General features: G+C 45.4%; 1 protein-coding gene and 1 pseudogene across 1 annotated transcript; one reads left to right on the top strand and one right to left on the bottom strand.

Moving 5' to 3' along the window:
• Positions 1 to 106,190: 106,190 nt before the first annotated feature.
• LOC146810964 (phosphatidylcholine:ceramide cholinephosphotransferase 2-like) lies at positions 106,191 to 272,396 on the top strand. Its single transcript, XM_085615021.1, has 5 exons — positions 106,191 to 106,579; positions 190,566 to 190,683; positions 219,022 to 219,175; positions 230,574 to 230,740; positions 272,190 to 272,396. Exons 1-5 carry the CDS (start codon positions 106,191 to 106,193, stop codon positions 272,394 to 272,396), a joined length of 1,035 nt encoding a protein of 344 aa, XP_085471147.1.
• LOC146810965 (uncharacterized) lies at positions 128,411 to 130,362 on the bottom strand (annotated as a pseudogene).
• Positions 272,397 to 288,358: the final 15,962 nt, after the last annotated feature.

Genomic DNA, 288,358 nt, shown 5'->3' with positions numbered 1-288,358 from the left:
GGTGGGGGCCAAATCGCCAGTGCCTCGCTGTGAGTGCAAGCGTAGGGCTTGGGTTTCATGATCTCCAAGTTTCCTGTGTGACGCTTAACTGTGGGACCTGTCCGGGTGCAGCTGGGGAGTTTTCATTGTACTTCGGGCCTGCGGGAGAGGCACTTACTTTATCTCGCTGCTCTCACCATGTTTTTGGTGTGACCTCCGTCAGCCCCAGCTCACGCTGCTGCGCGTCTTCTTTTTTCCTTGGCCTGCGGTGTTATCCCCTGGCTCCGGTCGGCCTCTCCTGTTGCCGCTTGGTTACTTTGGTGGTCTCCCCTTCACAATTTGTGGAGTTACCACGTAGTGTGTCACCGACGCCCGCCTCTCCAGTGCTGAGGCCTTCGTCGCTATCAGAGCGCTGCCCTGTTGGATGCTGCTGGGCTCCCGGCCGGGATTTTGCGGTGATCTGCAGAGCCCTTGTGTGGCAATTTTGGCTATATTTGTCCGCTCTATTGGCGTCTGCTGCTCATCCGTCTGTTGTTTGGCCACGGGGTGGGCCCCACCGGTGTTGATTGGTGCCGATGGTCGGGCTGCGATGCGGAGCTCTAGGTAAACGCGCCCACCATCTTGGCAGGCTTGGCCACGCCCCTAAACACTTACCTTGTATATCATCATTTCATTTTCTATTCGTAAAGTGAGTATGGCTGTCTTACTGGTTTTGAACCCTGGTCTTCAGTGTCTTTCCATGTTATTAGATAATCAGTGACTCGATTATATATATATTATACTCTACATTTATGTGTATATATTCTCTTTTAACCCCTTAATTCTTGATATACTTCCAATAACGAGGATGAAATGTGTGTGGGCTCTTCACATTACAAGAAGAATAAAATCATCACAAGTGGTCAACACACACCTGAACCGCAAACAAGCATCCTGGGACCGGTTTCTGGGTAACACCCTTCATCAGCCAGGCTATCTTGAATCCAGTGGCAAAGTGAGCAAGAGACCCACGTCTGGGCATACCCTGCCAACTTAGGACGAACAAAGCAAACAAAAGGAGATGATGGACAGAGCGCTGAAACTTTTCGGACACTCACCCCCATTCTGTAGCTCACTTTGCCACCTCAGTTCAGACCCAGGTATATGCAAATCAGTCTTGACCTTGTGCCTCATGGGAACAGTCCAGCCCGAACTGCCAAGCCAGGTCTTCCCGGATCCGGAAACAAGCATCCTGGGACCAGTTTGTGGGTAACACCCTTCATCAGCCAGGCTATCTTGAATCCAGTGGCAAAGTGAGCAAGGGACCCGTGTTTGGGCATACCCTACCAACTTAGGGCGGAGAAAGCAAACTCAAGGAGATGATGGACAGAGCGCTGAAACTTTTCAGACACTCATCCCCCAGTCACAGATTTGGGTTGAATCCATCATCGTTCGTTAGCTCACTTCGCCACCTCAGTTCAGACCCAGCTATATGGAAATCAGTCTAAGCCCTGTGCCTCATGGGAACAGTCCAGCCCGAACTGCCAAGCCAGGTTTTCCCTGAACCGGAAACAAGCATTTTGGGACCGGTTTTTGGGTAACACCCTTCATCAGCCTGGCTCCTTGTGTTTGCTCTGTATGAGACTGCCTCGTATGCATCTTGCAGGCACCCATGGGTCTGAACATGTGGTTATCCTCCAATTGTTAGACATTCTGGAAAATTGTGCTGTTCAATTTCTAAAGTTAGAATATTTTATTTTGTTTCTATAATTATCATGTTACAAAAGGAAAAAAGTTTACTGACCAAGAGCATTGAAGTCTTCCAGCTCTAGGCATGAGTATCTCATCCAGAACAGTTTTTTTGTCTCCTTTATGAATTTGGATTTCAGTCCAGTATTAGAGCTCCTTCGAGCAGTTGGTTTGTTTCGGAAGTTTATATCTCTCAAGTTTGATTCAGTGCTCCTCCCCTACCTAGTTCTGGGGGTTCCTTTTGGCTTAAGCTCTGTTTTAGCGCTACCTGTGACTGTCTAAGCGTGGTTCTCCTCCCTCCTCAAGGATCCATACGTTCTTTTGTCTCTGACTGTTATGGGGGGGGGGGCAGGCTCCATGAACACCTTCTGCTGGTGCTTGATAAAAAAAACTTTTGATCAATGACTTTGTTGAAATAGAAAAATAGCTTCCTCTTGTACTTCGTATGCTAAGGAACTTTGAAACAGGTATTTCTCAGCCACGCTGAGTCTGCTGCGATGCCCAGATTTTAGGCTTGAATCACTGAGAGAGTAGATTTTATAGCAAGGCCCGGAGGCCAATATTATGCATAAGTACCTTTATTGCTCCCCAAACACAGCAGCAACAAATACTAGAATTAAGATTACACAAAACTTCTAGAACGTTGAACATGCATATACTGACAGAACTGGTAGCCATCTTCCTCTTTTGGTGCTGCGAAAAAAACAGAGTCCCAATAAAAACAAAGATCCATCACTCAAACTCCAAACGATTCTGAATCTTCCAGAAACTGCACCAAACGAACGATTCTTCTTCTTTATCCTGCATAGTAAAAACCAACAATTATTAAAACCTGTTGTTTGTCTGTACCTTTCTTTTGCATTGACTGTCTTCTGCTTTCCATGGCTAGCTTCTGACACACTCTGGCTCTCCCTGTACCCACAGTACACACTAGAACATATGTTATTGTTCCCAAAATGGGGAAGTGTTATTGACATATACTAGGTACATACATTTTATAATTACATTATAGAATTGATGCTGTTATCAGCTAATTTTACAACGTTAGGGGCTAATTTACAAGAAAGGGGCATAGGGGAGCGCCGCAAGGCTACTTGCTGTGCGCTTCCCTACACCAATTAGAAAGGGCAGGAATGCACCGTAATTTAAAGATACAGTGCATTCCTGTGCTTTCAGGCAGCGCCGGTGCACAACTGGCAGCCATGCGCCAAGACAGGCACCCTTGCACCATGGTGCAAGGGTACATGTGTTGCTGGCATGGATGTTTTTGTGCAGGAAAGGACACCTCCTGCATAAAAAAATCAAGAGAGGCGGTTTCCTCGTTCCATGTGTGCTACACATGTGGAAAGAGGAAAAAAAGAGGAGAAATGTAAATATTTCCCCTTGTTACGCCTGTTGTAGGGAGGCGCAAGGTTTTGGCACTGCCACAAGTTTATGAGATATTGTAAATATGGGGCAGTCTCAAAATCCATGGGTGTTGCGGGGTAACACCCACTCCAACACCCATGGAACGCCTCTTTAACGCAGAGTAATGCACCGCAGCAACTGGCAGCAGGGTAGCTCTACATGGCCTTGCAGATATGGCTAAGCCCTGTGCGCCACCGGAATGTCACAAAAAGTGACGTTTCGGCGGTGCACAGGGCTTGTAAATAAGCCCCTTAGTGTTTGCTGAAATGCTTTAAATGCATCACTTGCCGTGTATTTTGCAAACATATTCTTGGAAAAGACCCTAGTACAACTATTTTAATCCATTCTAATTTTCATCAATTAATCTTCATTTATAAGCACTTTCTCAAAAAGTCAACACGGATAATCTTCAAAATAAAACCTAAAGTTGTATTTAAGCTCTGTCAGCTTTTGACCATTGTTACTGGTCCAACGTACTTTGAGATACACAGTTTGACACAGCTTATGGCAAAACTCTATTCGTTGAATACTTGTAGATCCCTTTAGTGTTATCTTTGAATTAACCGTTGTGTTGACTCAAATACTTCAACATGCATTGGCAATGCCAATAGGTCTGGCTTAAAAATCCATGTACGTTAATGACTGCCTTCAACCCTAGTTATCTAATACACTTTAATAGTATTAGGATGGCATGTATGCACCTGAAAGTTCAAGCTCAGGCAGCTTGATAAATAAATAAAATGATCACAGCTATGTGGAGGGCAAGCAATTTACTGAGGAAGCGCGCAATTTCTGCCCAATTAGAACATGTAGTCCTGGTTCCCAATATGTGGGCAGAGCCAAAACCCTTTCTTCGTGGTTCTCACATAATTGTATGGCGACAGCTGCATTATCAAGCCAGACCATAAATACTTGTTACACGTTTTGCTTAAAAAGCCTTTGAATAGCCAAATACCATGATAAAAAAATGTGACTGATTGCATTGACTGCTTTAAAAATCACAATTAATATTGCAACACATTTTCAAAAATGTTTGAAGATAGAACCCCCCCTCACCAAACACAACCCTCCCCTATATGTTTTCATTAGTGTTGGCAAAGCCACCAAAAATATCACCCCCCGTCCTACGGCCCTGATAACTATACATATGAGCAACTAGTATACTCATTTCTGCATGGTAGTGCTTAAATTCTACTATGCATATCTTTAAACCTACTGCCTGGCTTAGGTGCATATATTCACCACACCCAAAACAGAGTTAAACTAGAGATTACAGCTATTAAGTGGTCTAGTAGGGGTTTGAGGGCCTTTCACAATTATACTGACAATTGGCTAAATATAAAGTCAAAAAGCAGCGACATCCAAGCTCGGAACATACACAAGAATGTTCAACAAAGCATGGTGTACAACCAGAATATCAAATTTTACCTACACAAATACAAAAAAAATAAAAAGAATCGATCTCCCTTCTCTATACTTAACCATATATACATACCTTGATGATATAGTGAGAATCAGTGCAAGAACTTGGGTCACTAGGTGAGGGAATGGAAGCCTCACTCAAATATTAAACACAATACTTGTGAGGGGGACCCCCAAAAGTCACTAAATTGACCTGTGCTTAACCCTCTGGTAGTTTATTACAAAATAGTTAGGCTTAACTTAGAGTGTAAAGTATTTATGCAGCACTCTAACAGTAATTAACTGAAAACGCAACACAAGAAAAAGCCCCAACCAATTCAGAAAAATAGAGTACATTTTAATAAAAAATCAGTTGAACCGGAGATATAGGTTTTTAAAGTTTTAGGTAAAAATACCGCCAAGAAGCACAAAACGTCATTTGCCGTTTTCTGGTCAAGTCAGACCGGGGAAGGTCACAAGTTCAGGCCGACCGTGATGGAGCGCATTTTGAATACAGAGACCAGGTTAGTCCCGATAAAGAGTCACTTACTCAAATCTGGCATGAAGTGCGCCATTCACGTTGGTGGATGCTGAGAGAAAGAGGGGCGCGAAGAGCACTTTCAGCGTTGGGGACAGTGTTGCTGTAGTATAAAGAGCTGGTCGGGCATCGCTGTTGGTCATGGTCACAGGCTATCGCTGTCAGCTCAAAGTGCAGGCCTCATGTTGGTGGTCGTCACGAATGGTCGCTGTTGGTGCGAAGAAGAGGTCCTGCTAGAGCTTCACATTTGCGGTCATCATGAGCTGTTGATTCTTGGCACAAAAAGGTCACTTTGCGGTTTCCAGGCACCCAAAACCCCCTTTTCTTCAGGAGGAGTTCACACTGATGTCAGCCAAGGGTCCAGGACCTGGGAGGCCACCTCTTGGGAATCAGGACTAATTCCAGCAGAAGCCAGCAGCAGGGCTCAGGCAGGTCCAGTTGGTGCTGATCAGCTGGACAGTTGCAGGGAGGCCTCTGGAAGCTTGTTGCATCCTGTAGTTCACACAGGAGTTCAGCCAACTGACCCTTGGAGTCAGGGGTGGGGATAGGACTGCAGTCTCTGTTTTGCAGGTTAAGAAAGTTTATAGGTCAGGCCTGTCCTTTGTCTGTCCCTGATTGCTGCGTCAGCAATGATGAAACAGCCAGTTGCTGAGATTTCACACTTTGTTTAACCTATGTTGTGGTTGCTCCATCTTGCAGTCAGCCCCAGTACTTCTTGCTGTGAGGAACATCACTTTACACGGAGGCTGTGTCTCATGTGTAGGACTGGAGAGTAAAAATGTTGGATTAGGTCTTGTTTTTGTGGTATTGAACTTTGGTACATTTTTGTTAAGCGTATCTGACACTATGCGTGGCCTCTTGCCACTCAGGAGCTAAAACTTCAGGGAAAACATTGTGTCATAATATGGAGAAAAAACTACTGCACCTCAAAAACTATGTTGCCAAATTGAAGTAATAAGGCTTGAAAGACATAGCCAGTGCCTCACCAAGGGTTAGTTGTATGCACTCCATTCCCCCTCTTTCAATGTTCTTCTCCTAATCTAACCTCCACTTGCCTTGAACTCCTATCGCTGTTTTGCTCGCAAGTGTGCAGTGTCACTGTTGGGATGGAAAAGTCCTCTGCATGGTAAGAGATGTGTACCCCTGCCCTGAGTGGCCAACTGTGCTGTTGTCTGGATCCCTAATGCTGAATTTTGTCGTAGGTGAACACGGATCATGCGTGTGCGCCATGACATAAGCCTGTCTCAACGATTGTGGTCTTGTTGGGCCTGGAGGGGTGCCTACAGCACTACCCTCATCGTGGTTAAAGGCTACCGCCTTCAGCAGGAGTTAAGCAGCATGAGCACAGTGGTGGCAGCATACAGTGTGGTGATCAGTAGTAGTGAAAACAACCGTTTTTACACTGTGTCACTGGAGTGAGGCCTTCATGCTAACTCCTCTTTTTAAATTTCCCGCTGCTGTGTGCTTAACTCACCCCTGGCCTACATCAGGTAGATGTGAAAGGGCGTACATGATGGAAAAATGTTCTGAGTGCATGTGTGCATGCAAGAAGTACACTACACAAGGGGTGAAGTGTGGTGCAGTGCAGGCATGGTAAATGTCTGTATGCTGGCAGTGTGTGTCTTTCAATAACACACTTTGGTAAAATACAGAAAGGCTACAGTACTGAACAGTGTGTGCAGACTGAATGCATTTTCTGTATGTGGCTATGCGCGTGGTGGCATAATGCATGAGGATAACAGTGCTGTGCAGCAAGTGCGCTGTAGATGCACACTGAGTGCAAGTGCCTTGAACTGGTATATTACGCGGAGGGCCATTTTGGGAAGCCAAAGCTTGCTTGTTGAAAAGGTGAGGAGTAGAGGACTCTCCCAGACAGATTTGTGTATTGCTGCATTCTGTAAGCTGGGAGGGACATGCACTAGATGATATGAGAGCCAGGCTCTCTCTGTGCATTTCAAAGGACTCTTTCATTCAATGATAGATCACAAGGAAGGGGCCTGGACACATCTCAGGAAGAGAGAAATTGGGCTGATAAGAGACTCATAAAGAGTAGGGCTGGGAGCCCAGGATTAACCTTTTGACACACATATCACTGTGGCTGACATCTCGGTGTGAACTCTCCCATGAAGGACCCTTAGCAGGACAATTAGGGATTAGAAATACCCAGGGTAGGTCCCTCTGTTCTTCTAGCAATGGATATGCAGAGACACAGAGCGGTTCTGTAGAACCTGTCAAGTTTGCCATCTGAGGGGTAAGACAAGAGGCACGACTGAGGCACCATCAGTACATCTGACAGTTGTAGGTGTTCCATTTGAGAAGGTGGGATTAGACATAGTTGGTTCATTCGACCCCTCCCCCCACAGTCAAGCAACAAGTACATCTTGGTTGTGGTGGATCGTGCCTCCAGACATCCTTAAACTATACCTCTGAGGAGCATAACTGCAAAGGTGGTAGGAAGAGCTCTCCTAGGGATTTTTTGAAGGGTCGGCTTTACAGGGACAGTAATTTACAACCGAGGAACACGTTTCATCTCGTCTTACATGAGAGAGATGTGGGAGCAAGATGGTTTGGCATACCACTTCTCCACAGCATACCACCCACAAACCAATGGAGATGTTTAACAAACCACTGAAGAGCATGATTGAAAATCTACCGGAGAAACTCAGGAGCAAGTGGGATCTTCTCCTGCCATGCCTTATCTACCAAGAGATTTCACAAAAGGCATTAGGGTTCAGTCCCTATGAACTTCTTTATGGACACCTATTGTGGGGTCCACTCGCCTTAGCAAGAGAAAAGTGGGAAGGAACCTCATAGACTCCACAAAAGGATGTGTTAGACTATGTGATTGGCCTCAGCAAGCTGAATGCACAATACATGAGTCAGTCAAAGTGCTGAGGAAGGAACGGTATGACCTGAAATCTACACTGAGAGGGTATCAAGAAGGTCAGGAGGTGTTGATGCTGAAGCCTATTTAACCCTGGGCTTTGGAGGACAAATGGTGTGGGCTATACAAGGTAGTTTAGAACGTGTCCGTGGTAAACTACTTGGTGGACACAGGTGTCACAAGGGAACCGAAGAAGGTGTTCCATGTGAACAGGCAATAGCCTTATTTCCACAGAGGCTACACAGTAAATGTCATGGCAATGGCTGAGGAAGTGAAGGAAGACAGAGTGCCTCTTTCTGACTTCCTGCATAGTGGCATGAAGGATGGAATTGTGGAAGGGGTGCATTTGGCCCCTGAGTTAACACCTGAGCAACAGAGAGAGTGTAGGAAGGTGTTGGGATATTTTGCCAACCCCTTCTCGCTGACACCAGGGTTGACACCTGTCTGTGTATATGACATAGACACAGTCAACTGTCTGCCAGTAAAGGGAAGGAAGTACAAAATATCTTACTGGGTTCAGGGATGCATTAAGGTGGAAGTTGCCAAAATATTGGACCAGGGAGTCATTGAGAGATTTCATAGTCCTTGGTCTAGTCCTGTGGTTCTAGAACCAAAGCAAGGGTCTACTGACTTGCGGTTCTATGTGGAGTACCGAACACTCAATGAGGTAGCCAAAACTGATGCCCATCCAATTTCCAGAAGATGAGCTTGTGGATTGGTTAGGTGCTGCAAAATAATTGAGCACCTTTGATCTGACCAGTGGTTAGTGGCATATCGCATTGGCACCAAATGCAAAGAAGAAGACTGACTTTTCATTAGAGGGGCTACTTCAGTTCAAGGTGATTTGCCTTGGGTTGAAAAATGCTTCTGCCACTTTTCAACACCTGGTGAACCATGTTCTTGCAGGGTTGGAGAAGTTCTGTGCCACCTATTTGGATGATATTGCGGTATTTAGCAATTCATGGGAAGACCACATGAGACACCTGGACCAGGTGTTGGCTAGGAAACAGGAGGCAAAACTGACCATCAAGGCTACAAAGTGTCACACGGGGCAGTCCTCTGTAGTCTATCTTGCGCATGAGGTGGGGAATGGAAGGATTTTCCCATTGGATGCCAAAATTAAGTCTGTGATGGAGCGGGACTTACCTACTTCCCAGACTGAAGTGAGGGCCTTTTTTTTAGGACTGACTGGGTATTACAGAAACTTTGTGGTGAACTATGGAGAATTAGTTGCCCTATTGACTGTTTTGACCTTTAGAAAGCAGCCCTGGAAGGTAATATTGACTGCAGAGTGTGAACAGGCATTTGAGTACCTGAAGAAGACACTATGGACTGCACAGGTACTGAAAGCGGCAGACTTCAGTCAGCTTTATAATATACAGACAGGGGCATAGCTTCTGGGAGCGCGTATGGGGTGGAACACCCCCCCTAAATAACTGTTCTGTCAGTTACAAGGCAGCATAGTTGGTTCTGTTGCCGGTAATCATGTGTTTATTTTTTATTAAGATTACTGGGTCCAGGAGGAGGAAGTGCTGAGAGCACAGGCAGAGCCCTCCGCTTAAAGCATAAGTCTGAATAAAATTGGTACAAAGGTGCCAGAGCAATGGGCCTGTCTCTGTCAGTCACTCACACCACTGTGCTGCTAGGCTGACCCCTCGGGGACTTAACTAACACTTTTGCCTTTGCACCTTTGTCGGGGTATGGCGCCATATTTGGGGCCCAGTACTTGAGCAGTATCACACGCTGTCCCTGCATGCCAGTGATTTTGCCTAAAATTGGAATTCTACTCGTGTGCTCTGGGAGTGCTGTGCTTGCTCGTGAGAAGAAAAGGAACCAAGCAGGTGGGGGAGACTGACGCTCTTAAGGTGTATTTAAAAAAAAAAAAAAACTAACGGGATGCATGTGCACCTGCCATATATATGTACCTGACTTGTTCGGAATCCCTGATGTATGAGTTTCAAGTATGTATGTATTGTCGTGTGCTTTGAAGCGACTGTCAGTTAGCAGCAGTGTAAGAAAACTAGACAGTAAAAGTGAATTCTTACATGATTCTGGGACCGTGCATTTAAATTTTAAAACTTGAGCATGTTGTTTTGGGTGGCCAACAGCTGGGTATTGGACAGGGATGGCTTTTAGGGTGGTGAGCATCTAGCGCTGAGGGGCGGGGGGGGGGGGGAGGCTGTGTTAGGAAATAGCTTGGATTAAAAGCGCCTGCTGCAGAGTTCCTTGTGTGTTCCAGCAGGATTCAGACAACAATAAAAATGTCAAGATAGCTCTGCCCGCTGGTGATTAAATGCTATGTTCACCTGGGGAGAGATGGGAGTTTTGTTTATTGCTAGTTTTGACTGTAGTGCAGAAGGTCAATGTGTCTTCTAGTAAGAACGTTAATATGCAGATGACAGAACTGTATTTATGTGGATAGCTCAGTGGGTTTCTGTTTTTATCACAGAGCTCCTTTTGTCACTTGCTGTTCATAAATTGCAACCTTAATATAGCAGAGTGAACAGTGAACTGTTATCAAAGAAGAGCTGCATGCAAACCGCATGGTATGGGTTGGAACGCTATGTTTTTTTTGGACTTTCATTATCCTAATGTTGCTAAAAAGGGTTGGTTTGGATAGTAATACATTATTATTAGTAAAGGCAAACCCAACCACTGTGATACGTTTTAAATCCTAAGTTTGTGTTTGTTCAGACCACTATTAAAATATACTGCCTAGTACTATGGATGACATGATTCCTTCACCTTATAATCCTCATTGTCTTGAGTAACATTTCCTATAGACCGGTTTACGCATGTTTGATTCATTGTCTCTGCAAAGTTTATGTGTGATATATGAATAGTGCTATAAAACAAGCGAAATGCATTTGCGAGAGTGGCTACGAAAAGGTGAATGGCAATAATTGATGGTGGTAGTTAGGAAATCAGTGGAGATGGAGGTCACTGGAGGGAGGGGGCACCAAAAAAGATTGTTGCACCGGTCGGCATCAGAATAAGTTACAAAAGCAATTTAAAAAAAAACAACAGAATTTCCCCTTTTAAAGTAAAAGCATTATTTTATAAATTTAACTTTTTGTCCTTTTGTGACTCAGTGACTTGGGTGTTGGATGATGCTTAAAATACTCAATGTTTCTCTCCCAGTCATTAAAATCAAGTTTCACAGAACTGGCTCGCATTTGAAGATCTAAAGGAATCTGATTTGGATATTTTGGAAATAGAAGTCAAAATGATGAGTAGAGATATTACTAAAACAGGGAGAACTACTCTCTATGAAGCAGCACAGTTCCTAACATTTATGCACATCTTGCTTTAGCTTACAAATTGGCACTGCTTGTACCAGATACTGTTGCCAGCAATGAGCGTGGTTTTAGCTGAATAAAACTGGTCTAGGAATTACCTTAGATACACCCGGACCGGTGAGTGCTTAAAATCATTTGATGCGCATCACTGGTGAAGCAGATATCGCAGATGAACTGAACTTGGATAGCATCAGTGGCGTCACTAGGGTTGGTGTCACACAGTGCGGTAACTCATGGTGTCACCCCCTCTCGACTTACCCCATGATGGACCTCCTCCGGGTCCGCCAGTGCCAAATAACGGGACCATACGTGGGCAGTGGGCTGATGAAAATGGTGGGTCTGGGAGCCACGTGAGTGACGTTTCGAACGTCGTCGACGTCCGGATGCTGACGTCGTATAGCTAATTGGACAATAATCTTAGCCGGCGGCCGGGTAACGGGTTCCTCCTGATTTATGGAGCAATTTAAAGCAGAGGCTCATGTGTGCATATTAATTTGCCCTGTTGCAAAAAAAAAATAAAAAAATAAACAGATCTGAAACGGTGTCAAGTTTACGGTTCTGTTTCTTATGAAGTGCACACTGGAGTCGGGCTGCTGTTGAAGGCTTGAAGATAGTTTTTCTGCCCGCACATGACTTCTCCCTTTTGGTGTTTGGCGCAGCATCAAGTGGAGTATGCAGCATTGCAGAGCTTGGAAATCAATGGAATGTATTTGCATTCATCTTTAATTGCCGTTTTAATAATTTCCTTATCTCCGTAACACTGCCGCTCCAACTTCAGCGGCTCTTCACTAATGGAGCGCAGGAGGCGTCAATCTTGTGCATCGTGCTGGCTAATTAACCAGGGCGGCCTCCCTGACTCTGCAGCCTGGCACCCGCGCGAGGCAGTCTGGAACCCACAGTGCTCCGGGGCAGCGGTGTCACTAGGGTTGACGCACAACAAAACTATAACATGTTTTTGTGTTTATATCTAACAGAACAGAGATATTTTTATAAATTTCTGTCGCTGGGCTGAAAACAATGCCTAAGAATAATTTCATAGAATGACATAGCATCATAGACAGACAGTACTATTTTGCATTTTGGTGTCACACCATGTGGGTGTCACCCGGTGAGGTCTGCACCCCCCGCACTCCCCTAGTGATGCCACTGGGTAGCATAGCTTCAAAGTGGAGCATTTTAGGGGATCAACACGTTTCAGTTTAAGGTCCCACTTTAGTTTGCTCCCAGCCTCAAGCAATACTCTATTTTTCATAGAGGTTCCACGTTTTATGATGTTGGTCTAATTCCTAATGCCAAATCCTCCCATAAGGGCGATAAAGCTCATATGGAAGTCCCCCATTATTACAAAATTGGAGTATGTTTATATAACACGTATAGATTACCAAGGTCTGTGTGAAACCGTTGTACTTGATCTGTGTTTAGTTACTTTCCATCCAATTCCAAATAAACATTCACCACCACAATTCTTTCAATGAGCGCAGAGGTTCTGTGAGTTTTTATAATACATTCCTGTATCCAATCACACTCGGCTCTCAACCTCTTGATAGCTTTACCAATTTTAGTTGAACCCAGGGTCATCAACTCACCTGGTGCTCGCCGGGTGATCTTTGGGCCGACTTTTTAGTACCAGGACTGACCACCCAAGTCAATCCACTGTTGGAACAACCTTGCTGGATAAGAAAATCAGGTTGATCCTGCTTGACGCTTTTTGTCGTTCAGTAGCTCCCCACTGCAAGCGTAATTAATGTTTATTGTAAATTAGAAATAATGTAATTTAATAAAATAGACTACATATCAAATAAAATTTTTAGTAAAGGTGAGATTTTTTAAAATTGTTAACAAATTATTATTTATATATTAGATCATTATATTTAAATTAATTGACCATTTAATACTCATTTAGGTTGATGAATTTGATCCAGAACACATTATTCTGCAAATTGCCATCAAAGTGCATAAAACATCACTGTACAGTTGTAAAAACCAAGAAATAAATTACAATAAATATAAATATGCATACAAATGTAAAACCAAACAAATGCCTTTACAACGATCTGTGATTTGTTTTAGACTTCTACATACAAGATTAAAAAGCTTAAAAAATAGCTCAGATGGTTGTATTCTTAAGAACCCATACAATTCGAGGAATGATTTTGATGTTAGATTTTATATTAATAAAATAGGTTACAATGAAATGGTTGAAATTAATTTGCATTTAAATTTGTCATTAAACTATTTTTAGGGAATGATAAACTTTAATACTTGTCCCTTTACTTTCCCACGGTGAGATGTCTGCCATGGTGATAGAGATCTCTGCCCAACTAGTTGTAACTTTAAACTCATAAATCATGTGATAGCAAGGCTCCACTTTTTAAAATGGGGGGGGGGAGGGTGGAGGTTGGAGAGAGATATGTAAGTCTACACCTAGGTGTAAATCTTTATTTTTTGTAACTCTATGTTATGTTAAGTGTACCTGTAAAGCACACGATCACCTGCGAGGGTATTCTGGGGCAAGTAGCTGCCTATGAAAGGCTTGTTAATTGAAAAGCCAGGTTTTCAGCTTTTTACGGAATTCGAGAAGAGAGGAGAAGGATCTGATATGGAGTGGGAGGTCAGTCCATGCTTTTAACCTTTTACACTCGGAAATGGTGAATAGCAAACAAAACTACACATTTTGTAACTGTACTTTACACGGTAGTGAGTAGCAAAAAAGTGTTTTGTATTAGTAACTATAAATGTAAGTAACAATGCACGTGTAGATTTACCTTTGTGAATAGGCCCCTCAGTATTTAAATAGCTGCCCGTCCAAATCCATATACCACCACATATTTTGTTTTTCCCATTCCATCAACTGCAAAATATTTACAGCACGTTTAGATAGTATGGATGTAGCTAGAGAGATCTAGCTAGAGAGAATTGCGACGCAGTGTTAAAATCGTCAGCTTACACCCTCAGTGAATATTTACCTATAGTCATGAAGAGTACTATGCTTGTTAATGTAAAAAGAAGTATCTTGACAAGTGCTGGACGCTTCGTACACTACTGGTGTACTTACTGATTGTGCTTCTATTTTTATAATAGTATGTTTGTGAATTGCTCGAATAGCACATAATGACCACTAGATGGCAGCAAAGACTTATAAATAATCTCTGTGCTAAGGGTATCGTGTCTGAATTAACAAAACAAAGAAATAAGATATTGAACATGAACGCAGCGTGTATGACATTTTCCTTCTAGGTGGCATTTGAGTTCTGAATTTTATTTATTTATTCATTCTTTGTAGTAATCAAGCCCACATCCAGGAAGTAGTTTTAAGTAGATTTATTGAAGTTTGTTACAAGATGTAGGTTAGTTGTAAATAAGCCCCACCAGGAGCAGCCAGCCAGGCTCTCGGCCCATCTCCAACTGTGAGTTCCCACTCCCAACATTCCATCTTGCATCATTCAGGCAGCATTCCACTGGCACATCATGAACCATAACAAACCAGGATACTACATATCCTCCTTTCTTCCAAAGAAAAACAGAAAAGAAAACTGCAACAGTTGAAGAGTAAAGGAGAAACGCAAGAACAAGATGGAGAAACTAGATGCACAAAAGAGAGAACCAAAAAGGAGACAAGAAAGGCAATGAGGGAAATAAAAAACGTGGTTGGCAAAGTAAACTCAAAATGAGAGAAATAAAAAACGTGGTTGGCAAAGTAAACTCAAAACCAATACCCATCCTCCTTTCCATACACAAACAGAAGAATGAAACAGAAAAAGAGACGAATGAAGAATAGAAAAAGAAACCATTAATGACTGTCCTTTGCATACCCACTGGCCAGGTAGAGATACAAGAAGGCAGCTCACATCAGGAGGAAACAACGACAGAGGAGAAAGGAATGCAAATACTCATTCTTCCCTGTCAAAAGCATGAAGAAAGAAATTACAAATAGCAAAATACAACTGGGCTACAAAACTAGAACAATTGAAACGCCCAACATAACATAACCCATGCACTATGGCGACAAAAACCAAACACCCGCCAAAGGTAAAAACCTTTGCTTATGCATGGGCAACCTCGAGTGGAGGTATGAATATGTGCACTGTTGAAAAAAACATGACCAACACTAGACACCTTAGGAAAGGTAAAACGTGCACTGCAGTGAAGGTAATAGACATAATGTCATGTCCGCCTACGGACGCTCCTCGACTGGAGGTAAAAATGCTATGCACAGGATAATGGGGAAAGACCCCACAACACACCTCCAGAGAGGTCAAGAGATTATGCATAGAAAATGCTGGACAAACGTCCGCGCGACGCACCTCGACTGGAGGTCAATTGATATGCACATGAAAGTGGGACAAAACCCCAAAACACACCTCGCGGAGAGGTCATTAGATGAGCATGTGCGAGTGGGACAGTAGTCCACACATAATATTGTGTACATGAGGATGGACACAGTACACTGTAATAATGGTAAAAACAACCCGAGGAACAGACCTCGTGTGGGGAACAAAACATTATGCACAAGTGAGGTAAGTAAAAACAAAGAGTACAATCACCTCGAAAGGAGGTAATGACAATGTGTACCCCACGCTGTGACCGACATAGTCACGACACCCTATGAAAATAAAAACTTAAGAAGTTGCACCTCCACTGGAGGTCAATGTGTATGCACATCAAAAAGGAAGAAACCCAACAGACACACCTCACAGAGAGGTCGGACACACCTCACGGATAGGTCAGAAGACAACGTGCATAAAAGAAATAGGGTTAAACAGTGTAATCTGTAAATGGAACGAAACACTTTAACTGAAACACATTTAGACTTTCGAAGTTGAATACAAATACTGAATGGTGAGATATTGACCATGGAGCTTCAAGCTCGTAATGTGAGAAAATGTCACTAGATGGCAGCATAACACAGAGCAGTGAAAATGTACGAAAACAAGATTTCACAATTTTTAACAATATTACACTGCACTCGAGAAAAGAATGCCACCTCCAAAAGAAACAAGTCACTGTTGTTATTTAATTGTCACTTGTGTTCCGATAATTCTTCCAAGTATGTTTTGCCCATAAGAAAAAGGAAATACCTTCATGTTGCAGCTTCGTAAAATGCTAACGTGGAACGAAAAGAAGACAAATAGACTCTGTCACCGGATAGAGCTCAAACCTCACAAAAATCCACGAGCAGGCAAAAGACAGAGAGAGCGTGAAATTCTTGTTCCCACGACGGCTCCGCTGACAGAGTAAAGCTTCAAATAACTTTATTTAAAACAACTCAACTGACGAGAACGTGGTTGGCAAAGCGGAAATAGAGCACTAGCAAATGTACTGAAAATCGCCAGTCATAAAATGGCGGCACGTCGATCACGTTGCGCCGGGTGGCTTCCAGCGTGCAGGTGCTCCCCAACATCCCACAAGGAAGGCAATACGTCACAGAGACTCCGTGGAAGGCAGCATAAGTTAGGTAAGTGCGCACGCTGGAAAATGCTCGCGCTTGAATCTTGAAATGCCACGAGACTGTTAAACTGTCAATGTCTCTGAAGAGACCAAAATAATTTACCAAAAATGCCCCTCACGCAAAGTTCAAAATTAAGTGAAAAACAAGGGCAAACGCGAAAAAAACCCATATGCCAAAAATGTCTCACCTCTCCTTGTCCAAGCCGGGACACGTGACCTGACCCCACTCCTCCAACCACCACCAGAAACGAGATGAGGGAGTCAGTGTGGTTTTGTCTGGGCAGCGTCATTGTAGTGAAGATCTGTTCTAACGCAGTTATTAGGCATACACTCAAACTTGATGGTACACTCTGCGCAGCGTGATTTAGGTGTTGTTAGACCTGTCCGCCCTAGGGTGGTCTTTCCCGTTTTTTTTTTCGCCCTTGCCTCGTATTTTCCACCCTCTTTTTGGTTGGCCCTAGGTCTCCGGGCACCTTACCATTGCTAACCAATGCTAAGGTGCAGGTGCTCTCTACTACTAACATGGCTGCCACAGACCCCTGCTCAGGCGGAGCGGTCTTTCTAGTAGCGCCCTAGTTGTCAGGAGCTGGCTGGAACCACTAATTATTGTTACATCACCAGCCTGCCTCCCCTGACCATAGCTAGAATGTGGAAGCCCCTGGAACCTTCCGGAATAGAGAGTGGTCCCCTGACCTGGGAGTATATAAAGAAAGGGCGGGAAACTTTCTAGTCAGTTGGGGCATCACTGACCTGGGGAGACCCTGTACTGGAGTTTTAGGCGGAAGGGGGAGGGGGCACCTATACCACTAGGGGTGACTGGGTCTAGGCCTTGCCCTCTAAGCTGTGTGAGGAATCCTGACCAAACCCACTGACCTGGCCCAGTGTGAGGGAATCCCCAGGGGACCATCCAGAAAGGCCCGACTGACAGCCTCCTCCAACTCGACCCCCGCCCCCTCACTGCCTTAACCAACACCTCAACTGGGAAAAAGGGCAACGAACCATCAGCACCACAAGAAACCACCACCTGAACGAAGGACTGCTGGGGAATCAACCGAGTATCCTCCCCAGAGCCCCCTCATTGACTCTGCCAGCGCTGTTACCCTGTCAGACTCCAGTGCTACGCGCTAGAAGCACTAAACTTGATGGGCGCTGTCATTCCCCTGAGGCGCTGAGCCCTGAAGCGCTGTGCTAAAAGCGCTAATCATAACCCCATTCACCGTCGCTGCCCGAGTTCCTGTCAGCGTGGTAGCTGTGAAACACTATTTAACCCCATTCACCGTCGCTGCCCGAGTTCCTGTCAGCGCGGTAGCTGCGAAGCACTAATTAACCCCAAACTCACCGCCGCTGCCCGGAGTAGCCGCAACTGAAAAGGGGGGCCGGCCGTCCCTGTCGAGACCCCCACACCAGCTGAGGAGAACATCCCCGCGGAGGCACCGGCGGCCGCATCCGACCTGAGGAGATCCTCCAGCGTCATGTGACGGGGGCGCCGGCCGTGTCATAGGCCTCGCCCCCGCCCACGTCCAGCCTCCATTGCACCTCGTCATCACTCCCCGCGAGCTGCGCTGCTTCCAGCGGGAGTGAAGCGGGATCGTGACTTCCCCGGAGTCCCCCCTCTGGAGGCATCGGCTTGAGGAGACCGGCGCAAGGGCCCCGGAGGGCCGAAGAACGCAGGTAACATCCCCGGGGAGGGAGGCGGAGACTTGAGGAGCACGGAGGGCTGCCGAGAAGTGTCCAACCCTCGGGAGGCAGCCCCGCACCCGCCCCTCCCCGGGAGAGACTGGGACCGTGCTCGAGAGCCTGGGGGAGACACCGTGAGGCCCGACTCGGGTCAATCCCCCCCAAACTGGGACCGTGCTTGTGAGGCTGGGGAGGACAGTAAGGGAGGTGCCATAGCCCCAAAAGGAAACCCTCACGGGGGGAGTACAAGGAAGTCATTCATCTTATTGCTTCCCTCACCATGGGTTACAGTCCCCAGATGCCGAGACACTGCCAAGTGGGTTAACGTTATGCTGATGCCTTAATGAATTCATGATAATTTATTTCCAACGTTATGCTGATGCCTTAATGAATTCATGATAATTTATTTCCAACGTTATGCTGATGCCTTAATGAATTCATGATAATTTATTTCCAACGTTATGCTGATACTGTGATGAATTCATGCTAATTTATTTCCAATGTTATGCGATATCTTGATGAATTCATGCTAAAGCTGATCTGAGGTGGATTTAGTACCCACGGGGTGCTGTCGAGTGACTTTAAAGTGAAAAGGGAGAGTTACAGTGATTCTATTGTTCCATGTTAAACTGAGAGATGATTACATGCTGAATGAACCCTCTTACTCCTGCAAAAAGCTACATAAAGAGACTTGTTTTTAAGCACAAGTGGTGTGGTGTCAGATCATTGCGTGCGTTGCTCTGCCTAGGTGGATGCGTGTTCTGTACAGCTGCTTTACACAGGATGCCTTTAGGTGCCTTCCTGCTTTGCGCCAGGCTACCCTTGTGAATTGGCAATCCCAGTTCCAACATTATTTGGTGCTCAGCGGTGGGATCCGAACCTGTGGTTGTGCAGCACCCTCCAGTGAGTCAGAGTACGCCGCAATTGGACACCTATTGTTCAGCAAGCATAGCCAAGTGACCCCCACTGTCTAACTGTGTGCCCAGAGGATTGCCCTAAGCTGTTGCCTACGTCCTAATATTCACTTACATTGCCTGGGTCCCCACCTGTCGAAATGGAGTTCCAGCTGGCCAACATAGAGGAGTACTCGGTGGTCCAGCTGAGGAATTTCTGTCAGGGGATGGGGGTGGCAGTTGGGAAGAGAGACAAAGGAGAGGAGCTCCGTAAAGCCCTACAAGCATGGGTATTAGCCCACCCAGAGGGAAAAGGGGACGAGGAACCGGAGGGGCAGGGGGCACTAGGGGAGGCGGGCACGTCAGGAGAGCTAGACCTACTGCACATTCATGTCAGTGAAAACCTGTCACCAGGGAGACGTTCTGGGGCAGGCAGTAGTGTATCTAGAAGGAGTGCATCGCCAGAGGAGTATGAGGACAGGAGGGAGGAGAGGCTACTAAGATGGGAGCTTGCAAAGTTGGAGAAAGAAAAGGAAGATAAGAGGCTAGCAATGGAGGAGAGGAAGCTTGCGCATGAGCTCCAGCTAAAAGAATTGGAGTTGAGGGCATTACAGATCAGTGCGCAAGGGAATGTAAATGGTGGCAGCGTACCAGAGGTTCCACGTGAGCCTAAATTCTATCTCCCAAAGGATGTGATCGCCAGTTACGGTGTAGGGGACGACATCAACAGGTGGTTGGAGGCATACGAAGTATCCCTGAAGGTCCATGGGGTGCCCACAAGCTACTGGGGGGGTGGCCTGTACCGATATATACCTCCCGTAGTGAGGGACACCCTCCTGTATTTAGAGAAGGTAGACCAAACCAACTATCCTGTGATGAAGGAGGCCCTGCTTAAAAAGTTTGGCCTCACCCCTGAGAGATACCGTCAGAAATTCCGCAGCAGTCACAAGTTAAGCACACAGAACTGGGTGGATTTTTATGATAATGCCCGGAAGGCTTTAGATGGATGGGTGCGTGGCAGCGAGGTGCATGATTTTGAGGGTGTCAAGAATTCCTGTCATGCGAGGGGAGGAAAACGGTAACCAGCAAAAATGGACTACATCTCCCAGGATGCTTAGCGGTTGAGAGGTTATGTAAACAGGAGAGCTGTTACATAACTCAAGGAAAACACGCCCTTATGTAAACAGGAGAGCTGTTACATAACTCAAGGAAAACACACCCTTATGTAAACAGGAGAGCTGTTACATAACTCAAGGAAAACACGCCCTTATGTAAACAGGAGAGCTGTTACATAACTCAAGGAAAACACGCCCTATAAAGGGAGGAACCGGGAGGTACAACGCTGTCGGATATTGTGTTTACACCGACGTACCTGCTTAGTGAAGAGCAGTGTTCCGGAGTGGTGCTCCAGTAAGGCAAGAACGGAGGTAGGTCGAGTCGTTACTCCCTGGGCCGTGTCTTGCCCCATCGTCACCTGTGAAGGACCCGGAAGCTCTACCGGATAACCATTGAGCTTCGCTTTTTGACTCGGCTGAGTCAAAGCACAGTGGCGCTTTTGCTGGTTGGAGTCGTAACTCCCAGCCCGACCAGAGATACAGGGACTGCCAGCTGTAACGCACACCAGGAGGTGTTTGCCGCGTTACAGACTCGGAAGTCCACGGGATCGATCGAGCGGCTGCTCTCGGTTCAGTCTTCTTTGCTTGTGATTGGGGTATCGGTGACGCATCACCAGGAGGTGACTCCGCGTCCCGGTGCAGTCTGAGGAAGAGGTTGAGCGGCTGCTCCCTTCAGGTAGAGACCCCGGCTGGGTGTTTCCCTGACTCCTCGATTCTCCCCAACACTCTTCGTGCCCCTCACAGCCTACCGATTGGCATTGTCGGCCATTTCATTTCTGCCCTCTGTTGGCATACGCCGGGATCGGCATATATGCAGAGGACAGATAGGACCACCCGTGCTGTGGGCTGGTAACGTACTTAGCCTGGAGGATTCCAGTGACTATAACCTTTGTTTATTCCTTGTATTATTTTTGCCTTCATTAAAATAACTAAACCTTCACAAGTGGTTGCGTTCTCATTATCGTGTCTGTTAAACGATCCTGAGACGTTCAGGGCGTTACAAAATATCCGACCTTAATAACACTAACTGTCTCCCGGTCGATAACAGACATGGCAACACTTGATGATGTGCTGGCTGCTTTAGCGACCGTGCAAATTGAATTGGCTGCCTCCAGGCAAGAAACAGCCGATGTAAAAGCCAGACTGGATGCTATCCAATTGGACCCGCTCACGCCCAGCACCTCCCTCACGAACCAGACCCCTGCGGTAGTAGTGGAAATGCCGGTAGCCGTCCCCTTGGCAACACCAGAGAGGTACAGTGGGGATCCTAACACAGTGCAGGTATTCCTCACACAAGTGGCGCTACATTTATCGTGCAAACCAAGGGCGTTCCCCACGAGTCAGGCTCGTGTGGCTTTCCTTATATCCTATTTGGCTGGAAACGCGGCACAATGGGCTGTACCTCTGGTGAGCAGGGACGACCCCATCTTATGTGATTGGGGTGCTTTTCGCGAGGAATTCCTGAAGGTCTTCGACAGAAGGGCTGACTCGTACACGGCGGACCGTGAAATGCTTGAGTTGAGACAGGGATCCAACGACCTGGTGCAGTATCTCAACGCGTTCCGAAGGCTGGTTGCGGAAACCAAGTGGCCTGTTGCTAAACAGACGGCGCTCTTCCATCACGGGCTGTGCGATGAGCTCAAGGACGCCGTGGCTCATATTGACCCACAACCCAAGACATGTGAGGGCCTTATCAACCTGGTATTACGGCTGGAACATAGGCTAAGTGAAAGAAAGGGGGATCATGGGAGAAAAGGAAAATCCCTTCCATCCTATGTGACAGTGGGAAGTCCTGAAACTGCCACCGCATCCAAGGGAGAACCCATGGACATCGGCGCAATACGAGCGAGCCTCACAGCCACGGAGAAAGAGTCACGCCGTAAACAAGGATTGTGCCTATATTGTGGCAAAAAAGGCCACTACGTACGTGAATGCCCTGCCAAACCGAAGACGTCACGTTATCGGGCCAACCGGTCGGTAACAGCCGTGGTGGACGTACCGGCGGAAAACTAGAGGACTCCCAGACCAAAGAAGGGGCATCTCGGAGTCACTCATCCATCCCTTCACTTTCCAACTCGGTCACTAAGGGACAACGACACCTGTTTCTCACGGTGCACGTGGGAGTGCATGACCAGTGGATACCCATTGTGGCCATGGTGGATTCAGGGGCCACTGGCATGTTTATGGACCACAACGAGGCATGCAGGCTAGGGCTAGTGCTTCTTCCCAAAGCTGTACCCGAAGACGTCTATGCTGTAGACGGAAGGCGATTGGTGACGGGGCCCATCGGGCAGCACACGGGGGTCCTTCCGATGAGATGTGGGAGGAACCATTTGGAACAAATCGATTTTAACATCATCCGAGCGCCCCAATATGGCGTCATATTGGGATTGCCGTGGCTACAGAAACACAACCCCTCTGTGGATTGGCCAACACATCGCATCGAACTGACGTCACCGTATTGCATCCTGCATTGTGGAATAAGAACGGAATCCCTTGACGCAGATGAGAGCGGGAGTCAGACGGTGGCTACAGCGGCAGAAAAAGATGTGGCTCTCCCCCAGGCTTATCACAGTTTTGAGGATGTATTTGATGAGGTGAAGGCGGAAGTGCTACCACCACATAGACAGTTTGACTGCCAGATCGACCTGGTGCCAGGGGCCAGCGTTCCCAGCGGCAGGCTGTATGCCCTGACGGAGCCTGAAAACGTGCATCTCCGGGGGTACCTGGATAAACTCCTCAAGCTAGGATTCATCCGCCCGTCCAAGTCTCCGGCCGCCTCGCCACTCTTCTTCATCCCGAAGGCTAATGGGGAGCTGAGAGCCTGTGTGGACTTTAGGGCATTGAATGCGATAACCGTAAAGAATCGGTACCCCTTGCCTCTCATCAGTGTACTTCTGGAACAGGTCAAGAAAGCTCGTATCTACACCAAGTTGGGTTTGAAAGGGGCATACCATCTGGTGCGCATGAGGGACGGAGACGAGTGGAAGACCGCCTTTAAGACCAGGTTCGGCCTTTTTGAGTACCTCGTCATGCCGTTCGGTCTGTGCAACGCCCCGGCAGCCTTTCAGTACTTTTTGAATGAGGTATTCAGAGAGGAGTTGGATATCTACGTGGTCGTATATATCGACGACATCCTCATCTATTCGTCCAGTGTGGAGGAGCACGTACACCACGTCAAAGCTGTGCTCCAAAAGCTGAGGGAAAACATGCTGTTTTGTAAACTCAGCAAGTGTGACTTCCACGTCACATCCGTGGAATTCCTCGGAGTGATGCTGAGTCCAGAGGGACAGGAGATGGCAGAACGAAAGATCAAGGCGGTGAAAGAATGGCCGGTGCCCCAAAGCGTGAAGGACGTCCAAAGTTTCATTGGCTTCGCCAACTTTTACAGGCGGTTTATAGATGGATTTTCAGGATTGGTGGCCCCAATCACACAGCTACTGAGGAAGTCCAAGGAGTTTGTCTGGTCCCCTGAAGCGAACACAGCCTTTGAGGCCCTGAAAAGCGCCTTTGGTAAGGCGCCGGTGTTGGCTCACCCCGATCCGGATCTCCCCTACGTGGTGGAAGCGGACGCATCGGATGTGGCGCTGGGGGCTATCTTGTCCCAACGCAACCACGACACAGGGGTGCTTCATCCCGTTGCGTACATGTCCCGCAAACTCAACGACGCCGAACGCAACTACCATATTGCGGAGAAGGAGCTTCTCGCAATCAAGGACGCCTTCACCGAATGGAGGCATTGGTTGATGGGGGCAAGACATGTGGTATCGGTGTACACGGACCATCGGAACCTACAGTTCATGACGGCCACAAGACACCTTTCTCCCAGACAGCTGCGGTGGATGATCTTCTTTGCGGGGTTCAACTTCCGCATCACATATCGGCCGGGGACGGAAAACCGGAAGGCGGACGCCCTGTCCCGTCAATCTGCAGTTAAGGAACCATTGCCTGCGACCGAGCATTCCATCATTTCCCCGAGGATGGTATTGGGGGTTATCCAACCGGATACTTTCCTGAGGGGAATAAAGAGAGGGATCAGGTCATTCGCATGGCGGAGGTGGCTCCTCAGTCACAGAGAATGGCAGCTGAAGGAAGGGATACCCCTGAAGGGCAGGTGCCTATTGATACCCACGCCTAGGCTAAGGAAACAAGCATTCATCTGGTGCCATGACTCTCCATGCGCAGGTCATTTGGGCTTTGAAAAAACGGTGGCTAGCATGGGACGGCAGTTCTGGTGGCCAACCATGAGAGTGGATGTCAGGAGGTGGGGACAGGAGTGTCCTACGTGTGCTACCATGAAGGCCGACCATGGCCGAACCCAAGGGCTCTTACATCCACTTCCGACCCCGGATAGACCATGGGATAGCATATCACTGGACTTCGTGGTGGGCCTACCGGTAGACCAGGGGATGACGGCAATACTGGTGGTGGTGGATTACTTGACAAAAATGGGGCACTTCATCCCCTGCAAGAGAGTCCCTACGGCCGGGGAATTGGCGTCACTACTCCTAAAGAATGTGGTACGACTGCATGGATTACCTGGGGTGATCGTGTCGGACCGGGGGTCGCAGTTTACTGCGCAATTCTGGAAGACTTGGTGCACTGCGCTGCATGTTAAGACCGCCCTGTCCACCAGCTACCACCCTCAAACGGACGGCCAAACCGAGCGCCTGAACCAAACGCTCAAACAGTATCTGCGATGTTTTGTGGACCAGGGCAGGGAAGAATGGGTCGACTTGCTATGGTTTGCAGAGATAGCCTATAACAACGCCACTCACAGCTCCACACAGTCATCTCCGTTCTATAGCAACTATGGCCAACATCCCAGGTTCTTGCCATTTCTACATCCGTTCAGAGAGGACAGGATTCCCGCCACAGCGGACAGGGTGGCACACATAAAAGACACGTTGATGCGCTCAAGGGCTGTCCTAATAGAGGCCAAGAGAAGATACAAGGCTGCGGCAGACAGGAAGAGAAGGCCCGGGCCACTGTACCGCACTGGAGACTACGTCTGGATATCCACAAGAAACATGAGGTTTCGAAAGAACAGTGTGTTCCATCCCAAGTACATGGGCCCCTATCGAATTACCAAGTGTATGGGTCCCGTGAACGTGAAGGTGTGCTTGCCCCAGTCATTGCGGATACACCCTGTCTTTCATGTATCATTGCTCAAACCAGCACCCTCCAAGCCGTCTGGGACACCTAGGCCGGTATGCGTGGAGTCGGAGGTGGAGTATGAAGTGTCGGGCATACGGGCGTCCAAATGGCGCAGGGGGAAGCTGTGGTACCTGGTTGCGTGGAAAGGCTATGGCCCGGAGGAGCAGTCATGGGAACCGGCTGAAGGGGTTCATGCTCCGCGCTTGGTCTCCTTGTTCCATCGGCGTTTTCCTGCCAGCGCTGGACCCGTGGGGAGCCGCTGAGAGGGAGGATGTACTGTCAAGAATTCCTGTCATGCGAGGGGAGGAAAACGGTAACCAGCGAAAACGGACTACATCTCCCAGGATGCTTAGCGGTTGAGAGGTTATGTAAACAGGAGAGCTGTTACATAACTCAAGGAAAACACGCCCTTATGTAAACAGGAGAGCTGTTACATAACTCAAGGAAAACACGCCCTTATGTAAACAGGAGAGCTGTTACATAACTCAAGGAAAACACGCCCTATAAAGGGAGGAACCGGGAGGTACAACGCTGTCGGATATTGTGTTTACACCGACGTACCTGCTTAGTGAAGAGCAGTGTTCCGGAGTGGTGCTCCAGTAAGGCAAGAACGGAGGTAGGTCGAGTCGTTACTCCCTGGGCCGTGTCTTGCCCCATCGTCACCTGTGAAGGACCCGGAAGCTCTACCGGATAACCATTGAGCTTCGCTTTTTGACTCGGCTGAGTCAAAGCGCAGTGGCGCTTTTGCTGGTTGGAGTCGTAACTCCCAGCCCGACCAGAGATACAGGGACTGCCAGCTGTAACGCACACCAGGAGGTGTTTGCCGCGTTACAGACTCGGAAGTCCACGGGATCGATCGAGCGGCTGCTCTCGGTTCAGTCTTCTTTGCTTGTGATCGGGGTATCGGTGACGCATCACCAGGAGGTGACTCCGCGTCCCGGTGCAGTCTGAGGAAGAGGTTGAGCGGCTGCTCCCTTCAGGTAGAGACCCCGGCTGGGTGTTTCCCTGACTCCTCGATTCTCCCCAACACTCTTCGTGCCCCTCACAGCCTACCGATTGGCATTGTCGGCCATTTCATTTCTGCCCTCTGTTGGCATACGCCGGGATCGGCATATATGCAGAGGACAGATAGGACCACCCGTGCTGTGGGCTGGTAACGTACTTAGCCTGGAGGATTCCAGTGACTATAACCTTTGTTTATTCCTTGTATTATTTTTGCCTTCATTAAAATAACTAAACCTTCACAAGTGGTTGCGTTCTCATTATCGTGTCTGTTAAACGATCCTGAGACGTTCAGGGCGTTACAGAGGGCCTGTACGACCTATTTTTGAGAGAGCACCTCTTGGATAAGTGTTTTCCGGAGCTGCGCCAACATCTGGTGGACCGCAAGTTGACCGACCCCCGTGCACTTGCGGAGGAGGCGGACACTTGGGTTAGCACCCGAGTGACCTTCAAGGGACCCGGGGGAGATGGCCCGAAGGGTGGACAGAGCGCCCCCCAGAAGAAAGAGGGGGGAGATAAAAAGAAGGAGCTCTCCCGAGGCCCCCAAAACAGACAGTTTGGGAAAGGAGTAGGAACCCCATCTCAGTCCAGTTTCCCAAAGCCCACTCACCCTGACAAGGGTCAACAGCCAAGAACAGTCAGGTGTTATGAATGTGGGGATGCCCAGTGTCGCAAAAGAACCCCCGCCCCCACAGGAGGTAAGACCCCCGGGGTGGCTAGTGTAGCACTCGGGATGGAGTTGCCCCTAGATAAGGAAGGGGAGTGGACAGGCCTGACCTTGGTTTCACTGGGGGATAGAGAGGAGGCCCCAGTGATATCCTTACCATCGAATACTGCCAAGTACCGGCAGAGGGTGCAGGTGAATGGGCAGGAGGTGGAGGCTCTGAGGGACACAGGTGCCAGCATGACCACCGTAGTAAGGCGGCTGGTGTCCCCTGAGCAGTTGATCCCTGACGTGTTCCATCCGGCCATATTGGCTGACGGCAGCCTGAGTCACTACCCGGTGGCTCAAGTTCCATTTGAGTGGGAAGGAGTCAAAGGCCCCTTGAGAGTTGCTGTGAGCCCCGCCTTGCCAGTGGACTGTCTGCTCGGAAACGACTTGGAAACCAACATCTGGAAGGAAGTGGAGCTGCGAGCCCACACAGAAATGCTGGAGTTACCAGGGTGGGCCTGTGTGGTCACAAGGTCCATGGCTGCCCGGCAAAGAACTCGCACCGGGTTGGAGCCGGAAACAACGGCCCAGCCCGAGGCTGGTCAAGAGGAGGAGGTGGACACCCCCCGTGTGATGGATGGGGAGCCGGCGGTAGTGGCCCCAGAGTCCGCGGAGGTGGATGTTGTTCCTGTGGGGGACCTACCTATCCCGGCCGAGTGGTGCGTGGAAGGAGGGCCTACCCGGGAGGAATTTCGCCGGGGCCAGAGGGAGTGCCCCACGCTTGAAGGCATGCGGCGACAGGCCACAGCCCAAGCGACTAATAAGGAGACCGGTAGTTACCACGTGTACTGGGAGGATGGCCTCCTTTACAGTGAGCCTAAGGTTCCGGTGCATGGATCTTCAAGGGCCTTAGTAGTCCCCCAATGCTACCGGACCTTTTTGCTGGAGTTAGCCCATCAGATACCTCTAGCTGGACACCTGGGCCAGGACAAGACTTTCGCGCGGTTGGTCCCGCATTTTTATTGGCCCAGAATGAGGGTTGCCTCTGACACCTACTGTAAGACCTGCAAGACTTGCCAGGCAAGTGGCAAGACAGGGACTAAGGTGAAGGTCCCTTTGGAACCGCTTCCGGTGATCGGGACCCCTTTTGAGCGGGTCGGGATTGACATTGTTGGGCCATTGGACCCTCCGACCTCTTTGGGACACCGGTTCATCTGGGTGTTAGTGGACCACGCCACCCGGTACCCTGAGGCCATTCTCCTCTGAGGACCATCACTGCACCCGTGGTGGCGCGGGCCCTAATGGGGATTTTTACCCGAGTGGGATTCCCCAAGGTCGTGGTGTCGGATAGGGGCACAAATTTTATGTCAGCCTATATGCAGGCCATGTGGAAGGAGTGCGGGGTGACCTATCGGTTCTCCACTCCTTACCACCCCCAGACTAACGGGCTCGTAGAGCGCTTTAACAAGACCTTGAAGGGGATGATCCGGAGCCTGCCAGAGGACTTGAGGCGGAAATGGGACATCCTCCTCCCTTGCTTGCTATTTTCGTACCGCGAGGTGCCGCAGAAGGGAGTCGGGTTCAGCCCCTTTGAGCTGCTCTATGGCCATCCCGTTAGGGGGCCCCTCAGCCTTGTCAAGGAAGGGTGGGAGAAGACTTCGATGAAGCTTCCCCGTGATGTTGTCAGCTATATGCTGGCATTCCGCAGCCAGATGGCCAAGCTGTGGAAGGAGGCCTCAGCCACTCTGGAGGCCAGTCAAGCCGTCATGAAGGAGTGGTATGACCGCAACGCTCGGACGGTGGAGTTGGATGCTGGACAGAAGGTGTGGGTCATGGAGCCTGGGGAGCTTAGCGCTCTCCAGGACCAGTGGACCGGTCCGTTCGAGATTGTGGAGCGACGAGGCCTGACCACCTACGTAGTAGATTAGAAGACCCCCCAGGTGCTGGAGCAGTACGCCTCGTTGTTCTCCCTCACGCCTGGAATCACGCATCTGTGTACCCATGATGTGGACACAGGGAACAGCCCACCGGTTAAAGCCAAGTCTTATCGGCTGTCTGACAAAGTGAAGAGTAGTATCCAGGGTGAGGTGACCAAGATGCTGGAGCTAGGAGTTATTGAGCCCTCCAGCAGCCCTTGGGCAAGTCCGGTAGTGTTGGTGCCAAAAGCGGCCCCACCGGGCACCACACCAGAACTTCGGTTCTGTGTGGACTATCGGGGTTTGAATTCCGTCACCAAGACGGACGCTCATCCGATCCCACGGGCGGATGAGCTGATTGACCGGCTGGGAGCAGCCCGGTACCTTAGTACCATTGACTTGACGTCAGGGTACTGGCAGATTGCCATGGCGGACGGAGCACGGGAGAAAACAGTGTTCTCCACCCCCGAGGGCCACTTTCAATTTAAAGTGATGCCCTTTGGGCTCAAAAATGCTCCGGCCACGTTCCAGCGGTTGGTGAACCAGGTGCTATCTGGCATGGAGTCCTTCTCAGCTGCCTACCTGGATGACATAGCTGTCTTCAGTAGCGGCTGGGAGGACCATCTGCAGCATCTCCAGGAGGTGCTGCGGGCTCTGCAACGAGCTGGGCTAACAATCAAGGCCAGCAAGTGCCAGATTGGACAGGGATCTGTCGTTTACCTGGGACACCTGGTGGGCGGGGGTAAGGTGCAACCCCTCCAGGCCAAGATTGAGGCCATATTGGCCTGGGAGCCCCGCAAGACCCAGACTGAGGTCCGAGCTTTTCTCGGCCTCACTGGATATTACCGCCGGTTTGTCAGGGGGTATGGAACCATCGTTGCCCCCCTGACTGAATTGACATCTAAAAAGCAACCACGGAGAGTCAACTGGACAGCTGCTTGCCAGGAGGCATTTGACACCCTGAAGCATGCGATGTGCACCGCTCCGGTGCTTAGGACTCCTGACTATACCAAGGAATTCATCGTGCAGACAGACGCCTCTGAGCACGGCATAGGCACGGTGCTCTCGCAACTGAACCAGGATGGCCAAGACCAACCGGTGGCCTTTATATCCAGAAGGCTCCTCCCCAGGGAACAACGGTGGAGCACCATCGAACGTGAAGCTTTTGCGGTGGTCTGGGCACTGAAGAAGTTGAGACCATATCTTTTTGGTTTTCACTTCCTCATTCAGATCGACCACCGCCCCCTTCGCTGGCTCATGCAAATGAGAGGCGAGAACCCAAAGTTGCTACCCATTTCCCTACAGGGGATGGACTTTCGGGTGGAACATCGGCCCGGAGTTGACCACGCCAACGCGGACGGTCTCTCCCGGTTTTTCCGCCTTAGCGATGAGAGCTCCCTAGAGGTTGGGTAGGTCTCCCCGCTTTCGGCTGGGGGGGACGCCTGTTAGACCTGTCCGCCCTAGGGTGGTCTTTCCTGTTTTTTTTTCGCCCTTGCCTCGTTTTTTCCACCCTCTTTTTGGTTGGCCCTAGGTCTCCGGGCACCTTACCATTGCTAACCAATGCTAAGGTGCAGGTGCTCTCTACTACTAACATGGCTGCCACAGACCCCTGCTCAGGCGGAGCGATCTTTCTAGTAGCGCCCTAGTTGTCAGGAGCTGGCTGGAACCACTAATTATTGTTACATCACCAGCCTGCCTCCCCTGACCATAGCTAGAATGTGGAAGCCCCTGGAACCTTCCGGAATAGAGAGTGGTCACCTGACCTGGGAGTATATAAAGAAAGGGCGGGAAACTTTCTAGTCAGTTGGGGCATCACTGACCTGGGGAGACCCTGTACTGGAGTTTTAGGCGGAAGGGGGAGGGGGCACCTATACCACTAGGGGTGACTGGGTCTAGGCCTTGCCCTCTAAGCTGTGTGAGGAATCCTTACCAAACCCACTGACCTGGCCCAGTGTGAGGGAATCCCCAGGGGACCATCCAGAAAGGCCTGACTGACAGCCTCCTCCAACTCGACACCCCCCCCTCGCTGCCTTAACCAACCCCTCAACTGGGAAAAGGGCAACAAACCATCAGCGCCACAAGAAACCACCACCTGAACGAAGGACTGCTGGGGAATCAACCGAGTATCCTCCCCAGAGCCCCCTCATTGACTCTGCCAGCGCTGTTACCCTGTCAGACTCCAGTGCTACGCGCTAGAAGCACTAAACTTGATGGGCGCTGTCATTCCCCTGAGGCGCTGAGCCCTGAAGCGCTGTGCTAAAAGCACTAATCATAACCCCATTCACCGTCGCTGCCCGAGTTCCTGTCAGCGTGGTAGCTGTGAAACACTATTTAACCCCATTCACCGTCGCCGCCCGAGTTCCTGTCAGCGCGGTAGCTGCGAAGCACTAATTAACCCCAAACTCACCGCCGCTGCCCGGAGTAGCCGCAACTGAAAAGGGGGGCCGGCCGTCCCTGTCGTGACCCCCACACCAGCTGAGGAGAACATCCCCGCGGAGGCACCGGTGGCCGCATCCGACCTGAGGAGATCCTCCAGCGTCATGCGCCGGCCGTGTCATAGGCCTCGCCCCCGCCCACGTCCAGCCTCCATTGCACCTCGTCATCACTCCCCGCGAGCTGCGCTGCTTCCAGCGGGAGTGAAGCGGGATCGTGACTTCCCCGGAGTCCCTCCTCTGGAGGCATCGGCTTGAGGAGACCGGCGCAAGGGCCCCAGAGGGCCGAAGAACGCAGGTAACATCCCCGGGGAGGGAGGCGGAGACTTGAGGAGCGCGGAGGGCTGCCGAGAAGTGTCCAACCCTCGGGAGGCAGCCCCGCACCCGCCCCTCCCCGGGAGAGACTGGGACCGTGCTCGAGAGCCTGGGGGAGACACCGTGAGGCCCGACTTGGGTCATTCCCCCCCAAACTGGGACCGTGCTTGTGAGGCTGTGGAGGACAGTAAGGAAACCCTCACGGGGGGAGTACAAGGAAGCCATTCATCTTATTGCTCCCCTCACCATGGGTTACAGTCCCCAGATGCCGAGACACTGCCAAGTGGGTTAACGTTATGCTGATGCCTTAATGAATTCATGATAATTTATTTCCAACGTTATGCTGATGCCTTAATGAATTCATGATAATTTATTTCCAACGTTATGCTGATGCCTTAATGAATTCATGATAATTTATTTCCAATGTTATGCGATATCTTGATGAATTCATGCTAAAGCTGATCTGAGGTGGATTTAGTACCCACGGGGTGCTGTCGAGTGACTTTAAAGTGAAAAGGGAGAGTTACAGTGATTCTGTTGTTCCATGTTAAACTGAGAGATGATTACATGCTGAATTAACCCTCTTTCTCCTGCAAAAAGCTACATAAAGAGACTTGTTTTTAAGCACAAGTGGTGTGGTGTCAGATCATTGCGTGCGTTGCTCTGCCTAGGTGGATGCGTGTGCTGCACAGCTGCTTTACACAGGATGCCTTTAGGTGCCTTCCTGCTTTGCGCCAGGCTACCTTTGTGAATTGACAATCCCAGTTCCAACAGGTGGCTTGAAGTAGTAGCAGATGGAAGACTTGTCAAATGCGATATTGAAGTTGTGAAGCACATGTAGAGAACAGGTTAGCACAGAAGTACCTCACTGGAGACACAAACGCCGGCAGACGCTGTAGGAACAGTTTGCAGTAACTTGAACTGTAGTTGAAACAAAACAGTAGGAACTGGCTAGGGCTGCAACTGAACAGACGCTGTAGGGACAGCAAACATAGCTTGAGATGCAGTTGAGACAGGAGCTGGCACTGTAGCGTAGAGGGCGACCGATGAAGGGGTCACTGGTGGGGCAAATATGTGCCAGTCGTACAATATACGCAGCTGTAGTTTCAGAAGTTGCTTTAGCTTGAGAATAGGTACTCCAGACTTGGAGAAGAAAGGTCTCAGATGTAGCAGACGCAGGTTCTTTGGTTCAACTCGTCGCCAATAAATTGTAGTAATCAAGCCCACATCCAGGAAGTAGTTTTAAGTAGATTTATTGAAGTTTGTTACAAGATGTAGGTTAGTTGTAAATAAGCCCCACCAGGAGCAGCCAGCCAGGCGCTTGGCCCATCTCCAACTGTGAGTTCCCACTCCCAACATTCCATCTTGCATCATTCAGGCAGCATTCCACTGGCACATCATGAACCATAACAAACCAGGATACTACATTCTTGTACAGTTTTTGTGTAGCCTTTAGGTTTCTTCACTGCCGTGGAGTTCGTTAATGAGAAAAGTAGAGTGAAAGAGTCTGGCTGGACGGCTGGTATCACTACAGCATACGTCTGTCTCCGTCTTGTAGATTATTCGGCATTCAGTTGAAGGCACTTGTTCTGTTTTTAAAAGCTTCCTGACCAGGTTGTCCTTGGACTCTAAAGTGATCTGCCTCCATGTTTCATCTCTTCATCATCATAATTTCTACTTTATTTCGCCTCAAAAGAACCATAAAAGTGCAGAATACGCATCTCACAATAAATAAAAACACAATAATAACAAGCTTTTGCAATGCAACAGGTCTTGCATTTACGCAAGTTTGAGCTAGTGGCATTGTAACGTCAATGCCTTTTAGCTATGTTTTGGTTTTTGAAAAGATAAATATAACACTGCCATTTACAATGCCAATAGCTTAAACTTGAATAATGCGAGACCTATTGCATTACAAATGCTTGTTTGGCATTGGCGCGTGTATTTGACCGACCCTGTTATTTGTTTCTTCTTGATCTCGCCTATTATTATTCATGCCAGGAATGAAAATAAAGCCTTGACGAAAATGCCGTTTTCCATAATCATTTGCAAATCTTTTGGTTCAGCCTCCTGAGCTGGGGGAGAGGGTCCCGAGCACAGTGGGGGATGCGACAGAAAATCCCTTCTGTTTTCTTCGGCGTGTATAATGCAGGCAACCTCTCTGGGTGGTTTAATCGCTTTAGGTACTTTCTATTAAAAAAGGGCTCCTTTAATGACAAAACTAATGTGATTATCTTAGTGAGTGTAAGAGGAGTATTGAGAGATTAAGAAAGAAAAGCTGCCCGGTACCTTCTAACGACCGGGGCTTTCCTATGCCTGGCAAAGAAGATCAGAGTGCGCCCAGGACAGGAGAGCGCTGCCCCCTCCCTCTCAGTGTCCACATGCGCATTTGCACGCGCATGTTGACAGCCCAATGGCGTTAGCAGCGCTCAGCGCTGCTCTCGCCATGCGAGGGCTTTTTATTATGGGCACGCATACAGAGGGACAAAGATGGCGTCGGGCTGTCCACATGCGCGTGCATTTGCAGCTGTATGTGGACAGCCCAACGCCATCTTTGTTCCTCCGTACGCATGCACATCGTGAATTGATTACAAAAAGCTCTCGTATTGCGAGAGCAGCGCTATGCGCTGCTAACGCCAGGCGGGACCTAAAAATACATAGTTCACAATAATATACATAGAATGAAATAGGTTGAGGTTACAATACCTCAAGCAGGCAAATAAAAGGTGCGAAAGGATGCCTCCATACTAGATGAGTTGCAAATGGCCAAACAATTTAAAACAGGAACAATGAAAACTAGAAAAATTCATTATGCAACCAAATGGAGCATCATTGCTCTCTAAGCATGCTAAAAAATACAACGAACATAAAGGATTCATACATTAAAAACAATTAAAATCATATATTTGCAGTAAAAAGCACAAGAAGGTACCTTCTAGCTAGGTTACTACCAGATGAGCAAAAATCTCAGACAGAGACCTACATATAAGCTCTGCGATGAGTAAATTATGCAATCCAGATAAACAGCATTGCAATCTAGATTAGGGGTCCCGTTAGCACGCTAACTGTTGAAATATACTTTGAGTGCACAGTGAATAAAAAGATTTAAAATGTGTCCCAGTAAAGTGCTAATGCCTAAGAATCGCCCTCGCAGAGTGGTGTTTGTCCCCACAGCCTTCAGTCTAATGTCCAGATTGAACGTACAAAATTAGAAACAGAATATACAATGCTACACCTAGGCTACCGATTTTGATTTGGCAGTCCGACTGTCAGACCGCCATTGCTGCAGTCGGGAGTACTCCGCCAAGCTGGCGGCATCTCGATTGCCACATTAGGAGTTCACCGCCGGGCTTGTGTTGCGTCGACGTTGCCACGCCAACAGCAATGTTATGTTATGTTATAGAGAGCCTGCAGCACATGCTGCTGTCGTGTCACTGCCTCTTGCACGCCGGTGCACAGTGTACCATGCACCATGTTTTGCATGCCACGCAGTGCACGCACGACAGAGCAAAAAGGCACAACATGTGCCCCCATGCACACCATCCAAGGGCAACAACGCCCTGAGGCCCTGTCTGTGGCCCTTTCCCTGCCTTTCTGTCGATCATGAAAAGGTCAGCAGTAAGGCAGGTCATAATTTGCATGTCGGTGCCCGCATCGGCACCGCCGCCAGAGACCGCTGCTTTTCCCACTCCCACCCCTTCCCCACCACCGCTCTGTCAGCATCCAGGATCCTGGTAGTGGCGGCGGTCTTGTGTCAGGCTTCTGTTGGTCTGACCGCCAACCTCGTAATCGGGCAGTCGGACTGCCAAGGAGGCGGCGGTCGGACCACCTCCACGGGTATGGCGGTCTTGGGACCGCCATACTCGTAATCAGGTCCTTACAGTATTATTTGCAAATTCTTAAAGCTATGTGCCAGTTTTCAAGCTTGAGAAGCCGACAAAGTGGAGCAATCCAGCGACTACACTGTTTTGCATAGGCATTACAAAAAACATGTTCTATATTCTCAACGGTTGAACACCCCAGAGGACTTAAGTTGTTAGGAGTGCCATTACGTTTGCTCAATGTGCATGTGAATGCAGCTATTGGCAAGATCTCTAGCCTAAATTTAATAAACAGTGATCTTGTCAATGGGGTGCTCACATAGTCCATGAATTCTTCAAACTGGGAAACACATTTGATGGACAAATAGGAATCAGTTAGACTGCCAGAAGCTACCATCGAACATATATTGCCAGAACCTGTCTGCCTATGGCTAGATTTAACAGTTTCTATGGTGTTATAGAAGAAGGGCTCAGCCAATATTCATGAAAAACAAGCTTTTTCAGCCAAGCTTTCGAATGAGAGACCCAAGGAATCGATGACGCCAGTCGATAATCTACTAACTTATTGAGATAGTTCTTTGTACGGGTAATGTCCAAAGCCTAATCCAATATAAGATAGGCCTTAGACAAGCTATATTTGACAGTTGTCTAAGATTTAAATCAAGCCTCAGAGGTAATAAAGGGGCCCTTTTCGCTAGCCTCAGCAGGGATTTAATAAAAGAGTTTTCGCCTCTGTCTGTTCAGTAAAGATTACAATGACCCCACAAATCAGCCCTGTAAAGTGCTGCCCCACAAGCTTGACCTTGTAGATCTCCAATAATGGGGGAAATTGGTATGAGGCTGCCCCATTGACAAGCCTTAGTATGGACCCTGCTCTATGTTTGAGAGTCAATACACTTTTATTGATCTAGGCAGACGACTGGTGAGAATCATTTAGGGCCTGATTACGCCAAAGCTGCACAAGCACTGCCGAACGTATTACGAGTTAAAAAGGTGTAACTCGTAATACGGCGGACAGCCCTTTGCTATTTCCATGGTGGTGCCTGGAAAACAGGCACCGCAATGGGAAAAGCACAAAAGTTCCAGCACAGCATGGACGTGGACATCCATTACGTGCTGGAACGTTTTGGGGGGTAATGACAGGGGGGCACACATTGTGCCCCCTGAATGTATCTCCATGGTGGGGGGGCCATAGGGGGCTCTGTAGGGCTCCCTTTGTTCCTGCACCACGAGCCTTAACTCGTAATATGCTGAGCGGGATTGCACCAGTCCCTGCTCAGCATATTGCGTTGTGATGCTCCTGCGCCACTGCCAGGGAACGACTGTTCCCTGGAGCAGCTGACGGTCCACCGGCTTTAGAAGTCATAAAACGGTAGGTGGGGGACTGCTGCTGTTGCACCACTATGAGTCTGGCAGTCGGAAGACTACCAGACTCGTAATCAGGCCCTTACATTCACACCCAAGTAATCAAATTTGGCCACACTTTCTAATTTAACACTCTCTAAGGCAGGGGTACTCATAGTACGGCCCGCGGGCCGCCAGCAGCCCGGCAAGCCTTCCTTGGCGGCCCGCGGAGCTTGCAGACAATATACCGGTGTTCTTTTCTTTTTTTTTAAAAAGTGTCACCAAACACCGCCGTTGCAGCAGCCCGGACTCCGAGAGGGGGCCGGCAATTCCAGCGATAGTGAGAGTGGAGCTGCGGGGGCGCTAAGAGGTGAAATACAACAAAGGCTTGTTAGCAAGTGAATGGTCTTTTAAAGACCTGTGAAGTACTGGGGGCGGCTGTGTGTGTGCGCCTGGGCTGCCACACAGGTGGGGGGTGGGTGGTATATGCACTGCCAGCAGTAGCCTGCCAGGCCAGTGAGTGCACAACACTTGCATCACCCTCTCTCTGCCTGCCACTGCCTCCACGCTTCTGAAAGGTAAGAACAAAACGTGCATTTGAGTTTCAAATGTCCGTTCCTGCAGCAGCACACTTCCAAAGCCCATACATGACAGTAACCCGATTCAAGGCCCCATTCTCACGATTTGTTTTTAAAAAAGTATCTCCCACTTTGCTCTTCTGAAATGTTGGCATGTATGGTAATACAGTGATTAATAAATAAGCGCAACAGGAACCACCTGCACCAACAGACTACGCATTTTTCCATGGGTGCCACAGCCCGCCATCCAGTACAGTAATAAAAGGCCTTAATAGAAAGATTAGGCTACAATTCAATTATAAAGGTAGCGAGACAACGTTCCTCCGCGACATCAGTTTCTTCCGCAAGCTATGGATTCCTCATGCTGCGAGTGTCCTGGCCCTATTCCAAGTGTCGTGGAGGTGAGGTGATAGAGGACAGAGGACAGCAGGGTGTGAGAGTGGGGTGACAGAGGGATGCAGGGAGTGAGAGCCGGGTGAGGTGACAGATGGACGCAGGGAGTGAGAGCCAGGTGAGGTGACAGAGGGACGCAGGGACGCAGGGAGTGAGAGCCAGGTGAGGTGACAGAGGGTTGCAGGGAGTGAGAGCCGGGTGAGGTGACAGAGGGCAGCAGGGACTGAGAGCCAGATGAGGGGACAGAGGGTGACAGAGGGCAGTAGGGACTGAGAGACGGGTGAGGTGACAGAGGACAGCAGGGAGTGACAGCTGGCTTTTACATTACACAGGGAGCGGAGGGATTGGGGGGACTGTCTCTGGGCTGGTGACAGAGACGTGTAGACACAGTACATGTACACTGCCCGAGGCACAGAGATAGACAGAGAGAGACAGACTGACAGACAGAGACAGATAGAGGCAGAGACAGATAGAGGCAGGGACAGATAGAGGCAGGGACAGATAGAGGCACGGACAGATAGAGGCAGGGACAGATAGTGGCAGGGGCAGATAGAGACAGAGAGGCAGGGACAGATAGAGACAGAGAGGCAGGGACAGATAGAGGCAGAGAGGCAGGGACAGATAGAGACAGAGAGGCAGGGACAGATAGAGGCAGAGACAGAGAGACACAGATAGAGACAGAGAGGCAGGGACAGATAGAGGCAGAGACAGATAGAGGCAGGGACAGATAGAGGCAGGGACAGATAGAGGCAGGGACAGACAGAGGCAGGGACAGACAGATAGAGGCAGAGACAGATATAGGCAGAGACAGAGACAGAGAGACACAGATAGAGACAGAGACAGACAGATAGAGGCAGGGACAGACAGATAGAGGCAGGGACAGACAGAGGCAGGGACAGACAGATAGAGGCAGGGACAGACAGAGGCAGGGACAGACAGATAGAGGCAGGGACAGATAGAGGCATGGACAGACAGAGGGAGGGACAGACAGAGGCAGGGACAGACCAGGACAGACAGGGAGAGAGAGAGAGAACGCGCGAGAGAGAGAGAGAACGAGAGAGAGAGAGCGAGAGAGAGAGAGATGTGCATGCCGGGTCTGGTGGCTCAGTGGACGAAGGCATCCGCTGCAGGGGCCTGTGTTCAAGCTCATGGTCACAGGTTTTTTTTCTAGCCACGCCCCCTCCCCCACTGACCCCGCCCCCACCGGTACGGCCCTCGGCCACAAACCACACTCTAAATTTGGCCCCCGAGAGAAAGTTTGTGAGTACCCCTGCTCTAAGGTCATGTTCCCCCTAATTTTCTTGCGATGGCTGAATACCATGAATTTAGTTTTGCTATTGTTTACCTTTAGGCCATTGTCCTTGCCGAGCAATCTAAATTTCCCTAAAATAGTATTTAAGCCATGAAGAGTTTTAGAAAGGAGAAGTGTGTCGTCTGCAAAGAGCAAGCATGGTGCCTTCGACACAGCCATTTTAGGGGAGTCATTATGGCAGCCCAGTAGGTAAGAAATGCATCAAGGATTAATCAGGATTATGGTGGGTGCCAAAACACATCCCTGGTGGACACCACGCCTAATTGTTTCTAATTGTTTCTGTAACTTGTTTCTCCGCGAAGACCCCATGTGACCCTTGCAAAGTTCCCTAAATACAATTCTTGGATCAAGGGCAATAGTCCATATGGAACTCCCATTTTCCCAAGGCCCTCCAAAAGTTTGGCCCTGGAAACAAGGTCGAATGCTTCCCGCAAATAGACAAGAGCGACAAATAATGACACCCATTCATTGTCAACTATTTTCCACCTGACAGTCAAAAGTTTTAGGACCTTGTCCACCGTAATTAAGATGGTCTTAAACCCAGCTGGAAATGTGACAGGACATTATTTGCCTCTGTCCAGTCTCATAACTTAGTCAAAGTTTGAATACTGTAAATTTGTTGGACATTATCTAGGAGACTGATAGGGTCAGAAGTCCCTGGGTCTTGTTGAGCTCACTTTTTAAAAATGGGTATAATTCCCACCCCTTTCCAAGAATCTGGTATGGGGCACCAGCAGCTATTGCATTAGATCCAAATAAGGGATTTGGATCGAAACATATCTGCCGGATTTCTGTCAAGAAAAGGGGCTTTTCCACTTTTTGTGCGTAGAGGGCATCAAGGGTTTTTTTCAAGAGTGAAAACCGCATGGGAGCTTCCTGTTCTCATTATCAAAGAAGGCGGCTCAGGATCACTATTGACAACTTCAAACTCTGCATAAAGGGCTGTAAAGTGCCTAACCCATTCCCCCGCAGAGACATGACATTCCAGGCAGGTGTAATCTTTACATCACTTGTGGTTCACCAGATGCCAGCACAGTTTGCTGTCCTTCCCTTTTACTGCATACAGCAGGTCCTCCCATGCCCTTGCTTCCCACCCTGACTTCCTAGAGTTAATATCCTTAGGCTAATTCCTTCTGGTTTTAATGAGATCAGGCCTTATGTTACTTTTTAGGGCGCTCGCCAAGCCAGATTTTGCCGCTCTACAATGATGATCAAACCATTCATGTAATTTAGAAGCTTTATTGTGAGTTTTGACCTCATTCACAAAGAAAGTTTTCAAACTAGAAAACAAATTGTTGTGGATGGCCAAAATCTGTGGAGGGGTACAATCCCAATCAATAAGTGCTGCCAATGCTGCACTAGCTTTTCCATAAATCTCTTTCTGGGTCTGATAAGTATAGATCTCCACCCATTTCACGTTGCGCCTATTGTTAGTCAGAGCGGATTCCCTGGATGTTAACATCAAGATAAATACCCCAGTTGGGACTGTGAGAAGTTGGCCTGGTATATGCTGTCCACTAATTAAAGTGGGCACTGTACACCAGTCCAAACAACCCTTATGATGTATGAGGTCAAAGATAACCTTTAGAAAGCTATCCTAGTGGTAGCTGTGGAGAGGAGCCTTCAGGCTTGATCTTGAAGGAATGTAAAGCAGCTTGTTTTACCAGAATATCACCTCCTGTATTAATTAAATGAAAGGAGAACCACACAGTAGTTATATAAAAATATGTATTTATTAATATAACACTCTCTAGTATCCTCCACACGATGATATAACACAAAGCACACAGTACGAGATCAATAGAACAGTTGTAAGTAGCACAATACGCAGTGGGCTCCAGGGGGAGACCAGACCATATACTAAAATAGTGGTATAAGAATCATGACTTGACTGGAGACAGTTCCTAGAGCACGTAGAATTGCTGGGACTCCAAGGAACCACTCAAGGTGATGAAACAGGGACCCCACAGAGGACAGGTGCAGTGTGGAAACATGACCGCATGCTCTGTACAACTCTGTGGGAAAGTCTTGGTTGAAGTTTTCAGGTTTAAGGACCCTTCCAGGTGGACTTCGAGGAAACCCTTTGGAACTTAAGAGGTTGGAGAGCCACCCCACCCGTGGATACCGTGGTACTCAAGTTACCTATCCCAGGGGAGCCGGGTGCATAGGTCTGAAGTGACTTCGGAAACCTCTGTCATTTTCAATGGCGTGTTTCAAAGAAGAGCTGCTGCCGGGAAGGAAGAAAGTGTCCGTACGAATCCAAGGGTGGATTCATGATGGGAGGAACCTGAAAGCAGAGGGGACAGAGTCTGGGTCCCTTCAGAGTGACCAGGTGCTCGGTAGACGAATGCCCACTGATGTCGGGTGCTTCAGGTGTGAAGAAGTCTGCAGCCACGAGGACCAGAAGATGTCGACAATGACTAGGAGCCAGATGCGAGCTGTCCCACGAAGGATGTCGAGTGCTGAGGCGTCAGTGTCCGGCTGGAGCACCAACAAGCCTTGGCAACAGCAACCCACAGAGGAAGGTCATGCAGGTTACGGTGTGGACCAGCAAGGTCCAGGGGACTCACCAAGCAATAGGGAGTCAGGGCACATCTGGAGCAACCAGGAAAGCCCAACAGAATTCAAGATGACCCTCAGGAGGACCCACAGGCTGAATGAGCAGGAGTCGTGAGGGGACCTTGAGCAAGATTACAAAGTACCAGCCCACGGAGCACTTGATGCAAGGAGGCCAGAGTTCTTTGGTGGAAATACTACTCGGGGTCAGGACTACATGGAGTTGAATGCACAAGCTAGGGAATCGCCAACAAGCATACATACTTGCAAATGGATGCGGTGCACATGGGTTTGGGTTATGCAGACCCCACGAGGGATACTGGCCTCAAAATTTAGAAAGGGCAGATCAACCTCAGGGACCTTCGAAACCCACCTCCTGTGTTGCTGGAGTCTTCAGAGTCCGCAGGAGCTCGGGAGCAGCAGACCCGTCTGTTGTGTTGCGGTGCCTGTGACTGCAGGGGAGTGACTCCTTCACCCCAAGGGAGATTCTTCAGTCATCCTTAGTGCACCACAGGTCCTGCACGGAGCCTGTATGGAGCAAGGGCACAGACAAAGTTTTGGACAGAAAGGGAGACGAAGCCGGACCAAGTCGAGGTCCAGCGAAGTCCAGAGTGTCCAGACGGTCGAAGGTCAGTGGTTTCTTCTTGTAGAATCTTGTCCACATAAAATCTAAAGAGCTACAGTCAGGTAAGCCCTTTTTTACCCACAGGAGAGGGTTAGAAAGATTCAGGGGACCCTGCTAGGGGAGGGTCAGGACAAGGGAGAGGATACTCCCCTGTTCTTTGTCCAGTTTCACGCCAGAGCAGGAGCCAACGGCTCCCAGAACTGGTTTGAGCTGGGCTATGCACAGGGACACCAAATGTGCCCCAGGTGCAGACTTTCAGGCACTCTCAGAGTGTACCCACCCAGCCCCAATACACTAAATCCTGTCTGGGAGGTGGTCACACCTCCCTGTGACAGGATGTCTATTGTGCTGCGTTCCTCTGCTCAAGCTTGGCTCAGCAGCAAGATGGTAGAAATGTGTCTCTGGTCGGCAGCATCCATTTTGTGCTGACCGGGTCGAGAAGGCTGGTACCGGATAGACCAGTGACCCCACGAAGCTTGCTTCAGAAGGGTGGAATCATACCTCCCACACCGGTTACCAGTGTTGAGGCATGATTCCAAGGAGTTTGATACCAAACACAACATGTTTTGTTTCAGCCGCTTTCGAGATAGCATTTACCACGAGGTTATAATGCACCTCTACCTATATGTCTGGCTGAGTCACAGACAACCTGGGAGAATGGTCTCCGAAGCCTGCAGAGGGGCTCTGGTCATGCAGGGGCACCTTCTCACGTAAAATCCAGCACTCTGCCTTCAGGATTGTTAAGGCCTGCTATAGGGGTGACTTATAGGTTTTAAGTGTAGTGACATATAGATATAGTGAATCTATATCTAAAGTAAGTGGTGCAAGCACCAGCTTACACAGGTTGCAGTAGCAGACTTGTAGTTCCATTTTGCATGGCCTCTCATGTGTGGCATAATACATGCTTCAGCCCATGGGAGGACACTGGGGAACCTATTCCCTGGGTACATGTGTACCATATACTAGGGTCTTATAAGGGTACCTGAGTATCTAATCTGGAGTATACCAAAGCACATGCATAACAATTTTAAAGGAGAAAGCAAAAAATCTGGGGTGATGGTTAGCAGGATCCCAGTCAAACTAGTAAAAAAAGTGTAACATCAAGCAAAAAGTGGGGGTAAGCATAAGAAGCAGATCCTACTTTCCTACAGGGACCCCATCAGACTGAAAAAAGAGGATAATGATCGCGTTCTTGGAGGTTAATAACCTTTATGTTTGCCAACTTATACCACGCCCTGACATCTAGCAGCACGTACTCAATATTACTTTTGTAAACACCCCCCCCCCCACCAAAGGTGGGTATTGCCTCTGGATCTGAAATTGAATGCCCATTGCAAGCTCTTAAGCCATGTTACAATTATATATACTATCTGAAGGGCGGACAGGCTCATCCTGATATTTTTTCTTAAGGCTAGAATAAGTTGGAACCCCCCAGCACTCATCTGCTACCTTAGTCAAGTCTAAAAAGGGAGGGAAAGGCTTGAAAAAAGTGTTGAAATCGCCTGCAATGATCTAATGATGGCCAATGCTATAGGCTTCTAGGAGTGTAGTTAAATATTTTAAAATTTGGGAGGATTTATTAAAATGACATGATCGATTATAGAAATTAACCAACAGGTAAGGGGTCCCTAGCTTCAGTGTCAGGTTGAGAGCTAGAAGATCTGGATAATCTGGTCAATAACCTTTGTGGAACAGTCGAGAGATGTATTGACCCACATAATAAGTCCTCCCGAAGGTCTCCCTGCTGAAGAGGCAATGGCTTCAATACTATAAATTGTAAACCGCTGCCTGTGTACTGTATCTACTGCCCAGGTCTCCTAAAGGAGACAAATTGAAATTTGCCAATGAAACCGCCTCACTCTGAATCAATCAATTTTGATTTGATGCCCCCTATGTTCCAGCTGACTAGATCTACATTGGTTGACAACTGTTGTGCAGAGAGATTTATGCAGGAGTGGCCCATGCAGGTAAGAGTGGTGGGGCGGTGGGCCGGGTTGGAGGGGGAGTCGACAGACGACCACAAGGGAAAATTAAATAAATGATTAATTTTACCTCGTCGTCGTCTGTTGAAATCCCTCATCCCCCCCGGCTCCACTGCCCCACCACTCCTACCTGAACGGGCAGTGGCTGGATTTATGTCTAGGTTAGTAGCCATTCCAGCAGAAGATGTTGCAGGGGTCATAGAATAGGCCTTGGCAGTGGCAGAGTGGGGCAGTGAAATTTCCTCACTAGAAGGGTTGATAGTATTCTCATGGTTTCCCATGGAAGGGAGTAGATCATGGTATGAGACTACAAAAGCCTTGACATCCATTTGACGGGCGACAGAGTTATGTAGTCAATCAACCTCGGTCAGACCACTGCCGGGGGGCTGCGGGGAGGAGCCTTCTTGCAGGACCTTGAGCTAGAGCTGCCAAAGCTTCCTTTTCGCCCGGGTTTATCACCTGGGGGTCTCAGCTTAAAGTGAATTTCAGACCCTACAGGAGGGAAAGTGCTCTGGTCGAAAGCAATCAAACCCTCTACTAATCCCTGTGATACAAGTTTTAACTCAATGAAATCCCACTGACCTTGATGCAAAGTAAACCACCCCACATATACAGTATCCGAATAAGTAATTGAGCAACAGTGTCTAACATCTCTGATCCAATGAAAGATCTTGTTCTTTAATGAAACATTGTTTTCGCGGGAGCCAGGTCGAAGTTTAGGAATTTATGCCATGAAAGCAGAATGGCAACCCTGGGGATGCGGAATACTGGAGTCCCTCTTGTGTGAGGCATCATGACACGGCATACACTGATTCAGTGGTCGCAGTGAGGGAAAAAAAGTAGGGGAACTGTGGGTGGAGCATCAGGAGGCGGGAATAACCAGAGGATTGGGTCAGTGGGCGGATTCAGAGGTGTGGCTAAAAAGAGCAAAACAAACCAATTTTTTGTATGTTTGGCATTTCACTGACGTGAGGTTTAATATATTAGTTGATGACATTAAAATACATTTACAATGTGGGATACGTTTTCAATCACAGAATGTCCCAAATACGCTTATAAGTGGAACCAGGTGCCATTTGTCTCCGAGCCATGCGGGGTCTTTCATCAGCACTTCTCCTCCCTTTTTCTAACCATTTCTGAATATTTGGGTTTAAATTCTATGACAGGAGGCCCCACATGTTGGGGAGCACTGTTGAGTACATCATTATGTGTCCCTCGGTCAATGCAAACAGTCCTACGTTTTTATGTGCTTCATGCAACATGTCATGAAGCCAGCATTAGATGCCTCTTGGTTTCCTGTTATTGTATCTAGAAATAGCACTCAAAAATCAATATATACACCTAAAACAACCCAGACCTGTTGGTTTTGCAGATGCTTTTAGCAATATCAGATGAATGAGATACAATTATTATATTAGTAGTTTGTGTAATTACTACTCAAGTTAGTAAGCAATGAGAATTGCAAATGCATCAATTCTGAAATTATAAGACTCATACAGTGGTAGAGTCAGAAATAGGTAGTGGTCCTCGAATTATCTCATTCAGTTATTTTCTGCCCTTCAGACTACTATCCTCTGTAGTCCTTTGTCTTGCCACAAGCACTGTAGGTGTCTAGAAATACCACCCAACAGAGACTGCATGATGAAGTTCAAACATGAATGGCAAAATATCCTAGTTTGCAAATATTTTCCACATAATTATAGCTCTGCCATATTTTCCACATAATACATAATCAGTTGCATAATCTGATGGTTTTAACTAAAAAATTGTTTGTAGCTCACACACAGTGTTGCTGTGAAGTAGAAGGCCCTTTAGAAAGGTTGACTGGTCACTGTTCTCACTGCTGCACTTGTATGTTAAACTGGTATTAATGAGGCAAAAGCTTTGCAGAGACTGTTAATAGGTGTAAAAAAGTAAAAATAATAAAGTATCAGAAAATGTACCACACATTACGCTGCAGCCTTTCTTTGCTGCATAATTTAGCCAACACTGCAACATAATCGTGTCCTCCATTGCTGCATAAGTGCAGTGATCCCAAAGCGGGCAGCACATGTTAAAAGTGCTTGTGCATGAAGCAGAGAGACCGTGAAGTTTGCAAACTTAGAGGTATTTATATGGGAATGGTGGCACGGGGCAGCGCAGCGAGTTTTTTTGCTGTGCTGCCCTGTGTCACAGGGAAAGGGCAGGAATGCACCATATTTATCCAATACGTTCCATTTCTGACTATTCCCCCTGAGCTGGCGCCGTTTCGTCAGTCTAGCGCCATTGCAGGCACCCTGCTGCATGCAGGATTGTTTTTGTGCTGGAAGGGTCACTTCCCTGCACAAAAACAATCATGAGAGGCTTTTTCCTCTTTTTATGTGTGCTGCACATATAGAAAGAGAAAACAACTGGGAGAAATAAAGATATTTCTCCTTGTTGTGCCTTCCTTGGGGAGGCGTAAGATTTTGATACATTCCCAGGTTTACAAGTCCTTTTAAATCTAGGAATGCATCAAAAACCATGGGAGTTGCATGGGAACACCCACCGCAACGCGCTCCTTGTGCAGGGAAAGGCAAAGTGGCGATTTACACTGTGTCTCATTACTCCATATTTATGAAATCATTCAAAGCCATGCAAAGGGGCTATGAGTGGCTTCATAAATATGACTTGGAGATTTGCGTCGTGCATTTACCACGTACCGTGGTGCAAACAGGATGCAAGGTCCTCATAAATATGCCCCTTAGTTTGGTGTACGTGCAGGGAGTTGACTTATGACAACAAAACTCTTAACATTAGAATAAAAACAGGCACTGGCTAAGCTACTTGTCTCTCACTGTTCATCCATTAGGCACACTGCTAAATCCTGCGTCCCATAACTGGGTAACTGCACCTCCGAGGTCATCACGCATGTCAAGAAAGCACTTCCCATGTGGAATCAAAACAACAATCACATCCTATCAGCCACACAGCCTGCCAGGCGTGCCTGCGGGCAAGTGCTGCAGCACCCCCACACACAGAGTGGTAAAAGCGCAATATAAATGCTACAATGTTACGCAATACTCTATCTGCACGTTTTGCAAATTGCACTCCGTGCAAGGCTTCTTAGCTTCGATGTATTCCTGTTTCACAGCTGGGCTGGGGAAGATAACATCTCTGGCGGAGAGGATGTAACCTTATGGCTAGCGTGGTGGACGTCGAAGCTGGGGAACCGGGTTCGAGTCTTGACAACTACGCTCAACATCCTGTGATTCTGGGCAAATCACTGAAGGCCAGATGAATGATGTCCAAAATAGCACCTCGCAAATTGCGAGTCTTTTTCGTCTCGCAATTTGCAAAGCGCTATGTTGGATGTACAACAGTGTGTAACACACTGTTAGCGATTCCCAATAGGGTCGCAAATAGAGAGGCTCATGAATATTAATGAGCTTCTCGCAATTTGCGACCCCATTGGGAATGGCAGGCCCTCCCAGGTATGATGGCCTGCTGGGCTCAGCAGAGCACCATGTCTGCGACTGCTTTTAACTAAATCAGTTTTTTTTTGCTGCAGCCTGTTTTCCTTAAAGGAAAACGGGATGCATTTAAAAAACTGAAAAACATGAAACGTTTTTGTTTCTGTTTTTAGAGGGCAGGCAGTGGTCCCCGGGACCACTGCCTGTCCTTAAAAAATATTTTTCTCTGTGTTTGCAAAGGGGAAGGGGTCCCCTAGGAACCCCTTCCCATTTGCGAACCCATTACCACCCTCTTGAAGAGGGCGGTAATTTGCAGGTGTGTTGCGCCCGCAATTGCGGACACAAAACATTCTTACATAGAGTTGCGCTCGCTATTAGGAAGGGATCGCCCCTTCCTAATAGCGAGTCGTAAAACCCTATTTTGCGAGTCGCAAAAAATTGCGACTCGCAAAATAGGGTTTGTACATTCCCCATGCTGTTTGCAAACCTGTTTGTGCATGCAAAAATGGTTGTACATCTGGCCCTTAATCTCCCCTTGCCTAACAGAAATGAATGTGTCCTTATGTAACAAAACTGGTGTTATGTAAAGCGCTCTCATACCCGATGTCTTCGGGTCTAGTTCGCGCTATATAAAACTCTAAAAAACAAACAAACAAAAAAAACATTGATTTGACCAATAACATTTCATGATGATAAATAATAGTGAATTTCAGGTAAAACTGCACCGAAATTCCACCAACCATATTTAAGCTTAGACACAATGCGCTACGGACTTACAAGCAGACCCAATTTACAGTGCTAATGTTACCACTACAGATCCCAGAATGCATTTATTGTTTATACTAATGCAGCTGGACTAGTTACCATTATTCCCCGGCGGGGCCACCTTTAAATATATTTCATTACAGGCTATTGCTGGTCTCCCGAAGCAAGTGAGGGTGACTATGAGTGTCACAAACCGTGACCAAGATGCATTAGGAAAGCAGTACGTGCCCCAGAAGGACAGCAGAAGATGTCACTCATCTGACTTATGGTGATACAGCAGCGTACAAGGGTGAAGGAGTTTCGGGTTATAAAGCATACTTGTCTAAATTAAAATTAGAAATTATGCGGTATAACACAGCACATCCTGTGACATTGTTAGTTTCCCATGCTGTTATTTTAACACTAATGAAAACTGCCAGGATGTAAATTCCATCTCGTTAGTACCAGTGTAATATAATCCGAATGCTTCAATCAGTAACTAAATTTGATTGGTTAAGCTTTCCAATATGTCTAACACTTTGCAACACCACATTGGGCGCTTTCTCTTACAAATCTCACATCGGTTTGAGCTAGAAACAAAATTGTCTGGGTCACAGCTGTATATTATGCCGGAGATGGTCAATTATTATGCAAGTGTAGCATATTCATAATTATGAGGGAAATCTCCACACCAGCACAATCACATAATTACAGTAGCCAGCAAAAATGAACTGGATTGAGTAGTAGTGTAGTTGACCTCGACTTTATATCCCGGGCAGGTTGAATTATGCAATTCTGCGGACGTGTTTTTTCCGTATAATTATGGATTAGCCACATAATCCATAACTTGCAGATTTTTATCAAAACAAAACTCTGTTTCTATCGGGAACACATCAAAATGAACTAAAAAAACACGGCGATGTGTTGGCGTACATGGGGGGCTTTGCAGAAGTTGACTGGTCACCTTTTAATTTTCTATTTCAGTATTTGAGTGCTATACGGTTAGGAAGGAGGTGGAACCTTTCCCAAGTATTAACACAAAAAGACATAATAATGTACTGCCACAAAATGTGCTGTTTTACACCGCATAACGTAACATGCCTTTTCTTGCTGCATAATTTTGTTAACCCAGTTGCATAATTTGGTCCATCATAGTTGCATAACTCCAGTGGTCTTGTCTATATCCCACGGTGGATGCACACAGCCCCATATACAGATCTGTACATTTTTACCTGGTTTGTAATTAGAAGATAAACACTCGGGTTCAAGGGAATTTTACTCCACACAACCCAAGTCGGCGCCCAACACTCTGGGGGCCGATTCCAAGCCTGGGAAAAGGCTGTACGAATCGTTGTGCGGAGCGTTTTCTCCATACGACTCGTCCCCGGTAAACTGTCCGTACAACCTAGGAAGTACGATTCGTACAGAAAGCCTATTTCCATACGTTTCGTACAAAAGACGGTACGGGTACAAAAAACCAACGATTCTGATCCGGAACAGCTTGTACGCGACGTCCGGACGCATTCAAGCAACGGTTTCCAGCCCAGCAAGTACGATTCGTCCCTACGTCACTCCGTACGACTCTTTTTTTACGGGAGCCAAACACAGCCGGAAAAGCAGAGTCCGACGCGAACCGCTACACAACGGAGCCCCGGTACGTGACGTACACGCCATGAACCTCCTAGCCTACGACCTGGTGCACCGGACCCGACGCACACGCCACAGAAGGTGAGAACAACACCCAGGGGCCGGGGGGGTGAGAGGCAGGAAACATACCCCATACCCAAAGCAAAACCTATAATATGGAGCCCCTACATTACCACCAGGGTCTGGTCACTTGGGGGGGCGTGGCCAGCAACCCCTGCATACCGCAACAACGGAAGTGGACGTGTACGGTGCATTGCACACGTACCCCTACGGCACCAGTAGAACAGTGATACGGACCGTACACACGCAATGAATGCGTGGGTACGGTGCGTTGCACACGTACCCCTACGGCACCAGCAGAACAGTGATACGTACACACGCAATGAATGCGTGGGTACGGTGCGTTGCACACGTACCCCTATGGCACCAGTAGAACAGTGATACGGACCGTACACACGCAATGAATGCGTGGGTACGGTGCGTTCCACACGTACCCCTACGGCACCAGTAGAACAGTGATACGGACCGTACACACGCAATGAATGCGTGGGGACGGTGCGTTGCACACGTACCCCTACGGCACCAGTAGAACAGTGATACGAACCGTACACACGCAATGAATGCGTGGGTACGGTGCGTTCCACACGTACCCCTACAGCACCAGTAGAACAGTGATACAGACCGTACACACGCAATGAATGCGTGGGTACGGTGCGTTCCACGCGTACCCCCACGGCACCAGTAGAACAGTGATACGGACTGTACACAGGCAATGAATGTGTGGGTACGGTGCGTTCCACACGTATCCCTACGGCACCAGTAGAACAGTGATACAGACCATACACACGCAATGAATGCGTGGGTACGGTGCGTTCCACACGTACCCCTACGGCACCAGTAGAACAGTGATACGGACCGTACACACGCAATGAATGCGTGAGTACGGTGCGTTCCACACGTACCCCTACGGCACCAGTAGAACAGTGATACGGACCGTACACACGCAATAAATGCGTGGGTACGGTGTGTTTCACATGTACCCCTACGGCACCAGTCTCATTTCGGATACGAGGCGTACACACGCCAGGAATATGGGCTTACGGACTGGCCCTGCATGTTACCTTCATATTGGTGTGTGTGTAGGTCCAGGCCAGCAGTGTACTGCTCCAAGGGGGTGGGTGGGTGGGTGTCAGACCTCCAAAATGTGCCTTGACAATAATGGGCACATTGCAAGACGAAAGTCATGGCCCAAGAGGAAGAATAATGACAAGGACCAATGGTTGGACTAAGCAGAACCGAAAACGGTACTTAAAGATGGCCGTCACCTTCTAATCAGCGGCGGTCTAGTTTATTTCCCCATAGGTGTTCTGAGGCTGGTTGAAGCGCGCGCGCTGAGTCAAACGCGCACTTCACTGAAGTTTCAACCGAGTATACACGTTCAGCAAAGGCTCCACAGAATTCTAGTACCAGAGAACTATTTCGTCGGGAATTCGTCCGGATATCGACCGCTAGTCCCGTCAGGAGTAGTTTAGGTCAGCGCATAGATTTTCCAGCTTCGTACCTGGTGCTTCTCCCTCAGCAGTCCTCGTCAAAGGGTGAAGGTGACCTGGCGGCGTTGCAGTTCACTCGAAGTTATCCTGAGGGAAGAAAGAAGAGAACAAATAAGCTAAGTGAAAATACAGTTGAATAAAGAATTAATATTTCTTAGAGCATGGCACAAATAGAAAGACTTGTACTAAGTTAAAGGCTTAGACGGATACTTACCCACAAGGCATATACGACCATTGTCCCTGTAAAAATAAAGAGAAGGGTTTATAGAACTTGAGACAAATTGATAGACGTTGTATTAGGTTAAAGATTTAAAACAGATACTTACCAGTAACAGAGTTACATGGCAATAAACCCTACAAAGAAAGTAAGAGAAGAGTTACATTAAAACCTGGACAGCTTAGAAAAGGACATAGACATATATAGTCAATAAATTAAAAGAGAAATTGGAAAAGGTTACTCAGAAGAATATAAGCACCACACAAGAAGTAAGTGAAGTAAAAGCCATTAAAATAAATACTTACCAAAGGTGAGGTAGAAGGTTGAATGGGCTAAAAGTATTATCTTGTTTGATAGGTGAATTCTTCTGGTGTTTTTTAATAAAGAAAAAAGAGAAAACAACACAACGAAGCTAGAGGAGAGGCACAGTACTTGGAACTTTGGGTAGGCATAGAATATAGGAGAGAAGGGAATGTGTGAATAGTGTAGAACAGTTGATTAACCAATCTTGTTTAATATTTAGATTCTCTCAGATAATATACAGTCTGCAGCTCGGAAGAAGAAGCAGGCGAAGGAGAGAAGACGAGTTTCAGGACCAGTCTCTCCTTGGTTTATTATTTTATCCACTCCCCCTTCTCCCCAGAGGGTAGTCTTGGAGTCTAGATATTTTACTGGACCTCCGGAATATCTTTGAGGGGGAGCTGGGAACCAGCATCTCTTTCCTGTGTAAGACTCTTGGTGAGATTTTCTCTGCACCTTGACAGTGGGTGGGTGGGTGCAGAGGATTCCCAGCAGTGGCACACATATAGGGGTGGGTGAAGATTAATACCAGCAGTGGACAGAGACATGGGGGTGGGTGCAGAGGACTCCCAGCAGTGGACAGAGACATGGGAGTGGGTGCAGATGAATACCAGCAGTGTCCAGACATATGGGGGTGGGTGCACAGGACTCCCAGCAGTGGCCTGCAAAATGAGGTGTGTGTGCAGATGAATACCAGCAGTGTCCAGACATATAGGGTGGGTGCACAGGACTCCCAGCGGTGGACAGAGACATGGGGGTGGGTGCAGAGGACTCCCAGCAGTGGCCTGCAATATGAGGTGTGTGTGCAGATGAATACCAGCAGTGTCCAGACATATGGGGGTGGGTGCACAGGACTCACAGCAGTGGCCTGCAAAATGAGGGGTGTGTGCAGATGAATACCAGCAGTGTCCAGACATATGGGGGTGGGTGCACAGGACTCCCAGCAGTGGACAGAGACATGGGGGTGGGTGCAGAGGACTCCCAGCAGTGGACAGAGACATGGGGGTGGGTGCAGAGGACTCCCAGCAGTGGACAGAGACATGGGGGTGGGTGCAGACGACTCCCAGCAGTGGACAGCGATATGGGGGTGTACATCATTATCAGATGACCACACCTACATGGTGGTATGGACGCATTCCTAACTTTGGACTATGATGAAAGTGCTATAACAACACATCACTGACAGCAGTGTCCCACTCCCAGGAGGATGGATGTATTTCACACACTGCATGACACACCACATGTGGGTGTGAGGACATATAACACATGCATACCCACCCATGGCGGATGCAGCACAATACACGCCCTGATATCATGCTACAAGATTGTATAGTCATGTAACTGCCTACAAAACTATGATAGCCAAAGGGAACACACACTGTCATGCACATCCCAGGACTGAAAGGAATGTCCAGGTGCTGGTCCAGCCACCAAGATGCTGTCTCTCATGGAAGGAATAGGGTGGAATTGCCCTAGATACAATGCCCACAATTTTCAGTCAGGTGGCCAAATACCCTGCATAACAAGTACCATTTGTGTGGTAGGCCGTGATTACACACATGCATAGTGCTGAAAAGGGGGAATTTGTCCATGAAGACATTTCGACATACTCAAAACACAAGTACAGTGACTAGCAAGGATGGCACAGACGATTCAGCAGGAGACATCGGTGAGCAGGCATGGCCATTGTTGAAGGGATCCGTCACAAACAAAGGAAATGTTGACACAGGTCAGCACAACAATTGTGCAACTGTTTGCAGGGAAGATGTCAGGTGCCACAGAGGAAGGAACACTCCTTGGGACTCCTTGGGACAATGTCTCTAAACAAAATTAACACACACTACCAATGATTCTTTGCAGAGACATTGTGATGGCACACAGATACCATGGTCCACCTCATGACCATCATACAAAAACATTTCACTGAACCAGAACACCAACTCCAGGAGCCTCAGCACCAACATCAAGTACCTGAAATGCAATAGTGTTGAAAGTAAAAATAAAGGCTTTATTCAGCACTAAAAAAAAACAAAGAAAAATAGACCATGTACAGAGGCCAATGGCCAGTCCATATTTCAAGAAGGGGACCGTGTCTACCCCTAGCTTGCCTGCACAAAGGAACCTCAAGGTTTGTCGACCGGGGGGGGGGCATCATCTGTGGCAGTACCAGGCACCGCAGGGACAGGAGGGCGAAGGGTAGGTGTTGCGGGTGCAGGGGGGGATGTCTCCACCACAGGGGGTGGGGTAGCGCCGAAGGTGGAGGTGAGCTCGGCGCTGCACACCGCTGCCAGTACCTCCATCCGAACCCCTGCACATGAGGATTCCCCAGGGTCAACAGAGGGTGTGGTGGGTGAGGGATGGGGTGCAGCGCTCTTGGGGGAGGGGGTCGAGCTGGTGGGGGACTCAACTTCCGTGCCCGGGGACTTCCTCACCCGCTTGTGGGGTGGTCGCTCAGTGGGGGCGAGGTCCAGCTCACCCATAAAGATATTCTTGGGTGAGAGTTTGGCAGAGGAGCCAAGGGGAGTGGTTTTGGAGGAACAGGGTTGTGAGGACTGCAGACTGCGACTGTGGCTGCGTGTATGTCGTCTGTCCCCAGACCCTGTGGGTGTGCCTACATCCCCCTGAGTGTGCATGCCAGGAGGTGTGCGCTTTGCCTTACTTGGGGGTGTGCTGGCTGTGTCTGGTGGGGAGCATGCCTGTGACTGTCTGTGTGTGCATTGGACAAGCATGGGAGAGGGAAGTGTGTATGGGTCTGGGGTAGGGGGGGCGGAGCGCTGCAGGACACTAACTGCTGCCGTCAGGGAAGAGTCCATGGACCGCAGAATCCTGCGTTGGTCAGACATCGTTGCTGACATGCCCTCCATGAACGACACCATCTGTGTGAGCAGTTTAGTGTGTCCATGGAGGACATTCAGCACTGATGCCTGCCCAACCTGCAACTGCCGCAGTATGTCCACAGACTCTTCACTGAGGGCAGCAGGGGTGACAGGGGCAGGGGGTGCGGTGCCTGGGCCGAAGGAAACATGGTGGGCCTCTGCACGGACAGAAGGGACGGGAGCAACTGGGAGGGCGGAGATGGTAACGGAGGAGGCGGGGACAGATTTGGGGATGCTGCCAGGTGGTGTTGCAGCCTCCGCCTCCCCCAGGATGTCAGCGTCGGACCCATCCGCGTCGTAGCTGGTATCGTGTCCAGACAGGTCCTCTGACTGACTCCCCTCGCCCTCCATGCCACTGGCTCCTCCTGACTCGACAGCACTGGTGACACTGTCGCTGGTTCCCTCCTCCAGGTCCGTGCAGGTGTCTCCCTCCATTGCGGATGATGATGCTGTGGGCAAGGAGAAGAAACCGAAATGCATCAGTCACCTGTATACATCTGACACATGAGCACAAAAACAATTGGTCACAGTGCATATCAGGCAATGCATCATGAGTAACAGCTAGATTACTTCGCACATATGTAAGCCCTGTACTGCCCAGTTGGTAGACCCACTATGCCACTTGGACACAAGGAAAAAAATAACACACCAGGCCACTACTTGAATGAGAAATACACCGAGAAGCTAGTGTCTGTGAACCGGTGAGCACAGCAATACAATGAAGTCATGCCACCTCTTGTTTACCCAGAAAGAAACAGTAGTGGTGCACCCAACGTAAACTGACACACCTCAATACTCAAGGTGTCACCACACTCAGAGACCTGTAAGTACTTTGGAACACAAAACGAAAAAATGTTGGTACCTTGGGACTCACAATACTTTACACATTCGACATGTTTGGAATGTGCCCAATCGCCATTTCGTGAAAAGAACACTCATGTGCCTGCATGAAATATGTCGCACAAGGCAGTGCACACAAAACTACATTTACACCGTCATTGAAGAAGCTGGCACCTTTTCTAAGAAGCCACTGTTAGAAATGAATGGTGTTGCAGAAAGTACAGATACATGGGCCCACGGAGGTCTGGATGTCTTGAGACTTGTTAGTTTGTATCACCAACAACAAAGGAGTCTCACAAAATCAAGACCACTGTTGGAACATGTATATGGAGAATCTGCAACACCATTTAATTCTAACAGTGGCTTCTTTGCAAAGGTGCCAGCGTGTTCCATGAAAGTGGAAATGTCGTTTGGTGTGCACTTCCTTGGGAGACATCTTTCATCGGTGTTCTCAACACAAATCATCAAATTACCACATTTAAAACATGAAGAACTGTTGACAACTGCTGTGAGTGCCAAGGTACAATTGTTTTAGAGTAACAACTTGAATTATGTCAGTTGTCACATGGCCATCCGTCTCCTGATTACACAGTTGGCTACACATATGACCTACTGCCTGTCATCTGGAGTGGCACCAATGTCCACACCCAGGACAATGCATAAGCTACTGGGCCTGCAATTGAGTTGTTAAAAAGCATAGCTGTACTGTGGAGACACCCTCATGGCAAGCCAGAATGTCCACACAGATGTCAGCACACAAAGTCCAAACTGCGTTGCATCTGAAACACACACAGGTGCCAAAAATGTATGAGCAGGAATCATGTTTTTGAAAAACTGACACAGGCTGCAAAGCACGAACATTAAGCACTGGCCAGCATCACAGGGGCACTGCAAGGTGAATCTGTGTACAGCGAATTCTCACACACAGGTCAGACCTGACAAGGAAAAATCAGGGGTGCCCATGTAGGCCTCTCCCGCACAACCACCCATACCTGAGTCAATGTGAATGACTCAGATCAAGAAGTGACACCTCTTATTCAGGGTAACAAAAACTGTGCAGCAAAAATTGCTAGATTTACACAACATCACCTTCTGGGGCTGGCAACACATATTTGTGACAAACAACCAGCAACAGATTTTTGTGAATAGCCACACAGGCACTGCCCAGTGTGAGTATGCACAAGCAAAATGGTGTATCCCTGTCCAGTGGACACATGTAGCACACATTAGAAAAATACAAACTAGGCCAGGGACCAATGACACAGAGGCAGACCTATGCTGAACCCACAGAGAATGCGCACAGTTTTGGATGACACACATGATTAGGAGGCCGGGGTGTCTCAGGGGAATGTAGTGGGCACACTGCTCCGTGTTCCTGGAATGAGCTGACTGTACCATGAGCAACCGTCATGGCACTATGCATATCTCACACTCATGCACATCATGTCTGAGGCCACAACATTGGTCATGCATGCTGCAAGGGTGTTAATTTGAAACCTCACACTCCTATGTTGAGAATCATCATCAGTGCCAACAAATATGGACCCCCAACATAGTGAACAGGTCATGGCACAGGCAAGGTACCAACACAAGTCACAGACCACCCTCCCACATGATGCAGAAAGCAATGTGCACTTAGATATACTGGAACCTTAGATGACCATGTGCAAATGTGATTACACACAGACCAGGGGACACATGTCAAGGAGGGGAAGGGATGAAAAAGAGCACCAGGTGACATTGGGGAACAGAAAATGCACTGCACATATAAACTCTGGGAGTATATCCAGGCTACAGAGCACTTCCAAAAGCTGGTGACACATAACACAAAAAACAGCCCTGTACCTACCCCCTCCTTGCTGCAGTCTCTCCTGTAACTGCCTATCGAGGTCAGGGAATACCACCGCCAGGACACGGCTCATGTGGGGGGTCAGGCGTCGGTGCCCGCCGTGGGGGCGAGGAGGGTCAATCCCCAGCTGGACCCGGCGATCCCCCGGGTCCAGCACCGGATGTCCTGCCACCTTTTGCGGACCTGGGGCAGGCTCCGACTACGCTCTCCCGCAGATCTCACGACCCTGACGATGTCCCTCCAGATCTCCCCCTTCTCGTAGGCAGTTACCTGTCAGGATGACAAAGTGACACAACATCAATACACCTGCTCCATGTCCCAGAGACACACATTTGAACATCTTTAAAATGTTGAACAGGGCATAGGATGCTGACAGGAATTGCATCATTCACAATAAGAAATTGGCCTGTGTGCAAGCCCCAATGCACTACATGGCATTGAAAGTCAACAGGTGGCATGACGGGTGCGACACACTCACTGATCATGGCACACACTGTGCAACACATGCAACAGCAGGCTGATGGCCAGCACGTGTCAAGCAGTCACATGTCCCACTCCACTGACGCACCCTCAGCAGACTAGACAGACACACCCAGGCACAGATCACTCGCCTGTCATTGACAACAGCGGATACAACCCTCACTCTGCACATGTGCCACTTGCCAGTGGGGTGTCACAGGTGTCATGCCAGCTCTGCAAGTCAGACACACAGCATGGCTTACTTGTCACATCAGATGGGTAGATCTGTTGCCTCCTCCATGCAGCTGTGGTGCAACACTTCACATGGACACTCACTCACATGACAAGGAACATTCACACACATCAATGTCCATGAGGTCGTACACATCATTTGGACACTCTCACCACAGGTCCACTCAACTCATACACATCTGTGGGTACAGTCACCTGTCACACCGGGGGGACCAATGAATCACCTCAGGACAATAGGAAAAAAAGCTACCAATAATTTGCCAAGCTGAATGTGTCATGCACTATGCAGTGAATGTCACAGTAAGCACAATGCAAGTGAGGAGTGCACACAGGAACTACCTCATGCTCTGCATGAGAGACATAAGCATCTCCCCTCCTGGGACCCACTCTAAACAACATTGCATGTCTGTGATACCTGGACACAATGCCAGAAGTGACAGTCACACAACAGGTGCATAGGGAAAGGTAGTGGAGTCAGCACTCACCTGCTCCCCTGGTCTCCCATACAGCTTGGGGTACTGTGGGAGGAGGACGTCCAGCAACGCCTCATTCTCCTCCAGGGTGAATGGCTGGGCCCTCTCCACAGTACGTGACATGTCCAGAGGAAGCAGAGACAGTAGCAGTGTGATCGACGGGAAAGTTGTGCAGGCAAGTGCCCTCTCATGGGTTCTGGCTGCCTTATATGTGTCTGGCTGAGGGGCATTCATTTTGAGGAGTACATAGTGATTGGTCAGACACATTTGCATCGAACATTTACTCCAATCCCTTTAAACATACACCTATGACACGCATTCGCATCGTTCAAATTTTGAGTATCATGTCAAGTCAACAACCACTTTGCAACATTGTATTTTGTGGCCAACTGACTGTTCCAGGACACCTGATGGACACATTTCAACTAAAAACTCAGTATCCATGACAACCAGCATGCATTTAGGGCTTAATACTTGTCCCTTATGTGTCCCCTATATAATTTTGAAATTCACACACAGGTACGGTGCGTTTCACACGTACCCCTACGGCACAAGTACAATGGTGAAACGAAGCGTACACACGCGATGATTGCGGGTGTACGGTGCGTTTCACACGTACCCCTACGGCACAAGTACAATAGTGAAATGAAGCATACACACGCGATGATTGCGGGTGTACGGTGCGTTTCACACGTACCCCTACGGCACAAGTACAATGGTGAAACGAAGCGTACACACGCGATGATTGCGGGTGTATGGTGCGTTTCACACGTACCCCTACGGCACAAGTACAATAGTGAAATGAAGGATACACACGCGATGATTCCGGGTGTACGGTGCGTTTCACACGTACCCCTACGGCACAAGTACAATGGTGAAACGAAGCATACACACGCGATGATTGCGGGTGTACGGTGCGTTTCACATGCTTACAATGGTAATACAGGCATACACATGCCAGGAATGGAGGGCTACAAGTCGCACAAGGATGTCCATCAAGTACTTGTCATTGCATACTTTCATGTGCAGGCCCTAGGTGTGTCAGCCAGTGATATTGCACATGTCATCTCATCTAGTTGCACAATTGATGTGTGATGACCTGTGTACACATGTCATGTGTGATGGGGCACTATGTGGCACACATCACCTTGACACTTGCCACATGTGTGTCTGTAGTCCAACTGTGTCATGCACAGCAGCAGTGGGATGGCACAGTCATCACCACCCGCACCTGTCTCCTGAAGCCAGGGACAGGGACACTCTCTCAACTGACATGTCACGATCAGCATGCCCCTATGTGACTATGTCAGGTGTGTGTCATGTGTTCCCATGAGCTTGCTGTTAGTGTTCCGTCAACTGCATCTGCTGTTGGTGCATCCAACATGGGTCTGTGTGGAGATGGACATGGCACACATCTATGCACACCATGCCACATGTGGATTCCCACGGCTGTAGGGTCTGTGTGCATTGGACATCATATTTTCCCAGGCATACATGTCTGCGTCGTCTGAATGGCTGTGTTTAATTGTTGTCACGTGTACCCCTTCATCGCAATGTGTGTCAAATGTACATTTGACATTCCATGTGACCTGTGCGTGTGCTTTGCAGTCAACTGTCTGGATGAGATGACATACTTCCAATGCAGCTATGTGGATGTGTGTCACTCCGGTGATATCTCTGGCTGTTCACTCAGACTTGCCCCAGCTCATTTCAGGGCATGTCATGTAGACTTGACAATCAACAGGTGTATCTGGCTTTTCGTTGGAGTGCCAGCAAGCTGGCATATGTGTCCTGGATGTATTGCACACACCAGACTCCATAGTTACGTGATGTGTAGTAGCATGTGCTATGTTCATTGACATTGATGTTGGCAGACTCTCAATCTTCATGATTCCTAACAATGTCTTGCAGGGCACCGCCTGTCCCAAGAACAATGCCAGACTTGGCTGCCATGAGGGAACGTGCCTGCATCCGGCGTTACAGATTCACTTAACAGTTGATTGAGGACTTGACCGACAGGCTGGCACCACACCTCCAACCGCGACACAGGTATCCTACTGCGCTGACCCCAAAGATGAAGGTGATGGCAGCCCTACATTTTTTTGCCACAGGTACGTTTCAATTGACCATAGCTGATGTTGGTGGGATGTCACAGACAATGTTCAGCCGTGTTCTGCGTGATGTTTTGGCAGCCATGTTGGAGCACCTTGATAAATTCATCAAATTTCCTACTCCTGAGGAGTTGACAGATGTCAAGGGTGATTTCTATGCCCTGGGAGGGATGCCCCATGTCATTGGGTCCATTGATGGGACATATGTGGCTTTGGTACCACCACAGGCACAGGAGCAAGCCTATCGCAACCGTAAACATTACCACTCAATAAATGTCCTTGTGGTGTGTCTTGCTAACATGCTGATTTCCCATGTCTGTGCACGTTTTCCAGGATCAGCACACAATGCCTACATCATGAGGCGTAGCAGGGTGCCACAAATGATGCTGCGGCTGCACAACGAACGAGCATGTCGTGTTGGTGGGTATACTCTGTTGGTCCTGTGTGTTGCGGTATCTTTGGCTCTTACGGCGTCTCCTGACCCACTTATTTACATGATGTTTCCATGTAGGGGACTCTGGATATCCCAACATGCCATGGCTAATGACACCTCTCCGCAACCCAAGAACAGCTGCAGATCACCGGTACAACAATGCACACGGGCAGACCAGGCGAGTGATTGAGAGGACATTTGGCCTCCTGAAGAGCCGATTCCGGTGCCTTGACAAGACCGGCGGGTCCCTCCCATATGCACCGGAGAAGGTGTGCAAAATCTTCATTGTGTGCTGCATGCTGCGCAACATGGCCGTTGAGAAGGCAGTGCCACTCATCCTTGATCCTGATGAGGAGCAACACCCACCTGTGGAGGATCCAGGGCTTGGTCACGAGGCAAGTGATGAGGAGGAGGAGGATGATATCCGGAGTCAGCTCAGACGCAACTTCTTCTCATACTGGTGAGTCACTGGGTATGAGTGTGCAAGCTTGTAGGATTGAGTGGCATGTGTTGCAATGTGTGTGTCCAGCTGACTGACTGCAAAGTGACTTGGATGTGTGTACTGATGTGTCACTCGAGAGATGATGTCATGCCACACAGTTTTGCAGAGAGACTTTCTTTGAAATTTGCATGTGTCCAACATTGTTCATGTTTTGTAACTGACCATGTGTGCGGCGAGATTTGTTTTAGGTGACTTCTTGTGTGTCTGTCATTCCCAGGTTTTTGCGCCTGTTGTCTGCTCGTGTCATCTTTGTCCTCCTGCTATTCCTCATGGGGATTGCAACATTTGCTGAATCAGCGTTCTATGCACGAACATGTGGAAATGTCAGTTTGGGTAAGGATTGCAGCAAGGCTTTTTGGTGGTGGTACGGGTTGGGAATGTGCGGGGACTGCTTCTGTGCAGGTTGTGGTACCATGCATACATGTCTTCTCACCATGGAGCATATAACATGTAGCATCACTCCCATGACATGATAGTCACCCTTCTTGACAGTCATCTGTAGTGGAGTGTGGAGTCTGATGAAGGCATCAATGTACGTAAACCTTGTCGCTGAAACATTGCTGATGCTACGGGTGGACATAGTGTGGGACATCACAACAACTGGCTCTATGGTGATTTGCAGCATCTCCGTGTGCAGCAGGATGTGTTTGGCTCATCCCCTTGACTTGTGTGCCAGTTCATTGGGATTTACAACATCCGTGTTGTGAAGGGGGGGTCCAGCGTATGTCCCACATGTTCTGTCAACTGACCTGTGAGTCTGTTCGTATGGATGTATTTTCCTTTGTGTGAGTTTGTGCAATAAAGGTGTTCAGTACAATCCAAAGTGCCTCATCTCTGTCACTGCAGATCTCTTGCCAGTTTGCATGCGTCATCTATGGCATAATTGTCAAAGATTGAGCATATGAGTGTATGTGTACTTTGGCAACATGCGTGCATTTCTTCATGGCTAATAATCTCTATTGTGCATGAAGTACCTGGTTGTGTATGTATTTGTGCAGGTTGCTCCCCACAACGGGACGTCAGCGCCTGCTGAAGGTGTGTCTCCTGTGCGCAGCTCCGCATTTTGTTGCCTGATCCTGTGGCCGTCATTTTTGTTGATTCTTCATACATTTTCTCAGAGTGACCATGAGTAACCTGACACTCCTTCCTTTACATACACCTGTTGCACTGTGCCTTTCTGACCTCCTTGTCTTTGTGTGCCACTTTTTGCCTAGTTTCTCACCCCTTCCGCCTGCTGCTGCCTCACCTGGGGCACCACCCCACCGAGTGCCCTGATTCGGCAACCCACATGCCTACAAAATGCTCCTCCCTTCCCCCTCCACCCATTCTAAATGCAGCCAGCAGCTTGTCTGTGCCACTGTTGCACCAACCAGTTTGCCACATTCCATGGGAGCTGGAGGCATGCAGAGACACAGGCTCTTCTTCAACAACGGATGGCAGTACCGCAGGATCTCCTGGAACATCACCCTGCTTCCCTACCCAGCAAATGTCATCAGGAAGACACTCAATGAGCGACTGACAAACTTCCTCCGCGCAAACAGCTCCAGGCAACTGGCACCAGAACATCTTCCACAGTAATCACACCACTGCAACCGTCATCATTGCCACCACCAACGACAACTTAGCCCTGCTCAACAATGGTGAGACCACCCCCCTTGACCTCTCAACGGCATTCTACACCATGTGCTACCACACTGTCAGCTCACACATCTCCAACACTGGTATCCAGAGGAGGGCCCAGGATTAAATCACCAAGTAGCTCACCAGCAAGGCCCAGGGAGTCGGCCTCCACCCGGCAGCATGTAGTACACTGGGGTCATGTGGCCCATGCCCCAGGGCTAATCTCTCAGCGTGACGATCTTCAATGTCTCCATGACCCCCCTCTCCACCATCACATGCGCACACGACCTCATCATCATCTCGTATGCCATTGACACCCAGCTGCTCCTCAACCTCACCAAAGACCCAGCCATTGCCAGATCCAACCTTCAAGAAGGCATGAGATCCGTTGACGAATGGCTGACCATCAGCCACCTGAGGCTGGTCTTGGACAGGACTGAGGTCATCATCTGAGGATTGTCCCCTTACGGCTGGGTCAACTCCTTGTGTCCCACCAGCCTGGGCACCGCACCAGCACCCAGTGGCCACGCACGCAAGCTGGTTATCATCATGGACTCATCGCTCACAATTACCATGCAATTCAACACCATCTGTACCTCATGCTGCAACACCCTCCGCATGCAGCAAATGATCCACAGATACATCCACTCCAAGGCAAGACTTACCGTCCCCCAGGTCCACGACACCAGCTGGGTCAACTACAGCAACGCCCTCTACGGAGGAACAACAGCAAAACTGCAGGAGAAGTTGTCCACATCCAGGGTGCATCCGCACACCTCATCTTCAACATACCCCACCCCAGCCACATCACCGTCCACCTGAGATAGCTACAATGGCTCACTGTCTGCTGCAGGGTCACCTTCAGACTCCTGAACCACACTCAGGAGGCAGTCCACAACCCCAGACCCAAAACCGACCTTGGACGTCTGTCATCCAACACCCCGTTGGCCCAACTCCGTGCAGCCCACCTTGCCCTGGCCACCATTCATCACATCCACAGAACAACTGCATGCAGGAGATAGTTCTCCCACCTCGCAAAACAGACCTGGGACTCCCTCCCCGGGCACCTCAACATGACCCATAACCTCTACACCTTCATGATACTCTGCCAAATTTGTCTGAGCAGTATTGCAAGTCCCCCCTCAGCAGCTTGAGGCCATCACGGGTGAGGATTGGGCTCCATGTCTGTATTTGGTGATACATTGTGACCCATGTGTGTCCTCGACCGGACTCAGATCCAAGTGTATGGATGGCTGGAGTTAGTTCCACACTCAGGCATACTTTGACATATCCCCACACGTATGTTGTGGACTCATGCTAAATGACTGCAACATAAAATTACAATTATAATTTTTTTTATTATAGGTCTGGGACGTGATTTGTGCACAGAAAAAGGTGCAATACAGGGACCATAGAATCCAAAGTTCACAGGGGGAGATGGGATTCTTGGCATTTGAAGTCATCAGAGTCCAGGCCACAGTGTTTGGCATCATTGGTCAGATGATGTCAGTCGATGAGGTGATGCTGTCGCACATGGAGGCCAGGTGCCACGCCAGGTGACCTGGGAGATGGGGTTGGGCCGCTGCCTCTCACGGTCTTTTCTGTGGACGACCCACCTTCCTCCGGGGAGCCTCAGATGCAGGCCTTGACGATGCTTGGGACGCTCCTTCGGACGAATCCTCCTCCTCCTCCCTCCCTGTGGCTGGTGGTGGTCTTCGCCTGGTGGCACAGGGAGGGTTTCCCATGTTGTCGGCGATCCAACGGAGTGAATGGCTTATGTCCCTTTGCACCGCCAGGAGCTCAGCCAGTCTTGCCTCCATCCGTCCTTGGTGTTCTTGTTGACTGGCGTGTTGCTCGGCCTGCTGGTTCTTCATCTCTGTGAGGGTCACCACTGCCCGGCTGAACTCCCTGGTGTCACGCCGGTATGCGTCCATGATGTTGTCTATGTGTGAGATACCGGTCCCTTCAGCTGGCTGGTCAGGTTCTCGCCTCCGCCTGCCTCCACTTCCACCACCCCTGCCCACATGAGCCTGGGCTGCCGTTGTGGGCACATCGGGTCTACGGGACCCCTGAGGGATGGCAGTGGCAGTGTTGTCTGCCTCCTCCTGGGTGCCCGGCGCACCTTGTCCCTCCTGGTCAGACTGGCTCAGGTGTTCACTGCGGGCAGGGCTCCTCGGTGTCTCCTGGGATGTGGCAGGAATGGGGGTGGTGTTTGGCACAGATGTTCCTGAACCAGGTGCTGCAGGGGCTTGGACACCAGAGGGTCCAGGTTGGTCGGGTCATCCGCGGAGTGTTGAGAGGCGTCGCTGTCGGTGGGATCAGGTTCCTCCCGAGCCTGGGACTGTGATTGTTCACCCCCATTGTTGGGGGGAGAATCATCACATTGCCCTCTGTGTGAAAGACAGACAATGTTTTTTTTTTTTTTTTTTTTGAAAAACCTTTATTTAAAAACCAGGACACAGCTATTCAGCCGACAACCCGGAGGTTCGGCAGCATCGATGATTAGAAACAGTGATGCGTCCCCAGTAAAGTACAAAGAGAAGTGCAAAGGTTCTATTTTAAACAAACACAAAAAGCACAGCAAACCCCAGCAAGGCAAGAACACTAAAAAACCATGGTGAGAGCCCTCAGGGGAGGCCGGACCCCACTCATCTACCAGTCACAAGATAGTGTAAGGAGGAAGAGGGGGGACAGCAGAGGCCCAAATAGTTCACAAACCAGTCTGTGCTGGAAAGAAGGTCAGGGGGAGAGCTGTTCCTCGGGCGGTTCCAGATCAGGGGCAAGACATATTCCCCCCCTGTATTGATTCCACCGCCCCCAGATGGCGTGCCACTTCCGGGGGCGGCCTCTAGAGCAGTAGACTGTCTTCTCCCTAAACATGCTCAAGACAGACAATGTTAATGCTGTTTCATGCAACATCCATGTTTCATACACATTCAAGTTGGCACTGTTCCTCCAGGCAGTTGTATGTGCCTAGCATTCTCCTCAATGTTCACTTGTGGATGGGTATGTTGCGGGGACAGATTGATATGTTCTCCTGAGTCTTTGACATGTAGATTTTTGGCTTGGATGCTTCTTCGGCTATGTATTGGTGTTGTTGTGTTACATGTCCATTGTGACAGTGGGTAAATCCATTCCCCTGTCCCGGGGGTGTCTGCTTGTGTAAGGGGTGTGTGTGACAGGGCCTGCTGGTGGGTGTAGTGTGATTTGGCACTGGGGCTCCCAGGTGATGTAGCTGTCCCCCCATGGAGAATGCTGCCATGAGAGTGAGTGTGAGTTCCTGTCCTAGATATCTGACTTTGTTGTCTTGGTGTTTGTGTTTGCACTGGTCACAGGAGGGCCTTGTTCTGCCTACACCCGGGCCAAGTGTCAGCTATCTTGTCAGTACTTTCCCAATCCCTGTGCATTGCGCATGGTGCATGGGTATGTACCTGGGCCATATGGGATGAGGGCAATTATGTCTGATTTGTAGTTCAACAATGCGTTTTGTGACACCCACCCTCCCAGCATACGGGACATCCATTCTTGGGTTGGTGCTTCGTGCAGCATGGGACATAGCATGGCCTTGCTTTCTCAATGGGGCATACACATGTTATTGGCATTAGAGTTGTTTTTGACTGTGGTTCTGGCCGGTGAGGGCTTGGGGGTAGTTGCGTGCATTTTGTGTAGTTGGGGTGTGGATGCCATTACCCCATGTTACGTAAGTTGTTTGTGTACTCACCAGGCTCTGGAAGTCCTTGAAGTCCCACCGGCGGAAGCAGGGCCATCACCTTCTCCTCCCAGGGATGGAAATGTACTGGTCTGCGGGGCCCACCCGCTCCAGTGATGTTGCTCTGGGCGTAGTCGTCATTCATTTTTCGCTTGACCGCCCTCCGCAGATCGTACCACCTGGCTTGGCATTCAGTCCTGGTCCTTCTGATGGGTGCAACAGCATTCACCCTATCGACGATCCTCTGCCACAGGCGTGATTTTTCTGCTATGCTAGTCTGTCTGACCAATGTTCCAAACAGCTGTGGCTCAACTCTGATGGCTTCATTGACAAGGATCTCCAGCTCCTTCCTTGTGAACTTTGGATTCTTGTCTGTGGGCATGGTGTGGGGTGAGGGTGTGGATGGTTGTGGGTGTGTGGGTGTGAATGTGAAGTTGTGGGTCTGAATGTGAAGAGGGGGTATGTGTGAAGGAGGTTGTGTGAAGGTGTATATGTTAAGGTGGATGGGTGCAGCTGTTGGTGTGTGCTCTCTAGCTGCAGTGAGTCTGTTGCAAAGGCTCATGGTTTGTGTGTGTGGGCCCTTTTTATTGGTCCATTTGTGGGTGGGCCTCAGTTTGAATTTTTGGTGGGTGTGTTATAAGGGGTGGTGGTGAGTTTGCCCCTCTGTTTGCCTGTTTGGATGTGGCCAGGTCAGTCATTTCCATGTTTTGTGCACTGTAGACGTGTTTTGTGGTGTGCGAGTCGAATAGACCCTACTTGGGCTGTTTTACAATGCCTATGTACGGTGCGTACATACGCAATGTTGGGGTACGAACCATACATACGCGATGATGTTGTGGGATGCGTACATACGCGATGTTGGGGTACGCACCGTACATACGCGATGATGTTGTTGTGAGTTGCGTACATACGTGATGTTGGGGTACACACCGTACATACGTGATGATGTTGCTGCGAGGTGCGTACATACGTGATGATGTTGTTGTGGGGTGCGTAAATACGCGATGTTGGGGTACGCACCGTACATACGTGATGATGTTGTTGTGAGGTGTGTACATACGTGATGATGTTGTTGTGGGGTGCGTACATACGAGATGTTGGGGTACGCACCGTACATACACGATGATGTTTTTGTGGGGTGCGTATATACGCGATGTTGGGGTACGCACCGTACATACCTGATGATGTTGTGATGTTGGGGTACCCACCATACATACGCGATGATGTTGTTGTGGGGTGCGTACATACGCGATGTTGGAGTATGCACCGTACATATGCGATGATGTTGTGATGTTGGGGTATGCACCGTACATACGCGATGATGTTGTTGTGAGGTGTGTACATACGCGATGTTGGTGTACGCACCGTACATACGCGATGATGTTGTTGTGGGGTGCGTACATACGCGATGTTTCGGTATGCACCATACATACGCGATGATGTTGTTGTGGGGTGCATACATACGCGATGTTGGGGTACACACCGTACATACGCGATGATGTTGTTGTGAGGTGCGTACATACACGATGTTGGTGTACGCACCGTACATACACGATATAATTAGACTCTTGAAAACGGCCAAAATTCAAGGGGTCTGGCCCTGCCCTGCCTTATCCTGGCTGTGATGGGCTTGGATTGGCTCATCTTTGTGCTTGGACTGGCACACCTTTGGGCTTGGACTGGCCCACCTTTGGCCTGGGCTTTGCCCGGACGCGTCCCACGCTCCGGGATTGTAGAGTGCATTTAGCGCATTGAATGGAGGGCCCGCCCCCTCAGGTAAGCAGCAGCACCTGCGCCTCCTGGCACGATGTCCGTTGGGGAAGTGAGTCCCCTGAGGTTCTTGGGGGTCAGGAAGATGGTGTGCCCCCAAAAAATGCTGGCACAGTTTCCCGCGCTGGGGGATTGCAGAACACTTGTAGTGCGTTGAAGTGAGGCCCCGGCCCCTCAGGCAAGCGGGTAGCACTTGTGCATCCTGGTGTCATGTCTGTTGAGGGAGTGAGTCCCCGGAGATCCTGTAGGGTCAGGAAGGTGGTGTGCTCCCTAAAAATGCTGGTAAGATGTCCTGTGCTGCGGTATTGAAGAGCACTTTTAGCACGTTGAAGGGAGGCCCTACCTCCTCAGGTAAGCACCAGTACCTGGGCCTCCTGGTGCAATGTTTGTTGGAGGAGTGAGTCCCCTGAGGTCCTTGGAGATCAGAAAGTTGGTGTGCCCCCCAAACAATTTTGGCACAGTGTCTGCTGATGTTCCATCATCTTGTCAGTTTCCGGAACGAGTGTAATAGGGTGCCGGACATTGGCAGATATTACAAGATCTTTCCCCCAGTATGCTTTATGGACAGTGCAGAGAACCTTGAGTTTATTTCGGCATCAGCTGGCAGACTAGGGGTGCGGTTCCTTACTGTGGGTCTGAAATGGTTGCAGAAGTTCAGACACAATCTAGCAGCCTGGATCTGTCATCTTTCTTGCCTGATAATGAGTTTTATTGTGGAACTAGTATAAATGGTGTTACAGTAATCAATGCATGCCATGACTAGATCTTTTGTCAACATTGGTGTTCTATTTGGAGAGGCTGTGGGAATTTGTGTAGAAGGGATACCTGAAACTTGGTGCGCATAACTACTACATTGACTTGAAGTGTACAGGAAAGATGTGAGTCAAACGTATCAAAGATCTGAGAGCATGTTAAAGTCAATGCAGTACACTTTTCCTCTTTTAACTTCTGGCAGGTATGTCCATGAAATGTAACAAAGAGTGTAGTTACTATTGCAACCTGTGATTGCCGGGTGCAGTAAATACCTCACACATCTCGGAATTCCTACCCCTGGGTTTGCATTGTGGTTGGAAAACTCAGAACCACTCATATCCAGGGCAAGCATGTAAGTGCATCTCACACAGTAAGCTATTTCTCCAGTCTTTTTCTAGTAGACCTATATTGCAGGTGCTATTTTAAAACAAATCTGTTTTGAGAGACCTATTTCTAGCATGACCCACTGTTGGGTGTTCCACCTGAGGTTTGCTCAGTTTTGTTGGGTTACAAACTATCCTTCATAAATAATTTAGAAAGTTAGGGCCAGATGTAAAAGTCTTGTTTGTGCTCCCAAACGGCCCAATTTGCAGAAATCCACACAAAAAACTTTTTTAAATGTTCAAACATCAAATTGAAATTTGGTAACTTGTTACTAATTCGCAAAGTGCCTTGGCAACCCAATTCCGATTTGGTATTCGGAAGGGGCATGTTTAGGGTGTTCCTTCCAAATGCTGAATCACAGAGGTATGTAATAATGTTTTGCAACCAAATTTAAATTAAAAAAAAGATTTGTTAAAATATCAAGTAATTAACACCTTATTAAAAAGCAATCACAGACATGATGGTCAGCTGACCAATGCAGCCCACTATCACTGTGATGGCGGCGATTCCTGTTGGGTTGCAAATTGCAACCTACCTTATTAAATATTCAAGTCATAAGCTGTCCCTTTTACATAATATATACATTTTAATAAAACAAAGAATGCCAGCTTGCTTGGTCTGTTTATAACTGTTGGTCACCGGTATCGGCTTATATTTTCGCATTTATGTTTTTTTTCATTCTCTTTATACACTGTTCGTCATTCCATGTATGTAATATTGCCGTGAGTATCATGTTCTGAAGTTCAAAGACAGGGGTGTCTTGTATTCAGCTAGTTTCCAAGAGGCCTATATATTCTTACAGGAACCGACACACAATCTAAATAAAACATGTACAATATATGTGTTTTATTTCATTTTATGTAAATTACATTATATATTGCGGATTTACTTGCATTATAAATTTAAAGCCATGTTCGTCGTGGAGACAGATGTATGTTTTGTAATTTTAACAGCAGCTAATGGAAGAACAATAATAATGTCAACAAATTAATCTACTAGGAGGGATGATGGTTGATTGACCTACATTTAAAATTTGATTGATATGGCTTTAGCTGGAAGTCTGTATTTTATGTTAGTGTTTGGAACTCAAAAACTCGTTTTGGTGGGGCCAAAAATCTCGTCTCACTCTCATCTGCTTCAGTTTGCTCTTTGGCTGTGGCACTGGAGAGGGATTCACTTCCGTGGAGGACGTGTCTGTCCCGTGGGGACGTCATAGGGCAGAAGGACTTTAGAAACTGAAACAAGTCGCACTTGTGAAGCTGCCAGAAGACGATTATCGGTGAATGCACAACTCAACCTCCCCATCAGCATCCTGCAGACATATTAAGACTTACCTGTCCTGTCCCTGATCTCTGTGTCACATAATTGCTTGCATCACTGATACTATCACACATTCAACACTGAACAAACAGTGAAAGGCTCTGTAAGGCAGAGATTTTGGCTTTTCCAAACCTTGCTGCCAATCGTCAAAACACAAGTGGATCCGTGGCCGTCAATCAAGGAATGGATTTTCTATTTAAAAAAACACCCCATTCTACGACCCTAGCCTGCAAAAGGGTGGTTGCTACACTTAGAGTTCCCCTGGAAGTGGCCATCGGGTATGGTACCTTGATTGCAGTATGTATTCATTTAATGCACATGTTGTGTTTTCTTCATGCTGAACGCTTACTATGTCTGTTTATTTTGGAACCAATGCACTTTTTCCTTATCAATAAAAATTGTTTTTTTTTAAAAAAAACACCCCATTCCAATATAGCTGTTGATCGTGATGCAAGTGATGTGCACATGTGCATCTTGACACGTGTCGTGACCCATCCGTGCTCATGCGTTGTGATGCGTAATGGCCATTTTTATTGACCATTTTATCATTACAGACGGTGTGTGCGTGCATGCGTGTGTATGTGTCCTGTGTTACCAACTACCACCTAGGTCCTCTTCTTAAATACATTTAAATATCAGTATCCAGCCATCTTTCTATCTCAACGGTGCCTTCACTTCGCCTAACTTTGATATGTTTTCCATAACGTGCTATCCACTTTGTCGTGGCTTGAGCAGCATTTCTCCTTTCTCCTTGGGGTCATGTACATTTGGCTATATTTTATTTAGGAACATGTCTGTGTAGTTACAAACTGTTTAGAGCCCTGTGTCCTTGACCATGCAACAATGCACAACTTATTTTTTATTACTTCCCCATTCATCACATATTAAAACAATCTGAAAAAGTATTACATTTGTTTTCTCATTTATACATTCTTGTACCGATTCTGTACACTCCAGGTTAAGAGACACGCCTGTTGCCTTTTAAGCTTGTAATCATTTAAGCATTCACATCCTGCTCAGGCATTTATTGGCAATCAGAAGCATAGGTGCATCTGTTGTGCCACAGAATATCTTATGTGCACACTTGACCAGTTTATTTAACCTGAATACAGATTTTATGGTTGGCATCATAAACATTGCAAATAGAATGGTGCATATCTCGGGGAAATGCTACCCTTGACCAGCTGTGCAGGTACCCCACCAGGATCCTCCAGTGTACCATATCATGGGCATCTGAAAGCACTAGATGCTCGCGACCCCTTGTCTGTTGCCATCAGGAGACCCTCCTTGATGTTCGCCAGCACCGTCTCTATTCATCATACAGGTTAAAATCCTACTATGTGCTCCTGGAATGAAGTCTGCAACTCAGCATGGATTTGGAGTTGTCTCATGCCTTCACATTCCAATATTTTCCAACAAAACAGGCGAAGCGCAGTGAATAAGGTGTGCAAGAGATGATAGGGTATGGAATTCATTTTATACATCTTGAGAACTTTTTCACATGACGCTTCATTGCAGGGTAAGATTTCTTCGTTTTTTGCCACTGTCAGAATTTGTTGGAGGCCTTAAGAATGGAAACATAACAGCAATGTTTGTGTGGGTGGGGATACGAAACAACCTGCTGGTATGCTGAAGTTTGTCGATTTCTTGTGATAGCAGCACGGATCTTAGTTGTAAAAGAACTCTAGATGATATTTGGAGGTTTAAATCAGAAGGCAAAAACATGTTAAGTTCATGTAATTTCAGAGCTAACTTTTTTGACAAGTTGTGAGAATTTGGGTTGTTGGTTGAGGGGAATGTGAGCCCTTCTCAAGCAACAGCCACAATATTTGTCTGGGTGAACCACAAAAGTCACTAAATTAACCTATGCTTAAAGCTCTGGTAGCTTGACACAAAAGTTGTCAGGCTTAACTTCGAGGCAATGTGTAACGTATTTATGAAGCACTCAAACAATAATAAAGTGAATACACAACACAAGAAAAGTCCCACACCAATTTAGAAAAATAGAGTAGAATGCAATAAATTATTTGACACCAAAACAACAGAAATCCAGTCAGTAGTACCGGAGTTATGCATTTTTAAAGGTTTTAGTGCAGTCGAGCACCTAAATGATCAAAGAACCAACTGCGGACTTCTAGTTGCGCAAGACCGGGGCAATGTTGAACGTTGTAGCCGACTGAGATGGAGTGCGGTTCAGATACAAGAAGTGGATTGAGCCCGGTTTTGGCTTACCTTTGGACTTAGAAGGAATTTCAAAGAAAAATGTAGGAGGAGGTAAAGTTCAGCTGGGCAAGCCAGCTGGTGGTGTCTGAGAGGGATGCATTGTCATCGGCAAGCTGCTGGACGATGTTGTGGTAAAGATTTCTTCATTTGGACTTATTCTCTTTTTTGGAAGTTGAAGAACTCCAGCAGGATGAATCTTCAGACTGTAGCAGATGAGTGCTCCACAAGGCTGGATACCCTTCCAGAGAGGAGCAGCTGAACAGGATTTGCTACTGCGGAGAAGAACGTAGCAGGATCTACCGTGAAGTCCAGCTGACCAGCGATGAACCTTGGACAAATTAGCGAGCAGGTAGGTTCCTCCTCTCAGTTCTCAGAGCACTTTTTGGCAGAAAAGTTTCTAAGTCCCACAATTTGGAGTTTTGCTGGTTGGGCACCTTTGGCACCATTTCCAATGGTGCAGGACTGGGGGAGCACAATTGGAGGGTCAAAAGTCACTTTATGCTGGAACAAAGTGCACTTTGTTGGAGCTTTTTGCATCCCTGTAGCTCTGAACAGGAGGCCAGCAAACCAGTCACTATGGCGCTCCTTGGTTCAGGTAGAACAGGAAGTTTCAAGCAGCAAGACAGTCCCCGGAGGGCGCAGGGCATGCCTCAGGCAGCTGGAAACTCCTCTTGGAGCAACAGGGCAGACCTCTGAAGTGCACAGCAGGCCTCAGGGTCCTTTGGGAGTCCTTCGAAGGTCCAGAAGTGAACTGAGGAGTGGGTCCTATTTGTATATCTGGTGCCAGCTTTGAAGTGGAAGAAACGTCTGGAGTTTTCCCTCCACAGATGGTTCTGGAATTTCCTTTCTCCCTGCCCTGGTCCCAGGATGTCTGGGGTGACAAAAAGTGAGTGTGAAGTACTTTGTGTGTGCGCTGAGGCAGCTACTTTGAAATGCAAGTGGGGCTGTGTACAGCTCCACTACTCCCATCCTGTCTGGATGGTCCTTCCTGCCAACACTTATTTCCCCTTTGTGTTACTCCCTGGGAGAAATACACAAAGTCCAACTACACCTAATCATGTGACCCAGGATACAGGCTGTTGGCACCAGACTGTCAGGACAAGAAAATGACAACTTTCTAAAAGTGTTATTTTCAGAATTGGGATTTCAAATCTGACTTTACCATTGAAGAGGATTTTAAATTATAATTCTTTTGAGACAAAATAGGATATTTCTACCTGTTTTCAATCAAAGGTTAGCACTTATTAAAATTAGTAAGGTAACCCAATGTTATCCAGTGAATTGGTGAGTTTTTCACTTACAGACAGGAAAAATGTAAAAGTACATGTCCAACTTTTTAAATATAGTGCACTCTGCCCTTTAGGCTATTTAGTACCTACCCTAGGGGTGACACATGTATTCAAAAGGAAATTTTAGGCTTGGCAAAAGGTTCAAATTCCTAAGTCGAATTGGCCATTTAAAACTTCACACAGCCTGCTGTGGCAAGCCTGAGACATGTTTTAAGGGGCTTCTTAAGAGGCAGCACAATAAGTGCTGCAGGCCCGCTAGTAGCATTTATTTTTCCAGCCCTTTGTATATGGTATGTCACTTTACTAGGGACTTATAAGTAAATTAAATAGGCCAATCAAGAGTAACCCAATTTGACCATGTTTAAGGCAGTGAGCACAAGCACTTTAGCACTAGTCAGCAGTGGTAAAGTGCACAGAGTCTTAAGGCCAACGAAAACAAATTCAGCAAAACAGGGGAGGGGAAGGTAAAAAGCTTGGGAGAAGACCACCCCAAGGCTGACAGGTCTAACACAAGTGAATAGTCATTAAATATTTAACTGATTATTTTGTTCAAGATAATGTGTTTGACCTATAGACATAAGTGAAAGGAAAACCTGATCCACTGAATGTAATTGTTACACTTATTAACACATTTTAATAATATTTCTCACTAATGATGCTGTTTCGTTCTTTCAGCTATATATTAATATTTTAGCTAAAAATAATTCACACTTAATTCTCAGATTCATATGCTGCCAACTAATACCTTGTATTGCTAAAATCAGATATTCAGCTGAGATCTTTTATCACATCACTATATGGGCCTCTGTGATTGGTGAAAACGTTTCAAATAAACTTCAAAAGACAATGGGTATTGCAGTGGATGTTGCATTTAGTTTCACAAACACTCAAGGTATGTGGAAAAAGGGCCTGCTATGGCATTGCAACCTGGCATGTGCCAATGTACAGGTTGAAAAGATATAAATGTTATTAGCATAAAAAATGGCAAATGGTTGTTTCAGTGGTAAACCCACAGTATTTGACTATGTTTTGCGGATGGTCTTCATATTTCTTATTCAATTTGATGAGGCGTGCTGTAGCTAATGATGGGAATTTTGTATGCAAGCGGAGGGGTAAAGTTTCTTTCCACGTTTACTAATGGATTGTTCTTTTTTCTGTTCCCAGTGGTGATGGTATTTTCATCGACTTTTCATCCAATATTGTGAGGAGTTTAAAAATAAATTTCTGCACACATGACGGTCTTACATCTTGCTTTTGGGTGATACTGTTTATATGTGAAATTGTATGAAAATTGAGAATCAGTTGAGGGAGTTGAGAACAGCCTTCCAAAAATATTCACAGTTGTTGTCAGGGTGAACCACAAATGTCAATAAATAAACCTGTGCTTAACCTGTTTGGAAGCTCGGCACAAAGAAGTCAGACTTAATTTAGAGGCAGTGTGTAAACTATTTATACAGCACTCAAAAACTAGTAAAGTGAAAATACAACACAAGAAAAAGCCTAAACCAATTTACAAAAATAGAGTGCATTTTAGTTTTATAAAATCACATCAAAATGAGGAAAATCCTATAAGTAGATCTGGAGATAAGAATTGTTAAGGTTTGAATGAAAAACAACTCAAAAAAGTGCAAATGACCAATCACGGTTATCTGGTCATACTTGACTGGGTCAAAGTAAAAAAAATAAGGCAGACTGCAATTATATGCAGGTTCGATATAGGGATCAGGTTTGTCTCTGTAGAAAGTTTACCTCTGAGTTAGAAAATGTTTTAGAGAGAAAGTGGTAATCAACAAGTCGTCAGCGGGGCAAGGTGCAAGCAGGATCTGAAGCAAGGCTCAATGTTGGCAGGTTGCCGGAGAGTAGGGTCGTCGACGAAGGTGGGAAAGCTCTGGGCAGTGAAGTCCAAAGTCTGCCCAGGGAGTCCTTGACATTGACGGGTTGCTGCACGGCATCGGTCTCCATAAAGCCCATAGTGCTGTCGCACTTCCCTAATTTTGAGTTGCAGGGGGACTCACTAGTGTGAGGCGGTGACGCGGTGGAAGCATCTCCGTCTCACACTCAACCTACACTTCCCATCCTCCTTCCTGATGGGGTCGCACACATGCAGGTGATGACGCGCATACCCGGAAGCCTTTTCTATCCGGACAGCGGCATTCGTCCTTGCTGCGTATTCTGGTGATTTCTGACGCCGGAGCTGGAGCGAAGCAGAAGCAAGGAGAAACTGGGTCTGATTTGAACTCTGCGAGGGCAGTAAGGGTGATGCTGTCACCGGTCATGAACTGTGTACTTACTTAATTCCTAGATCAAGCTATCTGGAGTCCTAAGGGCAAATCAGGAATCATTCACCCAGATGGGGGTGCCCTAAATGCCTGATACTTACACGCTGAAGAAACCTAAGTGTATGGTTATACATTTTCTGTTAATTATTGAGTATTGGTTTACGAGACATTATTGATGGAAATTCCTCACGGATATATGGGCTGTAAGTGAACAGGAGGGATTGTGAGGAGCATGAGTTTAATGCCTATCATGGATTAGTTATGTTGACAGATTTTCACTGACGTTGCCTTATGTTGTTCTTAGTTTCATTTCTTCTTAGCAGGGGATAGTGGTGTGTGTCGTTACTCAACCCCCCCTGTGACGCCAGATCTTTTAGTACTGTGGATGGTAACGAGTGGTGTAGTGTGTGTGTGGTTCTTACCCTTGGTTTATTTCACTAAATACTGAAGGGTGTTTATTTGCTTACATTTAGAGAGCCTTCAGCTGATAAGGTATCTCCAACAAGAATGTTTACATGATGTCAAGTTATTTTCCTTTACAGGTAGTTATAGTATTTCTGTTTCTGGTGGTATATCATATTGAATTGAGAGTGGAGTTAGGTCCTTCCTCTAACTGTGGTTTTTGTGTTGAAGGTCTCCCTCCCTGCTGTCCCCATCCTTTCCTTCCCTCGCTTAATCATTCCAACCCTCTGCTCTGTTATAGCATCAGAGAGTGGGGCGATTGAGAGGTGGACCCATTTGAGCAACAAGCCGATCCTGGGAGTTTGGGATAAAACCTTGACAAGTGCTTAGAGTTCTGGATGTGCTGTGCATGTTCATTTGCTGAGCCAAATTACAGGTTCTCTGGATTTTTTGAGACACAGAGGTCGTTTTCCTTGACCCCATAGTACTGAGGACGTTTTCAATGTACCAACTCGAATCAGAAAACCTGTTGTACCTCAACTATTAAATATGAATCTAAACACCCTAGGCAGTCTAGATATTACAAATATGTAATAATAACAACCGTAACCTATTCAAAAGGGAACTCAGTGTACACAATATTTACAAAACAAATTTGTATTATATATATATCTTCATTGGAAACAATGATGTATGTATAATCTCAAATTATAAGGCAAGAATACAATACATTACACAAGAAATGTGTACATGACAGATCAATATACAATATGGTAATTACACATGAACAAAGACAAAAGCAGTGGCTGTAATCAAGATCTTCTCAATGCGCGTACCTCAACTATTAAACAATCCATTCAGCAATACAAGAGTGTGATGTGCTCTAGTTAATGATCAATCACATGAGATGTTACAGGAGCAATGAGTGGAAGCCCAACCCGATTTTCATTAAGAAATAACACACTCAAGAACACTAGAATACAAAGGATACATTTGATTTTTTTATTTTAAAATAAATATCTTTGTCTAGTGCACAAAATATGTGTTTTAACCGCAAAGAGGACAAATAAAATGGCAGCAGCAACTGTTACCAACAGCGTTGATAATAGATATCACTACAACATGATTGCATTCATTAATCTATAGCAACTCTTCCCTCATTCTGCTACTTCTAAACAAAAATCTAATTTTAGCAACGTAGAAAAAAAAAGGTCTGCTATTCTCATCTCACAAGGCAAGCTGCACTGGTAAGTCAGTGAGCGAAGGCTAAGTGCCTCCTGTCGTGGTAGCCTTAAATAGTTACTGGAGATAGGATTCTGTATGGTCTCTCCCAATGTCACCTGGTGTGAAGATACTTCTCCTGTGTTCCTACTGAAGGATACTGGGATGGGAGGCACTTAGTCTTCGCTTCACTGCAGCCGGCCTCATGAAACAAGAATAGCGGACTATGCTATTTTATTGAGCAAAGAACTTAATTGTTCAATTACTGTACTCTGATTAGCGCTAAGTGCTTTGGTGTGATCAATTTTAACACATTCCTTTCTATATCTTGTCTGTGGTCCTTTGCTCGACATATTACAACTATTTTCCGCAAACATGCAAAACTGTAGGCACTTACAGTTTGCATGTGCACAGCTTTAAATGTGTGTTGTCAGATGTAGGTAAATTCCCATCGTTTTTAGGTCTCGCCTGACCCAGCGCATGCGCTGGTCTGGCGAGACATTTTGTGAGGGCTCCAAAAAGTGCTACCAGGCCAGCCTAGAGCTACAGTGCATGTGCGCGGGCGCGCGCGTCGCGCTTTACCGCGATTACTTTCACTTTTGCGGCAGCACGGCCGCTTTGATGTTCTCCATGAGGCTTCAATAGATTGCAGCAGTTAAAACAAGCATTGGCATAGCCAATATGTCTCGCTTTTGGGACCTTTTAAGTGTTTAGTTAAGCAACTGTTGCATGGCTAAACACTTAAAGGGTCCCAAAGGCGAGACCTATTGGCTATGCCAATGCTTGTTTCTATTTATTTGTGGATGTCATGTGCAGGATCGTCTGTGCCATTGGTTTGTGAATACCACCCTCTTTCTTCTTTCCAGGAAGAAGAAGCAGCAACATTTGGGGCTGATCCTCATCGGGTTCCCCATAGATTCGGTCACTCAGTCTGGAAAACTGAACTTGCATTGTACTTCACTAACTGTGTAGACCAGGTGTCTCCAACCTGTTCTATAATAGGAGCTACATGTGCTCAATAAAACTCATCCTGAGCTACTAATATTTTTAGTGCGGTCATAAAAACCATATCAGACAGGATTACAGTGGTGGGCACCCTATGGAGGAAGGGTCCGGCAGTGGTCACCTCAGTGCAGGGTTGCCAGCAGTCATCACTTAAGTGCATCAAGCAGTGTTGCCAGAAGCAATGTAGATAAGGCTTTGTTAATCTGGAAACCTTTTCATGGGTAACACATAGGTGCCATATATTCAATGTCCATCGCACCAAGGTAATATTAGTAAAAAGTCAACCCCAATGCCACATGGTTTATCACCTAAATATCAGCTTAAAATATAGTTTGCAAATTCAACCATTTTTCTCCAAACATAAACTTCCGAGGTCTGAAAACACACACATTGATGTCTCAAATGCACACTTTTTTTAAAATTTTGGTGTACATATCCAGCCAAGCTTCAAATTTAGCAAACTCCAGCGCACACAGGAGAGCTACTTACATGTAGCTGGAGTTTTTTTCCCTGAGTTTTATATAGCAGGAACCTGACCCAAAGGTATAGGGTTTCAGAGCGCTTTACACGAGCACCAGTTTCGTTGCAGATGGACACGTTCATTTTTTTATTAGGGACGGGGAGATTAAGTGATTTGCCCAGAATCACAGGATGTTGAGCGTTATTGCCGAGACTCGAACGCGGTTCCCCAGTTTTGAGATCGACTGCTCTAGCCGTTAGGCTACATTCTCTCCCCAGCTCACAAGCTGCTAGCTGGTGAACCCTGGTTTAGACTTTATATTTATAAACAAAAATATTATGCATTGCTTGTCACACTGTATTAATAGACTTACTGCTGACCTGCATGCCATTTTCCAATAGCGTGTATAGTGTCCAGTTCAGACCAGATTACTGGAACCAATGCGATATGGAGAATAGTAGGTGAATGGGGGAAACATACTATTGGACGGTACTAGTAAGCACGCTGGACAGCGGTTCAACTAACACCAACGCAAAAATGTACACTTTGCACAGGTGATACATCTGCTCAGCATCACACCTTTTTTTGGTCGAATGCCAGAGGTGGAATTCAGCCTCTGGTCGCAAGATGACAATGTTTGCAGCTTGGACCCTACACCTTGTTAGACTGGAAACAGTTTGTTCGAAGGGCTGGCTTTTGAAACCTTTCCTCATTTTCATACACTTCGCGTGCACAGATTGCGCTGCTTAACCCCACCGGTGCAAATGTCTCACGTGGACGGATTCAGCCTCGTCAGTCAAGTGCAGATGCAGCGTGCTCGCTTCCGGCTTTAACAAAATTTCCTTTGCACAAACTCGAACTCAGTCCCAGTGGCCTTCCACCAATATCAACAACTCACCCAAAAAGCTGAAAATTGTCTATCACAAGTATTTGAATTTTAGACAATAGATCGATGCTCTGTGACAAAAGCAGAAAGACGTGCACCGGGTATTCACTTCCAGAAAGTTCGAGTGGATGTTAAGGATTGAAACGAAATGAGCAGACAAGTAAGAGCTAACTATATACCAGAATGAGGTTAATGCAAAATTCTACTACTGGGGATAAACCGTCTCTCCAACATAAGGTCAGACTTTAGTACGTCCTAGTTGTTACGCAATAGCACGCGCAGTCACGTGGGTCTGACCATATAATTGTACTGCTGCCTTTAAAGGTACGCTTTCGGAAACATGGTTTTGTTTTTGTTATGCAAGCCGCCTGGAGACTGTGTCCCCTTTACCAACGATGGCATCTTCAGTACAAACACCTTACACAATAAACTTTAGTTGTTAGCCAGTAGATAAAAGTACTGGTGTCAGCAAGAACATATTTTCTTTATTTAAATTTTCTAGCTAAAGCCAGATGTTTGCCTCTGTTGCTACCCACTCACTTTCAGAGGGGGATTGTAAGAAAACACAGAATTAAAAAAAAAAAACATTGCAAAGACCTGCTCCTCAACGGTTCTCATACGACTTCACGTTTGCCTTGCACTTCAAAACGAGACCCTGTTTTTCGCCTTCAATTTATGACGTTTCTCCCGCGTGACTGCAGGAGGAATACAGATTATGTCTGACGGGTCTCAACAGATACCGTCTCCGCCTTGTCTTTGAGGATGAAACGCGTTAATCTCGGATGCTTCACGAGCCGTGCTCGCAGCCTATCAGAACGCTAAGTCTTGCTGGTGAGGGGTCTTTCTCGATGATGCCTTTCCTGCTGATAGAATACTCAATTAAACTCCCCATCAATCCTACCGATTCCTTCCTTTAAGATAAAAGGGCTTGCTGCTGATCAAAGGGGTAATGTGACATTCGTCATGTCCGAAAACTAAGCTTGACTATACTCATTCGAATAAAGTGACAAACCTCCCTGTGTTGATCTTAGATGATCCTACCGGATTTTAAATCAAACTGTAATCAGATCACTAGCGGTAGTTATGTATAACAATCCCGACATTACTTTAATGTGCAATGTATCTATTATGTTTCAGTAAACTGTGAGCTAAACATGCTCACCGCCAGTGGCACTCAGTTAATATGATTTATATTTAGTTATACATTTATTGGACTCTTGATGTGGCTGCTGGAGAGCTTTGAAAGTGGCGGCATAACTAACTACCCTGAAATGCATCAGTGTGAGCGAGACAAGAGAGTAAGAAGAACTTCCTAGAAGAGCGGGGTTTCCCTGAGAACAATTTGAAATTAGGAGCCATTGTGGGTGTAGAGGGACTTTTGTCAGCCAGGCTCCTTTCCTCCCCTGCCTTTTGGACGGATGGTGCAGCCTAGTGGCTGCCCTGTCACAGACAGGCTGAGGATTGGGTTGCGGCTGAGATCTTTTGGCAGTTTTGGTGAAGGCCTCTTTGTGCTTTTCCCTGCACACCTGGGCTGTTGTGCCATTGAGCCGGTAGGCTAGAAGGCTGTAAAGCCCAAGGGGAGGAACAGCTGGTGTCAGGAAATAGATCCAGCTAGCATGGGGGCCTATGTTTATAGGGCATGTGGCGCAGGAGTTAGGGGACATGGCCATGACGAATGAATTATAATTGTCCGAAGAGATGGCAGAGAGTCTAAGGTCCCGAGTGATCTGGCGAAGACTGACTTGTTGGCCTTGGATGGAGAGAGGCTGTAACTAGTACAAATGGTGGGCGGCTAGCTTCTGTTAGACAGAACTCTGGAGAGGGATAAATGTGGTGGCCCTGCTTTTCCATCTTGCTCCCGGTTGATTGGTTGAAAGGTTAGCATGGTAGGGTAGGGCATGGGAGAGAAAAGGACTTTGATGCAGAATCCTGAGGAAAAGGGCAGATGTGTATCTGGAATGGGAAGGCACAAGACCTGGAGACGTTGCAGCCATAACAGGCAGTAGAGGGGCATGACTTGGCCTCACATGCAGGAGGAGGGGAGAGCAAAGGACAGGCTCAATGAGTTGGCCCCGGCCCTAGATGGCATACAGGGCACTATGTGAGGTCAATTCTCACGAAAAGCAGAGGGTGCCAGAGAAGAGGGGCAATAGAGTGCAGTCCGTGCAGCCTAAGCACAGGTGGAACTAAATACTGAACACTGTACTTTAAGTTGAATGCAGCAAGCAATGGGAGTGAGAGAGAGACAGGAGCTCTTGAAAAAGAGGGGGAAATGTTGTGGTAACTGTCAGAGGGCAGTTATAAAGGAGAGAGACATGTCAGTGGGAGCTCAGGTTCATCAATTGAGACAAAAAGCTGACAAGCTAGAGGGTGCCCACTAGGTAGAATGGAAAATCCGGTGAGGCGTTCGTGGGATGGTAGGGTGATATTTGGTGGGTTGGACTGAACCACACAACTCTCAATTGTGGCCAACCCACAATCTAAACTCACGCAACTACCTAGGAGTGATTCTTTTCACACAATGAAATGTAAATGAGTAATACATTGCATGAAGAATATTTTGTAACACACCCTCCTGGAAAAGCACATATTCTTAGTAAGAGTAAGTAAAACGTGAAAAGTTTAACATAAACAATAACAATGTGACTTTTACTAGGTTTAGAGGGCAGTGTCAGTTTCTCGAGGCTACATTTGTTGCTGGCGGTGGGGCACATGGGAGGGGGGATCAGGACATTTGCAGATGGGGCACCGGCCAATCCAGGTCCCAACTTCCTCACACTTACCACCCAAGTGTCCCCTCTGTAGCTACAGCACTGCAAACAAAGATTTTGGTATAACTTTCTGAACTTAATGAACTTTATGACATTGTCAATTTTTTAAAAGAAAGTGGAACAAAAGCTCTGTAAAATGGGTTTTAGAAGAAAAAATGAAAAAATGAATCAGCACTTTGCACTTGAATTTTCCTGCAAACATATTTTTGCAGGAAAATATCAGCAAATAGAACAAGCATTTTCAATGCAATAGGTCTTGCATTACTGATTGTTTTAGGTACTGGCATTGCAAATAGTAATGCAACGCCAGTAGCTCATACATTCAGTAATGCGAGAACTAGTGCATTGCAAATTCTTGCGTAGTGTGCCAGTTACAAGCATTGTATGTCTCAGTGCAGTACCGCAAGCTGCTCCTAGAGGTCCCTTGTGAGCAAGGCACCAGCACTGCATGTCTACAAAGTTGGAGTTATTGGCCTTATAAATGGCAATGTTTTTTACCTAGCCATGTTGCAGGGTTCAGTACCATATGTGGCCAAAAGGGGATCTCTTTTGGTCACATATGGTACTGCACCCTCCCAAAAATATGGTATACCACTCTACCCATACTGCATTGCATGCAAGACAGTACTACAAGTACATTCAAATTGCTATGTCCATATATGCAATTAGTAGCTTTGAAATGTAACAGAAGAATTATTACATTAATTTGTGATTAGGTTGTACTCTGTGTGGAGCTGATGAAGGGAAATTTATAGACGGTCTCATATAAATGTGAGATGTTCTAGTGAGTGAAGTAACCACTGCCAGCCTAGCTTAGGACCAAGTGTGTGTCCTGCTGAAGCCTTTTAAGAAAATAATGCCTTGAGGATGTAATTCAAATCTAGGGAGTAACAACATATGTAACAGGAGGTCATGGGAGGTTACAAGAAGAGACAAGACAGTACTAGGGAGGGACTATTAAGCTCATTGACCAATGAAGAGCCATCATTTACAAACAGGTACAGGAGCCAATTAAAAAGATGGGCGGAAAGTGGGCAGAGCTTTATGTTCATATCCTGAATACAGCATGTCTCGAATAGACAGCTCAAGCGCTGCCTAGGCGAGACCTTAAAACAGGCATACCGTCACAAACTTCATGAAATGCAAAAATTGTAATTTTGCCAAGCCCTCCTGGCAAAATGCACACTTTGAAAAATAGTGCTTCTTTCTGTATAAACTAATATATGGGCACCACTAGCAGAAACGTTAATTTATTACATCATTGAAAGTGATATATAGTTCATAAAATCTTTGCATATGATATCTCTGAGGAATTATTTCTGGTTAAGTTTCAATATCTAATGTGCCCATCCTTAGTGAAATGTCCCTTAAACACTCAGAAATGGCTTCAAGTGAATTAGGATGCAAGCATGTTTTTCAATATATGTGGAGAAAAATATGCAAATAATTCCTGTTGCAAGTTGGACTTGATTAATCGTGCATAATGCTTTTTGACTTTAGTAACTATTTTTAATTAACCAGCAGACATTACATGTTCTTTAAGTGGGGAAATACTGCTTCACGAATCATCATTATCATAGTAGCCCCAGAATCTCTCTGTCAACTCACAGATTATTTACCAATGACCTTTCAATTGGACCCCGTGGAAATAAACAGGCATAACCAAACGGTCTTATCCTAGCACAGCAGGCACGTCTTAAGGTTAAGTTTAAGTATTTCGTGCCACATGCCTCTATGCTCTGTTTTTAATGATAAGCGACCAGGTTGTATGATTTTTCTACGCCGAGCTGCAGTTTCAGTCATTTGTACTCACATTGGTAACTAATTAGTAGACGATGAACATCTTGAATCCAGGTGTCAGTAAAAACACTAGCACGTGGACACGAACGGATTTAATTGCTAAATGTCACACATTTGCCATTGGTTGGCAGACACTGAAGTTCTTGCGCCCGGTGACCGTGGAGCTTGGTTGCACTGTACCGCCATTATTGTGACGTCACGGCTTCGGAGCGTCGTGACTTCACTGTGACCACCAGAAACCATGTCTGCCCTGCTAGCAACTGCCATGCTGAGTGTAGAGCCCAGGAGAGAGCAGCGCGCGGCTCTTCCGGTTTAAACCCTGGCCACCAAGAAACATTTGTAAGTCTTAGACCTCTTACGCATTAAGTTACCAGGCCATCAAATGCACGTTTTAGAAGGAGCGGGTGTGAACCTTACTTAACATGGGGATAAAGAAAATATAGGGCAACTGTGGGGCTTATTCACTCGTATTGCTTCCATGCCGATTACCGGTTCATCTTGTACGCCTCCAGTTGAAAATTGAACAGAAAAAAGAATGAATCTCTAGAAATTCATTGGCAGTGAAACTTTCTGCTGTACCGTGTGCTGGCACGTTCTTTAGCTTTTTATGAGCTAAAGGAGCTGGGGATGTGTCTTACAGACCACGGTTGAAAGCCCCTTCATCTCAACGATCTCTTGGCTCAAAGAAGGAACGTCGCCCTACTGAAAAATAAAATGATAATAAAACCATTTTATTTTCATTTTATTTTTCTTACCTTATTCTCAGCCGAGCCGAGGTTAGGGCAGGGGTGGGGCCATGCTGACAAGCCTCATGTCAGCAGTAGGGAGGAGTGGTAGGCATGCGTAAGTGTGCATGTCAGTTTTGCCGGCTGTCATAGGCTGGCTAAACTAATATGCGCTCTTAGGGTTCTCCAACCCAGCTGTGTTGTACAGCAAGCAGGGTTTGAGAAAATCTGACGGCTCCCTGTGTCTGAGCAAACGTTAAACTAGCCCACTCAGGCCAATCCAGGCGCTGCTCTCATGCTAGGTACAGTGGCGTAGCAAGGTCAGGTGGTACCCGGTGCCGAAAATTTCTTGTCACCACTGGCTGGACAAAATGGCAAAAATATGTATTTAAAACATATATTTGCCATTTTGTCCCCCCCTCAGTGATGACACCCGGGGCGGCCCTCACCCACCACACCCTCTTCCTACGGCACTGGCTAGGTATAGCATCAGAGCAGCATCTGGATTGGGTGGGGGGCCAGTGCAGTGAAGCCCATCCACTTTTGGGACGAGAGGAGCAACGAGGCAACCCGCAGCAGGAGCGGAGCGGCAGGTAAGTCTTTATTTTATTTTTAAAACCCCTTTCCTCCGCCCTACCACTTTACTATAGCGGCAGCCACTGCTGCACGCTACCCTCCATAAAAACCCTGCTTCCATTAATGTATGGAACATGTACATATATTATTGACATTCAATAGCATTTTCCTCAGGGCCTGTAATGTAGAATGTCACCACGGACATACTGAGAGAGCGTTCTAGGGAAGACTGTTAGGCTATACTAGACGAGTTGCTGGAATGGTTATGTGCTGTCCTTGTTATTAAACAGCATCTTAGTTCTTCAAGACACCCAGCCCGTGTTGTTCGTCACAACACATTTTGGCGACGAGCTTTCTCAGTTTTTCCTGTTCACCGTTTTTTTGCCGTGTTATTTGCCTTTTTACTTGTCTGCTGTATCTCTATTCTCTCTATTCATTCCCGCCTATTTTGCCAGTTCTGCTTTTTTTCTCCATAGCCTCTCTCTAACTGTTGGCCTTTCTGCCACCTCACTTTCCCGCCGCTGCTTCCCTTGCGGCCCTGCCCTCTTCGCTCGCCCATTCGCCCCCCGCACCCGCCTCCCAGCTGCTCTTCCCTCCCACCTCCCCTTCTTAATGGCGGACGCTGCCCGGTGAAGAGAGTGACCCTTGACCCTGTTCCAGGCAGGTCGCTCTCCACGCCGCACAGCTCCACCTTCTTAATGGCGGCCGCTGTGCGGCCATGCAGCGGGCGTGCCTAAGGCAAGCCTGTCTGCGCCCGTCCGTGCCTGGACCGCGCCCAGCGCTAGACCCCCTGGCCCCCGCGAGCGCCACGACACCCAACGTCGATACAACGCCAAATTCCTCCACAAACTCAACGCCGGCCGATCACCCACCTTCTTCCAGGCCACCCCGAAGCTCACCCAGGGACCCTTCACCTGCCGAAGATGCCGCTACACCAGCCACCAAACATCGGCTCACCCTGCCCCTCCCTCCAGAGCAGTTCACAACCATCTCAGATGCATACTTCTCAACACCCGCTCCGTCCACAAGTATGCCATCGAACTCTGGGACCTACTCGACTCATCCTCCCTAGACTTCGCCTTCCTGATGGAGACCTGGATGAACCCCTCCTCGGCGCCCGACATTGCCATAGCCATCCCGGACGGCTACAAGATCACCCGCAGGGACCGCACCAACAAACCAGGAAGAGGAATCGCCATCGTCCACAGGAACACCCTCAGAATTTCGACAAGCACCGAAGATACCCTCTGAACTGCCGAACACCTGCACTTCCAGATCCACATCAATCCCAACACCACCCTCAGAGGAACCCTCATCTACAGACCCCCCGGACCCCAACCAGAGTTCAGCAACTCCATCACCGACGTCATCAGCACACACGCCCTTCCATCCACAGACTACATCCTCCTCAGAGACCTGAACTTCCACCTCGAGAACGCCAACGAAAGCAACTCCATCACCCTGCTCGACAACCTCGACAACCTCGGACTAAAATAGCTCATCACGACACCAACACACTCCGCCGGACACACGCTCGACCTCATCTTTTCCACCAGCAACCACGTCACCTTCAGCCACACCACCGAACTCCACTGGACCGACCACCCCTGCATCCACTTCTCCTTCAAGAAACACACCACGCACAACCACCTGCAACGAATCCCCCACCGTAGCTGGAACACGCTCACTGAAGACCAGCTAATCACCACCCTCGCCCGAGACTCACCGACCGACCCTACCGACACCGCTACAACCGCCCGCAACTTCAGGCAATGGATCGACGACTGCGCCAACACCCTCGCCCCAATCAGAAAACCCTCAAACAGACGCACCAACAGGAGGGCCATCTATTTCACCACCGACCTCCAGGCATCCAAGCAGACTTGCCGAAGACTCGAGAAGAAAAGGCGCCACGAACAGACACCGGACAACCACGCAGCCCTCAAGAACGCCAGCTGCAAGCACCACCAACTCATTCGAACCGCCAGAAGGACCTCCTTCAAGGAACGCATCGACAACAACGCGCACAACAGCAAAGAGCTCTTCAGCATCGTGAAAGAACTCGCCAACCCCAGCTCCAGCTCCAACGACATCCCGCCATCGCAAGACCTCTGCGACTCCCTAGCCACCTTCTTCCACCTCAAGAACGCAGACATCCACGACAGCTTTAACACCCAGACCCCCCCGACAGCCGCCAACTTTTCAGACTAACCGGCTCCCAACCACACTGGCCCCCTGCTCTCCTGGACCCACGTAAACGACGACGACACCATCAAAATCATGAACACCATCCACTCCAGCTCACCACTCGTCCCCTGCCCTCACCACATCTTCAACAAAGCGAGCTCCATCATCGCACCCCAACTCCGAAAGATCATCAACAGCTCCTTGGAGACCGTCACCTTCCCGGAGAGCTGGAAACACGCCGAGATCAACGCCCTCCTCAGGAAACCCAAGGCGGACCCAAAGGACCTCAAGAACTTCCGGCCCATCTCCCTGCTCCTGTTCCCGGCGAAAGTCATTGAGAAGACTGTCAACAGGCAACTGACCCGTTTCCTTGAGGAGAACAACATCCTGGACTCGTCCCATTCCGGATTCCCCAGCAACCACAGCACCGAAACCGCCCTCATCGCCGCCTCCGACGACATCAGGGCCCTGCTGGACAACGGCGAAACCGTGGCCCTCATTCTCCTGGACCTCTCGGCTGCCTTCAACACCATCTGCCACCTCACCCTACGCACACGCCTCCATAACGCAGGGATCCGCGTCAAAACCCTGGAATGGATCACCTCCTTCCTCACCGGCAGAACCCAGAGAGTCCGCCTCCCCCATTCCGATCACAGGCCACCAAGATCACCTGCGGCGTACCCCAAGGATCATCCCTCAGCCTGACCCTCTTTAACATCTACATGGCACCGCTCACCAACATCATCCGTTCACACGGCCTTAACATCATCTCATACGCTGACGACACCCAGCAGATCCTTTCCCTCACCAGAGACCCCGCCACCGCCAAAACCAACCTCCACGAAGGAATGACGGCCGTCGTAGAATGGATGAAGAACAGTCGCCTGAAACTGAACTCTGACAAGACGGAGGTCCTCATTCTCGGCTCCACCCCCTCCGCCTGGGACAACTCCTGGTGGCCGGCCACTCTGGGAGATGCACCAACACCTACCAACCACGCACGCAACCTGGGATTCATCCTGGACTCAACGCTTTCTATGACCCAGCAAGTCAATTCCATCTCCTCCTCCTGCTTCAACACCCTCTGCATGCTTTGCAAGATCTACAGATGAATACCCACCGGAACCAGAAGGACAGTCACTCAAGCCCTCGTCAGCAGCAGGCTGGACTACGGCAACGCCCTCTACGCAGGAACCATGGCAAACGCCAAAAATGACTCCAACGCATACAGAACACCTCCGCTTGCCTCATCCTCGACATCCCCTGACACAGCCACATTACTGCCCCCCTGAGAGACCTGCACTGGCAAGAGGATCACCTTCAAGCTCCTCACCCATGCCCACAAAACACTCCACAACACCGGACCATCATACCTCAACAAACGACTCACCTTCTACACCCCGAACCTCCAGCTTTGCTCCGCTGACCTCGCCACTGTTCCACGCATCCACCGAACAACCATCGGCGGCAGATCATTCTCCCACCTCACTGCCCAGACATGGAACACCCTCCCCATACTCCTACGACAGACCCAGGACCTGCTGACCTTCAGGAGACTCCTCAAGACCTGGCTGTTCGAGCAGTAGCAGCACCCTCTCCCTCCCCCCAGCGCCTTGAGACCCTCATAGGTGAGTAGTGCGCTCTACAAATGACTGATTGATTGATTGATTGACTATTTCCATTTCTGCTATATCAATTTCCATTTTGTTGTTGTGTGTACACAGTTGCTGGCTACGGTGGAAATATTACTGCACACCACATGGTATTGTATTTTTGCCTAATCTTTATTACTTCAAGGTGCAAAATGCTAATATTACCCTACCATTACTAGCTGAATCTGGTTTTCAAAAGTATAAATGGCTTCAGTTGTTTAAAAACTTTGAAAGCTATTTAATTGCTATTGATGGGGACAAGTTTAATGCAAGAAGGAAGTTGGCCCTACTTTACAATTGCTTAGGTGCTGAGGGCCAATGCATATGTGACCATTTGCCCACAGCTCTTTGCCCTCCTGGCACAGAATGGGATACATACACAGAAGCTATTAGTAGACCTTAAAATCATTTTAAGGATGACACCAGTATTTTTGTAGTAAGGCATAGGTTTTTTACTAGGACACACTCACAGTTTCAATCCATTGATAACTTTCTGGCTGAATTAAGGGTGTTAGCTTCAAAATGCGAGTTCGATGGTAACCTGGAAATTATTACAGTGACTAAATTGTGTTGAATTGTTTTGACAAGCTTATCCAGCAGAAATTGTGATGCTGTCAGAATCCTAATCTCCAGTAAACACTAGAGATAGCAAAGGAATTGAAACATGGACCCAAGCTTCGGAGGATTTGAACAAGGGCAATGAACATGTAGCTACTGAACAGGTGCATGCAGTCCCAGTCAAAGCCAAATCCCAAAATGCGCTTTAAAGAAAAGTGGAAGATCCTCTGTCAGTAATTCCAACACATGCCTGGGGTATGGATCCAAAGCAATACCAAACGGGATGATGGACGGAGCGTTTGAGCAAATCAAACACTCACCCTCGTCAACTGATCTGGGTTTAATCCATTATCATTCTTTAGCTCACTCCACCACCCCAGTTCAGACATGGCCATATGCAAATCAGTCTGACCCTGTACCTCATGGGAACAGACCAGCCCAAACTGCCAAGTCATGTCTTCCCTGGACCGGAAACAAGCATCCTGGGGCCAGTTTCGGGTTCATAACCCTCATCAGCCAGGCTATCTAGAATCCAGTGGCATAGTGAGCAAGGGACCCACGTCTGGGCATACCCTGCCAACTTAGGGCAAACAAAGCAATACCCAAGGGGATGATGGACGGAGCGATTGAGCAAATCAAACACTCACCCCCAGTCAACTGATCTGGGTTTAATCCATCATCATTCTTTAGCTCACTCCACCACCCCAGTTCAGACATGGCCATATGCAGATCAGTCTGACCCTGTGCCTCATGGGAACAGTCCAGCCTGAACTTCCAATCTATGTCTTCCCTGGACTGGAAACAAGCATCCTGGGACCGGTTTCGGGTTCATAGCTCTCATCAGCCAGGCTATCTTGAATCCAGTGGCAAAGTGAGCAAGGGACCCACGTCTGGGTATACCCTGCCAACTTAGGGCAAACAAAGCAATACCACAGGGGATGATGGACGGAGCGTTTGAGCAAATCAAACACTCACCCCAGTCAAATGATCTGGGTTTAATCCATCATCATTCTTTAGCTCACTCCACCACCCCAGTGAGGCACAGGGTCAAGACTGATTTGCATATGGCTGGGTTCAAACTGGAATGGCAGGGTGAGCAAAAAAACGATGGAATAGGCCCAGATCTCTGTACTGGGGTGAATGTATGACATTGTTCTGCATTCTGTCCATCAATAGTTCTTTTTGCATTTGTCACCCCGAGTGGGACGGGTATGCTCAAACGTGAGTCCGGTGCTCTCCATGCCACTGGAATCAAGCTTTCCTGGCTGAAGATCGGTGAAACCCCAAAACCAGTCCTAGGATTCTTGTTTCCAGTCCAGGGAGGACCTGGTTTGGCAGTTCTGGCTGGACTGTTCCCATGAGGCACAGGGTCAAGACTGATTTGCATATGGCTGGGTCCAAACTGGAATGGCATGGTGAGCAAAAAAAACGATGGATTAGGCCCAGATCTCTGTACTGGGGTGAATGTATGACATTGTTCTGCATTCTGTCCCTCAATAGTTCTATTCGTATTTATCACCCCGAGTGGGACGGGTATGCTCAGACGTAAGTCCCCTGCTCTCCATGCCACTGGAATCAAGCTATCCTGGTTGAAGAGGGGTGAAACCCCGAAACCGGTCCTAGGATGCTTGTTTCCAGTTCAGGGAGGACCTGGCTTGGCAGTTCGGGCTGGTCTGTTCCCATGAGGCACAGGGTCAAGACTGATTTGCATATGGCTGGGTTCAAACTGGAATGGCATGGTGAGCAAAAAAACTATGGATTAGGCCCAGATCTCTGTACTGGGGTGAATGTATGACGGTGTTCTGCGTTCTGTCCATCAATAGTTCTTTTTGCATTTGTTACCCCGAGTGGGATGGGTATGCTCAGACGTGAGTCCCATGCTCTCCATGCCACTGGAATCAAGCTATCCTAGCTGAAGAGGGGTGAAACCCCGAAACCGGTCCTAGGATGCTTGTTTCCAGTCCAGGGAGGACCTGGCTTGGCAGTTCGGGCTGTGAATCAATATATAGGAAACTAATTTCAACACAGTGAACTGGTATACAAACCAAACATAATAAATAAGTGCTAACAAATGTAATGTGTGATTTAATTGACCAATTATGACCACAGGGGAACTAAGTTGTTTCTATCCTTTTATTAGTTATTTGTTGCGTTATACATTTATTTACAAACTTATACACAATTAATCATTTTTCTCAATGTCTTTTTTGCATAAACTCTCCCTGTTCTAGGTACTGTATTGTTACATGTTTGGTCAAATAATTACATAATAATTCATGTGAACAAAAGAGAAGATTGTTATCGAATATGGCTTTGTTACAGTTCGGGCTGGACTGTTCCCATGAGGCACAGGGTCAAGACTGATTTGCATATGGCTGTGTTCAAACTGGTGAGCAGTCTAAATATCGAGTTTTAAATGTCGACCTACAAGTATATCGAGTTGTAAATATCGTAGGTAAAGAATATCGAAGTCAAGAATATCGATGGACAGAATATCGACCCCAAGGTAAGTATTATCGAAGTTAATAATATCGAAGTCATTAATATAGATGTAAGTAATATCGTAATCAAAAATTTCGATGTCAAGAATATCGATATTTTATTAGTGTAATGTATTTTAATATGTATTTTATTTGTACGTGAAAGATTATTGTAATGTATTTTAATACATTTAAAAATAAATGTTTAGAGATTAATAATTATTTAAAATATAATTTAGCGTTTTAGTATCAGAGCGGGTTGTGGGTTTATAGGGGAATAGGGTGGGAAGTAATTTAATTATAATTAATTAATTAATATGTATTGTTTAATTGGTATTTATGATTAATTAATTGTTAATTAATTACTAATTGTTAATTAAATATATTAATTGATTAATTAATTGTTAATTAATTATTAATTGTAAATTAATTGTATTAATTGGTTAATTATATAAGTTATAATTAGTTTAATATTAATATTTCTTTATTGGTATTGTTAATTAATTAATTGTTAATTACTAATTAATTGGTGATTTAATTTTATTAAGTGATTAATTGATGCTTAAATTAATTATGTGAATTTTTATGTGTAGTGGGTTGTGGGTTTATAGGGGAATAGGGTGGGATGTAATTAAAGTCAAATAATTACTGATAATTTTTAATTATTTGTAATTAATAATAATTATTTGTTAATTAATTATCAATTGGTAATTAATTGGTATTAGTACGTTAAATATAGTAAATATAAATAATTTATTATTTCATGTTCTTTGTTGTTATTGCTAATTAATGTATTGTTAAATAATAATTAATTTGTGAATAATTGTAATTTGGTAGTTAATATGTATAAATTTGTAAATAATAAGTATATTAATTATAAAGAATGTATTATTAATTGTAAATAATAGATAAACTGATATTTAAATGTATTGTGTATTTTGTATGTGTAGTGTGTTGTGTGTTAAAGGGGGAATAGTGTGGGATGTAATTTAAAGTTATTTATATAAATATTTATTTAAAATAATTGGTATTTAATAATACATATTTTGTAAATTAATTATTAATATGCTATTTTTTTTTTAATAATTATTTAATTGGTTATTATGTTTATAGAATCCCTATGCTATCGAGTGCTTTCCCAACTGTTTTACTATCTGGAGTTGGAATAGTAATTTGTACCCCTACGCTATCCAGCGTTTTCACTACTGTTGCACTCTCTGGAGTGGGAATAGTAATTTTTCCTCCTACGCTATCCAACGCTTTCCCTTGTGTTGGACTCACTGGAGTGGGAATAGTAATTTTTACCCTTACGCTATCCAACTCTTTCCCTACTATTGCACTCTCTGGAGTTGGAATAGTAATTTTTACCCCTACGCTATCCAACGCTTTCCCTACTGTTGCACTCTTTGGAGTTGGAATAGTAATTTTTACCCCTACGCTATCCAGCGCTTTCCCTACTGTTTCACTTACTGGAGTGGGAATAGTAATTTGTACCCCTATGCTATCCAATGCTTTCCCTACTGTTGCACTCTCTGGAGTTGGAATAGTAATTTTTACCCCTACGCTATCCAGCGCTTTTCCTACTGTTCCACTCTCTGGAGTTGGAATAGTAATTTTTACCCCTACGCTATCCAGCGCTTTCCCTACTGTTTCACTTACTGGAGTGGGAATAGTAATTTTTACCCCTACGCTATCCTGCGCTTTTCCTACTGTTTCACTTACTGGAGTGGGAATGGTAATTTGTACCCCTACGCTATCCAGCATTTTCACTACTGTTGCACTCTCTGGAGTGGGAATAGTACATTTTACCCCTACGCTATCCAACGCTGTCCCTACTGTTGGATTCACTGGAGTGGTAATAGTAATTTTTACTCCTACGCTATCCAACGTTTTCTCTACTATTGCACTCTCTGGAGTTGGAATAGTAATTCTTTTCCCTACGCTATCCAACACTTTCCCTACTGTTGCACTCTCTGGAGTGGGAATAGTAATTTTTACCCTTACGCTATCCAACGCTTTCCCTACTATTGCACTCTCTGGAGTTGTAATAGTAATTTTTACCCCTACGCTATCCAACGCTTTCCCTACTGTTGCACTCTTTAGAGTTGGAATAGTAATTTTTACCCCTACGCGCTATCCAGCACTTTCCCTACTGTTTCACTTACTGGAGTGGGAATAGTAATTTGTACCCCTATGCTATCCAATGCTTTCCCTACTGTTGCACTCTCTGGAGTTGGAATAGTAATTTTTACCCCTACGCTATCCAGCGCTTTTCCTACTGTTCCACTCTCTGGAGTTGGAATAGTAATTTTTACCCCTACGCTATCCAGCGCTTTCCCTACTGTTTCACTTACTGGAGTGGGAATAGTAATTTTTACCCCTACGCTATCCTGCGCTTTTCCTACTGTTTCACTTACTGGAGTGGGAATGGTAATTTGTACCCCTACGCTATCCAGCATTTTCACTACTGTTGCACTCTCTGGAGTGGGAATAGTACATTTTACCCCTACGCTATCCAACGCTTTCCCTACTGTTGGATTCACTGGAGTGGTAATAGTAATTTTTACTCCTACGCTATCCAACGTTTTCTCTACTATTGCACTCTCTGGAGTTGGAATAGTAATTCTTTTCCCTACGCTATCCAACACTTTCCCTACTGTTGCACTCTCTGGAGTGGGAATAGTAATTTTTACCCTTACGCTATCCAACGCTTTCCCTACTATTGCACTCTCTGGAGTTGTAATAGTAATTTTTACCCCTACGCTATCCAACGCTTTCCCTACTGTTGCACTCTTTAGAGTTGGAATAGTAATTTTTACCCCTACGCGCTATCCAGCACTTTCCCTACTGTTTCACTTACTGGAGTGGGAATAGTAATTTGTACCCCTACGCTATCCAACGCTTTCCCTACTGTTGCACTCTCTGGAGTTGGAATAGTAATTTTTACCCCTACGCTATCCAGCGCTTTCCCTACTGTTGCACTCTTTGGAGTTGGAGTAGTAATTTTTACCCCTACGCTATCCAACGTTTTCCCTACTGTTGCACTCTCTGGAGTGGGAATAGTAATTTTTACCTTTACGCTATCCAACGCTTTCCCTACTATTGCACTCTCTGGAGTTGGAATAGTAATTTTAACCCTACGCTATCCAACGCTTTCCCTACTGTTGCACTGTTTGGAGTTGGAATAGTAATTTTTACCCCTACGCTATCCAGCATTTTCCCTACTGTTTCACTTACTGGAGTGGGAATAGTAATTTGTACCCCTACGCTATCCAACGCTTTCCCTACTGTTGCACTCTCTGGAGTTGGAATAGCAATTTTTACCCCTACGCTATCCAGCGCTTTCCCTACTGTTGCACTCTTTGGAGTTGGAATAGTAATTTTTACCCCTACGCTATCCAACGTTTTCTCTACTGTTGCACTCTCTGGAGTGGGAATAGTAGTTTTTACCTTTACGCTATCCAATGCTTTCCCTACTATTGCACTCTCTGGAGTTGGAATAGTAATTTTAACCCTACGCTATCCAGCGCTTTCCCTACTGTTGCACTCTTTGGAGTTGGAATAGTAATTTTTACCCCTACGGTATCCAACATTTTCCTTATTGTTGTTTTTGTTGGAGTTGGACTAGTAGTTTTATTGTGTCTGATATTTCATATGTTTTGTATTTTTTTTGCTATTGTAATATATCATTAATAATAAAAATTAATCACATTAAAAATATTGATTATTATTTGCTATATGTAATTATTAAATATTTATTAATGTTATTATTTTATGTGTATAGATGTATTGGTAATTTTTAAAAACATTTAATAATTTATACGTTACAGAAATTATTAGTAAAATTAATTATTCAGTAAGTATATATATTATATATTATATGTACATGTTTAATTAAAGTTTTATTAAATTATATATAATAATTATACATTTTATTTATTATACAATATATTTAATTATGTTTATTTAATTTCTAAGTATAATTTGGTTTATTTTACATATATTTTTAAAGTAAAAGAAAAACGATATTTTTAATAACGATATTTTTGACATCGATATTTAATTTTCGATATTTTTGTACTTACCATGTTGTAGATAGGATGTCGATATTCTTGTCATCGATATTTTTGTTGCGATATATTTGTAGGTCGATATTCTGTCTGTCGAAATTATGTCATACAACCGTTCAAACTGGAATGGCATGGTGAGCAAAAAACGATGGATTAAGCCCAGATCTCTGTACTGGGGTGAATGTATGACATTTTTCTGCATTCTGTCCATCAATAGTTCTTTTTGCATTTGTCACCCCGAGTGGGACAGGTATGCTCAGACGTGAGTCCCGTGCTCTCCATGCCACTGGAATTAAGCTATCCTGGCTGAAGAGGGGTGAAACCCCGAACCCAGTCCTAGGATGCTTGTTTCCAGTCCAGGGAGGACCTGGCCTGGCAGTTCGGGCTGGACTGTTCCCATGAGGCATAGGGTCAAAGAGTGATTTGCATATGGCTGGGTTCAAAGTGGAATGGCATGGTGAGCAAAAAAACGATGGATTGATTAGGCACAAATCTCTGTACTGGGGTGAATGTATCACATTGTTCTGATTCTGTCCATCAATAGTTCTTTTTGCATTGGGTATGGATCCAGCAACCACTTTGCCAATGTTAAAAACTGCCCTGCAGCCATCAAACTATGTTTGGAGTATAAAAAATTGGGGCATTTTGCTAGAGTGTGTAGAAGTGCGCAAAAGGTGGGGTTTATGAAGGAAGAGTACTCCCATTCTTGGCAGAAGAATTAAACAGTTGGGTCGTTTTATCTATCAAGATGGTGGAAACTAATCAGGTTGATGTTAAAGGTGGGGATCCCATTTGTTATGTCTGTATTGGTAGGACCCAACTAAAAGTCACTTTGGATTCTGCGTCAACTTTCACCCTTGTTACTGACAAAATATACCGTTCAGAGTGGTCTTCAATCCAATATTCACCTCCTCACATATGCACCATCGCATTCAGTGGTCAAAGTATTGACCTAATGTTGTTTTTCCATATGTTGTTATTTCAAGGGAGATCCATCACTAAGATTCATGTGGCGGTAAAGGGATACAATATCTTAGGTGGAGAGATCAGGGAGTACTTGGCATGGTGCTCAGACCAGGAACTGAATGTCCCATCTCTTTAGTGCAGAGGTCTTCAAACTGTGGGGTGCGACCCCCGGGGGGGCCACGGAGCCCTGGGAAGGGCGCAATTCCCAGCCTCACTTTTGCCTGGAATCCAAAATGTTTGCTCTTCATTTTGAAAAATGACAACCGTTCTGGTAAGGTTAATTCCGATCGTTAAAATGCTTCATCTGAAGTCTCATTGAGTTTCCTGTCCTCTGAAAAGCTTTTGTGGCAGGGTGCCTGCTTACCTGTATGAAATGCAAACATGTGCTGTGGGTTAACCCTACAGGCTCGCGCCGGGACACTCCCAGGAGTAGTTGTGCGCGTTACAAAACTCAATAACATAACATAACATCTGCAAGTGTAAAGGGTGTTTGGGAGACTGTTCTGGCTTCAATTGATTGAATCACTCCAAGCTCTATGACGACAAAGATTTTTTTTTTGAGTGGTAGTGCAAAGAGGTAACGACTGGGTTGTGAAGTGCATGCTTTTAATCGTAATTGTATTTACACAGAGCATAGTACCCTTGAAGAGGTGCGGCGCAGCGGCCAGAGGGGCTGACTATGGAGCGCGGGGATCACGTGCAGGGATCACAATTCGATCCTCAGCGGCAGCTCAGCTCAGCATCATGTGACAGTGAGCAATAGCTCACTTAATCTCCCCGACGGCCCTCAGCGCTTTGAAACCTTAAGGGGTTATTTGATTGCGCTTTACAAGTAAGGATTATTATTTATTTATTGAAAAGACAGTTATGTAAACGATGCATTACATAGCTCTGGTATTAAGAAAATCTACATTTTGGAAGCACCATTTTATTGTAAAACTATTTGCACATTTTGTTGCAGTATAAAATAATGACTTACATGTTCCAAGTGCTTTCTGTCAAAGGCTCTGACTTTGTGGCTCTTAAAATACACAAGTAACTATTCTCCACTGCACCAACCAAGATTGAATTCTGTGGCTGTCTGGTTACATACCTCTGTAGTGCATTAAGTAATAGATGTTTCATAATGTACTCCAGTGCATTTCCCACTAGTAATAACTTTTTAACTTTATTTTTCATTTAGGCTTCCCATTATTTTATATGTACCTACCTGATGGTGAAAGACCTAAAAAACGTACAGAATGTTTTGAGGCTTATTCATGAGAGGCTTGCACCATCTCTGATGGCGCAAGCTTCTCAACCATACCTTTTAGACAGATTTAAATAAGTTGTAACATGCCTGTGAAAACAAAGGATAAATCATTATTGGAGGCATATGTAGATTAGTTCTCATTGGACAATCGATGGCCACCAGTGTTTAAAAGACGAGAAGAGGAGATACCTTGTTGTTGTTTTAAAATCACGTTTTCAACTTTCCACACTTATAGCTGATACAAACAGGCATTGACAAAGCCAAAATATTTCACACTTTTCCAAATTCTTTTAAAGCATTGCTGCAGGCAATAGATCTGGCATCTGATTGAAAATCCACGTCAGGTCTATCTATCTTGGCAACACTTGTAAGTAATGCAGTCCCACTAATTACTGTTTTTTTTTTTACTCTGCTCTTGACAAAGATTGAACAGAAAATATACTAAAACATTAGACAAATTTGGCATTCACCTGCTGTTGGAGTGTTGAATAATGTAGCAACATGCCCTCTGAAAATATTGCCAAACCAAATAGGATTAAATCAGGGAAGGTGGTTTGGATAACCCATTTTGATAGCACCGTCTAACTAGCAATACAAACACTTACACTACAATCATAACTATTTGAATAGGTGGCAGGGGAGTAAGGGCCTTTTCAGCCAACTGCTGTCCTCCCCCTAACACCAAGTCACCCCCAAAGCAGCACCAATCTGTGGATAGCTGCTAGTTTAAGTTAAGAAAATGGCATGGGGCATATGCAAGGCATGGGATCTGTTAATATCCCAGTGGGTTAGGTATCTGCTGCAGAGTTCTCTTCTTTTTATATACCTAAAAACTAGTGCACAGCAAGAAGCTCTGACCCCAGGCTTGCAATTGGATGATCATCCTGCACGATATGGTCACCCTCTAGGGAAATTCAGGATGCCCGTGAAATTCAGCTCGTTACAGGTGCTGAGAGGAGAGAAGCACAATGATCTCACAGCGAGGCCATGCCATGAGCAGATGATCTCCTAGTTCAAGAAATTCTGGTGCCTACCACGGAGAACCAGCCAGATGATAATTCATAACATAAGCAGCGCTGTGAATGAGACTGAGATAAGAGATGGTCATGAAGCACTTAGCACCCAGCCAACTCCTGCTCCCCTCTACTAAATCTGTTCACCGATTTCCTCCAGGGTCTCTTGATTCAGGGCAGTTGAAGCTGACTTCTAGATTCTAGGACAACAGCAGAAGCTGTGATCTCACCTCAAGCCATCAGCGTGGGGTTAGAACTTTGGGGCATATCAGCAACGAGGCGATAAAAAATTATTGCCGCTTTTGCGTCCGTTTTCAGGCGAAAAGCGGCGATAATTTTATCGTCTAATCAGCAAGGTCACACTATCGCATGAAACCTTGCATTAGCGCCTGAATTCTGAACGCCCAGCTTTGCATCTCTAATGAGATGCAAAGTGGGCGTTCCTGCCCTGACATGACTGGAGAAATGTCGTTAAGCGACATTTCTCCTGTCATCAAGCCCCCCGCTATGAAGCATAGCGGCAAGAAAAGTAGTGATAACCACTGTTATCGCTACTTTCCTTGCGCCTGCTTCAGGACTGACTTAGCCATGATATCCTATGGAAGGTGGATATCATGGCTAAGTTTACCTTGCCCTATCATCAATCTAACGCCAAACTTCGTGAGATTATCACTGGGTTTCCAGCGATAATCTCACGTTTGGCAGTTAGCGCTAGGATTTTTATCGCTTTTGAGATAAGCGTTGCTAATAGCACGCTATCTCAGCCATAAAAATCCACGTTAGCCGGCGATAATTATCCTACGCTAAGTGCGCTTAGCGATAATTATCGCCGGCCCTTGATGATATGCCCCTTTGTTCTTTAGCCAGACCTTGACCTGGCACTCTTGGTACTTGCCTTCCACTTAGGGTAACTTGGAGCTTTGAATTATACCATCTTAGGGCCTGTTAGCTGTTCTGGGGGGAATGTTGTGCATGCACTCAGGACACAAATAAAAATAAAAAAATACATTTTATTACCATTTTGCGGTTACGATATAACAGTATACACAAGAGTCATAGCAACGGCTGAGGTAAAAATACAGAAAAATCAGTGAAGCTGTATGCCCTTGCAAAAGTTCTTTATTCTATGCAGCCCTGGTCATAGTTGGACTATGACCTCGTCCCAGATCAGATTCAACTTGGAGGGGAATGGAGGGGGAAACCTGGGGGAACCAACAACCCTAGATGCATGTCACTGCTGCAAACAGAATTCTCAAGTTTACGGAAACACTAGTGGCAGTGGAGGGAGTGGTCAAGGATGGGGAGGGGCACTGTGTAGCATTCCTAACCGTGTCGGAGCGAGTATAGTTGCTCAAAGAGAAGGGCACAGGAATGTGTGTTTCAGGGAGAAGGGGTTTAATCAGGATGGTTTATAGTTGATACAAGAGTGAGTCCCAGGGTGAAGACATTTCCCCGCACCCCATTTTAGGAGTGCGAGTGACCAGGCCTTAATTGAAGGAGGGGCCATAGCTTTCCAGTGAGAGGTGACTGCTCTCTTGGCATGCATGAGCATAGGGTTTGTGAATCGAGAGGATTCTGTATATTTTTGGGGCCTTTTATACATTCCCAGAGCTAGTTCAGGCCAAATCTGGGGGATCGGCTTGGCCGAGAGGGAATAGACAATGTTAATTATGTAGGTCCAAAAGGATCTGAGGAGAGGTCAGGACCACAGCATGTGTGTGAAGTCAGCAGAGCCCACTGAACATCGAGGGCAGACAAGTGACTTGCGGCGGAAAACTATGGTGAGTGCTGCTGGCGAAAGATAGGCCCTGTGCAATTTGAAATATTGAATCTGTTTAAACTTGCCATTGCAATTTATCTTGTGGGTGAGTGTTAGGTCCTATGCCCATTTTCTATCTTAGAAAGGTAGGCTTACATCTGTTTTACAGTTATCTCTCAGAAGAGACAAGGGCGGGGAAGAGAGAGGAAGGAGAACCTTATAAAACCAGGAACTATGGTGTCGGCCACGTCCCATAATAAGTATAGCTTGGGGCATAGGAAGGATCTCCAAGGGAGAGGTCCTTGGTGAGTCATAGTTGCTGGCACCCAGGACACCAGACACGGTTTCCCTGGGCATAATCAACAGCGCATTTTCGTGCTGAGTAGAAGTACATAGCTAATCACTGGTGCTTGCTGCCTTGTGTGCATCACTCCATCTGTTCATGTGGACCTGACTCAAACATATGTGCAACTCAAAGGCATGGGCATTACAGATTTCACATTTATCTTAACACAATGTGTGACCTTCAATAAATCTGCTCCCATTGTTCACTGTAACTCGCCAGTGCCCAGAAGTCCACTGTTGAAAGACGTTGAGTGCTTCCTTACAGCTGGGAGGGGTAGGTGCCTGAACTTCCTCCTACTTGCCTCAACACGCTAGGCGTTACACCCATGCTCTGGAGCAGAGAAATGCTTACTTTGTGCCACATTCCATGGGCAGCGAGGACCATTGAATGGGTGCTCAGGAGAGCTGGATAGAAACTGGAGAGCGGAACTACCCTGATCTGAGTGTCTGCGCTTGAGCTCATCACTGACTTCTGGGAAGTGAAGCTCTGGAGGCAGTGAGGAAAGTACAGGCCAGGTGGTTCTCAGTAGCACAGTGCACCAAAGATTTTGTTCCGGTGCTGAGCACCACAGATGCTGCTTCTTTGGTCTCTAGGGTTTTGGGGGATTAGGGAGTCAAGCAATAATAGCATAGTCTGACTCCCAACACACATAAGAGTGGCACCTGCCAGTACGCATATGTCGTGTAGATGTTCCTTTTTGCAGGATTTCGGGTATAGAATTGTGACGCAACTTTTTCTACTACGTATTTAAAAGTTCAGCGCTACCCCTGCACCTGAAGCCTTCCCATCACTGGGTAACTCATTGCTCCTTGTACTCCATCTCAAATGGTCATGCCAAGTGATTACCTATGCTTGACTGCTCCATTTCCTAAGTAGCTGTGGTATTGGCTATGTCATGAGTTGTCCATAGGTATCGGCAGTTGGTAGTTATTTGATTTTAGACATGCTGTGGAGCAAGAGTTAGCCCTACTGGCTACAGCAGGTCTACTGCCTTCAGTGACTGTGCACAACTTCTACATAAACCGTGTTGCAGGCATGTATATGGAGTTGTCATCCATGCCTTCAAGAGCTGGCTGCTGTCATGTGAGAGGATAGTGAGAAGCTATGAGCAGTTGATGTAGAGGTGGAAATTGCATTGCTGTGCGCCTGAGTGTGCAGCTCATCCAGCAGCAGGACACCGGTCCTGTGTCTGCATCTTTGCATTTGAGCCTAGACTCTATTGAAGATCAGAATTACATCGGCAAGGCAGCAATGACTAGTGTCTGAAATATGCACTAGAAATCTACTTGCCATTCACATTCTTACTTTATGTTGAGGCTTATGTACTCCGAATAGATATGGTAGACAAAGGACATTTAACCTTGATGCTTCTGCTTTTTTAAGCATGTAAGACTCTGCACTGGGCCTATGTTAGTGGTTTGCACCAGCCAGGAAATATTGGATTCCTGGTACATTTGGCCAGAAGTGATATTGTGCCGTATTATTAACGGGATCAGGGAAACTACTCAAACAAAGGTCTGCTCCTTGTGTGATGTTTTCTCCTACCTAAGAAACTTATCAAGACTGAAGTTTCATCTTAGTAGAATCGTTGGTGCTTTCTTAATGAGCTGCAGTTAATGGGATTCTTACACTTGCAATGACATTAACTGTATTTTTACCCTATAGGAAGGTGCACCAGGAAAAAATTCCAAATCCAGTATAGTTTTTCCAAAATTCTTCTTTATTTCTTTTCTTCATTATAATCATTAAAATGCAGCCAATGCGTTTCGTCCCATAACTCTTTAGAACTTCACCAAGGCTCAGATCAGTTTAATATGAAGTACTTCTGGAATTTATTAATCTAATTGTATATCCACAGTAGATTGCATGTCCAAATGTTTGGTATCATTGGTCACAGCCGACATCATCCTGCCCCCTATTGGGTACCATAGTAAGTATCATGACAAAAATATCCTGTAGTCTGTATTTTAAAGTATCTTGATCTGGACAACAGGGCACTAAACGGCGGCAAGTGCTAAAAGTGTTGTGCACAGGACTTGTTATTGGCCAAAATTGATGTTTGAGGTGCAGCCTCTACAGTCCGCCGCTAGAGTTTTTTGAGTGTGTATACATCAACTGTATGTAATAGTTCTGGAATAATGCTGCTCAACAGTCATTTAAGCAGTGGTTGCCTGTGAATCCCAGAAGACCATCTCCCATTGACTGCTTGGATGCCTGGCAATAAGGACTAGTAACTCATGAATAACATATCTGTATTTTTACCAGAATTTCCTACTCTGGCACAAGATTCAGGCCAATGGTCGTTAAGTATCACAGAGCTACACAGGACGTCTCTCAAACAATGAGTTGTATCGACTAAGAGTAAACTGATGTGATTTCACACCAAAAATATTGCCTGTTTAAATTGGATTGCAAAATGGAAGCAAATGAGCATAAATATTTTAAAAGGGATGTGAGCAGTGTACTTTGTTATTTGCTGTGTAGAAAGGTTTTTTTCTCCTATCTCATATGTACAACATATTTTTCCATTTTGCAGTACTGACCTGAATGAACTTCCATATGCACAAGACTTTAACATGAAGAAATGCAAATGTTCCTGCCTCCGTCACCAGATGCATCCTGTGGGCCCTTCAATATTACCAATTGTTCCTACCAGTTCAGATGCCAGTCTTCAAAAACATCCTCGATCACCTTTAGTGGAAGTGATAGATGTCGGTGTAAAGTACCCGTCAGAGTGGCACAAGACTCTCACAATGCTACTGTATGCTGTGTCGTCCATGCTGCTTTCTTGTTTTGTTATTGTTTTGGTCAACAACTGGGTACCTGCCCAAGAGGTTGTTTCACCACTTCCGGATCTGTTTTCTAGAAGTTTTGGGAATTCAACATGGGCTTTCAAGCTGTCAGAGGTCTGCAGTTTCCTGCTTTTAGCTCTGTGGCTCATCCAGTGGTTTCTTCTCCGATACAAGTAAGCATTGATCGTGCCTTGATCGTTTCCTGCTAGTTATTATAAGGTTGTCACTCGTCTGTTAGAGGTGGAAAATAGAGTCAGAAGCGTAGCTTAGTCTGTGAGATTTGGGGTGGGGGGGGGGTAAATCTTAAATTCCCGAACTAAAAAGCATTGGCCACTGGGTGAATGGGTGAGAAAATTAAGGTTCTTGATGGACTGTTCCCTTAAGGAGGTGTAGGTGGGCCTACGCGGCTGATTTATAGTTTAGTGGACAGGCACTATATTGCATATTGCAATGGTGATGGAGTACCTGCCCGCCAAACTCAAGGTCCACCCACTCGATTTTGAGTCAAACGATCTCACGTTTTAATATCAATGGAGTAAGCTGGTGCTTCTACAGCCCATAGAGGAGGTGGCATCGTGAGTAAAACATTCGACCATCTAGGGATGGTCCGACTGTTTTTTTTTTTTACTATCAGGTGTATCGTGGTAATGAAAGACAGTAGGAAAAAAACATAACCTTCACACATTGGGAGAAAAGTTCCACGCTGTTGAAGTCTTTGGTTTTTTTTAATTTTCAAAAACAAACTCCCACTTTGGGAGTTTAAAAAAAAAAAGAAACATTGGAAAAGTTTGACGGCTTGCTTTCGTGTTTGACTGAGCTCTCCGTCAAGCTCTTCCAACAAAGTCAGTATCTGCCATGATGGCAGATTCTGCCACTGTATAGAGATGTCTCTGGGGCAGATGGAAATCTCTAAATTTGGCATGCAGAGTAATGGCAGAGTGGCAGACGTAAAGTCCTCCGCTACCCTGTCTTCCTTAACTCCATTTGCCAAACCCTAAATCAGGCCTTTTGTCTAGAGTGGCACAGTGGGCAAACGATGATCATTTGGAATGCTAACACTGAAGGATTCCACACAGTTAGAATATTTGCAAGCACTCGTGCCATCACCTTTCAGGTGTTTTTGCCAGCAGTGCTGGGAAACTTGAGACTGGAACAGCTTTCTATGCCTACGTCTGTCAATGTTTCTGAATTCCAAAGAGTAGTAAATTTGCATCCATTCATGGAGTACCTCTGTGGGTGCAGATGTACTACTTTTTTTGGTAAATGGGACACTTTATAAATTGAAGTCCTGATCCAAAAAATGAACAAAATATAACGTCTTAGTAAAAAAAGACACAAACATAGCAGGCCCGACAAGGGGCCGCCCTCGACCCGATTACCAAGCTAGAAATTGATTTATTTGGGAGGTGTCACACGCCAAACACTGCTCCACCCCAACCCCCTGAAGCTATGCTCCTGGATAGAATACTGCTTAATAAACCTATACAAACTTCCAGAGTACATGAACCCAGCTACTTACAGAGATACACTATATATTCCATATGGAATCTTGGATCCCAGTTTTGTGTCCTGACCGAGCTAAAGGCGTTGACTCTGCAGGAGTTGATGGGTTTTACAAGAAACAGCCTAACACAGTTAAAACCAGCTAATAGACAGAGAACACCATGTCCAGATTAGGAACATTCCAGAACTAAAAGAAATATATTATTGGGAACTTTCCTGGTTCATATAAAGCCATAATATTTCTACCCGTTTAAAGTAGAGGCAAACCTCTACTAGGAAACCAAGATTGAGGTTTTATATTTATGGTGATACAAATATATTCTGAAAAATGAGTTATGTAATGCTGGGCATTTTTTTTGTTTGTAATAACATCTTTTTATTGGTTTTAAATAGGTTATAAACACCACACGAATGCAGCACAGAAATTATACAATCCACAGGGCCATTGACATAAGCCTTGCAGCATATCAGCACTGAAAATATTTCTTCTCTCTCCCACCATTCGGCCAATCCCCCCCAATATGTCTGCCTTCTCGTGCCTCCCGCATCCTTATGGCCCCATCTCAAACCTTGGTGGTAAATGTCCGAATTTTCTCATCCATGGAGGGATGGGGGTTATAAAATCTCTGGAGAGTCATACCGCAATCCTGACACCACGCCTCCCATATTTTATTAGTTTGAGAGGGCAGCCCGTTTCTTTGTAGATGTGTATTTTCACACTCATGCGGTCCTTCCCTGCTCTCCACCGCTCCAAGGTTGAAGAGTTGCAGTCCCTCCAGAACCTGCCAGTGTCCCTCTTCACCAACACAAAGCCCAGACACAGCAGCGCAGTGCGGTATCTGTCCGAGTTTTGTCTCCTCTGTGACATGGAGAATAACCGGTTTGGGATATCAGGGCAAAGTCCACCCCAACACCCGGTCCGGTCACGACAACACCCCCTTCCAGAACAGGGTCACCTGGTCACACAACCAAACTATGTAGAGGCCCCCCGGTTGTGGCAAGCAGAGCAGGCCCGCTGGTGCACCCACTCCCCCTTTTCCACAGCCTCTCACATGAGTAATACATTTTGTGTAAATATTTCCACTGTATGAGGCGAAACTGTGAGGCAATTGTCATTTTGCATGGGGATGCACAGTCCTCCCTCCAATCCTCCTCGGTGAGGGGTCGCTGGTCCCCGTCCCACAGCCTCCTATTGACCACCAGGGAGTGCTGTAACTGGGATAAACTAGTCGGGTCCCCCATGAGTCATTTAGCTTCTAAGGGGCTGTGGTCCGGCAGGGCGGTAAGCTCCTAAATGTACTGGAAGACCTGTGAACAGTGCAGAGTGTATTCTGATGGCAGCTCTGAGAAGGATTTCAGTACAGAACTCAAGATAAATTATCCCAGTGTCGAAATGCCTATGGTGTCCTGTGCTTTGAAGCCCCTTGGGCTGTGGCCTGTGGCACTCCTGTTCCGTTCCACAGTGGGGTTACTTTCGTCAACTGGTCATCTGTGGAGCGATTAAAGCAATGGGCATACTAACAAGCTGTGTCCCTGAACAATGTGGCCCACGCTCACACCAATCAGGTTTTTTTGTCACCTTCAGACGCCCTCTGAAAGGGACCCTGCAGCGATACTCGTCCTTTCACTCCAGAGATGCACACGCGGGCTCAGCTCTGTGTTCTACTGAAGGCGAGCGGCTCTGCTGGCGCTTTTGAACCAGCGCAGCCCAGGCTTCAGCTTGGTTTGAAAGGCGCTTTAACCCATTGTAGGCCGTGCAGAAAGACCTGCCAAGGATGGAGCGCAGCACCAACCGCATCAAAACCGGGCCGTTATGAATGCAGGTACCCTCCTTTCCTGAGGAAAGGTCCCAGTACTCAAGGGGAGAAAATATAAAAGTGCTGGTACTCCGTACCGGTGAGTATCGGCCCATTTAAAGCACTGATTTTGTGGGAATTTGTAACATTTAGTGAGGGTTATCCGCGGTGTGCAATGGCACCACACCAACGATTGCAGTGTTTTTTAAAGAGGGATGATAAGGGTGAGAGCAGGCAATTTTGCAGCTGGTACTGCAGATGGAGCAGAATGACCATCTTATATATGGCCTAGTGTCCAAGTATAGAAAGCGGTACTGTCACCCAAAGCCCAAAATCCCGGGACATGCTCTCTAGGTGAGACTGGATATTGCAAGCCCTGGCCCGGTCAGGGTCATTGGTCACGTATACTCTCAAATAAGGGAAGCCATCCTGAAGGATTGCTATGCCGTCCGCACATCCGATTTCGTAAGGGGGCTACTATCGTGAACCACAGACTTGTAAGCCCAGTAAAGGCCCCAAAGACTCCCAGGATCTGGAGCACACGGGGACCAGAGACTTGAGGATAATTAAGAAAGATAAGGACGTTGTCTGTGTGTAATGCAATCCTGTCCGGACCAACTCCAGACCCCTAACAAAGGTGTGTACCCTCAGCCACCCCACTAGAGGTTCGATCACTATTGCGATTAACAACGGCAACCAGGTTCGATCGGTAATAGGGGTAGATACCCCCATGACGGTGAGGCTAACCTCTGACCGGCCTTCTGCAGTTCTCCACTGTGACCCGCACAACCCTTCTTCATCTCTTGGCCTGGACAACTCGTTGCCTATTCCTCCAGAGACTCAGCCTGACCCACCACAGTGGGCATCATTGACTGCGGTCCACCGGGATGGCCACACCAGCCCACGGCCATGGCGTCACCTAAAACTACCAAATAACAACACATGATGGGTGATGCCACCATAATGGACCCGACACAAGGACACAAGTCCTTCAGTAGGCTTCAACATCTAGAACAGACTCTCCAGGCTCACTCTGCGCAGTTTGACAAGGTGCTCCAGGCCAGTGGCGTAACGAAACTTGAGGGGGCCCCCCTGCAAAGCACATGGAGGGGGCGCCCCTCCCCCGGCGGCGCGGCCCACCATCTACCACTTTGCCCTACCACCCAGAAATCTAGCATATTTTGATTTGAAACCTCCAACATTTAAATGAAATGCCTCTATATTTTCTTTCTTTATGTTCTAATTAAAAAGTGGGAAACACTATTAACATACAAGCTATGCCATTTGTAACAATACTGTCAAAAGCAGATTATTTAACTGAGGCAGCAATCAGAACAATGTGAAGGAGTGATCCTATTGTCTCAGGAACTGCCTATGGCTGAAGAACAAAGAACAACTATGAAGGGTCTGAAATAGAATTGACAATACCTTGAAACTTTGAAAGACCAACCCAAACCTGCTATTCCATAAAAACTCGTCTAACAATATACATGAGAAGTACACAAGCTATAACTCAGTATCCTGCGAAGGTCAAGAGAAATAAACTGGTGAATTATCTACATGCCACACACTAGCGACTGTCAAGGGTTGTGCATGATAATAACATGAACTAAGAAAGCAATTTCAATCTTAATGTCTTTATTAGTAAGCACTGCAAAACAGGCAGGCAAACAAGGCTGAGAAAGAAAACTGTTTGGATGTGTCAGAACATTGATGCAGATGTTTCTCTGTTTTAATTTATCATTTCTGTAGTGTAAACAATGCTAAATACAAGATTTAGGGTACACGTGTTACAGACAAGTGCAAGCAACACCATAAATAACACTGCATGTAGAATAAAAACAAACCATATCAGCAAGTACCTAATGACAATCTATACACCGAGGCATTGTAGACATTTCGCCTCACGTTGTTCTGGCGTTTCTTTGTTGAACTGTCTTTTGCTTATTTTGCACATGTCATTTGCTTAATATTGCACATCAGAGTTTTAAAGCCCCCTGACTTGCACTTTAAAAATTACTGAATACTTTTTACATTCTGCTCCTCAATTTGTATTTTAACCTGCCTTTGCTGTGTATTGTTGTTTTACTCACTTCCTGGTCCCTCGCTGTGCCGCCCAGAGCCGCCATCTTGGGGCTGGGGCGCTCTAGTCTTGCGCACATGGGACGATTATTTAATGCGCGCCGCGTCCCGGAGGCGTCCAGCGCCAGCAATGCTGTCCATTCCCCTCACCTTGTGGTTAGCCCAGCGACATATAGCCGGCGTGATCTCCTTGTACTCAGACCTGCTATCTGTACTCCTAATACAGATTGGGACGTGAGTTGTAATCGGCCTTTATTGTGCTCTAAGTGCAATTTCCTACTTTGCCAAGCCCCAAGAACTACATACTCTCACGTCAGAGGGACGATGAGTTCTAAAGCCCAGCCTATTGTAAAAGCTGGCTTGATTAATTGTTGTTCGTTAGTCAAACACTATCAGGACATCTTGATCTTATCTTGGACTTTCATTTTGATCTCCTGTTTGTTACTGAAACCTGGTTTACTGACTCTTCCAATCCGATAGTGCAGATGGCTATCCCGGCAGGTTATTCCATCTGTCGTGCCGACCGCTTGGGTGGTAGGGGGGGGGGGGGGTTGTGGCCATTATTTACAGAAATGTCTGGGAGATGACACTGGGCAACAAGATCTCGTTAGCTCAGAGTGAACTCCTCGACTTTAACATCGTCTTCTCGGCCCATTCTACATTAACCGGTACCCTAGTCTACAGGCCACCTGGCTATGCTGGCCCTTTTCTTTGTGATCTTGGAGAGTTCCTTTTTTCCCGTGCTCTACGCTTTTCACAATATCTTTTCTTGGGTGATTGTAATATTCATCTCGATCAACGGGACTTGAGTGATTCTAAAGCCTTTTTAGAGGCGCTTGATCTTGCTCAGCTTACCCAATGGGTCAGCTTGCCGACCCATGGCGGTGGTCATATCCTGGACCCTATCTGCTCTAACTTCCCCATCTCGCTAGACAACCCTCGTCCTGTCTCCTGGTCTGATCATTTTCTTTCCTGCTTCACTTGGTCAGTGAGCGATGGGTCTTCTGATCTGCAGCCCTATTCCTGTCCTTCAACAGCTAAAATCGACCCTCTCGCATTTGGCCTCTGCCTAGACAAATCTAGGGTTACTCTCCCTTGTGACCTGAAAGGAGCTCTCGCATGCTTTCTGGGTTGGATTGGACGGGCTGTGGACAACTTATCTCCCCTGCCTTGTCGTCAGCGCCATAGGGATTCCCCCTCTCAACCTTGGTTCACCCCCAATTTGAAGCTGCTTAAACGGCAATGTAAAAAGCTGGAACGCAGTTGGCGCACCGGCTTTTGTCCAATAGCCAAGAGGACGCTTAGAGATGCTCAAAAGATTTACTATCAGGCCATACGTGAAGCGAAAAGTCTCTACTACACTAAACGGATTGTGGGTGCTAGCAACAACTCCAAAGAAATCTTTACTATTGTTCAGAGTTTTATGGCTCCAGCAGCGATGGCTACTAAACTGCCAGTGTCTGCTTCCTGTGCGAAAAGCTCTCTGACTTCTTTGTTGCTAAAGTTCGGTCCATTCAGGCAACATTTGCTTCCAATAGTGGGCCTCCGGTTGTTAACCCTACTTCGGTGGTGCTATTTTCTGACTTTTCCCCGGTAGTGCTCTCTGACTCCCTGAAACCTTTGCAATCCTTAAAGTCAGGTTCCCCGTCTGACCCTTGCTCGGCCAGGCTTCTGGCTGCTATCGCTGAGACAATTAATCCTGAGGTTAACACTCTTGTTAATCTGTCCCTTACTGAGGCGGTTGTCCCACGGGAATGGAAAGAAGCTAAAATCATCCCGTTGCTAAAAAAGCCATCTCTTGACGCCAGCAACCCTGCTAATTATCGCCCGATCTCCTTACTTCCTTGCCTGGCTAAGATCTGTGAGAAAGTAGTAAACAAACAACTGACGGATTTTGTTGAGAACTCGAGGCTTCTCCATCCAGCTCAATCAGGTTTTAGAGTGTCCTACAGCACCGAGTCTGCCTTAGTGGAGGTATCAGAGGCTATCCGTGAGTGCTTGGATTCAGGGGGAAGTGCAGCCCTTATCCTTTTGAATTTGTCGGCTGCATTCAACACTGTTCCTCACGCTCTGTTACTAACCCGGTTAGCTGCTATCGGCATAACAGGCCAGGCCTGGAAGTGGCTGGAATCTTTTCTCACAGCACGTTCCCAAAAGGTCTGGCTTCCACCTTTTGCGTCTCCTCCTCAGCCTGTTTCCACTGGAGTTCCTCAGGGCTCCTCGTTGAGCCCCCTGCTCTTCAATATTTACGTCACGCCTCTGGTTCAACTGGCTGAGGAAGGGGGGCCAAGGTCGTTGCATATGCCGACGACACTCAGCTCCTGTTTACATGGGACAGGACTGACTTTTCTACCTCCAGAGTGCAGGGCTGTTTGTCAGCCGTCTTTCAATGGTTATCGGCCGCCCAATTGAAATGTAATGAGGAAAAGACTGAAATTCTGCTTTATGGCAAATTTCCTCCCAATTTTAGGGATTCTATTTGGCCCCCAGCTTTTCCTCCTCCAGCTTGCACGGGTCTTCCATAAGAAACCTAGGTATCTGGTTTGACGAGCAGCTGTCTTTTCTGCCCCAGATCAATAGGCTCACAGGCTGCTGTTTCGCCATACTCAGATCTTTGAGAAAGTTTCTGCCTCTGCTGCCTAGATCAGCCAAAGAGACGGTAGTCCGGGCTTTGGTTCTCTCCCGGCACGACTACGCTAATGGTCTCTACATCGGCCTGCCCGATTATTTGCTGAAAAAACTTCAGGTAATCCAGAATGCTGCAGCGCGGCTGGTGGTCAATCTCCCCATCAGAAATTGTATTTCTCCCTCGCTTCGTCAACTTCACTGGCTCCCAGTCAGAAAACGTGTTGAATTCAAGGCTTTAGTTATTGTCCATCGTGCCCTCTATGATGGAGGCCCTTCTTATCTTAAAAAGTGTTTTTCTTTCTACCAGCCTACCAGGCTTCTGAGATCTTCATCGCAGCTTCTCGCCTCTACCCCCGGCGTTCGCCTTCAACTTATCGGGGGCAGATCTCTTGCCTTTAAGGCCACCAGGCTGTGGAATGCCCTGCCACTATTTCTGCAAGCTATTCAGGACTCCATTCTGTTCAGGAAACATCTCAAAACTCCTCTGTTGTAATCTTCTATTGTTCTACTCTCCTCGTGGCTCACGCCGGGACACTCCTAGGAGTAGCTGAGCGCGTTATAAATTCACAATAACATAACATAACAAACTGTAGTTGGTAAAGCAAAAGAAAAGTGCAAATACTTTCAAAGTGCAAAATAAAGCAATCACCAGTCCAACAATATACAAAAATCAAGCATGTTTTGTAAAACAATCCAACTTTCTACTTGCATCAAGGTGAAAATACTTTCAAAGTGCATGGTAAAAACAAGTCCAGCAGCTTCCCTCACAAGGACTGACCTGAACCACCAGACTGGGCCTTACTTCATACCAAACAGAGGCCTCAGACCTCAGTGTGTCAACACTGGCGGTATTTACAATTTACTAAGAGTATAGACACGCCTGCTAAATTACAGATTCACCATTGCCTCCAAATAGCTCTATCGTCACATGTGACACCACCAGCCAGGCCTGGATTTTAAGCCAACAGCGCCTTCCATTCTGGGAGTTGTGCTTGACCATCTAAGTAAGGAGTTAAACATTCTAGCATGCAAAGTGTTGTTGGATAAAAGCTACGAATGGACACGACATGGTGCCAATGACACTTGGCAGCTATGTTTTATGCATCACAAGGGGATGTTTAATATCCTCAACACAAGCTGCAGAAGTCTGGCGTCAAATAGCAAACACGTTGTGCGGAGAACCCTGAAACGTGCTGTGTTTAGCCCCCGTGTATGAACATGAGGTGTCATTCTCTAAGAGACCCAGTTGTCTCTAATGCATGTTAGTGCCAGGCAGTGGTTGAAGTGGGGGAAAAAAAGTAAGGGAACTGTGGGAGGAGAATCAGAGCGCAGGCATAACCAATGAATTGGGTCAGTGGGCGGAGTGAGAGGTGTGGCAGAAAGAGCAAAATATCCCAATTTTTAGTATTCGTTTCCCATTTCACTAACCGGTTACAGCTTATTACATTATTTAATTTAACCAATAGATACACATGTTTATTTAAGGTTAAATATGTGTTATTGACATTAAAATACATTCACAAAGTGGGATAAGTTTCCAATCACAGAATATCCCAAATATCCTTAAAAGTGGAACTGCAAGCCATTTGTCTCCCAGCTGTCTTCAGCACTTCTCCCTTTTTCCACAAGAGCAGTTCAAACATGAATGGCAAAATATCCTAGTTTGCAAATGTTTTCCACATAACTATGGCTTTGCCATATTTGCCACATAATACATCATCTGCTGCATAATCTGACGATTTTAACTAATAAATTGTTTATAGCTCAAACACATCAAAAGTTACTAAAAAATGTGACTTGTGCTGCTGTGAAGTGGAGGGCCATTTGCAAAGGTTGATTGGTCACCTTTCTCATTGCTGCAGTTTTATGTTCCACTAGATCTAATAAGGAAACATCTTTGCAGAGACTGTTAGCATGTGTAACCATTTCAAAATAATAAACTATCAGAAAATTGACAGCACCACTAATACCAGTGTAGGGTGTCAGAGCACTTTACATCACACATATTACACAGAGACAAGCATTCATATCTGTGTAAATCACTGTGTAGGAAATGTTACATAAGACAAAGGACTAAAAGGTGTAGGAGTCACATGACAACCATACTAGTAGGCAACATAGTTTAATAGTGATTGGTCTGCAGAAACACAAACTCAGAATTAACAAGCATTGGCATAGCCAATAGGTCTCGCTTTTGGGACCGTATAAGTATCAGTAAGCATCTAAAAGTATTGGGGATGTTTAGGCTGGTGTGTCAAGAAATCTGTGACTCACATCTAAATGCGTGTGTCGAGCGAATTGTGTCCATGGGTCACATTGAATAGGGCAAGTGATGATTAATCCTTCATGTCTAGGGTACAGTCAACAGTGTGTCCAGTTGTGGAGATGCCAAAGTAGGCGCCACGGATGGTGGGTGTGACCGCAAATAAGTGCACACAGTAGGACAACCGCGGTGTGAGGCTTAAGAGAAAATATATAGAAATTGGAGTGTCTGTGCACAAACCAGGGCGTACTGGGCCTCGCGCCATGGGATGAAACTATGGTCATTTGAGGCAGGAACTATGTACATGGATGTGGGGGATAAGGGAGCACGTTAACCTTCTGGGGCCATAACGGTAGTATTCAAGAGCTCTATGAGTAGGAAAAACCGTAAACAATACATTGTGAAGTAGGTGGTATCTCAGAGCTGGATGCTACATACCGTGTCTATCGTATCAAATGTTTGCGTGGAACTCCAAAGTATGCAGGTCTCCTAATGGGAATAGACCGTGTCCACGACCGGGCGAAATCACGTGTGTGATGGTGCATCCATGGCCTCCTTGATAAGGACCCAATGATGTGTGTCTGGCATGGGGGGAAAAGACATAGGGGCATATTTGCAATCAGGCGATAAAAAATTATCGCCGCTTTTGCAGCCGTTTTTGTCCGAAAAGCGGCAATAATTTTATCGCCTAATTAGCAAGGCCACGCTAACGCGTGAAACCTTGCTTTAGCGTCAGGATTCCTAACGCCCAGCTTTGCATCTCTAATGAGATGCAAAGTGGGTGTTCCTGACCTAACATGACAGGAGAAATGTCGCTAAGCGACATTTCTCCTATCATCAAGCCCCACGCTATGAAGCATAGCGTCAGGAAAAGTAGCGATAACCCCTGTTATCGCTACTTTCCTTACGCCTGCTTCAGGACTGACTTAGCCATGATATCCTATGGAAGATGGATATCATGGATAGGTTTGTGAGTCCCTATCAGCAAGCTAACGCCACATTGCGTGAGATTATCACTGGGTTTCCAGCGATAATCTCACGTTCGGCAGTTAGCGTGAGGATTTTTATCGCTGAGGAGATAAGCGTTGCTAATAGCACGCTATCTCAGCGATAAAAATCCACGTTACCCGGCGATAATTATCCTCACGTTAAGAGCGCTGAGCGAAAATTATCGCCGGGTGTTGCTGATATGCCCCATAATGAGCAAAATCCCACCAAGATTCATGGGACAGAGTCTGGTAAAAGCTGGTGTGAAGGTTAGGAACAAAGTGGACAATAGCTATCTGTATTCAAAGATGCTTCAAAAGGTGCTGGTGGGCGCAGAGGTCAAGAAGAACCCTGTGTCGCCCCGACGGAAATAAGGAAATAATGCTACAAGGGTCGTGGGTAGCCCAAAGAATGGTCCTTGGTGTGTCAGACACATATCAAGGGTGAAACCAAGGTGTCAATTGAAACAAACACGGGCCCACATGTGATTATCAGAGACTATGGGGGGTGGGTTGCCGTGTAGAAGTGTAATCAGAAAAAGGCGTCAAATTATAACCCGCTGCATCCACGTTGGATCTGAGACATGCGGGTATTGAAGAAATAGGAGACCCAGTTAAGGCCCGGTGCGCCTAAAGCAAGTAGTTTCAAGTTTATTTTATTATGATAAGGAACTCTTTAAGAGGTCCACATAAAACAACATATATATACAAAACAAAAAATACATGAAATATTATTCCATCAACAATTACACGGGACATCTTAATACAGGTCCAAAAAACATTTAAAAAAGTTGTACAGTTTAAAAGCAAACATTTCATTAGGTGGATTAATCAAGGCTGCCTTAAATAAAGAAGCAGATAATATGTTGAGTTGTAAGCAAATTGGTCTTAACCACCTACGCCTGCATGACATCAGTGCAGGACAAAGAAACATGACATGATCTAAGTCCTGATCATACAATTGACAAAGATCACAGCATGCCGAATGACCATACCAACTGGCATGTAGAACTTTCAGCGGAAGCAGATTATGTCTTAATAAGAACACAAGGCGTCTGACGCCATGGGAGATGTTCCAATACATATACGGTTGAGCTTTCCGCAGGGTATAAGATTCGATAACAGGCGTACCACCTTTTTTTGCTAAACAGAAGTCTCTATCCTGACAAAACCCCAATTCCCAGGAGGCTGACTTCAGAACAGTTTTTAATTGATGATAGGATAATAAAAATAAAGTCTCCTCATCCAATTTCAATTGTAACACGGCAAATCTGAAGTTTTTTACAATCAGGGAGAAATCATTAAAAGATCCTAATAATTCATTTTTTATAAGATCTCTTAAGGTATTAGGTTCACCTTTAGATAAAGCTACTACCCAACGTATGATACTTGCCAGACCTTGAACCCAGCTGCTACGTAAACCCAGTTCCTGTCTCAAGGAAGCAGTCGAATTTGCTGTACCTACAGACATTAAACTGCGTAAGATTTTCCCTTCCGCAGAGTTTAAAAAACTCCACTTTTTTACATCAATTAACTCAATTCCATATAACAGGGAGGCCGGAACTTTCGCTCTAAAAACATCTAGAAGAATAGAAAAATGCCTTCTACCTGTGGCTTTATACAGGGAAACTAAACTCTTTCCCTGAGAAATAGCCTTCCGAGAGTTATTATCAATGTGTAATTTGTCACTTAAATTATAAGTGACAATTTTACCTAGGAAGGTGTAAGATTTCACACATTCCAGTTTTTTCCCCCCCGCAACCCATGGATAATTAAGGCATTTAGACTTCTTTCTACCAGAAAAGCAAATTACTTTGCTTTTTGCCGTGTTTATTGATAAGAAATGACTTTCCGCATATTCAGAAAGTGCTTGTAACCGATTGTTCAGGCCCTTTGGGGTGAGATCCAAAATCAGGATGTCGTCTGCATACATAAGGCATGCAATTGGAACTCCGCCCAAGGACGGGGCAATACCGGCGCAAGCAGAAAGTGTGACGGGTAAATCAACTGTATATAAGGAAAATAGCAATGGAGCCAAAAGGCAACCTTGCTTCAACCCATTGGAAGTGGGAATTAATTTAGATACTCCACGTTCACCTCCAAGTAGAACTCTGCACCAGGTGTCAGAGTAAAGGGCGCGAATTAACTTAATCAGGAATGGGGGCATACCTAAGTTAAATAACTTTCTCCACAGCAGAATTCTATCTACTTTATCAAAGGCGGTGGAGAAGTCAATAAAGGCGCCATATACCTGACCACCACGGACTTTCACATATTTTTCATTAATAACTTGCAATGCAGTCAGGTTGTCTAAAGTTCCATGATTTTGTCTGAAACCTGTTTGCTCCATGGGAAGGATTTTATGTTCAGATACCCATTGATTCATTAAAGTAAGCACACATTTTGCGAAAACCTTACCAATGGCATCAAGCAAAGCGATTTGACGGTAATTTTGCGGTAGATCTCTTGCCCCTTTTTTATATATAGGGACAATAATACTACCTTTCCAGGAGGGGGGGACTGTTCCACTAGAGAAACAAAATTTAAACACTGGAAAGAGTATTTTACTCCAAAGTTCACTCTGGTGTTTTAATACTGAAATTGGGATTTTATCAGGACCCATCGCACCAGAGGAGCGCATATTCTTAATGGCACACTCAATTTCTTTTTCCGTTGGACAGTCAAGTATACGTGGGACATTATCAGATTCAACATTAAAAACTTGAGAATTATTGTTACTGTACAACTTCTCGATATAATGAACCCACACCTGTTCCTCAATGGCGATAGGCGTGGGACTGGCTCTGGTACCACAACCTTTGCCAATTAAGGACCAGAATGTCTTGGCTTGGCCATTATAAGAAGCTTCCCTCAGTTGAATCCAGAGGGCATCTTCCTTAGAACGTTTTAAACGGGCCTTAAGCCTACCTCTCCTTCTTTTTAAAATAAACAACTTAGACTTAGCTTCTTGGGTAAAGAGTAAAAATTGTCCCCTTACCACTTTGTTTATTTCTCTGTTTATAGCCCGTAGAGGATGAGGGACTACGAGGGATTGTTTCACACCTGGTCTCTTTTTTGCACTGGCAGTTACAGAATCTAAAAAATTAATAAAACTCAACAGCTCTCTCCCTTCCCAGAGGGGTAAATTCTCAACAGTAAAATACAAAAGAGGCACCACATTTTCAACAGTACAAGGGTTCCAAAAACATTTCCCTGAGCTGGAATCAAAATTCACAAAATCTATATCCAGACTCCACGGATCCACTTTCTGAAGATTAATGGAGACAGAAAGCATCAATGCATTATGGTCACTAAGAGAAGACTCAATGATCTTCATATCCTTCAGTAGGTGAAAACCGGCATAATCTACCATGATAAAATCAATAATAGATTTTCCCTTATTAGATTTATGAGTATAAGCTGCCGGGGAGTCAGACGGAAGCCTCCCATTTACTATTAAGCATTCAACTTTAAGTAAACCATCTAAGATAAGTTTACCTCTTTTGTTAGTTTTAATTTTAAAGTAAGTAGTGGTGTGGGATACAAGTGCACAGAAATTGCACGGGACAACAGGGGGCTAGTTTGAGACTAACGGTGATGTGGGCCGTCATGCTGGGGTTTATACCCGCTGTGTCAATAATGAGTTTTACACGTGCAAGCGCATAGGGAATGGGAGACCCGGCCATGGCCTCAGTACGCCTATAGGGTGCCGTGGTCTAGAAGTATGGTGAAAAACCACCGCACAGGGACATAAGTAGAGGCTAGTAAAGGCCCTACAGGGTGTGGGCTGCCGTGTAGGGGTATGAACTCAGACAGGGGACAGCAGGGAGGTAAACGAGGGACGATGGCATGCAGGACGCAGACTGCAAAAAATGTCCAAACGTGGAAGTCTCGGGTGATAGAGAGGAAAGCCCAGATTCAGTCCCCCAAGGCGGAAACTACCAGATAAGGTGTAGTGACCAATTGGAGATTGGGGAAGGGCAGAAAGGTAAAAAGGTGGAAAGGGGCAACGGTAGGAGGCCTGAAAACAATAAGGACAGACAGGCGAGAGAAGCGGAAATGCGTGAAGGTAGGCATGCACAAGAACGCAGACAGAGGAAAGTGACTACTAGGAAAAAGTGTTGCATATAGGTGCGGAGGCATCCCGCTTACCTGGAGCCGTGAGCGACCTTAGCTACTTCCTGGAACCGCCTTAGGGTAGAGTGGAATCCGTTGTCAGTGAGGTGGGCCGGTATATATAGCGCATACAATCGCGCGCTCACCGGAAAAAGTGAAAGAAGAGAGACTCTGGGGGCGTGTCATACCTGGGATGTTATCGCTGTCTGCTAGTAACTGTGCATGTAAGGAACGTCAGGAATGTGGCAGAAAACCTGATCCAGCGCGGCATCCGTTGTAGTCATGGAAACCGGGCCAGTGAAAAAGTCAGGGAAGAGAGACTGCCGGGAAAGGCAATAAGTCTAATACCGCGCCTTCGTCTGCTGAAAATGTAAAGTGGCAACTAAAGTAGAAATGAACATGATTAAAAAAAAAAAATGTAAGAAAGGAAAAAGAAAAAATAGAAAAGACATGTCCCCCGTGGGGTGTGGGCTGACGTGAAAAACCATAATGCGTCGACGGCAATGGCCTGTACAGTCCGGGAATCCTCAATGGTGTGGGGTGCAAGTCCGGCGGGTTGCAGGGCATAATTGAAAGTAGCAAATTAAATGCCATAAGTGCTGCAAAGTTACAGCCGGAAGCGGTGTGCCAATATAACCCCACGTGGGATCTAAAGTAATGCACATATAGAACAAGCATTGGCCATGCGGTCGAGAAAGTGACACAGCCGCGTGGCCGCGAAAGTGAAAGTGATCGCCATGCACTTAATGACCCGTGACAGAGGAAAGACAGATGGCGCCTGTGCGCGTGCGCGTAACCGCAAGCTTGAGGCCAGCAAAAGCCTGTGGTAGCACTTTCAAAACCCACCTACTAAATGTCTTGCAGTGCAGCGCATGCGCTGGCTCAGGCGAGACCTAAAAACATAATACCATGGTTGGGGGTTCTCTTTAATAATCAGAATTTATTTCTACCCAAATGAACCCTTTTTTGCAACAGTAGGATAATCGAATACTGGGGTAAAAAACATAACTCTCTAATTTATACCTTGGAGTTTGCATGCTGCTCTTACATGACAGTTAATAGCTCACTGTTCTATGTTAGGATTTTAACTTATTAACTGCAAGTAACAATAGGGTCTCGCTGACAAAAGCAGTAACCCACTGACTTATTCACATTATGTGCACTTTATGATCTGCATGGCACATGTTCTTAGCAACATGCACATTACACCTCTGCCATTCCTTTTCATGAGTCAAACCTTCCACTAGACAAAACACCATCTCTCTCTACTAAGAACATTAATCACTGGAGTTATCAAGACATTTATATTGTTGCCCAAAAATGTTGGAGGCCAGGAAGGAGGCAGCAAGTGATTTTAAAAGCATATTAGAACGCTCTGCACCCTTGGCCACCCCCCCCTACCGGGTGCTCACTCCACCTCATCATAGAACGCCTCCTCAGCTACCGGGATCGGTACCTGCTCCTGCTACACTTTTGCACCAAGGGCCCATGGTCTCATGAAATTTTCTCAGATTTCAGCTTAGCCTGATTTCACGCTGGAAGTGCAACGTCACATCGGATCATTCCTACGTGTCAAACAACGCCTTTAGGAGCTGGACTTCAAGTATGCACTCTTATCCCCCGCCAAATTAAGCGTTATCAATGGGGAAATTGCCCCACATCTTCTAATCCCCAGACGGTTCCTGGACGTGGCTCCACGTGAATGATTTGGTGAAATCGACATCCCCAGAGCAATCTGAGGATACCTGGCTTTATCCCAAACCAGGAGCCGCCACCGAGAACACAGACTTCTAAAGACCAAGTGGTGGAGGAGCAAGCCCGAGCGGCGGTGGAGGCCATCCCTCACAGTGCAAACCCCTTCGCCCCCCTACAGGACAGACACCCTGCGGAAGCAGGATCAGACTCGGGTGGCTCTCACTCTTCATCAGGCAGGATTCACCACAGACCGAAGGTGATTCCCAGGTCAGTAGATGATCTGTGAGTATAGTCTTGGGGATGGGACGACGACTTGGTGCTGGCTGATGCTCCCACATCGCTTGCTGATATCCTGTAAGTAGCATGACATGGGCACGGGACTGAAAGATGTTTAGGCTTATTGGGCCCACTCCATCGCTACATTAGATATTGCTGTTATGGCACTAGTGCCGCCTACTCCCCTTACTCTGAAGCCACGCCTCCCACAGCATTCTACGTGGACTCTTATCTTCCAATGCTATATTGTTTTTTTTTTTACACTTACTGTTACCTTCGTTGACAGGTTTAGGGATGCTTAACTGGACTGGGCCTGACAGGCAATTGTCCTGGGGGGGATTATGATTTCACATTAATGTTATGATTTTACGAGTTGCTTTACTAATGTCCGGTTTGATCCTCAACATTTACCGGAATTCCCTAAGGTCACCCTACACTGCATGGGTATTCCAGGACAATGTACTGCGCATCACTTCCCTCTTGACGCATGTTATGCTCCTCATTTCCAGCACGTAGACAAACACACATGTTCCCCAATATCATCTCATGACTCGGAACGTACAGGGCATGGCTATGCAACTGAAACGCCATGGAACATATATATGCTTACCCTAAGAGAAGACATGTCCATATAGCGATGCTTCAGGAAACACACCCCACCGCCACTGAATGACACATACTCTGAGCATGGTGGTGAGGACAGGTATATGGCACCACAACCTCTTCCTTTGCCTGCGGGATTCTCATATGGATAGTACCGGAAATACCATATGTTGTGGCCACTCAGAAAGTGCAGACAGAGGTTAGGTGTGTGGTGCTGGAGGGACAGCTGAACAGTTCCCCCGTGGCCCTTGCTACGATATATGCTCCAAACTCCTGCCAATGGGAGTTCCTTGATACCCTGACCCTGGCACTTTTTTGTGACTGTCATCACCCGCCTTTTGGGGCAGGGATTTTAATTGTCGCAGACTTAGTTTTAGATTGTTCCACTCCCCTGCTCCGAGCAACACCATCTGAACATGCTGCTCACCATCTTTGTCAGTGGGTAACCCACATGTGTCTACATGATGCCTGGTGGCTCACACACCCGACAGACCGTAAATACTCTTTCTATTCTCCCGTTCATAATGTTCACACCAGAATTGATCTCCTACTTTGTAAGCCCCACTTCGGCGCTCCGTTGGCCGTAGTGGAGTATCTGGTGCTCACTCTATCCGATCACTCTCCTCTAATGCTGACTACTCGATGGGGTGCTCCCATCCCCTCATACCCACATGGCGACTACAATTGGAGGCTCTGTCTGATCCACCTTTATGGATACCCTCGCCCAATGCATGGAGCGCTACTTCACTCTTAACAACGGCATTGCTTCAACCCATGTTGTTGAATGGGATGCTCATAAGGTGGTGGTACGAGGCCACTGCTTCTCGACCACATGGGGGATACGCAAGAGACTGTCTGTGGACCTCCTTACTTATCGAACACGACCTCCGTCTCCAAGAGTTGAGGCTGGCCTATCAGGCGGCTACTGCTGAACAGCTCAAGCAAATTTGCAAGTAACGCTCCGAAGCGGAACAAACTTTGAGCAAGCATGATAATAAACCGACGTTGGCTTTGCAACATGCCGAAGGAGACCGTGCCGAGAAACTGTTGGCACGGCTGATCAATGAGGATCAGCAGCATGCCCCTACAGCTGCAATAAGATTGGGGGATGGGATGTTGCTTTCCACACAACTGAAAATAAACGTGGCCTTTCGGAATTACTATAGCGAGTTCTACTTCGCCCGGCCCCTTTGCAAATCCATGACCTGCAAGGTTTCTTTGACGCTTTGCACCTGTTACATTTGAATGCACTACAAAGAGTTGAGTTGGATTAACCCCTGTGGTTAGAGGAGGTACGCACTGCCATGTCTCAGATCTCCCGAGGTAAGACCCCGGGCTCTGATGGTCTACCCATCGAGTACTATGCTATATTCCCCTCCCAGACCCCACAGCGCTTTCTTGACATCTTTAATGAGGCCAGGGAGCCATGTCGCCTGCCAGACACACTCCACAAGGCTCTCATAGTGGCCCTGCCCAAACCTCATTAATCTAGATTGCAAGATATTAGGTAAGATGCTGGCTAATCGTCTTCTTCCACTCATACAGTCGTTGGACCACACAGACCAATTGGGGTTCATCCCGGGCTGCAGCACATTTTTAAACGTACGCTGTCTCTTGCGCCTCTTGTATAATACCCCATCGGAAGCTCACGACCAGGTGGTGGTGTCGTTGGACATCGAAAAAGCATTCAACACTCTTGGCTGGGAATACTTCTTTTCAGCCCTCACCAACATGGGGTTCGGCCCGGGATTCCTAGGCTGGGTGTGCACCCTGTATGTCGATATGGAGGTGCAAGTTAAAACAGGGCAGGTGATCTCTGATAAGTTCATCATTCACAGGGGCACGAGACAAGGTTGCCACCTATCACCCCTCATCTTTGCCCTCGCTATGGAACCTCTGGCCTGTTGGCTTCGCTAGCGAGCAGTAGACTGGGGCATACACAAATATGAAATGCACCACATAATTTCGTTATATGCTGATAATGCCCTGATTTTACTCTGCAACTTGGAATCATCCCTCCTGGACCTTATGCAGATCCTGCAGGACTTTGTTTCACTCTCCAGTTTACAGGTATACTGGTCCTAATCATGTGTGTTCCCTCTGACACTCATACCGATCAGGGACTGGCTGGAACATCCGGAGTCACGCCAACGGTGGTCCTGATCCAGCGGAAAGGCCAAGGATGAACACTTTACAGTCAACCATTCAATGGGGCCCATATGCATGTAACCCAAATATTTCATCCACATTCCCTGGCAGATCTGCTGCGGGGGGGGGGGGGGGGGGGGTTGTCACGTTTTATAATTTACTCAGTTCTGATTAGTTAGCTTTCTGTAATCCCAATCAATTTATGACAACATTTTATAACTAACTAATCTTTCACTGATCAACACTCTTTCCTCTGGTCGATGGACCATTACTTGAGTTAGTTGATGGTGATATTAACAGCTATCTAACTATTTCATAGATCTCAGTAAAATAACCACAGGTAAGATTCATATGTTTTATCTAAATTTTCAATCATAAGTTGAACGCTCACAGATAAAAATTCACAGTGCAAACTCCGTCATTCTTTGCATAGGAGAGAACATTTCATTTTACAAAACAATCATTCAACACAAACTCATTCGGCAACAAAATGCATAAGAGTGGATAGTTGTAGAGACAGCAGGTTCAAGACAAATTACATTTGCAAAGAAATATGCAAATTCGAGACTGGCTAATAGTTACCTAGTTATGAAAATCTGGAAAACCAATCCTCTGGCCAAAGGACTGTTGGGGGTCCCCTGAATCAGATACAGGAGACAAAGACTATAGAACAGGATCAGGACAGGACAAATACTTACTAAACTTATCTCTAGAACCCGATGCTTCCGTCTCTTACACTCTCTCCCTCCTCGATGTTCTTCCGGAATCTTCAAATCTAATCAGGCTGTCAATTGGATCTGAATCTTCCCAGTCTGCTCTCTCTCTTCTTCTTCTAGCAGCTCTCACCTCTCGCTCTCTCAGCATCGACGTGATCAGTATCATCTCCTTCTGCACCTCAACTATTCCGCATCATCATCTATCTCCAAGCAAGACAAGACAAGACAAGACTCTTCTCTATTCTAAGTTACTCTATGTATAGTCTTTAATTCAACATGTCTAACCCTCTAAAGTTGCAAATATCAGTGAAATTCTGCATATGATTGGTCGGGGCAAGGGAAGTTTCATCATACCATGCTGACATGTTCCTTTTAATTAACGATCTTATTGTTCTGAAGACCCTTCCCCTTTAGCTCATTCATAACTTTAATTCTTATACATGTATTGTTGCAACTTTTATTAACATCTTAATACAGTCTTCATAGACGAGGGATACATAGCACCACTTTCCCACGTCGCCTGTCCTTGGCAGCTGGCCGCTGTTCAATTCTTCGGTCATCGGGTCACAATCATGGTTCACTAGGCATGCGCGACTCATTCGTCACCCAGACGCCTTTTTCTTATTGTCATGATCGTATCAGGCCCAAACATACACTATTGATGAAAGAATCAAAAACAGTTGTTATTTTCTTAAACATATGATCCTCACTGTTCACCACCCACTTCTACTCTATCCCATGATATTGTTATTTTTTCTGAGCAAAAGCATTAACAATAGCAGCCTTCTTTTTAATTCAAGCAAGAAGATGTCGGGCATGTGGTTCGTCAAGACCACGTGTTAGTCCTTCTTGCACATGCAAGATTTTTTCCCTCAAAGCAAGTTAGTCATGTTATTTCTATGCAATTCTGGTTCGCACGTGCACAAAGCATTTTCACTGATTACAGCAAGTTTTAGTAACGTTGCGATTTTATTTCACATTAATTTATGCATGCGGAAAGCTTTTCTCCCCATATTTGTGCCTGGTGCATGTTAATTTCATTCCATTCACAGTTTTAATAGTTAGTAAATATTAACGAGGATTGCTCCGAGCAAGTTTTGTTTTTCTTGAATCCTTCCTCCATCAATCCCCCCTCTGATGGCATTTTTGAGCCATCATAAAAATACCCATCATTACCAAGTGCCAACTTTATTTATCTAATTTCCGTATTTTCTTTCCCTTTCATAAATTCTTTATTTTCATCTTTTATGTCCAATTCTTTCATTTTGTCATACAGACTTCCTTTTATTTCCTCTAACTCAATCTCTTCCCTTTTTCTCTTTCTTCCCATTCTTTTATTCTTTATTTCAGTAATCGTTCTGGTTCTGGTTTTACTCTTGCAACATTTATACGTCATCATTATCATCAGTGCTACTGAAGTTATGGGTATTATTATTTTCCCTAACAGACTACTTCCAAAAGTAGAAAACCAGCTACCTATAGCGGAAATACTTTTTGTTAATCTTTCCCAAACACCGTCAACCTCCAGTGGGGTCAAATCTTCATGAATTTTTGTAATATTCTTAATATATCCCTCAATACCTTTACTTTTGTCTGGGATATATGTACAGCAGTGTTGAATTTTCAACATGCCACAGACTCCACCCTCTTTTGCTAATAATATATCAAGGGCAAGTCGATTTTGCAAAACCATAGATCTATTTGCAACCATTTCGGTATTGATCATCAGAAATCCTCCAGCAGTATCCGTTGATAAACGATCAACTACTGTCGACAATTTACGTATTTTATGTGAATTCAATACGACTCCAACTGACGGAATCAGTGCTCCAAATATGTCACCTACTATTTCTTAAAAACTTGCTCTTTTACTCCATGTTAGTCCTTTACTTATTTAATTGATTCCATTGTTCTTGTCTATGTGATAAACCTTCGGAAATACTATTCCAAAGTAACAACTATCATACCATTGTGCAGGTAACCTATAATAGGCATTTTACCAGACACATAATAGATCCCTGGAAATAAAGGATCAGTTCCACCTTTTAGTCCCCAACCTCCCATAATTAAGAAGGTATGTTCACATTCACTGGAACCAATGAAAATATTGTTATAATCTGTTTTTAGTCTATGTAGACAAAATTTCCCCATTCTTGACAGATCCAGGGACATTGCAGCATGAGTCTCGCCTTTCTTATAGTCCTCTTCTTTATTAGCCCATGGCGGTACATATGATTTCTGCTCAACAGCTTTCTTTTGGAAATCTTGCCTTCTTTCCTCTACTAAATTTAAGAAATCTTTCTCTTCATCACGTAAAATACATGTTAGATTGTTCTTATGAGCATATGTTATATCTGTTGGGCTCGTTGTTAAGAATAACTCGCCCATAAATTCTGCATCTTTACTACTAAGCACTGGGTTTATGTATCTTCGAATAGGAATTTCAGGAAAGGCGACATCCATGTTTGAATAATAATACTCCACGAACACTGCACTACACATTTCTTCACAAAAAAGTGCTCCTACGTAGTTCCGTGAGTCACAGCACACCCCAAGCAGCAGCTGTTTGGGATAGCCCCAATGATGAAGCATGTCACCTAGGGGCAACCCTGGGCGAGTGAGTGGACTCAAGAAAAGAATTTTCTTTTCTTTGGACAGGGGTCTTGTTTTTTTCGTGCATTCAGCGGAATCCCCATTCACTTGGTTAGGTTTTTTGGATCTGACATTTACAGATTTACTGAGGATTACATGTACATTGGAGGGTGGACCTAACCATTACCCCCATCTCCCCCTTTTTTTGATTGAATATAACTAGTGCAATTTGCCTGTTGCATAGAATAGACTTGACACAACACTACATGATACACCATATGTTAAAGGAAGGTGGTGATATGTCACCCCTTCTGAGACAGACAAAGGTAATTTCATGCACACATAACAATCATTCACATCCATGGTATCAACATATTCATAGAGGAGTTTAGTAAATACATTTAATGACAAATCACTATTTGATTTGCCATGACGATACATGCTTTCATCCATTATTTTTAATTTTTCAGTAGTAGTTTCTTTAGTAACTGTATTCACTCGTTCACTATTATTTGTGTTATTTCTAATATTAGTTACCATTAGGACAGACATTACCACAGTTAACAATAACCACATCAACATTAGTATGAAAATACTACACAAACAATTTTTAAAACATCTTCGTTTTAAACTAGATTTCGGATGTTCAGTCACTTCTGTTCCAGCCATTTTAGTACTAAGATTTTGATGAATACCTAAGTTATCTTTTCTAAAAAATAATTTCTAAAGAAAAAACAGAATGCAAAGTTTGTATCTAAAAATAATGTTTGTTTGTGTGATACCACACTTTAAAAACCTTTCGCCTTTGCCCTTTTCTTTATTTTTCTTCTCTTCTTTGGTCTCTTTTATTTTCTTCTTTATTTGATGAACAAATTTTCACCCTTTATCAAAGTCTTTTCTTTATAAGGTGGTCTCAATTTGCTTTTGTCAATTCTCTCAGTATTTTCACTTTCTTGTTCTTTATTCAGATCAAGATTCTCAAAGTCCTCATGTATAATTTACATCCATTCAGGAGCTTTATATTTTCTGTTCAGAACTCTCAATCTTTTCGATCTTCGTGTTGGTTTTCTTCTTGATTGTTCTTGTTCAGTTTGACTTGACACCTCACTTACTTGCTCTTGTTCTTTCCCTGTTTTTCTTCTTTCTTCTTAGAATATCTTTTTACTCCATTGGCCAGTGATCACCTTTTCTGACCCTCTTGATCTGTACTGCTTTTTCACCTTCCTCGTCTACTTCAAGAGTCCTTTTATTTTCTCTTTCCTTTAACTGTACTTGTTCTGGACTTTCTGATCTCCTTTCTGTTGACTGAATTTGTTCTGGATTTTTAAGTATTTCATCTTCTCCTTCTGTCTGAGCCTGATCTGGAATTTTTGTGTTATTTTCTTCTTTTCTTTGTTCGATCTGTTCTCTCAGTTTCTTGCTCTTCTTCTGTGTCAAAACCAACACTGGAGGTGGGCCAAAAGCAGTAAAGCTAGGCCGCTAATCTGATATAACAAAAGAACTGCTAATACTGCAACCAATTTTTTATCTCAACTTTTCTTATGAGAACACATTTTGAAATGAAACAAAAAGTGTAGAAGATCTTTGTTTTCTTTGAATTAATCAATGAGTTTGTTTTATTTTTTCATTTTTTAAACTTCCTTTTAGCAGAGCAATTTTAGACTTCAATCGTCTATTAATGACTGATTTTAAGAAGTTTTTTTCACACCATTAAATGAAACACATCAAATATACTATTCAAACATCCCATTCATTCATATAGTGTTGTCGTGCACATACATTCCTGACACATTCTAAGAAAAACATATACTACAAACATCGTTAAACAAACATCCTAATTTTTTCTGATTAGACCACAGAAGAATGGTTTTTGACAAGTTAATCACAAAGGTTATATCATTTTTAGATTACTCAAAATTTCTTGGGGTCTTTTTACAAGGTCTACGCGTTTCGAGACCCATTCTTTTCTGGGGCTCTCATCAGGACCTGAAAGTTAAAAACAAAGCCTCATTTTAGTGACATTAGACCCCTCTCTCTTATATGCAAATTACATGCCTCTTATAAATTGAATTTACCTCTGGTTGATACGTATAACGATCTACCAATCTGACGAAGAATGTAACCTAAGTGGAAGAGTTAAGAGAAGAAGATGTAGCTGCGTGCTTGAACAGTGTATCACATCTCACTCATGATCAAACAAACAGTTGATGGCTTACTTGTTCAAAGTTCCATTGCGGAGTCAGGGAGGAGTGGGAATGGAAGCTGTCAGCTGTGCTTTGTTTTAGCGAGAGAATCGCTAGTCTGATGCTATCTGGGGGAAAAGTGCAGAAAGCACTTAGTATGCGAGTACTCGCAATTATGGAGGTTTGAGGGTGTGAGAAGAAAGCGTCATACCTTGATTTTGAATGGAAGGTGAGTCGCAGTCTCTTTTTTTACTCTGGCCGTATCAATCTTCTGAATTTTTAGGAGCTGGAAAAGATTGAAGTAACGTTAATGAGCTGGTAATTCACGCGTTCCAAAGTATATCGGAGGAAAGAATCAGGGCCGACCTGTGTGTCTGCTTCGTCTTTCGCGGTGTTCGAAAGAGGTGGAGTCGGCGTTAGTCACGTAGTGAAACGTCCTCTGGTATTGGTGTAGTTTTACTTGAAAATTGAGGAAGGACTCACTGCTGAGCGTCAGTTTTTTACGAAAGGACTTCAGTAGCTTTATTGAAAATGGGGAAACAACGAACAATTTGAGAATTAATTCCTTAGCTGATAGAAATGTCCTCGTATGCGCGAAGGTGCGCGATTGGAGTTGACTGAATCTATGTTTCTGGCAGTACCCATTAAACTGTAAAATTACAGCGTAATTGAAGTTTGTATAGCAACGTATAGTGAGGAAAGCTCTGTGTGTTTAGTCAAAGCGAGGAAGCACTTTGGGAAAAAAATTAACTACGTGCTTGCAGATAGTAAATGCTATGACTGGGTTTTTATAATTTGTACAATTCTGAAAGCTCGTTGAGGCTATTGATCACAGTGTCAAATTTCAATATCAGCATCGCTTCCTTTCTAGATAATTTAAGTTCTAAATCACCGCCTCTTTCATCACGTTCAACTTTGGCAATAACTGTCCATTTTAAATCCTTGATTAGGTGATTTTTGCTCATCCAATGGTTGACCAGTGGAGCTGTTTGTACCTTTTTATTGATACGTGATTTATGTTGGCACACTCTTGCTCGAATTTCTTGGCTAGTTTTTCCTATATATAATAGGTTTCAAGGGCAACGTATTCCATAGACTACAAATTCCTTAGCTGATAGAAATGTCCTCGTATGCGCGAAGGTGCGCGATTGGAGTTGACTGAATCTATGTTTCTGGCAGTACCCATTAAACTGTAAAATTACAGCGTAATTGAAGTTTGTATAGCAACGTATAGTGAGGAAAGCTCTGTGTGTTTAGTCAAAGCGAGGAAGCACTTTGGGAAAAAAATTAAATACGTGCTTGCAGATAGTAAATGCTATGACTGGGTTTTTATAATTTGTACAATTCTGAAAGCTCGTTGAGGCCATTGATCACAGTGTCAAATTTCAATATCAGCATCGCTTCCTTTCTAGATAATTTAAGTTCTAAATCACCGCCTCTTTCATCACGTTCAACTTTGGCAATAACTGTCCATTTTAAATCCTTGATTAGGTGATTTTTGCTCATCCAATGGTTGACCAGTGGAGCTGTTTGTACCTTTTTATTGATACGTGATTTATGTTGGCACACTCTTGCTCGAATTTCTTGGCTAGTTTTTCCTATATATAATAGGTTACAAGGGCAACGTATTCCATAGACTACAAATTTGCTCTTACAGTTAGTAAAAGTCTCGTGTTTCCAAAAGATGGAATTGTATTCGAAAAGTATTCCTTCTTCTGTGGAATCGCAACAGATGCAGGTTCCACATTTATGGTGGCCTTGGATTGGCTGAAGTCCTACATAATCTCGTATAGAGATTTGTTTTTCTTTTGGCATCGCCGCTCGTACAATTTGATTGGCAATATTTCGATCCTTTTTAAAAGCAAAGAGTGGATTTTGCTTTAAGGAATGATCCAGATTTTTTATCAAGTGCCAATTCTGAATAATGGCTTTTTTCAGAAGGTTTGAATTGGGACAAAATGTTGAGACACAAACGATCCTTTCAAGTGGTGTCTTATCAGTCTTTTTAAGTAATTCTTCTCTTGGAAACCACCAGGCTCTTTTTAGCGCTTTTTTCAGAAGTTTCTTTGGATAGCCTCTTTTCTTCAAATTTTCAAGTAATTTCATGGCATGGTGCATATATTCATCCTTGAATTGACAATTGCGTCTAATTCGCAAAAATTATCCTAGTGGAAGATTTTCTCTTAAATTCCTTGGGTGGTTGCTGGTGAAATGTAACGTTTTATTTCTGTCTGTAGGCTTCTTAAAAAGGGTAGTTGCTAGGGAATTGTCTGATGGATAAACTTCTACATCTAGAAAAGGAATCCTTGTCTGTGAGTGATTAAGGCTGAATTTTATGGGCTCTCTGTGTACCCTTGAGGAACTCGGCACCATGCCAAAACATAGTCTCCAAACCGAAATGCAAAAAGATAATGGCTATCCGGATGTAAAGAATTAGAAAAGAATGCTTGGCACAGATCGATCACTGTGTACCAATGTGCATTCCAAGGTATCTGATACAAGATCACTGCTGGATTTGGTACTATTGGACAACTATCTTGTTAATCTTCCTTTAATCTTGCACTATTCTGTACTTGCCACTAGGCTTCTTAAGCCCCATGATTGGCGAGTTACATCGACTACTCATTATTTCTTTTAAAATAACTTGTTCAATCATTTGATCAATCCCTGGAGCAACTCCTGCTTTTACTTCGGGACTCATTTTGTATTGGGGTGTGTTCAGATAAATTGCACCCTCTTTCACCATGATTTCTATGGGGTCTAGATTTGCCATTAGACCAATTTCTTTTCCTGTAAAATCCCATACATCTGATCTCACTGTGTCTTTCAGCTCCTCAGGAAAATTGTTTTCGGCAAGCAATGAAAACATCTCCTCTACTTCTGTCTCTTGCTTTGCTAGCATCATTTTGAAAGCAATATCTTCATCAGGCGTTTTAAAGGCAATACCATGAGGCGTACAATAAATGGTGCAATTCATTTTGCACAGCAAATCCCTTCCCAATAAATTTACCGGACTTGAATCACATACCATAAACTTATGCATGTCTCTGAAATTTCCAATATTCACTTCTATTGCTTTTGTGACTGGACTTCTTATATGCTTTTTTGAGACTCCTACAAGTTGGATAGTTTCTCCAGAGAGGGATAGGTTTGGAACTTCTGCTGCTCTCACAGTAGAATGGGTAGCACCAGTATCCACTAGGAAAGTGATGTCCTTACCTTCCACTTTTCCATCAACAAATGGACCTGACTGATCTACCAACAAGGATACGCCAAGCATGCACTCCTCCTCCCCCCTCAGGCACCGTCATTGGGACGTGTCTGATTCACTCTCATTACTTTGTATCCAATATTGTCGAACTGTTTGTGTATTCTTACCACATTCTCCTTGAAATTCGGTTTTCGCACTGTATCTCTGCACCTGAGCGTTCACAAGGTTTGGCATAGGGGCTTGTGGCACCTGAAACTGAGGAGTAACTACCTGCTGCTGTTGCTGCAGGTTCACAACCATCTCATTCTGCATCTCTGGATATAAGATTTGATTTACCCCATTATTCTGTTGAACAATTCTACACTCATTCTTCCAATGTCCAAGCTTTCCGCAAACATGACAAGGATATTTCTTTATCACTTCTTCTCTATTCAGTTGTCCTTTTCCCTTATTTCCATTCGATTCTTGTTTACCCTGATTTTGACCATTTGTCTGGTTTTCATTTTGAGAACGAGGATTTACCTCTTGTTACTCTGCCAATTTTACTTGTGCCCACATCATTTTTTCTTTCAGCTTTCTATATTTTGCATCAATATCATCTCTACAATACTTTGTATACTTTAGAACATCATCTATGGGCTTGCCCTGCCAACAAAGCATATGCTGCTGAATCATCTGACTAATTTCTGATCTTAATCTATACACAAACCTATAAACAAAATGTCCCATATCCTTATCACCAATATTCTCAAATCCACTATACTATTTGAACACCTGCAACAACCTCTCATAATAGGCATGTACTGACTCCTTTGGTTCTTGAGCTGTTCTGTCTATTTTAACCCAATCTGTTTCTTTTGGAGGAATGTAACTTTTTTTTTGCCATTCTAAACCTTTATTCAGTCCTTTTTTATAAAAACATTTTTTAATTAAGAAAAAAAAAACATCAGCATTAGCATGACAGTACAGAGGGAGCAATACAATAGGCATCAGAGGTACAGTAGGTGATATCACAAAATACAATCATACACGAGGGAAGGTCTAGGGTAACAGGGGATCCTCCATTGTGGGGGCCAAGGGAGGCTGACATATTTCTCCACGATAGGAGTTCCACGGGCCCCACACCTGAGACCATCTTTTGGGACATCCACGCGCTACATAAACAGACTTTTCTCTAAACATTGCCCAGTCCAAGTCTTTTTCCCAATCCTGTGCCGTTGGCGGGACCTGAGCCCCCCACCGCTGGGCAATATTCCTCTTGACCAGCATTACCCCCAGTGTTACCCACTGCGTCACGCAAACATTCAAATCAGTTGGTTCCCAGATGTTGAGGAGACACCGACGGGCCTCCACACGGAGCTGCACAGACAGAACAGTATTAATGATATCATGGATGTCACGCCAGTAGGGCTAGATCTGTGCACATTCCCAAACTATGTGAAAGAAGGTCCCCAGCTGGCCACATCCCCGCCTACAGGCGCCCTCCGCAACCCTTCCCATTCGTACCAGTTGGGGCCCCATTACATAAATACGGTGAAGAAGTTTTAGTTGGACTAGGCAAAGAGGAGCCGGTATTGCTACGACTCTGGGAGAGGAGACTGCCTCCTGCCATTCCTCATCATCCATTTCTATGCCATCCCTGGTCCACCTCTCTCGGAGGGCCTGGAGAGGATCCGAGAGATTGTTGACCAACTTTTTATATATCAGGGAAAGGGTGCTGTCAGGGAGATGACCATCCAGCACTCTGTCCTCCAGTGGGGATGATTCCGGCAGTGTGGTCCCAGGCTGTAAGTGTGCGCAAAGTGCTTGTCGAACCTGTATGTATCGGAAGCGCTCTGATTCGGCCATGTTATATTGTTGCTGCAGTGCTGCAAAAGACTTAATATCAGATTTGTCCCACAAATCCCTTATACATGTAATACCAATGAGATCCCATTTGTCGAATCCCTTACTCCTCCACAGGTCACCCAGTTGCTCGGAATCCCATAATGGCGTTGCGAGCTTTAGTTTTCGTCTCCAGCCTAGGTGAGTGGTAGCTGCATGCCAGACGTTTACTGCGTGCTTGGTGGGGCCCGTAAGGGGATAGCGCCGGGGCCTAGAGTAAAGGGCTCTACTGAAGGTTCCTCTGGGGAAGAGCCACCTATCCATGTTATATCCCGGATCGCAAGGCTGGGCATAGGTGCAGTGATTAATGGAGGACAGGTGAGACGCCCAGTAATACAATTTGATATCTAGGAGGCTGATGCCCCCGTCATACCAATTCAGGGAAAGTTTGCCAAGAGCAATGCAAGGCTTACCGTTCCACAGTAGGTCCCGTTGGAGACTTTCGACCTCTTGGAAGTATGACGCGGGATATCGGATCCATAGAATTCTGAAAGGCGTACATGAACCGGGGCAGGGACATCATTTTAAAAAGGGCGGCCTTACCTAGCAGGGAGAGGGGAAGCGACTTCCGCCTGGAGATATCCTTGCACAGCTGGATCAGCGGGGGCTGGAGGTTACGGGAATAGCGAAGAGAGGGATCCAAAGAAAGAAAGATTCCCAAATATGTAAACCCTTCGGCACAAGTTTTTAATGGGCACCCACGCAGCGGGATTGGAGGCTCGCCCGTCTCTACGAACAGGAGAGATTTGTTCTAGTTTATGGAATAACCGGAGTACCGTCCAAAGATTGTGAAGATATCTAAAACCACTATCAATGATCTCCTAGGGGAGGACAAATACAGAAGGATATCATCCGCGTAAAGGGAAATCCGGTCTTCCCAGTCTGAAGACCAACGCATACTCCTGATCGTTAGACGTATCCAAGCTGCCAGCGGCTCCAACGCTAGGGCAAACAGCAATGGGGTCAGGGGGCAGCCTTGGCGGGTCCCTCTGCCCAGCCCAAAGGCGGCTGACTTCTTATTGTTAACCACCACTTGGGCCATAGGTTGGGAATATAGTAACTGCACCCATTGAATGAACTTGGGACCAAACCCCAGCTTCTCCAAAACCTCCCATAAGTATGGCCATTCGATGGTGTCAAAGGCCATGGCTGCATCCAAGAAAACAATAACCACCAGTTCCAATATAGTAGCCGCCCTGCCCAAGACCCCGTGAACCCTGCGTAGGTTCAGTGCTGTGTTATGGTGCGGTATGAAACCGGATTGGTCCGGGTGGACCAAGGTCCCAATCACCGTCAAGAGGCGAGTAGTAAGGAGCTTAGCCAGGATCTTGGGCTCCGTGTTCAACAGGGATATCGGTCAGTAAGAACCACATTCAGTCTTGGGCTTCCCTTCCTTGTGAATAGTAACTATGGTGGTAGTGGGCTGGTCTAATGGCAAAATACCCACTTGCCTCGAGTCCTCATACATGGCTCTCAGGTATGGGGCCAATTTGTCTGGTTGCAGCTTGTACAATTCAATCGGTAGCCCGATAGGGCCAGTGGCTTTACCCGGCTTGAGCGACCTTATTGCCGCCGCTATTTCATCGTTTGACATGCCGCTGTCCATGAAGTCGTGATCGACCTCTGACAGTTTGGGTAGAGCAATATCGGTAAGCATCTGTCGGGAATCATCTTTAGGGTACGGGGGTACCGAGGTGTAGACAACCCGAAAGTGGGCCGCAAAACAGTCCACAATAGCTTGCAGATCTCACAAGGAATTGCCCTCTTGCCCTCGGAGTTCAGGTACTCGTCTGCTTGCCCACTCTTTCTTATCCAACCAAGCCAGGAGTTTCCCGGCCTTGTCGCCCACTTCATACAATCGTCCCTGAACCGCTCTACCCATGGCCTTTGCTTGGTCTGTCGCTAGAGTTTGAGAAGGTGGAGCTTATCGGGTGTGACATCCATTTCTAAATCTGCTTCCAGTCTCCCCACCTCCGCCTCCAGTGCCACCATCTCTTTGATCTGTTCCTTCTTTTCCCCAAAAATTAGGGCCCCGTATCACTGTCTTAAATGCTTCCCATAGCACCTGAGGGGATTCCACCGAGCCGTCATTCTCATTAAAAGAATTATCGATGGCCGTAAGGAGCTCTTGCCGGATATGTGGATCAAGTAGATATCATGGATTGATAGGGGCCACCCGCCCCACCTGTTGGAGCCACATCGGCAAGTGATGTGAGATGCCCCTAGCTAGGTGTTTTACCTCCCGGACATGGGGAATTTGGGCTGCGGGTAAAAGAAAATAGTCAATTCGGGATAGACTCCCGTGAGCCCCCGAATGAAAGGTGTACTGGGATGTGTCAGGGTGAAAAACCCTCCACCCATCCACCAGTCCCATGGAAGCGGGGCAGCCAATTTTGCGAGCGAGGAGATCGCGCGGAGGGTACCGATCTAGATCCCCAGAAACCACCGAATTTAAGTCCCCTCCCAGCACCAAGAGACCCTCTATGATCTCTAACAGCAGTGCACCCAAGTCCCTGAACATGGTTGCCTGAAGGCCTGTGGGTACATAAATCGAAAGGAAGGTGACAGGGTGACCCTCCCATGTGCCCGAGACTCCAACATACCGTCCTCTAGCATCCGACCAGGTATCCTGCACCACAAGGGGAAAGGATTTTTTCATCAATATGCCAACCCCCGCAAGCCCATTGTGAACCCTGCGTGAGCCTGTAAGACGTAGCCCCCTCTATGCAACGCTCTACATGTATTTCCAACTAGATGGGTTTCTTGCAGTAGGACAATGTCAGGGGCCTGGCGCTTTATACACCGAAGAACAACACTACGTTTAATCTTGTCCCCCAGCCCATTGACGTTCCAACTCAACAGTTTAACCCCACTTTCCCCACCTGGTGCCATTTCTAATTATTACAAAACTCACTGAGTACAATGCCACTCCCCCAATCAATGTGTCAATAGCAGTTGCTGACGCAATCAAAACTTCAAACAAGAAATTAAACAATCCCACCCAACACCCCCCCTCCCCGCTGCCCCGCCCTCCGGGCTTAGAACTGCCCATGGTAAAACTTGCAGAGTGCCTGTCGCCCTAGAAAAATGTTCAAGAAAGAAAAGAAAAAAAACTAGGGGGGAGGTCAGAGTCCGCCCCATCTCAGCCCAACAGGTCTACAATATACCCACACAAAGCAAATAACACAGGTCCAGTTAAATCCACTTACCAAACGACAATGAAACTAGAAGCCCCCCACCCATTCCCTTCACCCACCGCACATTGTAAAATGTACGAACCCAACCACTTGACGGGTGACCGCTCAGACCGGTTGACTATTGTCAATGCCACCCCCACCTCGGTCGGCCGGGCTTCTCGCTTCCCTGCTCTCGATTCAGTCTGCTGCTGACTCAGGATGGTCAAAAAACCACACTCGCCCACCCGCCTCAATCCGGAGATGGGCAGGGAACAGCATGGAATACTTCATACCCAGGTCTCTGAGGATGCGCTTGATTGACATAAACGATCTTCTTAGTTGCTGCACTCGTCCAGAAAAAAGGGATATGTCAGAGTACTCATAGAGCAGGGGGCACCAGCCCTGGAGTTGTGGAGGATAACGTCTGTGTCTCGGAAATTCAGAACCCGCGCCAACATGGGCCGCGGGGGAGCGCCCGGTTTGGGACGGCTGCCCAGGATCCTGTGGGAGCGCGCAACGACAAAGAACTTACTGATGCCTTTAGGTTGCAAATATTTACGGATGAGGTCCTCGACAAAAAGGTCCGGTGTTTGCCCCTCCGATTTCCTCGGAACCCAAGGATGCGTAGATTATTGCAACGCAGGCGGCCTACGTAGTCGTCCAGCTTGAGGTCAGTAAATGTGCGGAAGTCCTGGAGTTCCCTAACCGCTCCCTTGAGCTGTGAGACATCATCTACAAGGCTGGCTGTCGTGAGTTTCACTTGCTTGACCTTTTCGTTCAGTTTGCCCATGTCAGTCCTAATGAGGTTGACCTCGATAGCCACAGTGTCCAGAGAAGTCTTGACTCCAGTGATGGCGGCCATAACATCTTTAAGTGAGATTTCCTGCTCCTCCTCGCCCAGTCCCCGGGATCCGGAGCCTCTGGGCGACCGGGCCTGTTGCGCATCCTTAGGGACAGTATATCGGTCCAGTTTGTTTGACTGCGTGTTCTTGGGACCACGGGCCCCCGTAGTCTTGGTGCACTCCATCTTGGCCTGCTCCAGACCGCTCCGGCCGGTAATTTAGACACTTACTCCTTGGTAACTCGTGCGGTGGCGGTTGTGAAGCTATGCTCCAAACAGCGTCAGGTTTCAGTGTTGTTAGAGGCCAAGGTAGGAAGAGGGCAAACTCAGGTACTTGTGCGGTTCTTCCCGGGCACCATCAGACACCCCCAGGCTGAGGGGCGGCCCAGCACAAGCTCCACACCCCCGCCGACCTCCCCTCCAAATTAGTGGGCCTCTTATTCAGTTATTCAGCGTAGGCAGCACAACAGTCTTTGCTAACGATATGGGACCGAGCGTTTCAGGCTGCACTGAGCCGCACTAACCTGCTGATTCTCCCCGCTCCGTTGGCTCAGGATCACAAGGGCCGGGGCAGGGGGGAGCGGACACCGCCAGCAGGTCGATGGCCCTCGAGCCAGGCTCACAGGCAGGCCCCCGCGGACAATGCGGCCACGGCAGTAGATCACAGCGGTGCGCCGGGCTATCGCGCCACCGCCGTGAAAAAGAAAGCCGGCCAAGGGCATCTCGCCGGGGGGCAACAGTTGGTTGGGGGTGTAGATCGTGGGCCCCGATGCAGGTCCAGGCAATCCTGAGGGCAAGCAGCGGTCCCGGCGAAGCGGGGACAACAGGAGTCACTCTTTGTTAGGGACGCGCCGCCGCCATCTTCTGCCTGGCGGTTTGCGCGCCCTGCCTCGCCTTGGTTAAATCGTTTCAGTGCCGCTCCGGAGCCCAATCTCGGCTCCCCAATCTTCAGCGCCGCTGCTGCCATGTGTCCGCTTAGTTGCCGCCCAGGCCGTTCGGGGCGAGGATCCTCACGCTGGCTCAACAAGTCGCGGCGCCACCGCCGGGCGGCAAAGGGCCAGTCGGAACTCCTCACCCGGCTGGGCTCTCCACTGTGCATCCCGGCTTCAGGCCCTGGCTCTTCCGGGGTCGATTTCTCCGCGGTTGGGCGAGCTACAAACACCGGAACCGGCGGGATGGGCTCCGTTGATATTCCGGTCACTTAAACTGTCGAGGGTTGAAGCGGATCAGTGAACAGGATAGTCGCGGGGTAGGACGGATGGCAGAGCCCCCTCACAGCATGGCCATCTTCAGCCCATGCTTGGCCACTGCACGGAATTTAACTTTTTAAGAAAGTAATCACTTGGTGATACTTTTTCATCACTTCTTCTGAAGGTGCACCTGTTTTGCATCCCTGGAATACTCTTCAGCTGGCCAATCAATAGTAATCTTACATTCGGTCCACAAATCAGTTGGCACCACTATATGTCAAACAGGCCATCCAAATCTTTTAACAAAACCTTTGAAACTTTTACAAACCTTTCTATCTGCTTATTCCATTCAACCAGTTTTTCTCTTAATCTGGGAAAATCATTTGTGTAAAAGACAAAATATCCTGTCTAGTCCAAGGAACATGAACATATCCACCACCAGGAACTTCTCTCATTGGACACAATCTTTCAACTTGTTCTGTTTCTCTTAATGGAAATGCTGATGTTTCCTTTGTAGCTGCTTCATCTCTTTTTCTTGTCCATCTACCTCTCCATCGATCTACATCTCCCCATTTCTTCAGGATATACATTTATTCTTTCATATGTAATCTCCTTCCTGATGCATTCAAACATTCCAAATCCTTTTCAGTAAATTCTAATCTATATGGCTTCTGCAATATTTTTGACTTTTCGACATCTATTCTGAATTCTGCAGCCACCTCTACTATCTTCTCATGTAGATTTTTTGCTCTCCATGTTATACTCTTGCACAAAAACAGCAATTCATCATCTCCATATGAACCTAATCTATCCGAATTTATGTCCCAATAATCATCTCTTCCAAATCCACTCTCAACTTGCTTACATCTACATTTTGTGGTTTTTATTTTCTAATCCTTTTGCCCAATCTTCTAAGTCTTCTGCTGAAAACCCATTAGAATTTCCTGCAACTGGAGTGATAGTTGGTGTTTTTCTTTTTGTCTTTTTCTCTTCGGGGTTTCAGTCACTGACTCAAAATTTGGAAGATCTAACAATGAAACTTTCGAATCACTAACGTCACTACCTCTTTTCTAGCATTATTTCTTTGGACTGCCACTGTCTGAAGTTTTGGGGTATCTCACTTATCACATACAATGGAATAACAGGACCAATTGTTACTAGTACTGTCAATGCTTCAGCATTCAAGCCTAACTGATTAATTTTCTGAATTATTTCTTCTTTTGTCTTGTCCAATACATTCCTTTCCTTCTCTTGTAATATTCGGCTAACTGTTGGATCGTATAAAACCTGTGGAACTAATGGAGTTCCCAACATTGGCGCACTTGGAGTGATATCTCTAGTATTCTCTTAATAAGGCGGAGGCCTTTTAACTAAAATGTCCTCTAATAAATAATCATCAGATTCATCACACCCTGTTCCTGTTGCACCTATGTGTTTAATTTTGTCTTTACATTTACTCCCTGCTTGATCTTCAGCCATCAAAACTGGATATAAACCTTCAGTTACCACAGCTCTTCTCCATCTTTTCATCTGATCTCCTCTAGTGTCAAATGAGTATCTAGGCAAGAATCCTCTATTGATCCTTCTACCTTCTCTGTATTTCTCTCGTTCAAATGCCTCAACTTCCCACTCCTCTAAAGCATCATTCTGTGTTAATCTAGGATTTGGTTCTAATGAATTCATCTGATTTCTCAAATTCTGAAGAATCCTTACATTGAACGTCTCATGTTATGGAAACGCTAAAACACTATCACCTTTCGTGTATTCTACCCAATTTTCCAACCACACACAAGTAATCTTTCCATCATCATAAAAGAAGCAGGCGTATTAGGAGGTGGTATGATAATTCCCTCCCTAGTTACTATATGCTTATCCTTTTTAAAGAAATTTTTAATTTTATGAATCAACTTCATTTTCCCGACACTTGTGACTAATTAATTTGTTAATTCAACAGGCTAAATTCAGAAACTCTTCCATAATCTTGTGTATTCTATTTGCTAAAACTCATCCTATATCAGCGCGACTCACACCAACAATCTAATCAGAGCTCACTACGTTTCTTCACTCACAACCAATATTAGCATGGCTCTTGTCCACTGTCCAATCAGAGCTTAGCACACACCCACTGGTCTGACCAATACCAGCGCGGCTCTTTGTGACATCAGGTTTTACTCCTACTCCTTTACAATCTGCTTTTGTTACACGCCTGCTGTTTCAACCAATACCAGCGCGGCTCTCTGTGACGTCAGTGTGACACCTGCTACTGACCCTCCCTTTACAAGGTAATATGACAATATTTCTTAACTTTTCTTTATCAAAGTTCTGTTAGTAACAACGTAAAAACAGCGCTACTCTGTCTGCTCCGCTAAACCAAATATAGTTTCTTCACTCGATTCAAAACCACTGTTTACCCTTCACTTAAGCTCGGGGAGGACCTTTTACTCCTCTAGAGATACTCCTCCTTTGGGTAAGGCCAGAGTTTCTCTGGTGGACCCTTTTCTATCATTCACACTCTACTTTTATACGATATAGTCCCTAATATAACACCTACAGTCCTCCGTAGCTTTTAGGTATTATGACAACAGACGAGTAACCTTCTGCAGTGTGATTTCCTTACCACACTCTTCTAAATTCCATTCCCGGGATTCCTAGGTATCACCGTACCTGTACTTCCAGACAACATAGAACGCAACACTAACTCTTGATGTTAAACATATAGATAATAATCAATAACCAATAAATCAATAATCAATAATCAAAAAGTAATAATCAATAATCACCAAACTAATTAATAATAACCATCCTCTGCTACCAGAAAAACTGATCCAGTGGAAAGGCCAAGGATGAACACTTTACAGTCAACCATTCAAAATGGGCCCATATGCATTTAACCCAAATATTTCATCCACATTCCCTGGCAGATCTGCTGGAGGGTTGTTTTTGTCACGTTTTATAATTTACTTAGTTCTGATTAGTTAGCTTTCTGTAATCCCAATCAATTTATGACAACATTTTATAACTAACTAATCTTTCACTGATCGACACTCTTTCCCCTGGTCGATGGACCATTACTTGAGTTAGTTGATGGTGATATTAACAGCTATCTAACTATTTCATAGATCTCAGTAAAATACCCACAGATAACATTCATAAGTTTTATCTAAATTTTCAGACATAAATTGAACACTCACAGATACAAATTCACAGTGCAAACTCCTTCATTCTTTGCATAGGAGAGAAAATTTCATTTAACAAAACAATCATTTAACACAAACTCATTTGACAACAAAATGCATAAGAGTGGATAGTTGTAGAGACAGCAGGTTCAAGACAAATTACATTTGCAAAGAAATATGCAAATTCGAGACAGGCTAATAGTTACCTAGTTATGAAAATCTGAAAAACCAATCCTCTGGCCAAAGGTCCCCTGAATTAGAATCAGGAGACAAAGATTATAGGACAGGATCAGGACAGGACAAATACTTACTAAATTTCTTTCTAGAACCCGACGCACCGGGGCGCTTCCCTCTCTTACACTCTCTCCCTCCTTGATGTTCTTCCAGAATCTTCGAATCTAATCAGGCTGTCATTTGGATCTGAATCTTCCCAGTCTGCTCTCTTTCTTCTTCTTCTAGCAGCTCTCGCCTCTCTCTCGCTCAGCATCGATGTGATCAGTATCATCTCCTTCTGCACCTCAACTGTTCTGCATCATCATCTACCTCCAGGCAAGACAAGACAAGACTCTTCTCTAATCTAAGTTACTCTAGTTATAGTCTTTAATTCAACATGTCCCACCCTCTAAAGTTACAAATATCAGTGAAATGCTGCACATGATTGGTCGGGGCAAGGGAATTTTCTTCATACCATGCTGACATATTCATTTTTATTAACGTTCTTATTGTTCTGCAAACCCTTCCCCTTTATCTCATTCATAACTTTAATTCTTGTACATGTATTGTTGCAACTTTTATTAACATCTTAATACAGTCTTCATAGACGAGGGATACATAGCAATACTTTCCCATGTCGCCTGTCCATGGCATCCGGCCGCTGTTCAATTCTTCGGTCATCGGGTCACTATCATGGTTCACTAGGCATGCGCGACTCATTCTTCATCCAGACTCCATTTTCTTATTGTCATGATCGTATCAGGCCCAAACATACACTATTGATAAAAGAATCAAAAACAGTTATTTTCTTAAACATATGAACCTCACTGTTCACCACCCACTTCTACTTTATCCCATGTTATTGTTATTTTTTCTGAGCAAAAGCATTAACAATAGCAGCCTTCTTTTAAATTCAAGCAAGCAGATATCGGGCATGTGGTTCCTCAAGACCACATGTTAGGCCGTCTTGCGCATGCGTAATAGTTTTTCCCTCTCAAAGCAAGTTAGTCATGTTATTACTACACAATTCTGGTTCGCACATGTGCAAAGCGTTTCTACACATTAAAGTGAGTTTTAGTAGCGTTGCGATTTTATTGCACATTAATTTAAGCATGTGTAAAGCTTTTCTGCTCATAATTGTGTCTGGTGCATATTAATTTCATTCCATTTACAATTTTAATAGTTAGTAAATGTTAACGAGGATTGCTCCAAGCAAGTTTTGTTTTTCTTGAATCCTTGCTCCATCAGTCTTATGACACCTTCAAGATATACCACTGATGGAGACCTCAGGAAGGGCAATCTAGACAGGGCAATTGGATCCATACGCTGCTCGCTCCCTTTCTGGCGATCACTTCCATTGTCCCCCTTGGGCTGGGTCGCAATCTCTAAAATGCTTATACTTCCCTGATTGGTTTATTACTTTGCAGCTCTACCCATCGTGCTCCCTAGGATCCTCTTCCACGACTTGCATGGATTGCTGCTGGAGTTAATCTGTAGCTCGGGCTGTCGTTGGGTAACTCTGTCCACACTGCAGCGCCCACTCACAGAGGGCAGGTTGAGGGCGCCCAACTTTGAGATATAATACACTGCAGCACAACTACAGTGGCCTATGTCCTGGCTGGGTGCCCCAACATGCCTTGAATCCTTCACTGTTCTCACGGTCCTGCAGGGAACAGCCATCTACACCTGGCGATCTGTTTCCTCCATCCGTCCTATGCTCGAATTCTGACCAATGACGGGAGCCCTCACTTGCTGGAGTAGATATCTGCACCCAAGAGGCCCCGCCCTACCATACTCTTCCTCTATCCCCATCTGGGATTTGCCGTTATTAGATCGGATACCGAGGTGTGTCGACCCAAATCCGTGGACCGAAGTCACAATTACACAAGCAGGGGATCTCTATAACGAGGGAACGCTCATGTAATTTCCAGACATGGTGGAGACATATGGATTGCACACTGGTCAATTCCTATCATGTCGTACTCTACGACAGGTGACCCATGAGACGTGGGTGCCGGGGAGTCCGAACCGCCAACGTCCCAGGCTCTGTCCATATTGTTGATGACCGACTCCACATGCCATGCCATAACTTTTTTGTATTCCACTCTTAAAACCACCCCACCCGAACATGCAACAAGAGCTCATGCCAGATCTGACGCAGTCCTCTGACAGCCTCTCACTGATGCAGCATAGGCCCTCGCCCTACAATTGACGAGGAAATCTCCCGCAACCCCAATTTTGTTTCACCAAGTTTAACTACACACCACAGTTATCTTTCGCCAGACCGCATTCAACACATGTTCCCAACACTCTTCCCAGAATGTCCCCGTTGCAAACTACAGAACACAGATTTCATGCATATGATATGGAGTTGTGTGCTATTATCACTGGCATGGGCAGAAGTAACCCAAACAGTGGCGGAACTGTCCACACACCCTCTCAACCCCTCCCCTGAATCCTGCCTACTGGGACTGTTGCCCTGTGCGAAGGGGAACAAACTCTTGCATCACTTCATTGACCTAGCCTTTGTTCTGTTTAAACGGAACATACCCCGGGCTTGGTGATCCCCCGCTCCCCCGGAGATTCGGGACTGGCTTTGGGTACTGTTGACATGGATCAGGGCCGAGGTACACACACTCAGATTACTCCGTATGAGGGGCGATTCCCACATGGATGGTGAGGAACGGGAGACATTGAAGCCAAGACTGATGAACATCTACCATGAACACTCAGACACCACGCACTCCCCTCTGTGAAGCATTATTGGACGACACCTTGGTGATCAAGACGTCGCTCTTTCCCATACCCAGTGCCACTTTACCTCTGCACCACTTCCACGCACCCCCCTGCAAAACTCCCCCACAACGCGTGACTGCCTGCTCCCACAGTTATTCCCCAGGAACCCAATTGGCCCTTGGTTCCTCCCTCATGGCTTGACTGGTGACCACTGACCCTTGGTTTTCACATTACAAACTTAATGGACCGGAGCACTCTTACACTGTTGTAATGTGAATCTCTTCTCCTTCTTCCCGTCCCTTCCCCCCTCCTACTCTGAGCGATAATGTGTAATGAGGAGAAATATACTTATTTCTCTCTGTCTTTTCCTCTTTTTATGTTTGCTGCATTGTGCAGCACACATAGAAGGAGGAAATTGCCTCCATTGATTGATTTTGTGCAGAAAGGTGCCCCTTCTTGCACAAGATTAATCATCCCCGCAACACAGACACCCTTGAAACATGGCGCAAGGGTGCCTGCGTTGGCGCTAGCCGCCTTTTTTTAGCACGGATACAGGGGTCAGTACAGGAATACACCATATTCTTGTAAATACAGCACATTCCTGCTCTTTTAGAATGGTGCAGCGCTGCAAAATGGCTTGCAGCACCACGCTGCGCCACTATATTGTAAATGAGGCCCTTGGTCGTGCCATTCGAGACTAGTACTTGCAACAGTGGATTGTGATCCATTCTTGATGTAAATTTTCCACGCCAAATGAAGACACAGAAATAATTTGTGGCCCAGACAGCAGCTAATGCTTCTCGCTCAATGACTGTATAGTTCTTGTCTGCATCCGAAAATGGACGAAGAACAAAAGCTAACGTTTTCTCTGTCCCTCCATGCATTTGTGACAGTACAGCTCCAATCCCAATGGCACTTGCATCCACTGTGAGAACTGTCATCAACCCAAATTTGAAAGGTAATAAACTCCCAGCATGTGAAATATCCATTTTAAGTTAGTCAAAAGCAGTTTGCTGAGCATCTCCCCACTCAAATGTTCTTCCTTTCTTTAGTAACTCTCTCAGAGGATTTGATTTGTTTGCAAACTCTCACAAACTTAGCAAAGTACTCCAAAAGACTGAGGAATGATCTCAACTTGTCCTTGTCAATGGGAATTTGTGCATTTACTTCAGCACTAATCAAGTCCATCTGGGTCTATGTTCCTTAATGTTCCTGATCAGGGGACAAGGTACTCAACCTCTTTCTCAACAAACTCTTGTCTTTGTGTAGAGTTATTTTTGCTTTATAGATATGGTTCAAAACTTCATGCAGCGCCTTATTGTGTTCTGCAACATTTTCTCCAAAAACGAATATGTCATATTGAAAGAAGACCACATTATTCACCCCAGATAACACATTCACCATTAATCTCTGAAACACTCAGGCTGCTAAAGCAAGTCCAAATGGAAACCTGCTAATTTGGAAAAAGCCCTCAGTGGTGATGAATGCCATCAAGTCTTTGGATTTTTTATGTAATTTAACCTTGCGATAGGCACTTCTGAGATCCAATTTAGAAGAATACTTGCAATTTAACAGTTGAAAGATTAGCTCATTGATGTTTGGCAGCAGAAAACAGTGCATAACCACAGCTTGGTTGAGAATGCGCAAATCCACACAAAACTGAAGAGAGCCATCTGCTTTCTTTGTCACAACACCTGGTTGGCCTCCACTGGTTCAATCACCTTGTCTTTGAACATGTGGTCAAGAATGGATTTAACCTCTGCGCGGGCCACCAAAGGTACTTTCCTCACTGTGTGTTTCACCAGAATAGCATCTCTCATTACAACTATTTTGTGTTCATAGTCTTCAGCTTCATCAATCCTGTCATCAAAAACTTTTTAAAAGTCTCCGAGCAACACATCCAATTCTTCTTCATCAACAACCATAACTACACAGCAGCAACATACACTTAGCCCATAGTATCGTGTTTTCTAATTCAATTTCTGCTGTGAAGTACCCCATCACTCCAATATCATCTCCCCGATAGCTCTCAAGAATTGCATCGGAAACCTTCCTTCAATGCCTCCCTTGGCCGTACAGCATCGAACATCTGTTTTGGTATGATTGTATACAAGAATCCTGGCTCCACCATCAAAACAACTGATTTGTTAAGAATACTGAATTCTGCTTTAGGTCACCTCCTTCTCTTTTCATTTTTCTGCTCTGTTTCGCCAATGACCAACACTCTATGTGCTGTGCCATCCTTAGCCTTCTCCAGGAGTGACAATCTCTTGTTGGAGGCTCTGCAGACACGGGTGAAGTGCCCCTTCTTACCACACATGCGGCACTCCTTACCAATAGCAAATCAGTTTTTAGCATCACCCATATGCGGAAAACTCCAGCACCTGTAACATTAACCGCCACTTTGAGTGTTTTGTAGATTTGCTGAAGAGTCTCCCTTTTCATTGAGTGCACTCTCACTATTTTTATTTTGACTAATACTTGGTATATAGAGTATCTTTTTTTTACTGCATTAACTAATTCCATTTCACTGTCAACTTTTGTCACAGCATGGTGAGGTTTTGTTACAGTTTTTTTTGCTTTTACTTCATTAGGTAATATGATTCCTCTACTTGTGGCCCAAAGTCTCTTTTGAATTTTTTTGCTACTGCACTGACCGATCAGCTGGTCTCTAATGTGCACTTTGCAGCCAGCTCCCGCAACCTAGCACAAAAAAAATCATTAATTGACTCAAACGTTTTTTGTGGTTCCATTTAAAACGTGTGATGTCTCATAACCGTGTTAATTGTTTTGGCAAAGCAGTTTTATAATCTCAACTTGGCTTCTTTAAACACATCCTCTATCACATCACCATTTTTTTCATATACTTCTGGCAAGTATTTGAAAACATTCTGTCCCTCAGTGCCCAAACATTCCATTAAAACTACTTTTTTTCCAAATCGGTGAAAAGTTTCTGCCCCCAAATTTCAAGATATTGTTTTAAAAAATCTCAGTCCAATCCTCCCATTCAATGAGTGGTTCACCTTGTTGCATTAGGAAGGGAGGTGGCACTGTTATTGATTGACTTATGTGCTTGATGTACTGATTGGCACCGATACTGCTGACGACACTTAGAAATAAAAGAAACCAATAGATGGTGCTGTGAAGAACTGGCACCAGAGCTATACAATAGAGACTCTTGAAACATGCAACACACACTCAAGAAGTTCACTGGAGAACAGGTGGAAAAGCTTTACGCTGTGTAAAAAAAGCAGTTTTGTCACAGATGTGTTTATGTCAACCTGAGATCGAATTGAACATATGCCTCGTACTTGCACAAAGGCCAAGAATGCAGTATAGTAATAAGTAAGACTTTTACAAACTATGTATTTTGTTTATTTCCTTCGTTGGGAGATGTTCCCACACACATGCGCGCTGATCTCCTTGATTATTTTTTTTTTCCATTGGTTTCCTTTCTTTGGGAGACACGCTCACACACCCACTAATCTCCTAAATTCTGTTTTATTTTCTCTTGTTGGTTTCCTTTCATTGGGAGACGCGCTTACACAAACGCGCTGATCTCCGGTGGCCTGGTGCATATTGGTAAAAGCACCAGAAGAGAAACTGACACGCTCCTCAATAAAGACTACTATGTGCGATCAGCTGACAGCTTCATCCTCATACCGACACACTCCTCTGTAACCTCAGCGAGCAAACAGCTAACAGCTACTGGCTCATGCCGATCCCTTTATCAGCATGTGCATGGCGCTCACTTGCAAGCCGCTACTTCAGAACTCCCAAGGAAGTGTTGAGGGGCACATGCTGGTTACCTTCAGAACGAATATTAAACACTTAAAGTCGATATTTAACCTCATAGAAACATCAAGGCCATTACCAGTGCACCTAGTCACTGAAAGAAGTTGAGGTAGTGTGATGAAAACAAACCAAGTTTTTTCAGGAACCAGCCACTGGGCTGACACAGGCCATTCTCCACTGGATTCAAGCTACACCATCGGTCTGGGGCCTGGTGCATCCCATCCTCATCGCCAGAAAAAGTGTTGTAATTAAAACACAACATTCTGGGTCTTCTTATGTTTACTATCAGTAGAACACCAGATATTTTGGTAATGACAATCCTAACCGCCAGAGAACCCCATGTACATCACACATGACATGTGTAACATTCTATTCCATGCCTCTCTGTAAATGAGAAGCCGACATTATAACACAGGATCATCTGATAAGGATCTCTCTAGGATCTCTCTAGTGCTTTACCAGACAGGACCTCCGTACGAGTTTCTTAATGTGAACCCAATTGCCGGGGTTCAAATAATGTCCTGGTAATTCTTTGACAGCAGGAGCAGCATTATCAACCTGAAGAGAGATAGAACGCACCACATCAGTGAATCCCCTGAAGTACTCGAGAGCCAGGTCTTATGTGATAATCACAAGAGTAGTTGCAGGAACAAAAAGAATGATTATGGCCCTTCCCATCAATTGAGTGAGAGAACATTGCAATTAGGCAGTAACCCATCGCAATCCCCTTGGTCTGCTGAATGCTAAGGCTCACCGCTGCAACTGCTTTGAGACAACCAGGCAACGCTGCTGCCACTGGTTCAAGAGTCTCAGAGAAATGCCCTGGGTCCTTAGTCTCCCCATGGGCTTGTCTTAAAATGGTTAATGCACTCCAGTCTCTTTCATGGCAAAAGTGTACAAATTCTTTAGTATAGTCTGTCATTCAAAGAGTGGGTGAGCTGCAAAGTACATTCTTAGCTCCTGGAAGGCTTCCATGCTTTTGTCATCCTTTGGTACCAGGTCATTGATATCTGTGTGCGTCATCCCCAATAAAGGCTGTGCCACTAATAAAAAGCTTGGGGTCCATTGTCGGCAGATGCCAACCATGCCCAAGAACATTCGCACTTCTCTCTAGTTTGGAAATTTCATTTTAAGAACTGACACTATGGTTTCATGGAACACTCGCCTCACTCACTTTTCTATCTGACATCGCAGATACATGACTTCCTTCTGACAGTACTGTCATTTCTTAGGAGAAATCTTATGCCCATCTTCAGCTAAGTGGTTGAGAAGAGCGATTGTGTCTTGCCTGCAGGCTTCCAATGGTCAATCAAAAGATCTTCAATGTACTGAATTAGGGTCATATTGCATGGTAGCTGCAGATACCTTAGATTCTTTTTAAGTATCTGATATAAATAGGATGGGCTTTCAGTATACCCTTGTGAGGAGCGACACCACATAAGGGTCTTCTCTTGGAACCCGAACATGAAGGAAAACTGGCTCTCTTCATTGAAGGGAACTAAGAAAAAGGCTTGACAGAGGTCAGTGACAGTGAATCACTCGACCTCTGGGGGAATTTGGAACAAGATAGCAGCAGAGTTCTGTACCACAGGATAGCATGGAACGACAATATTGTTACGTTTTGTAAGGTCCTGAGCTCTCCTCCACATTTTGTTTACTTTTTGTAAGGCCATGATCGGTGAATTATATGGACTCCCAGTAACTTCCTTTGAAATGCCTTGTCCTATCATGCTGTTGATGACTGGGGTAATTCCTGCTATAGCTTCTGGGGTCATTTTGTAAGGACGGGTCTGAGGAAACACTGCATTGGGTCAGAGTGTGATCTTTAGGGGTTTAGTACCTTTGATTAATACTATTTCTCTCCTAGTGAAATCCCAGACATACTCTCTGACTGTCTGTCTCAAATCAATTGGCAGATCCTCCTTAGTAATGACCAAAAACAGTCTGATGACAGACACTGGCATTTGTAGCTTGAATTCTGCATTCTGCTGCTTGGGTATCAATTCCAACTCCATTCTGCGTGCAGTAAATGATGCCGTTGAATTTACAAAGAAATTCCCTTCCTACCATGTTCATAGGACTCGAATCACACACTACAAACTGGTGTTGCTCTTTGTTTCTCCTATTTTTACTGGAACAAGGGCAGTCATTTGTTTGGTATGCTGCTGATTGGTGATGCCTATGACTTGGACTTCTTTATCCGAGATGGGTAGGTTAGGGACCTTAACCATTCTAACAGTTGAACGAGTGGCTTCTGTGTCTATTAGGAAAGGTACAGGATGCCTGTTAACCTCTGCGTCCATGTATGGTTCACTCTGGTCCACTTCCTGAACTGTGGCAATTGCACACTCCTCCTTCCCCCTCAGGCACGATCAATTGTCCTAATTAAAATCTGCTGATGTCGCAAACTTCATAGGGACTGGGCCATTTTGAGACAATGTCGGATGGTGGGGTATTCTGTTAGTCAATTGGAAATGTGGAATCCCTCCCTACATCTGCACTGGGCTAAGGGAATTCTGCAGCATTCCAGGCTTTGGAATCTTTGGGGCTGATATAGGGGGTCTAGGTATCAGGAGAAGCTCTCCCTACCCCACAAGATTTGCGGCTTGGGCATTGGCAATGACTTGTTCTGGGTTATAAAAACACTCCCGCTTTTAATGGTCCGCCCTGTTGCAAATGTGGCGAAGGGTTAACATTCTTTAGGGCACTTATGCTAGTTCCAGTGGTGCTACCACGGCCTCTCTCTATCCTCTGGGCGTTCCCTCCATATGCCATGGAATCTCCTTACATTATCATCCCGCAAATGTGGTTCATTTCAGGACCTTGAAGAGGAATCTTAAATCCCTTTGCCCCTCTACTCTGTGCTAACTGAGTTTGAGCTACCATATATTTTTCCCTAGACTTAGCTTCTAGCATGTCGCTGCAATATGTAGTGTACTGCAGGATCTAGAGAATATCCCATGGCAGAGGTATCCATACAGGAAGAAACAATGACACCTACCCTAGTTAATGTGGGAGCAGCATCCCAGTTAATGGAGGCAGTAATACTGGAAACAGATTATCCCAGCTTTTACAGTCTATTAACGGAGACTATGACTGTTCTGGGCAAGCGGTGAATTAAAGCTCCATATGCCTCAGAAGAGTGGGCAACCCTTTTAAGAAAAGGTAAAGTTGGAGAGAAAGGGAAATGCTAAAACGTTTGTGACCTCACACTCTTTCTGTTCTCTCCACTCAGCAGATCTAGGAAAACCTCTATGCCATCCAAAGGGAAGATTCAGTTTTACATAAGGCCTAGACTAAAGCTCAGGAAGGTGAGAATCCTGGGAAGGCAGGACCCAATTTGTTTTAAAATAAAATGGACAGTTGAAACTCCAGAAAAATGACGAAGGGAGAAATCTTCACCGGGTGAAAGCGCAAAAAGTATCTGGTCAGTGAACGACCTTGTTTGGGAGAGAAATGTAGATTTTCCACAGCCTAGATGGGCTGAAAATCTGGATTTTATTAGGGACATGGAGGCTAATATTATGCAATAAATCCTTTATTGCCATCGCACAGCAGTATGTTAAAAGTTTCTTAGAATAGAGAATAAAGAACTTTGAACAACATTCCAAGACAATAAAACCCCCCAACAACCTGTCCTCTCCCTTCTTTACATTGCCTGCGAAAAAGAAAAGAAGAGTTAAGAACAATGGTTCAAGTATGGCCCAAAAGGGTCCAATAGAAAAGGTGACCCCTGTTTGGGTCACCTTTTCTATTGGACCCTTTTGGGCCATACTTGAACCATTGTTCTTAACTCTTCATTATCACCCCAGGTTCACATATTGGGGTACCCTTGTCTCCTAAAACCTCTGCGAAAAAGAAAAGAACATTGAATCTTAAAGCGAACTTTCAGTCTCTTAATAAAGAATCTAAACAAAGGAGAAATCTTCATGCTTCAAGAGACGTAACAATGAGATAAGATCGAATCCAACACGTTCCAGATAGCTTAAGTTTGACCTGCATTGATAATGAAACAGAAGAACATCAGGGTTGGAAAATAAAAGGGAGGGATAATATTAGCCTCCATGTCCTTAATAAAATCCAGATTTTCAGCCCACCTAGGCTGTGGAAAATCTAAATTTTATAGCACGACACGGGGGCCAACATTATGCAAGTTCAAAGCATATTAACCAAACATCTTGCTATACTTTCAATAGATTTGAAGTAAAAATGTCTAAAAATTGAATCTAAAGACCAATCAGCACATCGTAGAATGTCTTGCAGGCTACCACCCTTGACACAAACTTTAGAAGCAGCTGTACCCCTCACTGAATGCACACCAAACATACTTTTATCAATACCTGCTCATTAAATCTTTCACCCACCTCACCAGTGTGGGTGAAGAAACAGATTTATAAGGATACCTGAAAGAAATGAGTAATTGATCCACCCCATCAGGTCTTAGAGTGCTCGTTCTATGTTCATATTCCTTCACACAACGCACCATACAAAGTTTTTCATTTTCACCCAAGAAAGGATAAAATATAGTAGATAAATTCGTTTTTGTTCTTTGTTTAACGTAAAAACAAATACCCTCAGGAGTAAAACACCTACTTGTGATCTCTAATGCACGAACATCAGATACCCTTTTGAATGAAAGAAGGCACAACAACATCGTAAGTTTGTAGGATAAAACCTTAAGACTTAAACCCATATTGTCATTCCAAGATTCAAGAAAAAACTGTACATGAGAAACATTCCAAAGTGCAGTATATCTAGGACCCGGAGGTTTAGCCAGTCTGATGCTTCTTAGCAGTTTTCTCACCATAATATCCTGTCCGACAGTAATACAATTCACAAGAATGTGACCTGCAGAAATAGCAGCCGTATGAAGATTTTCTGAACTATAAGCCAATCCCCTTGAAAACAAATCAGTTAAGAAATTCAACACCTGAACTACATCTGCTGAAACGGGATCCAGGTCCCTTTCCACACACCAACCATTCCACTTATTCCAGGCTGATTTATATGCCTTCCTCGTTCCATGAGCCCGGGATTCCTCAATGAGTTTTGAAGCTTCAGCTGAAAGTCCTGGCTTTCTCCAGACTCTCCTGAAAGTCTCCATGCCGCAATTTGTAGTTAACCTGATTCTACCAGACCGTGTATCTCTCCCAGAGGACCTCCCAGACCTCCCACGATTCCCTGAAACATCAGAAGAAGTATTGGGTAGTCCACACTCTCCGACATCATAGGGTACCAAACCTGTGAACTCCAAAATGGTGTGATCACCACCACCGTTTCCCTCCATTTCCGAATCATCCCTGTTACTCTGCTGATCATTGAAAAAGGAGGGAAAGCATATGGCTGGAGACCTCTCCAGTCCTGAAGAAAAGCATCCATCCCTAAAGCCTCTGGGTCTGGATGCCAGCTGAAAAACTTTCCTAGTTAGGTATTTATTCTGTTTGCAAAGAGGTCTACCTGAAAAGGACCCCAAACAAGGTTCAATTAAAAAGAAAACTGTCCTGTCTAAGGTCCAGTCGCTTGAATCATAAAAATTTGACCCAATCTGTCACTGAATTGGTGTTGCCCGGGATATGCTCTGCTAGACATAAATGTTTCTTTCCAAACAATACTCCCAAAATACCCTCGCTAAATCTGCTATACCCTTTGAAGGTGGTCCTCCCAACCTGTTCACATACCTCACAGCAGAAATATTGTCCATCCTCAATATGACAGAACACCTGGGAGTCTGATCCCCAAGACATTTTATAGCAAAAGAACCAGCTAACAATTCTAAACATTTTATATGAAGCTTCCTTTCCTGACATGTCCATCTACCACCAGTACTTTGCAATCCGCATCTTGCACCCCAACCTTCCAAACTTGTATCTGCCTCCACAATCAGATCTGCATTCTCTCCAGAAATTGCTCACCCATTCCAAGCTTCCATATTTTTCAACCAATTCCTGTCTTGCCTCCTGTGAAAGCCATACATTCTCTGAATATTTTAAACCATTTCTCAAATACAAAGCCTTTAATCTCTGTAAGGCCCTGTAATGTAATGGACCTGGGAAAATAGCCTGAATTGTAGATGATAGAAGTCCCACAATGTGTGCCAACATTCTTAAATAGATACAGTTCATCTTGAGAGTATTCTTTAATTCCTTTCGAATTCTGTTTAGTTTCTCTTTGGTAAGCTTCAGAACAGCCTCCTTTGTATATACTACAAAACCCCAAAATTGTGTTTGTTGAATTGGTATGCATTGAGATTTTTTCCTGTATACCACAAAACCCAGCAACTCTAGCAAGTCTATGGCTAACTTTGTATGAGTAAGAAGAGTCTTTTTGTCCTGATCCATAATCAAAATGTCGTCCAAATAGATTATTAGACGTACACTCCCCTCTCTCGTCAGGGTGCTGACGACAGGCTGAATGGCAAGCAAACAAACTTCCATGTTTGGTCTTTCCACACAAACCTCAGAAATCTCTGGTGATCTTTGCAAATCGGAATCGTAAGGTATGTATCCTTCAAATCCAACCGGGTCATCCAATCCCCTTTCAACAACACATCCTTAAGCAAATGTATCCCTTCCATTTTGAAATGGTGATAAACCACCCAATCATTAAACTCTCTCAGATTTATTACTGGATGCATACCACCCTTGTCCTTTTTTCTACTAAAAAATGTTGCTGATAAAACCTTCTACATGATCTCTCTCGCTCTCTCTTTCTATTGCTCCCTTCTTTAATAATTCTTGTACCCTCAAGTCTAAGCAATAAACTCTATCCGAAAACCCTGAACGCTTTTCTAAAACTCTTGGTTATCGACAACCATGCTGACAAAATTGGGCAAGGCTGCCACCCAATTTTAAGGGGATAACAGAAGGGTCTAGACTTACCAGTTGAACCTCTGCCTCGTCTATCACCTCGGTAGTATCTTCCCCTCGTTCTTTGTGGGTAAATCCGCCTCCGCAAAAAAGTTGTTGACCTTGGAAACCTCTGTATCCATGAGAAAAGGAGCCTGTTGTGATGCCCTGGCCTCGGCCGGGGAACCGACTCCGCAGTCTCCCGACCGACCCAAAACACGATCATTGAAAATCTTTTTAAACTCTCTTTGAGATTTTTTAAGTGAGCTAAAGGCTCCAACATACCTAGATAGATCCTTTATAAAAGCTTCTCCAAAAAGAATTCCTTTTGCCGAGAGCCCTTCCTCCTTCGATGCTAGGTCAGCGAACTTAGTGTCTATTTTAAGCAAAATACTTTTCCTCCTTTCAATGGAGAGTGCTGTGTTAGCATTACCTAGTAAGCAAAAAACTCTCCGTATCCATTCATGTAATTCTTCTACATCAATCCTGGTTTTACAGACATAAGCCTCTTCTGCCATGTCGAAACTTTTTGACAAAGGCCCAACAACATCTAACAATCTGTCCTGACAGGACTTCAAACCTCGATCAATTCCCTTTCTAGGATCACGACTCCCTTTAGCAATGAAGGCTATGATTTTGGAATCAAGCTCTGGTGTAACTAGTACCTTATTTTCAATAGTCTGGCGAGGGCACTCAGATCTGAGTCTTACGCGCACCTCTTTAGGAATCTCCCTTCTGATCCAGTATTGAATGTACTCTGCCACATGGTCAGAAGGAGTCCATTCCTGAGACAGGGGGTGCTTTATTAGTAAAGGATCAAACATACTCTGACCCAGAGGGTTGATGTGTCTTCCTTTCTCAAACTCTTAAAGTGTGTCAAATCATCTTCTGAGTTGAAATCGGAAGAGCAACTCAGTTCAATCTCCGCACTACCGGAAGACTCATCACAATTTACCTTTTTATGTTTGCGCGCTCTCTTAGCCGCATCATCTCGCGGGCCTCTTACTTGCCCATCTTTAATGCCCGAGGCATTATCCTCTTGCCTGACGACACAGCAGACATGTTCTACCCTAGTAGATCTCTTCTTTTTTCCCTGTTGCTCACTAGAGGACACATGTTTCGTTTTGAGCGATGCCTTTTTATTAGAGGCATGAGCACCTTCATTTTCTGGAGCAGACCAAAATCTCTCCTCATCTTGTCTAGCTGATTTTGAAGTTACTAACATTTCCAACTTTTTTTCCATTTGAATTGACACCTCTGTGGTGATCTTTTCAATAGCTTTGTTTAGCTTATTCTCAAGTGAACCCTCTCCTTGTTCCATTCTGAACAAAAATATAAATTCTTATCTAAGTATACAGATAAAAGGAAAAACAACTTGGCTAAAAGTTAGTTCCACAAACACTACCAAACGAAATTACACTTAAAAAGAGAAAATTGCCACCAAAATAATAATCTTACCCCTAATATATTATCTAATTATTCCTACAATCATTTTTTTTAACCTCAACCTAATAATGAAATGCCACGTCATCAAAAGCCAAGCGCAAACTCGTAACGCGAAACGATCTCCTCACAAGCTGCATTCCAGTCAGGAAAAAACGCTGCTGCTATAGCAACGTAGAGTTTAGATTCCCTACGGCAACAACACATGCCTAAAATTCTCATGAAGAGTCTCGAGCGTACATACACGTGCGCACACACGCTCGTGAATCCAAAATGAAGGACGCAATATGCGATTGTCACAAACTCTTGAAAGCATGCGTTCAAGGTAAGGTTTATGCGTTCGCCCTGCCGCATCCATGGCAACAGCCTCGCGAACGCATAATGGACAAAATCTTAATCATTTAGTTAAAGTCCGTTTTAAATTTCTCCCTCTCTGAGCTCTTTCTGCAAAAGTCAATGTCCGTAGCCTGCTGCCTTGTCCCGCTGGGGATGTTTGACTTCCACTCCAGATACTAAGGACCTGATTTAGTTCTTGGCGGATGGGATAATCCGTCACAAACAAGTTGGTTATCCTGTGTGCCATATTACAAGTGTCAAAGGATATAATACACTTATAGAACGGCGGATGGGGTATCTGTTATATTTGTGACAGACTATCCCATTTGCCTAGGTCTAAAACAGGCCCTAAGTCTGAAGGATAAACTTTTCACTGTGATGAAGCTGGTCCTTATATCTGACCAATGCTCCATCTCAGCTAGACTTAAACCGTACCCTAGTCCTGCTCAAGCCCAACCAGATTACCGCGGTTGGAGTGTAACGCTTTTTGGCGCTTTTTGAACCTTAAACTTTAAAAATTCATAACTCTGGAAAAGATTCAAAAAGGCAGAAATCAGAATATGACAAAAGAGGTAAAGGAGATTCAATCAGGTGATCGGGAACTCCAACTTCTCCCAACATCTGGAAATAAAATGTTAAGCCAGTGGCAAGGACCCTATAAAGTCCTAAAGAAAGTAACTCCGCTTACCTATCATATAGAATGAGAAGGATGGAGAAAGGAAACTCAGATTTCCCTTTTGAATTTATTTTTAAAATGGGACAGTCCCTTCCCTCATTTAGACCGAGTATACATAGATGAACAGTTAGGAATTAAAGAGTGGACTGAACTACTGGAAATATTAGAGGTCTTTCCGAATATATTCTCACTGGCCCCGGGACATAGACATGTAATACACCATTCTGTAGTAACAGAATGAGGAAAGGTTGTAAGATTGGAACCCTATTATCAAAGACGAAGTTCAGAAGATGCTAGAATTAGGAGATTTTGAGGAATCGAAGAGCAATTGGAATTCGCTTGTGTTATTAGTCCAAAAACCGTTGGTTTCATAAGGTTTTGCCTTAATTGTAGACAAATTAATCAAATGTTCGAGTTAAATATCCATTCCTTATCTCGTATTGACAAAATGATTGAGAAATTAGGGACATCCCAGTACCAGTATATCACCACTTTAGAATTTAGGGAATTTGCCAGTATCTCTTACATAAATCTAAAGACAGTGAGAAGATGGCATTTTCAATCCCAATGGCCTCTACCTGTTCACTGTGCTGCCCTTTGTCCACTGCGGGCCCCAGCTACATTCCAATGCATAATGAACCCCATCAGAAATACGCCACAGCCTACATTAATATTTTCATTTATAGCCCAACTTGGCAAAAGCATATAGATCACATAAAAAAGTACTTACTACTTTAGACCAAGCCTGATTAAAGGTCAACAGAAAAATGTATACTAGCAAGTAAAGAAGTTAAATCTTTGGATTATTTCTTACAACAGTGCTTGATAAGGCTACAGGAATTAAAAGTGTCCTCTTTCAAAAAGTGAAAAAAGATCTTCAAGCTTTTTGAGGACTTATACGTTATTATTGTAGGTTTGTTCCAAGATTTTCCCAGTTGACTGTACCCTTCACAGACCTCCTTAGGAAGGATAATAATATTAATAAATTCCTAAGGTAACAAAAGAAAGTGAGATAAGCCTTTGAAACTCTAAAAGGAGAGATCCCCTCAAAACCAGTCAGACAATCCCTGAATTTTCTTAAAACGTTTGCATCAGGAATCGGGTTAGGCACTGTCACAAAAAGATATGAAAATAAGGGACAACCCTATAGTGTTTATGAACAGAACATTATACTGTAGAGTGACAAAATAGTTAGTGATCGAGAAAGAATGGTTATCTGTTGAGCGTGCGACAGAAACACTCAAGTATTACTTAAATGGATGAGAATTTCAATTGCATACAGATCACACACCACTCATGTGGATGTAAATGAACAAAGGAAATATTCCAAGAGTATTAAGATGGTTTCTATCCTTACAGTGATTCAGATTTCATATATATTATAGACAAGGTAAACAATAGGGCAATGCAGACTTCTTATCCCAATACACCAAACTGGAAATTGTTTCCAATCAGAAAAGTCTAAGATGAGGAAGATGTACAGGGCAAGTCAGGGATGGAAATACTCACCAGTTGAAACTCTCATGCAGCCGAGGACTCTCACAGGTCGGGCACCTAGAAATAAGAAGACAGTGTCAGGAGGGAAAACCAGGAGGAAAACAAAGAGAAAAACAAAACAAAAGAAGGACCATTTATGTAAACAGAAAGAGGACGGAGAAGGAAAAGGAGGAAAGTACCAACAGCGGGTGGAAGAAGAGGAGATGTGTAAGAATGAGGGGATTTAAATACAGAGGAAAGAGGGGAGAGAATTGGGGCCAGTCAGTGTCAGAAGTAAAACTAAGGAGGAAGAGGATGTGGAGGGGGCAAGGGGACCAAGGTAGCAGATCTGACCTCACGCCTTGACAGAGTAAAACGAGGTCTACATGAATATGGAGAAAGTAGTTTTGCTGCTGTGTGTGTTTCTTTTTTTAAGAGAGAGAACTTTTTAATCTGAAGAAAGGCCAAATAAAGAAAACAAGGTGGATACTTTTATGATTTAAGCCACCCTAAACAAAGAATCGTATTGCTTATATTTTAAGGCCAACTTCCCACTCTAATGGCCTAATTTGTCTAAAAGACCAGGAAAATACATTAATACCGTAAAATACACAAGTAGAAAACTTGTTGAGAAAGGTAAAAACATGTTATTTTAGTTTATCATACTTTATGATAACTTACCTGGTGCCCTGTTGTGTGTATTTTCAAAGACCATGGAGAGGCATCACTTCAAACCCTGGAAAAAAAACGGTAATTGAAGACTTAAGAATTGGCCATCTACCCATTTGTGCCCCGCATTCTATTGCTCAGCTTAAACAAAATAAGATGTAAGTTCTAAAACTTTCATACATTTAATTTCTCACCCCTCCACACACCTCAGTTTAGGTTAGATCATGGAATAAAAAAAATCAAAGCTATCTTGAGATACATCAAGTGTGATCTGGCATCCCCTCCCTTTGGAAGAATGCCTTGAAGATGTAATTTTCAAACAGGAAATACCTTGAAGTTTTAATTTCCTTACAGGGTAACATCTTTTGCCTGTCCTGGTGAGCACCTTACCACACCTTACCACACACAAAACCATCTTGAGCAATATTTAAATCTTCCCATGAGAAAATGTCAAGGAATGTACTATTAGGCATGATAAAAGTTTAGTCATTTGTGGGTACATTCTTTAAACAACAATCATTAGCAAAGCCAATTGCTCTCGCCTATGCAAGATCTTCTGGATTTGTCAATGTATTTTAGCCATATTGTAAACCAGCGTGGCTGCTGTTCAGCATGGCTAGAAGTGAAGTGGGGTAGAGGAGAGTGGCGTGGAGTATCGTAGAGTGGAATGGCGAAGAGTGGTGTAGAGTGGTATACAGTGTTGTGTATTGAAGTGGCTTAGAGTGGAGTAGCACACAGAGAGGCGTACAGTATAGTGGGGGAGTGTAGGGTGTACTGGTGTATAGTGCGTTGGGGCAGAGTGTTGCAGAGTATAGTGTCGTTGAGTGCAGCAGCATCGAATTCAGCAGCATGCAATGTAGCGTTGTAGAATACAGTCATGTACAGTGGTGCATAGTACAGTGCAGTGTCATAGAGTGCAGTGATATAGAGTAGAGTGCAGTGGTGCAGGGTACAGTGGAATAGAGTACAGTGCTCCATAGTATAGTGCAGTGGCATAGAGTACAGTGGCATAGAGTGCAGTGGCGTAGAGTGCAGTGGCATAGAGTGCACTGGTGTAGAGTAGAGTGGCAAAGAATGCAGTGGTGTAGAGTGGTGCAGAATGCAGTGGTGTAGAGTGAAGTGATGCAGACAGCAGTGGCACAGAGTGCAGTGATGCAGAGTAGAGTGGCGTAGAATACATTGGCATATAGTGCTGTAGTGTAGAGTAGAGTGGCAGAGAGTGTAGTGTCACAAAGTAGAGTGAGATAGAGTGAATTGGCATAGAGAGCAGTGGAGTAGAGTACAGTGGTGCAGAGTAGAGTGCAGTTGTGTAGAGTACAGTGGCTTAGAATGCAATGGTTTAGAGTACAGTGGCATAGAGTGGTGTGGCTCAGAGTGGAGTAGAGTGGCATAGAGTGCAGTGGCATTGACTATATTGTTTCAGAGTATAATGAAGTGGCCTAGAGTGGAGTGGTACAGGTTAGAGTGCAGTGGCATAGAGTAGAGTGGCGTAGAGCGCAGTGATATAGAGTGGAGTGGTGCAGAGTAGATTAGAGTGGTGTACAGTGGATTAGCGTATAGTGCAGGGGCTAGAGGTGAGTGGTACAGAGATAGAGTGAAGTGCATTGTCATAGAGTGCAGTAGCATAGAGTGCAGTGACGTAGAGTGCAATGTTGGAGAGTGGAGTTGTGCAGAGTAGAGTGGAGTGTCCTAGACTGGAGTGGTATAGCGTGCAGTGGCAAAAGGTGCAGTGGTGTAGAATAGAGTGGCACAGAGTGCATTGGCATTGAGTAGAGTGTTGCAGAGTAGAGTATAGTGGCATAGAGTGTAGAGGTGTAGAGTGTGGTGGTGCAGAGTGGAGTAAAGTGCAGTGGCTTGGAGTGATGCAGATTTGAGTGCAGTGGTGTGGAGTGGAGTGGTGCAGAGTAGAGTGGAGTGGCGTAGAGTGGGATATGCATGGTGTGGTAGCACACTGCCATTACACACAACACATTTTCAAATTAAATTACTGTTACATGTGCACAGACACATAGCTTTACTAATGAAAGTATACATCACATAAACAATAATGTGTGGAAATGGCATCACCCGGAGTATTGATTTGTTTTGATCTTATTAAGGTATTTGTTTCTAACACACTTCAGAATTAACCAAAAATGTGCTTCATTTGTGCTTTCCAAATTCCGATATATTCTTGCACAGTTCATTCAAACGTTGTGTGCTAGAAAAAAAACCTCTCCTACCCACAGTATCCAGCAAGACTGCCACATAAATCACCTCATTTTGAAATCTGAGAAAGACAAGTAAACACCACGTTCCCTTGAAAGACAAAGCCTGACATTTGACCTCTGTAATTGAAGGCACAGCAATTGTGACACAATAGGAACAAGATTTACAGGTCTTTTACAGAAAGTAGCACTTGTGGAAGAATATAAGGAGAGGTAGTGTGAGAAGGCAAACTAATGCTGGACAGCCTAAAATAAATAAAACCAGCAAATAGAAAGCCAGAAAGTGTGAGTTGCATGCCACAGAGCCAATGGTAAGCAACGGGTGGAATGTGTTCCTAGGGAGGTGTTAGATCTGGGGGTCTCTAGTTGGCAGAGGTAGGTACCACTGTCCAAATAGGGACCCTTGCTTCTAGTCAGGGTAAGGGAGATACACTCTTTAGATAACCCCTGCTCACCACCTTGGTAGCTTGGCACGAGCAGACAGGCTTATCAAAGGCAACGTGTAAAGTATTTGTACAACACTCACAGTAACACAGTGAAAACACCACAAATGGACTCCACACCAGTTTAGAAAAATAAAAATATTTAATCTAAACTAAACAAGACCACAACAACAAAAATCCAACATACACGGTTCAAGAATATGATTTTATTTGAAGAGTTCTAGGGTTTGCGTCAAAATAATTCACAGTTGCGTCACGTTTAGCCCAAAGTACCTGTAGATGCAACAAAAGTTCCAAATGGAAACTGCAGTGTTGAAAAACAAGTGATGCGTCACTCCTGAGACCCTGGGGAGGCGATACGACATCCCCGCTGCACACAGCAGGCGTGTTGTGACGGATCCGGTCTGTATGGGGAGGTATGCGATACCTTGTGTGGATTCTGGTGCGTAGGTTCGGTAGGAAGCGTCTCGCACAGGCACGATGCGATGATCTTCGGGACGACGATGATCTCAGGTGCTGCGGCAATAGGCGGCGCAGCGGCGATCTTCTCCTCTCGCGGCCCCTCGATGCGATGGCTCTGCGACACTGTTCGCAGCGACGTGATGCGGTCCGCAAGTAAGCGGTGCGACGATCTCACCCAGCGGCGACAGGCTCTGCGATGATATTCGCAGCGACAGGAATCTTCCCGCAACGGGGCGATGTGCTCCGCAAGCGAGCAATGCGTCTGCCTTTGCAGCAGCAACAGGCACTGCGACGATCTTCGCGGCGGCAGGAATTTTCTCGCACTGTCGACGATGCGCTCCGCAAGCGAGCGATGCGTGAAAGTTGCAGATCTTCTTTACTTCTTGTCCAGCTCCCCAAACAGCAGGCACAACTTCCAGAGGCCCCACAATTGAATCAAGCGCTCTAGGAAGGAAAGAACTCACTCAGCAGAGTTCAGGGGGAAGCTGTGGCTGAAGTTCTTTTGTTCCTGGGACTTCTTAACAGGAGGCCAGCTCTCCTCAAGCTATTGGAGATCTCTTCAAGCAAGGGGACACAGCAACAGCAAAGTCCTTTCCCTCTCCTTGGCAGCAAAGCAACTGCAGGTCAGCCCACAAACACATAGCAGGACAGTCCTTCCTCTTCAGTCTTCCAGCTTCTCCTTGGCAGAGGTTCCTTCTTGATTCCAGGATAATATAATTTCTTGAGATCATGGTCCCAATATTTATACCCCAAAATCCTTTGTCCTCTGAGGGCAGAGGGGCCTTTGCCCAGTCCAAACCAGTTCTGGAGCACTCTGTTTACATGACTCCTTTCCTTTCACAGTGCAGGGCAGAAACATCAGACGCCCCCACAGGAGGTGGAACCAGCATTGTGGAGGGAAAGCACAGCCCTGGAGCACTTTGTTGACATGATTCCTTCTCTCCTTTCACAGTGCAGGGCAGAGACATCAGACGCACCACAGGGGGTGGAGCCAGCACTGTGGGGGGCAGGCACTGTCCTATTCAGGTCCCAGGTGCAACTCCTCCCTCCCATCTAGATGCAGATCTCTCTATTCAGCCCTGTGCTGACTCACTCTGTCTCCGGGAATTCCCCAGCCCCCTGGAATTCCCCAGCCCCTGTCACTCAAAACTCCAGACAAGGAATACACAGCCTAGCAAAGGCAGGTTTGGATGGTTAGACAAGAAAATACCTACTTTCTAAAAGTGGTATTTTCAAACACAGAATGTTAAAGCCAACTTCACTAAAAGATGTATTTTATCATTCTGAGTTCAGGCATACTAAACTCGAATTTCTACCATGCTCCCTGGGTCAGTTAGGATAGGATGTAATAATCAAACTGCCCATTCTGGCCTATGGGGAACAGGTAGCCTTGGAATAGTGAAAAACGAAAATGGCTGTAATTCACTATTAGAACATGCCACACACACCAGGGCATGTCCTACCTTATACTTACAATGCACCCTGCCCTTGGGCCTACCATAGGGGTGACTAATATGCAGAAAAGGGAAGGTTTAGGGACTGGCAAGTGGGTGCACTTGCCCAGTCAGCATGGCAGTTAGCAACTGCACACAGGCACTGCGGTGGCAGGCCTGAGACACCATTTTAGGGCTACTCATGTGGGTAGCACAATCAGTGCTGCAGGCCCACTAGTAGCATTTGAATCACCAGCCCTGGCACACTCAGTGCACTTTACTAGGGACCTACTGATGAACCAAATCTACCAATCATGGATAACCAATCATAGTAACAATTTATACAGAGAGCATATGCACTTTAGCACTGATCAGCAGTGGTAAAGTGCCCAGAGTCCTATAGCCAACAACCACGGGTCAGGAAAAACAAAGGAGTAAGAAGCAAAACGTTTGGGGATAACCCTGCAAAAAGGGCCATTTCCAACAGGAGGTTGAATGTATCAGAAACCAGACATCTGTGCTGTCTGGTAGGCTTCGACCTAAAAATCACTAGTGAGTGTCTATCTTAATATTCTGCTCACAAGCCATATAGATTTTGGAGATTAGAAAGATACAAGGCAAGGGTTCATCCTCAGATGTTAGCACGTACCATTTCCTGGTGGACAATTCAGTGCACACATTGTCAATTCCCTCTTACTCTCTGATGAGTATTCAAGACTTGTACCTTTAAATTACTCACCCCCCCACTCTTTCTCTCTCTCATTTCAGTTCAGAAGTTAGTGAAATCCTTGAATGATTTATGCCCTTCTATAGGAATGGTTCGGCAGGGGGCAGCAAAGAGCTTTCATACGTTGTACTTCATTCATCATTTCAAAAGCTATGTTTATATCCCGCTCACTTTGTAAAACGGCATTATGTGTAAAAATGTATTGTGATTGAATACCTCTAGTACGATGTGTTTTTTGTTAAATCCCTGTGGGTACATTCCATGCAATTTATGTAACTGTGCCCGTTATTAATCCCTGTTAGGCTATTCACTGAAAAAAAAAACATTTATTTACTATACTTCTACAAGTAAAAAGATAATCCAAGTTTGTACCAATTCTCAGTAACATTACACATATGAGTAAAGGGGCACATAAACAAAGATTTCAAGAGCCTTTTAAACTGTAGTGTGTCTTCAGTATCCATATAATTTCTTTACTATACTTCTACAAGTAAGCGCATATTCCAAATTTGTACCAATTCTCAGTAACATAACACATATGATTAAAGAAGCACATAAGCAAAGATTTCAAGAAGCTTTCAAATTGTAGTGTGTCTTCAGTATCATATGAGGACACTTTTCATTGGGAGAAGGATGTAGGGATGTGTCATAAACAGATTATGTACAGAACAAGAGGTAATCTGCTCACTGGTGTAGTCTTTCCCAACTTGGGTTTAGGGTCGGGAAAAGTGTGAGTAGCTTCACCGGGATAGTGTAATCTGTGTGGGGCACCTTGGAATGGAAAGGAATTAAAAGGGAGACGGGATGATCCGCCGACACACAAAAACATTAGTGTGTGGGAAGGCTTCAATTTTCAAATGGATCAGTGATGTATATAGGGAACACAGTGCAACAGTATCACCCAGGAGATCTACGAGGAAGGGTGGTGTGTGGGTTGTGTCAAAGAAGGTGTTAGACCTGGCACCTTGGCGTGGGTCTCCCTTCCATTTTTGCTGTTGCCTCATGTGTTTTTTCTGGTGTTAGATGCTCAGGGCACTGTGCCACTGCTGTCCAGTGCCACAGTGCAAGTGCTCCCTATAGTGAATTGATGTATGAATTAGTGATTCCATGATTGGTTGGTTTAGTTTACCCTAGTACAGTGAACCAGGAGTGCCCAGGGCTGGTAATCCAAATACTGGTGGTGGGCTTGCAGCACTGGTTGTGCCACCCACAGAAGCAGCCTGTAAAAGTGTGTCTAAGGTCTACCATTGCAGAGCCTGTGTGCAGTCTGGTACTGCCATACTGACTGGGTAAGTGCACCCACTTGCCAGTCCCCAAACCTTCCCTTTTCTTCATGTCAGACACCCCTGTGGTTACCCCAAGGGCAGGGTGCATTGAAGTACAAGGTAGAACATGCCCTGGTGTGTGTGGCATGTTCTAATAGTGAATTACAGCCATTTTCGTTTTTCACAATTGCAAGGCTAACTGTTCTCCATAGGCCAGAATGGGCAGTTTGATTATTACATCTTATAATCCTAACTGACTCAGGGAACATGGCAGAAATTCGAATTTAGTATGCCTGAACTCAGAATGATAAAATACATCTTTTAGAGAAGTTGGTTTTAACATTCTGATTTTGAAAATACAACTTTTAGAAAGTAGGTATTTTCTTGTCTAACCATACAAACCTGCCTCTGCTAAGCTGTGTATTCCTTATCTTGAGTTTGAGTGACAGGGCTGAGGAATTCCAGGAGACAGGGGGAGGTAGCCCAGTGGTGAGAGAGATCTGCATCTAGATGGGAGGGAGGAGTTGCACCTGGGACCTGAATAGGGCTGTGCCTTCCCTCCACAATGCTGGCTCCACCTCCAGGAAGAGGTGTGGCGCCGCGGGCAGGGCGACTGACTCCGGAATCTGGAGATCACAGTTCGATCCCCGGCACCGGCGGCAGATTAGCCCAGCACCGTGTGACTCTGTGCAATAGCTTGCTTAATCTTCCTGACGGCCCCCACCGCCTAGAGACCCTTACGGGTGATTGTTTGCGCTTTACAAATGTGGATTATTATTATTTATTATTACCTCCTGTGGTGCGTCTGATGTCTCTGCCCTGCACTCTGAAAGGAAAGAAGGAGTCAGGTAAACAAAGTGCTCCAGGACTGACCAGAACTGGTTTGAACAAGGCAAAGGCCTCTCTGCCTTCAGAGAACAAAGGAAAACATAGTATAAATATTGGGACACCAACCCAAGAACTTTAGATCACTTTGGGGAACAAGAAGAAACCTCTGCTGAGGAGAGGAACCAGGAAGAAACTGAGGAGAGACTATCCCTGAAACTGGGGGATTGGCCTGCAGGGGTTGCCTACTGCCAAAGAGAGGAGAAAGGAACTTTGTGTGTAATTTTGCTCAACTTGTGAAGGATCTCCAAGGGCTTGGAAAAGAGCTTGCCTCCTGCTGAAGTCTCAGGGACAACAAACTTCAACCACCAGCTCCCCAGAGTTCTTTGGAAGTGCCTGCTGCTGTTTTGGGCCTTCTGAGGGACTGCGTGTCGCAAGGAGCTGGAAGCGCAACTCACGGAGAAGAAGCGTGTCGCCGTCGCAGCCACTGCCGTCGCATCACTAAACAAGGGTGTCACCGCTGTAGCTGTCGTATTGCACCGCATCACGAGAAGCGCCCCGCAACACCGAAGAAGCGTGTCGCAGCCATCGTAGCTGACGCATTGCACCGCATCAGGAGAAGAGTCCTGCATCAAGGAAGAAGCGTGTCGCTGTCGCAGCCGCTGCATCTTGGATGATGCCGCTGTAGCTGTCGCATTGCACCGCATCAAGAAAAGCACCTCGCATCCACGGAGAAGCGTGCCGCCGTCGTAACTGCTGCAGTTATCGCATCGAGCGGAAGCATCTCGCAATGTCGGAGAAGAGTGTCGCCTCCAAAGCCGCTGTCGTCACATCAATGAAAAGGGTGCCGCCGCTGCAGCTGACGCATCGAGTCGAGTCTCCTCGCACCATCGGAGAAGCAAGCCGCATCAGGAAGATCTTCACGTCTTTATTTCTTTGCACCAAACTTTCATCGCATCAACATCGTTGCAACACTTTTGTTGCCCTGCGTGTCGCATCTAAAGGTACATTGACTTAAAGTGTCGCATTTAAGAACTAAAGAGACTTAAGCTAACTACTACCATTTTTAAGTAACAGTATTGTGGATTTTTGTCGTTTATGGTCTTGTGGTAAATCTATATAAACAATACTTATTTTTTATATAAAACGTGTGTGGTGTACATCTGTAGTGCTGTCACTTGATTACTGTATGTGTTCACAAATGCTTTACACACTGCCTCTGAGATAAGCCTGTCTGCTCGTGCCAAGCTACCAAGGGGGTGAGCAGGGGTTATTTTAGGAGTGTACCCCCCCACCCTGACGACGCGAGGGTCCCTATTTGTCACAAGTGCATACCTGTGCCAACTAGAGACCCCCAAGTCTAACAGAAGGGTTAACAGTTACAGCCGTTACAAAGGTTGTTTGGGAGAGGATGTGATCAATAAACTGGCGGGATGACAAGATGAGTGGTAATTAACAAGTATTCGCTATCACTTCACTGTCATGCTGGTGGTGGTGGGGTGGGGCGGTGCATATGGCTCCTTTCTCTTACTCCGGGGTTGTAAGATGGTCTAGTAGTGGGTGTGTCGTGCATTCCTAAGGACGTTGGTTGTGTTAGTCATTAAAGCCAGGACTAAATTTAACCTATGTTTAAAAGGACGGGGTCTATTGTTTCTTCGGCAAGAGATTTTGTATTCTTGTTAAATAATGCCTGAGTATGGTGGAACATTGTCATCTTAAACGCATTTTGTGAAATCTCCGTGGTTCAACAAGTCAGACCCACAAGCTGTGACGTTCTTATCCCTAAACCACAGGTGAATAAGGTCATTAGGGTATTAGGGTTCAATTTCCTAGTTGAGTAAAGAGTTATCACTCAAGGTTGTTAACTATTTAGTGCTCGGTATATGTGTTCTTTGTGTTCTAGATGTTAAATGCCTGCAAACCTACTCAAATATATGGGCCTGATCATTGCGGAGGTAAATCAGTCTTTCATTTCCTGCCTTGATCATCATGTCAATCAGCCATTCAGCTTGTGCAGACACTAATGATGACTCCTATTTTCTCAGTGTAGAGACTTTTGCAACTGCCAATGTGATAGAGAACCAGCTTTTCCAGTGTTGTCAGACTACCTATGAACAGTAAGTCATTGATGAGGGCTATGATATGAATTTAAACTTCAAGCAACATAAAATCAAGAAGATCGATTGATAAATGAATGGCCCTTAATTTAGTCATGCAATCCAGATTTGGAAATTCTTACTTTGCCTACCTATAATATGTGGGTGCTCTTTAAGTCAATGTACGTTTGTGTAGGTCCATCCTTGGACTCTGTCTAAGCTTTACACACAATAACATCACCCCTTATCGTCCAAACCAAAATTTTCACTCTTCCACAATGGCTGTACTGACAGTAACTAAATTCAGGTGCACCTGCTAGAGATTCTTTGTTTAACCTACGATCATTTGGAATTGCTTACCTTCTCTGTTCTTTCTTCTGTCTTACTGTCGTCAATCACACATTCAAAATGCACGTTTCTCAGGCTATAAAATCTGTACTATACAGAGCACCTCCTAGCACCAGGAAACCAGTCTGATGAGCAGGTACTCTACAAGAGCTTTGAATATAACACAACAATAGACCGTATCTTCCCTCAGCTTCTACTTCAGTCAACTTTAGTTCTGGATGTCTTCTAACTTCCTAATGCTGAATTCATAAAAAACAGAGTTCCTTCTCAATACCACAAAACAAGAGCAAATTTGCATCTTTAATTTTGTGTAAACAAAATGTGTGTTGACTTCTGATGCACCCTCTCATCACTTATTAAATCTTTCATTTAAACTCGATCAGGCACTCGCTCCAACATTTATTCTCATTCCCCACATTGATTAATTTGCATATAAGCTCATTTTCTGATGGATACATCTGCCAGTGGATTCCTCACCTTGTGAATATCCCCTGCGCCAGCATTGCATGGAACTTTGTTTCCCCAGCTCTCTACGCTGACGTGGACGTCATAATGCTTCGGCTCCGCTCGCGACTCCGTATGACGTCACCGGAGCCATAAGAGAGCCACGTCGGCGTGATGACGTCAGTTCCCTATTTTCCGCTCCGCTCCGTCGACGCGTAACGGTTTTCCAGCTCTCTCCTGCTACTTTGTAGTCTTGTAGTGGGTTACTGTTTGTGAATTCACCATGTCTTCGACTAGGAAGTCAGGTTTCAAACCTTGTAGGGAATGTGGGGGCCACATGTCAATGACTGACCCCCATGAAGATTGTTTGTGGTGCCTTTCTTCTGACCACGACGTGAAGGACTGTTCCAGCTGCAGAAGAATGAACCCCAAGGCCTTGAAGGAGAGAGAGGTGAAACTCTTCATGGCCAAGGCGAAGAAGGAAAAGAGGGGTATGAAGAAGGAGAGATCGAGGCCGGAGTTGTCGACTTCACACTCTTCGAAGTCGAAGAAGCATCACAAGAAAAGAAAGCATAGCTCTCGGCGCCGGTCTTCGAAGAGTAAGACTTCGAGATCGCCGTCGCCTCGACGTCGAAGTAAGGATGTTGTATCTCCTTCTCCATCTCCTAGGAAGTCTCCAGAGAGGTCACCTTCGCCGAAGCGGACTCCGGCACGGTCCCCGGCGCAGTCTCCGGCGCAGTCACCGTCGCAGTCTCCGGCGCTAGTGGAGTCTTCTGCTTCTGACGTCGAGCAGGAACAAGAGAAAGAGCTTTCTCCAGAGCCGGCTGATCCTGCGGCTCCTGTTGAGGACATTTTGGCTCCGGTTCCAGGTACTCCTCAGCCGGATTCAGGATCAATCTCTTATCCGCAGTTCCTGACTCCGGGTGCGGATTCGACGCATTTTCTTAATGCGATGTATGGGATTTTTCAACGGGCTGCCTTCCCATCCGGCGCAGCATTATGCTCAGGCCCCATTTATGCCCTTTTTGCCTTTTTGCCTTTTTGCCAATGGCTCCTTCGTGGCAGTTTCCGGCGCCGTCTGGTGATCCATCTCAGCTTCGTTTGGATCGGCCTTCTTCGGAGCCCTCCTCGACGCCGTTGCCGACTCCCTCGGCTCCACTTCCGGCGCCGTCGACTCCGGCGCCTCCGACTCCGCCGACTCCACGTCCTGTTCCACCGACTACGCGTACGGCGCCGCCGACACCGGTTCCTCGGATCCGTTCAAGGAGAGAGGCCCAGAGAGTCTTGGAAGAGGAGCGTTATAGGGAGGAAGTGGAAGAAGGTGAGGTGGATACATCTTCTGACGACTTTGAAGGCATTCAAGATGCTAGTGGTCTTGATACAACTCCGGAGTGGGAGCATTCTTCTACTAGATCCTCGCCACCGCAAGAACTGGCTCCCTGTCATTTAGTTATTAAGAAGGCCACAGAGTTGCTGGACTTGCAGTTACCCTGTGCTGAATATAAGCCAAACCTTCTAACTGAAGTACTACATTCGCCAACTTCAACTGTTGAACCCTTGTTGCCTTTTAATGAGGCTATCTTGGAGCCAGTTATGGACGTCTGGCATAAGCCACACTCTTCGCCGGCATTCTCCAGACAGGTGGCAAGGAGATATAGGGTGGCTCCTGGGGATCCAAGTTTTATTTCTTCCCACCCTTCTCCAGAAAGCCTGGTGGTGCAAGCTTCATGTTCGAAGCATTCTTCAGGCGCCTTCCCTCAGACTCCTGTGGATAGGGAGTCTAAGAAGACTGATCAAGCAGCTAAAAAGACCTTTTCTTCAGGGATCATGGCGCTTAAATCTACTAATGCCACCTGTTTTACGTTCATGCTCTGATGGACTCTATGAAATCATTAGCCCCTAAGCTGCCAGAAGGAGATAAAGTTTCTTTTATGGAGGTGGTCATTGACACTCAGGCTGCTGCAAGGCAGGTAATTCAGTCGGGACTTGACACGGCTGATTCTGTGGCAAGGATAATGGGATCTTCGATAGCCACTAGGAGGCAAGCGTGGCTTCGTTCTTCTGGATTCTCTACTGATGTTCAAGCCACTTTGGTAGATTTGCCTTTTGACGGAGAGAAACTTTTTGGCGAAAAGGCTGATTCCGCCTTGCAAAGATTTAAAGAGAGTAGGGTAACAGCGAAATCTTTAGGATTACAGACTCCTGCTAAGGGATTTGGTCTTAGGAAATTCAGAGGCTTTGGGAGATCCTCATTTCGTTCCTTCCGGCAGCCTCAGCAGCAGCAGCAACAGCAGCAGCAGAATCCCCTCTATAGGTCGTAAAGAGGAAAGCAAAGGGGACGGAGATGTTCTGGCCGCAACCCATCTTCATCTTCTGCCTCCTCTGCTCCCAATGAAGCTTCAGGGAAGCATCCCTAGATCCCCCATCCTAGATCATGTGAGACCTGTGGAGGGTCGGGTGTCCCACTTTCTGCGAGGTTGGAAATCTGTTACAACCGACCTTTGGGTTTTAAACCTCGTGGAGACTGGGTACGCCCTTCCCTTTCGGGAGTTTCCTCCCCCTTACCCTCCTTGCCAGGGTTACTGCTCGGAAGACCATCTGCTTCTTCTGCAGAAGGAGGTTCTAGCTTTGCTTCAAAAAGGTGCGATAGAGGTGGTTCCAGAGCAGGAAAGGGGTCAGGGATGTTACTCCCGGTATTTCCTGATTCCTAAGAAGGACGGCAGATTGCGTCCGATCCTGGACCTCAGAGTCTTGAACTTTTACCTGAAACAGGAGAAATTCAAGATGCTGACCCTTGTGCAGGTTCTTCAAGCGTTGCAGCAAAGAGACTGAATGGTGTCGATCGACTTGCAGGATGCGTACTTCCAGGTCCCAATCCTGAAGTCGCACAGGAAGTATCTCCGTTTTACGGTTGGGTCGCAACATTACCAGTTTGCGGTCCTCCCGTTTGGTCTTACTACCGCACCTCGAGTCTTCACGAAGGTGATGGCAGTGGTGGCTGCTCATTTCAGGAGGTCGGGGATTCCGGTTTTTCCCTACCTGGACGACTGGCTTCTGAAGGCAGAGTCCCCAGAGATGGTGCAACATCATCTGCAGGTAACATCTCAGCTGTTATTCGACTTGGGTTTTTCGATCAATGTGCCCAAATCTCACCTGGTGCCCTCTCAACGCAACCTGTTCATAGGGGCGGTACTGGACACTACTGTGTGTCGAGCATTTCCTCCTCCTCAAAGAATTCTCGACATTCAGGAGATGATCCCTTTATTCCTCAATGGAGCGGTTGTTCCAGTTCTGAAGGTCCTTCGTCTGCTCGGTCTGTTCGCTTCCTGCATTCTGTTGGTCGACCATGCACGCTGGCACATGAGGGCGCTCCAGTGGTGCCTCCGCAGGCAGTGGTATCAGCACAACGGGGATCTCAGGGAGTCGATCAAGATCTCCAGAGAAGCTGCGGCAGATCTGTCTTGGTGGAGCGTGGGGGGCAATCTGTCTCAAGGAAAGCCCTTCCATCTGCCTCCATCGGTGGCTACAGTGATAACGGATGCCTCCACCCTAGGGTGGGGCGCGCATCTGGGGGAACTGGAGATCAAAGGACTTTGGTCTCCAGAGGAAAGGTTGCTTCACATCAACCTTCTGGAATTGCGGGCGATTCGTTTGGCACTCAAGGCCTTCCTCCCTTCCCTTCGCGGTCAGTCTGTTCAAGTCCTGACGGACAACACTACCGCGATGTGGTATGTCAACAAGCAGGGAGGAGTGGGGTCGCGTTGTCTCTGCAGAGAAGCTCTGCGTCTATGGTCCTGGGCTCAGGACCATCAGATTTGTCTAATGGCAAATCTTCTGGCCGGGGTGCTGAACGTACGTGCGGACAGTCTCAGTCGGCAGTTCTCTGCCGACCACGAGTGGAGGCTCCATCCGGAGGTGGTTCGTCACGTTTTTCGGACGTGGGGGACTCCTCGGATGGACCTATGTGCCACCCGCGAGAACGCGCACTGCCCGTCATTTTGCAGTCTCCAGTATCCGACGCAGGGAGCGTTGGGGGACGCGTTTCGGTTGAGTTGGGGCTCACAAATCCTTTACGCGTTTCCTCCCATACCCTTGATTCCTCGGGTTCTGAGGAAGATTCACCAAGACCGGGCCCAAGTTATTTTTGTCGCCCCGGATTGGCCAAGAAGGGTTTGATACACAGATCTTCTCCACCTCTCCTCGTGCCCTCCGCTCCGTCTCCCTCTGAGGACAGGCCTCCTTTCGCAGTCGGAGGGGCAGGTTCTACACCCCCACCTCCAGAGCTTACAACTTCATGCATGGAGATTGAACGGGGCAATCTGAATTCCTTCTCTCTCCCGCCTGATGTGGTGGATGTTATTTTATCGGCCAGGCGACACTCCACCAAGTCCATTTACTCATATAGGTGGTCTAAGTTTGTTAAATGGTGTGGAGAGAGATCCATTGACCCTTTAAAAGCCCATCTTTCTGATGTGCTTCAGTTTGCTCTTTCCCTGGCTCAGCAGGGCTGTGCTGTGGCCACAGGCAAGGGCTATCTATCGGCCTTATCGGCTTTTCTATGTCTTCCTGATCAACCGTCATTATTTAAATCTCCTATTGTACTGAGGTTTATCTAAGGACTTACAAACAGGTTTCCGCCTACTCCTTTTGTAATGCCACAGTGGGACCTTAATCTTGTCTTAACTTTTCTGATGGGGTCTCCGTTTGAGCCTCTTCATAGTTGTCCTTTGAGGCTGTTGTCCTTTAAGACGGTCTTTCTTGTAGCCATAACCTCGGCAAGGAGGGTGAGTAAGCTTCAAGCTCTTAGTTCTAAACCCCCGTTTTTAACATTACATGCTGAAAGGATGTTACTCAGGACCAGGGCCGCTTTCCTGCCTAAACTGGTTACTCTGTTTCATTTGGGGCAGTCTATTACTCATCCCTGTTTTTTATCCGCCTCCTCATCCCTCCAAAGAGGAGGAAAGGCTTCATCGTCTGGACCCAAAAAGAGCTGTGAGCTTTTACTCGGACAGAACGAAAGACTTTCGTTTGGACGATCAGCTTTTCGTGGGATATGTTGGACATTCTAAAGGAAAAGCTGTGCACAAGCGCACTCTATCAAGATGGATCATCCTTGCCATCAAGATCTGCTATGCCCTGGCTGGTAAGGTTCCTCCCGAGGGTATTAGAGCTCATTCAACTAGAGCTAAGTCTTCCACCTCTGCTTTGGCCAGGGGTGTTCCTGTGGCAGACATTTGTAAGGCCGCGACTTGGGCCTCCCTCCATACTTTCGCAAAGCATTATTACTTGGACTCTGAGATGAGGAGGGAGGGCCACTTCGTGCGCTCTGTTTTGCAGGACTTTTTGGTATAGGAAGGTGGACACCCTCCTCCGGGAGTGGGACTGCTGTGGGAATCTATTCACAAGGTGAGGAATCCACTGGCAGATGTATCCATCAGAAGAACAAGTTACTTACCTTCGGTAACGCTTTTTCTGGTGGATACAGTATCTGCCTGTGGATTCCTCACTGACCCACCCGCCTCCCTGTTGTCCACCTTTGTATACCCTAAAGGATGCCTTGCTTGACATGTTGTTTTTTCTGGTACATTTATAGGAAATGCTGTTGTTCCTTAGCTTTCCTTTTTGTATATGTACTATGTATATTTGTTCGAATGTTGTATACTGTGTATACTTTGAATTTGTTGTCGGTCCACCTGTTCGCCTCGGAGGCAGGGAAAAAATGGGTGGAACTGACGCTATCACGCCGACGTGGCTCTCTTATGGCTCCGGTGACGTCATACGGAGTCGCGAGCGGAGCCTAAGCATTATGACGTCCACGTCGGCGTAGAGAGCTGGGGAAAAAAAGTTCTGTGGAATGCTGGCGCAGGGGATATTCACAAGGTGAGGAATCCACAGGCAGATACTGTATCCTCCAGAAAAAGCGTTACCGAAGGTAAGTAACTTGTTCTTTATGTCCATATCATCATGAAGACACAGTCCCACCACTTCCTGAACATTCTGAGAGCTGCAGTGCAGCCCATTCTGTAGTCTGCTCTTGCACCCTCCAAGGCCACGATGTACCTGATTTCTAAGGTTGTTCATGTCATATTATATATGTGGAAGGTCTTACTACCCTCCAGGTGCACTATATAAAAATTAAACTGGTCATGTGTATCACAACATTTGACGTCTTTTTGAAAATATCTTATATTGGCAAAAGGATGGACTCTGCAAAGGAGTGCTCAACATAACTCTTCAGAATGGTGCACATGCTGGTCAGATCCAGCTGAACCATTCCTTCTCAGAGGAGGTTTAGGTAGTTGCATATATTGTTTACAGATAAGATCAGGATGATCTGAGTAGTGATAATCCTAAGCAATGTACCACTGGTTGATCTAGACTAGGGTCTTCAACCTTTTCTGTGATAAGCTCTATCTATGGTCAATGAAAATCGTTCCGAGCTACTATCATTAGTGTTGTAACATTGACCACATCAGACTAGATTACATTAGTTGCCACCATATGTGAGATTGCTAGCAGCAAACAGCTACGTGGATCGGTTAGGGCTGCCAGCAGTACGATAAATGAAAATGCGTTGTCAATTTGAAATGCCTCAATGTGGGATATATATAACAACTGCAATGCTCTAGCAATGCCCTTTCGTGACAAGGTAATAATGTTAGTACTAAGTCTCCTTAATGGCACACGATTTATCCCTCAAACATCAACTTTAAATATATTTTGGAAATTCGTCTAACAACTTATGAGTACTAAAAATACACACATTTCTGTCTTGAATGAGCACTCATTTGTGGTATATATATTAATTCAATAAAGCAAAAGCTTCCAATTAAGCAGGCTGGGTTGCACACAGGGGAGCTACTTACAGGCAGCTTGTTGGAGACACATTGCCTAGACTCCAGGATTCTTAAAGTGTACTTATCCCTTTTCCTGGCTTCAGTCTGCCCCCCATCCACTGTCCTTGTGTGGGAAAGAGAAAGAATAGGAGGGGCAAGGATAGGAACTAGGATAGAGGGAGAAAAGAGATATAGCATGCCAGGAGTTCTGTTTACTCGCTAGTGTCTCATGAGGGTTGCTTTCCGGGTATTTCTACTAGTCCTATTTAGGGCGGCTCATATGGGTCTAGGTACTTGTCCAGGGATGACCACATCTGCCTGCAGGGCTGTCTCCATGGTGAGTCACATAGGGCAACTGTGTCAGCGCCTCTGAGACACGTCACCCAATTGAGCCATCCCTTAAACGTTGCCTTGGAGGTGTCTTTCCATTTAGTGAGTACTATTTTGATTCTCGCTGTCAGAAGGAGATCAAGTAGGTCTCTGTCTTGTTGTGAGTCTACTTCTGTCTTAATAAAGGGAGTTACCAGGGTGGCAAATTCCGTTTTTAGCGTGCAACCTAACATATTGTTTAAGAAGGGGAAGATCTTCTCCCAGAATGTTTTGACTTTGGGACAGTAATTTATAAGGTGAGCCAGGTTCCCCTTTCCCTTATTGCAATTCCAGGTCTGATCATTGGTCTTCAGGCTCAGGGTCGCCAGGCAAGCCGGGGTCCAGTAGATTTTGTGTAATGTCCAGAAATTTGTCTGAGCTAGTACCGGGGATATTTTGTTTTGTGTAGGGGAGGTCCATAGTATCTGGATCTCTTTCTCGCTGAGTGTACCTCCAAGTTGAGACTCCCAGAAAGTGAGTGTCTTTTCGTTAAGTGTGGTTGAGCTGGGTCGTAGTAGTCTATAAAGGTGTGATACTTGGTGGCCAATTCTGTTGAGGTTAGTCATGTACTGAATGATTGAGGGCTTGACATTAGAGAGTTTCGCTTTGGTCAGGGCTGTTTTGATTTTGAGGAAATTGTATAGTTCTATGTCTGATAAATTATGTTTGTTTGTTAGCATACTGAAAGTGGAGGGGTTCCCTCCCTCTTCAAGCTGGACAGGGTGGGAGATACATATTTGTTTCCATGAGTGCATAGATAGTAGTTTGCCTCTGTATTTTATCTTTGCTTTTGCCCACAGTGATTCCCATCTTGAGTTTTTTATGCTGTGTTCCATCCTTTGATCTACTTTTAGTAGGGCATTTCTCGTATTTTTGAGTATTGGGTGTGCTGCTAGCAACTGTTTATTAGCTGTTAGGAGAGCTAATGGTTCAAGGTTGTTTAGTATGGCTCTCTCAAGTCCCAGCCAGACCGGTGTGCATCCCTGGGTGGGCAGGATCCAGTAGCTCCCTTGTTTCGCCAAAAATGCAGTTTGGAAGGTTTTGAAGTCCGCCAGGTTTAGGCCCCCGAGTTTTTTCTCTAATCTTAGTTTTTTAAGGCTTATCCTCGCTTTTTTATCTCGCCAGATGAAGTTATTTAGCATCTTGTCTATTTTGCGATGGAATTCGTCTGTGAGTATTAGAGGGAGCATATTTGACAGGTAGTTGATCATTGGGGTGATCATCATCTTTACTGTCTCTATACTCCCCCACCATGTTATGAATTTGGGCAACCAACCTTCCAACAGCATCTTTGTATTGTCTAGCATTAGTTTTTCATTTTGTTCAAGTGTGCTTTTGAGGTCATTCCTGAAGTGTATACCTTGGTATTTAATGAAACCGGTTTGCCAGGCAAGGCCCGAATCCCCCAGTATATCTCTAGTGGTGTATATGTTAAGTGGTTTACATTCTGATTTGTCCTTATTTAGCTTGTAACCGGAGAGGGATGAGTACTTATCTATGGTCTCCATGAGGGCCGTGATAGAGGATTTAGGGCTTTCTGTGACAATGAGAATATCATTCGCGTACTCGGCTAGTTTGACTGTGACCTCATTGATGGTGACCCCCTTCATCTCCTCATTGGCCTCGATGTCCCTAATCAGTGATTCTAGGACCAGTAAGAACAGCGAGGGGGACAGGGGGCAACCTTGCCTTGTCCCTCGCTGCAGGGTGAAGGGTTCTGAGGCTGCCCCATTGACTACGATTCGAGCTCTGGGTTTCTCGTGTAGTGCCATAACTTTCCGCGTGAATGAGTCCCCCAGGTTGTATGTCTGCATGCACTGCTCATGGAAATTTCATGATACCCTATCAAACGCTTTCTCTGCGTCTAGCTTGATGGTCACCGCTGGCTTGCCAGTCTTGGCGGCCCTTTCGAGTACATGACACAGGAGTCTGGTTTTGTCATGTAACATGCGTGTCGTAAGGAATCCTACTTGTGCGTTACTTATCAGCTGTGGTAGAACCTTATTAAGCCTTGTTGCCAGGATTTTGGCGTATACCTTGCAATCAACGTTTATCGGAGAGATGGGCCTGTAGTTTTGGGGCAGCTGAGTGTTTTTGCCTTCTTTAGGGATAACTATTATATTTGCTTCAGACATGGTTTGTGAGACCATCCCCGCCCCCTCGCAGTGATTAAATACTTTTTTCATAATTAGTTGCAGGTGAGTTGTGAAAGTCTTATAAAAGATGGCTGTGTAGCCGTCTGGCCCGGGTGCTCTGTTATCTTTAAGAGACTTCACTGCCATATCGATTTCTGTTGAACTTATCCCCCGTCCCAAAGTGTGTGCTACCTCGGTGGTTATCTTCGGGAGGTTTAGTCTGTCTAGGTACTCGGTGCAACCACCTTCGTCCAGCGTTCGGTCTTTTTTGTAGAGATCTTGATAGAACTCACTAAATGTTCGTAGGATTTCCTTATGTCTTGTGTGTGTAATGTTTTGAGCCTGTGATTGATGAGATGTTATGTTGTCTTTTTCTATGTTTCAGGTAAGAGGCCAGGAACTTCCCCGCTTTATTGCCCTCGCATAGGTTGATTGCTTTATATTTGTTTATCCACATTCCGACCCTTTCGCACAAGATCCTATTGTATTTGTATTTTTTCTTTGTTAGCTCTGTCAGTGCATAAGCTTTCTCTGAATCTGAGATATGGATCGCCTCTAATCTTTAGATATCCTTTTCTAGTTGTCCTAGCTGTGCTTTCGCATTTCTGTTCATTTTGGCTTTAATATCCATAATTGTGCCCCTAACTGTGGCCTTTAATGCGTCCCACATGGTCTTAGGATCCGTGTCTGGAGTGTCATTAAACCTGATGTATTCTTTAATGGCCTCTTCTATTTTATCTTTGTTGATCTTGTCTGATAAGACGTCGCTATTGAATCTCCATCTACGTGGGTGATCTTCATTGTGTCGCCCGCACAGCAATAGGCTGATGCAGGAGTGATCTGAGACAGTTCTTGTAGCAATGTCAGTGTGTTCTATTAAGTGGGTGTGTGTTCCTGTGATTAGTATGTAATCTATTCTGCTGTATGAGTTGTGTGGGGTGGAATAAAAGGTGTAATCTCTGGTGTCCGGGTGTTGTAGCCGCCACGGGTCTTTAAAGTTGAAACTGGTGCATCATTTTTTTAGTGTGGTGTGCGCACTTGGGGGTAGTGAGTGGCAGTGCGATTGTCTGTCCAGAGTGTAATCTAACGCTAAGTTGAAGTCACCTGCCATCACTGTTAGGTCATTTTGTGGGAATGCTTCCAGTCTTTTCGAGATGCCCTCCCAAAATTTGGAGTCGTCAGCGTTGGGGCCATAGATGTTAACTACGTGTATGCTTTCTTCCCCCCTTTTCAGATGCGTCACAAGTATTCTCCCCTCCCCATCGCATTGTTGTTCAACTATTATTATCTTTGAGTTCTTGTTTATCAGGGTAATCACACCCGCTTCTTTCCTGTGGCTAGAGAACAGGCCATCTGTCCTATCCATCTCGCTCTGATTCGTTCTGCATCTTCAAGCGATAGTCTGGTCTCCTGTAGAAGGAAGACATCTCCTTTTGTTTTAGCTAGGTAGTCTAGTATTTTTTTTCTCCTAACTGGGTGATTGAGACCTTTAACATTTAGGGAGACTATCTTTAGGTTGGACGCTAAGGATTTTGGGCTGTCTAGTGACATTTATTTATGCTGGGTGTTCGCTGTTTACCCAAAACCATTTTTCCATTCTGTTTGATATTCCTCCTTCCCCCTTTGGGACAGTGGGTGGGCAGTAACTGTGTCTCCCCCTGTTGTGCCGTCTTCCGTGCTCCCCCCCAGGTCCTAATGGCGTTTTCTTCCTTGCATGCAGAAGTGTAGAGAGAATGATTTAGATAGGAGAGAGTGCAGTGAATCGAATCCAAGCAGGTGTACCAGACATACAGTACTGACATAATAAAAACAACACTAAGAATCCTCCCACCCCCCCCCCTCCCTCCCTGTGCCAAAACATCGTATTCTGGACGTGCGACAGCAAAGATCCCGCTCCGCTTCCCCTGGAATACTATGATTCTTTACGCCAGAGCTGCTATATAGATACATTCTCCTCATCTCCACATTCTTATCTTCTCTTGCACACTATAGTCCTTATTTACCAATATAGGTGTTCACTCATGGTTACTACATTCCCCCTTATTCCATTCTTATAACAATGGCCCCCAAAAGGATATAGTGTTATATTGTTTCTCTTCTTAGTTCCATTGACTGGTTTTGCTCAAGTTGCACGCTCTGTTGTTGTCGATATACCGATCTCACCACTTCTTGCGTTGGTACAGTTTCAAGTTTCTTTCTTGAGATTGAATTGACCATTCGAGGTAGATATTTGTGAGTTTAGGTCCTGCCTGAGGTAGGTCGTGTGTATTGAGGTAGAGATGGTTCCAGGTTCTGAGTATGCCTGAGTGTTCGATTTTAAGTCTTTGTTCATTCCTTCATTCCACTCTTAATTCCGGCGAGGCTCGCCTCTTGCTTGTACGTGCTTGTGAGGTTTCCATCTCTTGCTGTGTGGGTCCTTGTAGGTATCTGGACAGTTCTTTTGGGTCTTCAAAGACGTGCGTTCTTCCTTTGTCGGTGATTCTGAATTTTGTAGGGCCTATAAATGAGAAAATTATGTTCTCCTTCCTTAATTTGTCTTGCTGGGCCAGAAACCCTTTTCTTATGTCCACTGTGGATTTAGAGTAGTCTTGAGTGAGGATTATTTTGTGGCCGTTCCACTGTATAGTTTGTTTTTTCCTGGCCACTGCGAAGATAGCTTCTGTATGTTGCAATCGGAGCGGTTTGCTTATTATGGGGCGTGGTACCGCCCTATTTGAGGGTTTGTAGGCTGGTACTCTGTAGGCCTTGTCTAGCTCAAGAGGGTGGTCAAATTTAATGTTCGTGATTTTGGGGATCATGTCTTGTATAAAGGCGATGCATGATCCAGTTTTTTCTTCTTCCCCCTCCGGGACCCCCAGGATTCTGATGTTTCCCCTTCTGTTTCGATCGTCTAGTTCTGTTGTTTTGGTTAGTTCCAGCAGTGCTTTGTTTGCCTTTTGTTCCCCATCTTCTACGTCACTGACCCTCTGTTCTACTTCCGTCAGTCTGTTGTTTGCCACGTGAATACCTGCTCTGACCGCGGCCAGTTCTAGTTGTATTGTGTCAGTAGTTTGTTTAGTTGATTTGGCTAGGTCATGGACATCCGCTATTTTTTTCAGAATCATGTCCAGTGTGCTATTGATATCAGGTCTTTGTTTGATGGGGGAATCTAGGGTGTCGCTCTTGTTCTTTTTTGACTGCTGCGTAATTTTCCCATCATTGCCAGCCATGGTTGATAGCCCTCTCTTCTCTTGCTGTAGTTTGAACCTTCCTCTCCCTTTCGGCTCTATAGTTCGATTTCGTGTGTCGCCGGCTTGTTGTTTTGTGGGGGACTTTTGTGGTCCTCTGTCCGTGGTAAAAATTGCTGTAGTGGGGGGGCTTATCCTGACGCTGACCCTGTCCTTGTCCTTGTAGTCTGCACTTTGCCCTTGTTGACGTCACTCCTTCTATTGCGTTGTATAATTGCTGCTTAAAACCTCCTCTAGCGTTGGATTACAGCTGTATTTTTAACCAAGGGCATTTGTGCACTTCTTGTCTGATCTTTCCCTTAGTTGTAGGTTGTGGTGATCGCCTGCCTTACTAATTGGTCAATCTTCTTCTATGTTGGACGCAGCAGTGGGCGTCTTCTGTGTCTTCTTGTATCTTGTGTCATTCGTTCTATAGTGCTATGTGCATTGCTGGTGGTGTTGTTTTTGTCCTCCTTGTCTTCTTGTTTCTCTACGGCTGTCCTACTCGCTTTGTAATGTTCTGCGTTATGCACCCCACTGAGTTGTGATCTTCTTTCTCTTGTTATGCTTAATCATTTCCCACCTGGTCTTTCTTCATATGTTGAGATACCTTGAGATACCTTGAGATAGGTCGAGCTTGGTTTACTGTTTCCCCGGCGATTAGTTTCTATTTTGCGCTATGCTTATTGTACCGTGTGACCGTTTCAGCATCTGGGAGTTAGAGGCAGTTCACTCCTCCCCGGTATTCGCGTGCCTCTGGATCGGGCGCTCCTTGCTGGATGTATACTGGCTGCTGTGAATATCTGGAAGGTTAACTTCACGTTTTCTACCATCGCTAAGCTGTGTATTATCTTCCTCCACAGCTTTTTTTTTTAATTTTAAACCTCTATGGACTTGCTATGAGGCGCTATGGGCGCTTTATTATGTTGCACCAGACATCAATTTTCTCTTCCCTGTTCTCATGTTCTCATCTCTGGTGCGCTGATATGTCTGCCGCTGTTATTGCCTTCCGCTATGCAATGGCGGCCAGCACTGGCAATTTCACTTTCGCTTCTGCCTCTTTAGATTTGCTGTCAGGGAACTAGCGTTGCTGGTGGGGGTACCTTTTTCCAGAAGCACTCGCGCGTTAGGTGTGCACACTTCACAATAGTTCTTTGCACCCCCTGATGCCTCGCTTCTCCTATTCCTCCACCATTGAAGTCTTATTCCATAAATTTACTTTTCCGTCCCTGTTTGTTTAGCAATCGGACCTAAAATGGCGGCCCCCTTATTTAGTTTCAGTTTCGTTCCAAACCGGACCGGGCGTCTTCCTCTCTCGAAATCGCACCTTATGGCTCTGTTGTCCCGGTACTCTCCCGCGAGAAGCTCCCCGCACTAACCTTAGGTGTGCTAGCTAGTGGGAGGCAACCGGTGTTTGTTATTGGGCCCAGTTCCACAGCGGTAGTTACGGCAGTGGCGGCGCTTTCATTTGCTAGTCCCCATCTTGGTTTCTTCCTCTCCACATCGGGATCTCTCTTTTGCGGTAGTTTTCTCCTTTCTCTATCGATGCGGTGTTCGTACGCCCGGGTCACTTTTCTCCTCAGTCCTTCCGATATCTTTTGATGTATTCTTTTCCCCTTAGAGATCAGCGCTTGTGCGTTCTTATGGCTGCTCGCTCCAGATTCGGCGGAGCGCTGGATTTAGGCGACTGCACCCATTGCCGTCCAAGCCACGCCCCCGGCAGTTTGTGATTTTAAGACTCAAATACCCAGGCCTCCGGAAATAATCATCTGGTACAGTGGATCACTGGTAGCCACATTGATCAACTCCTACTTCCAAATGAGGCGAATTCCAACTTTTTTGTTGTGCATTCAACATTGGAAAAGCCATATTCACTGTGGATCATTTGACCAAATATCACAAATCTCTGATCTACCCTTGAAACAATATGAGGTAAGGTGGTCGTTTCTAAACTGTTACACTATATTTAGTCAATCTTTCGTGTCGTACAAACCAGGTTTTTCAGGATCCATATGGGACAGATTCTCTGTTGTGCTTAGTGCATGGGCTGCCTTGATTCATGGGCCATAGAGATATTCTAAGTTGTCAAATTAAACATTTCACTCCCTGTTGAAAAGTTTGAATATTTAGTGCTGCTAGGTGCTGGCATAAATCTGCTGGTATTCAGGAAATCATTTTATAATAGGTCTTATTTATGCATAGGAACACAATCAGCGTAGTTGGTTCCAAATGTTCCTAAAGAAAATGTCCTCATTTGTGGGACAGTAGAGGTAAATCTATTCTTCCATTTAGTTTAACTTGTTTGTAATGCCCCTCTGGTAAATAATTAGAGAAATAATCTAGTGTCATCACTGTGTTGATGAACCGCAGATAATGTTTCCTTTTCAAAATTTCCATCTCTGTCAGCTACCTGGTAGAAACAGACTGATAGACAGGGCGATAACGAATACTGTTTAACCCCAACAAGACAAACAATGGTTGGCTGTGAGGAATGTCTGAGATTAGACAAAGGGGAAATTGAACTTTCCACAACAAAAAAGGAGTGAAGGGGACAAGGTGCTAAATGAAGGTCCAGTGGCTCGTGCTCCTGAAGATTAGATCAATATCCCACAAGAGTCACTGTTCCTATGAGAGAGAAGTAGAGAATGAGACTGCAGTCGTTCTAATACTAAGATAGCTGGGGACAGTCTGTCCTGATCTTGGTACACTCACATACCCGAAGGATGTCATTCTTCATCATTGGGCGGTGCTCCTCATCAGGCCGGCGCTGCAATGCCCTAAGGGTCCCCCGAAGGGTCACTTTTTGGGAGATCTTTTTAAGATAAAGCCGTAAGAGTGCGTGAGGGTATGAGTTGCAGTGGTGTTCTAACGTGAGGTTAAAAGATGACTGGAGGGGTAACTAGTAAGTTTATTGAGAGAAGAGCCCCTCTGCCATCGGTAACAAAACTGAAGATTGTGCTGCTTAACCTCACATCTAGATCTTACCTGAAAAAGCCTTGAGTTGCATGTTAAATTTTAACCTTCTCATATAGAGGAAAAGATGCTCCTTTAGTTGGTAGCAACATCTAGACACTAAAAGTCTCTGGAATGTTCATTGCTATATTTTCCACTTCATATGATAAAAAGTATTGTGAATGTTTTCCTCCAATGTTGGAATGGTTACAAGGGTCTAAGAGATAGTATACTAAAACAGTGAACTTATTGAATGATTAACGTACATTCAAAACACATTTACAATCCAAAGACATTAGGGTTTGGATAATATGGCAAATCTACCGCACAGGCAATGTTGGAAATTCCAAATCCAATGTCTTGACATAGAACCTGAGGTAGTAGAGGAGATGAGCTGCGGGTCTAGGATCCTACTTAGAATGCTTTCCGAGGCTTGGCAAACAAGAATCTAATGCGCGGTATTACTTCTAGAAGATGCAAAATTATATGTTTGTGTTAAAGATTGGTATTGGCAGTTGTTTAGAAATACAGTTAGACAGCGGAAATCATGGTAAACATGTACTGAGACATTTGTACATTTTTCATGTAAATTTGTTGCGTTAGAAATAAATGTTGGCTAAGTCGCTGTAGGCCGCTTCTACTAAGCCATTTAGCGGTCTCAAACCCTGAGATTCACAAAATCACAGGGTTTGTTGGTGAAAAATGACTTTATGCTATTTACTAGACCCTTTTTGCGATTTGTAAAGCCCATTCCATCACTCCAGATCACAAAAGTAGTTTATCAACTCTTTCAGAATGATAGTTAGAAGGCAGCTTGAAAGGGATGCCCTTTATAAGATGTATCAGTGGTTGTTACCCACTTACAACGGCTCACAAATAATGACCTGCCAAAGCATTTTCATTAGACAGGACATCCTACAACCCCCTGCAAATGGGTATTTTGCAACAGGACCTATTGGCAGATATGTTGCATTGCATTGTATAATCTGATCCAGGTTGCAAATAGTGCGCAATTTGCGACCACTTTTTGAGACCTGACTGTTTGTTAATCTGGCCCTATGTTTCATATCACTGATAGGCATGGAAATTGGATTTTCTTCAATATAGCACATTTCAGAGTAATTTATTAAAATATATTTATCTCTCATGTTTTTCAGGTCAATTGTTGGACGTCGTTTTTTGTTTATTATAGGCACTCTACATTTATACCGGACTTTGACCACATACGTCACAGTTTTGCCAGTCCCTTCTCAATATATAATATGCGAGAATAAGGTAAGGGTTTTAATCTGAGTTTAAGCATCGAAATATAGCGCCTCGTCCAGACATCCTTAAAAGAACACAAAAATAAGCTGTTTGTATACTCAGAGCTGAAGACGCACCACTGCGGATGTATTACATTTTTGATACAGTTGGCTTGGTGTATTTTGTGCTTTGGATGTCTGTTTGAGATGTGATTCTGGATCCGGTGCCGGGAACTGGAAAGGAGAAAGCATCTCTTATCAACAGGTCGAATTTGTTCCTGGGGTTGGGCTAAAAACTGCTAACTGAAAAACATGCATTAACACCTTTGGTCCATTGTATGTGTTATTGAGTATTTGTATAAGATGTGCATGGTATTTTATCGGAAATAACTTGTTTGGTAGTTGTCAAGGTATCTATTTTCCTCTTCTAGCTGTTTGTTGTCCAGCTATCATCATTCCACTCAATGCCATCTCAAATTTTAGTTTGCATCTGGTCTGAAATGTTGAGCTGAATGAATCTAACGAAAACTTGTTATTGGCGCAAAGCCAAGTATATTGTGTTAGGTAGAGTCAATGTCCACTGAAGAAGGTATAGGGAGGTTTTAGGGAGGTTTCTAGTTTGGGAAATGCTCTTCCTTTGGTGCCTTGCATTCCTTCTAATCTTGGAAAATATAAGCATTGAGGTGTAGGCCCAGTTTTCCCATTCAGCACAAAATGCCCCTTCCCCCACCTTTATCATTGGACCTCAGCTTGTGCTAACCTGTACAGTAGGGGCCACACATCTTATACTGGTATGCTATAAGGATATAGTGCCAGCTAGCAAGAATATCTACAGTGCCTTCATCCTGGCCCATAAATCTAATAAAACGTCAGATTGAGTGTGCACTTGCAAGAGAATCACATATGCCCTAAGAGGCTTTTTGTGCCTCATTTGCAAGTTGTTTTCCACAATGCCCCTGTTGAAGCCAGGCAAAATATAACTATGTATACCCACGACCCATTCATTTAGGGAAATGTAAACACACATTGTGCCTCACACTCTCAAACTCTTGTAAATCAAACACACTATGGTCGTGTAACGTTCTTCCTCTCCGCCACAGGCAGGGATGACTCCTCCCTTAGTAGTGGTGTATACTCACAAATGACCTTCACCTACTCTGGGGAGGTATCGCAATAACTGTTGAGGGGGCAACTAGTAGATATGAGCTGGTGTGAGTTTAGTTTCTCTTAATATTCCATCTAGATCCACTGATGTATCAGGTTATTCTTAGAATTCCTGAAAAATGTGTGGCTTGCCTTGCCGTTGATGAAGTCTACATGGTGAGACAGACTTTGACCTATTTCCACTCCACCTAGTGTGCTGAACTTGTCCGCCTAGACTGGTAGCACTTAATAGTGTCAATGCTGCTTGCACAAAGAATACACGGAAAGGGGTTCAGTGATTCCTCACCAGGCGCTTTATCTCTATGTGCTTTGTGTGGAAGAGCTTTTTTCACTTGAGCATTATTTCTGTTTAGTTAAACAAATCATCTCTTGTTCACATCAAACATAATTCAGCACCCTGTGAGCAAAATGTATCTTTTCCCGAGTACCATAGCACCCTTACACAAATTATGTAATCTTATTCGGTGGTGGCTCCTCTTGATGGGGTGAGTGGGCCACGCCCCCCTTAGTTTCTGGCTCCTTTGTTTTTGTTAACACTAAGAGTAAATAATATCAATTATTCACTCCTAGTATAATAACAATTCTGACTTCCTTTAGTCCGACAACAGTCTCTGTGTGATGGCTGGTGCGTGCGCACAAAGGTACCTGTACAAACCTTCAGGGAGAGAGATCACCAGGGCTGCCTCCCCCATTTGAGACGTGCTAGGTGTTACAGCTAAAGGTTAGCATGGGCACTGCAGGCTTAAGACCTGCAGTTTCCCTGGCTACATGCCAATCAGCCTGTCACCTCACCTATTCCCAACTCATCGCAGAGTTGGGGTAAAAGAGCATCGACTAAAACTTCAAATATGCCACTGCGCAGGTTCTCAGTTTCAGTTTCATGCCCCAGAGCCAAAAGCTGAAAGGAGCAATCTTCCTAACAGGACCTGCCGCAAGGCAAGTAAAATGCTTTATAGTTTTTAAATGGTGTGTCCTGTGCATATAGGTAAGTGTGCATGTTTGTGTATGTTTGTGAATCTGGGCGGTGTGTGTGAGTGAAAGTGAGGGAGTCAGTGAGTGACAATGGGCGACAGGAAGACTGAGAATGAGTGTGAATGAATGATCGTGAGTGAGGGAGAATGACAGTGAGTGTTACTGTGAGAGGGAGTGACAGTGAGTGCAACTGTGAGGGAGAATGACAATGTGTGTTCCTGTGAGGGAGAATGACAGTCAGTGCTACTGTGCGTATAACCTAGTGTCACAGTCTGAGTAAACCAGAATGAGCGAGACAGCGTGAGAATCCGTAAGACTGATTTAGTCCGAGTGAGTCTGAATGAGTGGGGCTGAGTAGGAATTAGTGAGAATGATTGAGACTAGGTGAGAAGTCAGTGAGCTTGAATGAATCAGAGTAAGATTGATTGATAATGAGTGAAAATGAGTGGGACTAAGTGAGACTGTTTGAGAATCAGTAAAACTGAGCAGGTCACAGTATGAGTGAGTCAGAGAATGAGTAAGACTGAGTGAATTGGAGTCAGAGAATGAGTGAGAAAGAGTGATTCCTCTGAGCCTGAATGAGACTAGGAGAGTCTCAATGAGATTGATTGAGTGAGAGCGAGTGGGGCTGAGTGAGAATGAATGAGATTGAGTGAGGCTAAGTTAGACTACCTGAGAATGCGTGAGACTAAGTGAGTGAGTCAGAGTGAGGCCTAGTGAGTCAGAGTGGGACTTAGTGAGCTCTCCTCAAACCCACTGAGAAGTCAGACTGTCTCACTTGAATTCTAGTCAAATCCATCAGCAGTCACCAGCCACCACTGGTCCTATTACATAGTCTTGCACTACCACTTTTACGTTGTCCCTCCTTTCCTACTACCTCCCACCTCAGACTCTGCAGTGGGGGGCGGGGGGGTCATTTGATTGTCCTATCTAGTTTGCCCTTACATGTCCTAGATTTCTGTGGGGATGGACATTAAATCTCGATTTGATCAATGTGTAGCGCCAGAATAGAAGGAACAACCTAAAAAAGGAGGGCCAGAGGTGATGATAAATAGGGTGAGGATGGATGGACAAATTTGAAGTGTAGTTTCAAAGATGGTATTGACACGGACGCTTTTGGAGAGCTTGAATTCAGACACTGCTCACCAAAAGGGAAAGTTTCAGGGGATCTTGGTGACCAAACCTCTTTATTGATATCTGGAATGTACTCAACTGTAGTTTGCTCCATCTGTTCTCTCAGTTGCAGGGCCGGTGAAATTTTCTCCTGTTCCCTCCAGATAGGTTGCTAATTCTTCCTTCTTTAGATCAGGTGTTTCATTTGACACTGGGGCATTAGTCAATTCAAAAGGCGTTTCAAATACCGGTGCTGCACCTAGAGTACAATTACAATGAAAATTAATTCCTTCTGGCATCGGCTGAAACTAGATAATTAAGTTCTGGAAAGGTTAGTGGTTCACCTCCTAGTACAAAGGTAGATAAAAGCATGGCCAGTAAAACAGACAACCAGAAGGGAGTCTAAAGCGAGAAACTAATGTACCACAGCACTCTACATGAAGTAAATCAATGGTATAGTCGCCATATACAGTATTGTCCAAGCCCCACAATCAGAGAACGGGAGTCAAATATTTGTTGTTGAAACTTGTATTGAAGTCCACAATACAGCCTGTAGTCCAAAATACAGCCAACACGTGTTTCATCACGCAAGTGACTTCTTCAATGCTAAATGAAATGATACTGTTGTCACGATCCCGTAAAGAGGATATTCCCGAAAGTCAGAGCCTGGAACGGCAATGACATCCCAGGTCTTTAATCTGTGTTCCAAACCGTAGAATCATTTTTCAGCTGGTCAGTATATTGGACATGTTGTAACAAAAGAAGTGTAGAGTAATTCCAATGTGGTCCTGGAAGAATTGCCAGATACGCTTCTTCAAAAGTCCACCTTTATCCAAAAGTAAGAAAACCAGTACTCACTGGTTCTAAAGAACGACCAGTTCGGCCCTGAGACAGCTGATTGAGTGTCTAGTTGATATATATATATTTTAATATTGTCTCATCGAGGAGCGCATAGATAAGCCTCCTCAAATTTGCTTGTCGCGTCTCAATGTATCTCACCTCGTACAACCAGGGAGTCTAAAGCGAGTACGAATCTAAAAACAGTAAGAGCCATTAGAAAACGGAACTTCAGGCATTGAAATGAGCAAGTGTCAGACCTGGGGAACTCAGTGGCATTGGGGAAGCCTTGTAGCAAGTGGTGCACCATAAACTAAGTACTACTGTAAGCACGTTGAAATGCAGAGTATCTCCTTTTTAATGTTTGGTTTACAAGGATTAGCGAGGTTACACATGAAGGATTACTCCCGGGGTTGAAGTTAGTTTTTGGAAAATAACACGTGGTTGCAATGTCCGGTTAGTGTCCTGCTTTATGCTGTTCTTTTATTCTGTTGAGGTTCTGTAGTCTAGTAAAATACAAATGCTTCACAGTTAAATATATTTCTAGCATGTGGGTACAATCCAACTGCTGTAAAAGTTGCCACTCAATCTCAGTGTGCATGTAGAGAAAATACATGGATACCTACCTGCTTGATTGCAGGTGTGTCTGGCTTCCGCAATCACTTCTGAATGTTTTGGAGTGTACCTCTAAGGCTTACATGTCCTGGTTTAGAGTCAAATCTAGTGCCACTTTCTGATTGTGAAATCATAAACTGAGTATTTGTGCTCAGAGTACTGATGCTGGGAGAATATTGTGCTTGGGTGGAGTGCTTGGATCAGGAGTGTCTACTGTCAAAAGAGGTACTTGACTTTGTGGGAACATCCGCAGGACAGTCTTAGCCAAAGTGGTGGCATGCCAGTTAGAGGAAATAACTAAAGAAGGGTTATGTCTCCAGAGCTGTGATTTGGGGAGTGACACAACCTTCGTGGTCAATTAAACAACAGCGTCCGAGACCTGGGAAAGTTCGAGAAGATCTGTACACACCACAGTTAGAGACAAAAGAGGATTTTGTTTGCACAGTAGGAGGAGTGGCTCAGGTAACCCACTGAAAGTTTGCAGTTCACTTAAGATATCTATGAGGATTTCCATTGCTCCTTGCAGTCTTGGCACAAAGCATGGGCTTTCCCTCACATGGTGTTGGTAAGAGAGTCTAAGAGCAGAGGTTCCATCTGGATGTGAAACAGAATTGTTGAACTGCGCAATAACAGCAGCATCTGAACTCTGGCAGGCTTCTTTACTCCATGCAGCTTAGTTTCTCAACAGGGCCCAACAACTGTGCCTTAGTAGCATGTGAGATGATTGCAGATCCTCAGCTCAGACATTTTACCTCTTTCACCTCAGGTCACAGCAACAGCAGGATGTTTTCCCAGTTCCACAGTCTAAATCCGACTTTTAAAAGATGGGCAGAGTCCTGCTTCTAGGCCAAAAAAAATTCTGACTGGGAGGGTTAGCTTATATCCAGTGTTAAACACCAGCGACTCAGATCTTGTGCAACACTTAAAGGGAACCATCCAAATTTGAGTCCAGTATTGTACAGCCTAATCTGATGACAAACAGGCATCCAATAATATGGGGTTTCTTGAAACCCACTGTGAGTTTCAACATCCCATAATATTCAGTTTGGATCTATAACCATTCCTGATACTCAGTCAAAGGCTATTGCTGGAGCTGGCTTTGGTTCCCAGTCCTGAACTGGATATAGGCTGTGGGTTATCAGCATAAGGCACATCTCTTCCTAGCAGATGAGAGCAGTGTCCATGTCATTGTCCTTGTCTTTGGTGTTGGTGGCTCCTAGTACAATCCACTGGCATTCCTGCTCAAAGGTGCTCAAACTAAGAGGCAGAGGGGTCACAAAGATCCCCCTGTACTGCATTTTGGTGCTCCAAATAGAATGCAACATAACCTGGCTGCAGTCACCTATACATGGAGGGTAGAGGGAAGTGTGCAGAAATAGCTTCTGACAAGGTCGACAACTGGGAAGGAGAAACCCTCCTCCTCCTACTGCTACTCCTGTTCCTCTTCCTGTTCTTCCTCCTCTTCTTCTTTCTCCTTGTCCTCCACCTGTTCCTCCTCCTCCTCCTCTTCTTCTTCTTCTTCTCCATTCTCTACTTGTCTCTGATCTTTATTACTACAGATTTAAAAAGGCCTGTATACCATGACAGTTAATCATTTGTCACCAACAGTGCATCTTTTTATGGTATAGACATGAATACAGAAGTCACCCACAATCAAAGGAGGTCCTTTATACATGAATCGTCATAGTGGTGTGCGAGCCAGGGAATTTGGCGTTTAAGTATCCTAGAAAAACATGTTCACAGGTGAAAAGTGGTCTGCCTGTCTTTGTTGGGAAATTGAAGCTGTGTAATCAATAAGTACTCACAAGGGGTCCCTAAAAGGTAATTTCCTGTTCCCCTAACCATAGATGTCTCCACTTTGAATTGGTGGGCACTCCTTGTGTATTTAAAATGCTATCTATGCTTAGATGCCTTTTTGTGTCTGAAAGGAGAACAGTTACTTATCCCCATACAGTATAGGCACTCAAGGAACAGAGAGGCTCATTTAGAGAATGGTAAGCAGCCCACCTGGTCAGTGGAGGCTATGGCCTCCTCCCTCCTTGCAAAGTACATACCATCCTGTAGTAAGATCCTCACCTGCCTGGTGGGAACCTCATTGCCTTTAGAGTAACCATAGATGGGGAAATTACTCTAAAAACAGAAGAGTTTGACATGGTGGTTTGGCTATGCTCTGTAAACGTTTTGGTTTTTCTAAAATAAACTCCCAAAGTAAGACTTAGATGTTTTGGAAAAAACAAAGAAACAAAATAACACTGGCCCTGACTCACAGTCAGTTTTCTTCCGATAAATTGGAGTCATTGTTGCATTTTGGTGCCTACGACTTCCATGGTGTGCCTAGTGGACTTGTGCTGTGAAATGTAGTTACAGTCTCCCACGTTAAATAGGGTGGAATTACAATCACTATGACCTGGCAGTATTTTATTGCTTGGTGCTTCTAAATGCTTTAAACCAGTTCCTTTCTTTAAGCCCTGCTGCTCAAAGCCACACCTACCCAGGGTTGAGCTAAAGGTTTTATAAACAAGCCTGACTGAACCCAAGACAGTTTTGCAAGTGTGTTACACGGCCACGTCGCCAAACCATACCATATAATACAATATAATCCTCATAGCAGCCGCATAAGAGGCTGCAGGTTCTGATGAACATCTCCAAGTGACAGCAGTGAGTGGGAGGTCAAATAGGGACTTTAATGGAAATTAGTCCATAACTATGAATGAGTTCATTCTTTTGCCAAAGCTGTGTTGGGCAGGAGGGAAGACTGTAGGTTGGTGAGAGAGAAGAAGAGTAAAAATAGATCAGGTCAACAGAGGTGGAATCGAGGCAAGGTGTGAAATGTGCATCAATAATCAGTAGTTGGGGTAATGTGGCAGTTATTCAATTAAATTAATAACTTATTTTGGAATGTATGATGTTACAACACATACACATAGATTTACAACGCAATGCTTTTCAAAGCAGTTTTTACATCGCAACATCCTTTGCAACTATACATTTACATCGCATACCACTGCAACAAATTTTTTAAAACTACATTTACAACGCATTCCATTACATCGCATTATCCCTTTACAATGCATACCATTACAACGCATACCCTTACATTGCATTTAAGGTAAGTGTTGGATAGTGTAGGGGTAAAAATTACTATTCTTACTGCAGGGGGTGCAACAGTAGGGTAAGTGTTGGATAGTGTAGGGGTAAAAATTACTATTCTAACTCCAGGGAGTGCAACAGTAGGGTAAGTGTTGGATAGTGTAGGGGTACTATGCGTTGTAATGGTCTGCATTGTAATGACATGCGATGTAATGCCTGCATTGTAGTGACATGCGTTGTAACATCATGCGTTGTAGTGACATGCAATGTAATGGATGCGTTGTAAAGAATGTTGCGATGTAATGTAAATGTAGTGCGATGTAATGACTGCGTTGTAAAGGTTGTTTCCCCCGTATTTTGGACTTTGAAATACTACATAAGCAAAATCATAAAACGCTTAAATAATACCTTCAACAATTCATTTTGTAGACAAAGTTAAAGATAATACCTTTACAATTGGCAATTCAGTACCGAAACATGATTAAAATCCTGACAAAATGCTCAAATTCCACAAATGAGTGTCTTGCTATTAGTATTCATTATCCACTCATACACTCCCCTCGTATCATGGAGCATAACTACTGCTCAGGTAATCAAATTGTTTAGAATTGTGTATGTGGTGCTTTAGGCCAGCAGAGTTCCAGGAAGCATACCCTCAGGTATTAATGCAGCTGAGGGTTTTGTAGAAATGTGGCTAGATTAAAAGTTATAGATGTTGATGTAGTTAAATTACCTTGACAAAAACTGCTATCATGTCAGTATAAATAATGTACCTTTACTTCTTTCTTTCATTGTCCTCCCTTAATTTTTTCACATAATATAACAGAGATTAGGAATTGGAAAGGAATGCTAGGAAAATGAGAAGTTGCAAATACCTCACCGTCCCAGGACATAGAAAGCAGAGTGACTGGTCACATTAGAGCTATTTTACAAGCTTAGACAAGAGAGCTAGTTTAACCCAGTTTTAGAGCATAAGCCCCAGGAGCCGTTACATACATTGATTTTAAAGCCGTAAAAAGCTAGTATTATAGCTAATAAAATGTCTCCACATATTTCTAAAATGAATGTCATATTAGTAAGAAAGCTCATCATGCATTTAATGAAATGTTGTTATAAAATGACTAATAGGTGACTTTTGGAACTGCCACTTTCTGGTTGGCTGAGGCGATGCCTCAGCCAGGCACAAACTACCACTCCCGTCAGGGGCGGGTGATTGCACACACTGTATAACCTGCGCTCACTCTTGGGTAGCTTGGCACTGAGCAGTCAGGCTTATCACAGAGGCAATGTGTAAAGCATTAGCACAGCACTCACTCATGATAAATAAACTGAGCATCACAAAAGAGACTTCAAAACGGGATATATATATATATAAATAACGTTTGTATTTAGCACACACAATAATCAACACAACATGAACAACGTATATTTCTGGGCATAAATTACACTTGGAATTAATACTAGCAGTACTAGGCCCAACCATGTAAAGACGACATCAGTAATATGTACACTTAGGCAAGATCCTAATCTACTCCCACCCAGTCCCCTTATGCAGTGTAACACGTTGTCCACCCTCAGCCCACCCTAGCTATTCTTTTAATTCGATACCACACAGTTTTAGGGTGCACACCGGGCCACAATGATATCAGAAATTTTCACATACAACAAATACCAACACTTATTAGCGCAGTGCATCGGGTAGCAGGCAGGGCTGCACAGAACGTGCTCGCGCACATACATACTCAGCACCCTAATGCAATGTACTGATACCCAGCAGGTCAATTGATAACACACTTCAGACCCCGTGGCCCCATGCCTTGCTCCACCCTCCAACTCATCTCAATTATCCTACACCCACAGATTGGAAATAACCTGTCCTTACTTCTGGATACTAGGCAGGGTCCTAGGAAAGCAGGTTGGGGTGGGTAGTAGGACCACCACTCTGGAAGTTCACCCACTGGATATGGAGCAGACCCAGGCTGAGGGCAATAGTCAGTCACACCAAGGGTTCCACGAAGGCCTTCTGGCACCAGACCAGCTCTACGAAGCACAGGGGGCTCACTCAGTCTCTTGACCCGCTTCCGATCCTTTTCGGAAGCGCTGTTTCTGCCCAGTCAGTCACTCACAACCCAGGCCTGAGCCGTACAATACTACCTGGCAACACAAGGTCGTCGGTTGAGGCCGGGTGAGGAGAGGTCAGTTGGTCGACTGAACTGAGGGCCAGTAAGGGTACAATCTATAAATGGAGAAAGAAGCAGGAAGGCCTCTCGGAAGAAGGCGGCACCCCATCAGGTACACGTCGATCAGAGTTGTACGCAGACAATCTAGGCACGTCTGGTATGCGCTGATACGGGTCACACCAGGCCATTTTGGTCACGTACTACTAAGGTTTGCAAAGCTCATGACTCCCTGGAAATGAGGCACAATGCCTGGTGCACATATACAATGGTTGCACCAGGCAATTCTGGTCACACACACAGGCGCAAGCTCAGCAATGCTTCACGCGGTAGAATGAGGCACTACTAGGGTTACGCCCCCACTGCCGAGAGTTGCAACCTGTAAATTGGACACCACACGCAATGATCATACAGTCGGCCTGTCGCAGAGAGAGATGAGGCATGATCGACGAAGCTGGCCATGCTGGATCCTGCAACCAGGGAATCCACCCACCACCAAGACTCTTATTCATGCCGAGGTCCCCACGATGCAAGCGTTAGGTGAGGGTGCGATCTCGGGGGCTCTGCCCCTGGCAATCCGGTCTACTGGCACAATTCTTAGTTTCACGCTCATGACACGCTGCTAGTTAGGATCCAGCAGATGACAAGGGCACTTAAGAGGGCACCACTTTCCAGGTGTCACAATTAGGCGGTCCCTTGAAGGAGATCTTTGATGTCCCTGAGAACTCTGAAAGAACAGGGGGCAAGGCAAAAAGCCCTTGGAGAGCACACTTCAGGGTGCCACACAACAGCATGTAGTCAGCCCAGGCCAGCCACTATTCAGGAAGTTCATGCGGTCCATTTCAACAGCAGTAATCCTCCTTGTGCACAACAGATTCCTGCACCACAAAGTTCTAGGTTCTCTGGTCCCATATCCCCACAAGTGTTACTCTGCCTTGCTGAGGTATGGCACCAGTCATTCGATCAAAGGATCTCCCTCTGGACCACAGATGTCTTCCCTAAATGTCAGTCCTGTCTGCCATGAGGCCGTGAAATGCAGATCTAAATCTTTAGTGGGGCCATGATCTGGCTCCAGAGGCCAAGCATCAAAACCTCTTCCTCCAATGTATCCAGCCTGGCCCGCAAATGGCAGAGATCTGTCCTTCCAGTTGCATGTCCAATGTTTTATAGCTGTCACTGGGGAATGCCCAGATGTGCTCCCCCAGCCTTAAGTGTGGACTGGAGTCAAGCACAAAGGCACACAAAGAGTTTTAGAGCAGAGAAATGCGCACTGTCTAGTAGTGCCATTTCTACTCTAAGCATGACAAAACAACCATTACCACTGGAAAGGGTTTGTTACTGTGAATCACATGATAGGAAACATCATTAGGCTGCTCCACTGCAATACACTATTGCAGCTTGAAGTAATCTCATCCCTTCCTCTGTGTTAGCCTACGGGAAGAGCATCTCTCATTGGTAGTGGAAACACACATCGGTATTCCTCACTACTTGGGCAGGGAACATGTTTTTGTACCTGTCCTGCCTTCCACCTACCATTCGCTCACCCTTTAAGATGTACCCTTGGGGCACTCTATAGGTCCTCTCAGGATGGCTAGTGATTTAAAAAGGGTAGCCTGAGCCAAAGCGCAATTGAACACACTCAGACCAGCAATGACAGGCTGGACATATGTTTAGAAACACCATTGGTGCAAGTGTGCACACCGGCCTGCAATGGCAGGTGGAACCCATGTTCAAGCACCATAGGTGCAAATGCACACACACAGGCCTGCACTGGCAGGTGTAACCTATGTTTAGAAACATTAGTGGCACAAGTGCACAGACCAGCCTGCAATGGCAGGCAGCTCACAGGCTTTAACCCTCAAAGGCGCAGGTGTCCCAACCGCTTGCAATGGCAGCCCGGACTCCGGGTTTACAACCACTATAGGTGCGAGGGCCCAGACACACAGACCTGCAATGGCAGACCTGACCTATGTTTAGAACCCGCAGGTATGTACCACTTCCTAGCATGTGTAGGAAGGTTGCATGCACTCTCACACTGCATTTACAGTGGGAGAGTGCCCGGAGCACTGAAGCCATAATAAGAGAATCAGGGAAACTGCCTTTAAAATGCGGCAGAGCCTCGGGCGCCATTTCCCCGCTAACGCAACCACGCTTGCCTTAACCACGCATATGTCTTAACCATGCATATGCGTGGTTAAGGAAGTAGGTGGTCTAAATGCATGGATGGACGGGCACAGGAAGAAGAAGGATCGGTAGAGGATGTGGACTGATAAGTGAGGCTGGGGCCGGGTTTTGGTGGGGTTGTTGTACTTTTAGGGCTCAGGTGTGGTCGGGTTGTTGAGGCGGCTGGGTTTTTTGGCTCAAGGCAGGGGAGGGGTAGGGGTAGTTTTAGGTTTTAGTCAAGGGGTAGTTTTTAGGGCTCGCGGGGGGGGGGTCAGGTTGTTTATAGGGCACAACATGAACAACGTATATTTCTGGGCATAAATTACACTTGGAATTAATACTAGCAGTACTAGGCCCAACCATGTAAAGACGACATCAGTAATATGTACACTTAGGCAAGATCCTAATCTACTCCCACCCAGTCCCCTTATGTAGTGTAACACGTTGTCCACCCTCAGCCCACCCTAGCTATTCTTTTAATTCGATACCACACAGTTTTAGGGTGCACACCGGGCCACAATGATATCAGAAATTTTCACATACAGCAAATACCAACACTTATTAGCGCAGTGCATCGGGTAGCAGGCAGGGCTGCACAGAACGTGCTCGCGCACATACATACTCAGCACCCTAATGCAATGCACTGATACCCAGCAGGTCAATTGATAACACACTTCAGACCCCGTGGCCCCATGCCTTGCTCCACCCTCCAACTCATCTCAATTATCCTACACCCACAGATTGGAAATAACCTGTCCTTACTTCTGGATACTAGGCAGGGTCCTAGGAAAGCAGGTTGGGGTGGGTAGTAGGACCACCACTCTGGAAGTTCACCCACTGGATATGGAGCAGACCCAGGCTGAGGGCAATAGTCAGTCACACCAAGGGTTCCACGAAGGCCTTCTGGCACCAGACCAGCTCTACGAAGCACAGGGGGCTCACTCAGTCTCTTGACCCGCTTCCGATCCTTTTCGGAAGCGCTGTTTCTGCCCAGTCAGTCACTCACAACCCAGGCCTGAGCCGTACAATACTACCTGGCAACACAAGGTCGTCGGTTGAGGCCGGGTGAGGAGAGGTCAGTTGGTCGACTGAACTGAGGACCAGTAAGGGTACAATCTATAAATGGAGAAAGAAGCAGGAAGGCCTCTCGGAAGAAGGCGGCACCCCATCAGGTACACGTCGATCAGAGTTGTACGCAGACAATCTAGGCACGTCTGGTATGCGCTGATACGGGTCACACCAGGCCATTTTGGTCACGTACTACTAAGGTTTGTCAAGCTCATGACTCCCTGGAAATGAGGCACAATGCCTGGTGCACATATACAATGGTTGCACCAGGCAATTCTGGTCACACACACAGGCGCAAGCTCAGCAATGCTTCACGCGGTAGAATGAGGCACTACTAGGGTTACGCCCCCACTGCCGAGAGTTGCAACCTGTAAATTGGACACCACACGCAATGATCATACAGTCGGCCTGTCGCAGAGAGAGATGAGGCATGATCGACGAAGCTGGCCATGCTGGATCCTGCAACCAGGGAATCCACCCACCACCAAGACTCTTATTCATGCCGAGGTCCCCACGATGCAAGCGTTAGGTGAGGGTGCGATCTCGGGGGCTCTGCCCCTGGCAATCCGGTCTACTGGCACAATTCTTAGTTTCACGCTCATGACACGCTGCCAGTTAGGATCCAGCAGATGACAAGGGCACTTAAGAGGGCACCACTTTCCAGGTGTCACAAGTAGGCGGTCCCTTGAAGGAGATCTTTGATGTCCCTGAGACCTCTGAAAGAACAGGGGGCAAGGCAAAAAGCCCTTGGAGAGCACACTTCAGGGTGCCACACAACAGCATGTAGTCAGCCCAGGCCAGCCACTATTCAGGAAGTTCACGCGGTCCCTTTCAACAGCAGTAATCCTCCTTGTGCACAACAGATTCCTGCACCACAAAGTTCTAGGTTCTCTGGTCCCATATCCCCACAAGTGTTACTCTGCCTTGCTGAGGTATGGCACCAGTCATTCGATCAAAGGATCTCCCTCTGGACCACAGATGTCTTCCCTAAATGTCAGTCCTGTCTGCCATGAGGCCGTGAAATGCAGATCTAAATCTTTAGTGGGGCCATGATCTGGCTCCAGAGGCCAAGCATCAAAACCTCTTCCTCCAATGTATCCAGCCTGGCCCGCAAATGGCAGAGATCTGTCCTTCCAGTTGCATGTCCAATGTTTTATAGCTGTCACTGGGGAATGCCCAGATGTGCTCCCCCAGCCTTAAGTGTGGACTGGAGTCAAGCACAAAGGCACACAAAGAGTTTTAGAGCAGAGAAATGCGCACTGTCTAGTAGTGCCATTTCTACTCTAAGCATGACAAAACAACCATTACCACTGGAAAGGGTTTGTTACTGTAAATCAAATGATAGGAAACATCATTAGGCTGCTCCACTGCAATACACTATTGCAGCTTGAAGTAATCTCATCCCTTCCTCTGTGTTAGCCTACGGGAAGAGCATCTCTCATTGGTAGTGGAAACACACATCGTTATTCCTCACTACTTGGGCAGGGAACATGTTTTTGTACCTGTCCTGCCTTCCACCTACCATTCGCTCACCCTTTAAGATGTACCCTTGGGGCACTCTATAGGTCCTCTCAGGATGGCTAGTGATTTAAAAAGGGTAGCCTGAGCCAAAGCGCAATTGAACACACTCAGACCAGCAATGACAGGCTGGACATATGTTTAGAAACACCATTGGTGCAAGTGTGCACACCGGCCTGCAATGGCAGGTGGAACCCATGTTCAAGCACCATAGGTGCAAATGCACACACACAGGCCTGCACTGGCAGGTGTAACCTATGTTTAGAAACATTAGTGGCACAAGTGCACAGACCAGCCTGCAATGGCAGGCAGCTCACAGGCTTTAACCCTCAAAGGCGCAGGTGTCCCAACCGCTTGCAATGGCAGCCCGGACTCCGGGTTTACAACCACTATAGGTGTGAGGGCCCAGACACACAGACCTGCAATGGCAGACCTGACCTATGTTTAGAACCCGCAGGTATGTACCACTTCCTAGCATGTGTAGGAAGGTTGCATGCACTCTCACACTGCATTTACAGTGGGAGAGTGCCCGGAGCACTGAAGCCATAATAAGAGAATCAGGGAAACTGCCTTTAAAATGCGGCAGAGCCTCGGGCGCCATTTCCCCGCTAACGCAACCACGCTTGCCTTAACCACGCATATGTCTTAACCATGCATATGCGTGGTTAATGAAGTAGGTGGTTTTAATGCATGGATGGACGGGCACAGGAAGAAGAAGGATCGGTAGAGGATGTGGACTGATAAGTGAGGCTGGGGCCGGGTTTTGGTGGGGTTGTTGTACTTTTAGGGCTCAGGTGTGGTCGGGTTGTTGAGGCGGCTGGGTTTTTTGGCTCAAGGCAGGGGAGGGGTAGGGGTAGTTTTAGGTTTTAGTCAAGGGGTAGTTTTTAGGGCTCGCGGGGGGGGGGTCAGGTTGTTTATAGGGCAGGGCCCAGAGTTTTAGGACTCAGGCCAGGGGGTTGGGGGATGTCGAGGTAGTTTAAGGTTTTAGGGGTAGGGATCGTTTTTAGGGCTCAGGGAGTCGGGTTAATTATAGGGCAGGGGCCAGGGTTTTAGGGCTCGGGGTGGGGTAGTTTAAGGTTTTAGGGTTAAGGATAGTTTTTAGAGTCAGGGGGGTTGGGTTAATTATATGGCAGTGGCCAGGGTTTTAGGGCTCGGGTAAAGGGGCTGGGGTGTGAACTTTAATAAAACATCCCTTTACCGTAACGGACACATACAACTGCATTGGAGTTATTTTGTTAACGTTATGTTCATATCAAAGATATAATGTGATAATACACGTATATACTTTTAAACATATGCTGTAACTAAATCATCGCCTCCCTATTTGAAAATATGCTAATAAAATTTGTTTTTAAAAAAAACATCTGTTTACCAATCATGCCTTTACCGCCAATTTGCGTGGTAAAGGCATGTGTGGTAAAGAAATGCCTGGTAAACAAATGCGTTGTTCAGGCTGCGTAGTAGAGGCACACATGGTTTAGGCATGCATGCCCCTGTCATACAACCAGACAATCAGCCACACCAAGGAGGTGTCCCATGGTGAGAGCTGACCCCTAGGTAGGGAACACTCACATGGGGGTTCGTCCTACCCGGGCAGTGAACATGCAGGTTTACCTACCCGGTAACTCACCTGCCCTGAGCTCCACCCCTTAGGATTTACCCTAGAGCCGCTTTGATGATAGTGAAAGTCTCCCTCAAGGTTGGCTCCTGAGTGAGAAAGGCCAACCTGAGCATGAGCCCTTTTTGACAGGCTATTCCGGTGGGTGACACAATCAGTAGTCCCACTACTAGTCAGTGCAGTACCTGCCCTGGGTATGTGGTGTACCTTTTTACAGGGCCCTCGCAGGTACGACACCTAAACCAATCAAGTGCACACCCTATCCTGGCATGTGTAGGAAGGGCGTGCGCCCTTTTCCCCTTTGGTACAGTGGGAAAGTGCCCAGAGTCCTAAGGTCACGAAAAGAGAGTTGGCAAAACCAGGAGGAAAAAAGCAAAGAGTTTTGGGAAAATCCTCCTAAGAAGGCCTATGTTCAACAGTGACTCAAATCATGTATGCATTTCCACTCAAGTATCTGGCTGAGGTATTGTGTAAATATAGCCATATTTTCTTCCTAGGTGTCTGCTTACCCTTCTCCAAAAAATCACCACAAATAGCATTCTTTGATTTCTAGAACACAGATGTATGCTAGTCATTGATCATGTGTGCAAGGGGTTTGCATTCTATGCAGTTCATTGTCAACATGTGCAAGGTTATCTCATGTCACTGATAGCCAATTTCCTCGTATGACCTGATTACTCTAATAAACTACCAATGCCATCATGTGCTTAGTTACCCCATCATATTCCAGTCACTGCCATGATATGCCCATGTGGCACTGTTGTGCTAGTCAGTGTCACGACATTCCCATTTATCTTGCACATGCCACTTAATTTCATCTCGTATCCCAGCTATCCCTATTATAAGCCAGTAGGTCCTCTAATGTGCCTAGGTGTCTACCATGTACCATTAAATGTTAACATCTGCTGGGTTCTCCTTCACATCCATCTGCTTAGATACTCCCTGAGCCACACACCTACACACACACACACACACAGATTCAAGCAGGTACATTAGGCCTGTGCAAAGTTGCAAAGACAGCAAACTTGCAAGTTTTCAAAATATATTTTGAACTATGCGAGCTTTGTGAACTGCAAAGCTTGTACACTTTAAAACATAAAAGAATGGAGTTAATAAATGGGCCCTGAGCTATAACATGACGTTCCTGCGTACTCTGCTTTGGCAAAAGGACAGTTATTTAACCTTTTAGCCTAGGTCTCCTTTCCTCACTCACTGCCAGAAATGTCAGGATGGAATTTCTGCGAAATGGGAAAAGAGATAATATGGTTGGGTTGCGGACATTATGTTTCCCCACTCAGGTAGGGAAACGGAAGCCCCCACAGCCTGTTGTCCTCTCCTTGTTGATGGGAACATCCGACTGCGGGATGTGAAAATTCAGGAAATGTTATAATTCTTCGTGTAGTTTAAAAATCCTAAATTCGTCCGTCTATTCTGTTATAATTAAAAATTCACCCATCCTTATAGACGCACTTAAAACTCACACATGCACACACTCATAAAGACGATCACTCACTTGAATCTCCCTTCTTTAACTCGCTGGCCTGCTTGCAGCGTCAGCGTTTCCTCTGCCTTTCCATCGGTCAGTTCCTAGTATGGTTAGGGTTTTGGAATAGGACCATGTGATGCTCAGATGCACAGGAGAAGGAAATTACTGCTTCAGGTGTATTCTACCCAGCTACGCGCCTCCATCATTAGCTGAGCCTAAGTGGCTATCAGACTCGGCTAGCGATGGGTGAATAAAGAGATCTCAACACAAATATTTCTTGCGATGGAGTGGCAGAAAGCAGAAAACATTCTGTGACCTCCGTGCCAGTATATATGCTTCCTCTCCTTTTACCCACCAAATGCACACTGTGCATGCAGATAAACAGTGACAGCTCAACCTGCTGAAAGCCCTTATATGTGCACGGTGTATGTAGGACCAAACATGCTGTAATTGGAAAAACGTTATTATGGGAACTCATAAATTGGGTGTCAAAGTGTGGCAACAAAAAGAGGGTGGAGTCACGAGGGGCGTAGTCATGAAAAGCAGTCTGACAGCCAGCTTATATATTTGTTGTTTTAAAAATGTGCCACAAAGAAGTTAGCAACAAGGAGAAACATGGCAGTAAATCTTTTCTGGCTTAATTGGTTGCAAAGGATACATTTTAAAATTTCTTATAGGGTTGAGGCACATGTTGCTGAGAGCTTTATGTGACCAGTAAATTTCAGAGAATAATAATAATGATAATAGTATAGTGGTAAAATAACTCTGGTGGTTAGCACTTGCTGGAGAGATCTGTGGTCTGTCTGCTAACAGTTTTGACTCATAAAGTAGCATAAAGGGTTAATGTGTTTCATTCAAAGTGCGTTATGTAACATTCATGTGAAAGATTTTTATTTTACATAGATAGGTAAGTGACTTACTGCTTTTATAAAGAGAGGCCCTTCTATTATTTGCAGTTCATAAACTGCAGTCCTTCTAATACAGTACAGTGAGCTATGAATCAGCATCAAGGGCCACATGCAAACTGTAGATCATGGGTTAAGACCATTATTGTTTGTTCTCAATCTGTTGTTATAATAAGGCTGGTAAAAAGGGTTTCTTTGGTTAGAAATAAAGTCCTATCAGTACAGACAACCCCAAGCACTGCATTACATTTTAAATCCTGAGTATGTGTTTCCTGATTAGGTGTTTCTCCTGGCTATGCAGTCTTAACATATTATCCCTTTCAGTAAAGACTAGGGGCCTCATTAGGAAGTTGGTCGGACCACCACCAGCAGACTGTCTGTGGCAGTCCGGCTGACATCCAGTAGAGCGGGGCCGACCTCTGCATTATGATGCAGTCAGTCAGACCACATCGGTCCGAGGGACTGACCAACACATCCGACGGGCTCAAGGAGTCTGTCGGCTCATCAGTCGGATCGAATTCCTTATAATAGGGTTGGTTCCTACTTAAGCACCGCTGTAGGGATTACGATGTCCCTTTCTGACAGCCTTTCCATGGTGGTCAGAAAGGGGGTCAGAAAGGGACTTTGGGGTCCCCTAGCAGGGCCCCGTCGCTCGCAGGCCTCCGCTATGAGGCCTGCGGCACTGGTGGTGCCGCCCAAAACATCCATACCCCGTGTGGCAGGCAGTGCATGGATGTTTAAAAACATCCTTTTTTCTAATGCAACTTGTGCTGCTGCCCTTTTCGGGGTGCCAATAGAAAAAGCTATGACTCTGACCGCCTCGTAAGCGGTCGCAACAAAATTCGGCGGGTGGGACTCCGACCACTTGTCGGTCCCAGTCCCTCTGCGACGTCGGCCGGATGCTCGTCCAACAGCCATCGTAATTGGGTATTAGGTGTAACTCCTACACCTTGAAACCCTCATTGTCTTATGTAACATCTTATACATTGATTTACACACTTGCATGATTTATTGTCAATGCATGATGTGTGTGTAATGTAAAACGCTCAAACACCCTGCATTGGGAAGAGTAGCACTTTAAAATAATTAAATTAAATAAATTAGTAAGTGCCATTTAAGTTGTGGAATTACTCTGCACATGGATACATCTGGCATTCTTACAGTGCAAGCCCAACTCTTAAATAGCAGGGTTAAACAAAGTCAAAAACTCTCTTCTCTTAACCACCTATGATGTGATTACAGGCTGTGTCCCTTTGTTTTACACCATTATATTTGCACCTAGGTGTTACCTTATATATAGCTCTCAGACAGGATTATACTCGAAGCAAAGGAGAGCTTATAGCCCCTTATAATGGAACTTTGTTTTTTTACCAGCTGGAATCTAAAATATGACACTCCTTTGCACCTGCACTCTGCTTCTCTGAACAGAACGCAGGCAACGTGCAGGCACTACTGAGTTGTGCCATGGTGTTGGTAAATTACACAGGGACAAATTCATTATATTTCTCTGGGGCAAGATGGATCCCCGATCTGGCTCAATAATAGCTGCCAGATCCAGGATCTGCTGATTTCCCCATCATTCCAGCGCTGAGGCCAAATAATTAAAAATTTACTTAATACAGTGGTAGCTGGAGAGTTTGTCGCAGCTCCACCCTATATGCTTTGAGCCTGCTGTGATAGGCTACACATGACAGGAAGATGAACGTACAAGAACAAGAGGTGTGAGTTGTTGCTATGTACTGCATGACACAAGCATTAGTCACAATGTTTTACCTATTAGTTCCTTTGAGACACAAACTATTCATGCTTTGAATGTAGCTGTATGTCATTTCACAGCATTCGTTCTGAGGTTTGGCTTACTTTTTCACATTGAATAACGTATTCCACATTTTGTTATGAATGGTTTTGGTGAGGTATTTTTCCATTTTCTGCTTAACATTCTATCTTGAACCCGTAAATTTTAACCGTAATTGTTCAATGTTCCAAAATCGCAAACCAGCCCTATCACATTACATATACCGTACAGGTTCAGTATGTACGGTCGACGATGTTTCGATCCTCTTAGAATGTGAGGATCATCATCAGGACATTACAATTAGAATGCCTGAGACACAACTTATATAACAATAAGAACAGAACCAAAAGGAAAACAGGGAAGAAAGACAGAGGAGAGAAGAAAGAAAGCAAAGCTTAATATCAAAAAGTGGAGGCAAAACTGCATAACAATTGTGATAGGTTCATTTAAGTTAGTATAATATTGTAAACAACCATACACATGTCCTACCTCCCTGTGCCCTGCTACAATTCTGGCATTATCCTGAAGCTACTGTATATGTAATGTGATAGTGCTACTTTGTGATTGTGTGTATTGTGACATGTGGAATATTATGTATAAATGGTACTTGGAAATAACTGCCTGAGTAAAAAATCAGTTACAGATTCTCCCTTGGCCCAATCCCACTATCTTTTGATAGATACATTTAAAAAAAAAAGGAAAAAAAAGAAATTGAAATCTTGAGATTTGTGGCAGTATTAAATTTGTTGGGGCCGATTCACAAAACTAATCTGAGACAATATCCTAAACTTACTACTTTTTGTATTCACAGAAGGCGTTTAGTAGTAGTAAAGTTAGTATTTTGTCTTAAGTTAGTATTTGGTCTTAAATCAGTATTTTGTCTTAAATTAGGATTTTGTTTTAAATTAGGATTTTGTCCTAAATTAGAATTTTGTCTTAAATTTTTGTCTTAAGACAAAATCCTAATTTAAGACAAAATCCTAACTTAAGACAAAATACTAATTTAAGACTAAATCCTAAATTATGACAAAAACCTAAATTAAAACAAAATCCTAATTTAAGACAAAATCCTAATTTAAGACAAAATACTAACTTGAGACAAAATACTAACTTTACTACTACTTCCCTCGACCGTCTCCTTTAGGTGTAAACAATGTCCTTTTCAAAGCAAGCCAGATCAGTTAGGCATTTCTTCCCCTGATTTTATCGAATTCAGGTTTTTTAGTTTGAACTGTCGGTCCTTAGCTAAACATCATGCTGAGATCTTGGATGACGCAGGATTCAGTTGCAGAATCATGGCTAGCACTGCCTCAAGGATATTCTATGAACCAGCTTAATAGAATCAGAAATAGGGTGGTGGTATCGCATTAATTCAGAAGGAGTGCTACTCGTGCAGTTTGAAGAAGGAGGATATCCCTGAATGTGAAAGTGCATTCTTCAAAATTAGTCATAACCATAATTTCACGGTTTACGGCCTGCTCATCTATTGGCCACCAGGGCCCTCTAAAGTTTTTAGAGAAGAATTAGCAAACAAGATTACTTTACTTGCCAGCAAAACAGCAAATTTTACCATTCTAGGAGACCTCAATTTACATTTAGAAGATTACCGTAAGTCAGACATTGCTAATTTTCTGGCTGATCTTGAGGCCTTCCAGTTGACCCAATGTGTTTCAAATAGTACACATGGGGCTGGTCATTTGTTGGACCCTATATTTTCTAATTTAGGCTCCCTAACAGCCGCGTCCCCAATCCCTATGGTATGGACAGATCATTTTCTTGCCCCTTTTTCAATTCGCTGGCAAGGTAAGCCGGCACAGAAGTGCTCTCTGCCAGTACTAAAATGTCCTTGGCATAAGTTAGATACTAATACATTTTCAGATTTATTGTTAAGCCATAAACCTCAGAAACCTTCCAATATAGAATCAGCCACCACGCTTTCTCAGGATTGGCTGTCTCATACCTTAGACAGCTGTATCCCTGCCAAACTCGGCTCGAATAACAAAAGGGACTATCCAATCCCTGGTTTAATGAATCTTTGAGTAAGGCAAAAGCAAACTGTAAACAATAAGAGCGGGCCTGGAGGCGCGCTTATGCCACAGATGCTAAATACACTTACCGCAAATCAATCAAGATATACCATAAATTGATTCGGAAAGCCAGAGCAGATTATATTGCTAACAAAATCTTGGACAGTAATAATCCTCCAAAGGCGATCTTCTCCCTTCTTAAGGTCATGAAAGGCTCCAATCTGAAAGCCGATTCACCTATCACCTCAAACACTCAGTGTGATGTATTGGCTGGATATTTTGTGCACAAGGTGGAGAACATTTATGAAAGCTTCCCTTCGACTGTTAATTTCGACAGGGGGGATTAGTATGAGGATAAAGGACCTAATCTGAAAAATAATACATTGTGTTCCTTGCCTCTACTATCCCTCACCGAGATGGAGGCCTTGTGCCTGAAAATTATATCTGGCTCTTCTGCTGACCCCTTGAGACCAGCCCAGTATCGTCAATTCCACAATGTCATTCTACCAGTGGCTAGGGAATTGATTAATCTGTCTCTGTCCTCAGCGTCCCTACCATCAGCTTGGAAACATGCTAAAGTAATCCCTCTTTTAAAGAAACCTTCTCTAGAACCGTCTGAACTGGGTAATTATCGCCCCATTTCACAGCTCCCTTTCCTGGGTAAAGCCACAGAATCTCATGTAAATAGTATTCTTACAGAGTTTGTAGAACAAAATTAAATTCTGGATGCCTCACAAAACGGTTTTAGATACTGCCACAGCACCGAATCTGCTTTGATGGCGGTGATCGAGGAAATCCTGTGTAATCTCGATGAGGGAAATTCTGCGGCCTTAATTCTTCTCGATTTAAGTGCCGCTTTTGATATGGTATGACATGAGATATTACTGCGTAGGCTACAGGAGATAGGGATTGGGGGCCTGGCCTTAACATGGTTTCAATCTTTTTTCTAGGGTAGAACCTTCCAGGTCATCGTGCCACCTTTCCACTCATCAAATATGAGGTGCTACAAGGCTCGATACTGAGCCCTTTGCTTTTCAATATCTATGTACAACCGCTGGCAGCAGTAGCTAGAAGCAGAGGGCTGTTATTGGTGTCCTATGCCGATGACACCCAAATAGTAATCGCTTTTTCTATGAAATGTGAATTAAATCTTGTCAAGTTTAAGGAGGACATGCTGGCGATCGCCGATTGGATGACAGCAAATTGTCTGCAGTTAAACGCAAGCAAGTCAGAAATACTTCTGCTCGGGAGAGACAGTGACATGTGGTCAGAGCAATGGTAGCCAGATAAATTAAAACCTGCCCCCATACCAAAGGAGGCTGTTAAGAACTTACGCTTCTGGATTGATAGGATTCTCTCCTTTGACACGCAATCCAAGTCAGTCGTAGGGACCTGCTTCGGGCTTTTGAGAGGGTTAAAACCTTTGCTGGGCTTCTTTGATCCTAATGTTCCCCAGACCATCATACAGGCTACGATTCTGTCCAGGTTGGACCATGGCAACTCTTTATACTTAGGTGCTAACAAATCGTGTACTCTGCGTCTCCAAAGAATACAAAACGCAGCAGCCCAGATTTTGTAAGCACTTCCTAAATCATGTTCAGTGTCCAAGTCTTTATTTAAACTACACTGGCTGCCAGTAGAGAGAAGAATTCAGTTTAAGACCCTTTGCGTTGCTCATAAAATTCTGACCCATCAAGCTCCTACTGTTTTAGCCAATATGTTAGTACCATACATCCCGAGTCGACCTCTGCGCTCTTCTGATCAAAAGAGGACTTCAGAACCACTTAGAGTTCCGCAAATACTTAATGACCTGGCTCTTCCCGGGGTAACCTTTAACCTTTTTCTTGGACCTGTCTCTAATCACTTATACTTGGGTAGCGCTGGAACACCCCGTTGCTGGGGCAGCTATGCGCTGTACAAAATTTGTAATAATAATAATAATAAATGACTTCTGTGAATACTAAAAGTAGTAAGTTTAGGATTTTGTCTCAGATTAGTTCTGTGAATCGGCCCGTTGATTTTACTTGAGATTAATTATGCTTTTTGTAGGGGCTGTTGTTCAATAACTTGTATCCATGGCCCCTATGTACCGTTGGTTTCTCTTGTATGTCTATGTAAAAATCAATCTTTTTTGTAGCATAAAAGGATTTATATATATTAATCCTGAGGGTCCCTGGGGGCCAACTAGCCCACTAGGTACCTCCAATAAGCGCCACAGAGCTGCGTTGCAGAGAGGTGTAAAAAGGGTCGTGGCCTCTGAACACCTGTCTGCAACGCAGCTCCCTGGCGAAAACTGGAGATACCTGTTGGGCTATTTGGCCCTCAGGGACCCTCAGTATTGAAAGAGAATTAATTCCCCAACTTAAAACGCGCCACAGGGCATGTTTGCACAGTGGTGAAGGAAGGGGGCGTGGCCTGAGGTGACATGTCTGCAACCACGCCCTGTGGCGCATTTTAAGTTAGAGAATTAATTCCTCCTCAATCCTGTGGGTCCCTGGGGGCCAACTAGCCCACCAGGTACCTCCAGTATGCGCCAGGGGGCTGCGTTGCAGAGAGGTGTTCAGAGGCCACGCCCCTTTTTACAACACTCTGCAATGCAGCTCCGTGGCGCTTCCTGGAGGTACCTGGTGGGCTAGTTGGCCCCCAGGGACCCTCAGGATTGACAAGGAATTAATTCCCCAATTTATACGGCGCGACAGGATGTGTTTGCACACATGTGAACTCAGGCCTCGTCCCCTCCCTTCACCACTGTGCAAACGCGCCCCGTGGCGCGTTTTAAGTTGGGGGATTAACTGCCCTTGAATACTGAGGGTCCCTGGGGTGCCACTAGCCCACCGGCTACCTCCAGTAAGTGCAACAGAGCTGCGTTGCAGAGTGGTGTAAAAAGGGGCCTGGCCTCAGACCACCCCTATGCAACGCAGCCCCCTGGCACATGCTGGAGGTTTCTGGTGGGCTAGTTGGCCCCCAGGGACCCCCAGTATTCAAGGAGGATTTATTCCCCCTCTGCAAACGCACCAGGGGGCGCGTTTGCAGAGTGCTACAAGAAGGGGGCGTGGCCTCCGGCGCGATGCCGGTCTTTTTCTTTTATCTTTGTTTAAGAGGGGGGCTGTGTGGCCCCCTTCTTTTCCTAATATTTTGGCCCTGGGGACTCCATCCCCCAGGGCCTGCCCCCTAATTTATTTTTTTTAATTAAAATTTCGGGAAGGGGGCCGTGTCGCCCCCCTCCCGAGGCCATAATCGGCCCCGGGGACCCCATCCCCCGGGGCATGGCCCTTTTCTTAAAATTATTTTTTATATAGGAGGGGGGCTGCCTTGCCCCCTTCCTGAGGCCATTATGGCCCTGGGGACCCCATTCCCTGGGGCCGGCATTTAAAAAAAAAAAATGAAATTACATTTTGGGGAGGGGGCGCGAGGTCCCGCCGGCTCCCCGCCTCCTGCCGAGCCGGCATTGCTTTTCCACACGGGGAGCTGCTAAGATGCAGCTCCCCCTGTGGAAAAGCAATTTGCTTTGCTATTTGGAAGAGAGAGCAGGTTTCCTGCTCTCTCTTCGAAATAGCAAAGCAGTTTGCTATGACTCACGGCTCCCGCCCTGCCATAGCAAACTACAGTGTCCCGGGGGTGGGCACCCCAGGACACTGCAGGAGCCGGCCCTGGTGGGTGGCGGTCCCCAGGGCCACAACAAGGCTCCAGGAGGGGGGCCGCGTGGACCCCCTCCCATATTTTACAAAGCCCAGGGGGGTGGTGGTCCATCACGGACCCCCCAATTTGAATCTTCAGTGCCCCGGGGACGTGGCGGTCCCCGGGGCGTGTGGGGGGCTTGAGCCCCCCCACACAGGGTATTTATTTATTTTTAAAAAGCCCCGGGGGTGGCGGTCTCCGGGGCTGCGGGGGGGGGGCTGTGTGCCGCCCCCGCAATGTTAATAAAGTCGAACCCCAGGGGGTGGTGGTCCCTGGGGCTGTGGGGGGAGCCGTGGGCCCCCGCAATTATTCATACTTTGCCCCGGGGGGTGGTGGTCCCCGGGGCAGTGTGGGGGGGGATTGGGTCCCCCCCAAACTTTATTATTAACGTGCCCCCGGTATTTAGCATTGAACCGCGGGAGGCCGTGCTCCGTTTTTCTTTTGATCGCCAGGATCCGCGCTCCCAGCGCGGTTTTTCTGATTTTTAAAATAATAAATACAACTTTTGGGCCTTGGGGATCCTTGTGGGACCCCCTGAGCAGGCCCCCCTTTTCACGTTTTGCATGTTTTTTTATTAGGTTTCTTGTGCCTCGGTTCTACCGAGGCACAAGATGGCTGCTAACACTTCCTGATTTGGAGTGATGACAGCCAATTAGCATGCAGCTCGTGATCGGGAGGGTGCGCGCTGGGTGCACATAGGGAGCGCGGATCCTCCGAGGCCATAGATATATCTATGATTTTGATTTTGATTATCTCAGGAACTACTGAACAGATTTAGACCATTTAAGCAAAAGGCACGACTCTGAACCAAGGTCTACCTTTCTGCCAAATTTGGTGTAATTCCGTTCAGCAGTTTGGGCTGCAGCTGCGATTAACGGTTCTTATGATAAATTGCATGGGGAAAACACGTTTTGGGACCCCCCTTTTTTCTCGGCCCCCGCTTGACGAATCACCCCGAAACTTTCAGGATAGGAGCGGACCGGAGGGCCCCACCAGTTTTGAAAATTTTGCGAAGATTTGTCAACCGGCGCCAAAGTTATTCCAAATAGAATGGTCCAGATTTCCTATGGATAATAGGTCCTAACTATAACTACCTACTAAATATCTTTAATGCTGCACTTGTTTTGAACGTAGGCTCCTGGAAGTTACTGGATTGCATCTGCTATAAAATGTGTATCATATACCCACATGGTGGTAAACATAGGGTGTACGTGCCCAAGTGCCCCTAGACTGCCCTGTCAGTGCAAATTGGCCCTACACCATATACCTCCTAGTCTCTCCCTTGAGAATGAAAGAAAAGGTGTGTTACTCATTTTGGTGATTCTTTTGACTTCATGTTTGCATGTTCAGTAGGATTTGTCTACTGATACAAAATATTCACCTGGAACAGCAGCTAGCCATCAAACGGTTCTTTGCTGGCCTGGGATGGCTTTGACGCAGTGACCTGAAGACATTTGTCACACTGTGTCTTCATTTGTTTGCCTCAGGTTTTACCTCTTGCTGTTCTCCGATGATATGCCTCTCGTCCCATCACAGAAGGATCACCATCCATCATTGTAGTATTTGGCACTGAAAATAAGATGATCTCCAAATTTGTCTTAAATAGTATTGTAGCCAAAGTCAGCTGCCATTGCCAGAGTGCGAGCTGGGTACTGCGTCTACCCACTCTGATAATGGCAAAGTTGTTAGAGATGTCAGTACTCTTGCAGACCTTTATTTTTGGCCAGTGGTATTCTGAGAAAAATATGCTGCCAATGGTGAGAAAATCACTCCTAAATGCTGAAAGCAGAAAATAATGTGTTGTGTAGTGGTATTTATTTCACTTTCACTAATTATCACTGATAATAGTTTTCACTTGTGGCAATACTGTTGCTGAGATTACCTTCATGTTGACTGTTGATTGTGGCAGATGGGTAATTTGCCACCGAGGGTGTTTCTTCTGAAATAGTGAAATGCCTTTTCTGAACCAATATTTTATTTTTCTGATCGGGAAAATATCTCCCAACATGCACTGTATTGCATTTGGTAAAATGATTATTTATAAACTCTACTAAAGAAGTCATTTTTTAAAGAAGTTACTATATTTAAAACATTTTATAACATTATTGGTCTATTAATTGTTTTGAAGTCCCCTTTGTGAAAGGTCAATGAAGGCTGGGATGTTGTGCTGAAGCAAACTTTCAAGTTGATGTCTAATGGAGGATTCCTTTTGAGAAGATCACCTGCGTTCTGTGGTGACTACATGTATAGTGGACAGGCAGCTACTCTGATTCTGACCTATCTTTTCATCAAAACCTGTAAGTATTATTTAGAAGGGATTTTTTCAAAATATACAAGTTTAGTATTGCTCAGTTTCTTAAATATGCTATTGTTTTTTCTCAATGTAACTGGTAGTTAATATTTGGGGAAAAAGAAACAGCAGGTAATGCACCCGTTCCAAAACAATATGTTTATCATTGTATTATCAGTGCTGGCTGGTCAGCCTTCATAGGGGTGGCATGTAACTAGCCGACCCCCCCCCCCCCCCCAAGAAACTGTGTGATGGGGGGGATTTCATCAGACAATTGGTTTGAAAAAAAAGATGCATTTTAAGCATATTTACACATCGAAATTCACTAATAACCTTAGGTTTTAGAACCATTTGATATAAACTGGTGATGCAACTTCTTCTATGCAAATTGTTTAAGTTTTGCCTTCCACTTCCTTAAATTTCCCATTGTACCTTTTCCAGGTAATTGTTTTGCCTGTTACATGGCTGGGATATACTTGGATGGGAAGGATACAAATAACCAGTTGCCCACGTTCAACACTGCATTAGTTTAGACAGACTGTGTCAGTTTAAAGAACAGACCCTATCATGATGGTCTGGTCATGCAGGCCCAGGCTTCAGACAGTATCTACATACATATAGTGATATTATAGATCATGAAATCCCACCACAATAATCAGCAACGTAGAAATGCTCTCCACCAAAAAGGTTGTCATATGACAACATCCAAGATGAGGCCTTAGTTTAGACTAGAGGTGGGTGCCAGCGCTAAAACAGACATAAACAAATGTTACATCCCGTTTCACACTAGTACCATGCACAAGGTGGGCAGTACTTGCAATCAGTCGCTAAGATAGAGTGTTACATTTTACTGCTAGCATTAGTGGGCGGTGAAACAGAGAACTAAACTCAATTAACTTGTAATTCTTTTGTCCCCATTATTTTTCTTGCATAAAACTCTATGTCAGGCAAAAAATCTCAGCAGCAAGCCAGTTTGCCTTTGTAAGTAAATGCACTTATTTTACCTCAGTCTAAATATCGGTGTGTCACTTTATGAAAATATTGTTTCCACATATCAGCAAACAGTCTGTGACGAAACAAAATCATTTTTTTTCTTAAAATAAACAAATTTTGTTTCCAAGCACCAGGTTTTCATCCTCTGTTACGTCTTTTCTCCCCAAACCTCATTCTTGTGTTTTTTAATGAACAAATATATGCCTGTCAACACTATTACTCTTGGAGCTGCACCTCCTCGCATGTTTGTCAATCAAAGCCACTGTGTATCTATATATCCCCATTATATGCTGATTGACAGCACTGTATGCCACCGTTTCTCCCTTCATATGTAAGCCACAGCCATCATGTGGCCAGATACCTCTTATAAGATGCCAATGAATACCGCCGTGTGCCTATGTACCCCCATAATATTGAAAACCATGCCATAAATAATCGAACAATGTTATATTCAAGTCAATGCTACTGCATGCTCAGATTAGACAGATGATTCCACTGCACAGAGTTGGCATTAAAGCCCTTATGTTAGGAGGCTGATCCATTAGTTCCCAAGTATAGTGTCTAATTGTGTCTTCTGTAGGCAAGGTTACAATGTAGCGTTCATCCCTGACTCTACAAGGATTAATTGATTCAAAGTTGCTAAAAGCTAAGCAGCTCTGGAGAATCGCAGCTATTTTATAGAAGTTTAACCTGGTTATACATTGATTCACATACAGTATACGGCCTGCAAGGTTGCCCCTATTACTCGATTTCAATAGAAGATTGATGCAGACTTTATAATGACATTATAATGACACTACAGGTAGTCTTAAAGGGAGCTGCATCCACTGTGAGATACACCGTCAAGTATTACTACAGTCTCATCCTGAATATTGCCCCTATGGTTTTAATTCCAAGAATAGGAGAAACGCATGTCCCAAAGAAGATGGTTAGATGCGTTGTCATAAAGGAAGTAGCAAGGGAATGACTTCTGCCCATGCTGTATTATCAATGCTACAGCAACAATATTCGTGGCCATCAATGCCTAAAGCAAATAGAAACTGTGTATTGCATTGTACTATTTGTCAATAGATTAAACCCTCTACCACTGCATAATAAGACTGAAACTTTTAACTACACAGGGGGTCCTTAGACTCCTCCTCTGAAACTAAAGCTACAAAAGGTGGCTTACAAAACTAGGGGAATTGGTAGAGGAGAAGGTTCAAGAAAATATGCCATTTGGTCCTTCATCATTATCAGCCATTCTAGTTCTGGGGAAAGGATACACTTGCAAGGTAATGATTTGTTCATTGCCCAGTGCTAAGAATAATTAACATAACTGTGTATCCATTGCCCAATAGAATCTTTTGGGATGTCATAAGTATTCCCAGTAATTTTCCAGTAAATGCCATTATGTGCCCAGGCATACCTCAAAAGCCAGTCAATGTCAGTAGGTACCCAGGTATTCATGATTTTGCAGTCAATGTCATGATGTGCCATGACGTGCAATTTTTGCCGAGGACTTTGTCCATGGGCCCCATGTTATCCCCGTATGCCGGTAAAGCTCATGGTACATGTAAAGTGTTCATGTACTTTTAATTTACTGTAACTCAGTTAATGGTCCAAAGTTTAGGTCAGCATTTTACTGACTGTAGCTGTTTGATACTGGTGGGATTCTGTCCCACAAAACCTTAAATGACAATAGATACTGATTATTACTAGTAGGCGAAAGGGAAACTAGCCCTAGACTTGAAAAGGCAAGTGAATGGCTCTTAAAATTTCAGACTGGTTTGCAAATCTCTCAACAAAAAAAGTCTGTCATTGTCCCTAGGGACTCATACAAGAAGACTGTGATTCAGATTCTTCTATACAAGCTTATCTTTTGGTGACGAGAAATAGGTAAAAGCTACACACATGATTTCAAGGGCAATGGGATGACTTTACAGCAGAGGGAAAGACAAGCGAATGGAAAAGGACAGATAGTTGTGCAAAAACCTTTTTCTGACGTTAAATATTTTTTGATTCACTTCAACCAATGGTTCGAAGCGTAAAGACCGGGCAGCACCCAGTCTGTTGTGATTGTGATTACTTCAAACAAAATTGATCTTCACATGAGTGCATTAAATTGGCTTATGCATTTCGGCTTTGCAGCCTTCAGCTGGACTAAATACACACACACAAATGCACACACATACATTTATATACATATACAGGCAGATATATTACCCAGTGGTGATCGTCACTGGTTAGTTACAGTTAGAGTTGCTTTTCCAAAAATAAGGTGTTTTTTGTTTTGTTAATAACTTTTGCACCATTTGACAAATTTTCAGGGAGCTTAAAAAAAAAGCAAATTCACTTCAGCTCCTTCCTGGAAAGGCTGAGGTGATCCGTCAAGCGGGGGCCGAGAAAAAGGGTGTGTCAAAAAAGCACATTTCCCCATGCATTTTTCATTGACGTCTTTAAGCAGCTCTACCGCAAAACTGCTGAACGGAATTACACCAAATTTGGCAGGAACCTAGATCTTGGTTTACAGATTTAGCTTTTTGTCATTTAGTGTAAATCCATTCAGTATTTGTTGAGACATTAAGGTTTAAAATATTTGTATATGTGGATAGTTGGGTCCAAGGGACTCTTACAAGAGTCTCGCTGGAGCACCAAATTAAATTTGGAGCATTCTGATTGACCCAGGAAGCTTTTTTCCCTTGGTCCATCTTCCTCCTGTTGGAGTCGGACACATTAGCTCCTGCCCTTTTTATTAGAACAGGCCCAGCGCATAGGGTCTCTGGGGCGAATTAAGGCTCTGGGAGGGGGTGGCTCGCCCCTCCCCTAAAATATGTTTTGGCCACGGGGATGGGGTCAACCACCAAAGGCTGTTCTTGAGTGAGATTGGCAGCCTGTTGGTGGTTTGGACACAGGGTCTGGCAGCAAGCCAAACTCTGTGGCCAACCCGTGCTGTGCATGTCCAAAAGTTGTGCATAGCATTGGGTTGGTACTCTCCTGGGTCACCGCCGAAGGCCGCACGCAGCGTGGGGTTGGCTGCCTGTGTGGGTTTGCTGCAGGGCCTGGACACAGGCCCTTAAGCCAACCCCAGGCTGTGCACGACGGAGGTTGGCTTTACATATTGTAATAAATATTTCTTTACATTAAAAAAAAAACATCGAAATTTACAGAAAAAAATCACAGATTAAAGTAACGTTATAATTAGGTGTGATAAAAGACCTGTTTTTGAAAAGAAAAAAACTTAGAAATTCACTGAAAAAAGCAAAGGTTAAAGTGACGTTATAATTAGGTGAATAGGTCAATGGCAATATTAAAGTTTTAAACAACAACAAAACCATAGAAATTCACCAGTTCTAGTTAGGAAAGCTAACATGCGCCCCTGCCATGCACTGCTTATGACCTCACATATTACATCACTCATGTGTTGTTCTGTGACATTATTTATGACATCACTGATGACATCTCAAATGACATTACTGATGACATCAATGATGACATCATCCACACTTCTTTTGTACACATTTCTTTATAAAATGGTATGGCATTAGAGTTATGAAAGTAAGTGAAAAATAGCTCCAAATAATATGAAGCATCATTACTGCTATGATTCATACAAACCCCATAGGTGAAGCAAGCTTGTGTTATGTCCTGAATTGACCTTATACAATACACTTCATGGTTAGCCAGGTTCATGTTAACTATCAACCACAGATAAAAGGGTAACCTGTACTCCACATGGTGTTCAGTCTGTTTACAACTGTTCAGGGTAAACCAAGTTCTCCAGATATTCAAGCCCTCTTAAATAACAAATGCCCTAATATGAACAGTCTGTTTGTGTATCAAACCCCTCGCAGTCACTGAACGTACTTTGAGAAATGAAGTGAATATGAGTAGAAAAGTGGGTACTGTAAACAGTGTTTACTCTATTGAGAGAGTTTACTCTATACCACACTGTTTGCAAACAGTGAAACTCATGAAAAATACACCACAGAGTATTAACCCCTTCGACGCTTGTGACGGAACGGTTCCGTCATGCACGTCGGTTGGGCTGTGCTTATGACGGAACCGTTCCGTCATGGCCCCGCCCGCGCTCAGATCCTTCAGCACTGCGCGGGAATCCGCGCAGCGCTGAAGGGGTTAAAAAGTCTCTTTTAAGAACAGTGCACACTCTATGCAAAATGTGTCCAAAGAGCGACTACTCACTTAAAATAACTAAGGTCTGAAGGTGCTAAAGATTATACTACCTGCAGTCTTTATACTGTCATGAAAACTTTACAGAAAACCTGTCTTCTGAAGCTAGACAGCCACATGTACATAGGTTAGTTCCTGGCGCACACGGTCTTCTTTCTATGTTATGTAGAAATCGTCATATTGACACCATTCTGTCTAATAACTAAAGGATGCTTTACTCAAGCTCTGATACATAACTAATGCCCTAATACAAACAGTCTTTTCCCGTATCAAACCCCTCACAGTCACTGACCCTACTTTGAGAAATGAAGTGAATGAGTAGAAAAGTGGGTACTCCAAACAGTGTTTACTCTTTGGAGAGACTTTACTCTGTACCACACTGTTTGCAGACAGTGAAACTCTCATGAGAAATACACCACAGAGTATTAAAAAGTATCTTCTAAGAACAGTGTACCTCTATGCAAAACTTGTCCAAAGAGAGACTATTCACTTAAAATACCTAAGGTCTGAAGGTGCTTAAGATCATACTACCTGCAGTCTTTATACTGTGGTGAAAACTTTCCAGAAAATCCATCTTCTGAAGCAAGAACCTAGAAATCGTCAGGCTGATGCAATTCTGTCTAATAACTAAAGGGTGCTTAAAATACTATGGGCCTCATTACGATGTGACCCGAAAAGCCTACGACGGCAGGTTGGAGGCTTTCCGGGTCCTCTCATGTATTTCAGTTTCGACCGCCACATTACGATGCAGATGGTCGAAAGTGAAACCGGCCGGTCATTGCAGCTGGATTCCGATGGGCTCAAGGAGCCCATTGGGCTCAAGGAGGCCTGCCCGTAATCCCTATGGACGGTGTTTCCGCCGTAGGGATTATGATGTCGGTTTCTGAGAGGCTTTTTATGTTGCGCAAAACACACAAGATGATGGACGGAATGTTGCACAATGGCAAAACATTCACCCTCAGTCACAGATCTGGGTTTAATCCATCGTTATTTTGCTTACCACACCACCCCAGTTGAGACATGGCCATATGCAAATCAGTCTTAACCCTGTGCCTCATGGGAACAGTCCAGCCCGAACTGCCAAGCCTTGTCTTCCCTGGACCGGAATCAAGCATCCTAGGACCGGTTTCTGGCTATCAGCCGTCATCAGCCAGGATAGCTTGACTCCAGTGGCGTAGTGAGCACGGGACCCACGTCTGGGCATACCCTTCCCACATAGGGTGAACAGCAAAACACACAAGATGATGGACGGAATGTTGCACAATGGCAAAACATTCACCCCCAGTCACAGATCTGGCTGATGACGGCTGATAGCCAGAAACCGGTCCTAGGTTTCTTGATTCCGGTCCAGGGAAGACATGGCTTGGCAGTTCGGGCTGGACTGTTCCCATGAGGCACAGGGTCAAGACTGATTTGCATATCGCCATGTCTGAACTGGGGTGGCGTGGTGAGCAAAATAACGATGGATTAAACCCAGATCTGTGACTGGGGGTGAATGTTTTGCCAATGTGCAACATTCCGTCCATCATCTTGAGTGTTTGGCTTTTTATGTTGGGCTATCCAACATGGAAAGCCTATCAGAAACCAACAATGGGGGCACCTAGCAGGGCCTCCTTCACCCTGCGGCCTCCGGTCGGGGGCCGAGGGGGCACCTATGGTGTCCCTGTTTATCCCTGCACCATGTGGCAGGCACGTGGAGGTGCCTACCACGTGTTGCAGGGATGAAAAGATCCTCCCATTTGTCAATGGGAGCTTGTGCTATGGCTGGTTTACGGTCACAGTACAAGCTCCCACAGACAAATGCGAGTATGCGACCACCTCATTCATGGGTGGTCATATTTTATTCTAACACACAAATAAATAGCTAAAAAGTAAACTACAAACTTTTCAAAATGCATTTTAGTAATTATGAAAGCCCTTGTTTTGTAATGCTATGTGATGAAAACAATATTTTAATAGAATGAAAACAAATCTGAACATTTTACTTGGGGATGTGCAAATGATAAATGTGTTTGCTGAAGCCCAATTGCCACAGAATATTGTTTATACATTAAATTGTTTTATAATCAAAGCTGCATGTCAGTGGGGATTTGTATTGCTATTTCTATAGAAAATGTGATGTCTGTGAATGACAGTGCACTACCATCTCATGCTTTGCTAATATGTTTATTAAAAGTCAGTTTTTAAAGAGGAACTGAGAAACACTCCTGCCCCTGCCCTGATGGCAATGCTATTAGTGAACTAAGAGGCAATCCAGTGTCATGTATACCCTATATGTGGCCTAGTTTCTTATTATTTATTGACAAGCGTTTAGTTTAGTCAATCAAACCAAATAGGGTTCTTTGTAGAGCATAAATGCTGAACTCACATATTGTAAGTTGCTCTCATTTGTGATTATGAAGAAAAAAGATGGCTCTCTAGGATTAAATAATGAGACCGGTTTAAGAGTCAAGTACAATACAGTTAGGCCGAGTAGATTATTCAAGTTACTAGACCTGCAGGTCTAGTAAAAATGTTGTGATTTTGTTAGGTCTGGACTCTACCCAAGTCCACTCCATGCACTCCACTCCACACCATTACACTATATGGTATTACACTCTATACCACTCCATTTTATGACACTCCTGTGTACGCCAATACAATGTACACCCTTCCACTCTATGCTATTTAAATATATGGTATTCCATTGCAACTCCACTCTACAATACTACATTCTATGCTATTTCAATCTATACCCCTCCACTGCACAACACTGTACTGTATGCTATTCCTCTGTACACCACTGCAAGTTACCCCACTCTACTGTACGCCAGTCCATTATATGCCACTCCACTCTACAACAATCCACTGTACATTATTACTTTGTACTTCACTCTGTTCTACGGCACCACACTCTATGCTACTCTACTCTATGCTAATCAACTCTACAGTACTTCACTCTATTCCACCATGCAATACTCCACTCTACGGTATTTTACTCTACAGCACTCCACTCTATACCACTAGACAGTACCCCACTTTACTCTACAACACTCTAGTGTACGCTATTCCACTGTACACCAATACACTGTTCACTCTATGCCACTCTACCCTATGCTACTCCACTCTAGGACACTCCACTCTACACTGTTATACTCTATGCCTCACTACTCTACTCCACTCCACTCTACCCCACTCCAGTGTACGCTGTTCCACTGTATGCTACTCCAGCATACACCACTCCACTCTATGTCACTCCACTCTCCGCTACCTCAATGTATTCCACTACAATATACCTAACTCCACTCTGCACCAGTCCACTCTAGAACATTCCACTGTGTGCCTCTCTACTCTACGCTATTTCACTGTAGAGCAGTCCACTCTAACATACACCACTATATGTCACTGCATTGTACACCCCTACACTATATGCCAATCCACTCTGCACTGTTCCACTGTACGCAAATTCACTGTACGGCAGGCACTCCACTCTATGCCACTCCACTATATGCAACTCTAATTTACAGTATTACGCTGTACGTCACTCCACTGTAAACTACTACACTCTACTGTACCCGACCCCACTCTATGCCTCTCCGTTCTATCCCACTCCACTCTAGTCACACCACTCCACTCCACGCCACTCTAGTTGAAGCCACTGCACTCTATGCTAGTCCCCTCTACATTGCTCGACTGTACGCCACTACACTGCGCGCCACTCCACTATACGCTATTCCACTCTACGCCAATACACACTACAACACTTCATTGTACCACACTACACTATATGCTATTGACATCTACACCACTTCACTCTACGACACTCCACTCTACGCTATTGTACTGTATGCCACTACACTGTTCCTCACTCCACTCTACCCCACTCCACTCTACTCCACTGCACTCTACACTACTTCACTGTTCACGATTACATTCTAATCCACTACACCCTCCGTCACTCCTCTCTTTGTAACTCCACTGTACACTATTCTACTGAACGCCACTCCACCCTATGCCACTCCACTCTAAGATATTACACTCTATGCCACGCCACTATACGCCACTCAATGAAAGTAAACTCAAAAATCTTAACTGAACATAAAAAAAACATTGAAATTCAATGAAGAAGACAAAGGTGAAACTTATGTTATAGTTAGGAAAACTTTATTTACTTTTTCTGTACAAACCAAACCTAAAATACACAAACATTAGAAATCCTTCAGTTATCGTTAAACTTTACATTTATAATTTACGGACCACCGTTAAATTTACATAACTTTATTTATTCTTTAGCTACCACCAAATGGTAAAGTTCACAAAAATGTACATTTCTAAACGTATACCTTTAATTCATAATTTAATGAACACCTTCAAATTATTATAACTCGCTCACCTCCATACACAAAGTATTCAACTTGGTCGCTACACTACATTAACTATAGCTCGTGCCTTCTCCATGCACTGCTTATACCCTTTTATATCAGTTACACCATCTAAAATCTTATTGTTTAAAATAACATTTATGAGATCGCAAATCATATATTTTCTGAGAACACAGCGCGTGGTAGAGTGGCAAGTTATAGTTCACGTTGTGTGGCTCCCGAGTGTTGTAGTGTTGTTCTGATTTCAGTGGATTGCCTCATCCACTTTTCCCACATAATATGTCCAAATATCTCCTGCAGTAGCTCCCATTTCTTTCCAGCAATGTGCATCGTTTCCAGGCTACATCAAAAAATAATCCTACTCTACTAGTCGCCTGTGAGTCTTGGTGACAGCGAAGAAGCACCATTGTAGTCACCGTGTCGCCCATTCTTTTCAGAAGGGGGTTATTCTTTTTATCGAATCTCTTTTGAAGGAAGAAAATGATAGCCTTTCTTTAGAGAAACGCAGAGATGTTTGGTCACTGCTACAATCGGTACTCAAGATTGATTGGCATATGTTTTATTGTGCAGAATGCCAATGTAAGATGATAACAAACCTAAAGAAAGCAGATAAAGATACTCCAGACCGAGCTGATATATTATTGCCAGAGGGAAATGCTATCCCGTAGTGATGTTAGCCCTAACAGTGCATAAAAAAAACCTGTAGTGAGAGTTATCAGTGTTTTTGCAAATTCTGTTGTATTGATTTGGTTTAATTTGGCATTGTTACTTCCTCCTACTAATAGTGCTTTCATTGTTTCGGTGATGATTTACTCATTGTTCGAGTATGGTCTGATTCCAGTCTATCTCATCGTAGATTTGTCTTTTTTGTTTTTTTGTATTTAATGACGGGAAACCTGATACTTGTTATTGGACTGAAATACTGAGCCTTGGTAATTTATTGAATCCATGTTGCTGTCCACTGTGCATATCTGTCTAAGTCTAGATGTATCAGGTACTGTGTTGCTGGACTTATAAGTTTCTTTGCTGGCCCTTCTATTGACTGAATACCAAGAAAAACTCCTCACTGTACTGTTATTGAATTAGTTAACAAGTTGGCATTTCTAAAGCAGCTGCTTCAAATTCAATTGACTCTAGGCGCATCAAGAAAAACAGTGAGACACATAACAGTTTTCTAAGTAAATAGGTGCAGTCTGAATCAACAGGGGTGCTTGGGGCACCTAGTTTAAAGTGGATGGACAATATCGGTCTCATTAGTTAACCACAGATGTTTAAACACTGTGCCACCATTACATTCATATCCTTAGCAAAGTGCCACACACAGTACATGACTTGGTTCCAGTCTCCCCCACAATTCAATTTACTCACCATAGTAAATAATGGCTGCTAGCCAAACAACTGGTCTGCTATTATTGTATGTCCTATGTTGCCCTCAAGGTGACCAACTATTGTAATGCTTATTTAGAAAGCAACATAAAGCGTGCATCAAAAAGACAGCTGTGAGGTTGCATGCAGTAATACCTGCTTTTCATTTGCCCAAGAAATTTGAAGAAAATAATTGTAGAGTAGTAAAGTTGAAAGTTCTTTTAACCTTCCGTATGTGCGGTGTTTCAGGTTTGTCTGTTGAGCAAAGAAATTGCAAAATACCATTGCTGAACTGTGGCTAAACACAGGAACCAAGACTCTGCTTGAAGGGGTATTATGATTATTATCAAATGGAGTTGTCTCATTTTTAGTCAATTAATAATGGTTATTTTTAATCATCCATGCCCTTATAAAGTTCTTAGCTTAATAGTTTGCATCGATTTGCTGAGAAACTGCATGAACTGGATGTCAACTTACATGTCAAAGCAGTCATATTTTATTTGTATTGTCTTGCAGACTCTCCAAACATATTCTGGTTCTATCATTTGTTCTGCTGGCTCTTATCTGTAACTGGGGTGGTATCCATCATGTTCACCCACACTCATTACACTCTGGACGTCATCGCTGCCTACTTTGTGACAACCCGAATCTTCTGGTGGTACCATAGTCTGGCAAACAATCAAGTAAGTCAAATTCTTTCCCAAACAATTGTGATGTCTACATGTCAGATTACACAGTGGATTACTACTTTGGAGTTAAGGATTCATGTTTACAGTCATTGACTAATAACTGGTTATACATTTCCTTTCAAGTATCATATACCCTGGACACCATTGCAACCAAGATCACATACCACATGTGCTTTGGATTAATCTGGAGATGGCACTGAACCGTTAGCCTGGATTTGCCTTTGACTCATGAGCTTGCCTGGAGTGATGTTTGTTACAACATCAGATGACAAAATATCTTCCTGGCATAATTTCTTGTCCAGAACATTGACTACCACTATACTGTGAATATAGGTTTATGTAACTAAGTATAGATTTGAATTCTCACATCCACATCTATGTAGCTTGAAGCTACACATATCTCACAGGAAAGCAGATGTGGAGTTTAGAATAATGAATCTATACTTACCTATGTATAGATACCTTTAGAGAATTGTCTGTGAAACATAAATATTCCTAATGTACTGTACTGTTTTTATGTTAAGCATACCTATTAATGTAACACTTTTATTAGGGCTAGGCAAACACTAATACCATGCTCTTTGTATCTTAAAAAGGGGAGTCTATCTGTAAGAGCCGGCTGTGGGGTAAGGAGAAGAGAAGTGTTCAGAGGCTAGTATTTGTGGTATATTCTGTAATGATTCATTGGTACCAAAATGATAATATGAAAATGGAAAAGTTTTCACATTTTCTCTTAGTTGTGAATATTAAATATTGGTTGGGTAGTGCTGATACCTATGGTGTCTGTCCCTATAAAATCATTGGATGTTACTTTAGACCAAGGGCTGAAATTAGATCTACACACTAGTGACATTGTAGGAATGACCATCTTTTGTGTGGTGTGCCCAAGATTTTTGCCTTGATTGTTTTGCTGACTGTCGAACTCTGTGCGTTTTACCCCTACTTACCAGTGGTGAAGTGTCTGTGCTCTCTCTATCAACATGATAAAATTGGTATACACCAGATTGGTATATAGAAATATATATATATATATATATATATATATATATATCAGAAGCAAAGGGTGTCCCCAAAGGAAAGGTCGCACACAGAAGAGCATCCGCACACCATCTCCGGCAGCAACCCCACACCACGGGCATACGCAGCCTTCCTGATTGCAGTATGCCAAACGTTTCAAGCCGTAGCCCTTGATCACCAGCCTGCAATCAACACAAGGAGGCATCCACATAGATTAGGAACTTTTATTGGTAGATAACAGTCCCGCCCCAGTGGGCGTAAGCAGGCATGGCATTCTGGTAAATGCAGTCCATCTGCTAAAAACTGGCGTTCCCTGTACACCCCAGTGGATTGGATGCCTCACAGTGTCACAAACAATGTTAACCCGGTTGGGTGAGGGCATGCATAAAGACCGTAGTGTAGTTCACCAATACAATACAGAAATGAGGCCCCTTCTGTTCCCGAAACGTGCCCGTATTGACGAGCACCGGGATCCGCCAAGGTTCAGCAGCGGGACCTTTCCGCGGCCGGACGAGCCGCAAAACATCAGAAGCAAAGGGTGTCCCCAAAGGAAAGGTCGCACACAGAAGAGCATCCGCACACCATCTCCAGCAGCAACCCCACACCACGGGCATACGCAGCCTTCCTGATTGCAGTATGCCAAACGTTTCAAGCCGTAGCCCTTGATCACCAGCCTGCAATCAACACAAGGAGGCATCCACATAGATTAGGAACTTTTATTGGTAGATAACAGTCCCGCCCCAGTGGGCGTAAGCAGGCATGGCATTCTGGTAAATGCAGTCCATCTGCTAAAAACTGGCGTTCCCTGTACACCCCAGTGGATTGGATGCCTCACAGTGTCACAAACAATGTTAACCCGGTTGGGTGAGGGCATGCATAAAGACCGTAGTGTAGTTCACCAATACAATCCAGAAATGAGGCCCCTTCTGTTCCCGAAACGTGCCCGTATTGACGAGCACCGGGATCCGCCAAGGTTCAGCAGCGGGACCTTTCCGCGGCCGGACGAGCCGCAAAACATCAAAAGCAAAGGGTGTCCCCAAAGGAAAGGTCGCACACAGAAGAGCATCCGCACACCATCTCCGGCAGCAACCCCACACCACGGGCATACGCAGCCTTCCTGATTGCAGTATGCCAAACGTTTCAAGCCGTAGCCCTTGATCACCAGCCTGCAATCAACACAAGGAGGCATCCACATAGATTAGGAACTTTTATTGGTAGATAACAGTCCCGCCCCAGTGGGCGTAAGCAGGCATGGCATTCTGGTAAATGCAGTCCATCTGCTAAAAACTGGCGTTCCCTGTACACCCCAGTGGATTGGATGCCTCACAGTGTCACAAACAATGTTAACCCGGTTGGGTGAGGGCATGCATAAAGACCGTAGTGTAGTTCACCAATACAATCCAGAAATGAGGCCCCTTCTGTTCCCGAAACGTGCCCGTATTGACGAGCACCGGGATCCGCCAAGGTTCAGCAGCGGGACCTTTCCGCGGCCGGACGAGCCGCAAAACATCAGAAGCAAAGGGTGTCCCCAAAGGAAAGGTCGCACACAGAAGAGCATCCGCACACCATCTCCGGCAGCAACCCCACACCACGGGCATACGCAGCCTTCCTGATTGCAGTATGCCAAACGTTTCAAGCCGTAGCCCTTGATCACCAGCCTGCAATCAACACAAGGAGGCATCCACATAGATTAGGAACTTTTATTGGTAGATAACAGTCCCGTCCCAGTGGGCGTAAGCAGGCATGGCATTCTGGTAAATGCAGTCCATCTGCTAAAAACTGGCGTTCCCTGTACACCCCAGTGGATTGGATGCCTCACAGTGTCACAAACAATGTTAACCCAGTTGGGTGAGGGCATGCATAAAGACCGTAGTGTAGTTCACCAATACAATCCAGAAATGAGGCCCCTTCTGTTCCCGAAACGTGCCCGTATTGACGAGCACCGGGATTCGCCAAGGTTCAGCAGCGGGACCTTTCCGCGGCCGGACGAGCCGCAAAACATCAGAAGCAAAGGGTGTCCCCAAAGGAAAGGTCGCACACAGAAGAGCATCCGCACACCATCTCCGGCAGCAACCCCACACCACGGGCATACGCAGCCTTCCTGATTGCAGTATGCCAAACGTTTCAAGCCGTAGCCCTTGATCACCAGCCTGCAATCAACACAAGGAGGCATCCACATAGATTAGGAACTTTTATTGGTAGATAACAGTCCCGCCCCAGTGGGCGTAAGCAGGCATGGCATTCTGGTAAATGCAGTCCATCTGCTAAAAACTGGCGTTCCCTGTACACCCCAGTGGATTGGATGCCTCACAGTGTCACAAACAATGTTAACCCGGTTGGGTGAGGGCATGCATAAAGACCGTAGTGTAGTTCACCAATACAATCCAGAAATGAGGCCCCTTCTGTTCCCGAAACGTGCCCGTATTGACGAGCACCGGGATCCGCCAAGGTTCAGCAGCGGGACCTTTCCGCGGCCGGACGAGCCGCAAAACATCAAAAGCAAAGGGTGTCCCCAAAGGAAAGGTCGCACACAGAAGAGCATCCGCACACCATCTCCGGCAGCAACCCCACACCACGGGCATACGCAGCCTTCCTGATTGCAGTATGCCAAACGTTTCAAGCCGTAGCCCTTGATCACCAGCCTGCAATCAACACAAGGAGGCATCCACATAGATTAGGAACTTTTATTGGTAGATAACAGTCCCGCCCCAGTGGGCGTAAGCAGGCATGGCATTCTGGTAAATGCAGTCCATCTGCTAAAAACTGGCGTTCCCTGTACACCCCAGTGGATTGGATGCCTCACAGTGTCACAAACAATGTTAACCCGGTTGGGTGAGGGCATGCATAAAGACCGTAGTGTAGTTCACCAATACAATCCAGAAATGAGGCCCCTTCTGTTCCCGAAACGTGCCCGTATTGACGAGCACCGGGATCCGCCAAGGTTCAGCAGCGGGACCTTTCCGCGGCCGGACGAGCCGCAAAACATCAGAAGCAAAGGGTGTCCCCAAAGGAAAGGTCGCACACAGAAGAGCATCCGCACACCATCTCCGGCAGCAACCCCACACCACGGGCATACGCAGCCTTCCTGATTGCAGTATGCCAAACGTTTCAAGCCGTAGCCCTTGATCACCAGCCTGCAATCAACACAAGGAGGCATCCACATAGATTAGGAACTTTTATTGGTAGATAACAGTCCCGCCCCAGTGGGCGTAAGCAGGCATGGCATTCTGGTAAATGCAGTCCATCTGCTAAAAACTGGCGTTCCCTGTACACCCCAGTGGATTGGATGCCTCACAGTGTCACAAACAATGTTAACCCGGTTGGGTGAGGGCATGCATAAAGACCGTAGTGTAGTTCACCAATACAATCCAGAAATGAGGCCCCTTCTGTTCCCGAAACGTGCCCGTATTGACGAGCACCGGGATTCGCCAAGGTTCAGCAGCGGGACCTTTCCGCGGCCGGACGAGCCGCAAAACATCAGAAGCAAAGGGTGTCCCCAAAGGAAAGGTCGCACACAGAAGAGCATCCGCACACCATCTCCGGCAGCAACCCCACACCACGGGCATACGCAGCCTTCCTGATTGCAGTATGCCAAACGTTTCAAGCCGTAGCCCTTGATCACCAGCCTGCAATCAACACAAGGAGGCATCCACATAGATTAGGAACTTTTATTGGTAGATAACAGTCCCGCCCCAGTGGGCGTAAGCAGGCATGGCATTCTGGTAAATGCAGTCCATCTGCTAAAAACTGGCGTTCCCTGTACACCCCAGTGGATTGGATGCCTCACAGTGTCACAAACAATGTTAACCCGGTTGGGTGAGGGCATGCATAAAGACCGTAGTGTAGTTCACCAATACAATCCAGAAATTAGGCCCCTTCTGTTCCCGAAACGTGCCCGTATTGACGAGCACCGGGATCCGCCAGCACAGGTATCTGGACTACTACAACAACAATGCCTTGCCTGGTGACGCCCACAGGGGCGGGACTGTGATAATTGAATAAAGGTGTTCCTACAACTCATGCTGCCTCTGTCATGTGATGCAAACCAGTGATCAAGGGCTTATGGCTTGAAACGCGTTTGGGAATTGCATTTGAAAGTTTGAAGGCGGAATACTGGCTGCCGCTGCCGCAGGTGCGTGTGCGGATTCCCCACCAGGAGTGACGTCTCTATTGGGGACACCCTTGGTTTTGCTTGTTTAGCGGCTGGTCCGGCCGCAGAGATGTCCCGCCGCTCCATATAGCGGATTCTTTGTGCTCGCAACTTTGAGTACTTACAGAAGTGGAGGGGGCCTGACCTGCGGAGTATATTGGCAAGCAGGCAGTGTTTTTCCTTGGACTCTCGCCCACTGGGGAAAGATTTTAATTGACTGAGGCAGTAAGATCCACTTGGGCAGATGGAACTACGGTCAGCACAGGTATCTGGACTACTACAACCACAATGCCTTGCCTGGTGGCGCCCACAGGGGCGGGACTGTGATAATTGAATAAAGGTGTTCCTACAACTCATGCTGCCTCTGTCATGTGATGCAAACCAGTGATCAAGGGCTTATGGCTTGAAACGCGTTTGGTAATTGCATTTGAAAGTTTGAAGGCGGAATACTGGCTGCCGCTGCCGCAGGTGCGTGTGCGGATTCCCCACCAGGAGTCACGTCTCTATTGGGGACACCCTTGGTTTTGCTTGTTTAGCGGCTGGTCCGGCCGCAGAGATGTCCCGCCGCTCCATATAGCGGATTCTTTGTGCTCGCAACTTTGAGTACTTACAGAAGTGGAGGTGGCCTGACCTGCGGAGTATATTGGCGAGCAGGCAGTGTTTTTCCTTGGACTCTCGCCCACTGGGGAAAGATTTTAATTGACTGAGGCAGTAAGATCCACTTGGGCAGATGGAACTACGGTCAGCACAGGTATCTGGACTACTACAACCACAATGCCTTGCCTGGTGACGCCCACAGGGGCGGGACTGTGATAATTGAATAAAGGTGTTCCTACAACTCATGCTGCCTCTGTCATGTGATGCAAACCAGTGATCAAGGGCTTATGGCTTGAAACGCGTTTGGTAATTGCATTTGAAAGTTTGAAGGCGGAATACTGGCTGCCGCTGCCGCAGGTGCGTGTGCGGATTCCCCACCAGGAGTGACGTCTCTATTGGGGACACCCTTGGTTTTGCTTGTTTAGCGGCTGGTCCGGCCGCAGAGATGTCCCGCCGCACCATATAGCGGATTCTTTGTGCTCGCAACTTTGAGTACTTACAGAAGTGGAGGGGGCCTGACCTGCGGAGTATATTGGCGAGCAGGCAGTGTTTTTCCTTGGACTCTCGCCCACTGGGGAAAGATTTTAATTGACTGAGGCAGTAAGATCCACTTGGGCAGATGGAACTACGGTCAGCACAGGTATCTGGACTACTACAACCACAATGCCTTGCCTGGTGACGCCCACAGGGGCGGGACTGTGATAATTGAATAAAGGTGTTCCTACAACTCATGCTGCCTCTGTCATGTGATGCAAACCAGTGATCAAGGGCTTATGGCTTGAAACGCGTTTGGCAATTGCATTTGAAAGTTTGAAGGCGGAATACTGGCTGCCGCTGCCGCAGGTGCGTGTGCGGATTCCCCACCAGGAGTGACGTCTCTATTGGGGACACCCTTGGTTTTGCTTATATATATATCTATATATATATATATGGTTCACCTATGAATTCGTACATACCTTGCCTAAAACGTATATTTGCGGTAGTTCGCGGTATATATATATATATATATATATATATATATGTATTCGCAAGCACCCTCCTTCATCGAATAGTGTCCAACAAAGCCGAGGAAAGGGAGCACGGACCACAGGATTCTTGTTGAATATCTGTTTTATTCGTTGACTCGAACAGACAAGACGGCCATTACGCGTTTCATCCCTCCTGGGGGACTTGATCACATGACGCAGATCTACCAATGGCATTTGGTTTTTAAAGGTTACATTTTTTCTTTTTTTTGTGTGTTATTCAATGTGATTGGGCAACATTTAATTCATGATTTCTAGTGCATATAGTGTTATATTACAAATCAAATTTGCATAGACTGTTCAACAATAACAATATTTAGTCATAATGACTCCTAATGTTGGGATAAATCCCCGATACCTAACTCAAAAAGAATTTGAAGTATCAGTTGAATACGTCATTCACAACCTGCTTAAAACCAAGGTGATTAAAACTATAGTGTTTAAGAGAGATTTCGAGGCGGGAGAAACGCTCAACGGAGAATAGTTGAGAATGATATTGTGTTTGCATTTATGCCAAGAATCTAGTTGATATAATATAGTAGTAGGCGGCTCATAGAATATTATGATCAGGGTAAAAAGAATTAGTTTGGTAACGCGTTGGTATAATAATGTATAAAACCTGTATATCCTATTATCCTGGTTAAAATCATTCCTTGCAGACCGATCACAGTCTGTCGCTCTGGGCCCTTTCCATTCAAAAGAGAAAACGATTTCCTCAGGCGTCCCGCAGGGTTCTATCCTAAGTCCCCTCCTTTTCAACATCTATCTCATTCCTCTCCTGTCCTTGATTGAATCCTTTGGAATACCTGTAACCTCCTACGCCGATGACACCCAGCTCATCGTGCCCTTGGATGGTAGCTCCACCAGTGCTGAACTCAACCTCAAGAACTGCCTAACGGAGGTCTTCCATTGGATGAACGCAAATCATTTGAAATGTAATTCAAATAAAACGGAGATTCTCCCAATTGGAAAGAATACCTCCTTCTGCCCAGCCCTCTGGTGGCCAGACGACTCAATCGCCCCCCCCCAAACTGTAACTACGGCCAGGAATCTAGGCGTCATTTTCGACTCAGATCTCTCCTTTGATCAACATGCTAAGACTGTAGCCGGCAAATGCTTCGGGACAATAAGATCCTTAAGAAAGTTCTTCAACTTCCTCCCTCTCGACGCCAGAAAGAGTGTAACAGTAGCCCTTATAATTTCACGACTAGACTACTGCAACGGCTTACTGGCAGGGGCAAAAAAGAGCACTCTCGCGAAACTCCAGAGCGTGCTTAATACAGCTGCTCGACTTGTACTCAAACTGCCCCGCAGAGCTTCCATCTCCGCAGCCCTTCGATCCTTACACTGGCTACCTCTCCACAAGAGAATTTTATTCAAAATTCTTATCGTCGCCTTCAGAGCTTTTAATAAATCAGGTCCAAAATACCTCCACAAACGTTTTCCCCACTACACCCCCGGGCGATCTCTCCGTTCGTCCCAGGACAACCTCATCCTGCCTGCAAAGTATAATCTGAAGACGAAGGGAGCTAAAACCTTAAGCTACCTGGCCACCAAAGCATGGAACAATCTGCCCAAACACCTCAGGCAACTAACGCAAGAAAAGCCATTCAGAAAGGTTCTGAAGACTTGGATCTTCAGCCTCCCCGATGATCTCACTAAAGCAGCCTTCTAATCCCTCTCTGTTCCCAGACCGGTAATCAAGGATTCTCAGCGCCATGATGCTCCTTCCGGAGCGAACGCCGCGCTTTACAAATACCCATACAAATACAAATACAAATACAAATTAATGAATACTACTTTTAAATATTCATAAAAATATTGTAACTTATAGACTAGCATGCAACTCCTCTGAACTGTTGAGCCCGTTAGGATGTTTGCTGTCTAAATTTAGGATATAGTGCATCTCCAATAGTCTAAGGGATTTCTCCCTATCACCCCCTCTTTTGTTCCTTGGAACAGAGTCAATGAAAAAATATTTGAGATCTTTGGAGTTGCCTTCATGTTTTTCATAAAAATGACGCGCTACCGGGTACGCCTGGTCATTGTTCTTGATGGCTCGTAGATGTTGGAGCACCCTTTTATGACCTGGTAGTATAGTACTACCAATGTACCTTAGTTTACACGGGCACTCCAATATGTGAACCACATAGTCTGTCTTGCATTTTAGAGCTTTTGTAATTTCTCTGTTGGGGCCGCCAAAAGGAGTGGAGTAATTCATTACAGACACCCCATGCTGACAGGCTTTGCAGGTCTTACATTTAAAAAATCCCTGTCTTTGTGCCAGCCAAGATCCCTTGGCTGGTGTGCCACATGGGTCGTTATCAACAAGCGAGTCCCTCATTGATGTTCCTTTTCTATCAGTTATAGATGGTTTCCTTGGTACCAATTTACCTATAATGGGGTCTTGTTTTATAAGGTACCAGTTTTTGTTAATGATTTTTCTTACTGTCAATTGCTGTTGGTTATAATCTAAGATGAATCTAAAGTCACTAGCGGTGTCATTGGGGACATTTTGCTGTACTTTCTTTTCCAATGCCTTATCTCTATCATTCAAATTACTTTTAATGAGAGCCTTGTCCAGACATTTTTTACTATATCCCCTAGATCTAAATATTTTAATGCAATCCTGTTGAGCTTGCTTTAAAGCCTCCTCATGGCTGCATATGCGTTTAATACACAGAAGTTCGCCATAGGGAATACTTTGAATTAGATGTTTGGGGTGTGCACTGCTTGCATGTAGGATTGCATTTCCCGCAGTGGGCTTTCTATGAAATCTAGTTTCCACTTTTTCATGTTCCACATATACTTCAACATCCAGGAATACTATGGTAGTTTTGCTGATGTTTCATGTGAAGTGGAGGTTGAGATCATTCTTATTTAAGGACTCAATAAATTCTATTGCTCCCTCGTCTGTACCCTGCCATACACAGAACAAATCGTCAATAAATCTCAACCAGCATTTGATATTGTTGGTGAAGGATTCAGAGTGCTTAGCCATGAGGACCTGCTCCTCCCACCAGCCCATGTGTAAACACGCGTAGCTGGGGGAGAAGCTGGCCCCCATCGCCACACCTTTCAATTGTTGGTACATTGCACTCTGAAACATGAAAATGTTATTCATTAAACAAAGTTCGACCATATTTACAATCATTTTGTTGTGTTCTTCATATTGTATTCCTTTCTTAGCCAGAAAATATTTCATGGCTCGAAGCCCATCATTGTGCCTGATAGAAGTATAGAGTGACGTAACATCAAGGGTAACCAAATAATAGTCATCTTTCCATTGGAAGTTTTTAATTTTTGTTAAAAAGTCACCTGTGTCTTTGATGTAGGAACTTACATTTTGAACATGTTCTTAAAGAAAATAATCAACATACTTGGAGGTGTTCTCGAATATACTGTTCCTAGCTGATATTATAGGCCGCCCTGGTGGATTGATTTTATCCTTGTGCACCTTTGGTATAAAATATAAAATTGGGATTGTTGGATTCGCTATCCACAAATATTTATATTCATCTGTTGTTAGCAGGCCCTTCTCTCGCCATGCCATCAAGTTTACTCGGAAGGATGCATGTGTTGCGTTCCAGGCTGCTCTATTACTGTTTCCATAGCATGATTTATCCTCCAGGTGACTCATTGCTTCCTTGGTATAGTCTTCTCTCTTCCACAGTACCACATTACCGCCGTTGTCGGCGCCTCGCACGACTATTTCTTTGTTGTTTTTGATTTTAGTCATTAATAGGTGGTATTGAAGTTCATGTACATTCTTTTTGGCATGTTTTACCCCTTTGTACGTCATTCTGTTTATGCTTTTTAGATCAATTGTGACTTGGTCTTGAAACGTGTCAATAGTGTCTTTTATCATCAACGGATAAAAAGAGGAAGGTGGTTTGAAAGGCGTTTTGCATGTTGTGCCTGTTGTTGGCGGAATGCCTTCCAACTGACCCTCCAAAGGCCCACTTGCTGAGTTGCCCTCGCATGCTAGATCATAGAGTATGTTAATCATAGTTTGTGATTCATGGTTGCTATTTGATTCACTTTCTGTTTCCTGTGTTTGTGGTTTGTTTGTAGTAGACAGAGTTTCTATTTCTGTAGATTTTTTCTTTGTTTGTGCGTGGAATTTTTTCAGTTTAAGTTTTCTAACACTTTTGTATATATCTACTCTGGATTTTGATTAGTTGAAAGAGGTTTCCGGGCAGTAGGAGAGACCTAAAGCCAATAGTTGTTGTTCTGCTTTGTTAAGGGTCATATCCGTTAGATTAATCACCGTCATTGCATTGGATTCGTCTGGAGGGTTAAGATTCACTTCTTCCAGTATCTCCTCTGTTGTTTCTTTGGATATTTTTTGTGTGTTCCTTCTTCTTTGGGCTTTGCTTCTCTCTCTCCGTTTTTTGTTTTTGTCTGCACCCGATTTTCCCCGGTCTGTTGTTTTCTTGGCCTCAGGGATTGTAGCCGCTCCATACATAAAAAATCCACTTCTTCTGTAAGGGAGTGTCTGCGAGATGTACTTTGCTTTGCTTTATTTTGGGTCTCCGCCTCCGACCCACTTTCCACTGCAGAACTTCCCTCTGATGCGGACGTTAAATCTGTGTGTTGGTTTACCCTTTCCGCATCTTTTTTCCTCATTTCCATGTTGCCTGCTTTTAGTGAATCAAATTTCCGGGCAAAAGTAAATATTCTGCCTTGTTCATAGTCACATCGGTCTCTGTGGAACTTGTAGGCCTTGCATTCCCTTATTACATATTCCTCTTTTTTAAGTCATTTCTTCATGTCTGCTTTCAATTTCTCAATCTCCTCTTGTTGGTCCATTTTTTCTAACTCCTTAGTTATAATCTCAATTTCTTCCGCTAGTTTAGTGCAGTCCCTTTCTGCATATTTAACAAGGATAAACAGTAATTTGCGTGATGATTCCAGGTTTGTTTCTGCCCATTCGCGCATCATGTCGCGATCGGGTGGCTCATAACTAGGAGCTATGAGTATTCTTAGCCCACGGGGAATCCTCCCCACGTCGATATAGCGTTGCAGCGATTTAGCTTCCCACCAACACTTCTGCTCCGTTCTCATCGCTTTTTCTAGCTGCTTACATTTATCCTTTATCCCTGTGTTCTTGCCCATAGCAGGTGCAATTTGGGTAATGTAGTCTTTGGGAGGCATGCTCTCATCGCTAAACATTGCCGCCGCTGCCTCCTCCCTTTCTCTCATTGCGTCTGCTGCCATCTTAAAGTCTGTGACTGTCAATTTGAAATTAATATCTGTGGACGATTGCTGGCGATTTTTAGCTGGATTGGATTATCCCTTGACACCACTCTGTCACACAGCCAATATTCTCCTCGCTCGAATCACTCCACACCCAACCCGGAACTGTAAGTACAAGAGCAAGTCTCAACCCCCAGACAAAACACTGGTTATGCGCTAGCCGCATCCTCCGACGCGGCCCTCGCTTACCTGTACTTTCGCAGGGTGTCCGACCTTTCGCTCTCTCGTTATATCGCTTCCGTTGGGAGGTCTCTGTTGCTGTTAATCCTTACGGATTCCAATTCAACGCTCGTTACCGGGCAGCAGCTCCTTTGCAGCAAATGAGCCCGTATCGTGGAGGGGTCCGTGTGGGAGACAGAAGGAGTCCAGAAAACTGTCTTCAAATATTCGCAAGCACTCTCCTTCATCGAATAGTGTCCAACAAAGCCGAGTAAAGGGAGCACGGACCACAGGATTCTTGTTGAATATCTGTTTTATTTGTTGACTCGAACAGACAAGACGGCCATTACGCGTTTCATCCCTCCTGGGGGACTTGATCACAGGACGCAGATCTACCAATGGCATTTGGTTACATTTTTTCTTTTTTTCTTCTTTTTTTTTTCTTTTTTTTTGTGTGTTATTCAATGTGATTGGGCAACATTTAATTCATGATTTCTAGTGCATATAGTGTTATATTACAAATCAAATTTGCATAGACTGTTCAACAATAACAATATTTTAGTCATAATGACTCCTAATGTTATATACATGTGTGTGTGTGTACCTTACCTGTGACTCCCCAGCATATGGTACAAAGTGTACTAAGGGCCTGAAAGTTAAATGCTACTAGTGGACTGCAGCACCTATTTTACCATCCACTACAGTGGCTGTGCAAACATGGCTCCAAGCCTACCAGTGTAGCCTGACTGTAGCAGTGTAAAAACTTCAATTCAACCTGCCAAAATAAACCTTTAGACAGGTCAAGCCCGCCGTTTTAAACATTGATAAGTCACCACCATATAGGCCCTGTCGCCAACAAGGCATGGTGCACAGTATTTAAAAGTAGTAAATGAAGAAATGCAATGTTACCATGTCCTTGTAGTGACTAGCAATCAAAAGCTATTTTTCATTGAGCAGGCCTAGCTGTCTTATGTAGAAAACCAGAGTACAGATAAAAACTCCTAATCCTAATACTGTATATCTGGACAGGTGCTAGCTAGAGAAATAATTGTTGAAGTGGGATTTTTCATAAATAGTAAGGAAAGGTAACTTTTAAAAAGTTGCCTTTTTCCTGCCTGAGGTCCTTGGAGGCTGATCTATGTTTGCTTTCAGACTTCTCCCAGCCACTAATTGGCATTTGAATAGGTTTGAAAAATGGTGTGACATGCTTCCCGGGAGCAAACAATAGGCTGACCTGAATGGGCAGAGATTACTGTCTGAACCTCCACGAATATGAAAGGTGGATGCTGTGAGCATCCTTTTTGACATTGCTATGTCAAATCCTGCTTGAGTGTCAAAGCCTGTTTGACAGGTCTGCTGGGTTTATGTATAGTACTTGAGGCACACTTGAAAGGCAGAGAAAGGATGCCAGAATACTTTTTGTGTATCCACTGTCTGGTTGATGAATGACCCGCTTTGTACCACCAGATGTCTGTCCATGCGTTTCACATATAACATTGAGGGCACACTTGAAACGAAGGCAAACAGGATGCCAAAACATTACTTCTGTGTCCACATTTGGTTGCTGGAAACCCTATTTTTGTTCCACCAGACTTCTGTCTCTGGGTTTATTTGGGGTGCCATGGCTGCTTCATACTGGATTTTAGTGTTATGGGTGGGTGTGCAGTGGGTTTGCCATCTTGTAAATGCCCAAATTAGGCTTGGTGTGACATGAGAATATTAACCACACTGGTTTGGGCATGCCGAGAAGACATTGGAACCCACTAACGTGTGCCAGACAAAATTTGACATCTCCAGGAATCCACTTCAGAGCAGACCTGGATCTGAGAAAGAACAGAAGAGGACTGGACCTGGAGTCTGACCTGAGAGTATCCCTGAAGGACCTGATCTGCTCCCTCTTGCACCTAGGACAAAGTAGTGGTGTTTAAGGGTCATAAAGCTGACCTCCTGTTACAGCAACAGGCAACAAGAGGCCTTTTCTGGAATTGTCCAACTGACCAGTGGAAACTGGACCTAGACTGGGCACTGCTGTTGAACTCTGCCTGATACCTAGTGAGTCTCTAGGCACCTCCCCTGTGGTCCTGTGGGCTTTAGAAGTATACTTCTGTGATGAATGGGAACTTAAAGGATTATGTCAGAAGGTAAAATCTTTGGCTAGGACAAACCTGGTTGGTGTATCTGACCTGCGCTCCATCCCGGCCACCGTTATATTGTGACTAGGTCTCGGTCTACTGCGACCATTAATCACCATTGGCATTTTATGATCTTAGGGCTTTTCCTACTTCAAACATAAAATAAATCATATCTCCAATTCCCCTTATTGGACTTTTGTCATTTTGTTTTTTAATTTGTACTCCATTTTTCTAACTCAGAATTTGTATTGTTTTACGCTTTTACTTTATTACTGTTTTGGTACTGCATAGATACTTTACACATTCCTCTAAGTTAAGCCTGGCTGCTTTGTGGCATTGTAAGTTTTAAAGTCAACCAGTTCACATGAATGTAGTTTAGGCAAGTGTCCTTTTTCAGCAGGATTATGTTAATGTGGTGCTGGGGGATCTCCCTACAATCTCTCTTAGTCCAGTGAATGTAGTAATGCATAAAAACAGCCAGACTGATTTCTGGAGCTGGTAGATTGATTAACATAACTCCAATATCTTCGAATTCTGCATTAATCCCACAAGACTCTAACTTTAAAGTTTAGCCTGTAAAATTGTTCACCTATGAATTCGAACATACCTTGCTAAAAAACATATATTCGTGGTAGATATATAAATTGTCAAGCTAAATAGATTTGAGGGTAGGAATAGTACTTCCCTATGCATACTTACTTTGATATAGCAGTAGTTGCAATGATGGAGTACATTCTGTTGAAGGTAAGTATTAAAATCTCAGTATTTTAATCCACTGTGTTGCCAGCCCAGCAGAATTGAACAAACTACAGGGCAACAAACGAGAAGCCTCTACAATAGTGTACTCAAAAAAATGCAAGTTGAATGGTTAAAGGCAAAAATATGACAAGGTCATAAAGATGACTGCACAATCAAAGGCAATATCCTCACAATAATAAAGCTAATTATAGCTGCTGAGACGCAAAGCCTCACTAGCTTTGAAAAACAATAACAGAGCCAAATAATAATAAATAGGTGCTAAGGATTCTGATTTCAAACTTTAGACAATGCATAGCATATACATTAGCACATCTTAACCATCAATGTGTTTTCATTTTACCGTTGTCTGTGCCTCTTAACCTGATTATTTATACAGAATAATCTGCTTCTTTTTTTTAAGTACCCAGTATATCATTGACTAACAAGAATTTTTGTTTAATAATTGCTTTCCCAAAACAGAATCAATATATTATAGTCACATGTGCATTGTGAATATCTGTCAAACTTACATCCTTATAAAGATGAGGAAATTATCGTAGTTCTTATAGTGTTTTTAACCTGGAACTGGACGTTTAAATTTTTTTCATTTGGGTGGGATATGACTGTTAGGTAAATAAGATGCCTTGCATGGAATAGATTTGAAAAAGGCATATGCTTTCTAGTATGTTTCATGACTACTAGCCACAAATAAAAAGCAATAATGACTCCCACACCTTGAGACAAAACTTGCAGGGTGTGTGGATCATTATATTTTAGGTTTTTTTCAGAAACAAATTCCTAATTAGTGAGGTTTTTATTTCTGAGAAACAAAACCAGTTCAAAGGTTGGTGAACGGTTGTCAAATCTTCTAGTGGCCATCCACCAAGCATTTTGTAACTTGAATCACCTTTGACAGGGTTTTTTTAAAGGTACAGAGATGAACGCTGGGTGAGCGGTCATCTCTAAATTTGATTCATAGAGTACCGTCATGATGGAGGACTTAATGTCCTGTGTCATCCGGACTTCCACTATTCCATCTGTCATGCTCTAAATCAGGCCTTTAATGTTTAAGGACCACAACTTTTTTCTCTCTCTCTTTTTAAATTTAATTTTTTAGCTTTGGTTTGTAACAGATTCCATAATATCAGCTCCTTTTGGAGGAACCTCCTACTCTATAGTGGCTGCAGATTGCTTGTCTGTATGAGTAGCATCCTTTCAATGGTAGAGCCAATTTCTAACATGTTGTTGACCTTCAGATTGCGACCAACATGTACTGAATTCCGAGAAAGCCAAATATTCTCCTTGTCTTTAATACTAATGCACTCATTGATCTCTGTGCTATGCCATCTTTCCTTTTGATTGGCAACATTGGCTTTGTCCTGTACATGATGCATATAATCTAATTATTACTAAGATTTTTGTGAAATAAGTTGAAAGCTTTGCAGTGTGGATATTCAAGATCTGTCTGCATTTCCTTGATCACTTACACCTTCTGCCATAATTTTTGGCGTGTAAATGACTATCTTTAAACAGTAGTTGACATACAATATTTTGTTATTGGAGAGCTTGGCAATGTCACTGCAGAATGAAGGGCTATGATGCAGATGATAATCCCTTTCCTCTTGCATTGATCAGAAGGAAAAGAAATTAAAAAATTTAAGATGCCAGGCAACTTTTCATGCTGACCTCAGGCTAAACGCTCCTGCTCCTTACATTGCACCAGAAATTTTAGGGTTTACCCAGAAGTGAGTATACAAAGGGGTTAGTGGTCTAATTCTTGTGTTTAACTCCCACTGTCCAGTTTAACACTACTTTCAGCTAAACTTGAAGCCAATTCTCCTGTTACATGCAAGTGTATCTGAGATCTGTAGTCTGCCCTGTCTCTTTCCTTAGGCTGTCTGTTTTCTCTAGCCAAGGCTCATGATCCCACCCCATTATATCAGCTGAATGCTACCTCAATTTCCTGACAGTATCCCACCTCAGATACACCTCCGAGAGGTAGTTGAAGGTCTTGGTTTATTCAGATGTGTAGCATGGAATTCTCTAATCAAACGGGGGTGGCATGTACAAAGTAATCCGGGTCTCATGAGCTTTCTGAAAATTCATTACCCTTCCAGGCACAAAATATTGTAGCTGACAATGTTTTACCCTAGAGTCAAGTAGGGACTCTACCTCATATTCAGCTGACCAATCTACCATGGTGGGAGGAGGAGCACTTTCTGCAAAACATTCTGCAGGCTTGATATGACATACGAGTGCCACAGGATTGATTTGCCACTTCTTTGGGTGAATTCAGTGTGACTGCTACTGTGCCTGCTAAATCTAAAATCTAGAAGGGACTCACAACTTTAACAGCAAATCGTGGATGTGCACTTGATAATTACATGAATTTAGTGGAGAGCCACACACTAACCTTCCCCATATGCTGGGAATTGGGTTGTCTGTGGGTTTCTGCTGATCTTTCATAAGCTGTTATGGCTACCACTAGATACTGATATACTGATTAGTTCAGATTTTCTGTAATACGTGAGATGAAGATGGGCATTAGACTAGCGATTACTAAGAGGTATCATACGGAGATAGAGCCCAAAGGTACTGTAAAAAGGTGCAGTGCCCATAGACACGTCCAAGTAATTACTGTAGGCAAACTGTCAAAACTCACTTGCTACATTAAGATGGATGTGCTATTAAATAACATCTTAGTTACTCTTTTCTGATTGTTTCTGTGTCAGCTCATCCATCTATGATGGTAACTAGATAGTATAATGTGCTTACTGAGAGGTGTGATCACTGACAATCATAGCAGGGAACCCATGAAGTCTAAAGATGTTTTCCAGAATGATGTCAACAGTTCTAATGCTGTGGGTACCTTATTGAGGGGTGTGAAATATCCCAGTTTTATCAAATAATCTACTGCCATGAACACAGTACTGTAACAACATTAATCAGGAAGCTCTACAATGAAATCTGTAGAGATAATGGTCGAGGGCTGCTGTGGTGTAGTGAGGTTTAAACAGGCCTGCAGATCTCATTTGAGATCTTTTAGCTTGAGCACAGATGATACACTGAGATCAAAAGCTCTTTATAGCTCGAGAAAGCTTGGCCACCACAAATAACAACCCATTTAGTCTTTTACCTTCTATTGCCCCGGTGCCCAGCAACTGGAGTTTGATGGCTCCAACTCTGAACCTGTCTCTGAAGACTCGCCTTTAGAGCATATACAACATTCTGATGGGACCCCAAAAATCCTACACTATGCCGGTTTGTTGGATCTTCAATTAATAAAGAGGTATTATCTAACTCTTAAGAGCCGCAATAAATCTTGCTGAGAAAGATAGCAATGATCTGACCTACAGTGGTAGAATAGCCAAGATACTATGAAGAGTCAAAATCTGTTTACTTTCTTCTGCTGATCAGCCTTTCCATGTTAATTTCCAGCTCTACAAATAATCTTATAATAAAAACGGTAGAAAAACGAAGACCAACGTGAATGCCATACATTGGCACACTTTTCTGGTGTTGGATTTAGCAAGTTCTTGTTGTCATTCGAGACAGTGATTTTATGAAAGGCTATACAAGAGAGTGTCACCAGTGAGAAAACACCTAATATATGGCAGGTAACTCTAGATCATGAATAATTCATAATATTAATAATATTTATAATTTTGTTTTGGTGCTTGTTCATGTTATAGAATGGAATGCAACTGGATAAAGAAGCTGGGTTTTCGAGAAAGAACAGCTCCAATGGCAAATTATGAGGCATCCGTTTCTACAGTGAAGGGTACATCAGGGTATCAAAGGATTAGTACTGATGTAACACTGAAACGCTTGGTCTTTTTGAAATGGCTGCTTTTTCTTGGTAACCTGTATTATGGAACCCACCATGGAAGACATTCTTGTATGAAGTGGTGATAAAAATTGGTGAATCCAGTGATTTTCTGTATTTCCTTGATGTTGGAGGGTCTCGTCAGGTCAAGAACATGTTTCACCTTAGTGGTATGCATAATAATACCCTTCCAAAAATCTGAAAACCTAAAAAAGTGATCTGTGGTTATTTTTAAAATGCATTTTTCAAGTTAGCTGAGAGAGAATGTTATCTCAGGCAGGGTTAGGTTTCTCGTACATGCTTTTGATGTAGTTGCAAACAGTCAGAAAAAGTCAATATGTCATTAAAGCACACTACCAGGAAGGTACCCAAAAGATCTTGGAAAATCTCATTCATGAAATACTGTAACACTGAAGGAGCATTACGCAATGCACAGCACATAAGCTAAGATTATGATCGTATCGTGTATTTAAAATGGGTTTTCCACTGACGCCCTCTCAAATAGGTACCAGGTGATAGGCTCCTCATAGGTCTACTTTGGTGAAGATTTTGCCTGTTTTAATCTGGTTCAACAGAACTGAGATAAGGGGAAGAAGGAGGTCGATCTTGTTGACTGCTCGATAATCAGTACATGCTCTGTATTTATCAGATACCTTTGGTGTGAAGAAATGGGGTTTACCGTGTTTAAGAGTGAATGTCGGATAAAATCCTTGTAAAGATGTTATTGTTAGTATTGTCTAAGAATTTCATCCTCCTTTTCCTGCTTAAGGATAGATTATTCAATGCAGAAATCCTGATATGCTGCTGGGATGTCATTTTTCTCTATTGCTGATTATTTTTGATTATTTTACTGGGACTGCAACTGACTCCAATGGTAATTAATTGAGTGGCAAACACAGCCAACAAAAGAAGTTTCTTGTCTGCTGTTTCCTCTACTGGGACTATAGCTGGCTCTGATAGTGAATGATTGAGTGCTAAATACATTAAAGGTTGTTTCTTGTCCTTTATTGCTCTCAGATTGCATTTTCTGGACAATACAACAAGAATATGGTAATTGACGGGCAACTCCATTCAATCGTTGGGTGGTGAGGTTTCATAAGATGACTGAATCTGGTAGGACAATGAATAAATGGATGTGATAATTGTATAGAGCAACATAGACTTAAATAAGAGGTATCCTGGCACTTAGCAATAACAAATCCTTCCTCAGAACTAAGAGGGACATTTCTCAGAGATAATATACCCCTGAGTTAAATTGTAAGATTGAAAAAGTAGGTTTCAAATTGCTTTTAAAACTTGGAAACTCAATTGGTGATCACAGGCATTACATTCCAGGCCTTCTGTTTGATGGCTAGGAGCCTGCAACCACCTATTCAAAATTTTTAAAACTTAGAATAGTAGGAGTTGAGATGAGGATTTTAGTGTTCTGGTTGGTGCATGACGGACTAATAATGCTGTCATGTAGTGTTTGTTCCTTTTCGGGCTATATAGTTTCTTATGACATAGGCAAAGTGCCTTAAAAAGACTCCAATTTGCAATTGGCAGCCAAGGAAGTTTGCGCAGATGGTTTGAAATTGAGGCTTTACAGTTCAAACAATTGACCGGTCTTGCTGAAATGTTATGAACTACTTGAATTTTCTGCGTGAGATATTGTGGGTGGCCCGCCAGTAATGAGTTGCAAGAGTCCAAACGTGAGAGTATTAATGTGCAGACTACACTTTTTTTAGGAGAAGGAAAATGATGAGGCAGGGTAGTAGCGCAAGATCCCAGAAAGATTAAATGTACATATCTCAGTGTTACTCCTAAGCTAAAGGTTTGATTTCCATGTTGTTGGAAGAGCTTAGATGGGTCGAGGGTACTCCATATCTTAGCATCTTGATAAATAAATATTGATGCATACTCCATTGTCATGGTAAATGAAATCTAGTCTCCTCGCCACTTAGCTATGTGAGACATACCACATTTGGCTTTATAGAATTTCCTATACATTTTTTTCTATATATGCTGCATATTATTATGCAGCAAATTCTGTGTTGTTGAGATAAGAGTCTGCAGTTCTTTACTGTATTGCTTGCATGGATGCTGTAATGATAATAAAAAATTTACCTAAAAAGGTCCAAATTGCGATATAAATGGAATCTGGGGAATGATTACTTCACTGTGATAGTCAAACTGAACAATTTCAATCTTTGATATACAATCTTCTGTCAGAGGAAATCCCTAGAGAGAGAGAGTATGTTTGTCTGCTCCCTCTCCATGGTAGTGGAATTGGCAATTCTGATTACCTTTATTACTTGTAGATATCAGATATTCGCTTTGTAATTGTTAGCCTTTTTGTTGATTCGTTTGAAATCTTGAACACCATGGCTTTGCTTTGTAGTAAGATATATTTTGGAAGTTATCAGCATGGTCGGTGCTGACGCATCTTTACAAGTGATAAAAGTATAATCAGTATGGGATGCATGACGCAATCATGCATGCTTTTACAACGCATGCCATTACAACATGGGCAATATCATAAGTTCCATTACCGCGCAAGTTGTTACGAAGACTTGCCTTAGGGAAGTGCTGGACTTTGGAATAGTAAATATTACTATTCCAACTCCAATCTGCGCAACAGTAGGAAAGGTGTTGGATTTAAAATCCAGCAGCATGTTCTCTAATGCAAGTTGTTGTAACAACTTGCTTGGTAATGGAACGCATGGCAACAACGTTTTTGTTGTATTGCCTGCGTTTTAATGGTACTGCGTAGTTGTGGCTGCATAATACTGGCTGTTTCCCATCAGTGTGTGTGGATCTGAAGCTACATTTACTCAGCATGCCTTTTTTAGCAGAAAGTAAATCCAGAGTATAGTTTTCTTCAGTGTAATAGCTTTGGAAGTGTGATTGTTAAGGCTCAGTTTGCTAGAGTTATAACTGCTGATATTTCTTTTATCCCAAATGATGCATTCATTTTAAGTTTGTACACATGCCTACAAAGCTCTCCACAACATAGGACCAGCATACCTGAACAACCACCTCGCATTCCACGTACCCGCCAGACAACTCTGTTCCACCCAACGAGCCCTAGCCTCCGGCCCCAGGATTCACAAAACCAGAACCAGGGGAAGTTCTTTCTCCTACTTTGCCGTCAAGACCTGGAACACCCTCCTCCCACCCCCTTCAGCGCCTTGAGACACTCACAGGTGAGTAGCTGCACTTTAAGAACCCCTGATTAATTGATTGAAGCTGCTAATAGGCGTTTTTGTCTGTTTAATTTGAAACCCTTGCAGCAAATTTTCATATTAAATCCAATGGCGAGCAGAAAAGTAAAATTACGTGTCAGCTATAAGTGTAGCTTCTTCTTCCAAGCAAAAGAAACAACTTGATGGACGGAATACTGGACAATGCAAACATTTACCCTCAGTCACAAGGATCTGGGTTAAATCCATCGTTCTTTTGCTCACCGCACCACCCCAGTTTGGACCCGGCCATGTGCAAATAAGTCTTGACCCTGTTCCTTGTGGGAACAGTCCAGCCCGAACTGCTAAGCCAGGTCCTCTCTGGACCGGAAACAAGCATCCTGGGACCGGTTTCAGGACATCACCCTTCATCAGCCAGGCTAGTTTGAATCCAGTGGTGTAGTGAGCACGGGACCACGTCTGTGCATACCCTTCCCACTAAGGACGACATATGGAAAAGAAACAAGTTGATGGACGGAATGCTGGACAATGCAAACATTCACCCCCAGTCACAATGATCTGGGTTAAATCCATCATTCTTTTGCTCACAAGACCACCCCAGTTTGGGCCCAGCCATATGAAAATCAGTCTTGACCCTGTTCCTAATTTAAGATAATAATCGTAATTCCATCACCAGGGTTCTACCCTTCAGCATATCTGTAACAAAGCTTTTTTCAGTTTTATTTACCACCCTATACTCCTTCCGTCAGTCTCTGAGAAAAGGAGCAGGGTAAGGTACAGGTCACAAATCTGAGGAACATTATTTTAAGAGGCCCAAGTAAATTCACTCCACCGTCTCTCTAAGTATTTTGAAAAATATACATAAATATCGCACATATATCATTCACGTGTCCATATTTTAAAGATGAGAGAGTTTGCCTGTTGAACCCATTGCTTAATTACCTACAAATATGCACGTGTACACAGGTCTTGATAAAATATATATGGAACCTGCACACGCCCAGTTTACCTGTCTTTTTATTAATATTTTATGATAGTTGAAAAGAGCAAAACACAAATGAGGAAGAAGATCTCTTATCTGTTACCCTAGCCACTTTCGATAGACTGTGATTTTAAACAATTGTGAATTTTTACATGATGAATTTTGCAATAATTTTACCCAAGCTTGAGTCAAACGAGCATTGTTTCAAATGTACATTTGCTCACAAGTACGCAACTGGTTGCTCCTCCATTGTTTTAATGAACTTGACATTTGTATAATTTGGGACATGCATGCTGGGATTTCTTCTACTGGGGAGCCAGTCAAATGGGGCATTTTTTTCATTCTAAAATCTCCCAAGATTATAGTGAAATCAAGTAAATAACGATGCTCACACACTTTAGGAATTCAATGGTGGAATATATAAGCTCCCTTTTAAATTATGGTGGGGCTAGCAAAACTGGGCATTGTTTTTTCTTTATTATTCTCCTAAAATTACTTGAATAAATTTGCCTGTGCACCTTTAGGAAATTACTTTTTAGGTGGACTAGCGTAATTAGGCTCTATTCCTAACCTATCAACTTCGTATTTAGTGTTTAATTATCAGATTAATTTTTCACAGGCACTTTTGGAATTTATCTATGGAAGTATCATAAGCCATATTGCTTCTATAGAGAAGTCAGTAAAATTTGGACCTGCACTCGTTCCAGCAGTCCGCCAATGTACTTTTTCCCTTTATCTTTTCTTAACGGGTAGGTCTCATTTGTCAATTGATTTGAATAGTTTTAGGTATGAATTTTATGATTCTATTTGTATACAGTAAGAATGTTTAATAGGCTTAATTCCAATTTGTATATTGTAAGATGCATATTGTAAGATGTCTAATGAATCAAACAAGAAATATTTTTTCACCTGCATAGATATCTAACGCTAAATCTGGAGGAAGCCTGGCAAACACCTATTTCATACCCTGTTTTAAGAAAAATCACAAACAAATCAATAAAAAAATTATCATTTCAAACCGATAAAACCATATTTGCCGGTAAAAGTCATGCATGGTAAGTGATCCCATCCTATAAGCATATGAAACCACAACCCTATCTGCAAGAATGCTTCAGAGACTACTACAGGCGGAAATTGACCTTACTGAGATTGGGTTCTTTTTCAAATAAAGATCTCACCCCAAAATGGCTACATAACTGGCCATCCCTGGACTACCGCCTCTGTGGTAACGGAGCAGAGTCACTACTACATCTATTGTGCATCTGTCCGGCACTACATAACCTAAGGACGTCACTTCTAAGGCTAATCCTAAGAGAAACTCAAATCCGGACTTGCAGAGCGGCTGTCATAAAATGACTCAGCGGTTCTTCAGTTCAACTGCCTTGCAACACAGTCAAATTTTTGTCACTAGCAGCACAAGAACTAGAAAAGAAAGAAACAGCACAAAACCTTGGAAAGAATGAAACACCAAAATAAGAACTTGGCAGAAGGGTATAAAGCAACTGGCCTAAGACTTTTTCAGACCTGTTTCTGTACTCCCCTTTCTTCCAAAGCCCCTTTCTATGACAAGCCCTAGGCACAAACATGATCATACCAGTAAATGTTCCAGGATATGAAACCATAGTGACGTAAGAAACTGGATAGAAAATTATGCATAGCAGTTTTGAACTTTGCTCCCTCCCCATTTTCCGTTGGCATTAGCTCTTTAATAACAACAAAAAGCATGGACATGTTTACTTTGGTGTTATAATAATCCGCTGCTCTTTGGTTCCATCCCACACGAGGGTTACGACAACCCAAAAAATTTTCATGTAAATTTTATTCTGTATCTGAATTATGACGCTTTCATCATGGTGCTATGTTCCACTCTTTTTATGATTTTAACAGATGAAATAAAAGTATTTTTACATACACAGTACTGAACTAGTTGACCTCACCCTCTCCTTCTTCGGAGCCAGTGTCTGCTTCTGAACTGGCTTAGCTCTCCCCTTAGCCCTAAAAATGTTCAAACACCATCATCCATGTTGTGATATCATCTTGTACTTTAATGTCAAACCAAGATTGGCTGATATGCTGCTCTTCAGCCACCGCCCACCCCGAGACATCCTTGACCCACATCACCACCAGGTGTGTATGAATTCCCATCAAACCAATAGCCACTCTCCGTTTTGCCAAGAGTGGAGCAAGTTGCATGGATATATATGGCATTTTTCTGCCCCTAGGTTGCTTCACCTCCCTCAGTAAACATGTCTTCAGCGTAGCTGGGGGTGGAAACCTGGTGGCAGCCTCGAACCATGGCACTATCACCCCCAGTAGGCCATCATCTCCCTGCAGGCCAAAGCCAAGTGTAAAAATGAGGCTTTTTCCTCCCCACATCTGGAACAATTTGCCTCCTTGGCAGGATAGATCTTTCTAAGGACGTAAGGAGTGATGTAAGTCTGCTGAAGGTAATTAAAATATATAGGCTGCTGTTGCAAGAACATTCTGGACCAGTGCTGATGCCTGACCTCAGTCCACATCTGAGAAGGGCTTAGCCAGTTCCATCTCTCAGGCTCGTCAAGCTCACGGTGGGGGTCGCTTAAGATCCCCCCTCTATACAGAAGTGTGACTAGGTGCCTTCCCTCCCCCATCTAAGAAGCCCACCCATCTCTTGTGACGGCACTGGTGCTGCCGGAAAATATGCACTACAAATTCCCTTGTGGCATTTTCGAGCTTCGCATATTGCAGAAATGTGTCCTGGGCCTAGAGGCAACCACCACTCTTCCACCGTTCTGTGGACATCTCCGTAGCATAAAATGGAGCAAAGTCCCACAGACGCAGTTCCCGACCAAACTGGGCTCTTCGGATCACTTTAGTGATGATCCCCTCCTAAATTGCTGCCGTCTGTCACACTAGATTTGAAACCGGGAAGTTCACCTCTCTCATGAGGAGTCCCATCAGCGTCTCACCACCAGTTGTACCTTGCAGCAAAGAATTTTCCCAATTGTCTGAATCTACAAACCACTGTGCTGCATATTGTAAGTGGGCCGCATAATAGTAGTGCATCCATCAGAGCTAGCCCCCCTTTAACCATAGCTCTCTTTAAGACTGATAAAGCTACACTGCTGCGCCAACCTGCCCACACTTAGGAGATCAGTAGGTTGTCCAATCTCCGAAAGACCTCCTCATTACTTGGACATAAAGAATTCTGCACAGCGTACAGACATCTAGGGAGAAAGACCATCTGGCTATTGCCACCCTACCCATGACAGAGAGGGGAAGCGTGTCCCAAAACTAAATGGAGCGGTAAAGGCCTCCCAGCACCCATTCTACATTATTGTGATTTTGTTGTGCCTCCTTATGGGATACCATAACACCCAGGTACCGAAAACTTTCTGTCTCCCATCGGAAACCAAGCTCCGGGAGTTCTTCTTCTGGAACAGTCGTCAATCCACCCTGGGGGAACAGGAGTGCCTTACACTTATTAACCCGAAATCCATAGACCTCTCTGAAAGCCTCCATATGTCGCATCAGAATTGGAACTGCCTCTCCCGGGCAGCGGACATATATAAGGGCATCGTCTTTATACACTGTCTTTATAGTGTGTATAAAAACAGCATACCTTTATACACACTAATGTGTGTAGTGTCACCTATAGGAATCCCCCAGTCCTTCATCTTCTGGCATAACAAGGCAGCCAGGGGTTCTAGCACCAAGTCAAAAAGCAACAGTGAGAGAGGGCAACCCTGCCCACTATCATGGTCTCCAGTACTGTACCTCCCACTCTATCCTGGGCTACGGGTTCCGTGTATAACAATCTCACCCAATTTCTAAAGGAAGGTCCAAACCCTAGTGCCTTCAATGCCACCATTAAATAGGATTGAAGGCTTTCTCTAAATCAATAGCCACCAATGTAGTTTCCTGCTCATCATCAACTACTGCATGCAAGACATGTGTCAGACTGCATATATTGAGAGTCGTCCTCAGGCCTGGAATAAATATGCATTATCCAGTATTGGGGTATCTTTCATAGATTCACATGCCTGAATCATTCCCCGTCGTCGTAGTGGGAGTCCAGCGGTACAAATAACATAGCAGTAAATAGAAAAAAAACATAGGCCTAATAGATGCAAACATGCATTGTATAGCCTATTAGTCTCCTTTTGTAAAAAAGGACCAAACTGAAAAGCACAACCAATCAGATACCAGCACCCCGTAGAACCTTACCAAGAGAGTCTGATTCCCTCAGATTTTCACCGCACTTCGTTGTGTAAGGGAGTCTCCCTGAGCTTAGCTCAGTTCTACAGATTCAGATAAGTGTATATTTTATACTTTATTAGGATTATGTCGGATTCTAAAGGATTATTTAGGCCTTGCCAGTCCTGTGGGAAAAAGAACGTTCACATTGATGATGCCCAGAAAGACTGTATTTATTGTCTTTACCCAAAGCATGAAGCATGGCTCTGTAAGATATGCCGCACTTTCCATCGAAAACTCTGAGAGATAGAGAAGGGCGGTTTAAATTATGGTTAAAAAAGAAGAATGACGCTTCTTCAGATGCGGAAAGTGATACTTCCTCCAGGTCTCATAAGAGACAGAGGTCGCCTGAGGGACAGCCTGAGGGAAAATGGAAACAACCTAAAACCTCTCTCATGGCAAAATAATCCCTTAATCAGGAGAAAAAATATAAAGTCTCCTCAGGGATTTCATCCCTTCAGCCAGCAGGAACTTCTAAGATGAAATCTGGGAAGAAAACCACCTCAGCAAGTTCAATAGCCTTGCCTGTTACTTCGCACATGGCTCGCATGGAGTTTAAAACCCCAAAGATTTCACCTTTGCCTCCTAGCAATCTTTTTGATGTGGAAGATACGGACGATGAAGAGGGTCAACTTGGAGCGGCTTATAGCCCCTCGCAGCTGAAGGTTAAATGTCAGGAGGACGATGACTATGGTGAGGAGGAGCACTACTACCAACAGTATGAAGCCCCTCCTACTCACTACCGGCAAAATAGATACTTTGAGCAGCCTGAGCAACCACCTGCCCGATTTCCACCAGCGTTACTATTAGACCTCCAAAGTATGCTGCAAGATTACAGAAAGAGGTCCCCCCCTCAAGAGCAGGAAGTTATAGTGCCTCCACCACAGCCAGTAGTTTTACCACCACTGCCGCCTCCTATTATGCCAAATCCCACTATCCCTATGCCTCCACAAGAGGACCTTGCTACCTCTGAAGAGGAGCCAGAAGAGGGTGTGATTCCAGACCCTACGACACCCGCAGACGATTGGGATGACTACGTGATACCAACACCATCACCACCACCTCCCCGCCCTTCGGATTCACCTCCTGAGGCTATAGGAGGTTTCCATAATTTCATGGACAGGGCTGCTAATAGGTTCCACTTGCCAACAGTTGTGCATCAGGAAGGCTGTTTTTTATATGATTTTAAAAAACAATCCAGAAAAATTGTGAGGTCCATACCTATCATCGATCACATTTGGCAGGAAGGGGTGAAGGTGATAAAAACGCCAGCCTCTGTGGTCCCTGTGTTGCCGAGACTGGATAAGAAGTATAGAGCTCCTGAGTACTCTCCTGCCTGTCTAACAGGTCACCCCAAGGCGGAGTCAGTAACTTCTCAGGTGGCTCAGAGACACTCGAAGAATCCGTCTGCTCCTATTACCTCCCCACCGGATAAAGATGGTAGGCGTCTCAACACAATCGGAAAGAAATTTTCATCAATGGCGGCGATTTCTGTAAGAGTGGCTAACGCTCTAGCAATCTTGAGCAGATACGATCGACAGCTATGGCATGATGTAGGGGAGATGAAATCCTTCCTCCCAGAAGAGAATAAGGATGAGTTTACCAAGATCATCACTGAAGGAGAAAGAGCAGCGTCGTAACTGATTGACATTGCTATGGACATTGCCACTACCAGTTTTAGACAGTTAGCAGGAGCTGCCGTCCTACGGCATTAAGAGTGGCTGAAAGCAACAAGTTTCTGCCCGGAAGTGCAATCTAAAATTCTGGATATGGCCTATGATGGGGATAGCCTGTTTGGTAGTCACATTGATGAGACCTTGACTACAATTAAAAAAGATACAGACACAGCTAGGGCTTTAGGTACCCTTCAGTACTGCAAGGTTCCCTTTCGGGGAGCTCGAGGCTGAGGTTTCTCAAACTACAGGAGCAATTACCAGCGTTCTCAGAACTATCAATCTTACCAACCACAATTTCGACAGGGATATCAAAACCAATATAACCGCCAATCAACTACGGCTGGTTTCTCTCGTCGAGGCTCAAGACGGAAGCCAGCATCCCAAGGCCGCGACTCCGGCCGCAAGCAATAAGTTCAGTCGGATACCAGCGAGTGCTCCTTTCCCCTTAAAAGGTGCGAAGCTCTCCAGTTATTTTCACCAGTAGAGCAACATTACTTCAGACAAGTGGATCCTAGATCTTGTATCCCACGGCCACACCTTGGAGTTTATACAGATACCACCCAATAACCCTCCCCCAGGGTATCGCACCCCCCTCGTCTGCATTTGCTCAAGAACGAAGCAAAGATCATGCTCCAAAAAGGAGCAATAGAGAAGGTCCCTTTTTCGCAGAGGAGGAAGGGTTTCTACTCTTGTTTTTTCCTCATTCACAAGAAATAAGGAGAGTGAAGACCTATCCTAGACCTCAGAAAGTTAAGTCTCAAACATTCCGGATGGTCACTCTAGCAGACATCTTGCGCCGCCTCAGCAGTGGCAACTTCATGACTTCATGACTTCAATGGACCTTGGAGATGCGTATTTCCATATCCCAATTCACCCGAAGCACAGAAAGTTCCTCAGGTTCACAGCGGCTGATACCCACTAACAATTCCGAGTCCTTCCTTTTGACCTCAAATCAGCTCCACGAACTTTCACAAAATTCATGGCTCAAGTAGCAGCTGCATTAAGGAACAGTGGTCATCAGGTATTTCCATACCTAGACAATTGGCTTTTGAAAGCGCCATCAGTTCATCTAGTGGAAGCGGTCCAAGCCAGAGAATGGTTTTTCTGGGAGCAATTCTGGACACAATTCAGAACAAGGCCTTCCTTTCCCAGGAAATACAAGAACGATTGCAGAGGCTGGCACTAAGACTGTCCAGAAAAAAGTGCGTTTCTGTAAGGGTGTTCAAATCTCTACTGGGAATGCTTTCATCGGCAATAGACCTGGTGACAATGACTCAGCTACACATGAGACCTCTTCAGGAGGAGCTCCAATGCCAGTGGATACAAACCAAAGGCTCGTTCGACGATGTAGTAGATATCACTCCACGAACGAAAGAATCTTTCCTCTGGTGGGCTCAGCAATCAAATCTATCCAAGGGGCTTTCTTTTCTCCCAGTGATTCCAGACTACGTTGGGACAACAGACGCTTCCATGAAGGGTTGGGGAGGACACTTGCAGGACCTTCAAGTTCAAGGGAAGTGGTCCTCAGCTCAGTGCAAAATGCATATAAACAGATTGGAGTTAAAAGCAATATCCCTCTCACTCCAAGCTTTCCTCCCACGGATTCAGGGATCCTTGGTTCTAGTCCGTACGGACAATACCACGAGCATGTTCTATGTCAACAAACAGGGAGGGACCAAGTCCCTACCTCTGTCACAAGACGCCCAACAACTTTGGGACTGGCTAACGCTCCACAAGATCTCTTTAACAGCAGAACATGTTCCAGGTTTAAGAAATACCCTAACAGATGCCCTGAGCAGAGCAAACAACAGCTATCACGAGTGGGAGCTGGAACAATCATAACTAGACAGGATATTTGTGACATGGGGGAAGCCAGAACTGGATCTCTTTGCGACCCAGATAAATTCCAAATGCCGATTCTTCGCAAGCAGATTCCCTCTCCCAGGATCTCGAGGAACTGAGCTTGCGATGCACTGGTCAGGGATCTATGCGTACGCTTTTCCCCCATACCACTGATTCCCAGAGTCCTCACGAAGATCAAATGGGAACGCTGTCGCATTTTGCTCATAGCCCGCAGATGGCCCAGGCAACACTGGTACTCAGAACTTCTCCTGTTGTCAGAAACGATGCCCATTCACCTCCTCCCGACGCCAACACTGTTATCCAGGAGCATGGATCAAGTGTGTCAACCGGAACCAGCTACACTGCAGTTACATGCTTGGCTCCTGAATTCTTTGAATTTAAAGACCTAGACATTGCACAGGATTGTAAAGAAATCATAGCTAAGCCGAGAGCTGACAGCGCCATTAGAACATACAAACTCAAGTGGAAGTGTTTCTGTATATGGTGCAGACGCAAAGCCTTAGATCATTTTCGCTCTACTGCTGAGGAAATCTTACCTTATTTGCTCTTCTTATCGAAATCTGGTGTTACACATTCTTCGGTTAGGGTTCACCTTGCCGCTATTTCGAGATACAGGCGATTGCCCAACTGCCCATTGTTATGGTCATCAAGATTAGTGAAAGAATTCATGAAAGGCCTGTTGAGGACTTTTCCACCCGTCAAGGCTCCACCCCCAGAGTGGCAACTGAATGTAGTATTGTCTCAGTTGATGAGGAGACCCTTTGAACCTATTCACAAAGCGGAACCAAAATTCTTAACCTGGAAAGTCGTCCTTCTTGTGGCTCTCACCTCAGCAAGAAGAGTTAGTGAAATACAAGCGTTCACTATATCTCATCCTTTCCTTCATTTTTCTAATGCGGCAGTGTTGTTAAGAACAAACCCTAAGTTATTCCGAAGGTGCCTTCTCAATTCCATTTGAATGAACCAGTGATCCTAAGAACTTTTTTCCCTAACCCAGCCACGCCGGCTGAAAAACCTTCACACACTCTGGACATAAAAAGATGTCTCAAGTTTTACTTGCAACGGACAAAAGAAATACGCAGATCAAATCAGTTGTTTGTGGCTTACGGCCAAAACTGCCAGGGAACTGCAGTCACCAGAGCTACCATAGCTAGATGGGTAGCAAATTTGATACAATTTTGCCACGACAAAGCTGGCAAGCCTTTATCACGAACTGTACGAGCGCATTCCACTAGAGCAGTCTCTGCTGCTCTATTTGCCGGAGTGCCACTTGAAAAGATCTGCAGAGCGGCAACGTAGAAGACAACCCACACGTTCGCACAGCATTACTGCCTCAAGTCATCGCACAGAGCTGATGCAGCTGTTGGACAGGCAGTACTACGAAACCTGTTTCACTAAGGTAAACCAATTTTGATTTCTTACAATGTACTGGTGAATGTTGTTATATAGACAAAATGAATATATAGATGTTTGCAATGTTATAGATAGCATCTTTAACTGTTTTCTTAGTAATGGAAAATGTTTGCTTTATACTCCATCTTTTTTCATGTTGAGGAGGCTACTAAGAAATATATTAGCACTACCCACTGTCCACTATAGTGCTTACCAACTAATACACGTGCGTATATATATGGATATGTGTCTATTATCCATTTGGGCACTGCTTGCTATTCTGATTCAGGCATGTGAATCTATGAAAGATACTCCAATACTGGATAAGAAATAAGTTACTTACCTGTAACTGCAGTTATCCAGTATTGGTATCTTTCATAGATTCACATGCACCCACCCTCCTCCCCGGAGAGGCTGCTTCTATACTATGGTACTTACCTCACTTGTGCTGGAAAATCTGAGGGAATCAGCCTCTCTTGGTAAGGTTCTACAGCGTGCTGGTATCTGATCGGTTGTGCTTTTCAGTTTGGTCCTTTTTTACAAAAGGAGACAAATAGGCTATACAATGCATGTTTGCATCTATTAGATCTATGTTTTTTTACTATTTACTGCTATGTTATTTGTACCGCGGGACTCCCACTACAACAACGGGGAATGATTCAGGCATGTGAATCTATGAAAGATACCAATACTGTATAACTGCAGTTACAGGTAAGTAACTTATTTCTTGGTCATCATGCACTAACTCCTGTATAATAACCCAAAGTCTAGTCGCCAGTAGCTTACACAGCACATCTGAATTGATCATTGTGAGGGATCGGTAAGAAGAAGGGGGCGCTGCATGTCCCCTCCAGGCTTGAGCAATAGGTATATAACACCCTCACACATGGTGAAGGGGTAATCTTCTTTGTCCATGCCTTCTGGAATACCTCTAACAGCTGCTCCAACAAAAGTGCGGAGTACGTTTGATAGAACTCTACCAGGAAGCCATTGTATCCTGGTGCCCTAGAATTCTCAGGTATACCCAAAGGCCCCCTATACTCCTTCAATGTGTAATCTGTGTCCAATTCTTGCCCGCTTTTTGGGGAAAGCCAGGGAAGTGTTCCCCCGAGGAACGCCTCCAGCGCAACCTCGCAATAGTCTCTCTAGCCTTGTACACAGTCTGGAGGACTGAATGGTCATCAATATGGCCTGTTCGCCCAGTAACAATTTGCCCTCCCTTCCACCCCCAGGAGGCGAAGTTGTACTATAGGTGGCATTTCCTGTTCATGACACAGAATCCAAGCCAATAGGTTCCCTGACTTGTCCCCCTCCCTGTGTATGTATTGTCTTTACTGTGTAAGTGTGTACTTACCTAACGTGATCCTGAGGTCATGCAACTTCTGCTGCATCTCAACAAAACCCCATCTTGCCTCCAACAATTCAGCCTCCCCCTTCTGAAGATCAGCCAGTTGACTCTCTTGCCGTACCACATCTGCCTCCAACTGTTTGTGTATCCCAGTGGCGGATCCTGTGCAAGCACCTTGCATCAACTCTTTTTCATAGCCTCCCATTCTTTGGCCCTAGTAGTTGTTATGCCCCAGTTATGCTCCATGTAATCAGTCAGTACATCAGCTAAGGATGCCCTACAAGTGGCATCCTTCAGGACATCTGGGAGTGAAAACCAACTTCTATGTACTACTACCTCCGGTCACTGTACATGCAGCACTGTCGGAGCATGATCAGAAAGAAACCTCCCAAAATGCACCACCTCTTTTAAGGTGTGGTGTGGGAGCACTGTAACCAATATCCAATCTGATTAAATGTATTGTGAGTCAAGGAGTGACAGGTGTATTCTCCCTTCTGCAGATGATGTATACTCCAGCTATCCAAAGACCCAAATTGTGAATGACTACTAAAAGTGACCTAGTCATCAGCGGTTTTGTTCCTGTATGAGGTGAATGTTGATCTCTCTCAACATCTGCAACACAATTGAAATCCCCTGCCCAAAGGATAGGGGAGCCTAAGCTGGAGCAAGTCCTGCATCTTTGTGAAGAAGTGCTGATCATCAGTGTTAGGCACATAGGCACTCCCATCTAATGTACTTTGCTCAAGTAGGTATCGGCCCTCCATGTCCGCTTCTATGCTTGTGTGATGAAAAGGTACCCTGAAGCTATACATATGGCCACCCCTCTAGCGTAGGAAGAGTACGTGGTTTAGTAGAGTTGTTCTCTTCATTTTTTCGCTAGTTTCTGGCCATGAGGTGCATTTTTTCTATTCATGTTATGTAGACCATAGTGCACTTCAGGAAGGAGGAACCCGGTTTCTTTTGGTATCATCCCTCAACTCCAGGACATCCCAGAGTTGTGGATAGTTGCTGGATTCCGTCATGAGGGGCCATGAGTAGTACCCCTTGCATCCTGTGTCGCAAAGCACACGCTGCTTAGTGTCATCAGTCTCCCTTTCCATTTCATGGTGCATAAAGGACATTGAGCAACTAACCAACTACAACAAACCCTACATAACTGAGATCCAAATCAAACAATAACATAAGCCCTACCCAGACAAAGAATTCAACAAAGAACAATCATGTTTGCCCATAAATGCAAAACTGCCAGGACCTGCAGGATAATCCCAAAACATAAATAGCAAGGCCTAACACTAAAAGTGGGAGGAAGTTCCCTCGTGCCCGTGCACTAATATAGGTTCATGAAGCATTTGTGATTTAATCATCTCACCTGTTCTCTGGCAACCAAAAAAAAGGAATCAAGTGGCATTTTATATACCATCTCCCCATCCCCAACAGAAGTAGATCTATTGTACAGTGGGGGTAAAATGCCCACTACACCCGCCCCCAACCCATGTGGCTTGGTTCACATTGCCAGCCAAGTCACAGTCACCATATCTACATCTGGAGGCAGACAGAAACTTAGGCAAGAAGTGAGTAGTCCCCTCACTCCCTAGTGTCACTCAGCTCTGGCTCCTTCCTCTCGACTGAACCCCCCCACCCATCCACCCTCAGTCTGTTAGGGCAGGGTCCAAGGCCATGGTGCCATCTCCCTGGATCAGTATTCGAGAGGTCGCTGGTTTCCCAGTGGAAACCAGTTCCGGCTGTCTGTCACTGTTCAGGCCACCAGCCGCAGCGTGGACCCCGCTCCACTTGTAGACGACTCCTCCAGGGACCAGTCTTGTCACGTGGCACCTTGTCCCACATCTCCAGTCACCTCCAAATGTTAACTGGGCAGTTGAAAAAGTGCGACTTTCCATCAAAAATCACTCTCAGTCTGGCCGAGTACAAAAGCATATACTTTAGGCCCATAACCTTCAGTTTTTTCTTAACATCCAAGTAAGATTTTCTGTCTTCCTGCACACTCTGTGTGTAATCTGGGTAGATGGAGATTTTGTGGTTGTCATAATGGGCATTGCCAGTTTTATGTGCAGTTGAAATGATACTGCCTCTGACTTAATAATTAAGAACAGGGCTATTATCGCTCGAGAAGGGGCCCCACGACAAAACAACTGGAAAGGTCTCTCCAGGGACATCTTAAGGATTTTTGGGGCCCTGGGCCAATTGGATTTTGGGGGCCCTTGTTCGGAACAGCTTTGAATGTATGATCTGGGTTCAGTTATTTCATTCCCTCTCTTGACCAGGTCACTGGCACTACACAGGTACAATCATCCAAATTCTAAATGTGTTTACATCTAATATTCAAGGATAATGGTGTGTTTTCAAGATTGTAACACAGCAGCAGTTCACTAATGTTACCTCAAATTATCTCTCTGACACCCTCCCATTTCTCATAAGTGAGGTCCTGTTTTGATCTAAAATAAACTTTCTTTCATGCCTGTTGCACGAAACATAAACACAACATTTGTCTGCAACAGACTCTCATACATCACCCACATGAAAAATAAATTAAAGGAAAACAGTATTTAAAATAATCCATTTAAGAACTATTTAAGGTAATCGAACAAGACTCTCTGCAAAGTGGAGCTAGCTCTATCTGGGAGCCCCCTGCAAGGCTCAGGTCCTGGGCCATAGCCCACTTTGCCCTTGCCTTAAAACGTCTCTGGATCTCTTGGTTTCATTACATCCCGTACCCATTGCTTGATAAATTGCTCCGCTGATATACCTTCTGCATGTTCTGGGAAGCCCAGAGTCTCACATTATTGCACTAGGATTTTCGCTCCGCGTCTTCCACGTGGGCCTCCAGTTTCCCTGTCCTGTAGAGGACACGGCCATTTGCTTTTGTAGAGAGGTCACTTCCAACTTGAGAACACCAATGGTTTCCTTAGCCGCATGCACTTTCTCAGAGACTCTGCGTAGGTCTACGAAGAGTAGATTGGCCTCTATCGACACCGTTTCTATCGCCCCTTTCAGAGACCTAGAGCCCTAGATTTCCATGAAAAGGTCTGCCCTGAAAGGTTCCCCCACCTGTAATCAGGTCTTGGATCATGGCGAGAGACCCCTTGGCACATCTGTCTGCGATTGCTCATTTAGGACGTTGTAAAGTGCTCCATCGTGTTGACCTGACCGGGGCACTGAGGCCTGCCCCTACTCATGGGAGGCGATGCTGTTGGTCAGTGACAACCCCAAGGTGAACCCCAGGGAGGGGGGAAAACAGCACAGCAGTAGCCTGTCAGAACAGTAGAGTTCCTGTTTCACAGTGGAGGCAATCCACTTGAGTCTCTTCCAGGTAAGTTGCACTCACCTTGCACCTTCAAATGTCTGCTTGGAAAACCCACCAAGAGGCAGCAAGAAACAGGCCACACCAAGGGCTAATTCCAGTGGGGGGAGAGATCTATACTCTCCAAGGGATGTTCATTGCAACATACAGTCAGCCTGGATCACAGTGCCTCCGAGGATCTCCGATGAAACCACCCTTATCCCCAACAGCGGTGAGAGTAGGGCACAGGTCTATAGTCCCTTGTGGCCAGCCGGCAACTCAGTATATCTCATGAGGCACCGCTGATGTAGTCACACTCACTGGCAGTGCATGGGACCCCGACACCACCCTCAAACTCTGCCTCAACCACTCCTTTCAGGCCCGTCGGGCCGATCAGCAAGGCTGTCGTGGACCCTCATCACTCCCTCAGGGAGCCGCCTCTATTCTCTTGGCACCTACTTGTTGGTCTGGGGCTCTGATGTGCAGCCACAATTCCTGGCGGCTCCGGCCAATGATGCAGGCCAACCATGCCTAGAGGAGTGAGGGACGCTGGCTCCACAGAGCCCCCGCGCCCGTTTAGCACTAGACCGTGACTTCCAGGACCCTCTCTGCACCTCCAGGGCCTGCCCAATACATCTCAGGGGTCCGCTGTCACACCTCCTGTGCCACTGCCAGCTCCAGAGACTGCTGCACTGTACCACCAGGGTCGCGGCACCAGCTGGGCACCTTTCAGGCACAGACCTGGCATAGAAAACACCAAGCAGGTCCCACAGTGCTCTCTAGTCAGGTAGGGCCCATGTAGCTGCCAGCCATGCCAGAGTAGGCTTCCACTGCAGAAATCCAGTTGATTGTGGTTTGGGGGAGGGGGGGGGAGAAGGACTCCCCAGTCGATCGCCACTAGAGGACAGTAAAAATCAGCTATGATTGGACAGGATTATGCAGAATATTCACAGGGCCCATGAGGAGCTCATCAAGGACGTATCCTGTCGGCCATCTTGCATAGCCACGCCCCCACCTACATAGATATTTTTAATACTTTAACATAATTTTGGGTAGGGAATTCCACCAAAATGTGATCCTTCCCTGCCAACTCGCCCAGAGTATCGAAACCCTCCCTCTAGATATTAAAAGTTTCCCCTTGTCTAAAATCTCTTCTTAAGAGTATCCTCTTTCAGATACACCAACAGATGGCACTCCATTTCCATTACTCATATTCTCCCTCTCAGTGTACCTTCTGCACTCTATTTTCCCACTCCTTGGTGCGCTTTTCCTCCCTAAACTAACCTCTCATTCTGTCAATTTTCTCCATCGCGCAGTAATTGTTTTCTTGTCCTCCTAGTTGCCTTGCTACTCTCCTACATAGCTACATTCTTCTCGTCTGTATCCTCTAACCCCAGCTTACCAGATATCTCCTTACAGATCACAGCATAGTTTCCATGTTTAGTCAATGCCCTGCCAGCCTTTGTCTATACCTACAGTATTTTTCGGATGTTTTTCACCTTATGGCTGTTTTACGTTGTTGTGTCTCACAGTCCAATTCATCTGCAACCTCCTGCCCCCTTACCCTACAACCAAATAGGTTATTTCCGTTGGTGTGCCACTATGCATTTATATTAATTTCCCTTTAATCACATTTTCTCTTGAATTAATATTAACCTTATTGCGCTTTCATAGCTACGCTTGTGTGCCAAATTGTGGTGTAACTGTTGCTTTACCGCTTAACTTGATGACATTTACTCCCTTATCTGTTTCTGTTCCTCATCTGTCTTCTTTAATTGATCATCCTGTTTTGCTGCATGAGTAGCGTTTATTGTGCTTCTCTTAACTCCTCCTTATACCTACTTTTACTGTATGTCTTTTCACTTATTTGGCTATTCCCAGCTCTCGTTTTCCTGCCGTCATGATTCAACGCATCTGTAACCTTCCTGCTCCTTTTCTCCATGACCAATTATGCTCTTCATGTTACTGCTCCTCTATCAACTATATATCTTTCCCTCACCTCATACTTTTTTCCACTACTCCGATCTTCTTTACTCTCAGAGTGCCATTTCTATTCACACTGTGCTCTATGAATATGTGATCTCTGCTGTGAACATGTTTTTCTACTTTATAAAACCAATATGCTGCTGACGCTTTGTATTCTATGGTGATGATTTTCATTTCTGATCCACCATAGGTCTAAACTCTACCTGTTGCAATTTTACTCTCTTTCATCCTTAAATATTATGATGATCAATCGTTTATTGTCTTAAGATCTGTCTGTCAGTTTAGGCCACCCAAGTCAATTGCCTGGTTAACTTTTATGTCTTGTCAGTTCACTTCTACAGCGTTCTGAAACTGCTATAATAGACAGCACATAGATACATAAAAAATAAAAACCCTGGTATAACTCTGGATAATTCACTTATCGCCCTATTTAACTAACATGCGTATTTCCTAACACTGCCCCCCTCCCTTCTATTCTTCCATGATTCACAGAGGAGTCTGGTGCACATTTCGTCCATTTCCCTTGTATAAAAACCTTTTCCGTTATCTCTATTTATTGATGTCAGAACCATTAATTCCACAATACTTACTTCCGTCAGCTCTTTTTATATAATCTGCTCTGCTTAATACCTAATACCTTTCTTTTAACATGCAAAATAGTAGAATTAGCAAATGCCCATGCCACTTTCTTCTTAAATAATAGTGAAAGGCACTGACTTGGATTAAAAAACAAGTCACTGGAAGAACACAACCTATAATAGGAGTCTACCCTGGCCTCATGGGCAGTTACTTTGGGCAAAGTGGTGTAAAATATTTCCAAGAATGAAGGGGCAAAAAGGTAGCTCTCCTGTAACATGCACGCTTTGGTACTTACAGGAGGGACACATAGGGGCTTATTTACTAGAGCCCTACGTCACTTTTGCACCACGTAAAGAGATAACAAGAGTGTCACAAGGGGCTCATTTCGATTTATGAAGCCACGCAAGGCCACCCTCTGTGGCTTTGAGTGGCCTCATAAATCATGAGTAAGGCGGCGCCGTTAAATTCGCTGCGTCACCTTACTCCGAACCCGGGAGGCTTTCCATGGTGGTTGCTGTGGGTTTTCCCATGCAACACCCATGGAATAGGACTCTGCCCAGATTTACAGAGTGATGTAAACCTGGGGAAGCGCCAAATCCGTATGCCTCCCGAGTTGAGGCGTAACAAGAAGAAATATGTTTATTTCTTCTTGTTTTTTTTTCCTCTTTCCATGTGTACTGCATTCTTTAGCACACATAGAAAGAGGAAACCACATTTTAGGATTGATTTTGCAAGGGACGGTACCCCTTCCTGCACAAAAACAATCATCCTACATGCAACGGAGGCCCTCTTGCACTATGGTGCAAGGGTGCCTACATTGGCCGAAACTGCACCAGCGCAGGAGAAAGGAAAGAATTGCACCATAGTGCTTAAACACGGTCCAATCTTGCCCTTTCACTTTGGCGTAGGGCAGCAGCGCAGCAAGGTGCCTTGTTGCGCTACTCTATGCCAAAATCCCGTAAATAAGCCCTACAGTATTTAAATATGCACAGTTATATCGCAGCTCATTCACACCGTTATAGAGCACCCAAACTGTGCTGCTTCCTAATTTGATACCTGTACATTTGATGTTAATTGTGCAAATAATATTGAATCTGATTTGCACATTTATAACTAAATTACCTCTAATTCCACGGGTACATTTCTAACCTTACCCCTGGTATATTTCTTACATATCAGACGAAATTGAGCAATAAAGCACGTGCTGAGGTCTTCTCCAATATAAATCATTTGAAAACGAATGCTTGGCCAAAAAGAAACGGGGTTAAGACATAGTAAACTGTGCTTCTAGGTCCAGCTGAACAGATGTACTTTGCAGACAATGCCAGCTTTCAAAGATTTACTTAGAGCTCAGATTTTCACACGGAAAATTCTCCTTCAACTTGAAACGGGGACTTTCTAAAGGAAGTGTCTAGGATATCCTGGTGAAATCCACATTCAAGTAGAATTTAACGTGGGTTGTGATGTGTTTTTTATTTTCCCTCGCGCTTATGTTAGCTTAGCACCTCCATTTACATTTTCTGGGAGGGCAGAGCTGATGTTCCAAAGACACCACCGAGCGGGCCAGGGAGTACATACTTCTAAAATGGAGCTGTACATGGTGCACTACGGAGCCGTTTTCATCTACTTTAAGGTTTCCCTGGTGGTTGTAAGGACAGTTCCTGCCCATTTAAAGAGAGCTGATGGTCACCATGTAAGGGATATGTGCAGCCCAAGGACGCAGGTTTTGATGATAGCAAAAGTGGCTGGACTTTTTCCTTCAGGTTGAGGACATGTTTACGGACTCCGGGAGAAGACAGTAGTATAACATCCCTTATTGTAAAGCACATTAATGCACACTATCCTCTATTTAAGCGCAATATTACAGTCATGAAATAAAATCACACATTGGCTTGCTAATCGTGAACTTCGTTTTCATTAAGTGATTTTATGTTTACAAAACACCCATGACTCAATTTTTTTAAGTGTCTAAAATAACATATTTTTTCTATCCTACAGTGTCTCAAGACGCCTTCTGCTCATAACTGCCTTTCCCACGTATGGTGGTTCAGGGTCTTTCTCTTCTGTGAGGAAAATGTACATGGAAGCGTGCCACATGCCTACTCATGGCCTTTCTCCTGCTCTCTCTTCCAAGACTACTCATTTTTCAAGAACAAGCGAACATTTATCGATGGCTCAGCATTTCAAACTGAAAAATCTATTTAAAATAAAACTTATCTTTTTTAAAGTGCGTCGTGACCTTATCTGCATTTCACGATTTTCTTGCTGGCCGAATTCATTTGAGGCTTTTGAATGCGAAAGCATGAAATTGTTAGGCTGTACTCCTTACCAAACTGTAAGTGTAAAAGTATAAATTACTACAAAAGTGTAAGTTACAACGAAAGTGCAGTTTGTGAATACCGAAAAGTAGTGAACTTGCTCAAAAGTGTAAATTAGCTTATGAATCAGGCACTGCGTGTAGGAATAGCTGCTATACATATTAAGGAAAAAATAACAAAGGTTTTCAAATATGCAAAGAGCTCAGTGTTCCTAATCTAAATGTAGTGATTGCAAAGTATGTATGGCACATTGACAAATGTAACTATAACTACCCAGTAACCACAAATCTGCATTTCCATATCAAAAACACTTTTTGGTTTGGTTATAACTATGACACTGTTTGACAAATCTTCTCAAAACTTTGCAAAAGAAAGTATCATCAATCTCAGCTACAACCTTAAAAGTTTAGGGGTGATTTGTCAATCGGGCCCGAGGAAAATGGGGGGCCACAAACGTGTTTTCCCCATACCACAAAAACTGCAGAACGGAATAACACTGAATTTGGAGAAAAGCTAGATCTTGGTTCAGAATGCACACTTTTTGTGATTTGGTGTAAATTCATTCAGTAGTTTTTGAAATATTAAGGCTAAAAAATGTTGTATATTTCACACCGCGGGGGATCTGGCAGATCTTGAAATAAGTTTTGATAGTCTGCCACCACAACAACAACGATGTAGCAGCAGCCATTTTAGGACTGTCCTGTAAAAAAAAGATATAAGCAGGGAGGGTCAGGATACCCTGGCCCACAGGGCCTGGTGGGGTGTCCCAAAGTGACCCCCCCCCCCCCCCCATAGCCAAAAACATATATTTTTTCATATGTTGCCACTAATTCACGGTGGATGTGCAAATCAGCAGCAAAATAAAAAAAAGCATGTGCTTGCATGCTTTAGTAAGTAAACCCCCTCTGGGGGTAGACCAGTGCTTGGGGGGGGAGGGGGGTGCAGCACAATAGATTACAAAGGGGAGGCGGCGTACCACCCTCCTCCTCAATTCTTCTTCAGGCCCGGGGATCCCATCCCCTGAGGATGAATAAATTAATAAGGGGACTGATGTTCATATATATAGGAGGGGGGCATGTGGAATTCCTCCCCGAGCCTCTTCAGGCCCTGAGTCCCCCATTCCCCAGATCTGATTTTCAAATATAGGGGAGGGAAGCGCATGGTCCACCTCCTTTTGCCTCTTCATTTTTTTAAATAGGGTAAGAGGGTGCATGGCCCCCTCCCTGAACTGCAATTATGTCCTGGGGACCCCATCCCCTGGGGAGATAACCTGCCCGCACTCTTCCAGGCAGGAAACAGAAGTGTGAGAAATTGGATTGTTGGTTAAGGTGTGAGCCCTTCTCAAGCAACAATCACATCCCTTGTCAGTTTGATATAAAAAAGAGCTTGCTTATCATAAGGCAACGTGTAAAGTATTTATGCAACACTTAAACAGTAATGAAGTGAAAACACAACAAAAGAAAAACCCCACTCTCATTTAAAACAGTAGAGTAAATTTGAATAAATGATCTGACACCACAGCAACAAACACCAATCCAATCAGTAGAAGTGGAGTTATGAATTTTTTAAGTTTAAAGTGAAAATAATAGCACCTAAAAGATCAAACCTCCAACTGCGGACATCTAGTCTCCTGAGGCCAGGTCAAAGTCGAAGTTATGGCTGACCACCATGGAAAGCAGTTCAGATACACACGGTGGATTGGACCTAGTCTTCGCTTACCTTCGGACTTAGAAGAATTTGTGAAGAAAAATGTCTGAGAAGGTAAAGTTCAGTGGGGCAAGAAAGCAAGTGGTGCCTGAGGAGGCATCGTCATTGTGGAGCTGCTGGACGAAGTCCCTGTGAAGATTTCTATGTTCGGACTTAGTCTCGTTTTGGGAGTCGAAAATTTCCAGCAGGAGGAAGCTGCAGGCTGTAGCCGAAGAGGGCTCCATGAGGTGGGATACCCCATCTACAAGGAGCCACTGAACAGGATTTGCTGCAGCTGAGAAGAACATATCAGGAGCTGCAGCGAAGTCAGGCTGACCGGCGATGCACCTTGGGCTAATAGGTGAACAGGTAGGTTCCAGTCTCCTCTGGGTTCTCAGAGCATTGTTTGGCAGAACATTCTGTAGGTCCAAGTTTTTAACCCAAAGATTTATTAGTTCCAGTTTTGGAATTTGGATATCTGGGCCCCTTTAGCACCACTTCCAGAGGTCCAGGACTGGAGGGGCACCACTTGGAGGGTCAGGACTCACTCAGGCTGGGTCTAGGTAGGGGTTCAAGATGGTTGGAGCCAATACTGTCCCTGAAGCTCTGATCAGGAGGCCAGCCAACTAACCATTGGAGTCACTCTGGAAGTCTTGAGTTCAAGCAGGATAGCAGGTCGCAAGCAGAAGAGAAGTCCTCTGAGGACACAGGGCTGGCAGCAAAGCTGTTCTCTTGGTGCAGCAGGTTAGTATTCTGAAGTACCCAGCAGGCCACAGGCAGCATGCCAGTCCTCTGAGAGTCCCTCTGCCATTCCAGAAGTGAACTAGTGCCGGAACACTCTTTGATTAGCCATGTGCTTTGATTGATTGATTAATTGAACTAAAAATTGGGCATGAGGGGCCTATTTTCACACTGGGTATCAGCTTTAAAGTGGAAGAAACCTCTGGCGTTTCCCCCACAGAAATGTCTTTAATTTTCTGCCTCCCTGCCCTGCCCTGGTCCCAGTTTGTCTGCAGTCACTAAAGGCTAGTATGAAGTTCTTTGTGAGCTGAGCCATGGTGTTTGAAGTGCAAATGGGTCTGTGCACATCTACACCCTCCAATTCTGCTTAAATGGCTCACTCATCCTGAACTCAGTCCCTCTATTGTGTGGCTGTCTGAGAGGAATAAACAAAGGCCAACAGCCAACCACATTTAGTCATGTGACCCAGCAAACAAGCTGCAGGCACCAAATAGAAAATGCCAACTTTCTAAATGTAGCATTTTCAAAATTGTGACTTTACCATTAAAGAAGATTTAAATTACAATTTCTTTCTAAACGCCAAACATGATATTTCTATCTCCTCCCAAACAACAGTGATCATGTATTAAATGTAATAAGGTAACCCAATGTTATCCTATGGGAGAGGTAGGCCTCACAGTAGTAAAAAAACAAATTTATAGGGGGAGTGGCTAGCAGCCAACGAAGATGGTCGCAGCCTGAGCGAGCTCTGTGACCGGCAGCACGCACACCCAAAAATCCTGTAATTCATCCGGTGGCTGTAAAGGGGAAAACAACAGACATGAGTCCTGTTGCTATTCTGCAACGTCCGGCGCAGGAATGACACCCGTAGGGGTCATTATTCTGTTGTGGGGCCCAAAAATAGAATTGCGGCCCAGGCCCTGAAGGGAAGCCGGGGACTGAAGTTGCTTCCCGCTCCGGAGGCGGACCCAACCAAGGAGCGCCTAATCCGGCGGCCGGAGAGGAAAGACAGTGAAACACCCAGGAAAGCGGGAGACCCGAAGCCCACCCCTGGAAAACCCTCGGCTCCCGGTAAGGGGCCAAAATAAGCCAGAGGCTGTAACTGTACATCGGGCGATCTGCTCTGAGCAGGGAGGCGGAGAGGAATGCCGGGCGCCATTTTGGCTCCAAACAGATCCGTGGTCCAACAGGCCCCTGCTACCCACCAACAGGAATGCCACAGTACCTGCAACCCCTGTGGGGACCTTCACGATCAGGTGAGGCTCTGCGGCTGGGGGCCCGCCTATGTAATCGGGAGAACAATGCCAGGTACTGGCGCAGTCTGTCTCCTCAGGCCAAGCGGCAGACTGAAAGTTTGCAAAGACACTCCTGCGTGAGGCGACATACGAGCTCTGCTGCCTAGGCCCTGGAAGTCGGGAAGATACCGGAGCCGGATTTGGGACTTTGCAGGTGGGGCCATCATTGAACTGCCCACGTGGAAAGAAGAAGCTGACCTCATGCAACGAGGTCCGTAAAGCACAGGTTGGGCGCATATCTGCTCCTAGGGCCAATTTCGCTGGGGTATAGAAAACATATCAACTGGCAGTGGACACGGCGAAACACCAGTCCACTCCACCATTACACAGAGCTCACGCCATTTCAGTACTGGACACAGAGATTGGATGACCCCTATAAGACTCCAGGGAGGGTCGGGGACACAAGTGAAATAGACGAATCATACAACTGCAAAAGGAGGGAGAGCATAAGGAAACCCGGAAGGCTGAGGGTGGAAGGGATTCACGTGGTCAGGCGACGGTGATTACTGTGTATTCCCCACAAACGACCCCGCGTAAATGCCGAGGAGAATAAAGAGACATGGGCGGACGAGGTCAATGTACTGAGGTATTCAAGTTGATATGGTATGATTAGCGCAGTATATCTAATGATAGTATGATTAGTTATGGTGTATTCAAGGGTTCGAAATTCCCGTTATGCTTAGTACGACAGAAAGGGCCGAGAACCGAACAGCCTCCATCTTGGATTGTGGCTCTCTCGTCTAGGAATCACATGGTCTCTTCCGCCCACACTCTGCTTCCCTTTTCTTCGTTTGTTAGGAGACAGGCTGAATTGCTGAGAAGCAAGGTCAAATCTGCTAAAAGGGAGTATTAAGCAAATTCCTCTAGACCTGGGACGAGAAGGGAGTCACCCCTTCGACCGTCTCTGTAAAGATAGTAACCCTTTGTATGTGTAACCGAAACTGGATATAGGCATGAGCTCATTAGGGGCGCCAGGACTAACTGGTACTTTTCCACATATAAGGTTTTGTATGCTGAACTGATAATGTATAAAAGTGTGTTACTGTCAAGGAGCCAGCAGTCTTCCTCGGCGCACCTGATGGGTGAGGATCGACGAGGCTCCTCTATATAGAGTTCTGTGGTGGCCAATAAACGCTTGAACCTTCCACGTTGCCAACTGCTCCTTATTTGACTTAATATTGCGGGCCAGTGGTAAGTGTGGCCCTTGGAATAATTATTTGGACACAACAGTTGGCGACCACGAAGGGACCCCGTGACAGGGTCTCCCCCCCCGTATTCGGGTGGTGGGATTGGGAGCGTCCTGACCGGTTGGCGGGAGAGGAGCTTGAGGATTTCTCCCACTCTGCGCGGCTTTTCGGGACGTCCCCTGCTGCTAGTCACCCTTCACCGGGGTCCTACGGGCTTAACCCAGAAAATGGACTGATTTGGTCGGGAGAAGTTGGCAGCGGAGAATGAACATTTGTATCTGGGTGCACCCGGTGAGTATAGATTGATTTGACTTGAAGCACGCGTTGTAAACGGTGCATTATCTTGTTGAAGCACGCGTTGGAGACGGTGCGCTATTTGATTGATTTGAGAGCATTCGTTGAGAACGATGCATTTTTGATTTGAACACTGGCTGCATTTGTTTGAAGCTCGCGCTGAACAGCGGTGCATTGATTTGAAGGCGCGCACCGGAGAGTGGTGCCTTGCTTGATCGGTTTAGCATTACAGTGTTTTGATTCAAAGTACGTACCTTTTGATTGATTTGATTAAAACAGCGCGCCGGAGGAATATAGACGGATTGCACGTGGAAAGACCTGCGACCTAGACTGGGTAGCCACAAGGCATACTCCTGACGGGGCTAGTCCTCGTTGGGGGCTGGTCTTAGTGGTGAGCCAGAAGGGTGGCGGGAATCCCGCGTGCAGTTTGGTGTCTGAACTGTGAACCAGAGTCGACGGGCTTGGTTCTCCGATACAGATTGTATATGATTCGTGTTGTTTGTTGTTTGTGTGTACGTGTCTAAAAACTAACCAAAATGTCCTGTTTTAGTAAACTGAATTGTTTTGGCTGCTGCTGCCGAACAAGTGACTCCAGATTAGCTGAGAGCCAACCCGCCCCGCCGGAGGGCAGTCCTAGCCATTTTATGTATGTCAAACATGGGATCTCTCCCTTATTGTTCTGCACTCTGTGGCATAAGTACACCAAGGGTAATGAGGAGTTACGATGGCCCAAGATGGGTTCATTTGATGAGAAGAAAATTGCGTTCCTACAGGAACAACTGTTTTCTAGGCGAAGTAGGCAGGCCATGTTCGACGCTCTAATTGCATGGCAGAAGGAGGCCAAACAACGGCGAATGAGGGAAGAGAAAGTAGCTAGAGCCAAGGCAGGACAGAATATAACTCAGAAGGCTATGGCCTATGACCGAGACAGAGTAGAAAAGGGATTGGATTGCATGAATCGCGAATTTAGATTAAAGGTTGATAAGAGCTATATGACCCGCCCGAATGCGGAAGATGAAATAGAGGATTTATTAGACACCAGGCCACCGCCCCCTTATGTACCGCAGAGAATATATCCGGAGGTGACAGGGGCCTCGGCCCCGAATATGTCTCTGGGGGCCTCGGCTTCGGCTCCTCCGGCCACTCCTATCCCCCCCTCCCTGCCGGACCTCTCCCGATTGTCGACATCTGTGTCTGAAGTTATGGCCATGCTGCCTAATTTATTGACGGCAGCTGCAGCCGGGACCCCTCAGCTGTCGCCGGGGTCAATGTCTTCCCCTTCTGCTCTGCCCTCCTCCTCCGCCAGTACGACGCCGGTAACAGCTGTAACTACTCCAATACATCCGGCCACGGAGGGTAGGAGGTTGTTCACTCGTTCTGCCTTGGGGACGGAAGAAAGGGAAATTATTGCCACACAAGCGTCCCAATGGATGCGGCATCCTATTTATACTCTCTCTGATATTTGGAGTACTATGAGAGACTATGAACCAGTGATGCAACAGCATGCCCTGGAACATATGGCCAACCGTCTTATTTCTGTATGGGAACAGGTACACCAAGGAGGGAGAGCTCCGGCTATATTGTATGATATCCTTGATCAGATTCACAAATCTCAATTGACGCCGGAAGAAGTGTATGGGAAGGTGCAGACTTTGGTTTCTTATAGAACTCGTTTGCAGCCTGCCATTCCCGCCGGATTCTCCCAGTTCCCTATGCGAGAAGTACACCCTATCTACCATCCTGAGGTTACCGAAGTGGTGGATGCCCAAGGTGTCGTCACCCGTCCGAGAATAGACGCCCGGTTCCAGGAACAATGGGTCTATACCCCCTGGAAACGGAGTGAGGTATTGTCCCTAAAATGCCAGTTGCCAGATCCTAGAAAAAACCCCACTGCATATTACAAAGAACTGACCGAGGCCGCCTCGTCAGCAGTAATGACGCTGGCAGATATTGAATTATTCTTTGCCTTATTGGTACCGGTGGATATTTGGCGCCAGGTACATGACCAGGACCATGTTACGGAATTTGGTGGGACATGGGACCAACTGAGAAACTGGGATAGAGATCGTAAGCCGGGGAACAAGCCCCGATCTGAGATATTGACCTTACCTGAAAAAATAATAACCTATATGCATTCATTGATCCCACCCAGGAAAGTAGATTGGGATAAACTGACGGCTTGTAAGCAAAAGAAGGATGAAAGTGTATCCGATTTTTTCACGAGGTTTGAGGGAGTATTCATTGATTTCAGCGGACAGGACCTGGCCACGGAAGGGGGTGTGCGTTTATTTGTTAATAGATTTGTAACAAATCTGCTACCTGAGGTATCGGCCCAGTTACAGGCCGCTGAGAGTACCTGGACGACCACCACGCCTTCCACAATATTAAGCATGGCTCAGTATTATGAGCATCGGGAAAATGAGAGCAAGGATAAGACAGAAAAGAAGTCGAAGGACTTGAAAACTCGAGTGTTACTGCAGCAAGTAGAGAGGGGTAGAGGAAGAGGAAGAGGGTTGCAGAATTTCGTTCCAAGAGGGGCGGGACCCACGCAAACGGCTGGTCGAACGGATTTAGGCATAAATCAATGTGCTTTCTGTAAGGAGGAGGGACATTGGAGAGCCCAGTGCCCGTTGTTGTATGAGCAGAATAATGCTTCAAGGGGTCGTGGACGGGGAAGGATGAGTGGGCACCGAGGTGGATACACGAGACAGGAACAGTCAGCCCGAGGTGAGAATAGTCAGAATTATTTCGATCAAAGCCAAGGTAAACAGTACTATCATGAAGGATGTGTGACGGACGAAGGCTCCGGATATTCTCAAGCATAGGACAGCCAAAGACAGAGTAAGGGGCATGTGTCAATCCCGATAGATCAAGCTGGACCTTATGTCCATGCACAATTACTGGATGCATCAGGTAAGTTTTTGGTTGACACAGGGGCTATGAACAGTTCTGTTTCACGTGCCCTGGTCCCGGGGGCCGCTCTGTCTGGCCAGAATAATGTGTCCGTGGGGTTCTCTGGAACTCCGGTGGTAAGCCCCATTTCTAAGCCACTTTCCCTTACTCTGGGACCAGTAACGATAGATTCGCCTTTCCTCCTCACCTCCCAGTGTGGGGAAAATCTCCTGGGTATGGATATATTAAAAAGACTGCATGCCCGTATCTATTGCTTCCCCGATGGAGTTTACCTGACCATTAGGAATACCTCTATCCCCTCCATTCAATGTTTTTCAAAAACGGACTCCCTACCCCCTGAGCTTGCAAAACTCCCAAGGGATCTTTGGGCCCTGGGGGACACTGATGTAGGGTTCCTACAAATTCCCCCGGTGTCTATCACTTTGAAACAGAATGCCAAATTGCCGAGGATCCCACAGTACAAAATAGCCCCCGAGGGAGAACGCGCTTTACTGGCCATTATTTCTGATTTGATTAAAACGGGGGTGGTGGAGGAAACGGCTTCCAATATCTGCAACAGCCCTATTCTTCCGATTCTTAAACGAGCTCCCGCACCCCAGTCCCCTGATTATGCTGATACCTATCGATTTGTGATTGATCTGCGAGAGATTAACAAAATTGTGGTGCCCCAATATCCAGTGGTACCAGATATTAATTCCATTTTAACCATGATTCCTCCCACAGCGACTTTTTTCTCGGTGATTGATTTGAAGAATGCTTTCTTTAGTATTCCCATTCATCCAGATAGTAGACATTTGTTTGGTTTCTCATTGGGAGGCCGCAGCTTTAGGTTCTATCGCGCCCCCCAGGGGTATACCGAAAGTCCTAGTATCTACAGCCAAGCTCTAAAAAGAGTATTGGATACTTTACAATTGCCGTCAGGTAATGTACTATTGCAGTATGTCGACGACCTCCTTGTGGCCTCTGATACAGAACATGGTTGCCGCGATGCCACGGTTGCCCTGCTACAGCATTTAGCTACTCATGGTAACAAGGTGTCGCTTTCTAAATTTCAATATTGTCGACCGGAGGTGACCTATCTCGGTCATCTCCTGTCGAAGGAGGGAAGACGGTTGACTTCTGAGCGCATTGCAACCATAACTAACATGCCTGTTCCTCGCACGCAACGTGATGTCCGCGCTTTGCTTGGTATAACTTCCTACTGTCGCCAATGGATTGCTAACTATTCCCTCTTGACTAAACCTTTCCTGTATCTAACTACGAAGGATGTGCATGAACCTTTACCTTGGACTGCTGAATGCCAGACTGCTTTTTCCACTCTGAAAACTGCTCTTTGCTCTGCTCCTGTGCCTGGCACCCCTGACTACCGGAAGCCTTTTGTGCTCTACGTGCATGAGGTGGACGGTTGTTCTCTTTCAGTGTTGACACAGGACTTTGGTGGTAAGCAAAGGCCTTGTGCATATTTCTCGGCGGTTTTGGACAATGTCGCCAGAGCACTTCCCAGTTGTCTGAGGGCTACAGCGGCAGTGGCCATAGCAATCAGACAATCGGAAGGGCTAGTCCTGAATACGGATCTGACAGTGATGGTGCCTCATGCTGTGGACGTATTATTAAACAGGACACAGACGCAGCACTTAACTAGTGCGCGTCTCACAGGGTACAAATTGACCCTGTTTGCACCTCACATAACGATCAAAAGATGTGTTAATTTGAACCCTGCCACGTTGTTACCCCTCCCTTTGGGAGACGGTGGACAAGACATACACGACTGTATCTTTCGAACTGAAGAAGAAACAAAGGGCCGAATAGATCTAACTGACACCCCACTATCTGATGCCCAAGGAGAATTGTACGTTGATGGGTCATGTTTCAAACTACCTGATGGTACGACAGCTGCGGCTTATGCGATCACTACCCTGAAAACGGTAGTTGAGGCAGCAAAGATACCATATCGGTCGGCCCAGGCGGCCGAATTGGTTGCATTATTCAGGGCCTGTGAGTTGGGGAAAGGCTTGAGGCTAAATGTCTACACCGACAGCCAGTACGCGTTCGGTGTAGCACATAGCTTCGGGAGGTTATGGGCGAAAAGGGGATTCTTGACATCTCATGGCGAGAAAATAAAGAATGGACCACTAGTTGAACGATTACTAGCCGCATTAACATTGCCTAAGACCTTGGCCATAGTCAAATGCAGTGCACACCAAGTTATAGTTGATGATGTGGGGAGGGGAAATTTCTTTGCGGATAGAATCGCCAAGGAAACAGCCCAGTCTGACACCACTTCCATGTTTGTAGTAACAAGAATGATAGAAGCAGGGGTTTTTAACAACACCATAGATAGTGTGAAAGAGCTGCAAAAGGAAGTGACCCCGGAAGAGCTGACATATTGGCAAGAACAGGTGGGGAGGCTTGATGAGAATGGGTGTTGGACTGACTTATCAGAAAAGTGTAGATGGTTGCTGCCGAACGCATTTGTAAATGCGGTAGTATCCATGGCACACGGACCTTCGCATGTAGGAGTTCAGGGCATCTGTGCAACATTGGATCCTGTCTGGTATAATGTTAATATTCACAAGACAGCTAGGAGCCTGGTCCAGCATTGCATAATTTGTCTCCAGCATAATCCCGGGGTTAGTATTCCCGTCCTGTCGGGTAATTTCGCGCCACCCACTCTGCCTTTTGAAGTACTCCAAATGGATTACATACAGCTAGAACGAGTCAATAATCTGAAATACGTGCTAGTGGTGATTTGTACTTTTAGTAAATGGGTGGAGGCGTATCCCACAAAAGAAAATACTGCCCTGGCAACTGCGAAAGCTCTGGTAAAGGAGTTTTTCCCTCGATATGGGTTACCACGGGTGATTTGGAGTGACAATGGGACACACTTTAATGCTAACTTAGTTAAGTATGTATGCAAAGGTCTGTCCATTCAGCAGAAGTTTCATGCAGCCCGACATCCTCAGTCAGCAGGGCTGGTTGAAAAATATAATGGGATTCTGAAGTTGAAATTGGCTAAACTTCAGGACACGACAGGATTAAGATGGCCTGATCTCCTGCCCCTGGCCCTGTTGTCTGTGAGAACTACTCCCCATTCACAGAGCGGTATCTCCCCTCATGAAGTAATTTTCGGCAGACCTGCCAACGTGTGGGGAGTGCCCCGGCCCAAATCTTTCAGGGACATTGACCATCCTATGTTGACTGACTATTTGTATGCTTTGACTAAAGATCTTCGTTCCATTCATCAACAGATATCTGCCGTACTGCAGCCCCTGTCGGAGGGTCCTGGACACAGCGTAGAACCTGGACAGTGGGTCTTGGTCCGGAACTACCAACGGAAGTCGAGTTTGGATCCGCGCTGGTCCCAGCCGTACCAGGTGCTCCTGCCCACGCAAACGGCGGTGAAAGTCGAAGGGAAGCAGCACTGGATCCATATCTCTCATCTTAAGCGAGTTCCCCTCCCATTGCCAAGAGAGCAGCTTGACTAGGAGGAAGGCCTGCCAACTCAAGGCGAGCCCAGTACTGAAGAGTCACTTTCCCTGGACACCCGCAGAGAGGTTGACGGGCGAGGGGAGAGTGCTGTGAGTTTGGAAACCCCTCTTTGTGGCCACTCAATTGCCCAAAGCAAAGTATCTGGTCGGGAGCCCAGCTCCTCGTCTGACCCCACTGTGCTTACTTTGTTTGTTAATCCTGAAACCCCTGGTCGGGACCGATATCACCTGCGGCCCCAGAAATAGAGAATCCCAGGTCTAGCCTCGGCGAGTGAAGTTGGAGGCTCCAGCAAAAAGACCTGAGGATTGTTGGAACACTGGACTGAACTCGTTGAGAGCATGGAACTTTAAGTAAAGCTCTGTTCAGAACGAAGATAGAGACATAGATCAGTTGGTGGGGCCCAGGTGGAGTTCCTTTTCGACACGGGTCGCGTCAAGTGTGACCCCAACGCGAGAAGTTTTTTATCTTTTTACTTTTGTTTTTCTGAACAATAGGAGTCTACCTGTGAGGCTCTATACGGACACAGGAAAGAAGCACCCTCTGGCAGGTCGGACTGCTTATAGACCCTTTTTCCCGAGATTATATTGGACTTTTAGTGAGAAAATGTACCCTTTTGCTCGTTTTGTCCCTGAAGAAGGGCGTCCCATAGTACCCCGTACCATTCCCCCGCATTTGCCAATGTTCTCCTCATGGAGCTTGCGTGTCAAAATTGTTTTCGTTTCTATATTGATTGTATCATTCGTATTGTGCTTAGGATTGTTTATATATCTAGAGTTCCGCCATCCTGTACACACCTTGATAGTATCTACTCCTGCTCCCAAGGAGCATCATTTCCAGACCTTCGCCCCTCATAAGGAAAGGCACCGACAGACGTATGTACATAATGCCTTCATTGAGATGCTGCACCAGACTCATAGTTCCACAAATGTTACAGATTGTTGGGTCTGTGGTCTCCTCCCATCAGTGATGCATAAGCAAGATTTGTTTATATCAATGCCCTTATCGTATTTAGGTAGTTGCGAAGCTTGGTTCAAAATGTTATCCATGCTGTATGAACACTACACTATAGATGAACGTCGGTTCTCAGAGAAGGATTATGCCTTAATTCTAGCCTACATAGAGAAACACCAAGGTTTTACTCCTAATGCTGAGGGAACTGATGGTACCCTTGATCCTACTGCCTGCATGAATGTGTACACTGATCATGAAAATGATACCTGGTTGAGGGATGAAGTATTGGATTTCGTGACTTTTAACTTTACTGAGTATTTCAAATATTTTCAGGAGCGAAATGTCTCAGATGACAAAATCATTCCAGTCCCGGTGCTGAATACATCCTCCTCTTTCTGCGTGCAGGGTACTGGACATTTATTTGTAGGATATAGCCGATGTAATTACACTTATAGATTACAGACGTTCAGCAGTCCCCCAACACTCACCCCTCCCAATGTTTATTTTGTGTGCGGTGAAAACGCATACACTTGGCTACCTAGAGGATGGGCAGGTAGGTGTTACCTATCCTTCCTTTACCCACCGGTTTACATAGCCCCTTCTGATTATCATAGGTCCCATTCCTTAAGTCGGCGGAGTCTGGGAGCTAGAGCCACTAGTAATGATGCCACTGACCAGACTGACACTCCGGCTCAACACTATGTTGATATCATAAAAGGGGTATTGCCCATATGGGGGCCCATCCTCACTAGTAAAGAAATTCGGAGGCTATCCAGAGTAGTGGAAGGGGTGGTTAATACTACTGCAGGGATATTAACTAATATCACGGTGGAGCTCCAGGCGACCCGGCTTGTGACCCTTCAAAATCGTCTTGTTCTAGATGTTATCCTGGCCGATCGTGGAGGAGCTTGTAGAGTCATCGGCAGTTCCTGTTGTGTATATATACCTGACTCCGCCCCTTCCGTCCATTTAGCCATCCAGAAACTGCATCGGCTAGCTTCTGAAATCCACACTGAGACTGGTACTTGGTCCTTGTCCGGGTGGTTTTGGGATCTGGTGACTACCTGGGGATGGAAGTTATTCATGATTCTTTTGGGAGTAGTAGGGTTCATTTTCACCTGCTGCCTTTGTCTCCAGTGCGGGCCCACTTGCTGTGCATATTGTGCTACTCAGGTTCGCCGATCTATCCCTAGGCCCAAGCCCAACCAAACCAGGATAGATACCCAGCGGGCTCAGAAGGAGATGCATGAATTAATGCAGATCGATGAGGGTATTTTTGAAGACTGACTCCGTCATTAGCTATGCTGCGCTAAAAGGGCCGTTCTGAGGTATTCAAGTTGATATGGTATGATTAGCGCAGTATATCTAATGATAGCATGATTAGTTATGGTGTATTCAAAGGTTCGAAATTCCCGTTATGCTTAGTACGACAGAAAGGGCCGAGAACCGAACAGCCTCCATCTTGGATTGTGGCTCTCTCGTCTAGGAATCACATGGTCTCTTCCGCCCACCCTCTGCTTCCCTTTTCTTCGTTTGTTAGGAGACAGGCTGAATTGCTGAGAAGCAAGGTCACATCTGCTAAAAGGGAGTATCAAGCAAATTCCTCTAGACCTGGGACGAGAAGGGAGTCACCCCTTCGACCTTCTCTGTAAAGATAGTAACCCTTTGTATGTGTAACCGAAACTGGATATAGGCATGAGCTCATTAGGGGCGCCAGGACTAACTGGTACTTTTCCACATATAAGGTTTTGTATGCTGAACTGATAATGTATAAAAGTGTGTTACTGCCAAGGAGCCAGCAGTCTTCCTCGGCGCACCTGATGGGTGAGGATCGACGAGGCTCCTCTATATAGAGTTCTGTGGTGGCCAATAAACGCTTGAACCTTCCACGTTGCCAACTGCTCCTTATTTGACTTAATATTGTGGGCCAGTGGTAAGTGTGGCCCTTGGAATAATTATTTGGACACAACAGTACATTCCGGGCTAACAAACTGGACAAATATGCCTTCATCAAGGAGCCACCGAGCCAGACGGACCCTCAGCCACCAGGGACCGCAGCGGACTCACTGCCTGACAAGCCAAAAGAGATCACACTGCAAGACATAATGGTCACTCTACAACAGGTACATATGTAAATCGGCACAATTTCCACAGACGTACCGTTCCTGCGGGCTGACTTTTCTAAAATGAATACCGGAATCACAGACGTTGAAACCACGACAGCGGGACTCTCAGCAGACACAGCAGCTCTACAGAAGCAGGTGAAGCAGCTGGAGCACCGGAGCACAGCAGTTGGCCGCCAAGCTCGAAAATCAAGAAGGGCGCTCACGGCACTACAACATCCGCCTGGTTGGGGTGCCAGAAAGCATCAGGAGGCCCACGCTGGATCTATTTGTGGAAGACCTAGTGAAAAAGCAGCTACAGCCACGAGGATTGTCCAGTTTCTTCTCCGTGGAACGAGCTCACAGAGTTCCAGGGGGTAGGCCCAAACCAGGGGCACCCCCCAGGCATATACTGGCCCGCATCTTCAATTATTGCGACAGGGATACGATTCTACAAATGGCACGTGTGGCCCCCCCCGATACAGGTGGAGAATACCACAGTATCCCTGTACCCCGATTACACTGCGGCAGTTACCAACCAACGTAGAAGCTTTCTAGAAATTAAGAAAGAACTGCGCAATCGGGAATTGAAATATGCTATGCTCTTTCCCGCTAAACTTAGGGTAGAGGCGGAAGGGAAGAGCTGGTTTTTCTCCACCCCAGAGGAAGCACAGAACTGGTTGGAAGGTTGGAGAACGGCCTCGGGCCCAAAAGGAAAAGAACGGAAGGGACAGCGTCAAATTTCGACAACGGAAAGATCTGCCTCAGCTCAGCGAAAAGAATCTGAACCAATCACACGACAGAATGAGGATGCGGACTCTGATTAGACTAGAAAGCTGTTCCAGAATGAGTATGTATCAAGAACTCTAACCTCGGGCATACCCAACGGTCAAGTATGGACTCACAACGTAATACGGATATGTGGCCAGATCTTGGACGTGCACATACCCTAATGCAGTCACAGACTGGGGACAATGTAAGGGATGTGTGCCAGATGGTCGCCAAGAGCCTCCAACCCCCGACGCAAGTATATAGTTATGGGACGGGACGGGTAGTTCTAAATCCGCAATGCAGGGAGGCAGGGAGGGGGAGGGGGGAACAGGGTTGTTTCGAGGGGTTTTTGTTTATGTTTAGTTACAACAGTACTGAATATCCATACAGCATGCACACATGTATGAAGAAAATTGCGCT

The sequence above is a fragment of the Triturus cristatus genome, chromosome 7 (assembly GCF_964204655.1).
Source record: "Triturus cristatus chromosome 7, aTriCri1.1, whole genome shotgun sequence".
Classification (NCBI taxonomy): domain Eukaryota; kingdom Metazoa; phylum Chordata; class Amphibia; order Caudata; family Salamandridae; genus Triturus; species Triturus cristatus.
This window is presented reverse-complemented; position numbering and strand designations above follow the sequence as displayed.

Excerpts from the sequence above, each read along its gene's own strand:
- LOC146810964 (XM_085615021.1), top strand. The coding sequence starts at position 106,191 with ATGAAGAAATGCAAATGTTCCTGCCTCCGTCACCAGATGCATCCTGTG. Across the intron at positions 106,580-190,565 it reads TGGTTTCTTCTCCGATACAA|GTCAATTGTTGGACGTCGTT; the intron begins GTAAGCATTGAT and ends CATGTTTTTCAG. Across the intron at positions 230,741-272,189 it reads ATAGTCTGGCAAACAATCAA|TGTCTCAAGACGCCTTCTGC; the intron begins GTAAGTCAAATT and ends TCTATCCTACAG.